Raw genomic sequence first — 260,903 nt, 5'->3', positions numbered from 1 at the left:
ATTGAAGTGACTTTAACAAAATCAAATTGAACTTTGAAAAAATGATTGCATGAACATGAAGTGATGTAGTATTTTCAAAATGATATCACAGGTGCATCTATTCAAAATCTCGGACGAGCTTCAAGACGAGTTTGAGGTTTTCTGAAAATCTGGTAAATTGGCAGCAGCTACCAAATAAGGTCCACTAATGAGCTAATGACCTGAAGGTCCACAGAAGACAACTGAAGTGGATGTCTAAGGAGCTTGGAAAGAAAAGCAATTGGACTTCTTTAAGTTTCTTGAAGACGTTTCACCTCTCATCCGAGAAGCTTCGTCAGTTCTAAGCTTCCTCTAACTGAAGAAGCTTCTCGGATGAGAGGTGGAACATCTTTCCAAGCTCCTTAGACTGCGATGACCTGGATGACTGAGAACCTTCGCAGACAACTGAAGTGGATGATGGCAGAATTCTTTCCAGTGTTAAGAAAAACCCTTCAATAAATCTAACAAAGTCAAGAAAACTCTCAAGGAGGTAGATGTACAATTTTCTACTATGAAAAAAAGTGTCTTCATGAATGTAAAAATACAGAGTGTTTCAACCAAGGTGCTGGATTTTGAACTGTACAGGGCTATACTCTCTGCTTAGATCCAGCTAAATGCTGAAAACTGATTAGATGACACTTCATAAAGCAAATTGGCAATGATCCACAGCAAAATGTGAAATGGGATATTCTTCAATAGCCAAGTCAGTCACCTGATCTCCCCCAATACAGCATGCTTTACAGTTACTGAAGACAAAGCTGAAGGCAAAGAGACTCACAAACAAACAGCAACTGAAGATGTTTCCAGTAAAGGTGATGTCCAAAAAATGTTCATCCAATTACGAAAAACAATATTTAAAATATTCAAATATTTAAAAAAAAATTGTGTTAGTTTGTCCAATAACTTTTGAGCTCCTGAAAACAGCATACTATAGATATAAAATGCTCTATTGTCTGTGTATAGGAATTTCTTTCACTCGTGTATTAATCACATTATTTTTGTATAATGCCTTGGTGCCACTGGATTTTAACATGTCTGACACTCATACTTAAGACAAATGGTAGGGGGTGTAGTAAGGATGTTGGGGGAAACAGGAACTCCAGAGGACCAGTCTTTTGTCTCTTCAAGGACTCTGGGAAGTAGCAAGGGAGTGTGAAGAGGTGTGAAACAGCTGTGTACTGCCTTTGTTCCTGGAGAAGGTATTTAACTGAGAGCCATGCTAGGCTCAGGGAGACTCTGCTGACCCTGCCCCGTGGTCATGTAGGCTCTCCACAAGCTTGTTTGTATGTTCTTTGTGTGTTTGGATTAAAGAATGTTAGCTACCGCTCGTCTGCAGGCTTTATTTAAGTGGAAAACTTCCACAACAAAATGGCGACGAGGATGGGATGGTCCGTGTGGTCGCTGAACAACGGTTCCGTGGACGGGCTGATCGCCCCTGAGGGAAAAGGTACCTTTGTCCTACCAGCTGTTGAAGCAAAGGAAATGGAGGAGTCACGGAGCCGTGTGTTCCAGTCACCACCGAGACCATTTTGAGGGGACCTCTGCAGATGGGTGAGTTGTAGCTAACTTGTATACAGTCATGGAGAGTTTTTTGTCTGGCCGAGGGGGGAACGCTGGCTGACTCCGGAGGAAAAATCCTGGCGGTTTGAGGCCCCAGGCTTGTGTTGGGTACGGTCCATCACAAGGACATTGGCTCGAGTGCGCTGTTGAGGAGAAGCCGGCCCAGACCTGTGTTCGGTCCAAGTACGCCACAGGAACGGCGGTTCGGGTACACTGTCGGGAATCATTTCTGCATACTACAGTGCGTGAAATGACGGTATTTTAGCACTTTTCTGCCGGTAAGGGAAGAAGGCCATTGCAGAGGACGCTCTGAATGTAAAGGGAAACTGGATCCAGTAAAGCGGCAGGCCTTCCGCCAGGCGGCCAGAGACAAAACTCAATACGTGACTGTATGGTAAGAACTGAGTAAATGTGTAGTGTGTAAGATTGCAGAGACTGGTTGTGTGGGAAACGTTGATGTGTGTGTAAAAACAGTGAGAAATGGGGTTTAAAAAATGTTGAAAATGGGGATTAAAACAAGAAGAAAAAAAAAAAAAGGAGAGGAGTGTAGAAATGTGTGTAACAGTTGTTTCCAACTAGAGGGAGAAGGTGGTACTGCAGGCCACCAGCTCCCCTAGGGTGGACACACAAAAAAATTTTTTTTAACAGAATTGTTGATGAAAATAAGCAAAAAAAAAAAAAAAAAAATAGGAAGAGGGTTTGGTGTTTTTCAACGTAGAGCAACTCCAGTCTCACTTTCTGGGTTTTAAGAAAGGAGAATTCAGAACCAGAGAGGGGAGATGTGTTGTTTTAAGCAATGAGAAGAATGATCAAAATGTCTCAGTGTGCACTTGCAGGTGAAGAGCAGACCCGGATCAATTTTCCACGTGCAGCAGTCGGAAGAAAATTATAGGTTTACACCATTAGAAACACTCAAGCCAAGTTTTGGCTGAATTGTTTTACAGCTCAACTTCCATGTGTTTGTCACCCTGAGAAAACAAGCTCCAAAAATCTCTCCCGGAAGACAAGAAATGCAGTTCCAGAACAACGAGATGGATCTCAAGAGCTCACAGCAGCATCCTGAGCAGTGAAGAAAAGGTCCAGCAGCTGTGCAAGACAGCAACAGCAAGGAGAAAAATGGCATCATCATGACTGGATGGATGGATGTGCATTTCTAACGAGCTGCAACTTCAGTGTGTGAATCGACCTTTGAAAAGACTGCTTGAGTTGGACATTTGCCACTTTCGGCGCAAAAATGGCAAAATGAGACAGTGGAAAACACAGGACAAAGCTGAAAGACAACTGACTCTCACTGGACTGCTGCAAGGAGGAGAGATGAGACCATAGTCGAAGGAGCAGGGGACAACATGGAGGAAACTGTTTTAGTGTGGGAATGAAATTTGGGTTTAGGAAACTGGGAAGAAAAAAAACGACTGCCTTGCGTGGAGAATTGAAAAGTGTCTGGAGCACCGCAAAGAGGAGAGTTACACAAAAATTACACAAACAGAAAAATGCATTAATCCTACTAACACATACACACACACACACACACACACACACACACACACACACACACACACACACACACACACACACACACACACACACACACACACACACACACACACACACACACGCAATGAAGCTCATGAAGATCAAATGGCATTTTAAGCATGCATTTCTGTTACCGTCATCTTGTCCGGTTCACTTAGTGGGTTAAGCAGTGATACATAGACTAGTGAACTAGTATTATTTTTGGGGAAGGATGATTGAATCATTGCAGGGGTGAACAGAATGCTGCAGGGGGGTCAAATGAGTGGAGACTAATAGATTGAGTTTCTTGTTTCTGATGTGTGGGGGAGGTCTTATCATGACACACATCTGGTTACATGGGGAAAACAAAACTCATTATCTGATAGAATATTGCTGTTGTGTTAGGTGTGACTGGTGGATGAATGTTTTGGAGATTTACTGATGCATTTTCTTTTGGTACCACTTTGAACCTGCCAATTAGTTTTGTTTTTTTCATCATTCTAAGAGAGTACGCTTAGACAACTTCTAAAAAGAGGCCTTCATATTTTTTGATTTTAACAGTGCACTGAGATTTTTTTTTTTTTTTTTTTTTTTTTTGTTTGGCAATTTTCTCTTTTTCAAGCAGGCCTGCAAGATCTGAATTGAAAGCGCTACACAACATGTTGAACAATCGCAAGTGAGCTTCTCCAAAATTAAAATGGGCTCGGGAGAAAGCCACTTATTTGGGACAATCAGAAAACAAGTCCCTGTCAAAAAGGATTCAGCGAGGTAATCCAGTCTAAATTCTTTTTTTTGAAATGACGTCATTGCTGGCAGTAGAAACTTAGTGCGTCACGAGAGGTTCTACTGTCAGCAAATAAAAAATGGGGACTGACTATGCAAGATTGCACCTCCACCCAGAGTGACAAAAGGGTGGATGTATGTATGTATGTTTCTTTTTACAGGAGCAGAAAGATGACTGCAACATCCTGGGTTGCATGGGCTTTTGGGCCGTGCTGACTTAACCTTTTAATTGCCACTTTCTGTGTCTTTGTGAATTTACCAGCGGTGTGTTATTCATGACCTTGTATTGTTTACAGTACAGAGGTCACTGTGAGAAAGTGTGCATACAGATGCGCTGCGCTAACATCTATATCACTTTTTCCACAGCAAAGGGTTAATCATATGATCTAATCACATGATTTACAGCAGGACACACCGCTGGCTAATGTTTTTTCTTACAACAGGGCCTGGAGTGAAGCTACTCCAGGGGAGAAGCCCAGGGAATTTTTAAGAGACATTTCCAATTGTGATAAGCTGACATAGGGCAAAAGAGGGTTTTCCGGGGAAGTTTTCATTTTTAAATTGCAGGAACCGTGACATGAGGGATATGGAAGGATTGACTGAGGCGCAGATGCAGACCGTGACTGGGAGAGAACGCTTCAAGAGGACCATTGAGGAGCAGGAACCATCTCCAGGACAACTGACAAACGACAGTGGTTTGCACCACTGGGCTTCCAAAGGATTGTCACGAGGAGATTTTGGACAGCAAAATCTTAAAATAAAATGAAAGAGTTTCTTCGTTGACGCTGAGGAAGACAACTAAGGTGTACGACGTGCTCTGCCTTAAATCTACAGCCGCGTTGGAACAGAAAGCGAGGGATGGAGAGAGCGTGCCAAGCTCCAAAAGTGACAGCGCAAGGAAGATCAGCGTTGGAATTATGACTCTGTAAATGGCACAGACACCAGGAGCCATGACTGTGACTGAGAATGACCACCTAACGCTGTTTCACTTTGCCATGCAAAGTACTTTGACACTCTGGAGAAGACCTTTCCTCTGTGTCATTGTTGTTTCCATTTGCATGTGAGACCTTAGATTGTGGGGAAGATTAAAGATGAACAAAGGGTGGTGGGAGAACAGAACAGTGAGGATACAGTGTGAAACTCCTTTAAGTGTACAATAATGTTGATGTGATATACAGAATGTCAGGAAAGAAATTCTGGTTTTAATGTGATTCTTGAATTAAGAATCAAAGGGTGGGATTGTATAGGAATTTCTTTCACTCATGTATTAATCACATTATTTTTGTATAATGCCTTGGTGCCACTGGATTTTAACATGTCTGACACTCATACTTAAGACAAATGGTAGGGGGTGTAGTAAGGATGTTGGGGGAAACAGGAACTCCAGAGGACCAGTCTTTTGTCTCTTCAAGGACTCTGGGAAGTAGCAAGGGAGTGTGAACCTTAAGGTGTGAAACAGCTGTGTACTGCCTTTGTTCCTGGAGAAGGTATTTAACTGAGAGCCATGCTAGGCTCAGGGAGACTCTGCTGACCCTGCCCCGTGGTCATGTAGGCTCTCCACAAGCTTGTTTGTATGTTCTTTGTGTGTTTGGATTAAAGAATGTTAGCTACCGCTCGTCTACAGGCTTTATTTAAGTGGGAAACTTCCACAACATCTGAAAAGTAAATGTAGTACTTTGTTAAATATCTTGAATTAAATCTAAAAGTCTGCACTCCAGTCACATTTTAATTATTTGATTTAAAATCCACTTTTGTGGTGTGCAGAGGCAAAACTACCCAAAAATGCGTAGTTCTCCAAAAACCTATGGACCCAAATGCACACCAGTCTTAATAAGTTAGAGAAAGAAACTTTTGTAGTAGTGTTGCCTCTGCTGTGTTCAAAAGAGTCCTATTGTGAACACAGAAATATCGGCACATTCTTGTGCTGATTGTATGTCATTAAGTGCTCGGGCGCGTCAGTTCTTCATGTTTTCTATATGAGGCTCTAATCAAAGCCAGCTTCAGCCCTTCTGCCGGAACCCAGCACACACACAGAGACTTTGGACTGGAGTATGATGTTATTTTCCAGGCTGAGCTAATTGTCTCTGGGGCTCAGTTCTCCCTCTCTCTCTCTGGTTGCTGTCGGACTTTGCACTGTTACACGATGCAGCCGTGGATCCCTGGGAATGCTCTAATGAAGACTTATGAGAAGCTGGATGTCTCTTGGCTGTGGAGGGAGGGATGTAGGGAGGACACTGAAAGATGGAGGATGGGAGTGAAGCAGAAAAGGGTGAGGAGTGAAGCGTGAGAAGAAGGAGGGAGAGAGCATGCAGTGAGACAGAAAGATGGATGGATGGAAGGAAAGCTAGCAGGAGTGGCTGTGCGAGAGAGACTCAATACTGGTTGAAGGCTGTGCAAACCAAAAGCCTGTTAAAACTTTCTGGCTTTCCTTCACGTGTACATTACACACACTTTATATGCAGTGTAATGTGCCTATAGGGGACTTGATGTCTTTGGAAAAGTGCTGAATCAACTTATTGAAATCTTTTACTTAAATGGGAAGATTGTTGGTGTTTTCTGATGAGAATGTATGTATTTTAAGCTTCCTATTTTTCTGTATTTTGGAGTATATATGTGGGATATCCTCATTCAGGCTCACGTGTCACCCTGGAGCTCCCAAAAAGCATATTTCTATCCATAGGCATGCTGCAGAAGTGCAATTAGAGGAAATCCACCTCCTTTAAAGCCACTCTGTTGAAGCTATTCTTCTCTACTTGTCTGAAAAATATGAGCTTGTATGGTGATTACATGTGTAATTTTTCAGAGTTCTAAGCTCTCTGCCTGTCTCTTTTCTTCTTGCTTACACTTTTGTGCCAAGCATCTTGTTTTCATGCAGACCCACTGCGGGCTTTTTCACAAACATCTGAAACATTTAAAAAGCAAATCTCAGGATTTATTCAGTCTGTTTTCACAATGTGCCCCTTTATTTTCTCGTGCGGTAATCAAAGTGTTGTCTTCAGGTTTTGTTTATCACATTTTGATAAAACCAAATGGTAACAAACTGGCAAAAGGGAGTACCTTGACTAAGAGTCTATTACTTTATCTTGCAATGCACTCAGATCTTTTTTTCTTTCTTTCTTTCTTTTTATGCTTGTTGGCAAGATGGGGCTAACACAGGTATTTGGTTTTCTGAGGCTGAAGCGGCTAAGATAAGCAAGCTCACGTGAAGATAAGGATGTGAGGCCTTAGTTAGCCATCTTAGTAGGCAGAATAGAAAAACATCTAACAAAAAAAATGAAGATGTGCCTTTATAGCTAGAAACACCAGGTTGTGGATGTTAACAGTAACTGTGTCAGCATCTGAGCCACCTAAAACCACACACACAGGCCTAAAGACCAACTAGCAACCCCCAGGAACCTCTGGTTACTTGGGGAAAATGTGTGTTCCCTGACTGGTTGGTGAGTAGTTGTTGGTTGCTACTAGGTGTGATTGGTCACAAAGATGTATGTGGTGCTGCCCCAAAAACCTGTGGGTGGCTATAGGAGTCTGCTAGTGACCAAAACCGATCACAAGGAGGTTTTCAGCACAGCCCGATATGCCTTTTTGCACAATACTTTACCTAGAAACTGTAAACAACCTCCTGCAGCCATCCACAAATCAGTCAGGGAATACATATTTTTCCCTAGCAACTGGTTACCATCACACATACATACACAGGCATGTGTGACTGTGGCTCAGCGTAGAGTTCAGCCGACTGCTAGCGGCCTTCAGCAACCACTTGAAACCGGTTGGGGAATGCACATTTTCCCTAGCAACCAGTGGTTGCCAGGCAATTCCCTCCTGATCTCTAGGCCTGCGTGACTGGGATCTAATTAAGATCCTCTTGATTTTACTTTACTTTTCTCTGTTTTGGTCCAAGAAAAGCAGTAGAATGATAGTTATGTGCTGTTTACTTTTTCCTGTGATTTATCGAAACAACAGGAAACGCTGAAAAGATGAGAGCTTCAGCCTGCCCGGACTGCCAAACGACACCACATATTAATTAGTGTGAAATACATCACACAACACTCTGTCGCTTATCTTGATAAGCCGCAGTCATGCAGAGTACTTTATATTTCAAGTGCGTATAATTTCCCATAAGCTGCCATTTATTTTGAATGTTTCTTGCATACATAACAAAGACCCACTGCTTCTCCTGTGATTTAAATTGCCCCTCCTGTGAGTGATAGAGGAGCTTTGGCCGTTTTGATTTAAGATGGGGTTGACCGGGTTGAGCCCTTCGAGGGTAGAGAAGGCTCCTTCTGTCCCTTTTCAGGGGAGAATCCTTTCTTTAACTTCCTCTCCCTCTTCTGCCTTCACTCCAGTCTAAATGTCAGCCAGCCTGAGAGCGAGAGAGACAGAGAAAGAAAGAGGGAGAGCTGCGGTCTTCTGGGAAAAAGCCATTGAAAGCATACATGATGACACACTTCCTCCATTCAGTCTGATGAGCTATTGAAAAGCAAGATGACATTTTGCAATAATACACCATATAGCTCCAGAGTTTAGGGAGATTAAATATTATTCATAAATATGTGATGCCTGGCATTTATTGATGTTTGCGGCCAGATTTTCTGTCAAATCATTTTCTGTGTCAGCTCGCAGTTTCAGCTTTATACGTGAGGAAATATACCGCATCTAGTCAAGATGATGAACCATGACAGCGAGCTGTTATAATCAGCTATCCAACCAGATTGTTTAGCCGAAGGAACGTAAAGAGTTGCAGAGGATAATATAGAAAGATTTATAATACACCTCAAGCGTAATTATGAAAAATGAGCTATCGTGCGTGTTGTGCAAGCAAACCATGTGATCGTTGAGGTAACAGAACACCAAGAATCGAGTTCAGGCTTCAGCTTTGTGTCCTACTTACAATAGAAAATTTTGCTACATCAGCTTGCACACCAGCCTGGAAAATCCGTTTTAGGTGATGAGAAAAATGATTTAGTTGACATGCTTTCCCACGAGAGAGTGTCTGAAAGCTTCTCGTTTTTTATGCTGAGAGGTGTGTGTGGGTTTGTGTAGCTGCATTTGCCAGTATGTGCAAGCACACGTCAGGTGGAAAACTAACAATATAGCAATTTTGGGAAATCAGTTTGCCTTTTTGGGAGCGGCAGGCGAGATCATGCTTTTATGTCTGTTCTCCCTCCTCCTCTGCCTCCCTCAATTTTTACCCTTTTCACCTTCCTCTGTGTTGCGTTCTTCTATCATTCCTCCTTCTGTGAGAAGAGGAATGCATGTTATTTCCTTTTATGTCCCCAAATCGGTGTGAAGTCCCCATGAAGGGTAGCAGATTAGTACCATTTTCATCCAGATAATTTCAACAGCTGCAGCGATGGCGGTGCTGCCGACATCTGTAGCCTCTTGTCTCCTGAGAGACACTCTGGCTGTTGGTTAAATTTCTGTCGCTTCAGATCAGCCCAGCTGGAGAAACACTAAACAGGCACATTTTATTCGCTCTGGGCCCCCACGGATGTTCTGGATTCACAATGCTGGAGCTGAAGTATCAATGAAGTATTGACTGTTGCATGCAGAGAAGGGAACAGTGAGGGTAGCAAGGGGACCTGAGTTAAATTTTACAGGGGAAAAAATGTTTGGTTGAAGACAGCAGAAGACTTTTAGAAGACTAGGGAAGTTTTTAAGTTTGGGTTAAATAAGTAAAACAGCGTAAATCTCATTAAAGGCTCATTAGACTTGCAGTCATGGGTATTCATATTTTGCAAATATGCGCTTTTTATGTCGTCTTGTTCTTTATTTGATCTAATAATCTTTCAGTTTTAGGGTTTTACCTTTGAGAACATCATAAAAATAATCCGACCCCTAAAATGAGGTTAATATGACCTCAGATCAACTACAAAACATGACACGTCACACTGTGAAATATTTATTTAACAAAACATAAGCCAAAATACAGAAAGTACATTATTACTGCTTCCATAGGAAATATGAGGGTAAGAAGCAGCTTGGTGCTGCTAATCAAACGCATGTGGTTCACCGATCGTCAGTAAGTGTGGGCACTTCTATAAAAGCAGAACCTTTGGCAGTTTGCTGGTCTCAGAGCATCCAAGTGTTTGTTAAAACAATACAACAGAGGAAAGACATCAGCACTGATTTTAGAGAAGCAATTGTTGCTACCCGCCAATCTGGGAAGGGTTATAAGACCGTTTCCAAACAATTTGAAGTCCATCATTCTGCAGTGAAGATGATTATTTAGAAGTGGAAAATATTCAGAACACTTGCCCAGCAAAGTAACCCCAAGGTCAGACCGTGCAAGGCTGAGAGAAACTGCAAAACACCCAAGAGCTATGTCTCAGCTCTTCAGGCCTCAGTTTGCATGTTAAATGTTAAACTGTCAATCCACAAAACCTCTGAAACAGTGTCTTTTGGACAGAGAAGACCAAAGTGGGCATGTTTGCTATAATGCACAGTACCATATTTGGCATTACGTCCTGATATGCAAAACCTTAGATATGACCGTGACAGTATGTCGGGGAAACGCCGTCTTTTATCTAGCTTTATTTCATTTTGTTTTAATTACTTGAATGCTATCACTGTTAGTACACTTTTAATAATATTATAATGAATGCTTTTTTTTTTTGCTTTCGTCTCTTATTGAGTGCATCTGTTCAGATGTCTTGCTCTGACAGACTTACTCTCGAAAAACAGAAGCAATCTGGAAATGTTCAAGCTGTCATAACAACTTAGGGTCACAGATTGCTCTGGACCCTCAACATCCTTTACATGTTGAAATCCCTGATATTCTGGGTGCTTCAGTCAGAAATGACTGAAGCACCCAGAATATCAGGGATGCAGGTGCAATGAATAGATAGTCCCATCTCTTAAAACAAACTTTAACCTATAATCTCACAGCAACTCTTATATTGTATTACAAAAATGTAAATCAAATTGCCCTGCAGAGACACTAAAGTTTTACTCTCTTCTAATATGTTAATATCAGTGATCTATTTATGCACTACACAGCCAGCTTCCCTTGGACTCTGAATGCACTGAATAACAAGAACCCCATAAAACAAATATCACCAGTCATGTAGCTTTGTATTAAAAGGAAAACACTGTGTTCAGAGTACAACGAGTGAAGCATTTCTGATGGCTCTGACAGAAACAAAGGGTGTTTTTTTTTTCAGCTCTCTAATCACTAAACTCAGTTGCACAGCATGAGTGAGTGTCATTGGCAGATCTGCAGAACTGCCTGTGTGCTGTGTTTGCATTGGGTGGGTATTGATTTTGTGTTTGTCCTGGTAAATACTGTATTTTGGAACCTGCTGCTTCACTGAAATCTGGACAGAGTTGCTGGCTGGTAACAGAGGAGATGGAATGACACGCATGGGAGAGAGGTAAAAGAGTGCATGGCGCAACAGTAATACAGCCTGTGGCAAAGAGGGAGGGAAAGTGTGCGCTCGACGACTAACAAAGAGAAGGAGTGTGGAGAGCGGGGAAACAATAGGAGGTACAAAAGAAGGGGATAAAAAAAAAAGAAATAAGACAATGGGGTAAAAACGCAAGATTTGAAGAAAAAGAATAATGAAGCGGAGGATGAAGGAGAATTTGTGGGCTGCTAATTCTCACTTGGAATACATATACTCCAATTCACTTCCAGTACAGACGGGATTTGTAGCCAAATCATCATTCGATCCTCCCACTCGTTCCCCTCGCTGTTCAAGAACTTAATTGCAGAGTTATTTTGGCCTTGTCTGTTGTTGTCGTTGTTGCATTCAGTCAGCTAATGAAAACAAAGACCACACATCAGAGATGAGATCAGGTCCTTTTCTAAAAAGTTAAAATGAAAGAAAAGAGAAAAGTTAAGAAAGAGTCGTCAGACTTTGTGTCAGGGTTCTGACAAGGATAATGAACGGCAAAGCTTTTCCTCTGCCCGCTGGTGCCAGGAGGCATGATTAAGAAAGAATCATCAGACAAAGAAAAGAATAAATAAAATAAAAAGGAGTTGATACTTAATCTTGGCTGTTGACTGTCCTGTGTCATTTTTGGAAAATGAGACAGTGAGAGATAAATGATCCTCTTAATGTTTGCTTTGTCTTTAATTAAGTGAAATTACAGACGTTTTGTCATTTAAACATCAACTAAAGACACTTCAAGTTCCAGACAGAAGTAATTACATAGAATAGCAGCATGCGCCAGAAATGCTGTTCCCCTTCAACTTCAGCAGTGCTTTAAATGGAGTGTTTTTTTGGGCATAAAGAGATGGAACACAGAAGAATGTAAACAAATAGAAGAAAAAGGCAGATGAGTAATCTGTGACAAAGAATTAAGCTTTCATTTGGGATTTGGCCTGGGATGTATTTGCTTAGGAATAAAAGTGAAATCTGAGAATTGTTTTAGTTTAATGGATTTTTAATGCTAACGTATAAATACATCCGGCTATGTTTAGCAAGAGTTGGCTGCTTGTACAATCATATTTTTTTACTAATTTCAATGGCGGATTTAAAAGCAGCAAGGGTGACCAAAGTTTTTTAAAAGTTAGTTCAGAAAAATCAAAATGAGATAAATAAAACATGACAACAATCAAACACAACAAAATTGATTAAGAGCAGGCTAAAGCAAAAAGACAGCACATAATAAAAAATGTTAAAAAAAAAACAAAAAACCTGACGGGGTATAAAATGGTAAATGGCCTGTATTTGTATAGCGCTTTTCTAGTCGCTAAGGACCCCAAAGCACTTTACACAACCAGTCATCCACACACTAGTGAGCAAGCTACATTGTAGCCACAGCCACCCCGGGGCGCACTGACAGAGGCGAGGCTGCCGGACACTGGCACCACTGGGCCCTCTGACCACCACCAGTAGGTAACGGGTGAAGTGTCTTGCCCAAGGACACAACGACCGAGACTGTCTGAGCCGGGGCTCGAACCGGCAACCTTCCGATTACAAGGCGAACTCCCAACTCTTGAGCCACGATCGCCCCAAAATATATCGAGCTCAGAGCGGCCAAGGGAAGGAAGAATCTGTGATGAAGGAGCCTAAACATCAACAAGAACCTCGATTAACAAGGAGCCTCAACACCATTCAAGTGGATCAAACTATCTGGTAAGGAACAGACGTCTGAACTACAAAGCAGGATTTCATCTTATCCAGGTCAGGGTTAACCCTCAGTTTTCTGTACTACAAAGGTGAACCACCATGGTAACTAAATGCAAACCTAACCTGCTCTGGAGTGGGTTATTTGCATTATATAAGCATGAAATCACTGCCTACTGACAGATCAGTTCTCCAGAAAATAGCGTCGCCAACCCTGGAAGATCCCACAGACCTCTGCAGGGAGAGTATGAGGGTCTAAAATTTTTCAGTAGTGTCTAATGCGTTTGTATAATTATTATTATTACATTTGATTCCCCCCATTGGTTACAACCTACTTTACAACAATATTGTTGTATATGCATTAATATATCATGAAAACAGAGGATCAGTTTGTACTAGTTGACCTTACATCAAACTTGCTATGTTTGAATTCTGTTTTTATGTTTATTCTTTATTCTCAGACCGTTAAACACCAGTGGACCTGCAGCTGACGTAATGAAAAATACAACTGTCTCACGCAGATTTAAACATCAATTTAATGAAATACTCAGTTAGAATTGATCAAATCCTCCTACTAACTCACTGTACAGTGATCTTTCACGCACACTGATTTGTCTCCAGCGGTTGAGTTGATTTGCCAACAACACACCTTTCATGTGAATACACGAGGGAAACCCTGGTTTAATTTGGTGAGTTGATAACCTTATTAGTGGCGTAAGTAAATCCAGATAACATAAAGATTCCTGAGGTCGGTTGAACTCACTCCACAGTACAGCCCTGGAAGAGCTGGCGCTTATAGGTGAGGGGAGACTGGCTGCAAGTGTGGGAGCCAGCAGAGTGCAGAGACCTGGAGAAAGACACACCTTCACTGAAAGGGAAAGGTGAAAGACAAAGAGAGATGGAGAAGGAAAGATAGAAAATGAGGTGCTGGAGGACAGGAGGGACCATGGTATGAAGTTGTATTTGCAGCTTATAAAACTTAAAAAATGAACTGCTGTATGTAGTTGTAGTCCTGAGATAGTAGTATTAAGAGTACAAGCCTGAGTAACAAACTGATCATCCAAAGTTGTTGCCATCAGCCTCAGTGACAGAAAAGAAGCTGGCATGGCTGGTACTTTAACCAGGCGAACTTGTAAACCTTAATTAACCGAGTCTCTAAAGAAAGAGCGAAAATGCACCTTGATGGGAGGACTGACATGAAAAGAATGTGGTGACATGTAAATGCAAGGGGAGCACTGTTTCACTTACTGATTACTGTCAAGTACAGAAAAGGTTAAGTAAAATGTCAAATACCATTTTCACTTTAAAACTGTTAAAACCTGCTTTTTCTTTTGGATTCTACTGACATGTAAATGTATTAAACTGGAGGAGTGTTTTTGTCCATTTCCACTGAATGTTTCCACTGAAGAGCAAGTTTTTGAAAATTGAAAAAGAAATGTCTTTTCCATCTTTTAATGTCAGATTTCAACAAATAAAACTGCATTTTAAGATGAAGCTTTTTTGAATAAAATTTTTAATATAGATTCTTACGGGTTTCTTTAATATATATAGTACAAATTAAATTACAATAATAAACAAATTGATTAGAGCAGCTAGTAATAACAAGATACACAAAGATTTTAGAAAGCTGTCGGAAACTTGTTTAAGACTAAAAATTGCAGTTTACTTGGCAAATAACAAAATTAATTCACATTTTTATGCCTAAATTTGAGCCAGCACATTCTCAGACTCAAATCAAGTAAAACACATTTTTCTGTTCAGGAATGTAAGTAAACAACTGTAATTTGACATCTTAATCACAAATATAATAATGTGCTTTACTATTTTTTCAGCTTTTTGGGGGGTAAAATAGCACATTTGAAAATTTTTGGATAACATTATTTATATTTTAGCATTAAATATATAATTTCAAGTAAATATTTTGCACATACTAGTAAATTAGCTATTACAGATTACATTAAATTACATATTTTTGTAATTACCATTACTGTTAATTCAGGGCAGCTGTGATGTAAACCTTACATTGGGTGCTGTTCTAGTAAATTTCTTGAAGACCATACTGGTAGTCTCTCTAGTACATTTATATAATGTCATTTAGTATTTTCAAATATTTTCATTGATTCCAAGGACCAGAGTTCTTGCAAGGCTTTAGTGGAGAATTGTGTGAATTAGCAAATTGCTTCCACTGAGTTAAGGTTTGGATTTCCAACCCATACCAGATGCTTATAGATCAGCACAAGAAATACAACTGTGGAAATGGCCATCAGTGGAAGTGTGGATTTTAAGTGAGACAAAAGAACTGCCACAGTTGGAGACTGCATTAGTTGAAGTCCTGACTAGATAAATTGCAGACAAAGCTCGTCCTGAAGCACCACTCAGTCTCTAGAACCCTGAGGAGGTATTCAAGTCTGCAGGGATGCCCCCCTCCATTTATTAAATGATTTTGCCGCAGTTACATAGCTATATAAATGTCACTTGACATGTGGGCGAAACTCCATTTAAAGCTTGTCAGAGAGATTTATCAGGGTATTAAAAACTTTTAAATGTGGTCTCTCTCTGTCTCTGTCTCTCTCTCTTTTTTAAAGCTGTTTTGATGTACCGTATACTTTCACAGCTGTGCATCATTGCAGGAGGGTGAAATAAATTCGCTAGTAAATAAACAGCGTGTGTTTAACTCTCGCATGGACCACCATTGATCCATTCAAAGTACAGTTATTGTTTTTTATCTATTGTGCAACATATAGCTCAACTGAACTGTAATGTATAAAATATTATTATAGGCTATTACATTTGCTTAAGTACTGTCGCACGGTCACTTTATTAAAACGAGGTTATCGTGGGCTTTTTTTAAAAATTAATACAGTAAAATGAAAGATAACTAGTATAGCAGAAAGGATGTAGTATATCACTGGCCTAACTAGGATGTGTGCACTCCACTAGCCTGGAAATACATGGGTCACATATCTGGCTTTGGCTCCCTGTGGTGTCAAATACATACCTTGACTAAGCACAAATGGGCCACAACGAGGCCACCACTGACCCCCACTTTCCAGATGAGACACACTCATATGTTCCACAGGCTGCATTGATAGTCGCCTGGTGCATAACATGAAATTATGACAGCAGTGTCATTTTTATAATCCTTCTTCTGGAATTAGAGCTGATGCAACCAGGCCAACTGTGGGGTTTCCGTCATGGCGGCTGCTGTGCACCACATAAAAGTTCCCCTGGTGCTTTTACACGCATGCACACACACATACACACACAGAGACTGTGTGCACTGTCCCTTCTCATTTACTGATGCACAAAGCCACAGACTGTGGACCAGTGGATTTATGGTCTGTGAACAACACTCCCCCCCCTCCTTTTAAAAAAAAAAGGGGGATTAGGTAAACAGTGTTTGGAGCCAACTGATCGTTTTGCTGTACATTATCCCATTTGCTGGAACACAATTGCCGCTTTGCCAGTAACACTGGCTAGAACTTGGCAAAATGGGCCAGTGGACCAATTGTTGTTGTTTCCTTAACAAAAGAGTTTAGACAATATATTTTTGAGCCAATTCTATTTTCTTTATATTGTCATCTACTTAACAGCTTTAATGGTATTTCTTACCACTACTATGATGATGTGTAACTGTACTTTTCTGTTAAGCAAGACAACCTCAACAGCCTTTCTTACCTCATCGACGACTTCACTGCTATTACTAATCGGATGGCTTTAAATTTCCTCCGTCTTAACCCTGGAAAAACAGGGGTTCCTGTTTTCAGCTCTGACAGCTTTTCCAAGAAGGTTCATCATTACATCAGCTTTCATGCCACCAATATCAAATGACCTGCTAAGAATCTGAGTTTTGACCAGCATTTTGGTTTCAAATTTTTCATCTGTCTAATGTCATTCAGTCTTGATGACCTTAGACAGACCTTATGTATCAAAATATCCTTAAATATCAAAGTGATGTCAGTGATGTCCTGTTTGATGTTCCATTATGAAACGTTATGTTGCAGCTAACATCATTAAAAAACAATAAAGGAAGCCTTTTGTTTTATAATCTGGTGCTTTATTGTAACACATATTACAGTTTAAAAAAAGAAGAAGCCTTTTTTTTTTATGTGCCTTTACATAACAAAGGCACATAAAAAAAGCTTAACAAACTCAAACAGCAGACACGGTCCTTCTTGCTGGCAGGTGCTCTATGCAGTGTGGCGCTGGATCAGACAGAATCCTGCAGAGGTGTTAAGAAGTCCCACAGCTATCTAAGGAGAGTAGAAAATGTCTGTAAGGAAGACTTCCAAATTTTTCACACAGCAATATTAGGTTTTTTAAAATAAAACAAAAAAATGGAAAGGAGCCATTTAAAGGGGAACAGCTTTGTTTTTGTTGTTGTCTCAAGATATACTGTATATAGGATCAACATGACTCCATAAAAGGAATATCAATCAATCTAACTTTTAGCAAGTGTTACATAGAGTATTTGATCATTTTTTCTGCAAAGTCAAAAAAGATACAATAATGCTTTTAGAAGTCATAAGGGGTGTTTGTTTTTAATAAATAATTAATTGGTATTTTATTGATATTAATTAATTCACCTGAATAAAAGCCTAGGAGGGTGCGATGCAGTAATTGTGTTTTTCATTGGTAGCTTAATAACTAAACTCATAAATCTTAATCGAACAAGCATGTAACAACAGGAACAAGCAAGTGAACGAATAGGCCAGGTGTGACCAAAATGCTTGCTAAATATAAAAGCAAAAAGCAAACCGGAAAAATCATCTTGGAAAAAAAATCATTCTTGCTAATTAAATTTGTTTTAAATTGTTTGTTGTCATCAGTAATTGTGAGGGTTTTATGTAGAAAATTGTGTTTGAATGTCACTTCCTCATGACATGCAGATCAAGGAACTATTTGGCATGAGATTCTAAAATTCTTTCAGCTTTCAGATGTTTTGTTTTCCTGCCACAATTCTGCACTTTCTTACTGATACAAGAGATTTGCTGATACTCAGAAGCAGCAGCCTCCCTCTACCCACTGTCTTTTCATGATGAGGAACAAGAATGCCTAAAGGACTTATGGATAATGCTCTGGGGAAGCTTGGGGAAAAGTTCGGTTTTAAAGTTCACACTGGTTCTTGCTACAAGGTACTGTTGATGTTCAAGTGATACTTGAGAAAAAGACATAATTTCTGTTACTGCTACATTAGTAGGTTTTGTCCATCTCTTTGGAAAAAATGCCATACTCAAAGTGGAGAAGACACCCTTACATCCAACTGGCTTGGCTAATTCAATTAAAGCAACATTTGATTAAGTCCAAGCCTGAGAGCTTAATTAAATACTAAGGGTTAGGGGGATGCAGTTGTACGTGCATGTTTAGTATGCAATTACACATCTGGGGGAGTGGATGCACATGAATGGTGTGTGTGTGTCTGTGTGTGTGAGAGGCTGCAGGTGCATGTCTAATTCAGTTTGTGTGCTTATGCTTGCATTGCTGTTTGGGTGTGTGTGTTTTATAACTGGTTGCTAGGCAAGGGATGAGATAAACTGAGACACAAGAGATTTCCAACTCGCTCTTAAGCTGCTGAATACACAATAGGATGGAGTTCAGCAAAGTTCACATCAACCACTTCTGAATACTAACTCAATGCTACATGAATATGAATTTGTGTTAGTTAGTCAGATTTTTTTCAAAGGGATAAAATTCAGAAAAACGCCTTGCAGCCAAAACAAACAGGCAAAGATGTTCATGCACAAGGTAAGGGCACGCACACCCCCAAGACTTTGAACTATCAACTTGACATCAACAAAGACAGGGCATTAGCACAGGCACAAGGTAAATTATGTGTTTTGCATAGAAATATTCACAATCAGCATAGAACAAAACACTAGCTGAGGTTTTGACAAAAATGGTCTTCTTTATGGCTATGCACGCACCGTTGTTTTGGGTCAGAGCGAGTCTGATTTATGGGTCAGCCAGTATTATCAGACAAGTCTGGCCCATCACAGATAAATGGCTATGAGGATATACTGGAAAGTCTTTATCCTGGCAATTATTGGACAATAAATATGTTATCAGCACTGACTCCCAAAATGTAATCTCAGTCTATCTCTATAAAGCGCATGATATGAAGTAATTCAAGAACATCTTTATTTATGTATAATTAAAAAGAATCCAGACAGCTTTATATTTATTATTTTAACATTTATTTGAAAGTTGAGTTAGGAAATCTGTAACAAAAAAGCTCATATTATCGAATAATCCAGTTTATGAATACAATGCACATCAAATGACGATCTTAAGTTAGTATTCATTTGAAGGTTGGCCTGTCACTTCTTCCTTTGTCCTCCTTCCTTTGTCCTCCACTTGTAGTCAAATGTTTTTAAACCCACATCACATACCATGCCATGATATGCCAGTTTTTGAGGCTAATGGCTCTATTGGGATCACCTTTTTGGTCCAAAAATACTATTTTATTCCTATCAAATTTGTTATCTTTGGCATTGATCAGAGACTTAACAAAAAAAAAAAGACACACTTCCCTTGAGTAAACAAAAAATTCAAGGACGTTTGGCTTCATTGAAGTATAAAGAAATGTAATGAAAGAAGCAGTACAGTGTGTCAGTGCTAGGCCTACAGGTTAACATCTAAAATTACTTTTCAGGACTAAAGTAGTGAACCAAGGTGGCTGTGTGATTCAAAGGTCAGTGTTAAGTGGCTTAACAAAGAAAGAGAACACTTCTCTGAAAATGATCAGCCTCAAGGACTCAACTAAAATCGAATGAAAAAACAGCTAATATCCAAAACTAGTTGGGAAAATGATTTTAAAAAAAGCCCAACTCCTTAGAAGCAAAATATACAGAAATGAGGGGTGGCTCAAGACCTTTACACAGTCCTGTACATAAACACGTTTGATTGCTGTATTGGGATTAAAAATCAATGTTTTCTTTTGTTTTTCTGGGAACAGATTTTGCATAGTTTTTCGCTGTAGGCAGGGATAAAGATTTTTGGTACTGGAAGTTTCCTGGTTTTCTGCTTGTAGGCCAAGCAAAGTTTGTATTTTCTATACATCCAAATGATCACTTTTTAATTTCTTGGAAGCTTTATTTAGCAGGGGTCTAAGCCTACCAGATTATTCATTAGATTAGTCCTAATTTACAATTTTCAGTTTTCATCCATTTAGATTCGATAAAGGTTTTAGGGGCGTGGCTTCTCTCACGGACAGGTTTGCCGCCACACCTGGGCTGATTGAAGTCACTGAAGCGGACCCGTGTCTTACCTTTGTGGTGCTGCTGCAGCTTTGGTGCATTCTTTTGGAATTATCTGAAAAATAATATGGCTTGTCATCTTCAACAACTTGTCCAAGAAGTTTGTGCTTCGGTTTTGGTGAGTGAAATTCTAGTATTTTAGTAGCTGTTATGTTGCGCTAATTAGCCAGTATATACGACCATGCGTAGCAGGTGCTGCTCGCTAACAACACTATAGCCTTAGCTAAACTTAGCACTTCACACTCTCATTCAAATATTATTACTTCATATTCATATTACTTCAAATATTATTAACAAATAAAACATGGTGACGGCTAAAATGGTAACATTGAGATTTCAAAACGCAGTATCACACTGTGGCATTTCCATGTCGTTTATAGTGAATAGCTCAGTGTGCAAACTGCACAACAACACACTATGATAGTGTGTTTTCAATAAGTGACAGCAGCAGTGTGTGCATGCAGTGTTGTTTGAAATGATGAAGACAGTGTATTTTCATTTGGCTACTAAATTCTCCTGCAGTATTTGTTTGGATAACTGTTTTTTTTAACTATAAATTGTTCTTATTTTGGACTGTTTAAATATTTCCCTAGTTACATAACCTGATTTGAATCCTTCTCATTTATGTAACTAGGGAAATAGTCACCAGAACATCCCTAGAAGAATGCTTGGTTGTCCTCCTTTGGTGAAACAGGGCTAAAAGCACAGTTTTGTGAAATCTTTGTGAAGTGAAGCAGCCAGTGTTAGGATAGTGGCTTTTTTGCCCTCTTTGACACAGGTGGGCAGTGATTGAGGTTGTAGACTCAAAGCCTCTGCACTGAAGAATCTCACTGTCTACCTCTAAAAAGTAATTTTTGGGAGCAACGCCACTTTGTCTGCAGCCATAGCTCTTGAAGAGACACACATGGTCATTTCAGCCATTAGCAGCAGGATACCCATTACTCTTGGGGCACACCTGGACATGTAGTTAACACTGAGCACATGCCTGTGTACTGTGGCCCCATTTCCATGCTTTACTTAGAATGGATTATCATCACCTTTATGGCCATTTAAATTCACACTTGGAAAACACTTAAAGTTCAGTTCACTTAGTTTATAAACAGTGAACTAAATTTTCAAAGACTGACTAGTTCAAATTATTATTCTTTATTGTTCCGTGTGAGCCCTTGCTTCACAGACAGGGGACTTTAAGTGTTTTTGTCTTATAGCATTTAAACAATGTTGCATAAACCAGAACAACTGAAAGCAGGCCAGCCTACAAATGTAATTCAGCTCTATAAGAATGTCTGCAGCTGTTAGTTGTTTGCATGATCTTATCCTTTGGTAGTGATTACTTCTTATCATCAATCACTAGCCAGATGCTCCAACTCGGTGTTGCGTTTAAAATTGGTTGCTGATGTTCTGACTTTTGAAAATGTGAGATTTTTTTTTTTGGTCACAATCTGAGGATCTGTACTGATGGCTTCCTTTAAATGTACATAAGGACTGACTTCAGCAGTTCCTTTGGGAGCTGCATTGTCTAAAATCTTTCACCTCTTTCTTCCTTTCCATTCAACAAGAACAGTCCACGTTAGTGGAGATAAAGTAAACAAATATGAACAATTTACCATACTAAAATAAGTTGAAAGTGATAACAGACTTGGTTTGACATGAGCCATTCTTTGAGATGTGCCTTTTAAAGTTTCATATGTTGAACTCTCCTCTAGGAAGTGGGCAAGTCTGTGGAAAATCTTTATCTATACATCTATACAGCAAAACAATCATACTAGAACTTGCCATGCTGACAGGCTGTATTTCTGTTTTGCAGCATCCTTTCATGGGTACCTGTTAACTCTTGAGAGAATGAGTGATGCTGACATCATGTTCTTTATTTGAAAACAATTGAAGCAATGCAAAGAAGTCTGTTTGTCACAGTCTTTTTTTTTTTATACAACGTCATAATGTGTATTTTTAAAGTTTTGGTCCCATTTACAGTAAACTTGATGATACAGCAGGATATGCTTTAGGACGTGGCTACCTTGTGGTTGACAAGTCACCGCTGTATGGGTGTGGAATCCTCTCATTCTTAGTCAGATCCACTCATTGCTTGTCACAACTTTAGAACTTAAAGCCATGTTGGCTAAAATGCAAAGCCCAAGACTTCGAAAGAGCACAAACCAAATGCTGACTTAGCATAGTGGTTACATCCATCTTTTGTGTACAGGCATGTGAAAAAGAGCATTTTCACAGCTTTACTACTTCCATAAGAATTAAGAGGGTGGCAATCAGGTGCTGTTAATCAAATACACTTGACAGAGCATCCACGAGTGTGATCACCTCTAATAAAGCAGATGTTTTGGGAATTTGCTGGTGTCGAGCATTCGGGTGTGAGTCAACACAATGCCAGTTTTCCCAAGAGTGGACATATCTCAGCAAATTTACACCAAGGTCAGACCATACAATAATTAGAAAATTAAATACAAAAACAAGAGCTACATCTCAAACTATAGACTTTGGTTAGCTTTTGAAATGTTTATGACATTAAAACTGGAAAAAGACTGAACAAATATGGCTTGTTTGAATGAGTTGTCATGAAAAAGCCTTTTCTATTTATTTTTTTTTTTGGCCTTTTTTCAGCCTTTATTGGATAGGGACAGTGAAGATGGACAAGAAAGTGGGGGTAGAGAGGGCCACGGGTTTGGACTCGAACCTGGCCTACTGCTCTCCAGCCATTTTTTTTTTTCCACTTGTACAAGTGCTGTGTTGTGGTATACATTAATGCTCTCAGAAGATTTTTGTTTTGACAGGGTGTGTTTGATAAGTCGAGCATATTAATTGATTAATTATTTTCTAGCTAATTGTACATGTTTTATCACCCTGATACAATCAGCTCCTAGCTGGGGCTGCAGCGCCCCCATTCTGTTTGTCTGGTTGTTGGTAACTGCCAAATTGTAAACTTTATTTTTTGTTGTACAAGAACAAAAATAAATCCTCCAGTCTTGTTTTTCTCTCCCTTTCTGACTTGCTGTATGGATATTAACCTAGGGTGTGTTCAGTCTTCTCAGAGAGCCTGCTGGGCTGTAAAAATAAAATTCAGTCCATCCATGTGACACAAACTGCATTCAGCAGGTCACATGACATAGGAGAATTGGCTCCAGGCACAGGGACATCAACAGAGTAACAAAGATGGTCACTGAGACAATTTTCAGCAGGATATAAAGTACTTGAATTGACCTCTATTTTCAGCTCTAAATGACTCACCCAGTGTCAAGGGGCCTTTTATGGTCACATGACAATTGGAGAATGTTTGTTTATGAGATACGCCTGAAGGAAAAAAAGGGAACCACTTCAAGTCATGCTAGTCTCCTTAGTCTTGCAGTGAAGCAGTGTAATACCTGTCTTTTGGATGAGACTGGAAAATGACGACAATAAGTTCAGACTTGCTGTTACAAAATCATTCAAGCTTGACTTTGCTGTTTGTGATGACAATTTATCAAGAGACCAAAAAAAAAAAAAAGATTTGGATGCTTTCGTGGATAGCACACATTCATCCAGCTCGTCAAAACAAAAGTAGGTATTGCAGTTTCTAGCCTAATTCATTTACATAGTAGCTTATGTACTGTAATAGCTGATGGCAGTATGTGGGGTGATCTGGGAGCCTTTGGTGAAGAAAGGAACTGGACTTGATGTCAGATGAGTAGTTTTCAGCCTCCCATGCTGACTGAGAGCAGCCTCCTTCCTATAATTTACCTTTTTTGGAAATGATCTGCTAAGTAATTAAAAATTTATTTCCCCCTCAAATCCCATAAGGGCAGAATATCTGCAAGGCATGCAAAGAATATCTCGTGCCATCTGAGACACAAATTGCTGCAATATGCCCGCTCAGTACTGACTTACAGCATTGTGTAAACGATTACCTGCATCGGCTTTTGTAGTAATGATGCAGCAAGTGTGCACAGTAGGCAGATTCTGTGGTTCCCTCAGCATGAAAGAGCACTTTGTTTATAAGTAAGTAGTTGAGGAATACCCCTGCCTCTGTCAGGGTTCAGAGTTATGCTCCCATTGGAGCCACTAGTATTAAACACAAGAACACAGTTTGGCTGAGGCAAACAGCAAAAAAGGTTTGTTGCATTTGCCCGAGGTGTCTTAATACCCATGTGCACAGCTGCTTTATTATTCAGTTAACTCTTCACCTGTCCCATTTTACTTTTGTAGTATTTTAAAATGCATCACTAAAAGTGAGTTTGCCTATGTGTGTCTATGGTCCAATTACAGTGTAGTTGTCAGTTATTTGATCATATTGATGCTACTTTTTGTCTGTTCTGTCAGGAGAGGGGTCCTCTGTCAGTTTTCCTACATCCCATCTGCCCTTCTGTCTCTCAGTACTTGTTTGTTCCACAAACATATATGTATAGCATTTTTCTATTTTATTACAGCTTCAAACCTTGTCCAATTCAGGAATACAAGCACAATATATATTGTTACGAAATCAGTTTCACCCCGGTTCTTTTATTCCTCGGGCATCCAGAGACGGCACTGGAACTCAGTAGTCATTTCACAAAACCTTTATTCATCTTCATTTAAGCATGCATCTTCTAGAAGGGAAGACGTGCAAGGCCGGTGTCCCTCTGCAGATCTTCCACTCCTTTGTTTGTTACAGCCAGCTTTATAGAAGTGACCCCATCATAAAACCGCCATGGTGTGCTGCAAACTCTGTGTCTGTGTGTGTATGCACGAGCACGTGAGTGCCTGTGTGTGCGCGTACCCGTGTGTCTATGTGAGTGCATGTGAGTGACTGCATGTAGGTGTGGGTGCGTCATAACAGTCAAAGCACTATTTGTGTGTGTCTGTATACGTGACTTCCTGGGGGTCATAAAAGTAATCTCACCCAAGCTACACCAAATTCCTTTAGACAACATACAAAACAGAGTTAACATATTACAAACACTGAGACCCCCACTCTGCATCCACTGGGCCAGTGGCCTCTTGTTGTCTTACATTTACAGATCATGTGGAGAGTCTCCTGCAAACCTACTTCTAAGTTATAACAATTATGAGTTTCTATTAAAGGTACAAGCATCAGCAACCCCCAACTGTAGCTTCCTGTCTCCTTTTATGACAGCAGAACCCAGTGTCCATAAATTCCTGTCTCTCTAAACAATTACACACACTCTCAGGCTACAGCTAAGCCAAACTAAAACACACAAACAAATCCTTCCCTATTCCTCTGACCTATTGCTGGACCCTCTCATCTAAGCAAATTTAACACATTACATTCTAATAATTATTTTCATGTATTCACAATATATGTGTGTGTGTGTGTGTGTGTGTGTGTGTCTTTATAATGAAACAAGGTCATTAAGACTTTGTGGTGCAATATGAGATTTAAAATGTTGTTTAGATCATGAGTTCCCACAGCTCGGGTCTCTCTTCTCCTCTCCTTCTAGGTCTTTCTTTCTCTCCTCAGGTGACAGAGTGATGGATTAATCACAAATAAACTCGTTCATCTTTCAATTAGAGCCAGTGTTGAGGAGGTGCCAGGCATTATGAAGCTGTCTGGAAGACTGGGACTAAGGTAGTGATGGAGAGAAGAAGGGAGGAGGAGAAAAGGGTGAGAGTGAGTTATGGCATTGGTGTGAGGGACAGAGATAGGTGTTTGTAAAAGACTGAGTGGGGAAAAAAGTGAGCACAAAATAAGAGTTCTGTGTACATGGGGGAAGAAATGCATTGGTTGAGGGAGCACATCCAACTATTAAAACATCAATCAGATTAGAACTCCCATGCCTGGCTGACCATCCAAAGCCTGCCTCCTTCCATCATCCCCACCGTGGTTTGCACTTTTACACAACTTTGGATTTCACTGATTTTGTTTTTTTGTCCCCTTTGTTTCGTGTGTGTGTGTGTGTGTGTGTGTGCGCGCGTTTTGTTTTTTCCCCCCCACTTTAGATGTTTGTTATCTATCACATTAAAACTTCGTAAGCTATATAAATGGTAAAACCTTTTTTTTTTTTTTTTTTTGAAAAAGTAGTAAAACAACTTGAGTCAAATAAGTACAAAGGTAGCTCTTGAGTTGAGTTCTCTATTCAATGGTTCATTCTTAATTTGGTGATAGACTGCCCAGCCAAATAACTTTAGCTTTGATGATGTTTTAATAAGCTTATGTAATGGCAGAACATTTATTTTCATCTAAAATTGCAATTTTTTTTTTTTCTTGCATTGATAGGGTCAAGTCTTCTCCTCCAGTGTATCCCACATGTTGTCAGTGGAGTTCAGACCCAGATTAATCATCAGATTAGTTATTTAAAGATATTAAATTGTCTTCGTATTGGTTTTATAGTACAGTGGTTAACATACATGTGTACTCAAAAGATCCTTGGATTGAGACCAGGAGGAGCCACAAATCTCTGAGAGGGTTGCATAAAGGAAATGCATCTGCTGTTAAAAATCTGCCAGATCAAATATGCACTTGAATCTGCTGTGACTGCTCCATTATTGATAAGAAATTACAGAAGCTTAAATTGTATGCACATGGTTCTACAAAGCACTTTGTCATTCAGGTTGGACTTAAATTTTTTTAAATTGTATTGGCTTTGTGCAACACAGTTTTAAATCAATCTTTCAGCATTGTTGATTTGGTCTAAACCATGGGTCGGCAACCCTAGGCACGCGTGCCACAGTTGGCATGCAAAGGGTTAACTGATGGCACGACCATAGCTGGACTAGCCATCAGGCATACCGGGCATTTGCTCGGTGGCCCGATGATTTTTTTTATTTTTTATTTATTTATTTATTTGTAACGGTATAAACAATGAAAGGTGGTGGATTGGCCAGATGCTGGCTGGTGTGTAAAAATAACTCAGTTGTTTGGTGGTGGCTATGGCGGAGCTTCCACAGATTCAGTAAAATTAACAAGTGGTGGAGGCCAGCAGGTGGATGAGGGAGAGGGGAGGCAGGAGGAGGAGAGACCCGAGGCAGCCGCCAGTCCGAGTGTCAGGTGAACTGAACTTCAGGTAAGAAGTTATGACCTGCAGTCTCTGGGTCAGATATAAACCAAGTTTAGGTGGAGTTTATTTTTGTTTGTGCTGACTTTTTACCGTCAGTTACAATAACTCGTACTGTGTACTAGCTAGCATGAATCAGAATCAGAAAGGGGTTTATTGCCAAATGTTGAGCAGGTTTACAACATTAGGAAATTGCTGCGGTGCTTCAGTGCAAACATAGTGTCATAAATAGCACTTAAATAGACATGAAAAAAATAAAAGTAGGAATAAGAATTAAAAGTGCTACGTAGAAAGATATGTGCATGAGATATACATGAGCTATATACATGAGAATAAGAATTAAGAGTGCTACGTAGAAAGATATATACATGAGTGCAGGTGGTGATCAGTGCCAAACATGGAATGATGCAGTGACACAGCGTAGGGTCATGTGTTAGTGGCGGGGACAGTCATATGGTTATTGTTCATGACGGAGTTTCTATACAGCTGGGTGGGTGCTATGATGTTACTGATAGTGAACTTTATTTTATTCACAAGGTTAGTTAGTAGAGTTGCCAACCGTCCCGTAAAAAGACGGAATCGTCCCGCATTCAGAGAAAATATTACGCGTTTCGTGTTGAGCTGAGAAGGGACGCAGTTTGTCTAGGATGGAAAAAGACACAAAGGTGGATTTATTCTGTCGTTACGCTGCACAGCTGCCTCTTCTCCTCATCTTATTCTCTCCCCCTCCCTCTCCAGTTGCTACTTGACTGATCAATGATCAGCTGATTGGCTTTTCTCTCTTGTTTATCGCCCACTTTGCGCCAGAAAGAGGAAACCGCCAGATGTCGCGCTAAACAGCAGCAGCACATTTAAGCTTGATCAACTGTTGTTAGAATTTATTTAATATTAATTTCTAGTATCAGCTGATGTTTGCTGGAGCCACAGCTGTAAAAGCTCGTGGTCATGATATCGGTTTGGTTATCTGGTGAGAGGGAAACATGAAGATGAAACCAGGAGATGTCTTTACTGAATCATCAGAGCTGTGATGGAGAAACAGGTTTACCTTTTAGGTGACATGAATGAGTTGAAGGGAAGTTATGAACTGTTTCTGAGAGACAAATAACACCAGGATCCTTTTTTTAATGTAGCTGACAGCTGGTAACTGTGCAGGGGCGGGTCTAGAAAAGTTTTGCCAGGGGGCCAGGTAGGGCATTAAAAGGGAAAGGGGGGCACAGAGAAATACTTTCTTATTCTCATTTAATATGTTTAGTTTTTATTAAATAATTGTGTGAATCTTACAACCAAAGTTTTTATCTGACATAAAATGTATCATACATATACCAACAAGATTGTACATCACTGTCACAACAGCGTTTGGTTTTATTCAAAGGCTTTATGGCTTTAATACCCGGTGGGCCGGTCTTTAGTCAAAATGCCCGGGCCGATTTTTTTTCGTCCCAGTACAGCCCTGGGCACGACATGCAGTGAATTAATCTGAGAAGGTGCATCAAAAAATAAATGGCCGCACCAGTGGTGCACATCGCAAATCAGCTCGCATAGACACATTAGTTGTTCCTCTTCTTAATGATGGTATCTTAACTAACAACCCCAACTACCAGATTCAACTTGTAATTGGCTAAAAATAATAATAAAGCTAACAAAAAGGGACGTTGTTAGCTTTCCACATTCCGACACTTCAAAAGCTTCAGCAGCTGTCCGCTCAGCACAGCATCAGCACCACGGAAATACACGGATACATCCGTAGACTCGAGAGACAATGCATTTTTGGGACTTTCAGGTGTATGGACCAATGTTTTATTTTCTGATCAAACCAGAAATCTTTAATGAGTAGCTAGATTTGTCTCGCATTAACTGGCTGAGTTAATGCAACATCGAAGCAGCTGGAATCCACAGCTGTGCGTGTTCATGGAGCTTGCATTTTCACCTGCTGGACATCACTACCTGACAAGTTTAACTGTCTTCAGAACATTGCAGAGGCCTTATTGACAGTATTTGGCTCTACATATCTGTGTGAGCAGAATTCTTCTCACATGAAGAGATCAGAGATCAGATTAACATGTGTATTAACAAACATGCCATATTGGCTCAGTTTATTTTTCTTATCATTGTTGTGAGGAGACCATAAATAGCATTTGCATTTTCTGTTGTACAGTTCATTTGCTGTTATGGATAAAAAGTTTTTGTTTTTTTTTTTGTTTTTTTTTTTGTTTCAAAATAGCTGATAACTATTTGCTGATAGCTGCCAACATAATTCTATAAAGTGGTTCTATATAGTGTGTAACTGTTCATATAGTGTTATTAAATTTATTGCTAATGCAATCATATGGCACACTGACTTCTGAGGAAATTTTAAATGGCACTCGCCATCAGAAAGGTTGTCTACCCCTGGTCTAAATGCTCTTAGGGTTTGAGTTTCAGAAACATTGCGCATGTTTTAACTAAATACAGCACTGTTAGTTTCATTGTGTTTATAAAAAAAAATTGAAATTCTAAGTTGTCATAGATGGTGTTTGAAGACACTGGCTGAATAGTCTTACACTGTCTGCTCTAGTATGTTTGTTCTCTAAAAGATGTTAAAGTGGAACAGCGAAAAGATTGCAAATCATTGTGGATACATCAGTTTTTGCACCGTGCAACAGATGGGCACGGCCCCCCATATACCTGTAGTCCTGATCTTAACATCACTGAGTCTGTGTGGGATTACTAGAGACAGATGACACTCCAATATGGTTCCAATATGTTTGCAGTAACCTACCTGCCAAGTAGCTAGAAATTGTACATTTTTCAAATCAACTTCACCCAAATTGTTTGCACAGTTAAATGTAGGCGTAAGCATTGATATTAGTCTGCAAATTTGTGTACTTAATCCCAGTGTGTGCGCTCATATCTTATTATTGTGTGTAAATACAGTATGTGTATTTATATACAGTAATAATGTGTGGGTACAAGAGGAAGAATAAGGCGGTGGTGTTTGAGGAGGCTGTTATGACTTTGTACCCTCACTTTCATTCTCACCTAGAAACCAATACCGAGCTGTTGGCATATTTTCATTTCTTCCATTTTACTTCTTCTGCTTCTTCAAGGAATATTATGTACTGTAGGCACACAGGGACGAGTTCTAATGAATTTGAATGAGCGTCTCAATTTATTTTCCATGTTTTATTTATTTTTTCAGGGTTTGGGGAGTAAATTGAATCGACGGCGGTGATGCGTGTGCTAGTCAGGAGCAATATAGGGACCTGCTGTTCTGATTAAGTTCCTGTTATGGAGCCGTTCATTATTGATTTCATTTCTCCTCACTTCTCCTCCCTCTCGCATTCACATTTACTCCATATCTCTTTCTTCTCAGCAGGGCTCTCCCTTGTTCTCTATGCCTCTTATTCTTCCCTGCTTCTTCGCAGTCAACTTTCGTCTAAAAGCAGCGACTTGTCATTTATAAAACTAAAAAAAAAAAAGTAAAATAAAACAATTTTTTAAAAAATTTAATACAGTATTTGATTTCTTTTTTTCTACTAATCCCACTAATGTTTGGCTTTTGAGGTTACCAGTGTAGCTTAGTTCTTACAGGGACAAAACATGCATTCAGCGACATCTGTAATTCATTTATTTACCACATACAGAGATCCAGATACAGAGATCAAAATTTAATTATCATAGTTTGTGTTGATACACTGATTTAATTTTCTCTCTGTGCTCTTAGAGCTATGTTAGAACTTATGACAGGACAATATACAGCTAAAAAAAAAGTAACAAGATTAATATTTAGTCATAAATTGTTCTTATGTGTTTTATATTATGTGTTGGTGTCGATTACAACACTTTTTTTTTGTCTTATACACATGGCTGCATCACTGTAAATCACTAGTTGTTTGTTTTCCTTCTCGCACAAGAGCTCTGTGGACCACACTCGCACTGAGTCCCTTACGGGCAGTCATACTCTTTGGGATTTCAAATCATTGTTTACCCTGCCTGTGGAGGTTCTGGTACGTTCTTAGGTTTTCCAAATAATCTAGCTAGACATGCAGCCGAGAGTTTTCCAATAATCTCTCCAACCTTAAAATCCAACATTTCCAAACTTGATAGTATCAGCGGTGGCCAAGAAAACCATCTCACACACAACAAACAAAGTCCTTGAATTTGGCAAATTTAAACTCAATGCAGATTTTTACATTTAATACAATTAGGACAGTCTCACTAGGATTAGCTGTATGTATAAATAAATGTCTGACTTTTCAAGGTAAATGTTGTCAGTATGGAATAACTGATGGACAAACTGCTGCAGTGTAATGCTTCTGATGGAATTTGGTGCTCTAGTTTTTATGTTAAAAGTGCAAGTTTGACATATGACAATGATCCTTTGGCTGTTATTCTATACCAAACTTGGCAAAATTTCCCACCCAGCTGAATGGTTTGAGACAAATACACCCACTGAACCCCCTATTTGACCCTTTCTTTTCCCTTTAGCACCTCAGGAAAACATGGGTCTGAAGTGCTCATGGAGCTTTTAAGACATGGGTTCTTGAATAAAACAGAATTCCTTTTAGCGAGCCTGTGGTAAATCTCTTTTGTTTGCGATTAAGTAGTGCTAAATAGTCTGCAGCTGTGTTGAGACTGAGCTATGGTTAGGAGGCCATCTGAAGTCCTCTGTGTTGTTATGACTAACTTCCTATAACCTGACCTCTCCATGAGTCAAGAGCCAAGTCATAGAAAAAGGAATGCGGTGACAGGTTCCACGGAAAAAAGAAGAGGACCTGTTGTTTTTAATGAGCCCCTGGCCTTTTCCACTGGCTGGCAGGTTCGTGTGCTGGCAGTGTGGATAGCAGTTTGGATCACAAATGGGCCAGTTACGGCTAAGGTTGTTTTTTTTTTTCTCCTCTGACTAATAATCTTAATTTGCCTGGCTTCCTGAGGCCTTCTTCATAGTTTCTGGTGTGCTGACTTCATGTGTGGCAGTTCTCATGCTAAGGTATTAAATTTTTACCATATACATCTGTCTGGTGTATTTATTTATACAGTTCATCACGTATAGGCATTTGTGAGCTAAGCTTTAAAGTAAGCTTTCACATGTAGTTTTGTCTGGCAGCCTTAGTCTGCCTTTTTAAAGAAACCACCCTGTCAAAAGTTTGGCCTTCATACCCCAAACTGTGAGAGCGGCGGGCTGAAACATCTGTGGTCTTGGCTGGGAATAAGAGGCTGCAGAGACTTGGATTTAGGATCTAATATGCAATCTCTGAGGTGGGGTAATGGGGAACTTGGCTTGGGGTTATGAACTAGGATTGTGAGGTGAGGTGAGGTGAGGGGTAAGGGTGTTGGGCTGGGAAATTTGGAGAGCTAAGAATTTAGGGGGACTGGATTTGAGAGTTCGGCATTAGGTGATGAGAGGATGGAGTGTATCGGGGTAGCCTGGATAGGGGGAAGGGCGTGGTGAATTTTGAGAAACTGGGGTTAAGGCTGGGACAAATGCTGTTGGAAAGACAAGGGGATCTTAATTTTGTAGCTGTACAGTGTTTTTAAAAATAGCAATAAATACCGGTATGCCAAATAGACGTTTACTTAAACACTTCAAATACTGAACAGAATAAATTACTATAATGCTAAGTCAATGTTTTCACTAAGGGATTTTGTGTAAGGGAGACAATAAGAATTAGGTCGCCTACATGGTTAAGGAAGAGGCTTGTTTCTGTGATGTGGAAACTGTGGTGAAGCATAACTCTGGAGCTGGTTTAAGGTCCATGAATTGAGGTTTGTGGGCAGGGGATTGGGTGTTTTTTCTGTTTTTTGCTTTTCTTTTTTTTTTCTTTCTTTTTTTTTTTCTTTTTAGGACTGCAAAGGGAGGCTAATGTTGAAAAGTGTCTGCTAAAGCTGTAGCAAATGAATGGATGGATTACACATTAGTTGGAATACAAAGAATTCGGATGGAGTTGGAGCATGTGTGAGTGCTGTTGGCTTTCCGGCTGGGAAATTGGTCTGGAGGGTTGGGTGAGGGTCATTTGATGCTATTTTGGCTGTTCCCGGATTCAGTAACGGCTGGATAAGAAGAGGGTCTCTTTCCCTGACGCCCTCCCTCCCCTCACTCACAAACGCATACATGCACATGCACAAACTCCTTTCATGTTCGGCCAGTTGCATCCAGCACTGGGGAGACTTTTGGGAAGATGATATTATGGATGATACGGAGTGGAAGATGACTCAGCCACAGGAATCCCAGAAAACCCACAGTGGTTGGCTGGAGTACATAGACAGAGAGAGACAGTGAAACAGAGGGAGGCAGAGGAAGTGTGTGTGTGTGTGTGTGTGAGTGTGTGAAGTATAAAAGCCAAGGAGAAGTAAAGGAGAAAGGGAGTCATGGGAATGTGTCATTTGAGTTGTCATTTTTATTTTTGGCTGTTATTAATGTGACTTTCCTTTAGTTCAGTTTAGCAGTCCATTTAAAATAAGTACTTTAATGTTTCATGTATTTGTGTGCATTAGATATTAATGTTCAATAATGTGTCAGATCTATATCACTGAGGAAGTACGGACGCCTTCATTTAAGCATGTGCTTTCTGCTGCTTTTTTCTGCAAAGTTACCGTAATGTAAAGGCTACCAAATGTAACATTAGCATCAGTGAATAATTTATGACCTTTCATGACGGACTATAACAGTGAACAACCCAGAATTATTCCAGCCTAAGCTTTACATGAGGTGTTTGTTAGGTTCTAGATGCATCATTTTGGGTGTTTTCATAACTATAGTTTGTTTACTCGGGTCTGAATCAGTTGATGAGTTTGACATCTTTTTGCTTTTTCCTGTGGTTTGGTTTCCATTGACACAGAGAAAACCCCAAGTGAACTCCAAGCAAACCAAAACTCTGTCAGGAGCAGGAGCAACAAAAATAAATGCATGAAGAGGGGGCCATGTTCTGGACTAGTGAATAACGCTCATGTTACAGCTAGTTGTCACAGTTTGTGTTCTGGGATGCTGGGAAATACACAAAGCATACCTGGCTAGGTAAAGGCATTTATCTCACACCTGCAGCTTATGCCTGGTGTTTGGGTAGGATTGATGTTGGGGGGTCACCCTACTGCAGTTACCATGTTTACACCTGCAATTGAACAACTTTGGCTAAATGGACTAAACAGCACAGGAGTGAAAACACCCTTACGTCTCTGACTTTATTCATTATTTGGTAACCTAAAGAACAATGTGTAAGTTTTGTCATGTTCAGCTGTGCTCTTTGGTTTGGTTTCTAGCACAAAGAAGGAAAAGGCTGCAGCTATTCCAGTGCATATCTGGCTTTCTTTCAGTTAGTGATGGTAAAATGAGCAATTCCTAGTTGTGGAAGGAGATACCAATACTTTCTTAATAAGCCAAAGACTTGTGGGGGATGTGGTTTTAATGTTTTGGAACACCAACAACATTTACAGCGTAATTTAGACATTATGGTCTTCTCTAGCAAAGACTTAAGGTCATTGTGCAACAAGACCGCAACTAATTTGAGAATGATGGCTTAAATGTTAAATGTCCAACATGTAAGTCTTGTCTTTTTTTTTGCCTTTGACTCTGTGCTGTGATTGGAGCTGACATTGTGGCTTTTATCTGTTATCCTGCCAGGCTGAACTAGAAGCAGGCCTGGGATCAGCTCAAGTCCAATATGCTGTAAACGCTCCGTTTGTTGAACAGACACAAATGGAAGTTGAAATGTCCAGGTGAATGAGGGTTTCAAGCTTCGTTTCTGGCTGCATGCCTACCCACAGACTAGTTTTGTGAATTTGTCAGTTGATTCTCATTAATGGTGATAAAGCGATCTGTAAAATCAGATCTGTTTTCTGCCAGCCCATTTTCTCAATATAAAAGCTTTCTAAAATGCAGAGAGGAAAGCTAGGAGAGACTCAAATTGTGAGTAAACACTTATTTTAAGTGCGGATAGTAAAACTATAATTTGTGACAGTACGGCACAGATTTATTTTTATTGAAAGCAGAAATCCTTCTTGAATTAGAGGCAGTTTGTGTAAAAACTGGATGTGAACAAAAGAGCATGAAGTAACATGGCCAAAACATCTGTAAAGCTGTGGTGCAACAGCAGATTTGACATTTTATTAACAAAGAATAGTTTTTACCCATAATGCCACCAGCGGTGTCATGCAATGGAGATACAATTTGATAATTAATAGCTTTTACACTTGCTCTTGTGCAATTTAAAATAAGCAGAGGAGTGGAAAAGTGCTGTCTCACCATTGAGCTCTTGGTATCGCGTGCCTTCCAAACTTTCACTGTGTTGCAGTGACCTTGAGCGCTGCAGAAAACAGCCTGTGAGTAACTCAGGAAAATGAGGAGTGGAAAAGAGAGAGGGAACCCTCCAGCTTGCTTGTCGACAGATAATCTGTCAACCCCCCACTGGTCCCCAGACTCACGGTACATGTGGCATACACACACACATGCTATGCAGAACACACACACACACACCTCTCACCAGCCACCTACTCATGCTGCACAGCTGAGTGTCTGACAGTGAGGTAGCTGGTGGAGAACGTACTTACCTCCCTCCTCTCCTCATCTGTTTCAGCTTCATCCATCACACCCTACACACACCTTTCTCTCCCTATCTTTAACTTTCTGCCCCCTCTCTTCTGTTGTCTCTCTTCTCTATCATAACCTTTCTCTTTCTTCCTGTGGGTCTATCATGGTCTGTCCCTCCCTCGGTTTCTGCTCCTTCTCTCCAATTTATCTTCTCTTATTTGTCTTTGCCTGAACTCCCTGAGATGGTTGCAAAAAGAGAAGGCGAAAAAGTCATCAGTGAAAAATGGACACTGTGGAGAACACACACTGGTCTGTAATCTAAGTACATGCTGGAACACTCTTGATTATATTAGCCCTGTGATGTGCTGGAGCTAAGATGTAAAACAAGGCTCGCCATGAATGGTGGCTGTTAATAAACTCAGAATTGCAAACTATTGATTGGCTCGCTCAGTGTTGATCGTGCATGTGTGTGTGTGTGAAATGCACATCCGTGCATACTTCAGCAGTGATAGCCCAGTAGTTTTGAAAATAATGGTATCAAGATCTGTACACAGTTCTGCTCAGTGATTGCCTCCAGGCCTTTAATACCCCACAACTGACCCCTGCCTTGAGTCAGAACAAAGCATAGTCTTTAGTAAATGCTTCACTACTACCTACTAAGAATGCCTAAGGATCAAACCTTTGAATGAATGCCAACCATTTGCATAGACATGAACACACAGGCATTGTAGAAACAGTGCTGCTGTAGCAATCATCATTTCATTTAGGTATAATCTGAAATAATACGCCACATCAACACAATGCACCATATTTTTTTGATGGATATCTCAGGGTGTTTTTGTGCTACAGAAAACGCTCCCAGAACGTGCTGTTTATCTACAAATAAGAGAGAATCTCAAAGCGTGTAACCAAATCTAGGTTTTGACAAAATGTCAACAGAGCTGAGGTTTTGTTCGTTGCTTCCTGCTGTCTAATGGTCTTCCTTCCAAGTTTATTAAGCACCAGCATCACACACATGAAAGTTGTGCTTGTGGTCCTTTCATTAATAATTTAAAATTATATAACATCTGTGACGTGATGACAGGATTAGGCAGGATCTAAAAGTGAAAGATTGTTTGGTATGATCACAACTGGTAGAAGAAAAGTTCTTGACATTTGCACATCTTGACTGTTGGGTAAAGTGTGCATATACACATCTAAGCATGTAGCTTTTAGACACATAATATGAAGGCACTGTGCATCAGTTGGCTTACATGTTTGACACCTCGTTCATGCATGCACATGTAGAATTGGTGCCGTCTTTGCATGTAAAAATAAAACGGCAACTTCTAAGTCAGTCAGCTACATTATCTTGTATGCAATGAACTTACTCAGTCAGTGGGCAAACATGTGAAAGTTACATGTGAGAGTTGTCATATAACATGGAACTGGATACAGCAGTTAAATTTTTTTTCTTTTCCCCGTGAGTGGGTAGAGTGCAGAATGAGTCAGTGGGTTGACATTAACTGGCAGTTGTGCAAAGTGCGCAGATGTATTCCAAAAAACCCAGATGAGTCACTCCTCACTTCAGAGATGGTAATTGCACTTAATGACTCAATGACCACATTTGGATTGGAATTATTTCTTTGGAAGTTGTAGAACAAACTAAAGTGAAAAGAGATATCATGGGCAGAAAGACGGGCAGGAAGGCAAATGGGAGAAATGAGTTGGATGGAAAGTGAGTGAAAGAAACTGATGAACTGATGAGAAAGATGGATTTAGAGTGGCAAAATATCCTCCACCACGTGGAGTCGTTTAGGTCATTACTGGCTATGTTGTTTGTTCTTAACATCTTCACTGTTCTTGTGCATCTTGCTGCCAACTTAGTGTCAGGGTAATGTGATGGTTAGATTTATAGATGTGTCCCCCTCTGGGCTGCCACAGGAGTTTGGGCAGCACAGATGTGATGAAGCACTGTCCAGAATCCAACAGCTACAGTTAAGTTCCCAGTCTGTGCCAAGAGCCACGTGAATTTGGGTGGGGATGGTGGAAGCGGATGAAACTTCTGGAGTTGCTGTGAACTAAATTCAATTTAACAGCTGTGGAGGGAAATGTCCACATGCTCATCATCTGGGTGGGTAAAGAGATGAGGTTGGGTTATGGATTGAATCCAAAACGTGTATTTTTTCTTTCTTTTTTGCATATACACAGGTCTGCAGTAGATGTAGTCATGTATTTGTCTATGACCCAACATTACTGAAACCTCCCAATCTCACCTAAAGGTCATATAAACCATTTCTACAACCATCAAACACAGCAAAAACAACAATTGAAAGCACAATTGCGACATTTTTGCATAATTTGCATAAACACAAACAACCAAAACCCTGTGTTAACTTCACTGTGTCTAACCAGGCAAACGACACATTTTCTAAATGCCGAGATAAAAGTTTTGTCACGTTCTGACCAAAGTTCACTGAACCAACCACAACAGAAGATCACAAATGTTTTCACGCTTGATCAATAATAACATGAAATCAGTTTTACCTTTCCAGTTGCTTCCAAACCAAACATCCTTTCGAGACTACGGCTTATTTCCTGAATAACTCAATCTCCCACAATCCCTCAGGAGATTGTCAACACAGCGTTTGTAATTGCAGAGAAATACGCTATTCATTTTTGGGCATGTCATTTTTTTGAGCAGGCACCTAACAAATGCCCTTGGGGCTAAAGAGGTTAAGACTGTCTGAGCAGCTGCATTTAAGAAGTGTTTAAAGGTTGTAGACGATGTTTAGTGCTATCTTTTGTCAGTACAGAACATGGCGTCACTGGGTTGGTTGGTTGTTGCTAAAAGGCTTCTAGTAACAGAACCAGTAACTCAGTGGAAAATAAGGACACTAAAACTAAAAATCGGTCTAACATCAATGAGTTTTATGTTAAGAACCCAAGGATACACTGTCCACATTCATTCTGTCTCTGAAGCAGTCAGTTATTTTTCATTGTTTCCCGTTTCAGTGCAGCTGGGCAAAGTCCACCTGTTACCTGTGATGTTTGGATTTGTAAAGCATTTTATAATTGAGAACTATCTCATCAGTGAGATGAGGGAAAAGGTCTCAAAAGTACAGAATCTCTTCCTTCGTCACTTTTCAGACGGAGCAATGGGGAGCTAAAATGTGTTATTTAACCTCCTAAGACCCGAACTCTTCCACGGCATGCATTTTTATTTTCTCTTTGATATTTGGGCATATTGGGGCCCGATGAATGTAAAAACAAAGAATTACCAGATATTTTTTTTTTTACCTTTGTTTTTAAGAAAAATAAGGGCCACATATGAGGATATTCATTTAACATTTTGATAGAACAGTAGCAGTATAATGTCCTCATAAGTGGATATCAGGCCCTTGTAGAGCAAAATTGAGTATTTTGGTCTAAATAACCCAAAATGTGATGTCCACATATGTGGACGCCAGGTCCTAGGAGGTTAATGTGGTTGAGATGTAGGCTCATAAGGTCGCCAACATAAACCGTGTAAAATCACAAAACACTGATCCATTTGTTTTCTGCTGATAATTTCGTTATTGTACTCATACCAATAAAATGATAAAGACCTCTGTACACAAAGAAGAGCTCTGAGGCAGTGCAAGTCTGTGTACGTAAAGGAACTTCCGAATTCATCAGTCTGTCGAAACAAAAGCCATAGCTGTTGCTTAATGAAGCATTTCATTTCCATCATTGTTTCTGCTCCCTCACAGGATTTCACTGTATCTTTTTACTTGATGTATGTGAAGTGCAGCAGAGCACTGTATCTGCATAATTTTAGAATAGAGGGCTCTGAAGCAGTGCCTCAGTATTCAGAATGGACTGGTAATGAGTCACAATGCTTTATTGAAAAAGTGTGTGTGTGTGTGTGTGCGCGCGCGCGTGAAAAATAATTGAATGTAAGTGGTGCCTATCAAGTTGTGGTTGTTTCTCTCTGGTAGTGAAACCTACGGAGATTTGAAAACTCATTTAGCTGTGCCACTTCAAAGAAAAGGAAATATTACGTAAAATCGTTGTTGGACGGGGTGGTATGCTGCTCTGGGAAGAACTGCGCAAAAGACCTGGCGTGGTGAAAATGAATCAAGACGATCGAGTCGCTGTTTTCACTGTACTGTGGTTTTGTGCGTGTATGCGTGCGTGTGTTCACATCTTTGTCTAGGCTAAGTAAATGTTTGTATTCATGCTAATTAGTGTGTCCATTGAATAACAGGAAGCTGTTCCCAGTCTGCAAAGATGACAGGCATTAGAACTGTGTCCAGTATTTCCTCCCTGGTGTGTTCACTCTAGCTCTGCAGGCTTTAACAATGAGACCTCTGAAAAGAAAGAGAGAACCAGAAAGGAGTTTGATAAGCTCTCTTTAACAGCAACATCAGAGTGAAAGCCTCAGATGAGTGCAGCCAGGTCGGGAAGGTTCCAGTGCAGAGCAAACTAAAAAAGCAAAACACATGCTTTCCGTCAAATCCACGAAATTAAAAAAAAAATAAAAATAAAAAGATAAAAATGTGTGTATAGGGTTATAAACATACATTTACAGTGTTGCATATCATATGTCATATTTGTCATATCTGCCAAAAACTTGTGTGTGCATGGGTTTCTTTGGCTGGCTTAGTTGTAAACATACAATCTAATGAGCTGCCTGGCTTGAAATGGATTTAATTAAGTTAAAACAAGATTTGACTGTTAAATTTAATTGAGGTAAATATTATTATAACACGGGTTTAATACACACAGTGGGAACATAAAATGGTAATGTAACATTGTAGTTTTGCTGATACTGCTTTAATAGAAATCTAATTGTGATCTAATTGTTTTCTGGTATCTCGGGAATTGCTTTTTACAGTTAAACGGCATAAAATAATTATAGCATGTGTCAAATGCAATTTGAGTGATTACTAAAGAAAAACAAAGTATCCTATCTAAATCAAGTAAACAAACAGCCTAGTCTCTGACAGACTTCATAGTTTCCATAAACATAAAAACTGATAGGTGAATTATAACGTCGCTTATTGGCCTGAAGAACTTTTATAATTAGAGTGGAAAACGTTTTTTTTTGTTTTTTGTTTTTTGTTTTTTTCCCCCCCCCCAGGCTTACATGACAGAAGTGGCTGAAGGGGACAACTCTCCAAGTCTAATTATACAAAGAAGCTATTCATAATATCCTATGAATTATTTATAAAATGTCACAGATACGCAGTCTTCAAATTTCATTTTGCGTTTGAGAAATCTTAGGAAAGCCTTTGTTTTAGTTGCCTGTCCTAGGATCACAGATCAGCTCGATAATGATAATATTGTTATTATTGTTATTAAATTTCTCTGCAAATTTAATAACAACAATGCATAAAGTCCCTTCCAATTTATCCACTTGTTTCAGGTAATCTGGCGTTTGAATTTGTCTGAATATGTACCCTGGTGTCTCTTAAACGCCACAACAGGAGTTTTAGTAACAGATCTGATTAAGCATCACTTTTAATACAACACAAGTCTGAATGCATGCAGTCACATTATGGCTAATGTTTGATGTTTCAAAATAATATAGATTTAGGTATCTGACAATCTATAGCTGTTGGTAAATATGACACGTGAGCCTAGTAGCACAGCTCATCCTTTAATTCTTTTTAAAGAAGAAGACTCGATTTTCCTAGAGTAAAACAGGACAGAACCTCATTGCAACTAGAAGAAAATGTCTGGTAGTTTTGATTTTTTTTTTTTTTTTTTTTTTTTTCTTTCAGGTTCATTATCCAATTGCAAGCAGTTGCAGGAACCACTTTTGAATGCAAGGTGATTGGACGTATTGGCTGATGGGATTCAGATTCACACTCAAACTGGCGAAGATTTGCAAATAATCAGTGTCTAATTTATGAATGCAAAAAGACTGCCAACATGTTGCAATAGCTGGAAGTTGGTCTGCATCTGCGATGCAATGGGGCGACTCAACTCAAATGATTCCCACCTTTTTGGCAAGTACCTATGTCATTTTGCAGTTAAAGTGCTTTTCTGCATTTGTGGAGGAATTTCTAAATTTGTCTTAATTTGGGGTTCTAGTTACTTACAATGTAAGCAGTTTTTGAGAAGTCAAATTCCCTGAAATGTCTCTGTCAACGCATTTTGGCAGTTTGTCCAAATTTTGTTCATTCTGTGCTCCAGATGGGTTGAGCGTTAAAAATTTTTTTTATCGTGATGACCGCGTTTAAGCGGCGTTAACGCTGACAGCATTTTTTTTGTTTTGTTTGTTTGTTTTTTGGAAACTAGTTTGTCCATGTTTGGACTTCTTCTGTGTTGTAAACGCGCAAATCAGTCCGTGCATGATTACATTCCCATATGGAAAAGAAATGGTAAAAACTTATATGTGATTACTCATGAAAGTGGCCACTTTCTCATTACTTTCATACATTGTTTTAGTACGTATCCAAAACATACAAGTTTCATTATATAATTTTTCAAGGGATCCTATATCTGTTTTCACTCTTATATGCTTTTCATACAAGTTTCACACAAGACAGATACAAACTTTATAAGATTTATATATATCTTTTCCATATGGGTTGCCCCGTCCATCAAAGAGTCTGCCTATGCGCAAATATATCGCCCATCGGCATTTGTTGGACTGATGATTGCCGATTGGAAAATGTTTACATACCGCCCAACCCTATTTCCATTTTGATATATACCTGAGGTATCAAATAGCAGCACAAACCTGTCATGATTGTATTTTTTTTTTTTTTTTTTTTAACTGAGTGTGTCATACCTATAAGCTAACACAATAGCATTAACAATACATAATAAATTCTCCCTGACATGAGGACAGGATTGATCAGGATGTTAAAGGAAATGATGAGCTGTCCTAGAGAGTCACAGTTTAGTAGATTAATCAGACAGTTATAAAGTGTGTTTATATATGCGTTTCTATAATCACTTGTCGGATTTGGCCTCTAATTATCAAAACAACTCTGAATATATAGCTGCTAAGTAGGTGTGGGCGATATGCTGACGAAATTATATCACAATATTTCAAGGAACTCTTGAAATATCTTTATCAATGTCAATTATATTTTTGTTTGTTAGCATAAACAAAGTGAACATTTTCAGTCTTCATTTTCCATTGAGCCACTATCAGCATAATGTCCAGTGACACAGTACAAGTCAAATGTAATTACAAAAGTATCCTAGAAGGTGTTTTTCTGGAAAGTTTAAGTATAGCATATAGCATAACTGCTTAATACCTTAACAGTGACTAAAATAATTTAACCTTGTACCTCCTCGGGAGCTGTGCAGTATTTTCACAAAGTAAAACAGAAAATATTTTCTCCGTGGGACGTTGTATCTTGGGGTGAGCTTTTTAAACCAGCTCCTTAAAGCCCTCCTTTATCATTGTGTAATCACATTTTCCTGTTAAATGGAGTGCAACTAACAAGTGCTGGTTGAGTCATGTGTTTACTTCTGGGTCACACATCACCAGTTGCTAATAGGGCTAGGGGTTTGATCAAAAATGAATTAAAACTGACATTCAGAACCTCTGATCAATGTAAGCTTGTCCATGTCATTATTTTTTTTTTTTTATTGTGTTTACTCTTCTCTATTATATACTTTGTTGTTATGAGTCTACTCATAACAACAATCTGCAACATGGAAACATGATGGAGGAAAACTCAAATGCTGAGCTGACTGCACAACTCGAGCAATTTGGACACCGCATTTTCATTTACATTCTTTCAACACGTTTTTGACTTGAGTAAAGACAACATCAAAAAAAAGAAAAAATCAGAGTGAAAATCCCAGGTTTTAGTTGAGCAAATGAAACGAGAGAGTGTGTTTGTGTCTGTATGTGTGCGTGTGTATATTTGTGTTGCTGAAAATAATTTTTCATCAATCCAAGTTGAGGTAAAATTTTGAACCAATTATTTTTGCAGTCACATGGCCCAGCTCTAGTTGGTATTATATCCTGCTTCATAGCGTGGTTGTAGTCAGTGGTGTTTTTGCCTTAAGTGGTGAAACAAGTTTGTTTTTACCTTTATCTTGGTCAGTTTTCTTGCTTATTTTTAAAGCCGTGTGTTGCTTTGCAGGTTGTTGAACATGGCTGTTGTGCGCACCAGGGAGCTTAAATTCATGGTGTCGCTATATGACTGATATTTTATGTAAAAATGTATGCCTGTATCATCGTGCATGAGAGTTGGCACAGTCGCATCACTAAGTTAAGAATATTCAGATCTAATGCATTAGGTTTAGTTCCACAGCTATTTAGACGATGACATAATCCTTGTAATCTTGCCTCAGTACAGAGGTTTTAAATCTGCTAGTTTAAAATCAAACAATCAAAATCTTATTAAGTAGAAACTTAGGAGTAGGAAATGTCACAAAACACATTAAAATACAACAAACTGTCATTATTGAAGCATATCACAATCATACCATTTAAATAAATGAATCCTTCAACTGTCTCTCTCGTGTTTGATTTATCGTAACAAATGGAGGGAGCAGAGTAGCAGTCAGAAATACACTGGCACAGATTCACACATTTAAACAGCAAAGGAAAGAATCAACAGAAACTCCGCACTTAAGCTGAAACGAAACCAGTGCGCACAGATGCATACAGGTGTACAAAGCTTTGCTAAAGTTAAATCGGCCTTATCACAAGTTAACCCCACACCTAAAGTGTGTGTGTAATGACCAGCTATTGTGTTTTGTGTTATGTTTATATCTATTCTAGCATGACCAGAGATCTGGTCAAGAGGATACACCATTATGTAAATTATATAAATATAAATCAAGAAAATCAAATGGGCAGCTTTAATGTGCTCTGAAGGTTAAGTTGCATCTTGGTCATGTAATGAGATCAGATGGCTACCCTAAAAATGAACAAAGTAATCCAACTGTCTGAAGGTGTTGGAAGTTCATACAGGCTTTGTATATAAAACTGTGCCAGTAAACCAAATTATAAATTAGACAGTGATGTGCACTAGACAATAAAGCTGATATAAAATCAAAAGAACTGTGATAGTCTAGACAAAGTGCAGAGGAGGAAGCATGCATGCAATTAATGTCATCATAATTAAGAATATTTAAGAAACCCAGTGCAACTTGTACAAGGATTTTCCCACTTAATAAATTCAGACCGGCCTTATTTCAGCAATAAAACAAACAAACATTGTAACCTTCATCTTTTTCACTAAGTGCTCATTTTGCACACTAAATACTTGTAGGATGATACAAGTCTGCTCCTAGGGTATGACTGCCAACATTGTCTAAGATTTGGATTCATTTCTGGAAAACATGAATGTTTTTTTTTTTTTTTTTTTTTTTTAAGCATTGAGAACCAACTGTAAACCTTGCAGTGATGCCTGTAGTTGCTGAAAGGCAGTTTGAAGTTTGTGAACAGCTTAAATTAGAGTAGAGCCTACTGAGTAAAGTGCATTATAATTTGCATAAAGGCACACTTTAGCTGTAGACATATTATTCTTAATATTAATAGAAATAAGGCCTAAAGTTTAACTCCTTCTAAAATCCTGAGACAATTTGACTTGTATTCAGATGTATAAATGCACTGCTTCCTATCTGTAGTGTTTGAACCACCCTATAGCCCCAATCTCACTGAGACTACTCATGGTTAACAGAATCAACAAATAGCAGAAGGCAGTTTTACTTAGTGTAAGGTATTATTGTCAAGTTTGTTTTTTTTCAAATGACTTTATTACAAAGTGTAGAATCTTAATATGAGAAGCTGCAGATATATGATGCTAATTTCGTAAATCTGAATGATGCCCAACCCTAAATAAGGGCAGAGCATGGGATGCTTTACAGTGGTTTTTTTTTTTTTTTTTTTTTTTTTTAAATGATTATATTAGTCTGACTAAAATATGAGTAAAAAAATCCGCTGTAAGCTTTAGAAGATGGGGATTCAGATGACTGTTTTTTTTGTTTTTGGCTCAGTAGATTTCAAAGGTTTATTGATTGTCACAAAAGAAATGGATCCAGAGAGAATTCAAATTAGAAAACTGAGACTTTGCTACATTTGGATGAAAAACAGAACTAGTTGATATAAATTGTTCATCAAAATGCTGAATATCAGTTTTACTTTTGATTTTAACTGAGTTTTCCTATATAAAACTTATGCAGTTTTGTGATGGTCAAACTTCCATCTGAGGTCTATTTCTTACCCCTCTGTAGGAAGTTCAGTCTGCAGGGGAATTTGTTGACCTAGCATTGGCATTCATTTCCCTGAGTACTTATACTGTGAACCATGTCTTTCACAGATAATCTAAATTTCTTTATAGGAGCATATTCATTGCCTATTGTAAAAAATGTTCCCATGCAAACTCAACATAATATATTACATTAACTCTGCTAATATCGCTATTGTACAGGTAATTTAAAAATGCTTATTCATCAGATTCTTTAAAATATCTTTTAAAAACACAAGGTTTGAACTAGTATGTCTTACAGAAGTGTTACCACAATGTTCGCGTAAGTCATTAAAAGTACTGCAGTGGATGAATAGTTGTTGGGTGGATTTGTAGGGTCTTGGATCTTTTGAGTTAACCCTTATAGGAACATTAAGAAATTGCATTAGGTTTAAAGATTCCTGCAGGCACTTGGATGCAGAACATGACCAAATCCCATTTTAAGTCACACAGGACAATTAATTTTGAATCTCTCAGACTTTGTAAGATGGCAGAGAGGAAATGGCATCTTTTATATCATCCTACTCATATTTTAACAGCAAGCAGTTCAAACTGTCTGGCTTTAGGTTTGTTAGAGTTTGTTAAGGAGGTACAAAACTGATTTAACAAACATTGCAACTCTACCACCGTTATGATCAGTGCTGCAAACACTCTAGGAAGAAAATCTTGTCAGATTATCAGGTACTGACTCTTTTGGCTGAGTTTATAATAACACCATAATATCCATGTTAATTGGGGCAGCCCAGATCTTGATCAAGTCCATTTTATGGAGAGTTCTTCTAACATTAACATACACAAAGCCAGGATCTACTATATTTTTAACATTTGCTGGTGTGGTAATATTTTTCATAGGGCCATGGTTTGATTGCACATTCCCAGTTAAAAATAGCAGCAAAATAAAACCATTCAATATCCTAGAATGTGTTTTAGTCTCTGGCAGTAGAGCGTTAAGAGTACTTTTTGCACAGTGAGGATGCAATTCAAAGCTTTGAGATTGTAAATACAGCAGCGCCATCAATTGTGATTGGAGAGAGAGAGAGAGAGAGCGCGATCCAATCACATGGGATATAAAGGTTTTATTTAAAGATTAAATGAGTCTTTTTTTTCCATAGAAGTTCTAAAACTTGGTGAGGGGGTAAAGATCCCAGTTGAGTCCAGATGGTCCAGAGAGAGACATGTTAATTAAAAAAAAACAACAGATGTGTGTTGGCAGCAGTGTCTGGAAGAGCCAGTCACACTGCTACCTGCGGTCATTGATAAACAGCAGCAACCACAATACAGAAGGTAAGCTAGGCAACCAAACTAGGCCCCAATAAGCCAACACAATTCGTCCATAACCCAAGAGCAGTAGCTCAGCTCAGGAGAGTCCCTTAGCATCTCTTGTGTAATCAAAATGAGCTTCATAGGAGGTGTAAAGGTTTCTATCAAACAGCCGTGCCCATGTAGTCTAGTTCTAGCTGTAATCCATGAATGCAGCAGCACTAAAATAAACTTAAATCTCCTGGCGGTATAAACTGCAATACATTTCTTTTGTTGATGTATAAAAATGTTACTATTCATGACTGTATTATCAATAGAAGACACGGGAGAGGGGAATCAAAATTCAAATATCCCATGCAGGCACACAAACTGGTGAGACTGGTGTCCTCCTTGGGAGCCAACATGCTTAACTCATCTCTAAACATGTGTTTCAAATTAATGCCAGAAAGTTATACGGCTACAAATCATCAGACAGGGCAGATATTAACTCTAAAGATTGTTCCTTTGAAGAATAAAGACTCTGGGAGCTATCATTAAAAGAGTTTTCTTTTTTCCTGTTTTCTCATAATCAGTAATCATTGACTCAAACTGGAATCCTGCTTGATGCTAGACTTAAAGTAGGGTGTAGTTTACTTTCTCTGTATTAAAACTGCTAGATTAAATGCAACAGCAGGGCAAGGGCAGTATAACTTAATGACTCCTTTTTTATTGTAGCTTTTTAGGTCGTTGCCGTAGCGCTCAGTGAACGAGATCTTCATATTCAGCAACAGGGAGACCAGAGAAAGTAAAAATATTGTTTTCACTGATTTTTCTTTCAAAGTTAACAAGGGCAATGCATGACATATTTTGTGTTAACAAGGGAAATGCTGTCCCCCCCACTCAAATTGCCCCTCTCCCGTTAAAAGCCACCAGGGTATGAAGCAGAAGCCGTTGCTGTGAGGAATGAAAGCCATTGAGTTAAGCTTGTTGAGTTTAATGGAGCAGGAAGGCTATAGTAGAAGTAATGGCTGAGGGTGAGCTTAGCTGCAGGCCTGTCAGGTACCGCAGGGAGAGCAGAGGAAGGCTATATCCTGCAAGATCCTGCTATTATTTACCCCTGACATCCCTTCATTTTTTAAATTAAATACTGTATTTTCTTAGTTGTGGCTTTAGGTCACCATATATAGTTTTGTGCTGTTGCAGCTAGAGAACTTGATTAGTTAAGGCAACAGGAAGTGGACGCCGTTTTGTGTAAAATTTCTGTTAAATCATAAATTGGCTATTAGTCCACTCTTCTGTGATGTGCAACTTTAAAAGCGATACCACTATATCTTTGCAAAGCTAACAGATTGTTTTAATGTGTTTTGGCTTTTGCAGTATCCACTATTGGTGAAGTGTTACCCTTATTGTACTTCCTTTGTATACTTTGCGACTTCTTGATCAGCCATGATGCTTTTGAAAAGCAAACATCCCTGCGGTAACTTTGGTGAGGCTTGATTTGGAAGATCATTAGTGATAATTTTGGTGAGCATGGGTTGAAGAAAGTGTCCTTACAAAACCTTAGATTTTTGTTTTTTATAGATGCTTTTAACTTGATCAAAATAATCTAGCATTTGATACAACCAAATGGGCTATAGGGTTCTTCTTTTGCTTTTTTCCTTCTCTCTACTTAATTCAAAAACAACTTTAAGAATTATTTTTACAATGACAAACAGGCAACTAAAAGACAAACGGCAATGAAAAAGAAGCCTTCTTGGTGGAGGTACTTGGTACCTCTCAGTTGCCTTTATGCTTTAAACCAGGGGTCTCAAGCTTAAATGAGCTGTGGGCCACTGTTGGCGCTGTCATCTCATTGGAGGGCCACTTTAGTGTTCAAGTAGTACAAAAAAACAAACAAGAAAACACCCACAAATATTTCCTCACTCTTAACTAACTGAAGCCTTTCATTGACCATTCATTGAACTACCAAAAAACAAATTGGTACTTTCTTTCTGGCTAGAACACGTGGCAGCACTTCTGTTATAATTTTGTTTGTATTTAACAAAATAAGAATACAGATGTAAGTGTACACATTAGTTTTTGACTGCTAGTGAAAATTGTTTTCTCTACAAATAACTCTCACTGAACTAACACAGCCAATCCCTCAACATGTTTGTACTCTCTGCTCATATTGCCTTCATATTAAATCTTTTTTTTTTTGCTTTTTAAAGAAATTATTTTAACATTGCACTCAACAACAAACATCTCCTCCCTAACAAAAAAGTAACTTCAAGGGCCACATTTTATTATATTTCTTCGTGGCCACAAGTAGGGGTGACGTGGGCTGCAAGTGGGCCCCAGGCCGTGACTTTGAGACCTCTGCGTTAAACTAACATGGCTTTAGATAAGGCCACCTGTTCTTACCCATCACTACTTGTTGATAGTAATGTCTTAAGTGATTGCTTGGTTGGCTAATTAACAGCAGCTTGGAAAAAGAAGTAGCAAATAATGACATTTGGCTCTCATAATATGCTAATGTCAACTAGATGTTGGCTACAGACACTGGTGGTTTATGTCTGCGTGATGGTGATATCAGGCAGGTGTTGCAGTTGTTAATGGTCAGTTTTATGTCTCGTATAGTTTGTTCTAGAGGCTGAACTGCAATTCTACTGATTGATTATAGTACAGACATGTCTGCGTGGGCATAATGACTACAATGGCAGGATTGATTTTATTTATTAAAGTAGAGGTTACAGTCTCTCCTCTCCTCCTCTCCTCCTCTTTTCTCCTCTCCTCTGCCAGATGGCTGCTCCTTAATCAAACTCTCGTACCTTAGAGAGGTAAACACATTATGCTGCCCTGATTACACTAGCTTGGTGAAGCGTACAATGGAATGTGCGTGTAGGCTTTGCATGTGCATGACAGCTAGTGCATATGTACTTGTGTGTATGGACAAACTAGACAGGGGTGGGGGGGCTCCTATTAAGAGGCAGTGCTGTGGGGTATACACTTGGGAACCTTCAGTCTTACAAAAAGCTCCCGTCCAGAAGGGATACACACACGGGAACAGAAATTGTTACTCAGCATAAAGATCTTCAGTTATTCTCTCATTCTCGGACAGTAAACAATCCCCCTGCCCACTGTAGCTATGGAAACACTAGCTGCCGCAGGCCCCTCATATGGCTCCACTAGTCTGTTCTACACTGTGGTATACTATAGTTATCCCTGCCAAGTATTGAGGCAGGCATACTGCTGTCATACATTCCAGCAAATGCCATAAAGGGTCCTGTCATACAATCCAGCAGATCAATAAGCCCCTGGGCTTGATGTCACACAGTAATATATGTCTAGCTGTGAAAACACTGACATCGAGGCGAGCCATGTAACTTGCTTTGGCAAGGGGAACAAAGCAGAGTGGGGCTGCAGTGCTAATAGTCTGGCAACCCGATAGTGTTAGAGGCAAACACTACGGTTTTCACAGGACTCAGCTGACAGAGTGCCGAATGACTGCGGTGTGGCTCTGCACGTCTTGGTCTCTGGAAATTCAGAGGGGGGAAGAAAGCAGTGTTACATGCTGCTAAGTTATAAAAACAGTCTTGCACTGAGAAAACCAAGCTGTTTTAGTGTTATTGACCTTTTAGGAGGGTGCAGAAAATTGTAAGCGGGTCATATTTGGAGTAGAAATGTAAAGGAGGTGAATATAGAATATGGACCCTGACAGCTTCCATCTCTGTCTATAAAAACCAGGAGCAATTTCCTACATGGCTGAAAAGAAAATCCGAATGAAAGAAATGAGAATGATTTTATTTGTCCTTTTGTGATTCATTGTCTTTCTAGTTACTGCAGCATGCAAAATGGCATCTTTCTGAAATCTGTATTTCCATGTAGTAGTTAAGCACTCCTGGGATATGCTTATAGGTCGAGTCAGTCAGAAAAAATGCTGTATATTTAATTAGCTACAGAGAGGATAATTCAGACAAAAATCCCAATACGTTATCTGTTTATCTAATTTCTTATGGTAATTAAAGTAGTTTGTATCTCCTTTAATAAAGGGCTAGAGTTCTTTGTAGATTCAGCTGTATTTTCCGAGTGGTGCAGCCTATATTTCAAGGATGTAAGGGTGAATAGTTGGGTGGAGGTTGCCCGAGCAGTTATTCTTCAAACTTAAGAGATGATGTCTGGATTTAAGTAATTACAGCAAACAGTAACCAGACATTGTTCAGTACTATCACAGCCAATTCAAACATTTTCTCTAACAAAAAGTTCAGATGTCATCATTTTGTTGAAAAGGAGGACATTATTGTGACATAGCTGCCTTTTCCCCCCTCCCTCTTCTCCAATGATTCCAAATATGGGCAGTGACATTAATAAGTAGAAAATTGGTCTGTTCAGGTGTCTGTGCCAGGATACAGATGAAGACAGTCATTTTGGTTATCAAATTAAGCTTAGATCTAGAGTAGTGTCATTTGACTAGAGTACCACAATGATGTTTATTCCACTGTGGAACACGTAATTAGCAGTGATGATACTGGCCTTTGATGAGGCCGGATGAGATGTAGTGAAATCCTTCATGCATTATAATTTGTGTGGTGTGCAACAGCGTAGGCGTCAAGAGAATTAACACTATGAATATGGATGTTGGGTGAGCATCATGAGAGTAAATGTGCTTACTCTATTGATTAAATCTCCCATCAGTCACCTAGCAGCGTGGTCCCCATCCCCTCTCTCTCCCCCCGTCTATCCTTTCCTCTCCTACATCTCTCTACTCATCTCTGTCAAGGCGGGCTCAGTGGAGTGGTTAAATTGTCCATAGCGCGTAAACGGTCGTTTATAAAAGTCGACAGACGTGGCGGTCGTTTGCTGAAATTAATTACCCCTCGAAGCCACAGCAAGCATGGGCTCTAGTCAGTCAGTCACGGTCCACCACCTCACATGCCCTGTACCTGCACAAAAAGACAGAGAAAGAGAGGGCTGGAGAGAGCCAGGTAGACTGGCGTCATTTTTTGCAAGAGTGCAGTGACTGAAGGACGGGGATGATTAAAACTGGGAATGAATTATGAGTGATATATTATTCCATAAAGTGGAAGAAGTGGAGGTACAAAATCGACCCCCTATATTATGTTGTGATACCACAACAAAACACAGAAGACATCTTGGTGTTAATCCAACTTGTGCACTCTTTAATTGTGAAGTACCACCCCGTGTGCATATATTACTGGAGCAAAAGATCCATGGGGAGTTTTGCGCTGACACAGCCCAGGAAGATAATGTGATACGGACCACAGTGACGTGAAACTAATCAGAATGTGTTCATCTTCAGCAGGAGTAACTTAATGAACTTCTGCAGTATCTGATGCAACACTTCTCTAACATTAATAAAAGCTTCATCTCCTGTCTGATTTGCATAATTGTTAAAATGAATCCACTGACGCGCTGCTCTTTTTTTCATTTTTAATAAAATGATGATCTGTGTTAAAGTGAGCCATCCCTTACTGTTGAGATGGGAGGGGAGAGGGAGGGAGAAGAAAAGAGCATGGGAGGAGTGGGATTTGCAAAGGGGCCTAAGGTGATTTGTCACAGTTTTGATTCAGTCATGTAATGAAGCATACACTGTTGTACAAGGGGTTATTGGTTTGAAGTGATATTTCATATGGCCTTATGGCAGTGGAGATGGTTTGGAATTTTTCCCATATACTGTAACACAATCTCTCCACTAGCTTGTCTGCCTGTCTCATTGCCTGAAACATTAACGTGTGTCCTCTGTTCTTAATCTGCTTCTTGCTGTTGTCCATTTAAAAATGCTGTGCCTCATATTTCAGAATATTTTTGCTAGTGTCACTTGCTATCATAGATGCTCAAGTAAAAATACTTAAAGATGGTAAATGGACTGGTTCTAGTATAGCGCTTTTCTACTCTCACTGAGCACTCAATGCGCTTTACACAACTTGTGCATTCACCCAATCATGTGCATTCACACAAGCACTTATCTAAGGTTTTTAGTGCTTCTATCTAACATTCACTCACATTCACGCTCTGATGGTTGCATCGGAGGGCAACATGGGGTTAGTATCTTGCCCAAGGATATTTGACATGCAGACTAGAGCAGACTGGGATTGAACCACCAATCTTGCGGTGAGGAGGTGTCCCGCTCTACCAACTGAGCTACAGCCATCCCATTATTTGTGTCGTAGAACTGAAGATGATTTCCTGATTTTATTTAGAGGTGCTGTATGTGATTAGTTTCAGGCTGAACATTGCATTAGGATTAGACTACCTACAGCACAGTACAGCTACTGCACTAACAGAGTCATGCATTCTGTCTGTCAGTGCTTCTCCAAAGCGTCAGGATACTTTAGATAAGATCTTACATTACTTAAAATTCCATGTATTTGGATGAACCAAATCTAACAACTAGTATCTGTTATAAGAAAGACTAGAATCTGAGCTAGTCTGAGCTGACACTGCCCCAGTAAGCCTACAGGCATTTTTGCTGGTTAAAGACAAGTGTTGGCTAGTATCATCCTGTAACATTTCTCAGTATAAACCCAGTCAAAGCCAAAATGACTGTCAATACATTCAATATTAGTGTAGGAAATAATTATTAAAAATTGCATTTATTTTCTTTTTGCTGCAAGCTTTCTCCACATTACCTGACATTACACCAGACACAAAAGAACTTTCCTTGGCAACAAAACAACAATATAATAGCTACATAATGGGGACCCTTGAAATTAGTTTTTAAAAAAAAATTTTTAAATTAATGGGGTAGCATACAAGTGTTCTAGCCTCTACACATGCTGAAGAAGAATGACAATAAACACAGTAAAAACTACAATGGTGACTACTGCAGCTGCCAAGATGGTGCCAACCTGACTTGTTGATGAAGGCAGTAAGAGTTGGGTATGGAAATACTTTGGTCATCCACCTCAAAATGCAAAGGGGAATAACGGATCCCTAAAAGGAAATATACAATAAACATTAGGTTTAGTAAAGCACCTAAAAACCCAACTACCTGATTTATTCACAGATTTCAAGGTGAATGAGTTTCAGTCAATATCCAGCAACATCCAAATGATCATCCTCCTTATGTTACTGCGAAGTATGCATTTCCATTTAGGTTGGGAAAGCTGGCATTGCAGTTGTAAAGTCAGCTACATCACATAGGCTATAATATTTGTAATGGCTCATGTCATATAAATGTTTAAGATAATTTGATGTAAATAACTTGTCCTGTGAGCAGAATCTTAGCATTTAAATGGTGTGCTATAACCATGCCATTCATTAAAAAAAAAAAAAAAAATTGATTTTTTTTTTTTAATCGAGGATTTTATGTTTAGGTACATGGAATAATAATTATGTATCAAATTGGGTATGAAAAATTGTGTAATTATACTGGTATTGGTATTGACTGCTAAACTATTTCATTCCAACTTACAGTAATACTTACAATACTTACAATATACTCTGGTAGCCCATTGACTGGGTTTAGCACTTAATCTTACTTCTTATCAATACTTTGAGGCAGCGTGTGGCTTTACTTACCTCTGCTATTAAAGAAGTCTTTGAGAATGTGGGAAGGTGTAAAGATTCACTAAATTTCAAGACTTAGATATTCAAGACATTTTATTTGTATATTCACATTATTTACAATTGTATTTAAAAAAAAAAATAAACAAATTAATTAGTACATAAAGGAGACCCAGTTGAAATAGATGAGTGGCAAATTAAATCAATGCAATAACTCAGCAGGGAAGTTTTGAATTGCAGGTGAGATGTGTAACTTTTGGTCTTTCCTGGCTGCTACATTAGAGGCTTGAATCAGTCTTTGTGTCCTACATCATCACACAGCAGGAGCAATCTGAGGTATCAGGGGGAGGAAGAGCAGGTTATTAAACCACCAGCCTTACCTGTGTTACAGTTGCCAATTCAGGAAAATATTCACTTTCTTTAAAATCTTCAGCAGTACTGACAATGTGCAAAAAACAGTTGAGAGAATGTGGCGTAGATGTAAACACACAATGCCAATGATATCATTTCTTTAGGTCTAATTTCTTCCCTTTTGAGTTCCTGGATTGAGGAAACAGTTTATTCTGCATTCTGTGTAGTCCCCATGTTTGTATCTCAGGAGACTCACAATGAGACAAATTTCCTCATGCTGTGTGTGGCAATTGGATGTAATAGTCCATTTACCACTGTAAATCTGCTGTGTGCGAATACCACTGTGTGTGTGCGCGTGTGTGGTGATATCCTGGCAAGTGTTTTTCCTGAATCCTACCAGTGCAGCTTCTGTAGAGGACTATCATCATCATATGACCTCTTGTATTTTTCCAGCTGTATCTGAACTAACATGTAAGGATTTGACTCTTGTTTTTGCTGCTTTTTTTTTTTTTCCTCACTCTCTTTTGTGGCTCAGTGTTTGTTATACATCTGGTGGTCAGTGATGAGAGAAACGCATCCCTGAGACACAGCATGGCCTTTCCTGCTCCATTTACAAACTGCTTTGATGTCTGTTATTTGTTAAACATTGGACTTGGAAAAATCCTTAGAACAATGTCCTTTTTGTTAAGAAATGCAGATGCAGCAGGGACACATTCAGTCTGTAGAAACTGGCTGAGAATTAGATTGTGCTTATAAGTCTGTTTGATATTAAAATTAAGACAATTAACTGGCGTGAACTTACTATAGTAATTAAGGCTGTCCTGTCACTGGATAAGGTAATTAGGAAGCTTTATTCTGGCAGCGTATGGAGTGAGATGTAAAGATTGTGCTGCTCATAATAGAACTATGCAGTTGTGGAGGAATCAATTCCCTCTCTTCCGTAAACTTCAGTGTCAGCAGAATCTTAAGAATTCATGAAACATTCGGTTGGTATGCTACTGATAGTACACACATACACATCCCTTGGCTCCTTGTATGCATTGTTTTTTGGCATTCTGCACATGGTGTTGAATGAATGTGCAACCTTACTCGATCAAACATTGTGTGTGAGAGTCTGACAGGGAATGGATGCTCTTTTAAAGGTATACTTATATAATTTCTGCTGCTGGCAGTTTCTCACAAATCGCTTGTTTTATTTCCCCAACATAATAAAAATAGTGATTTGATCATTTGAAATGGTTCAAGATTGGACATGATGGAATAGAATTCTGTGAAAACTACCCAAAAATTATCTGCTCAAATCAGCTTTCCTTTTAATAAAACTGTTGAGCCAGTTTAGTTTCCTAAACTTGTGAAATTGTTGAATATCTGTTGCAATTTTCTTTTTTTATGATTACACTAAAACAGATCAGGCACATTATGATGATACAATAATCATTAATGCAAATGCTTTTTTTTATTTTTTATTTTTTTATACTACAGACTCACCTGTCTGGTATAGAAAAGTGTTTAGGAGTTGCAGAAATGTATGAAAGTCTCTCGATTTGGGGATGTTTAAATGGATCATCTCTAGAGACTCCTACACACACAGCAATAAACTACCCTTCAAACCTCATTAACATTTTGTTAAACCTGGATTGCATGAATCATCTAGAGCTTCTTTATTATCCTTCGGAAAGTTTAAGTGTTTAAACTGTCTCAGATGCCTTGTTGTTTATGGACAAGTGGTGTTATTAAAATATGAAAGTTGCCATTCGCACATTAAAAAAAAGACTTTGAGGCCTCTTCCTTTGAGTGTGAGGAAAAAACGAGTGTGAGAGTTGGTGATGCTGCTTTAGCTTGGATAATTTGATGTCCTGGTTGCCAGAATAGTTGCCATGGTTAATGTTACAAATGTAATGTAGCAAAGTCCAGCACTGTTAAAGTTTAAAGCAACTATAGTAAAAATGACCTTTTGAGCCTAACATTAACAGGTGCTAGCATGCTATAACAGTAGAGGGATGTCAATGTTAGCCTTCAGCTCAGAGGAATATTGTTTCTAAGCCTCATAGAAATATATGGTTATAAAAATATGTGGCATCATATTTTAACTTAACTTTTTTTCTTTTTAATTGAAGAGTGTGTGTCAAAGCAGGAACCTGTTTTCTTCATGCAAAAGAGAAATCTTGATGGTTTGTACTTGTGCTTAATTGCTTGTCGGCTAATGACTTCAATCTGAGTCACTTGTCTCCCATTTCAAGTACATCATACACACTGTAAGATGAGCAGCCATTTATCTGATGACTTACTACCTTCCAGGATTACTTTGGGTTGAAAAGAATTTGATTTTATGGTTAGTAATAATTTACTGTAATGAATAATCACAGGTTCTTTAGAAGAAATCGTCTAAAACTAAGTGTTTGACAGTATATAAGCAAATTTGAAGACTAAACCATGCAAAAACAATTCTTAAACATCACCTACATTTGCACAAAAACACAATTGTAAAGATCAAGTTATTTTGATTACCTAACACTCTTATTGTATTGAAATAAATGTATGCACTCCTGATGACACATTTGTTTCAGAAGCAGAATAAACAAGCTCAATTTGTCAAATGGTTAACAAGGCAGATGAAAGGGATTTACAGTGCTGAATTCAGGCTTGCCTACGGGCACGATGAAAGGTTAGAACTGTGTTGCAGACTTTGACTCAGACCTGCATTCACACATCAGTGCTAAGGTAAGACCTGGTAAGATTTTCCGCAATTAACTCTTGAAAACCCAGTTAGATCCTAATAAGAGCTTTATTTGACCAAGTAGTTCTGAGGACTACCTGGTGGTAAATACCCACTGGGGAAATTCCCTGGAAACAACAAACCTTTTTAATGTTTGTCTTTGCCTTGCTGAGAGAATGTTGGATGTTATAGCTGGCCAGCAGTTGGTGATGCAGCATAACCTCTTCTTTTATTTCCTCGTTATCCAGTTTCACCCTCTGTTTTCTTTCTACGTTGCTTCCCTGTGTGGTGGATGACTATAGGGGAGTTACGTGGAATTGGTAGTGAAGATTTAGAATATTTCATACTGGGTCAAAGTTGCCCTTCATTTCATTTATTGTATACACACTCCACAAACCTTGGACATTAAATTTGTTGTGTTTTTCTTCCATTTTTAAGGACTGTGTTAAGAGCTTTTGTTAACATGGGTAATATGTTGGCAGTGGCTGCTTGAGTTGTATCAGTGTGTTCAACCAGTCACCCTACACTTAAATCTATACCAATTACAGTACGCCTATGTCAGTAAGAACTCATATTTTGTACCTTCTCTGTAGTAAGAGCTAAAAGAGGACAATAAACCGAGTTCTAACACTACAGTGGTCTCTAATTCCTGCATTTTGGACACGGGACACAAGAGAATAGTTCATCCAAAAGTCAGAACTATAAAAAGTTCTCCGGGTTCAGAAGTGCATAAACTCTGACCTGAGTGTGCTTGGTCCACAAAAGGCTGTAAAGATCATCGTTATCAGTGGTATAGAATTTTTTACCCATCTCTTATATATGGAGCAGTGTTTATGTTCATCCTCTGAAGATGTCTGTACATACATGTTGCAGGTCTGCTGCTAAGGGCGGTGGGTAGATTCTTGGCATCTTTACTCTGCATGTCGAAGTATCCTAGAGCAAGATGCTGAACTCAATTACTCCTGATGCATACGAACAATGAGTGTGTCTGAATGTTAGGCATAGAAAAAACAGTCCTTGTTTGTCCATTTCTTTTTGTAGCCATGTCCTTATTTAGGCAAGAAGCATGGTGCACCAGCCTTTAGCCACTCTATCACCAGTCTGTTGCAGGGGAAAACCGCATGAATGCACGTGTCTTCACAATTTTGACGTTAAACATGCCCAACACAACAGTTTGTTTCAGGGTGATTTTACAGCACCACATATCAACCAGTTACCTCAAGATACTTAAAAGTAGAGATGGTGTCTGTCTCCCAAATCCAAACTGGGAGCTGGTTCCATAGAAGAGAGGCCTGGAATCTGAAGGCTCTACCACCCATTCTACTTGTAAATATTGAGTATCTAAGGCTGCGGGTATCCTTAAGGTGAAGAAAAGCAGGAGCATAAACATCATTTTCTCCTCTTGGGTTTTCCACTTTTGTGAACTATGGGGGAAAACAACGAAACAGGGATTGGTTTGGTCAATAATATTTATTCAGTAATTTCAAGGACCATTTCACTTTCATAGTCTTTAGTCGAGAGCCATGTTTCTCAAACATTATGTTAGTAGTAGTAGTAGTAGTAGTAGTAGTAGAGACAAGGGTTGCTGTCTTTACCACTACTGCCAAAAAATACTCTGTGACAATGGGAATAGTTCAACAGTCAGTTTTAGTAAAGTATTTGACGTTTCCCTTTAAACCAGAGAGGGAGATGCTACAGTATATATTTAAGGTGAAAAATATAATTTTGGTTTTCCAGTTTTGCTTAAGTGGTTTGTCCTGACCAGTATTGCTGCTGTTATGAAAACCTTATATGGTCAGAAACTGTTATGTAGGAAAACGGTTTCATCTTCAAAAGATGTTCAAAGAATAAAGTTATATTAGAATTTCAGAGCAACACTCAGTATAGTTGTTACAGTTTGGTTTTTGCTGAAAATGTGACTTTTTTTTATGACTACAGTGAGTGTAAACTAAGGTAGACCGGCCGAATGTTATTTGAGTTAACTGACCAGAGCAATGACTTCTCTACTCACCAGATTAGCCCGACTTGCTTCTAACTTGCACGACTCACTCAAACCTGTGGAGAGTGGTATGAAAAAATTGATGTACATGTAGGCATAGTGACAAATGGCTCTTAGAGGAGCCCACAATATTAATGTGTTTTTGCATCACAGGCTGTAAAGTAGTTTAATTGCCCACAAGAAATGAAGCTCTTATCTAAGAGTTTTCATGTATGCTTTCTGTTCTTGTGCCCCCTCTTTCCACTGCAGTGCATTGTCTGCCAACCCTTGTATCTTTCTTTCTCACAGAGAGCTGTAGTCAGAGGGCAGAGCAGCCTTTTCATGCATGGCTCACTTTGCTTATGTAAGAGCACTACTTAAACCTGGTTACATCACATAACAGGCAGCACTGTGTCAGTGGGTCACTGTGCCATACAACCACTGAACTACATACACCCTCCATGTCGGGCCCTTTTGCTGACATGTGTGAAAGTAGCATTGCTGTGTGCAGCAAGGCATCCTGTGCAGTTTGGAAGGGACTGTTTTAAGCTTATAAGCTTTTATGTATTAATTTATCTCTGCTGGTTATATTAGATAATCTCAACAGTCTGTTTAAACCAGGATGGCATTAATTAATCACGTACATGTAGTGAAAAATGACCATTTTGCTGCTCAATTGTTGCTGCGCCTGTAGGGTGCCAGCAGGGGGTCCTCTCTGTTTTCCAAATAATATTCCTTATGTATCCTCTTTGCACTCTTCACCCCCAGCTCACACTGCCACCCACCTCCACCTTTCAAGCTGAGCAGCCCTTATCGGTCTTTCTTTTTCTCATATTCTATTTAGCACAAACACACTCACAAGGGCTTGGAAGAGGGCAGGACCAGCCACTCCCACTGTTCTATAGTTCCATCATAAACACAGAGAGCGAGAGAGCCAGACAGCGAGAGGAAGAGAGAGAGCGAGGGAGGAGCATAGCTGCGCTGAGCCGAGCCCCTCTATGCCTCAGCACGCACAGTGGAGCAGACGCCAACAGCCACACAAACACACTCCCCTCTCAGTTACATGCACAGTCACACACATACCGCACGCACGCACACACCACCACCTCCACCACCGCTGTTGCCGCCACCACTTCCACCACACACACAGTGACGGCTGCCAGGCGCAGTGGGAAGCAAGCCGTCAGGGAGTGAGCTTGAGAAGAAAGAGGGGAAGAGAAGAGAGTTGGAGGGGGCACCTTGTGGATCAGAAGGGATTTTCCTCTGTGTGAGTGCACGTCTGGATAACGCCATCTGCTTCTTCCTCAGCTAGAGGAGTTTTCACCACGGCTTTTTCTTTTTGCTCATCCTCCACGCCGGGCTTCAGCAGTATCTACCTATCTATCCCCGGAGCTTAACAAAAGAGGGAGGGAGTGAGGAGAAAAAAAAAAGGCAGTCACAGCTTCAGCTCTAGACCACCCTCTCTCCTCCTCCGCCTCCTCCTCCTCTTCCTCCTCCTCCTTTCTCCCCAGCTCCACATCCATGTGTGAGTTCATCGCTGATTTCACTGTCTTTTAAGGATAGAGAAGAGGACAGCGTGTGTTCTTCAGGATACAGCCGAGCTCCCAGAGGGATCAGGGTCTCGTCTGGTACACAAGAGGGGGAGGAAGAACGAGACAGGGAAACGGATACACAGGAAGAGAGAGAGAGAGCTGGAGAGAGACAAGAGAAAGACACTGGAAAGCAAATTGAGGGGCATGTTCAGGGCAGCACAGAAGAAGAGTGAGTCTAATTTTTAGAGCGGAGTGTGCAGGGAACCGGCAACCGAAACCCAGCCGTTCATCCCTCCTCCTCCTTATCATCCTCTTCTTCTTCCCTCGGCTTTCCCCCCCTCTCAGTCAGGCTTTTCAATTCCCTCTATTGTTTCCCGTAATTTCTGCTATCCTTTCATATCTTCCTTTCCTCACTCCACACCTCCTGCTCCCCAAACCTCTTTCTGCTGCCACTCCGGAATCTCTTTCCAGACCCACGCAAGGAATGGTTCTGTGAGATTCCCTTTGAGCTCTCAGACAAGTAGACGGACTAAAATCTCAAGCACTATCTGTTCTTCTATCCATTCCTCCTTCTGCGCGTGTATCACCTTCACCAGTGAGAGGAGAGCGTTCTCTCTTCATCCCCCACTCTTGGAAGCAGTCATTTAAAGAATTCAGGCCATCCCCTCGGAAGTGATCAGCCTCCAGGACCTTCAACTGGATTCCAGCTACATGGGAAAACGTTTGGAACAGCAGCCAATGTACCCCCACTACACCTACTACTACCCCCACTATCTCCAGACCAAGGTAAGATGGTCAGCAAGGTTTGACTTATTGTGTTTCTGTGTTGCAAATGTAGATCAGCGCTTCGTCTTAAAACTGTTGCAAAATTGCACTCTTCAACTCCCCTTTTAAAGTTTCGCCTTCCCTATCTTGTATCTCTTTAAATCTTTCCTAACCAGTGTGAATCAGTCCAGAGTGTCGAAGTTGTTGCTCTCCCCCCCACACACCTTTGTTGGGTCACGTTCCTAAGTCTGTGCATCAGGATGCAAAGAGTTATGTGGCATATCTCAGGCGATCATTCTTGCCTGTGTTTTACAAAACCAGCAAACACTGAATGACGGTAAAACGAGCATCAGTGTATATATGCTGGGATTGTCTTGGAACAGAGCTTGCTAAATAGCACTCTGTCCCTTGTCCCCCATCTGCCTTTAAGCTGGGAGATATTGATGTCACTCAACTGGATTTTTTTTCCTTTTCCAGCTGCGCTGAGTGCTTGACCCTTTCCTCCCTTCTCTGACCCCACCAGCTCCAAGTTCAAGTTCAGGGCAGGAGGCCCATCCTTCCCTCAATCCTTATATTCCCTCCTACTTTGTCCCCCAACCCCCACCACCCTGAGAACTCCACCCTGTACCCCTCCCTTCTCTGGCAGTCCCTAGTCCATGCAACTCACCCATTATGATATGTTGTAGAAATGATTGATGGAACCTGATTTACTTCTCGGATTACCTAGAATGCAGAAAAACAAGCTCAGTTTTATTTTTTCCCTCCGCTCTGTCAGTTTGATCCCAGTATTCTCGCGCTCGCAAAGAATGCATACACAGAGCATCTTGATAAATTCATTTCACACATGCACGCACTGACATGTACTGGTTCTTCTACCACCGAGAAGACAGAAAATGGGTTACGAAGGGCCTGATCGATAGCTCCTGCATCATATCACCCACCATTCCCTCTGTCTGCTCTGATTCGTGTGTGTGTGTGTGTGTGTGTGTGTGTGTGTGTGTGTGTGTGTGTGCGCGCGCGCGTGCGTCTGTCTTTTTTTTTTTTTTCCTTTTGTCATGATAGTAAATATGAGGAGTTGGCAGGTTTGCTGCAATATTTAGTAAATATGTACATGTCAGTGGGCAAGAGCGATGGTGAGAGAGGCAATGAAAAAGTGTGGGAGTAGAATGCTATGAGAATAGAGGGATCATGCTACTGGTGGACAGAGTGTGGGAAGAACAGGTAAGAAAATTATTGCTCGGCTGTTAAAAATATGTTGAACTGTGAGCCAAGCAAAAACTGCACGGTGCGTTTGCAGGCCAACAGCAACACGTTTATGTGGAGTTCCAGACACTGTTGGTCGAATTACCCTCCCAATTACCGCTTTCCTGTGCTCATTCTCAGTAAGCATCTAGAGAAGTCCTGATGCAGGTTATAGAGGATTTACCTTAAAATACCCAAATGACTCTTACTAACAAAATAAAAAGCAAAAGTGCAAGTGTCCATTTGAGCGCAAAATATTGACCACAAAGAATAGAGACTTTAAAATTTTATTTAGTGTTTCTCTTGCGTCTCAGAGATCACAAGTGCATGTTGGTCTGCTTTCATTTTGTAAATTGAAATGGTTCCACATGGAAGACTTTTTTCACTGCTCGTTAACTTTTATATTGCATGCCTCACTGCAACAAGTTGTGGACAATTACTATACAGATCAAAGCTGGTGGAGTCCACTAAACAATTAAACTTTTTGAGGCTCTGTATAACTGATACTGATCAACCAAAACATGTCTTAACTAGCCAAAGTATCAACTTTGAAGTATGTGGTTGATCAGTATACTAATGCAGGGATGGGTAGATTTTGTTTGGGTTCACATGTTGGGCACATGAACTCTAAGAAAAGGGTTATCTCACAATGACTAAAAGGTATTGTAGTCCAAGGCTTCAATACTTCCAGTTTAGCAGCTATTTGGCTTCACCATATGAAGTCTAAGATTTTTTTTTTTTCCTATTTAATTGAGAGGATGCGTTTACAGATGACACATGCAGATTATATTTGCAGCGTGTCGACATTACCCACTTATCTGCTGATCTCAGTGCTGCACACATTCACATCTGGGATCTGTCTGATGTTTTTAAGAGCGTGCTCAAGACGAACAAACAGAAGCTGAGAACTGTTTGTTAATGCACATCTGTGATTTGCTTGTAATAAACGTCTTCAATGATAAGCGCGCCTTTCTGTTTGCTAATTTGCACCAGAAAATTCACGTCTGCTAGTAGAGAATATGAAACATGTTGTTTTTAATTTTCCTTTTAATGAAATAAACTTAAAGGCTATAGATGGTGATTGTCTCTTGGCACTTGTTTTTTTTTTTTTTCTTAAACCGGATGAATTCAAATGGGGGGAACAAATTATTGAATTTATCATCTTAACAAACCTTTTTTTTTTTTTTTTTGTCAGAATGAGTTTTTGACAGTGTTCATTTTGTGTTTAACTGCTGTGCATTTACGCTTGTTGTTATGATTGAAGCAAATTCACGTTGAACTTAAAAGATTACTTTTTAAATTCTGTGCCGATATCTAGCATATTTGTAAATCTGGAGCCATCTAATAAAACTGACTGTGATTTGTTGCTTTATTCCACCGTACTATGCTGCATGAACACGTAGGTTAGATTAACTTCAACACTTGATGCATGCCCGTTTTACGTGTACAGATGTCACTGTGTCACACTGCTGTGGCTTGTTCTATTATTTATCTCGGTCAGTTCAAGGTCATCTCATTTCTCACAAGTATTTGCAACAGGCATCTGACTGAAACCATCACTTCATTCCTCACACTCCATCCCTCTCTTCCACCAGACCTCTCTCTGCTCTCAAGGTCATATCAAATTGGATCCTTCCTACCCCAGAGTACACTCACACTGCAAGCACAACTGAAAGGGTGTGTGTTCACGTATGCATTCATAGACAAATAAAACCAGTATCCGTGACTGTACATGAGCCTGCAACTTTGTCAATTCATGTATGAGCGTGAACTGAATTTATTTGCTCACTTTTGTGTGGATAAGTGTGGGCGTGTTATCCTGTGTGAGGTAAAGTGACTGTGTGTGCGCACGCGTGTGTGGCCTCTGAACAATGAGTCCCCCCCCCCCGTGCCTGACCCCTTTTCAGTGCAGCTTGCTGTCATTAAAGCCCCCCATGTCCCAGAAGAACAGTCCTCTTAGAGTGTGCGTGCACCCGCACGTCTAACTCTCCATAGAAGTTCAAGCTTAGTTATACGTCTATATGGACCTTGACAACAGCCTTGTGTTGGATCGGCTCTTCTACTCTGACTTATATCTGGCAGGGGTAGAGGATTGTTGGGTGGAAATGTAGCTGTGCAGGTATTTTTCTGCCTTCTTTCCTTTGTGTGCAGAGAGACTAAACTGGTAGTATGTATTGTGTGCTCTCTTCGTTACTTTCTCCTAATTTACAGATATCTTTTTCCATTTCTTCCCCTCTTTTTTTTTTTTTTTTTTTTTTTTTTTTTTCTCCTACTTTTGCTAACTGATCTGATGGGCCTCTTATTAATCTTGATTCCAGCAAGAGGAGCTTCTCCCTTTCTGAAAATCAATTGCATGTGTGTGTGTACACATGTAGTTTGCCTTCGCTGCCCTGCAGTACTAGTCTTTAAACCTACACACTTCCTCACTGTCATTAACACACATGCACCACCTTCACATAGAGGCAGTTATGAAATGGCTGGCTTAAACTAACAACGGGGCCGATGACGGAGTGCGTGTAAATGCGCGGCTGTTAAACGGAAATTTACTCTTGCTCTGCTTCCATAATGGGCTATAGGTACAGTTGGTGTACATTAGCAGGGTGTGGGGAGTGATAGCATGGCCTCTTATGTGAGCCCAGTGGCCCTTAATCATGGCTGTAAGAAGGTGTGAGGGGATCAGGGTGAGGGTTAATGCACAAGTGCAGCTGCACTGTTAGATTCTGTGTGATTTGTTAAAATTTAACCTGTGTGTGTGTGTGTTGTTGTTGTTGTTGTTGCTGGAGGGACTAAAGCTCAAATCTGCCATTCTTGAATATGAGCAATGTTTCGGATTTTTCTGATTGCGCTTGTGAGCTGGTTTCATTTGCTTTATTTTCTATGCTTGTTGTATTTCTTAATAGTTACAATTATTTAATGAAAGGATTTTTTTTTTAAAGAAATGAAGACTGCAAAAATCCCTAACAAAATGTGCAAAGTATTTTAGCTTGTTATTATTGCTGTTATTTCCTGAGTGTTTTCCTGAGGTTGTGGTGGTGTCAATGCAAATTTAGCAAAAACAACAAACTGGCATCTCTCCTGTTTGAGAAGAGGAAACATGGCATTCATGACACACGACTTTTAGTTTTGACAAGGCAGATTTTCTTAACTTCGTGTTACATACCTTTAATCTGTTACAGTGTAACAATATTAAATTAGCTCCATAACCTGATGGAGAAAGGCAAGGATTTCTTAAATCAATCAAGATGAAGTGCAGGCTTTCAGCTTTAATTCAAATAGTTTACATCAACCTTTGAGGAATTACACCCACTTTTACACACAGGCCCCAATTTTAGAGGCTCAAAAGAAACTCGACAAACTAATATAATTTTAAAAGTAAGATTCTTTCTAATACTTGGATGAAAATCCTTTCCAGACAATGACTGCCTGAAGTCTAGAACCCACAGACATCACCAAATTGTCTGTTTCCTCCCTTAAGATGCTGCAAGGCCTTTAATGCATCCACCTGCAGTTGCTGCTCGTCTTTTTCCCTTCAGTTTTGGATTTAATACTAGAAAAGCATGCCCTGTTGGGTTGAGATCAGGCGACTGACTTGGCCATTGAACAATATCCCATTTCCTTTACCTTGAGAAACTCTTGGGTTGCTTTTGCAGAATGCTTTGGGTCATTATTTATTTGTACTGCTCGATCTGGCTCAGGAGGTAGAGAAGGTAGTCTATTAATCGGGAGGTTGGTGGTTTAATGTCTGGTATCCTTAGGCAAGACTGAACAAGTTCATCCTGATGCCTTCATCAGTCTAATTATTGGATAGAAAACACTTAGGCATAGAAAAAAGTGCTTGCATGAATGGGTGACTGAGGCTTGTATGCAGTAGAGTAGGAAAGCGCCATATAACAACCAGTCCATTTATATTTACAGTGTTCTATTATTTTTGCAATATTTGGCTGAACACGAGAGTGCAGCCCTGTTTGCTATCATCAGTTACCAGTATACAGTTAGTGGCCTGGTTCAACTGGCAGCTATACATGTCAATGCCCCATAACACTGTCTCCACCGTCTTTGACAGTTCATCATCCAAAGCATATCATTGTTTCTGTCCTTGTCCATATCAGTCTTCCCATCATTCGCTTCTCGTGTTGCAAGTAAATTTAGATTTTAGTTTTTTTTTTTTCTCTTTTAGTCTCCAGTCCTTAAGATCGAATGCATTAGCCAGCTATCTATGATAATTGTTAAATGGCAGGCTTCTTCTGCCCACGAAACTGATTGTCATTCATTGTTCAGTTAATTGTGAGTCTTTGGTGGTGTGCAGAAGCAAAACCACAAAATAATTGTGCACTCCAACAATTTATGGACCTAACTTTTTACCTGCACACTTCCAAATATAAGCCAGCACTCTTGCTTGTCTTCAGTTAAAATGCAGAAACTTTCGAGTCTTTCTCAGCTCCCCAATGTTTTCATTTCGCTCATCTTTTTCGTGTATAGCTGTTTGACCACGCAAATGATTTTTGTCTCCGTATGCATGAATTTGCTAGTGAACTTTGATCTTTATCCATCATGCCTCTCTAACTATAGCAGCTATTCATTTTTTATTTTTTTTATTTTTTTTTTTTAATTTTAATCTTTGCAGCTTGTGGTGATGATTGACTGAGGATGTGAATCTTTGATGATAATCACTAAGAGGGAGATAAGAGAGGCTAACAGGAAAAAAAAAAGTCATATTATCAACCAGCTAATCATTAGTTTGCTGCAGATCAGTGTGCTAATATGCTCAGCGGCACACAAGGAGCTTTAATTAGGATAATGAGAAACAGCATTTAGTTGATATCAAAGTAATGACACATGCGGACATGCCTGGACATCTAAATAGAATATTTTGTCCCTTCAAAAATGAGCTTTTCACATTCAATTACTCCCCATTATGCATTAGATAAATGTGGTCAGTAGTTGGCTTTGTTGTGATGAGTAAACCTCATAAAGGAAGGAGGGAAACGGAGCACACAAAACATGCCTGACCTCTTTTCGGCTTAGCTCGCTGTCATTAAAACACCCTGCATTGTGTAAACACAAAGAGAACATTAAAAATTTGATTAACTCATTCACCCATCATCCATTTCACATAACCTTCCCCCTTCTTTCCTCATCTCCTCCTGAGCTTCTGTTCCTCCTCTTGTCAAATATAAAGTACTTCGTCTTAGCAGAAACAGCCGCCATAAATTATGCAGCACACATCTCACACACACAGAGACGCTGAAAAGTGTGTGTTTAGTGTGCAAAGTAAACAGAGGGTATAAGCTTTATAGCCTTGCATGCATTCTGCTCATGCCCTGTTTCTTCTCACACATCTGCCTGCCTGCATCAGTTGTAGTTTTACAACCGGCAGTATTATTATGTGCATGTTGTTTAAAGACCCAGCTATTCTGTTTAGATTTCAACTCTGATCTCCATAGCATCGCATGCCAATGAAGAGAAGAGAGAATGGCCTTATGTTGCCGCCTTCTACTCTCCCTCCTTTTTTTTTTTCTCTCTCTCGCTTTTCCAGCCCCTATCCCACTGTGTTCTGGGCTCTCTCTCTCCCCTTTCCTCTCTCCTACCATCTGTTCAGTTTGCTGGGCCTGGGTAGTTTTTACTGCTTAAAAGGGACTCTCCTAACCACCCATATATGTCCATTTATTATTCTCCGTGGGCTGTTCTATTCTTGTCCCGGTACAGTAGTGGTTGCTGACCATTGCCTTACTATGTTAAATAGGAATGAAAAAGCTTCAGTGGGTCAGCTCATGCACAGAGGGGTGAGAGAAGCTCACCCCTGCCAGTTTTGTAATAGAAAAATATGTGCAGGAGGGAAGGAGAAGGCAGGATAGAGGCAAAAAAGGGATGTGAAGGAGACATATCAAAAAGAGAACAGATGGCTGTAGCAAAAAGAATTCAAAAGAAGAAAAAGAAGAGATAACGATCCAAAGGGAAATAAAGAGCGACGCTGTGAAGGAGACAGGAGTTGTAGGCTCAGTCAGGGAATAATGGTGCTGCTGCATTTTTAATAGTTGGCCACTTTGTAGCGACCCTTGTCTAATGGATTCTCTGCCTCTTAAAAGCTCCTGTCAGAGCCCTCTACCTCTAACAGTTACACAACGGAAATTACTGAAGGCTCCAACAGTCCCCAACACTTCCTGATAGAATAATAATATTGTCTGGCATCAAACATAATTCCAGTCCACAGATTTTTTTTTTTTTTTTTTTTTTTTTTTTTTTTTTGGAAAATATGTTCAGAGTTAGATTTACTTGCAGGAAGCAGAAACTAAAACACTGAGGGCTTAAGAAATGTCCAAGACTCGCACTGATATCACAACTCTTTGAGACGAACAGCTCTGGCCGTCACTTTGCTTCCTTTTAGAACACCGCTAAGTGCCTGACAAAGACTTTATTGGTGTGGTGAAAAGGGAGAGACACAGAGCACAACCTCTAGCTGTTAGCTATTTTAAGTGTGTGTGTGTGTGTGTGTGTGATTCAGTGTACAGACTATGGCCCCTGGCCATGAGCCTGATCTAGTTTGTAGAGATGGAAGATACTGTTCAGGTCTTCACAAATTACAGTGGGACAGCTCCAGATTTGCATTTTATGGCTTGTGGCCTAGAAACCTACTGTAAATACAGAATGTTAATAATCCTTAACGGTTTGTGAACAGATGGAAGGCTAAGAAATATGATGTGTAAAAAGGAAAACTTTTAAATACTTTAGTTAACATAATTTTGTTTTTTTATAGAAGGAATTTCAGTTTTTGCAGTGGTCAGTCAAATGCCAAGTGTTTCAGTCAGAGCTAAAATAATACCATGTGTTGTGTTTTAAAGATTCTTGTAGAGCATTTAGTTGACTGGTCAAGAGGCATTACATCAGTGCCCCTAAAGTACATTTGGTGGAAATATGATCACCATCATTTCTGAGGTGAAAAGTTTAAGACCTTAAAAACTGTTAATGGAAAAAAAAGTGAGTTATGAAAGAATCCTGGACACTTTGGTGTAAACCTCCAGCTGTGCTCACGTGACATCAGCCAACCTGCACAAATCGGAAGAGAGCAATAACAGCACGACTTTGAACTGCAAACTAACTTGGCTTAGTCTCAGAAGTAGAAATATTAACTTGAGTTAAGTTAGTCCAAGTAAAGTACAGTGTTGTGGCTTCATTGCTTCATCTGGAAAAGAAGAGGGAGATCTGCAACCTCAACAAAATTTATATGGGGATCTAATGCTTCAGAGGTGCTGTCGGAGGGAGGACATGGTACCTAGTACTTTAGCCACAACTAAGATATTAGGGTGCTGCTAGTTTGCTAATTCAAGATCATCTGTTTGCATTGGCATAAAATGAATGGGAAAAGCTTAAAAACACTGCAACATATTCAGTATCCTTAAAAGTTGCATGCATGCAGGAACATCTGACAAATAACACATTAAAAGATTTTTCTAGCTATCTGAAATTGGTTAGTCTTGCTGTTTTCATGTCCAAGCAAGAAAATCATTCAAATTATTATTATTTTTTTGTATTTCACAAAATATTATGAAACTTACAGCCAGAGGCGAAAGGTGAAAGATTAATTGGCTCTGTTTTGAGTTTTGTTCAAAAAAGAATGGCTTCATATAGGAAAAATATATATCACATATGCAGGACACCTTAAACTAGTTTTTTAATTAAGCAGCAAGGCAGAACAAGGTCAGGGCTGCATCAAGACAGGCGGACTAAACCCCAATTCAACCAGACCCAGAACTGATCCAGAACTAAAACAGGACTACAACAGTTCAAAATCAGGACTACTGAGGACTTAACCAAGACAGAACCAGAATCAGAACTAGATGATAGCAGCACTGAAAATCATCATAGACCTGCACTACACTTATTTTTTTTAATTCTACCAAAGTACACTATTTAGATTGAGAAAAGTTTATATAATTATTTAGCCTTGTTGTGCAAACAAGCCTTCATAACTTAATAGAGTTTGAAAAGTAACAAACCTAAAAAGAAACACTAGATACGAGATACATGAGGACCTATGATACGGTGATACTTTTGGTAAACAACCATTTGACTAACATGTGTGTCTCACCTGCTCTTGTTCCATCTCTGTTCTGTCCTCATTCTCCCTCTCCCTCTCTGCTCCTCTCTCTCCCTCTCTGTTCCTCTCTGTCCCTCTCTCTCCCTCTCTGTCCCTCTCTCTCCCTCTCTGTTCCTCTCTCTCCCTCTCTGTTCCTCTCTCCTCTTGTGCTGACAATCATCAAATATACAGTTGAAACCAGATATTTACAAACTCTTCAGATAAAAACACTTTTTTAATTGTAACTTAAAATCAGACAAAATTTTTTTTTTTAGATTGATAAATATAAAAAACATAGTTTCTCTCTTTACTCTTAAAGTTAACAAATATCTGTATTTCTTAATTGTAAATGGCACCAAATTGTATTCAAACTGAGCCACACTTATGGAGCTCCACGATTCTTTTCCTGGTGTTTTGGTTGACATCTCTTGATTTTCCCATGTCACAGAAACAGGCTCTGTGTTTTGCCTTATATGCATCCACAGGTGTGCCAGCAATTTACTCACATGGACTCTACTAACCTATCAGAAGCTTCTTCAGCTCAGAATGGAATTGTCTGGAGTTTTCTTATTAATTAACAATAAACTTAGTGTATGTGCTCCTAAATTTGATGAAAGTGATAAAAAATAGAAGCTCTGTCTCTTTATTCTGACATTTAACTAATTCAAAATATATTTCAATATTTATCTAAAACAAAAGTTTACTCTAAATTGATGTTGTGCAGTAAAAATGTTTTATGTTTTCTCCCTAAAGTGTAAATATCTGGTTACAAATGTGAATATCCTACTGTGTACTCAAATCCCTCTTGTTTTGCATAGAAATATACTGAACATACAAAGCACAATATATAAAATAACATTTACCTGAGTTTTTTCTTTGAAAGAAGCCTCTAATGTCCATTCTTATGTTTCAGTACATAACTGAAACCGATTTAGTCGGGGAGGGTAAGAACTGAAAATATGAAATAAACACACGTAAGCTAAGACTCTCTAAAAAAAAATAGCATTTGTTCGGCTTTTCATTTCGCCATTTGTTGATTCACTTGAACAGCAAGTAACGTAATATTGGTCAAGTGATCACTTTGATATCAATCTTTCGTGATTCACCGTCATATTTACATTATTTGTACGGTACGAATGATTTGCTTTGGTACCTGGTCAAACTTCAGCTCTCCTTAGTATGGCTGGCTCCGTTTCTCCAACAGCACACTCACAGGCAGCAGCTGCCCCGCCCTCTCGCTCAGTCGCTTAGTGCCTGAGCTCGGATCATACCAATATCAGGGGGGATTCACGCACAGTCGTAAATTCCCACAGTGTGCACTATGTGCTTCGAATATTGTGTGTACTTTTTCTTTTATACAGTTGTCAGCCAGACATCTAACTATGAAAAAAAAATTACACTCCAAAAGACCCCGGGCTTCTGACAAAACAACCCGGGCTTAAGCCCAGTAAGCCACCCCCACGCTCCGCCCCTGCTTACAGCACAGTTGTGGTTCTCTTTGGCATTCAACCTACACCCTCCTGCCTATGATCAAATCACAGCTGTACATTCAGTACAAGAGCACTCCCTTGTGATATTGTTTAATCAGTCTGGCTTCTGATCTAGAAGCGTCCTGTGATTCTCAGTACAACTGATTAGATATCTAGGATTTTATGTAAGTTGGCAGAAGCCTTCAACTTAACAGCTGTGCGTGAGATAAAAGCATTTTTGGAAAACTGGCCAAAATTGTTGGAATCATAGATAAATATAATAAATGTAATGACCAACAATGTTTGTTTTGTTTTTTTATGATAAACTTTCAGATTTGTGCAGAACTCCAGTCTGCGTTGCTCATCTTGAGCTCTCTCTATCGCTGCACATGTAAAACTTTTCCTCTAATTATTTGTATTTTCGGCTAAGAAAATAGTTTTTTAGTTGCCACTTCTTGTTTGCCAGTAGAACCACAAAATATACTACGAAATACACATTGAATCTATGAAGCAAAACATTCAGTTGTGATCATTGTGCTGTTTTTGTTGATAAACACGTTCAGATTTCATTAAAATACTTTGTATGAAAAAGTGCATTTTTGGTCAGGACTGTAGTTAAGAATATAACTCTGTAACAAACAGACATTATTTGTATGTATGGTGTGCGTATAATCTTATAATCAACATCGGGGTTTGGTTTTCTTAATCATGTTTTCCATTTACCGTGTGTCCTCCCCGATGGAAATGCAGCGGGGTGGGTTTGTGCATTGGTGGATGTGTGATCTCTACACTAGGGACCAGATAGATAATTGAAAGATGGGCCTAAGGGATTTTCCCCATGTGGTGTTCTTTAGCACTTCCTTCTTTACATCTCCCTTTTTTGTCTTTTTTTTCCCCCCCCTCATTGCCCCTCATCTCTTTCTATCTCATGCGGTTTCAGGATAGTGCAGGCTGTTCAGGGGAAAATTTCCCCCTGTAAAATTCCATACATAGTTATGAGTCATTGCATTTTGTTAAAGATGTAGCAGTGGTATTTCCCTTTCCTTCTCTTGAATACATGAAATCAGCAATTGTGCTAGAGTAGTCATAGCTGTTGTACTTTTTTTTTTTTTTTTTTTTTTTTTTTTCTTTTCCCCCATGAGGAAAAATGCAAAAAATCTGCATACAATATCATGGAAGAACCTCTTGACTTCTTGGCATGAATAGCTAATAATTAAAACCGTAAGTTGTAGAACTATGACCTCGATGTCAATTTCTACTGAAAATCTTCTCCCCACCCACTTTACCTGCTTCTGTCTCATATTTTAAAACGATCAAAGCTTTCCAGTGTTGCGTAGAGGTTACTGGAGTGTGACTGACTGGCGATGCTGTCCAATCATGTACGATAAATCCCTCCAGAGTTGTGGTGAGTCAAAACCAACTAAATAGGTGCCAGGAGTGAGACCCCTGCAAAAACTGTGCATTAACTAGAAATCCAGCTTAAGATGTGCACAGGTTGGGGGTGGAAAATCCTAGAGCTCAGTATATCCCACAAATTTTCTTTGCTAACACCTATGGTAAACTTTAAAACACACATTAAGGTTATACCCCACAACATAAGACCTCAGTATTTAGAGATTTCTCACAAGTCTTTTCTGGGCCAAATAACTGCAGACTGATGGGATTTTGAGTGTGTATTTCTGTTTGAAAACTTGCGTTTGTGTATGCTGGAAAGTAATGTGCGTATGGAATGAAAGCTTCACTTTTCACTGCATTAAAGTGCGCTTTCAATGTGCAGTCAGTCTCTTCATAATGGCTGCTTCCCACTGATACAATTTCAGTCCTGGTCACTTTTAGAGTGCTTGCAAAGACACACAAAACATTGTTTTGTTTTGTATCCAGAAGAAAAACGAATCGTCTCCAAGTGGGAACAAAGTCTGGTGCTCAACCTCTGTACATTTTCTTTCTTTGTTTGAGAGGAATTTTTAAAGAAACAGAGTTTAACTCCATAAAACTGCCACAGTGTTTGCCCTTGCAGACAGTTTAGCTGGGTTACAGACACACTCTTGTCCCTGAGCCAGAGGTGGCTCGCCAGAACAAACATCTCCTATTCCCTGTTAATGAAATCCTGAATAAAATTCTCCCTCCTCAGCTTGCCCCAAATACCCCCCCACCCCCCACCCCCATGTACACACACAATTGCACAAGTACAAATAGAGACACCCTCTATCTACAGTTCTGGTACACTTTCACACATAAAACCATGTACTGAACCCCTATAGCCACACTCCCAGTCAGGGATTATCCTGTGAAAACACTCCTTTAGTTGGACCCCAGTCAAATTACTTTTTGGACCTCTTGTGCTTTTATCAGAGCTGTCTGTGTGGGTGGAGGAGTGGTATACATGTGAATGCAGTCCAAATATAGGCTGATGCTGATTGCAGAGTTAGTCCAATTGAATGCCTACTAATGACACTTGGAAGTTTGTATTTCACAGAATTTGTGTGTGTTAGAAATTCTGTGTTGCCTATATGCCAGTCATTTTCTAAAGATAAAAAGAGCAAATCGCCGAGTTGTGTTGCCTGCTGGAAAGCTGGGTTGAGGTTTATGAAAAATGAATTTGACATTTACAAATAGCAGGCATTGATATGAAGAACACGGCTAAAGCCCCCAATCCAGTAGGCTTTTGGAAACGATATAATAGCAGTCAGCATATAGTCATCCTTTTGTTTACAGGGGTACCAACTTACTGCCTGGGCAATGGCCAGCTCACTCGGCTGAGCACAGATTGTTAGGCTACATTCAGCTTTTATTCATTCACACTGCAGCATCTCCTCGGAGACTACCAGCCTTTTTCAAAGTTGTGCTAGAGTCTGCTGTAAGTATGTTTTTGTGTGTGACTTGAAGAGTGTGTGAGCATGCGCATGCACAGGAGTGTGCCTTTGTGTGATGTGTTTTCCTGCTTGTGCCTGAGACACAGAGATGAGGCGAGTGTGCCAAAGTGAAAGATAAACAGACTAACGATGAAGGAGGAGAAGTCAAGTGTGCGCCTGTGTGCACGTGCACATGCGTAGTGGATGTGTCGAGGATGCAAACTAGCTTTGTAGCTCTCAGTGAAGTGTTGATTTAAGTGGAAGTGGAGGGAGGAGATGGGATAAAAGGCCTGACTAGATTAGGCTGGCACACACTACTGAGGCGTGTTGTACTGCCTGGCCTTTCAGCGCACTCTGAGCGCGTGCATGCGCGCCTGAGAGACGCGTTCTTGTGTGACAATGTTGGAATCGGGTTTGTGCGTGCGACTGTTGGACGCACTTGCTCTGGTGCTGATATCGGTGCTGCTGTACAATAAAGCAGCAGATTAGCCGAGCCACCAGAGCCGCTAGAACAGCACTGAGAACACTAATCATTGTTCTGGCATCTCAGCAATATTCTTTGCTGTACATTGTTTGTTACCACAGAGAAGTGGCATTGTGAAGACGAGGTATGGAGGTTTTACAGTGTCAGCCACAGTGTGTACCAGATTCTTTATCTCGGTGAAGATGGGAGGTAGATTACAGCTAATGCAGCTGTTTATTTCTTTAAAAGTACTTACAACCTTTCAGTTCCTGCCAGTACTGAGGCCAAATTACTACATATTCAAGCACCCCTATCCAGGCAGCCCTTAAAGAGTATCCAACCATAATAGTTCTTTGGGTAAGGCTTGCAGAACTGTCTCTCTGAGAGTGGGAGAGGGATGTCTGAGGGTTTAAAAATAACTTTTAAAGTGGTTTCAAATGCTTGAGGTGAGGTTATTTTAACTTGAACAGACAACCTAGCTGCTTCAAAACGCTGCTTTTTTTTTTTTTTTTTTTTTTGAAGTCTTCTGCCTTTTATGATTCTTTCTTTTTAACATTTTTGTTACATTCTGCAGCTGTTCAGGCAAGATGTAAGGGTTGCTTATAGGTGTTATTTGTGCAGTGCAGTTTCAGCTATTGAGACATTAACAAATACATGCTAATAAAACACTTGAATGAGTACCTGTCTATGGTTTGTCACATTTGGCAGCAGCAACCTGAGCGTAAATTGAAGATGCTGCTAAATAAGGGTTTATACAAATGTAGTTATTGCTTCTGTTCACAGTAAGTAAACATTGAACTGTCAGAGGCAAGAAAAAGGGGGGGAAAATTTGAATTCCACAAGCATGCTGTCATTTGTGCTGAACCATTGGAGGAGACAGACATTTGTCTGCTACATGTGGTACAAGAGCAATCTGCATTTGTCATTGATTTAACTTCCTGCATAAATAATTAAGAGCCTGAGAGGCAGTATCTTCATGTACTGTACATTTTCATCTTTATATGTGCACAATCAATTTGTCTGGCTAAGTAGAAAGTGCATGGTTGATGGGTGCTTTTACAGGGTTAGTATGAACATGCGTCTAATTCTATGGAGCCCATTTTGACATTCATTAAAATGTACTTTGTGCATTTAGGATGTTTGGCATGCAGTACATACTGCTGAACATCATTAGGAGAATTCTCTTATCAGAACTTGACATTGTTGTTGGACTCATGCTGACTTTGAACTGACCTGTGACTTAGGACTGACTCAGTCTCCCGATGCTGAATTTCACAGAACTTTAGCATGGATTTGGAAATTTGGTAATATTGAACTTTATGGTGTGTATTCATTTTAATAAGTGCTGTAACATTATTGACTTATTGACATCAAGAGAAGATTCATTGTCCTGGTATAGTGCCCACCATAATGATTGGGACAAACAATTTCTGTAGTTTTGCCATTTTGTACTTTTGCTTTTGCACATTACCACAGCAACATGTAAATCAATATATGATCAGAGTGCAGACTTTTAGCGTTACTTCAATGGGTTTCAATTTTTTTTTTTTTTTTTTTTTTGTACAAACTGCTTAAGAATTACAGCCATTTTTCTTCAGTCCCACATTTCCAGAGGTTCAAAATTAATTGGACAATTGACTGACAAACAGTTCTACAGCAAGGTGAGGCCCGCTCCCTTGCTGTTTCATGTGAAATGAAGCAGACACAATATCTGAAGTTGAGTCAAAGTAGTGAGTTACTACTTTTACTATTTTTATAGCTCTCACTGTTATGTTAAATATGAGACCCAAAGAGATGACAGTGAAAGCGAGAGAATCTCTAAACCCAAACAAACCTATCACAGAGAAATGGGAGGAGGCAGGTGTATCACCGTCAAAGTCGAGACGGCTTTCTGAATGGAAACGGAAAGTATATACAAAAAGTTACAAAACACTGAATATACTCAAGAACACTAGATTTGGCCACAAAACATCTAAAATGCCCAAAAAGTACAGAAAAAGTCTGTGGAAAGATGAAACAAAGATTAACTTGAAACTGCTTACGATCCAAAGCAATGCCACATTATCTGCTAAACATCGTGGACGTAACATGGGTATGGGTATAATGCCTGCCAGTCACTAGTGTTTATTAAAGATGTGATTGCTAATAGAAATAGCAGGATAAATCTTTAAGGCTATACTCTCTCCTCAGATTTAGCCTAATGCCACAAAACTGACTGGACAGTGGGTCATTTACACTGTGAAGCAAGGCAAAGAAATGAGAGATTCTTCTATGGCCTAGTCATTCGCCTCAATTCAGTAAAGGATGTTTTAAATACAAAACTGAATGCAAAAAGACGACAAACAAACAGAAACTGAAAGTGGCTGCAGTAAAGTGAAGCTTGAGAGCAAAAGCAGCATTTATTGGTGTCCATGGATTGCAGGCTTCAGGCAGACATCGGCTGCAAAGGAGTTTCATCAAAGTATTAAAATCTTTACATTTTATTTTCATTTTCAGCCTTTGAAAAGAGAACTGCGTATAAAAATGACTTTAATTCCTAAACAGTCCAACAAAAATTTTGTGAAACCTCTTGAATTAAAGATTACAGTCTGCACTTGAGTCACACATTCATTGTTTGTACACAACCACAGTGGATTGTAAATCTGAGGAAAAACGACGTCTTTATCCTAAAGATTATACAGGACACTGCATATAGAAACAATTACTATTTTAGTTTAGGAACTGTTGTTATGGTTTTTATTCAAGTTTTTTTCCCCACAGCAACATTAATAGCACATAAATATTACTTATTTAGTCCTTGCAACAATTTTGTAAAATTATAGCCATCAGACCCCCAACTACCATTATGATTAAAATCAAAGGCCTATGCGTGCACACAGGATTAAATGAGACTGATAGCAAGTAGTTTAATGTAAAATCTCACACTCCTCAGTTACACACAGAGACACACAGAGAAAGTGTCAGCCCCTAGATTAGATGCAGTGGAGACTCTGCGTACATCAGGAGGAGCTTTCAGTGCACTGCAGATAATACTAACTGTAGCACTCTTACCAATACCAACCCTAGAATTATCCTCTCAGCGGAGGTCTCAGAGTCCTCTCTGTCTCTCTCAAGAAGAAATCAATGATGTGTGGGACACTCAGGCAGTACAGTGGGGGACCCACCTGCATGCAAGGCATACAATAACTCCAGATTAGTCTCTTCTTGGTACAGAATAAGAAGATAATACAGTTGTAAGCTGGTGATATTGTTTTCAGTCTGAAAGATTTAACAAGCAGAATGTTTTTCTTTTTAAAGACAGTTTAGAGTGCTTCCTATTATTAAAAAATAATAAAAAATCACACTGATGAATTCATGCACTTAGGCAAAGTGGATTAAATACGAAGCATACAGAGGTGAAACTGCTACCAATCCTCTTGCGCTGCAGTAAGTTCATCCAAAAGATTATTTTCAAAAAGTCACTGTATTCCAGTCATGGATATTTCTTTTTACACGGCACAGTGACTGACTGCACACTAAGGAACAGACCTGCTTATAAGGGTGGGTGGGTTAAGTTAAGACCTTAGGAGCATACTGCAGTGATACAGTTGGTGGGTGTCCTGCTATGAATTTTAGGGTCTTCCACAACACATAAGTTGGAATAAGGTCTTTGGGTTGTCCAATAGCACATTATTATTCCTGGACATTTCTTTTGGTAGAATAACCTGAGTGCTGAAGTTGTCCTTCTGCTTGGCACTCTGTCTTTTGGGATTTAGCTAGTGGACAGGTGTCCTGACATTTTGATTCAATTTAAAGATAGAATGATGTTATTATGCTTAGATTTTTTTTTTTCTTTCTTCAAACAGAATGCGCCTCATTTTAAATGAAACAAAATATTGTTCCAACAGCATTCTGGCTGAGCAGTTGCTTTCTGCGTGAAGGTCCCGCCGTCCCACCCTACCGTAATAAGTGTTCTCACCCCTCAGACTATTACACACTTTGTAGTCAGCGAGTCCTAGCGAGGACAACAAGAGCCTTGAATTTTCTTCATTTGTAATCAATCTGTCTGAGGAATTTTGGAGTTTAAACTCAAAGAAGTCTTTCTTGGAAATCTTACAGTGAATTACTTCCTCCAACACATGTTGTGAAAATCAGATCTTCGTCATCCTGTTTATTGAAAACAACTGAAATCTGTTTACCGGTTCCTTTTTTCCCTCCTTTTCTTTTAAAGACACTAAAAGACACTAAGACGCTAAAGTGAAAAAGGAGAGTTGTTAGTTAGCCTGGAAGCGTGTGGTAGTTTAAACGTCCACAGAGAATTCTGGGTCAAAAACAAAGTTAAAGCAAAACAGCTGAGGAAAAGTGAAGCAAATAATCGGATTAGAGTAAGGAGTGCAAAGGCAAAAATAACCCAGTCAGGGAAAGAAAGAGGGGGGGATGTAAAATATGTAGAGCCTATAAGATAATCTTATATGAAGAGAGTTGTTTGGTTTAAAGATCTACTGTCACTCTGGTATAGGAATCTCATTGTGCATCCCTCTGTATTGCCAGTGCACTAGAGTGGTATATGAGACATGTCAGGCGAAAAGCTGAAAGACAGTCCTAGAGAGTTCAAAACATACAATCTGGACTTTACAACAGTCAACCAGAGACATAAAGTCTAGCTGAATTCCAGATTGAGTGACACACTCAGACAGAAGGAAAATGGGGCTGACAAAAGAGGAGTGGCAAAACAGAGACAAAGCAGTGGAGACAGACTTTTGCTTTCTTCCAAAGTATTGCCACAAGCTGTTGGGCTCAGTCTGCCAACCTAGCACAACTTCCCAGCCATAGATAAGCTTCGTGTGCAAGCGCATGTGTCTGTGAGTGTGTGTACATAATTCATAAGCAAAGCCAAATCATGATCTAGAGATTATCATGTCCAGTGGCACAGAAGTAGAGCAAAGAGAGAAAACTGTAGATGGACTGGTGGATGGACGGAAAAGTGTTTATAAGGGGGAAAACTGCAAGGTTTATAGTACAGAATCATTTATAGGATGGATATATAGATATATATAGATATATAGAGAGAGATATTTTGTTTTTATTTATTAACCCCATACTTAATGCAACAGCGTGTGTTCACATACGCATTCCCAGGCACCTTCTGTCTCTCTATCTCCTTTCAATGGCTCCCTCCCTCTTTTACTTTCAAGGAAGGGTAATCCCTCTTGTAGTTAATGTGCTGTGACATTTCATGGTACAATAGGATTTGGGAGACACTATGTATTCTCATGGTGCCGGGGTCTGGCTGATAACCTTGCTGTCTGGGTGATTTTGGACTCCAGCAACTCTTGGGCTAGCTTTTATCTCACTTTGGAAATCTAATTCTCAAGGTAGAAATGCAATTCAATGTAACACAGACTGTGAGGTGACGCACCGGGGGTTATTGTAAAACCACAGTAACTGCATGCTGTCATGCATCATCTCAAATTCACAAATTCACTGCTAGTAACATCTGATTCATAGATTTAATGTGGCATCAGCTGCTGTGACAGATTAACGTTTTGCTGAGCGGCAGTGCAGGTGACAGCCAGTGAAATCTTTATACTTATGGAGTGGTGCATGCTGGATACGTACCATGTGCTATTGGAGCCACTTGCCTTTGAGAAAAGCATTTAATATTAGACAGTGTAAAAATATTGTATTCTAGGTTGTTTCCTGGAACATTAGGGATGAGATGAAATGGTTGAGAATTTCCATGTTTTGCTGAGGGACATGAAGGGAGCAGAACATGTAATCATAACCATGGAAGGAGGGCCTGTTCTCTGCTGCCACTTTTATTGTATTTGAAAACATGGTGCCAGCTATCACTGTCACCTGAAGAGGCATGTGAGATACAGCTCAACTTAGAGGAAAATCAAGTGAGTAGTCCATGGTGAGCTGGCATTGGTCTTTGACTTTTACTTGAAGCAAGTTGTGTTACGTGACATCATGTCATAGACCACATCTGTAAAGTCAACCACATTTAAATCTTTGCTCTGTGAGAGTTTTGGGCTTCTTTATATGGACAGTAAAGAAAAGTGCCAACTGCAAACAGTAAAAGAAGAACAATTAGAGAGCAGGACAGGACAAAAGTCTCCAGTTTCCTGTGCTTTTTTGCTGAATTGAGACAGAATGTCTAAATTTTAGGAAAATCTTGGCATATGCAATTTGACATGATGCAGGGTTTCGCCTTTGGATGAGCTCACGGCCAAAGTTCTTATCATGCCTGCAGAGCTGATGTGAGATGGTTGGATATAAGGACTTTTCCCATTTTTCCCATCGCCCTTCAGACAAAGGGAAAAACTGCCTTTGCCTAGGCAGTGTTGGAAGGGATGATGTTATAACATTTCATTTTCTTCTTTGTTTGGAGGAACATAAATAACAGCATTAGCAACTTAATTCCCCTCAGTTATACCTTCTCAGAATTCAAACAAAACGGCTTTAAACAACCTTTGATTTGGTTATGCCATAATAATAATAATAATAATAATAATAATAATAATAATAATAATGTTTATATTATCACGTAGTTATTTAAACTGTAGTGAAGCCTCCTGTCTGAAAAGGCTAATTCGATTCACAGGTTGTCATTTTGATCTACACTAAGACGAGCCTTAAATCATCAAATGAATGACTTTAATCCAAGTCGTGCAAAAAGGCTCCAACATAGTACAGAACATCTTCTGCCTAAGCTAAATGCAGATTACAGCTGAAGTGAACTGAGTGTTTATCTAGCTAACAGCCATACCAAGGGACTAACGTCTTGTCGCTTTGATTTGCCGTAAGATTTCTTTTGAGAGCGTGACACCGAGCGTGAGACAGTGAGAAGTGTCACGCCCAGATTTATGAGACGGGCTTGGCAGCCCTGATATTGCTGTTTTGGCTGACTGTGTTATACCTGGAGGGAAGTCGCTGCTGCCGCCGCTACACTGTAGCCAATTTAGCTGGAGCACAGCTGCTAAGAGGCTCCCCGAGGGGCGGGGGTGTGTGTGTGTGTGTGTGTGTGTGTGTGTGTGTGTGTGTGTTTCAGGATTAGCCACGGCACCAATTAAAGCCTCACACTGGTTTTTAAAGGATAAATTATTAACAGCAGAAGTGACCCCTCTGGTGGCCTTTCTTTCCTCCTTTGCTATTCTCATGTCTTTTTTCTTCCTCCTTTTCTCTCCAGTATTCACACACTTTTATCAGACTTGCTTCCCTTTCGTTTTCTTGTATTTGCCTTTCCTTGCTCTTGCTCTTGTTCTTATTCGCTACATTTCAGTCCTTAAAACTTAAAGTCTTTGTGCAACCTCTAAAAGATTGGGGCAGGCTTTTTTTTTTTTTTTTTTTTTTTTTTTTTTTTTTTTTTTTTGTCCTGAGATCAAGTGTCCTTAAAGCTGCAATTTTACATCATATGTGTATTCCCCTTACTGAGTCTTTAGGCAGATTGATGCCTTCGGGATACAGTTGGGTAAGATTGTTGCTCTATGCAGCTCTGTTGCATTCTCCTTTTTCTCCCTGTGCTCAATAGCAAAAGCATGTTAGCCGGTAATGGATACTTTTAACCTTTTCCAGGTAATTTGATCAGGCCTTTAAATCAATCCAAACACTGTGTCGGGGTTATGATTTAATGCGAATACACGACTGCTACTTCTGTTGAGCTTCTGTGTTTTTAAATAAATGGACGAACCATGTCTTTCTGTTGTGAATGCTTTAATCCTGGATTCTGAATTGCAGACGTGAGATGCTGTGCACCATCTCTCACAATAACAAAAGACATGAGACTTGAAATGCTTCACAAGCATAAATGTATTAAACACCACTTCATGTTGCCATTCAGTATTCCAGCTAATGGAATTTCCTGTGGAAAATTCTGCGACATCCCCTCGTCACAGTTGCTCATCATTATCCAGATGTTTTGATTTGGCAGTTGACTCTAAAATGTGATTTTCATTTCAACAGTAAAGTGCATTTTTGAATTAGTCCCTGGTGTAAAATTATTAAGCTTAACTCACTCCATGTACATCAGATTTTTACTCTGCCTCTCTGCCTGGCCGGCTGTGTTATGTATTTCCTTTGAAGTCATGGTTTGGGTTCCTGTCCAATCATCCACCTGCAAAATAAAAATATTGATACTCAGTTATAACTTTGTTCTGGTATCAGAATTTTCCCTCTAGATATCGTCAGGTCATCATCTGATCTCACAGAGGGCAGATTTTACTAAATATGTTCCCGTTTCTCACACTCTGATTTCTTCATCCTTTCTTCTATCCCACCAATTTTCCCATTCCTCCCACCTGTCTTCTCTCATTCCCTGAATATTTGCCCCTCTCAGATTTGATTAAGGAATTTAATTACAGCGAGGGACATAGTGGAGGAAGGAAGGAAGCGGGTAATAAATGTTCGGTGACCCAGAGAGAACAAAAGGTAAAGATAAGTGTATTTAAGTCAGACCTGGGGAATCTGAAGTGGAGGAGCTTATTGAACCTTATGTCAATAGCCAAGACTGCATAGATTTAGTTGTGCATTGATGCTGCATCACTGCTCCTACAGGTAAATCCTGCAGCACCCTTGAAGATTTACATTCACCAACCACTTTATTAGTCACACCAGGCTGGTGCTAGACACCTATTTACTTTCAGAACTGCCTTAATTCTTTATGGTGCAGAATCAACAAGGTGCTGAAGAAATTCCTGAGATTTTTCGTGCATATTGAGCAGCTGTATCTCTACTAATTGAAGATTTTACATGTTGTGCATTCAGAGATGTGTTTCTTGGTAAACTAGAGAAGGATGGGTGGGAGAATGACCCCAAAATAGGATACGCGGTAAAGAAGATGGATGCCACTTGCTCAGGTTGTGCTACCTTTAAAACTTTTATTTCTTAACAGAAGGTAGTAAAACATAACCTCATCTTCTAGGATGTTTACTAGATGATGGTGGAGGGTACCATATTGTGTTGAAATATGGCTGAGCAGCTAGCTGTACAATGCTTTCTCTAGAAGCACATACTTTGCTATTTTAAGGGCATAGATGCACTTAAACTACATGTAGTACACTACAAGTACCTTGATGTTGGCGCTATGTTGGCGCCTTAGCAGACAGGGAGGGACTTCAAAGCACTTTTCAGCCAGCTGGAGAATGTCGTGACCATGAAAGAAGTAACCATAAAACGGGCGCTTAAGCAGGACCCAGGAGACAACAGCTCAAAGTTCACAGATTTTACTGGCACAACAGGTGTCTTCACAAAAGGAATGTTAAACAGGATGTGCATGGGAAGGAGTCTCTGGCAACTTGGGACAGCAATCCTGAGATGGAGGAGATGAGCGTTGGACACAGTCCAAAGTATGAGTGAGTCCAAAGCTGTGAGCAAAAAGCACATTTAAATTGTGAGGTCTTACTTGGAAGTGATGTGAGGTGAGCTGTGGGAGGAGCCACTGATCAGGGTTTGAGTGGCAGAGGGGGCAGGTAAGTCCAGAGGCTTAGTATTTGACAAGGTTTTCCCAGAGAAGGCAGGCCAGCTCAATAGAAACAGGTGAGTGAAATTGGATTTGTAACTACTATTCAGCCACAGAGGAACCACTGGAGGAGAAACACAAGGGGGTTAGCATGGGAGATACTGAGGTTTTGCTTAGAGCCATAGAGAAGTCTGATTACTGCTCGGTAGGACAACAATCTGGCAGAGGCTCTGTGTTGGAGCAGGTGACAGAATAATAGGGGACAGGTGTGCAGGCCGAAGAGCAGGAACATGGAGACCTGCACCCTATCCTCCTCGAAACAGAAAATGTTAGTATTACAGAAAATGACAGATGACCAGTGCAGACTATGACAGAGTGAGATTTGTCAGCAACAATGGTGACTTTAATCGTAGCCAGCTAGAAAACAGTTGCTTATTATTATTATTTTTAATCAGGCACTGATAAAATATTGTTTGGTCTTCATGCATATTAAGTTGGCATCATCACTGTAGAAAAAAATATTGTGTGGCTTTTAAAAGTGTGTTCTACTTACAGTGGCGATTGTTACTGTAAGTGCACACCTCAACGCTCCTCATTTGAGAAAAGACAACCCTGTTAAAGAATTCAGGCTATGGAATTAATGTACACAGTGTATTACAGGTATTTAGGCTTGGTTTTTTTTTTTTGCATTATTGCAGTACCTGGAAAAATGTCATGTATCCATGTATTGTGGCATGCAGTAAATCGGAATGTTTGTTTCAACTTAATTTAAGCAATGTGGGCTAGTTAATCTAAACCTTTTTGTTATAAAATCCATCTTTACAATTTTGAATATGCGCACAAACCTTTTTAAAAAAAAAAAAAAAAAGAAATTTGTTTTAATAATTTAACAAGTCTGTTGCCTTGCATTTTTTCGATGTACTGTATGTCCCCACCTCTGATGTTGCTGCATTTGGCATTTTAATTGATTCACTAATGAGAGTAGACCACCCCCAACACCCAAGCCTAGACACGCTTGTATGTTGGGGAATTACTGAACGATAATTCTTATCGCACTATTTCTTATTGTTGTAAGATGATGAACCCAACACACACCAGTCTGTACACTCAGACGCATGCAGATACACATACAGGACTGCACCAAATCCTATCTTTTCAGCTTCTCATTGTTGCTGTGGAGAGACATTATTCTGTCTGCACACTTATTCTATAGTCTCCATTCTTTGACCTGACGCTATATAAGCATTCTGTCTTATTCTTATGCCCTCTTATTCTGATGGTAATTTGACTGCCTGAAAAGACTGGCAGAGGATTGTTCTGTCTCATTCAACAAAATACGGTAAAAAGTCATTCCTGGGATTATAAAAAAAAAAAAAAAAAAAAAAGCTCTGCGGTGGATTTCCAGGGCTCTGTCGTCGTGTCTGCAGTTGCCTGTCGGCCTCCCGTTCATATGCTAATGAGCCAGAGCTTGATTGTTTCCTCATATTTTAATCTCCTGCATGGTGCTGGAGGGGAGGGGGCAGCAGATAGGAAGAGTGTGGGTATGAGGAAGAAAGATGAGACTGAAGGGAACGAGATGATGGATGAGGAAAACAGGACAGGGCAGAGGCTGTTGGAAACTGAGGAATGGAGAGGAGAAAGTTGAAAGGGAAAGATTTTTTTTTTAATTTTTTTTAATTTTTTTTTTTTTGAGACGGCTGACTGAGATGATATATTGAAAGAAAATGTTTGACAAGAACAGTAAAGAGGTGAGGGACGGGGGTGGGGGGCAGGATGAGGTTATTAATATGCAAGAAGTAGGCGATAAGATAAAGACGGATAGAATCACTGCAGGATGATAAGCTGCAGATGGAATACACAGTTCACCTTATCAGGAGACATCCAGAGTTTATTAGCGGTGACACAAAAGAGGTACTACTACAGATGGAACTCTGCAATATTTTATATTACTTAATTTTAAACTTCAAGGGGGGTCATTGAAGATCAATGAAACTTCTGCACTTTTCCTTTTTGTAGAACTCTGTTTTAAACCATTCATGATTCACCAACCCTGTCTGCCACCGCTTTTCATACATACTGCCGGATTGAAACACATTGACCAGGGGGCAATGAGAGGAGGAGCGAGAGAGACTTTCTTGAATAAACTAATGTTGAATTTGCATAAATATACATAATAAAAGAGCTTTGTGCAATGCGCCTCTTCAATATGCATGTTTTTTTCCCCTCTTTTTGTAACTTGTATGCTAGAGGTCATGCAATTTAGAAGGAAGAATGTAGAATGAGATTTGTTTTTTTTGGAGGGGAAATATACTCGGTGAGGTGGAGATAAAATCATCTGGGTGGGTTTTGAAGTATAATGTAGTGGAATGTTTTTGTTGGGTGTCACTCAGGAAGGGTTTTCTTTAGAAAAAGCATACAAGGTCAACCTTTTTTGTAGTTGGATTTGAAAGTTGCTGTGATTCTTCCCCTCTGCTGTTGGACACATGAACAATAACCGTATGACTGTTCCCACCACTAACACATGACCCTACGCTGTGTTCACTGCATCATTCCATGTTTGGCACTGATCACCACCTGCACTCATGTATATATCTATCTACGTAGCACTTTTAATTCTTATTCTTATTTTTATTTTCATGTCTATTTAAGCGTAATTTATGACAGTATGTTTGCACTGAAGCACCGCAGCAATTTCCTAATGTTTTAAACCTGCTCAACATTTGGCAATAAAACCCTTTCTGATTGTGGCAGGCAGCAGAGATGGCACATATGCAAGGATATGGCTTGATCAAGGACTTGAATCTGAGCCAGTGTGTGCACCGCACCTACAGGATGTATTTGGTGGGAAATACAGTACCTGCACTAGTGGAGCCTTTCTTAAAATGAAAACTACTGAAGGAAAATGATAGTGTTGCCAAATCTGAGCATACTATATGCTAGCCATTAACCACCAACCAACAAATTTCATTTTTGGAAGCACCTGCTTGGCCAGATATATTTTTTTGGATGTTCTGATACACAGAATTCATAAACTACCTTCATTTTAAGCAGTCAGAGCAGTATGCACCCATTTTCTGTTACATACAGCAGAAGATCACACAGGTTGGGAAAATGTTCCAACCTCTTTTCTTTGAGGCATACGCTGTTACATAACTCCATTATTTAGACAACTGCCAATATTGCGGTAATTGTTGTAATATATGCTTTCCAGCATATTTACAGTGCAAGTGCATTCTTGTTGATATACAATTCAGGTGCCTGTGTACATGATAAGGTGTGGTTATAACAGCAGGTTTGTTGCTATGGCTACAGCTTGATTAAATATAGGGTTAAGATGGGCAGCTAAAAATGTTAAGACACTGATTACAGCAAAAGAAACAAAAAACAAAACCCAAAAACATCAGATGCAGGTAGAACTGGGCCATATCACACCGTTCACGGTAATACCGGTATAATGTTGGGCAACGATAAGAAAATGAAATATCGTGATAGAATCTGGGTTAAACGCGCGTGCGCAGTGCCTTTGTTTCCGCACATGGCAGAAAAAGCATGGCGGTGACGGAGAATGAGAAGGGTGAAAGCGGATCGTTGAATGAAACGGATGAACCAGAATTGGTTTGTAAAAATGCTGCAACTTCAGTTGTGTGGAATTGGTTTAGCTTTCGTCCGTCAGATACGCACCACAGCACAATTTTGATAGAGCATGCTAGCGATTATTACAGTGTTTTTCGGAAAATACGGCACACTAAAAATCAATCCTTTGATTTTTCTGAAAATCGACAGTGCCCCTTATAATCCCGTGTGCCTTATGTATGAATTCTTGTTGTGTTTACTGACCTCGAAACGATTTTATGTGGTACACGGCGCTCAGAAATCTGTCAAATGTTTTAGTACGACTTTGCTAAGCTACGAAGCCGCAGAGCTTGATGGATTGTCGGAGCATTACGGCTACCGTAGGCAGGAGCCTCGCGGAGTGATGCGTACTGTGCTTCAACATATTACCATATTGTGTGTGTCTAACCTCTTTTAAGTTTTGTGGATATTATACATGGTTATGCTGAGGATTTTTAAACTGTCAGCAAGGAATTTGCATCTGCACTGTTACTTTTATATAACTTATTTTTATATAACTTTAATGCACATAAAAAACAGCTGCTTGTTTAAGTGAAAATACATTGATGGGTTTTTGTTTTTTTGCACTAATAAAGTTGTGGAGTTGTAAAGTATTTTGTCTAGAGTCAATTATATCGTCAGTTATATCGGTATCGCAAATTTTCAAATGTATATCGTGATAAATATTTTTGGTCATATCGCCCTGCTCTAGATGCAGGTCAAAAAAGTCCATCGTCCACACTGATATTCACATGCTATGTTTTGCTTTACCACCAATTGGGCGTATTACTTAACAGCTGGTAACTGTGAGGTGCACAATTGACAAAGAATAGCAGGGATGCTGGCTGTTTAATAGAAAACACTTGGGAAGGCTCAAAGATGCTTTTCAACTCTGATTTCTTTGCTGTAATGTAATTGTGCATTACTCTGTGTTTAGGTTACCTTTTTCCAAGTGAATTGCTGTCTGACTTGAGATGCAAATGCATTTAGATGAAGTGCCACATGTTTGTGTTTTTCGACATTTCCCATAACCCTACACACCAGCGGTGACTCAGCCTTGGTCTCCAGAACAATAGGTGGGCAGCCTAATACAACTTTGAATCAATCACAGCTTGCCTGTATATGCACAGATAGCCTGAACCACCCCTCCTCGACCCACCCACCCACTACCCTCCCCATGACCTTCTCAAAAACACAGCCGCAGGAATTCGCTGAGAGTTCAGCAACCTACCACAGCCTCTCTCCATCATCTCTTTATCTCCCACCAGGCCTGTGAGCACAAAGTCCAAACTGCATGCCTCCTGGGATGTTTGTGCAACATGTTTATGACAGCCCAAGTGTTGTTGATGCTGCTGTTGCTGATGTTAACGAGAGAGCGAGAGGTAAAAGGCTGGAACATGTCGTTCCACTGGGAAGCAACCTTGACGACCTTGATCTTCTAAGGAGCCTGAGAGAAGTAGAGAAGGATTCATATGGGAAGGTGGTGGCTGAGGAGACTGGAGAAAGGGAAAAGCTAAAAAAAAAAAAAAAAAGATTCTAGAAAGACTTAAGTGGCAGCAGATTAAATATAATGATAGATGAACAAAGTATTGAGATTTTTATCATTTAGACAACGAAAACATTTTGATGAAAATATGAGCAATTTTCAAGTCGAATATCCTGCATCTATATATTAAGTAAAGAGTCTATATATTAAACACCTTGCTGCAGTTTCCTGTTGCACTTTTGCTTTGGCAGCAAGTTAAATAGGTCAGACTGTTTTGATTGGCTCACGTTCTGTTTTAATTAAAGTGAAACTCTTCAGTGTGACTGACCTCACACTTAGATGTAGTCTGATGAAACTTGCAGACACCCTGGTAAAACCTGATAACCAGTTATTTTGGCCTGAGCATGCCTTTGAACTTAGGAAGCCTTCAATTACAATAACCGTGCTATGGTAGCTCAAAGGCTATGGTTAGGTTTAGTATTACAATTATAAAATATAATGCTTGGTCTGATATGACAGACATTGGCACAATACTGTATGTGTATGGGTGCCACAGCCTGGACCTCTGAACCACGATCTGAAGGTCCACGTGATGACAATGCTATATAGAGCTGTTTAAAATGACAATAGGTACCTAGGCCATATGTTCTTTCTGTGCCCAAGACTCCATGGCTTCTGGAGTCAGTATTCAGTTATTCTTTCCAAGGCTCTTGGGACCCAAATCTGCATGGACCCTTTTCTAGCTGTTTTTGGGCTTCCAGTCAACACTGGTCTAACCGACCCTACACACTTCAAAATATTAGCCTTTACATCACTTTTGGCTAAACGTTGCATCTTACTCCTTTGGAAATCTTCAAAGCCACCTTCAGTTTCTTTTTGGTTTAGAGATGTGATGTCATTTCTTAAATTGCAAAAGATAGGCCTTGCGGCGAAGGGCAAATACAGAGAATCTTATCGTATCTGGGGCCCCTTCGTAGACTATTGCAAGTCATTAAACGCTCTACCAGCTGATTAATATCATATCTCCCCCCCACCCCCCCCCCCCCTTTTTTTTTGTGTGTGTGTGTTTTGGGGTTTGTTGTTTGTTTGTTTTGGGTTTCTTATTAGGTTTTGTTTTGTTTGTTTATTTAAGTGTGCGTGTGTGTGTGTGTGTGTGTGTGTGTTATCGTATCTGTTCATGTAAGAAAAACTAAAAAATATGTGAGGGGAAAAGATTGTATTGTCATTGTAAACTACTGTACACTTGTCTCTCAATAAAAATATGAAAGAAAAAAAAATGACAATAGGTTTACAGACTGACAAGATCATTTTGGTGTGGCATACTTTGAGTATTTTAGTATGGCTTTGTCATACAAAGTCAACAGTTTAATTACGTTACATTTACATTGTTCTTGAAGGGGTTTATTTTCAATATAATAGACTTGTGATCAAAATCTTTTTGCATTTGAGATTTATGATAAAACATTGGAAATAATTTCACTAAACAGTAAAATAAATGCTACACATGTCCTTTAGCCCCAATAATAAAAATCGTAAAATAATCTTCAAACATTTATGGAGTACAAGGCTCGCAAAATTTCAAAATCCCTGGTAGCCCTTCGGGCCGGCACTCTTCAGTTTTTGGTATCCCAAAATAAATTTAAGTAGCCCGAATAAAAAGAGCAATTTTTTATGTTTTGTTTCTCGTTTTGTTTCAGTTACAATATTATACTTTAATGTATAATATTGTAACAAACTAAAATTAATCAAAAACTTGTTAAAATACAAATCACAACAACTGTATAAAAATTACAATCATCAACTCAAATACTTGGTTCTCATTGAACAGAAATTTCTATGAACTTGTTAGAACTGTGTAGAACATGAATCAGTCTGTGCCAGATCCTGAATCTGACATTTCCACTGGAGTCACTGGTAAGAGGTAAGTGGAACCAAGATCTAGGCCATTTGCTTTTTTGAAGTTTGCAAAGACTGCTAAATTTTGCCAAAGGTAGTTCACTCTTTGCAACATAGTACGCTGTTCTAAGCAGATTTTTCAGGACTTCTTCTTGTGCTTGGTTCATTTTTAGAATGTTTTTTGCAATTGCTGTTTGTTCTGGGAAAGATATTGCAGACTGAGCAATAATGCATTTCTTGCATTTCTCATGGGTTCTGATGGGGTCTTTCTTAAAATTACTGGTCCCAGTAACAAAGGCGCTTGTCGACTCAGAACACACCTGGCAGAACATCATGTTATTTAGCTCGTCATATTCCAGCCACAGAAATTCTTTTGTCCATGAAACCAAAAAAGCTGTGGTTTTTTTTTTTTTTTTTTTTTGCTTGCGCCTCATAGTCTGATTTTTCATAACTTTTCCGTTTTGTGATCGGCTTTTCTTTGGCTGTCCCTTCTTCACCCTGACCTGTCTTATTTGGCTGAGCAGAACTAAAATACCGGCTTAAATCCTGCTGCTTTTACACATACACTTGCATAACAATCAGCGATTCTCTGCGCAATCAACCTCTCGTATGTTTAAGCTTGCTGCGGGAGATTTCACTTGTCATGTCTGAATAGTAAGCTAATGGGTGATAGGACGATGCCAGAGGAATTGGTGCGCAAATAATTGTTACTCACCAATCAGTGCTGCTGCTCTCTACACACCGTTCGCGCGATCGCAAAGTGAAAGCAAAAAACAAGCGCAAATTTAAACGCGATTTCAATGTGTCACATATTGACAGTGGCTCATCGATGCCAATGACATAATTACTTAGCTAAATTTTCGAAAGAATGCAAAAGCACTGACATATATTTTCCTATGATAGCCCGACGGGCAGGGCTGAGATAGATTTTGGTAGCCCGACTAGAAAAATTGCTAGCCCCGGGACGTCGGGCTAGCGATTTTGCGAGCCTTGGAGTAGATTAAAATGGGTTTCAAAAAGGGCAAATAACAAAAGCCTGCACTTGTTTGTTTTTTTTTAACTGTACTATGCACTTCCTAAAGTACATTTAGTAGAACAAAGATAACAGTATAATAGCATTCCCTTAAAAGTAAATAGTGCCCAGAGGGTGAGCTGCCTTGGTTTGGGTTTGTGCTCTTGGAGTGCTTCTTGTTTGTACTGTGTTGATCTTGACCCCAGTTATCACTTTGACTATTTATCTGCATATTTTCTTCTTAATAAAGCATGTAGACCATCTGTTGAATCAAGGTTGCACCTCACGTAGGGACAAAGGACTGCAGATCTTCTTTTTCTAGGAACTCAGCTGCTAATGGAGATAGTTTTATTAAATAACCCTACGGTGTGATTTACCCAGGCGTATCATTTACTCTCCAGACTAATCACAGGCTGGGCTACACCTCTTGCCTACACATTCCTGAGCTTGACACTTGGAAACAAGCAAGTATTCTGTATTGGATATCATTAGGCTTGTCTCCAAGAAGACTATTTATACCTGTGCACAGCATTAGCTGAACTCTCTGCAGTCTTCTCCGCTTCCTCTAACTTACAGTAAATGTGCTATTTTTCTTTTCCTTCATTAAAAACAATGTAAAGCACTCTGTGTAGAGCTTTAATATTCAGCTGCACCCTGAAGCCACATCTTTCAAGGAAACAAAGCCTGGATACAATAGTTTGACAATCAAGTTACATTTATGAATTCCTGAAAAGATGATTTGTTGTCTTTTCAGGCATTCTGACAGAAGCACTGGCCGAGGCTTAATTTAGCTGCTTGTGTAATATCAAAACAAGGACAGTATATTGGGTGCCATGTTTCCATTCGGATGTACTGTATTCATAAGCGCTTCCTTAAACCCTTCCGCTGCTGTGTTTAGAGGCACAGTGAGTAAGAGAGAATCTTAGAACTGGACCCAAAAATAGCTCGCATTCTTTCCTCTGTTTCAGGAAGCATCAGAAGAGGTCAGAACAACCCTCTCTCTCTCTCTCCCATGTCCGCCTCTTTCCTTTGTCCCATGTATCTTTAGCTTTACCCGTATCCTTTCTTACTTAACGCTCTTTATCAGCCTTTCCTCTTCTATAGTTTTTTTTTTCTGTCTTCCCTCATGTCATCCAAAGTTCACCAGTATGCGATGTTGTGCAATACCTTCACCCACATCTATACTTAGTTTGTTTTTTTTCCCCCCCTCCCCTAATGTTGTTGCAGATAAGTTTGGAGATAAGTTTGATCATTACAAAGACACATCTGCACATACAAGACTTTTCAGTAGCTATTCATTGTTTAGAAGTTAAAGAACTGAGTTTAATGTATTCTGTTTAAATTATTGCTAAAGCAAAACAATAGCGGGAAAGTGGAGATTGGCAGATTTGGGTGGGTGGATGGGAAAAGTCTACAGAGTACAATGAAATAAGTTATTTTGCAGGAATTACTGCCATGACGAGAGTTCAGTAGCTGGAGCAAGTAAATATTCCTGCATTTTTTTTTCTTTTTTTTCTTTTATTTTTTCTTTTTGAGTAAAATTCAACCTCGATGCGGTTGATTGAGGCATCCTTTCATTACACTTTAAAAAGAAATGCAACAGATTATTGTTATTGTTATAGTTCTCATTTGCTTTTTCTCTATTTATTTGCTACATGCAAGGACTAGTGTGAAATATCATTGTCATGATGAGCATAAATGAAGATCAATGCTAGCACATCTACTGTCAGACAGTTAGGCACACAAAGGGTAATCATACTCCTGCATCTTCACAAAGCAAGCAAATGTGTTCAATAAAACCATGCAAATATGGAGCAATGTGACTCTAAAGTGTATTAGAAATGTAAATGATACAGAACTTCATTCTTGAAGTCTGCAGTAGAAAGGAATAGAGTAACAGAGCTGAAAGTGGGGTCGATCTCAGCTGGTACGTGACAGAGCTTGGATCTCCTGCACATGGCATGTCAGACTCATTTTCCATTGTGGACCACATACAGCCCACTTTGATGTCCATTTTCCTACATGATAAAGAAATGGCGCTATAGTCAGGGGTGCACATAAGTGGTCCGCAGGTGCGCATTCGCTGTCAAAATAAAAGACGCGCACCGGATAAGAAGTTGCAACGCGTGTTTGCGTACGTTAGATTTTCTGGAGGAGGACAGACATTTGTTTAGAACTCTTAAAAATGTCGAAGAAGCAAACTCCTTTAAGCAATTACTTTGGTGTTTCTCCACCTCCAAAGAAATGTCAGGAGTCCGAACCGCAAAAGAAGCGCGTATTCTCGGAAAAATGGTTGCAGGAGTTGAGCTGGCTTCAAACAAATAATGAACGCACGGAGATATGGTGCAGAATATGCTGTGAAAATCCCACTGTAGCTGACAAAAACACTGCCTTTTATATGTACGCAAACACACGTTGCAACTTCTTATCTGGTGCGCGTCTTTTATTTTGACAGCGAATGCGCACCTGCGGACCACTTATGTGCACCCCGGCTATAGTAAATTAAAGAGATCTGTCACCGTGACTCTTTGGGACTTAAATTACAGAAATCTGTCATTTTATTACTTTCAGGTAAAACTTGTGAAAATACAATTAAGTCCAAAACTTATGGCCTCATAAGTTTTGGACTTCCGATGGACGGTCAGTGCCTTGAAAAAATTAACTACTTCAAAGTAATTCCTCTGCTTTTGCTCTGAAATGTACACCAGCATCAGTCAGCAGCATGCATGTGCGTCACACTAAAGTAATATTTCGCGGCACGTTTGTGTTTCAGGACTCAGTTGTGCATGAAATCTGCAATAATCCCAGTGACTGTGTTTGCCTTGTGTGACAGTTTGTGTCGCTGCCTCTGAGCCTTTTTCCCAGTGTGAGAACTGCTCCACTGTACTAAGTGTGTCAACAATACCAGCTGAGAGGCAGCCTTCAGTCCACACACAGCAACTGCAGACTAATCCTTAAAAGAGAGAAACTGGATGAAAGCACGGAGGGAGGGAAGCACAGAGGAAGAAATATAGAGCAAGCATATGGGAAAGTGGAAGGATGGAGATGATAAGAGCAAGAGACGGAGCAATGGTGGAGTTGAGTTTGACAGTGAAAGAGGGAGAGAGGAGAGGTGGAAGTGTGAATGCTAGAGAGAGGGAGACGGAACGATTTTAATGTTTCAAAGGATTTCCCTATCACAGTCTCTGACACATTACATACACAGCTCACTATCAGCCCAACCCTGACAGCTGCACAAATTGGCTGAAAGAGGTTCCCTGGGCAAGGCCTTTGATCAGGTTTGTGTGTGTGTGTGTGTGTTGTGTCAGCAACACGAGGGGAAGGGGAGAGGTTTTGTACATTTGTGCATACCTGGACATCTGCGTACTGGAGTGAAGAAAGACTCTTTCTGCTCCAGATCAGTGTAATGAAATGAATGTACAAAGATAAGGCTAACTGTGTGCATGTTTGTTAATAGTCTAACAGTCTGGTTTTGCTTCATGAGCTTATATTGTGTTCACCATGCAGTGGTGTGCAGTGTGTTATCTTAAGCGTGTATAGCTTTTACCCCTGTGATATTTCTCCATAAGATTTCAGCCCGGTGTCTTTTATGTGTCTGACACTCCCCATCAACCATGTGTCTGTGTTATCTTTCCGAGGAGGTTGGTAAACAAACCCATTGTTGAAAGGCTCATATCGAGTCGGTCCGCGGCACAGTTCAGGCTTTGAGGCGGTGAGGTTTCCAATATCATGATTGCAGACACCACACGGGGGGAAAAAAGATATGCGCTTCTTTTCTTTCCTCTAACAGTGACACATTATACAATAAACTTTTATAAAATGTCCTGAGAAAGCACACTTATGACAGACTTCACGTGAATTGTTGATTCTAATGATTGGTTGTTTAGCTTTGTTTGTCAAAAATGGTGTAAAATGACCATAATTTTAAAAAGTTTGAAATTGTGAAACCATTTGTCTATGACTCAAAAATATAAAGGCAATTATGTCCTGTCAACTAGATTGACTAATTAAGGAATTGATTATATTTAGCACATTTTAGTATATTATATAGTTCTGTTTTTTGTGTCTGAAGTGGCTGATACAAAGTTGTTGAGCCAGTATCAATATTTTTCTCAGTGAATACTGCTTTAGGAGTAGAGGCTGGAGATATCACGATATTTAAGGAAAATTTGCACTAACGATGCCTCTGATGATGCAGAAAAAATGATAAACGATGTTTTATGTTTGGAGCATGAGAGCAGCAGTAAGTAAATGAAGAGCATTTTCCATCCTCTTCCTGCGAGTTATTGTCATTGATGACACACTACCTAATTCAAAGTGTGACACTATTGAAATGAGGACTGGTAGCAGCAGCATTCTAATTCAACAGGGGCGACATAGCATGAGCCAAATATTAGAGCAAAAGTAGCCCAGCTGCTTTAGTTGAACAATAAACTCTTCAGGACCCTGGTCAATATGGTCACATAATAAAACTGAAAAATACTTTACACCTGGGAAGCTGTTTAACCAGCTCTGTAAAGTTCTGCTTTTCCAACATTTAACCGTGTCAGTAATTTGCATTCACTGTTTGCCCATCCTGTCATATGGAGTTCAGCTTGCAATGCTTGGTTGAGTCTTTTTTTCTTTCTTTTTTTTTTAACCTTTGCGTCGCATATCAGTATCTGCTCCATTGTAGCCTTGTTGTACTCGATGTGTTTTTCCCTCAAATGGTGAAACTCGTTGTTTCCACATTACCGGGAACAATTTTCTTGCATATTTTGCAAAGGAGCGTGCTGCTTTGGAGGTGATTTAAAATCGCTTCTGTTTTAGTAGCCAAAAATGATTCGTTCTCTCTGACATGCCTGGAATTGTTTCATTCATTGCACTGGTAAATGTAAATGTGTGGCATTGCTACAGCAACGATATGACATCTTTTTGACATTATCATGTAAAAATTTGTCGGTGGTATTGTGAAAAATGTATGGCGCAGCCCTAAATTGAAGTTATTCAGGAAATAACATCAAACTGCAAATCTCAGAGACACTGGTAATACAGAGTATTATTTGTCCCAGCTGTTAAATCGAAGTATTACCCAGCATAGCCTCTCTTTCACCTCTGCACTTTGTTTGTGTTTGAGCTGAAGTGTACAGGCTCGTTGTTGGCTGCTGGTGTGAGGTGCTGGCCTGTAAATGACATAAGCGCCTACTCCTGCGTGTCTTCCATACATGTGTTGAATCCTGTTAGCGCTGTCTGTCTGAGCTGCTAGCATGCGTCTGAGTGTGTGTTAGGATTTGTGCACCAGCTGAGAGAAAATACAGGTAATGGATTAATATCAGAGCTGGCTCCGGCTCAACATTGCTCTGTGGTGACAGCCTGTCATTATCACAAACACCGGCTCACACTCGTGCACGCACACACAAGCTCACACAAGCTTCCTTGCAATTGTGCATACATATCCACACACAACTCCAAATACAGGATTCACCTTAAGTATGTACACGCTTCCTTTCCTTACCTGTCTCTATCCTTTCTCTCCCTGTCTCTCATTTTCTCGTCATTACGGCACACAGTGCTGCTGCGCTGTGATCATCTCAAGCTGCAGCAGCTTCTTGAACTTGTTCTATCCACTTTCCAACAGTGGAACCAACACTGGGACTACACATCTTTGCGGTGTAGCTGTTTTCCTCCAAGGCAGCAGACGGAGTGTTTTGAATGCTGCTGTCATATGGGCCATCAAGCTCGTTTGCTTCCTCCAAACTTAACCTAATAGTTTGCCTAAGGCAGCGGGCAGGCAGGGGTGGGTGTGCCTTCAGTGCCAGGCACTCATTAATCCTTGCACTGCTCTTCTCCCTGCCAGAAATGGTCATCTTATTAAGCCATTTAGTCAGTATTGAGCTGTGTAATTGGACAGTGGAGGCCAATAGGAAATGTTTGAGTAAGTTAAAGGTGATAAAAGGGCCTTGCTTGATTTAAATGCTGTACAGCCTGCTCGGTTCACCCATGGCATAAATTTATTAATACAAATTATAGCGGTGTTTGCTTTAAGACTTTCTTGCCTGACAGTGGCTTGATACCTTTGCATTACAAGAGATGTTTTGAATATCTTTCATTTTTCTGGTCTACGTTTGCTTGCATTGTAACTAAGGTTAAACAACCAGAAAGCAATTTGTGCTGCTTTTAATGTTTGCTGATTTGTGCACACACACAAACATGTTTTTCATGAAAATTATCAATGGTTTGAAACATTTCCTTATCTAAATCACTGTAGAAGTCACTGCACCTTTACACTCCAGTCAGTGCTGAAAGGAAGTCCCTACTGCCTTGTCATTAAGTGCAGAACCTTATGCGAAGATTCAGCACAGCATGCTATTGTTATTCGGGCAAGCCCCATTGGTTGGGTACCATGAACATCAAGCACTAATTTCAGATCTCTTGCTTTCCTAATTTTATGTACTTCCTCTAGAATAAAGAGATAATTGGGACAGGAAAAGATGTGGATGTGAGATTGGTAGATGGAATTTAGGAGGGGGGGTAAAGCTGAGGAGCGGAATCTGCAGTGAAGTACTTTTTTTGTGGTGTTATCAAATACGTGATACATGTGACACCGAACATAACAGTAAAGACCTAATGTGACGTTTGCCTTTCTGCATGTTTTTCTGTCTTTGCAGCAGTCCTATGCCCCTCCCCCTCCACCCATGGCTCCACCCAGCCCTGGCAACACAGGAGGAGGAGGTGGTGGTGGAGGTCAGGGAGGAGGGCTAGTGGAGCAACTTAGTAAGACCAACCTGTACATCAGAGGCCTGCCGCCTGCCACCACCGACCAGGACCTCATCAAACTCTGCCAGCCGTGAGTTCTATTTTCTTCTACTGTCCCTGCCTTCGCTCTGCAGATGCATTAAACGTCCTCAGTACAGCCGAGTTCAGTTCATTCCTGCTCGGTTCAGTTTAGTTCAGCTTGTGGTAATTAGTGTTGCGTGAGTGTGACAGGAGCTTATAATGGGTATCAACAATTTGCTCTTGACCCCTGTGTTCCTCCTCTCTGCTTCCTCAGAGGAAAAGACACAACCCAGCTGGGCCTAGCCCATCCGCTCCTTTCTGCCCTGCGTCATCTACACACACAAGGATAGATAATCCTCCTGTCCATCGGTGGAGGCTTGAAACTCCTCAGTCACACGAAGATTTACTTCTCACATGGATGACAATATGATGGATCAGTCCACATTCCATGTTAATAGTAATATAAATGAGCTGTGTGAAATTAAATTGCATCAAATTACCAGTTCAATCTAAAATTTGATGACTTGATGCAGCAGCTATATTTGATAAACATCTGAATATTTTAGTAATGGCTATATCTAGAGTGATTTAGAAGATTGCCATTGGAACTGATGAAGGCATATTTTCATTTTTAGCAGCTTTGTTACGTCTGAGCAAACTCTGATCCAGTGTTTATTTTAACCCATTAGGCAGCTGTCTCCTGATCAGATTTTAGATCAGGGTTCTCATTATAGTGCCTAATAAGATTTAGACTAGGTTCAGAAATATACAGAGTTACTGTTTTGAAAAAATGATGAGACTTTTCAACATGATTTTGTTTTTCTAAGCTGCTTTTCCTCTTTTTAAGGGATCCTGTCACATTTGTTAAAAGCTAATTATTATAGACATTTAAAAAAATATCAATTTATCTGTAATTGGAATAATAATACTACACAACAGCGGCTGTGATAATACTGTAGTGTACTTTTCCTGATTAATCACTGAATGTAGTAACTTAAGCTGCAAGAGCAGAAACACTTGACAGGTAATAGGGCCGTACTCTGTTAATTTCAATATCTAGCTTTGTCCTTTTCTATTGTTTCTTTGTGCTAAAAGTTGGTCCTGCGCATTTAATCCCTACATATCCCAAATGTGGCTCAGGTGGTAGAGTGGGTTATCTACAAATAGGGACGTCAGTGGTTCGCTCCCTGGCTTGAGGTTATCCTTGGGTGAGGTACTGAACCCCAAGTTGCCTCTGATGGATCTGTCAGAGTGAGGATGTGTGCGTGAATGTTAGACAAGGTGCTTTGGTATAGGGGGGAAAAATGCGCTTATATGAATGTGTGTGAGATTTGGTGGTTGGTTACAGTAAAAAGCTCTGTATTAGTACTGCTGCCATTTTCCATTTAAATTTTGTAAACAATTTAAACCTGCTTTTCTTATTTGCCTTTTAGCTGTTGGTCGATAATATCAAATGTAATTAGTGAGTTGTATGTTAATAATTATAGTGATTGTTTGTCTTGAAGCTATGGGCTTTAAATATTTGATTTATTTGATTGTATAGATTGCAATTTGATTGTATAGATTTTGTGAAACAGAAAAGACGGATAAAAAATAAAATGCGAAGACACGTTCACATATGCACACACTGTATCTTTCCTTTCTGTGTGTCAGCTGCAGTTCAAGCCTGTTGTATTTCAGCTCAGCCCTGGAGGCAGTTCTGGAAAAACGGGGTGAAAAATGGGGGCCAATAAAAGTTTCATTAGAGGCCCAGTCAGTGTGCCAAGTGGCCAGTAACATTTAGGAAAGGTCATGGAGGAGGGGAGGGGTGCGTGTGCTGTTGGGCATCATCATAGTGTTGGGTTTCTAACTTGCTCCAGCTTTTGGAAATAGATTGAGTGGCAGCTTCCTGTCAGTCACTTCCATGATATGCACGCATGCACACACAAACAGGCCTTTCTTTCATGCACAGTTGCAGTGAGTAACAGGAGGACAGTACTTACACTGATGCACATATACAGACATGCACACTCTTTCAATTCAGTGTCATCCATAATTGGTCGCCAACCAGGCTTTTTTTTTTTGTTGTTGTTGTTGTTTGTACCAAACCTCCCATCAGCATCACACACACCCTTACCATTCTTTCATCCTCCTCATTTCCTCCTTCCATCCTTTCCTCTCTGTCCGCCCTTCCCTCTCTCCCTCACCCCTGTTTCCCCCCTCTCTCTCTCTCTGTCTCCGTGCCAGTTCTCAGAGTGTCAGTGAAAAGTGCTGTTGTCAGCTGACATTTCCAATCACTCCCCCGGTCGCCAAAACTATGGACACACTTTTAACGTCTGGGGACAGAGCAGAACGTGAGCGGAATCTAAAGTGGAGCACAAGGGCAATTTCTCTCACTCACTTGCTTTCACTTCCCCCTGTTGTCTTTCTGTCTCTCTCTCACACTTGATTCCCAGCTGTCTGTCTGCATATCGATCTATAACTTAATCTGTGGTTAAAACCTGCAGTGTAGCTCATGATTATCTTAAAAAAAAAAAAGTACTTCCTGTTGTGGTTGATGGATATGAAACTTAAACCTTACAAATATCTTTTTGTCCACACATTTCAGAGTTTCCATCTTAAATTTCAGTTTCCGTGATATTACTCATTACATTAGAGTGAAACTCATGGAGTAAAAATGTTCAGCTGCTAGAGAAATCTGTTATGGGAGCCATATTGTTCAAACTGTAACCATATTGTAAACACCTGTACCTAGTCATTTTTTAATGTGATTAAACTAGAGCCTGAGGAATATAGTATTTTTAAGACCTCTAAAAATTCCCTGGAAAGTGACAATTAATCTACCAGCATCTGGAAAGAGATCAGAGTTCCCCTATATTGGAAGTTGGAGTCAGCACTTATAACATTTTTTTTCAAAGGGTTTTTGTCCGGTTTGCATTTATCAGATTTTAAAACATGATGAGTTGTAAATGTTAAAAAAAAAATGAAAAGGCAGAGCTGACACCAAGACTTTCACTGGGAGTCACTGGGATGGACAAGGTATCAACACAGGAATGAGTATATCAGAGGGACAACTCGGGTTGAAAGCTTTGGAGATAAAGTTAGAGAGGCAAGCCTGAGATGAACATGGGACATGTGCAGGCTAGAGAAGTGATAGTGGGTTTATTTGACAAAGGCTGCTTGTGAAGCTGCAATGCTGGAGGAAAAGGAAAGACCACAGAAAGTTCATGGATTTAGTGAACAATGATATGCAGGGGGTTTTTATGACAGAGGATGCTTGGGACGGATGATCTGATATCCTCGTGTTGGTGTTGTTCCCACATCATCATAATAAATGTTGTTCCGGGTTCGATATTGCAAGTGACCAGGATACTGCTGAAATGCAACGAATTCAAATTGCTGGATTGGCAGACGGAGGCGGTTTTTCACAAGTTAAGTAGATTTTTTTTAAAGGTTTTTTTTTTTTTCCCCCAAAGTCGCAAAAGTATGATGTCAGAACAATGTAATTGGTCACTTGCAATGTTAAACCTGGAACAATATTTATTATGATATGGGAACAACACCGACACGAGGATATCAGATCGTGCGCTTGGGCCAGCAGGTGATGGAGGCAAACGATCCACTGTTCCATCCCTTAGAGCAGGGATGGGGAACTCCAGGCTTCAAGGGCCGGTGTCCTGCAGGTTTTAGATGTGTCCTTGATCCAACGCAGCTGATTTAAATGGCTAAATTACCTCCTCAACATGTCTCCAAGTTCTCCATAGGCCTGGTAATGAACTAATCATTTGATTCAGGTGTGTTGACCCAGGGTGAGATCTAAAACCTGCAGGACACCGGCCCTTGAGTTCCCCCACCCCTGCCTTAGAGTTAGCAGCTGGAAGAGGAAGTGCTTCTTGTGGTACATCGGCAAATGTCAGCTACCAGTCTACAGATAAATTAATCAGGCTCTACCTAAAATGTTTGCAAATGCTCGCTGAGCATTGAAAGGGCTCCTTATATTTTGAAGGTTTTAATTTTTTTATTTTAATTTTTTTATTTCAAGAATTAAACCAAAGCAACTGTAAAAAATAAATAAATAAAATGGGCATGACTAATAACCAGCTGTATTACATATATCATGCACCAGTATTGGTCCAGTAAGATCTTCTGCTCTTTTGCTGAGCCTCCATATTGACGTGTCAAAATAGCAAAATATTGTTATTAAAATGACTATATTCCTTTTCCAGGCTATTGTGCAGTCTGGCTTTTTTTTTTTTTTTAACCACTTAATGGCACCACAGAATAACTCGTAGTGCTTTATTCAAGACTAAAGAAGTCTGTTGGATGACTTTTTCTTCTTTTTGAGCAAATAATGTTGGATCTGATGCTCTCGAGGCCTTAATGTCTTAGAAATTATTTAAATGTTAAAAATAACCCTCTGCTTGTAAGATCCTAAATGAAATATTGAATTATCTGATCTGAAGCGCTGTGGTTAGGATGAAGTGGAGATGAAACTATATTTAACTCAGATTAGAGTTTGGTCTGACATAGATCACCACACAGCATTATCTAATAAAAGCAAACAAAAAAAGTTGATAAAAGACAGCTCTTTTTTGTTGTTTATACTAGTGGCTGTTTACTCTGTCATGGACACAAATTACTTTTCTGCTATAATGCCAACTCTTGAATGTGCCACCTAACTGGAGAGCCTGGGAGCTTATGATTTACACTTCATGGAAAGGTCTTTTGGCAGACAAACCTAATGTTTCAGTGACATTAAGCCATCGTCTAAACTCACAGCGCATTGGCTTTTCATCATGGAAACAGTCCAAGACTTTATTTCTTCATAGTGCCTAAAGATGTTAAACTACATATGGGGAATGGATTTGAAGACTTCTGAAGCATTGCTGTCTCGGTCCTCCCTCTGTGTTTGCCTGTGTGAGTCTAACTGGCAGAGAGGGAGGAAAATGAGGGAAATGCGAGAGACAAGACAGCTGTATCGGATCCCCAATTAGGAGCTACCACACACAGAGACCAACCTGCACGTACACTGATGCATGCACAATCGCACACATGCAGACAAACGCACAAGTTCTGACAGAACTCGCACAATTTGCAAACACACAGGACGCGTACATATACATAATGTATATAAACACTCTTGGATATCCTGGAGAGATGCAGAAATGATGCACGTTGGTGTGGGTGGGAACTGTGGTTCAGAAGACATCAAACGGTGAGCATCCATAGGCTGACTGTGTTCCACAAGGGAATGAAAACACAGATCTGATGCTGTGAGGGCCCTCTGAGGACTGTCATTAACACTTCACTCACACACAGACACACAGACAGGGTTGCACACAGATTTTGTCAAGCCTGCCAAAACGGGGTACGTTGAGTTTCGTATCGACATCCCTCCTTAAATCTCGGCAGTCTAGAAAATGCTGTCAATTTCAGTGGTCTTGGTAAGGATTCGGAGGAGTTTCCATGTGTTGAGGAAGACACATGGCTCATCCTTGAAAGACTGTCATTCTAAAAGTCAGCTCTACCCCCCACCAAACTAACCCAGACTGATGCTACAGAAAGACATTCTTCTCTGGCTTAGCACAGTGTTATTCAGCTTTGTAGCATTTCTATGAAGCCAAAGAAAACAGATTTTAGGTTAGCTCAGTGTCCTCCAGCAGAGATGTGTCTTCCCCTTTGGATTGCATGAACTCTTTGATTTCAACCAAAAGTGACAAAAAACGAAGCAAAATCCGTCCCCTGCTGAGTCATCGGATTTCCGTATGTAGTAGCAGGTCACCATATTCAGCTGACAGCTCCTTCAATAGCACCTTGAATGTTCTGTGCTGTTTAGCTCCGGAGCGGATGCTGTTTATGATCTTCACGACGGGAGTCATGACATGCTCGAAGCCGATCACCTTTGCGCATAACGGCTGCTGGTGAATGATGCAGTGGTATTGCATGAAGTTTGGGAACTCTGTGTCACCTTTACAGTGAGCGATGAATCCTGTATGTCGGCCGATCATAGCAGGAGCCCCGTCGGTAGTCACTGATACTAGCTTTTCCAACGGTACCTTTTTCTTCGCGAAAAACTCCTTCACCGCGTTATAGATGTCAACTCTCTTCGTAGTTGTCTTTAGCGGCAGTAGTGTCAGAAGTTCTTTTTTTTGTGGAGAAACCATCAAACACCATCCGGATAAAGACCATCAGCTGTGCTGTACTGCTGCTGTCCATGGACTCGTCACACTGGATGCTAAACCACCTGCACTTTGCCAGATCCTGATCCAACTGATCGGCCAAGTTCCCGGACATAGCCGACACTCTTCTAACGATTGTAGTCGCCCCCAGCTGGACATCGGAGAGAGTGGAGATTACATCGTTTCCATATTTCTCGTCTTTAAGCACAGTTTTTGCAATTATCATCATTGCTTCTTTGAAAACCTCTGTCTAAAAATGCCTTCTTTTTCTTAATCATGAAATGTGTAGCTCTAAATGAGGCTTCGGTTGCTTTTTGGGAGTTTTTCACCGGTCTCGTGAAAAAAGACTGTTTGCTCAAACCTGTCTTTAACTCGCGGGCCTTTTCCGCTCGCAGTGTGCTGCCCTTTGGGTAGTTAGCATGGTAGCTTGTGTGACACGTTCGGAAATGTCTCTCCACGTTGTGCTGCTTTGCCGGTGCCACAGTCGCCCCGCAAATGAGACACACGCATGAATCTTTCACAGTGGTAAAAAACTCTTCCTCCCATTCACTGTGAAAATGATATGTTTTCTTTCTTTTTTCCGCCATGTTTTCCTCATCTTCTCACCTTTGCTGGTCTTCACGGCAACTGTTTCCGTGGAGACCAGCTAGAGCTGATCTAATATTTAATAATACAATTTTTTTATATATATATTTATTATCTCTAACAAATTGACACCAATGCAATTGTGATTTTAAAAAAATAGCAAGAAAAAATAAAAATAGATGCAGCTAACTGGTAAGTAGTTATGGTGAGCTATTTTTAGAACAGGCCCGTGGGCGACTCATGTGGTCCTTGCGGGCGACCTGGTGCCCGCGGGCACCGTGTTGGTGACCCCTGGGTCAGAGAAATGGCAACTCCCTTGCCCCAAAAAGCCCAACTAAGAGCTACATCTGACTCCACAGGCCTCAGTTAGTGGGTTAAATGCTAAAATTTGTGACAATACAATTAGGAAAAAGCCTGAACTAGTGTGAAAGGGTTTCCAAGAAAAAGCCTCTTCTCCCTAAAAAGAAAATGACAGCTTAGATTTGCAAAGTCGCATCTGAAGAATCCACAAGATTTCTGGAACAAGACTTCTGTCCTTTGGACAAGCAAGACCAATATAGAGATCTGTGGCAAATCAGCACAAAAACCTCATACCAACTGTCAAACACTGTGGAGAAGGGGTGGTGATTTGGACTTGTTCTGCAGCCACAGGACCTGGGCAGCTTGCAGTCATTGAGTCAACCACTGAGTCCTCTGTATACCAAAGTATTCTAGGGTGAAATCTGAAGCAGTCTTTCTAACAGCAAAGGCTTGGCCCAAATTAGTTCATGCAGCAGGGCAATGATCCTGTGCACAGTAGGAAATCTACAACAGAACAGTTAACAAAGAAAAAAAAATAAGATGTTGCAATAGCCCAGTCAGTCCAGACCTCATCCTGACTGAAATTCTCTGGTGGGACCTTAAGAGAGCTGTGCATAAACAAATGTCCACAGACCTCAATGAACTGAAGAGACTGAAACAGTGATACAGAAAATGTATTTTGTTAAAGGACTGTGTAATAAGCCTTGTGGTGGTGTTCATCTGAGGGTTGTCTGAAACCTTAGAATTAATAAGGGTATGTTTTTTTTCTTTTGGCTCACCATGACTTTTCAGGGATTTAACTCAAACCTCTAGCCTGTAACCTGTCAATACAAATTTACTTTAAAATACAGTTAAAATACAGAAAGAACAGAATAATTGACAATGAAAATAATAGGTGTAACCCTCCATTTGGTGCTTAGGAAATAGAGAAAGTAATCTAATTTCTTCTAATGAAAGTTACACATGTAGCCGTAGGTTATACCACTTTTTTTGCTTCCTGGAGAATTACTTTAAATTAGAAGTAAAATTACATCCCCAGATATTTTTCAGAACAAATTTCACTATTTTTTTTTAGGCACAATGGAAAGTAATTGATAAGGAAGTGCTGACCTTTCCTTTCTGGCTCCTTGTAGTCTTTTATTGGTATGTTTTAAGTATTTCAGTAGTTTTTATGGGTCTCTTACGTGTCATTGCTATTGATTGAAGTGTAGGTCGATGTTATTTGAACTCACTCCAGGTTTCTGTTGGAATCAACCAAAATGTTCCAGTTGGGACTTGAAGAGGACATTCTGCACTTTCCTCTCCTCTTATTCCATGATCTAAAATTTCTTCACTTAACCATCTGATCTGTTATCAATACTTTTTTCCATTTCTTCTGCACAATAGTAGATTGTTGTAGCTGTCTGGATAAAATGAAATGTTGCCATTGAATCACAGATTTGGATGGTGCATTGTTGTTGTAATAGGACATTTCCCCAAGGCCATGGCGTCATCCTCTCTTCTCCTCCTCTCCTCTCGCTAACCTGCGTAACTACAGAGGGAACAGGTGGACACACAGTCTGACAATAATGTACCCAAACATGGAAACATGTTTTTTGTTTTCCTCCTTTTGAAATTAGACCAGTGCGACCATTTTTTTTTTTTTTTTTTTTTTCCTCTTCAAGATTCATAGTGTAACTACCCAGGCACCCCCATCCCCCCACACCCCCGCTGTCCAGAGTCTGGATATGTTTCACTCTTCTGCTGGGAAAAACAAGTTGGCAAAACACGTGGATGATGTATGAGATCTTTGACATGGATTCAAACTTCCACAAACATACTCTGTCACACACGTAATTACACCTACACAAGTATTTGCATGCTCAAGTGTTCGGTCACATGCACTTGAGTCATGCTGATGTAGAAGTCACTGAGAGTTGGTCTTGCTATTGCCAGATGGTGTGTGTAGTGTGTGTGTGTGATTACTGCTTTGGTGTAGGTTTTTTCTTCTTTTTTTTTTGATCTCTGCCGTTGCGTATACGTGTGGGCGATTAGCCTTGTTTTCTTCAGAGTGTTTTCCACGTCTGCAGCCGTTGGCTGGCTCCACCAGCCACAGGCCAAAGACCTTATTTACCACCAGCTATGACTTTTGGGAAAGAAATAGTATCAGCCAAACAGATTTGATTTCAGCCCATCACAATCAGCGGGTTTGTAAATACCATTCAGATATAGATTTAAATTGCAGGAATGAAAATGTGTGAAAACTGAGTGTTGTTCAAATGTTTGATTTTTGACAAAAACAGTGATTTTTCTCTCTGCCAATTGCGAGATCATACGCTGCTCATCTGTCATGTTAGGTGTGATAGCAGTCCTTTAAAGCCTTTTTTCCTGTCCCAATAGAGTTTGATATGAGGCTGTCAGGCGAGCTAGACTAGGTTCTCTTCTTCTTAATGACAGAGTTGGCTGACAGAGACTCTCCTGATGCTGACAACTAAATGATCGCTTCTTTATTAAACACCTCTTACTATCTCTCCATCTCCCCCAGACTATCTCACTTCCTGCTCGCCTTTAGTATCTTTTTATCTTTTGAATGACTGCTCTCCCTCTCCTTGTCTATTTCACATTCCTTAGTCTCTCCAACCCTTCCCCTGCTTTTCTCACCTCCTTTGCTAGGAAGCTTCTGCATTGTTTTCCCATTGAGTTGTTTTTGCTTCTACCTTCATTGTTTCCCTTTTTTTTTTTTTTTTTTTTTTTTTTTTTTCCATCTCTCAAACAGAAGAGGGAATATACTTCCATCCTTTACCTGGGGCTATCAGCCAGTCTGCTAGCCAGTCAGCGAGCTTGTCGGGCAGAGTGTCAATCTGTTTGATAGTCACTCAGCCAGCCAGTCAGTCATTGTGCACCAGTGTGAAAACATTAATTAAAAGTCTCATCCACAAAGCCAGGCAGTGATCCAGGCTGATCTCAACAATTCAAGCTTTCCGTCTTCGTCTTTTTCTGACTCTACCTTCCTTTCTGTCTCTGTTATCCTCTCTCTTCATACCTTCTCAGCCTCTTTCTGGGTTTTGTCTGTTTCTTTCTCCTCTTTCCTTGAGCACTAAAAGACTGGTCTGATAAGAAACATTATTAACTTCTTTCTGAGAACCCAAGAACAGAAAGCTCGAGAATAGAAGTGGGATGTGGGGGGAAAATAAGGAAGTAGACAAAGAGAGAGGCAGAGGTGTCAAACATAAGAGAGTAAGGTGGTGAATCGGACAGGAGACATTAAAAGTTGGTAGAGGGAGCAGACGGAGGGACGGACTTTTTGTTCCTCCATCTGCTGGATGGAGGTTGTGTGTCTATCTTGTTAATAATTCTGACGCAAGTCATCCTGTGGTGACCATTTCGTGTACATATTTTGTGGTAGTCCATCACTGCGTTGTTTCCTTTGACTGGACCAAACTTGTGACTCAACGATAGACCAGAATTATAACCCTGCAGCTCTGCCTGCAGCACAGCTAAATATTTACCCAAGACTCAAATAACTAATATTGCTCCAGATGTTAAAAATGGGCCAGCAGCAAATCAGAATATTACATTGTTGTTGTTTTTGTTTTGCAGATATGGGAAAATTGTCTCTACAAAGGCCATCTTGGACAAAAACACCAATCAGTGCAAAGGTGAGTGAGTTTCATTCTACTTGTTTCTGCAAGGATGCAGTATCTGCACTCTACTTCACAACCTCAGATCTAGATTTGATATTTAAGTCTTTTTATTTATAGAGACCATTTCCTTTACTTAAACACCGACAGTGTAAGTCCATGTGCTGGAGAACACACCACCGCTGACTATAAAGGCCATGTTATCCTTTAATCTATCGTAATGACGCACTTCTAGAGAATCTCTATTTTGCTTAACTTCACCGTGATGATGATTTCAGGATTGCTCTCTAATGATACTCAGAGTTGAGCGCATTTTGAAAGCAAGCTGTTGGTATTGTTGTCGTATGCAAAATCAGGATGGAGAACACCAGACAATAGACACAATATGTTTCAAATCGTCTCTGCGGTAAACGGGGCTCACTCAAGTGTCCTCTGATGAGGGTCTGCTTGATTGTTAGAGTGGTCTGAACAAAGCACTAATCAATATGATTGTAGTAGTCTGCTTTTGAAGAGGCACACAAGAGCGTGCGTTCAGAATGATTGCTGCTCATCTGTCAGAGCTGTACTCAAAGGTATCCTGACACGGTTTAGGACAACAGCACAAATGTCCTGTAATCACCGTTTCAGGTTGGACGGTGTGAGTGAAGGAAAACCCAGTCTGATTGGTTCTGATAGGAGAAATGTTAATGTGAATTTTAAGTCTTCATCTGTGCTGATTACTTAGGATAAAATATTTTGATTCCACTCCTGCTTGTCTTAACATAATAATGGGAAAACCAAATCTCAGTAAGGCTCCTCTGGAAAGTCTTTTACTTCGCTCATTATCTTGAATCTTTCTAATTGGCTAGTTATGTAAATCTTAAACTTCATCTTGCTGCTACCTGCTTCACCACCACATAATCAAATATGGCTTGGGAGTCTTGAGCGCATATTAAAATGCCTTTCCTGACTGCTTTACAGCACAGCCAAAGGAAGGGAAGAAAATTCTATAAGTCCAGTGATAGTTATCAGTTATTCTTTCTCGGCTCATTAATTTTTGTCATTGGTGTTTTGTGAAATGAGTTTTTCAAAACCTGTTTCAGTATGGCCTCCAGTTCATAATTGTGATGTCTGCCAATTATGTCTTCGTGTTCATGCTTCTTTATAGTATGGAAAAGTTATCATTTTTGATCGTACTGCACGAGTGCTTACAAATTAAATGGGAAAACGAAACGTAATTTCTGCTTTCAATTATATTTCCAGGATATGGGTGATGATATGGTTTCATTGCTCACCAATCCCAGGCAAACACAGTTTATTTGAAAGTCTAAAGCTTATTAGTGTTTACCAGTGCTGTACTTTTGTATAAAAATGCTGTTAGGAGCACGTCAGTGAGCCACGATATTGGGTGAGATCTCTCTAATGGATGCTGACACTCTGTTTCCAACCTGTGCACATCTGATGCTCAAATACATCGGCTATGTATCAATCCATGGTAGAAAGTAGTCCACAATATAGATTTACACCTATTATAAAAACATTGTGGAAAAGCTGTTTCAGCTAATACAATATGTTTGTGACTTGGGTTTTAAACAACCACATGGGAAGATAAAAAAATGAATAAATGAACAGTTATGTGTTGACTTTTCTTTGCAATAAATAAAATAAAAGACTAAGATTAATGCCACATGGTGTCGATTTTGACTCATTGGCACTTCATTAAATATACCTGTGCATCTGCTAATCAACTCGTATCCAATCGGTCAATCACATGGCAGCACCTCTATGCATTTATGCATGCAGACGTGGTCAAAACAATCTGCTGAAATTGGACCCAAAGATGCTTTACGAAGAAAAGGGAGAAACGTGATTTAAGTGTCGTGTTGTTGTTCAGACAAGTTTTCTAGGAATTTCCATTCAGTTGTCTTTAAGGTTTCTAGCAAGTGGTCTAAAAGAGAGAAAATAGCCAGATATTGAGCTAATAGACAGGCAGCCTAAACCTAAAACAACACATTGAATGTTAAAGCAGATGTGCAAGAAGACCACACCATGCACCACTCCTGTCAGGAAAGAACAGAAACTCGGGTTACATTTTAAACAAATAGAAGATTGGAAAGATGTTGCCTGGTCTGAATACTCTCGATTTCTGCTTTGACATTTAGGGGATGTGGTCAGAATTTGGCATAAACAACATGAAAGCAGGGATCCATTCTGCCTCGTATCAACCGTTCAGATTAGTTGTTGGTGGTGTGATGGAGTTGAAGATATTTTCTTGGCACACGTTGGGCACCTTAGTACCAAGTGACCATCATTTCAGTGCCACAGTCTACCGGAGTATTGTTGGTGACCATGCCCCATTCCTTTATGACCACAATATACCCATCTGCTGATGGATGCTTCCCGCTGGGTAATGTGATATGTCACAAAGCTCAAATCATCCCAAACTGGTTTCTTGAAGATGGCAATGACTTCATTGTGCTCAAATGGCCTCCACAGTCACCAGAACTCAATCCAATAGAGCAGCTTTGGGATGTGATGGAGTGGGAGATTTGTATCATGGATGTGCAGCCAACCAATCTGCAGTAACTGTGTGGGGCTATCACATCTCTGTAGAATATTTCCAGCACATTGTTGAATCTGTCCCAGTGAAGAATTGATGCATTTATAAAAGCAAACTGGCCTTCCCACTACTAATAAGGTGTACCTAATGAAGTGGCTGAGGTTGGACCCTATTACTATGTGGGTTTTATATTTAGTCCAGAATTTGTAACTGCACAGACTTTTATTTCTCTTCTGGGTTCAATTTCAAGTCAGATAAAAAGTTTAGTGAATAAAATTTTATTCTAATATGAATAAAAGTCAGACTGTGACTGAACAGTCTGCAAGCTGTCAGATTTTTTTTGCAACGTCAGTTAATGGCTTCAGACCAAAGAAGACAAATTGACAGCTTGTTTTAATCACATTCACTCACATTTTGTTTGGTACTGTTGACTAATCAATCCAGAGAAAAGTTCACGCAGCTCGTTGCCTGTAATAGTCAGCATGGGAGGTAAGAGCATACACGAAGCTGGTGTCTTTGTTCCTTGTAAAAAATAAATAAATAAAAATTACATTTGAAAACTTGCCACCCTGTCCTAGTTATATTGCAGACATGACTATGGAAACTAAACATGAGAGAAACTTTTTTCAGAATGCAATCGCTGTACAACAAGCTATGAACTGATGCACAATATTTAATGCACAGTCTACCATAATACACTAGCTGCAGCAGCATAGGCGATTACAGGCTGTGGCTCTCATCAGCAATTTCGCTGCTTGTGATGTAGACTTCATACATCTTTTAGCCAGTTGTTAACTCACAATGAAGGAGTTTCATTATCAGTCGGCCATTAGAGTGCCTTACAACCGGATAAGTGTTGGTTTGATTGCAAAGGCATTCAGTAGGGACAAGATAAGTGCTTAGCGTGACTAAGAGAGTACAAATTGGCACAGAGAGCTCTCTTGGAAAGGGAGGGATGGATGGGTGGAGGCACAGAGAGGTGGAGGGAGGGGTAAAAATAAACTGGGGCTGACAGAAAAGGAAGGAGACCCTTTGAAACTGATGATTTAGCAGACAGCCTTTTCTTTTCAGGAAGACTATGCAGAGAGCCAGAAAGCATGAAAAATGTAGTCAAAGAGACAGGTACATAAATAAAGCCATCTTCCCCTGCAGTCCGAGGAGACGCACAGTTTGATTAGTTTGCATACTTTTGCTGTCATGCGGGAACCATGTGATCTCAGTTTCTGTGATGTTTTTCTTGGTCTTTATCCCTGAAAAATTGATGTTTCCTCTTCAGGGCAATGTAAATATATTGTTTGATGCCATGAAATGAGATGCACTGTTTTTAGAATTACTGCTTAAGTAAACAAAGAAAATAAAAGTTTTACTTTATTCTCTGAAATAAAAGTATTATGTTTGTAGAGTCCTATGCTTTGTTGGGAGCTCGGTGTTAAATACACTGGCAGTTTTGTTGTTAGCGGGATCTCTGAGGGAGGGAGAGTGTATGCTGCACAGGATAGAGGAAGGGAGAGGAAACCACTAGATTGTAAAGGACTTCCATTTCCTAAAGCAAGCACCCTCCCTCTCACTGTCTCCGTGTCTCCAGTAGACCCCCCCCCCCCCCCCCCCCCCCCCCCCCCCCCCCCCCCCCCCCCCCCCCCCCCCCCCCCTTAAAATTCAGTCTGCCTGTGCCTCTCGCTTGCCCTCTCTTCCCATCTCACTGCAACCCCCAAATTCCTCCATTGCTTCGTCTCTTTCTTTGAGTTCCTTGTGTTTCCTTGTGTACTTGGGCCATTAGAATATGCTAACCAAGGCCAGGAGCTCAGGGAGCTCAGGAGATTAGATTGAATCTAGTGGTGTGTGTGTGTGTTTGTGTGTTCATGCTCATATTTATCTGCCCTTCCATCGGTGTCTATGAATCCATTTGTGCATGTTTGTGTGCGCTTTATCACTTTGTTTTTGTATTATCACAAGTGGAATATTTGTTGGAGTGACCACAGAGGAGAGGGTCAAGTGCACAAACATGAATGATTAAATGTTTTAGATTTTCATTTTTTGTTATGTAGACTTATAACATGTGTTCAATCACATTCACATTTTGTTTGAATAGAAAGCACACAGTCTTTCAGTTAAGATTTGGCATCTTAGGACATAGTGAAAATAACATGGTCCTTACACATGTAATTATTTAACAAAAACCTAAACCAAAATGCTGCTTTCATTAAGAGAAACTAAGACTAAACAATCATTTGGAATTGATCATGTGATCATCAGTAAGTGAGAGCACACCTATAAAAGTAGTTTGCTGGTCTGGAGCATTCAGATCTCTGCGTGTGTGTACGCAGTGCCAAGGAAACAACTGTTGATGCCTTAGCAATCTGGGAATTATCCAGACAATTTGACATCCATTAATCTTCAGTGAGAAAAATTTACAAGTGGAAAATATTCAACAGAGTCACCAATCTTCCTAGGAGTGGACCTGCCGAATTCACCCCTATTCACCTCAGACTGTGCAATTCTGATAGAAACTGCAAAAAACCCAAGAGCTGCATCTCAGTCTCTACAGGCCTCAGTTAGCATGTTAAATGTTAAAGTCAAAGTGGAGACCTTTGGCCATAATAATTTGTTTGGGCAAAAATCAAGAACATCATATGACCACTAACGCCTCATAATAGCTGTCAAGCACAGTGGTGGTGATTTGGGTTTGTTTTGCAGCCACTGTGTCAACCATAAACATTTGTATACCAAAATATTCAAGATATTAATGTGAGGTCAAATGTCCAACAGCTTAAGCTTGTTCCAAATTGGGTCATACAAAAGGACAATGATACCAAAGACTCCAACAAATCTACAACAGAATATCTGAAAAAGAAAAGGTTTTTCCGTGGAGAAGTGGAAGTCCAGACCTCAACCTGAAACTGTATTCCTCCAGAAATATGCAAGAGACTAGTACAGAAAAGGATTACTTCAAGTTAGTCAAGTAACTGTTATTCTACCAGAGTCATTTTTACTTAGGTTATTACTTGAGTAACGACACAGTTTAATATGTTAAACCTGCTATGTAAAAACCTTAGAATTGAGATGCTCTTTTGTTGGGGGGGGGTACTTTCTTTTTACCATGACTGTATTGTATGATTTACAAATTACAAAGTGGAAAGAAGTTTGGTGTTCACCAGCAGAACTGTCCATCAGCATGAAAGGCAGGCATGTGCTCGTCAATTCAACAAGCGTCCAGGCTTCTGAAGTGTCCTTGAGGAAGACAATGAATCCCTACCAGCTTCTAGGGTGCACTCTGTCACTGATACTTGACCTCAGACCTCGCTGGAGAGAAGGCCAAATAGATGTTCAGAAAACAGAGAACTCTCCTTGAGTGATGAATAGATTCAAAACAAATGGCACATTCTCTTCAAGGCTGATGTTTTGTCAAACCTAACCAGTCAGTGAGATGAGCACTTTGAGGAAAAAAAAAAAAAAACTGTCTCCATCATTCTTGCTTATAGGAGAGTGAATGGTGCCAGGGCTGAGCAACACACACCTGTGCTAGGAGAATAAAATGCACACTAATTCCCTGATGTCTTTAGATGTAAGGACCAACTTAAATGTGCAAGGCAGAGCAAGATTACACGCCAACAACTACAACTCAGTATTTTATTTACAGAGCGCGTACAAGGCTCCTGAGACAGACACTCTTGTGCTACTTTAGCACAAGAACGTGTTGGATATGAGCCTCTCGGCTGATCAGTAAGTCACTGTAAACAGAACGGCTTCAAGGAGTGACTGTTGGTTACATTACAGATCAGTCTGGTATTTGAATGCTGTAAATATGATTACACCCAAGTTGCTTTCTTTTATCTGTTTAATGTTACTACCATAACTAATTTACTGTTACTTAATATACTAGTTCATAAATTATAGATTATATATAAAACATAATATATAGGTTAAGAAATCGAATGTAAATCATCATATTAATGCAAGAAACAGGAATTAGATGTAATCATTAACACCAGCTTAATTGGCACTAAAAACACAATTTTTCTTATGTATGATAACTTATTCTTTTTTTCTCAGTTTTTCACAGGGTTTGTGCAATAATTCTGTAAATTATGTGACACAAATAAATATTAACATTTTTTTTTATATATTATCGCAGATGGATCCAAATAAGGCTTTTAAGACCACACTTTACTAATAGTGGGTTTTTATATAGATCTGGTATACTGTGGAGCTACCTGCTGCTGTGATAATAAACAAATCTAATGAATTTCATTTTTAATTATTACACAAATGAGATTTAAAAAAAAAAAAAAAAGATCTCGATAACTGCGCTACTCTAAATGAATTCAATTTGAAGGAGTCGTGTTTCCATGATTTTATCAGGCCTCGATATGCGTGAGTGTTCAGGCAGGTGTTTGTCTTTCTGGACACATTTTGTCAGCACAAAAGCATCACAGTCATGGACGTGTGGTTAACTTCACAGTGAAGGCTGAAAGTAAAGATGTTGTATAATAACTCACTGGTGTTTAGATCTAAGTTAATCAGAAAACTAGTGAGTGAAATCATTTTACACACAGCTCTGATTTACAAATGTTGGCATTTACTTTTAAGTAGTTGTCATTTCTGCACTTTGAAGCTCCAGTTATATCAACACAGCTGTGCTATGCTGATGACGCTGAAGATGTGCTGTCGAACAAAGGGTCTCAGATTTGGATTAGTGGTGACTGACTTAACCAGTTTCACATCTGCTTTGTGTTTCCTCCCCCCACTAATTAAATGGACACTCCAAAATTAAGCAGCACCCATTATAGTTAGTGTGAGAACTGATATGGAACTTTTCAACATTCCCTGGAATAAAATGAAAGCATCCCTAATGCACAGCTGACAAATACTGTGTGCGCAATCTCAATTAGTGGAACTGTTTCAGAGTGGCACAAATTAAATAAATATAGATTAAAAAAAAACAGTCAGTACTGCTGTAGGTAGCGTGGATATTTGCATGCCTGCATATATTGTGTTATCCATCTGTGTTTGCCACAGAGGCTAATGTGTGCACATCACGTGTGTGTTCCACAGGAAGAACTTGAATGTGTGTTTGTGTAACCCTATTTAGGCTAAATTATGAGTTTCTCATTAGCAACAGTATAAATATTTGTGTGTGCAGTGCAGATCTTGCTGTGAAAGCAGCTTGCTGCCTTTGAACAATAAAATATCATCTGCTTATCAGCAAAATGGAGCGCATTTCCAAACCCTGGAACAGACAGACAGACAACAACAGATGTTAGGGATGAGGCGTATGCGTGTTTCCAGCGTTCTTATCATGTTTACATTTAGGATTGTGGTAAGTGAGGCTTTTGAAATGTGGATCATTTAACTGTGTTAACATGCAGCCCACTCCATACCGCAGCTGGAATTTCAAGGCTTTTGTGCTTTTTTTTTTTTTTTTTTTTTTTTTTTTTTTTTCCCCCCCCCCCCCCCTTTTTTTCCCCCTCTCGGGCTTCATGCATGTTTCGTACAGATATACAGTCAAAATCACTCACACAAGCATTTTACAGTTTTGTTCACATATGCCTCACGCAATTGCATCCAAGCTGTCTGACACACTGAAGACAGAAGTCTTTCTTTCCTTTTCCATTTTTTTTTTTTTTTTTTGACATCTCACTTAACTCGGCCCCATACCCAGTAAAAGAAAATTAGATTATTTTGTGTGCTCCTTCATTAGTCAATCTAGATTCACAGAGCTTCAAATTAAATGGATATCATTGTACATTTTACTTTTAACTTATTAATTTGACTTGAGCAAAGGTAACTTTAGCTGTTGCAAATGCTGCAGTAATTGTATGTTGCATGAGTTTGTCTTTTATATATAATGCAGAGACATTCAATACTGATCATTACTTAAGAATATATGTATGTATCTCTAGTGTTTTGTTTGAGAAGTCGGATACAATACAATGGAAGTAATTAGAAATACCAGCTTTTTTAAAGATAATTCTGATTTCTGAATCATGGGGTTATTTAACCTTTTCTTATTTTATTCTTTCTTTCTTATTCTATATGTTAAATTTGACCTTTTAAATACAGTTTTTTTTTGTTTGTTTTGTTTTTTTTGCATATTTAAATTTCCTTTCTGAGAAATGTAACTGACAGCATACACATACAATACACTTTTCTTCAATGTAGAATTTTACTTTCATTATAAAAAATTATTAAACCTGACAATTTCTCCCAAACTGCAGTAAGTTACAGGATCCTCTCTCAACTGAAAATGTAGTAACTGTACACCCAGTGTTACTTGGCATATTTTAGCTCATCAAACAAAAACAGATGCAACAGATTTATATAACATAACAAATGTCAGTTATTTGCTGGACAGTAGCTTTTTGGTTGATTTTTCATTTATAACCTGTGATCTATAATCTACTTCATAGTCAGTAACAACCCTTGTTGCACATTGCTTTTGATTTATTTTCTGTGAGTTTCAATATTGACTTTTAGGGGCAGGGGAAAATCTATTAAGTATCAAGCTACAGTGTAAATACCAGGAGACCAAAATTAATTTCTGTTAAATATGAATTTCTGTCTACATAGACAACAACGGATATGCAATTCTCAGTTTATCACAGGTAATTGATATATTATCAGAAACAAACTGCATTTTTTTTGCCAACTTGACCACATTCAATTACAGACTCATATCAGACCCATAGCAGACTGTCTGTCTTATGGCAACGTTTAAGGCGTGCTTTTAAAACAGTGCTGGTTCAGTGCTTGACAATCTAAAATGAGACAAAACTGAAATGAGATCTTTATCTTCTTGGATAAAACAGATACTAACAAAGTTCAACTTTGGAGCACTGTGATAAACGTATGATACTATAATACTCAGCATATCAAGAACTGTTAAAAATCACAATAATATTGGATTGTGAGTGAAGTATTGCAGTAAGGTATTGTGAGATGCCCGGTGCTTCCCTCCTTTGAGGTGGATCAGCTAAACCTAAGTGACACTGGGTCATATAACAGGACAGCGGCAAATGTACAACAGAATGACTGAAAAAGAAAAGAGTCGAGGTGATGCAATGGCCTAGTCAAAGTCCAGACCTCAGCCTGGTTGAAATGCTGTGGCAGGACCTTAAAACAGTTGTGGACCACAGTGAAATGAAAGACACTGTAAAGAACACCGGACCAAAATTCCTCCACAGAGATGTGAGAGACTGATGGTGATATAGAAACTGTTTGCTTCAAATTGTTGCTGCGAAAGGTACTGAAGAACTTGGTTTTTCACAGACCTGCACAGAGCGCTGTCGAAGTTTTCTTTTTCACATAACTAATCTACAGAGACTCTACAGTGAGCAGCTTTTAGTAGTGTATTTCTGTGCTGCGTTGCACTGAAATACACTAAAAAATCATTACAAAAACATGGATCATAAACATGGTATAGTTATTGTTGTATCACCAGTTTTCTTCTGTGCAAAAATGCATTCAAAGGGAGAACTAGCAGCTTTCATTAAATACGTGACCTGGCTATATTTCGACATATTTATTGCATTAATGCACTGAAAACACAGCCTCAGGTCTGTGATAGAAATCAGTAGTGAGCTTCCTCAGCACTATTCAGAACTTTACCCATTCCTGATTATTTTTTTATCATTTTTTTCTTTCCTCCTTACCATCCTCCATCTTCCTGACACTTTCTGCATCTGTGTTACTTCTGTTGTGTGTACAGGGTATGGTTTTGTGGACTTCGACAGCCCTGCAGCAGCTCAGAAGGCTGTGGCCTCGCTCAAAGCCAGCGGAGTCCAGGCACAGATGGCAAAGGTAAGCTCCGTCACTCGCTCCAGTCTGTGGTCTGATTAACTTGGCGGTGTTGGTGTTGATGAGGTGGTGTTGTAACTCCTGAAGAAAACGGATTATAATAGATGGTGAGATTACTTTTTTAATAGCTTGCGATGACATAAATGAGATGATCAAAACTTTTGCCGTGACCGCTTGGTTTACACGTGAGTAATACTTTTGGGTTGACTCGAGACTGACAGGTGCAGGTTTGCTTGAGTCGGTTTGAGATAACTGATCGAATTAGTCCTGGAGTTAATTTTTTCATGGCAAGCAAACAAAATGACGCAGATTAAGGCTTGACTGCCTTCCTACATTTCCACAATCTTTCTTTGCTTTTTGGTCTTATGTGGCCCTTTAGTAATGCTCTGTTTTATTTTCAGAAACGCGTGTGAAAGACAGATGAGATTAGAGAAAGTGGGTGTTTGTTAAATTTATATGCTTACATTAGTATATCTTATAAGACTGTATAGTAGCAGGGAACACGCCCATCTTTCTTTTCTCTTAAGGAAAGCATGCAGGTTAATCTGCAGTGTGCGCATGTGTGCATGTTAGAGGACAACAATGCTGTGACGAAACTTGGACCTAACCAGCACAATCACATTATCCTGCCTGAGAGAAAGACAGAGAGACAGTGAATAGCCTGTCTTGTTTTCAGATTCATTAAAGCTGTATTGCTGCATACTTCCTTTTCTAAATGAGAGAGGAGTGCAATTAAAAATAGGCCAGTCTTCAGGCACCGAGAGCATCCCATTGAATTAAACAGCAGCAAGCCTTTGAGCCACCTTTGCCTTGCTCTTCTATTAAACCTCTTTTCATTAGACTTCCATCTCTTATTTTGTTCGTAGCGGCTTAGGGGTGGTGGGTGGGGGGGTATTGGGATAGGGAGGAGCAGGGTTGATGTGTTTAGCTGTTATAGAGGGGAGAACCCTCGACTCCTTGATTGAGATTGAGTTCTCTGGAGGGATGGAACGGAGGGCAAAGAGTCCATTTCAAATGAAATTACAGACTTCTTCCAGTTTCATGAACTAATTATGCAGAAGAGCTGCTGACGTCCCACATAACTTTCCCAGATCAGTGAGCAGTAAATAAATCTTACAGTCTTAAAACACCGATGGAGGATGTTCCATCTCAAGCCTAACCTTGAACATTTTGTAAGTTGAGAAACTTTTTTTTTTTTTTTTAAATTAGAGAGACTGACAATTGAAAACTTAGAGCAGTACAATGAGATTTTGTGTAGGCTAGCTGAGACGGTAAGCTTTGATGTTGCGTCTAATCTGCAAGATAGTTGAGTCTTTCAGCCAAAGTGAAGGGCGGAGAGAGAGAGAGAGAGAGAGAGATGATCAGCTTGTTTTAAAGAGGGATGAAACATCTAAGACAAATATTACCTATTTTGGGGTTTCGGGATGTTTGGATAGCGTCACTACTGAGCCAGTGCTGGCCTTAAATGTCATAGCATCCAATCTGCAAAGATAAATCTAGCCAAGCATGCCATATGCATATTACGTTTAAATATCTGAAAACATACTCTGTGTTGAAAGCATTTGTTCAGATAAATAAAGGCAGGCTTATAATCCCATATTGAGAACATAAATGGTGTGGGATATTTCATGATGCTCCCTGAAGCTCTTTACGTACATTTTTCCTACCTGTATCAAAGTCTACTAGTGATCTATGCAGCCTATACAGTATAAAAATTATATCTCACAACTTTATATTCTTATTTTATAGTTACTCCCAGCTACCAGGAAGCACAGAGGCTTACTATATTCTGATACAGTAAAAAGCATGAGATCTACTGCCTTTTAAAACTGATTGGAAGAGACTTGAACATAGTAACTGGCGATAGAATAGGTTTTGAGAGGAAGTACTATATCATTGACCTTGTTTGGAAGGATGAATAAAAAAAATGAATCTGTAGAGACAAGAAGAGCATGGAAATTGCTTATCTGTGGACCTGGTTCTTAAAATATCTTTTCTCTTTTCCTTTCTTTATATTAAAAAAAGGAAAAGGCAAACATGATTGTGAATCTACAGATCCCAGGATCTAGGTTTTGCTTAACTTCCTCTGCAACGGTATAAATAGTTAAAAGTTGTGTTGTATAAAAAAAACACTTTTAAGAGCCATTGTTGGACAAATAAATCTACACGGGAGACGAGATGATATGTCATAGATGTAAGCATTTGTGCCTACAGGAGCTCAGAAGAGAAATGGACTACACCACATAATGCTTATAGCCATCCCTAGTGTTATCTGCGTGTTTGTTTAAATGCCGAACCAGCAGTTTGGTCTGTCAAGACAACGAATCAGAAATGTCAGACAGGTTTATACACATGACAGACGACAGAAACGAATCAATGGGCAGCAGGAAAACCAAACACGGGAACCATCATGCTGCATGACAGATAATGTAAGAGATGTAGGGGGCTTGTGCTGAGAGGTTGCATTTAGGGCAAGACGCTGGAAATAGCTTAAAATAGAGCTGGAAGCAGCAGTATATGTCACAGTGTAAGCAGTCCGTGTTAGCCATGATTACAGTAACTTCCTGACATCACTCATGAATTAATTAGAGCACAGTTGAAGCAAGATTAGACTGCTAGTGTGTATATAACTGGATTTACTGCGAGAAACCTTTATCCATTAAACCCTGCAGCTTGCACTGACATCTTCTTTTGTAGCAGGTGCATGTTTTGGTTGTGAAATAAATGAGACGAGAAGAAAACACAGCAAGCCAAGATGAGAGAAGAGACAAGAAACTGTGTGTATGTGCGTGTCCTATACTCACTTCCTCAGTCTTCTTGGTAATTACTGTTGACCTGAAAGATGATTACTTCTACAGCTGTACTCCCTCACGCTCTCGCCAGCTCACTCACAGTTAGTTTTTCTGTCTCCCAGCCTCGTTCTTGCTTTCTTTTTGTAAGAGCATCTGTAGGTTGAATCCCCCTAAGATTATTACACAGAGTACAGCGAATGATTTAGATTCTAGCTCTGATTTTTAACCAATATGTGAATCGGTGCTTCTCTGCATTTTATGCACTACAAAATGTTTTGTGAAAAGCATGTGTAGCCCTGTAAGAACATTCAGCAATGTGAAAGTATTGAATATTAACATTCATATCAGGGCATTATTTTATTTTGCAAACACGAAATCACCTAAGCCCCTGTGTGTGTGTGTGTGTGGGTGGGTGGGTGGGTATATAATAACAGTTACACAGGGCCAAGGTCACTATGCTAATTAGAGAGATGGTACTACTGGCAGTGACACTTCACACCTCCCTCCCTTATTCTCTCCCTTCTTTCTTCTCCCCTCCACTTTGTCCTTGGCACCTCCTGTCTTTGTATTCACTTCTCTCTCTCTCTTTTTTAACCCCCAATCCCACCTTTTAATCCTATTTTAGGGGTTGGTTTAGTTGCTCCCCCCACGCATCCACGCGCACGCACACACACACACACACACACTCCCCATTTCCTCTGTTGTACGTTCCCCCCCAAACCGTGTGTGTATGTGTGCAGCAGGTGCTGTAATGCCTCCTCCAGAGTCGTTAGTTACAGGGTTGAGAAAGGACAGTGTGTGAAGGGTAGAAAGAAAACGGGCACTCGTAAAGTTAACGACACTGGTTGACTGTCATTTATCTGCCTCTTTTTTTCTTTTTTCTTTCATTCTTTCTTACCTTTCTTCCTTCGCTTCCCCGGACTTTATTTACTGATATAAACGGTGTGTGCAAGCTTTCTTGCATGTGTACTGCTTTTATGTGGCTGTCTGTGTGTGTCTGACAGCTGAGGTTAGTGATGGGAAGAGGTGGCCAGCAGGACCAACTGAGACATAAAATAAAGATGAACCAGACAAAAACACATACACAGGAAGACAAGAGCATTTCTTTTTTCCCCCCACTCTGCTTCCTGCTTGTCTATCACTTTGTTATCCGTTTGTTTCTGGAAACCATGTCACCTTATTTTTAACCTGTTTGTTTTTTTCCTCTTCTTTTTTTTCTTTCAGCCATTTGTTTGAGTGTATTTTTTATTTTGTCAGCCAGATATACAGTAATACACCTGAATACTTTCACCAGCCAGCACATATAATGTAAATGTTGGTGTTATTCTGCTTTGTAAAGAGCAGCCTGTGACTGAAAAGCAGAGTTTTAAATTGAAAACTCTGGGCTAGGTGATAATGGTAATGTTCCTTTCTTCTGTTGTAAAATCTGAAGTGACCCATCTCTTTAGAGGACTCTTCTTTTTATAAACTATGTAGATTATTTTTGAATACACAGCTATGACAAAGAAGGTTGTCTCTGTGCAGTTAAACAAAATGTATTTGGATTCTCTATTTGTGTTCAGAGATATCAACTATATTTCTACATTCTTTAAAAAAAAAAAAAACATGCCATCAACTTGCATTGCAAGTTGCTCAGATCTGAGTGGTTAAGGATGTTATAAAGCTGAATTTATGGTCTTTTTGTTAGACCTGACAGCCCCAGCCAAACAATAGCAGGAAGAGGACATTCAGGAGGAGGACAGAAAGGAAAATAGGAATGGGAGGGATCCTAGTGAGTGAAACCCAATCGAATTAAATGTAATCTGGCCTGAATGTGCACAACCATCAGCTGCTTTCCAATCATATTAACCCTGCATTACCATCCCTTGGCTTTGTGTGTGCGCGTGTATGTGCATGTGTCTTTTTATGTTAGTGTGCGTAGAGGGTGATGGGAGAGAGATGTAGGAGTTAAGTGGATAAGTGAGAAAACAAAAGAAAGAGATGGACTGGATGGGGGAGAGAGCGTGAGAGGCAGGGAGACTGAGAGGAAAATGAAGATGAATATAGGTGTTTGGGTGATTAATGCGCCGCTGTTGCATTGCTAATGAAAAAATATTTCTCATCATTACAGTAATCATGATAATTCCTAGTGACACATAACAGTTTCTTCATTTTACTGCTTTACTAAGTTGTGTATTATGCCATCAAAAAGATTACTTGCACAACAGTAAATGTTAGAGTACTGAAAACAGAACTGAAGTCTTTTAGTATATGAGCATAAAGAGTACACGAGAACATGTATACTGTTTTTGACCTTTATAAATCTGTATAATGTCAACGTTCTAGTTAAATAACAAAAATGGTAAACACTGAAGATGTTAATAAAACATAAGTGACTCATTATCCGTTCGTGACATTTTTTTTTTCTCCCTCCTCAGTGTACAGTACCGCTAAAGGATAGATTGCAAGGACCTGAGGTTATTGAGCTTGTGCAATATGCAGCCAAAAAGCATTCTTCCGAAAGGCCCTGGCTCATAAATGCTTCATTAACAAAAGTAATATCAGTAAAATGCTTGCCTTTTTTGAGATGGCAGAGCAGGCAATAAAAACAGAGGATACTTTTTTCTTTTTTGGCAAACTTGTTGCTGCTTACACCAAATGCTGCGGCTTAGATAATGCAAATGCTGTCATGGGTTGTTCTGTACTGAGTCCTCCATAGGTCTTTTGATGAGGCAATTGAAGAGGCATTATAAATGTGTGTGTGTGTGTGTGTGTACATATATATGTATGTATAGATCAAAGTCCCTGGTTGTTAAGTTATTAGCTTCATAACTCTTAATTTGCTATATGTTTTGTAGTCTCTGTGGGCAGCAGTAGCTATCACATGAATTCCACAGATCCCTGCATCCCTGACATCATGAGTGAAGTGTAGATGGTTGCTGGTGGCTCAATCACAGTTTTTGTTTGGTTTTTCCCAGACATCTTACCTTCCTCACAGCAGATGGAGCCACATTTTTGATGTGGCTCCATACAACACATGCTCTTCCTGACACAACCTTCTTAGGGATTTGTTTCCTCCTATTCTCAAACTTGGGATCTATCGCCTGTTGTGTAAATGTACAAACCGCTGCACTATGAAGCTGGTGTAATGGCCAAGAAAAAGAATAGCAAGGTGCTTTTGACTGGGATAAATTGTTGGTTGGCCACTGATTGCACTGATTTATTTTCACATTTGGTGACCAATTGCAAGTATTTGTGGACCAAAGCGATTCCACAGGTGGGAGGCCACTTGTCTCTAAACAAGCACTATCTGACTCTGATGATTTGCAAATAATTGCCATCTGATTTATAAACGCAGCCAGTACATTGTAGTAAATCTGAGTCACTTTGAAAGAGAACTAAAATAGAGCGAGAGCGTCATGGAAATGGAATCAGGCCCATATGAATCATGTTTGCTAACATCAGTACAGGTTGGGGATGAATTTGAAGTTTGTCATGTTTAAGAAGACAGTCAGTAAAGGATGGATTCCCAAGCAAATGCACGATTTGTTTGGTGGTGAATGAAAGCATTACATCTTCATAGCCTCATATTTCAGCAATGCAACGCAATCAGCTACAGCAATAACATGTGAGATTATATTATTTTAGAGGAATTACATAATACATTTCAAGCAATTTTCAGTCATTTTGTTAGAGTAAGATGCTTTTCAACTACTGAATGGCTCATTAAGAAAAACCCTTCAGATTTGGTTTCACCCCAGCATTACCCGCGAGAGAACGGAAAACAAAGACGAATGAGGGAAGTACTGCCATGAACACAGGAGGGATGGAGTAGGCAGCTAGAGAGTGGGGGTGGTGCTTGGTTTGATGGAGCTGGGTTGAGAACAGCTCTATAAGGACGGAGATAACTGGAAAACACTATAAAATGCCTATCCTCACATTTTCTCCCTCTGTGGAATTAGCCTTTGAGTGGGCTGCTGGAGCGAGGGAGGGTGCGTGCGGTGATTGATGGAGGGAGGGAGTGGGAAGCCCAAACTGTAGCAAGGGAGGGTGGAGAGAGATGGAGTATATGTGGAGTGGGCAGCCTGAACTCTGAGAGGGAGGAAGTATAAGAAGGAAATAAAAGGCTAGCAGAAAAGGAGGGTGTGAGGAAGAAAAGGGTGGCGCTGCATTTACAATCTTTTTTTTCCCCACACACTCAGTGGAATACATATGAGTGAAGTATATTAATGGCAGTGAGAGAGGCTGTGTGAAAGGTCCCTTTTTATGGGGACACTATTGCTTCTATTTTTTGATTGGCTGTTCGGTCCTCACATCTCTCATTGTTATTGGTGGCCAGGCACGTTCGTTGTTTGTCATTGGGCAGACAGCATAGTCGGCTAGGTTCGCAATCCGATGGCATAATTCAGCCATCGATCAAACTTTGTGGACAGCAGTAGCCAAACTGCTCCTCCAGACAGAGACAGAGCCTTTAGAGTGGAATATCACAAATCAAATGCTGTAACCTTTTAGTACGTCTGAGTCTGTACATGCCCACTGAAAACCAATGAAGCCTTTTCCTCTCGCTCTGCCATGCAGTCTGACTATTCTTCACTTATCTATTTTTTAAGTATTTATTCATTTCAATTACATATCTCCATCCTGCCTCTTCATTTGGAAAAATCGCTTCACTGAAATCCTTGAAGTCATTTGTGCTTGTTGATTTAGAGGGTGGTGCACAGAGAGTTGTGGTGATTGTTGAGTTGGACACCTGCAATGCTTACCAGTTGCTGTTACCTGGTGGCGATATCTTTGAGACTGATTACAGCTGATAATGACCACTCAGTGGGACGATAACATTTGAGTTGGGTGTCCTTGTAACATTTACTCAGATGAAGGATTTGTGGTTTCAGAGAAAATAATGGAACTTGTATGCTAGAGATGTATTGCGTTAATTACCTCAGCTCTTGGTCCTGTTGTATTTTTCTAATGATTATTTACTATGTGCAATTTCACACATGGAGGGTTTAGATATGTTATAGCTACTCCACCACATTTGTAATACAAGGTTCCAATTAAACTATACATAATAAATTGCAGTGAATTGTATGGCGCTAGGTGTAGTGTGAGTGGGGTTGTTAGCAACAATTATATAACAAGTACCTAAAGAAATCTTAATCTTTCTGTTGACAGTGTTATAAATACGTATGATTTATGACCTACACTTAATTTGAAAGGGTTTTCCAAATATATGCTAGTATCTCTTTTCAAGCCATTGGTTAGGACAGTTGAGAAAAACATCATGTTTGAAAGCGAGATGAAAGTTGTGTATTAAACAACACTACAGTGAAAACTGGCTAAATTTAATAATAATGAATGCACTTGTAATTCTGTGTGTATTTATAGAAATAAAAAATGATCTATATGTATGTATATATGGAAACGTTCGTGTGTGTGTGGGGTGGGGTGGGGGGTAGTCCATCGTAGTCAACATTTATTATTGTGCAGTCTGTTTCGCTCCTGTTGCATAAACTGTTCTTCGTCTGCATCATCTGTCTCTCGTTGCATATCCCTCAGGCAAACTTAAGCTGTTTAACATCTTCTCCAATTTTGACTGGAGCAAAAACATTGATAAAGAGTATTGCCCACTTAGCAGAATGATTGCTTGGAGTTTTGTAGAATTATCCTTGTGTCCCTGACACAAGTTTTCTTAAATCCCTTCCATTGCAATAGGTCATTCCATGATTATCTATTTCTTCTTTTCGCCATGTGTTTGAGGATGCACTAATGTTCTTATTATTATTCAAGTAAAAACTCAAGTTCCACTTAAGCTTAATAGTTAAGCTGTTTTGTGTAATGGAATCAGACTGCAGATTGTGTACTGATGCAATGAAGCAACCCCAAACGGCATAACATTTCCGCCGCCATACTTCACAGCCGGTTTGACATTCTTGTACTGAAAAGTTCTTTGATCTGCACTCTGGGAGTTACTTGCAGTTTAGTGTGACCAAATTTTTCTGTTCTTGTAGACTTCTTTAGGCATCAAACAGTCTGTTCCAGAGAAGAGTGGGGCGGTGGAGGGTCACTTGCCAGACTCAAAGTTAGACAGAGCTTATTTTTGAAGGCCTTAGAGAGCTCTTTAGATCTTGGTGTAGTGATACCGCATACCTCTATAGCAACGAAAACAACAGAATCAAGATGTCACAAGTTTTAATTATCCAGGGTCTATTTGTGTGGGGAGACCCAAACAGACATGGAGAAGATCTGTCGAGAGCGAAGTGAGGGCCGCCGGAATGACGTGGACCCAGCTGAAGAGAACGGCCCAGAACAGAGTCCGTTGGCGTGGTGTTGTTGCGGCCCTATGCTCCACCAGGAGTCTACAGGAAAATTGATTGATTGAGGGTCTATTTGTAACTCCTTAAGGAGGTTTGTATTTTTATGGCAAAATCCTCATGATTTGAGATCTGATTTATAGATTTTGTATTACAAAAATGTGTTTCGATAGCATGCATCTCTTTTTAAAACCACATTTTTATACTTACTTTAGGCTTTTTTTTTTTCTAATATTTTTGTATGAAGGACTTTGATATTTATCTTGATGAGGTCCTATAGAAACAAAATTGTACTTATTTTACTTACTGAAAGTATATGAGCCTTGTCATCTGTTTGATTGTATCTCTAGTTTATTGAAAAAGTTAGCAATTTAACATGGGATGTCCCCCAGGTTTCATTTCAAGATCTTTTTCTAGATACACACCAAATGCTTCAGGTTTATATTGGATGCAAATATAAACAAAATGCAAATAGATTGTAGAGGTGGAACTTCAGTACAGACAAACTGATATATTAAATGTCAATGAATTTGTTTATATTAAAGCTGATATAATCAGTTCTGTAAATGTGCCAAGTTGAGTTAATGCTTGCTAAGGACATAAATAATGTTGCTCAGTATAAAAGAGCCGTATGACCAGACTCCATCATTATGACCTTTGGCTGGCTTAATTTGAGGGTGCAACTAAAAATGAAAATGATTGATAATGTCAAGAACTTTGAGAATCCTAATGACAGCCACTGGCTGTCCTTTTTCAGGAACGTTCACATTCTGACTAGAGAAAGGAAATTGGACATTAGCAACCAAAGTTCAGCATGAGGGTAAAAATTCCTGGCTCATCCTATGAATGTTAAATATAAGGGTGGTTGGCTCTCTGCTGCTATGCATACTATTATAATAAATCATATGTAATTGCTTCTGGTTTTTCCTTTGTGTGTGTGTGTGTGGAGTGTGAGTGTTGGTAGTGGGGTTATTATTAATTATTTCACTGCTTATTCCTGGTTATCAGATCCTATACATGCACAATTTGGGGTAATGCCCCTGAAATAGAAGACAGGCCAGGTTGTTGCGGCTGCTCCTAATGACGCAGCTTTAACAAGGTTCTGTCTCAGAGGACACTAAACCTGCTCAGTTTGGACTGGGAGGGTTTAAGAACCCTTGTTAAGGCATAATGGCTTTGTAAGAGGGGAGGATGTGGTCTGTACATGTAAAATGAATAGATGAGTATGAGCTTGCCATCATGAGGTGTCCTTGGTAGAGGATATGATGGTAATTAGACTGCTGTTTTCTCAATGGTGTTCCTGTGATGAGACTATTTAAACTCTTGGTGCTGCGTGTGTAGGTTTGTAGTTCGGCAAGGGTGGGATGCGCGTACATAGGCATGCTCATGTTCATCTGTATGTGCATGTGTCTTCGCATGAGTGTGTGTGAATGTGCGTATGTGTGACTGCCCTTTAGTGTTTGCTGACTCAGGCTGGTTTTCCCTTTCTAAAAGTAAATAACCTTGGCCCAACAAGCTGTCAGCTGGCCCCACTGTGCCCTCGTCCCGACATCAAAAGATGGCGAGAAAATCTCTACTCTCTCATCCTAGCTCCTCAGCAACACACACTGAAAACGCATCTTCACAGCGACCACATACTGCAAATGAAGTTGCATCTTCAAAAGCCCATCTCCTGATGCAAAACGGCTGCAGCTGAAATTCTTTTTTGTGCTTCCATGTTACATTAATTCCATTAAATGTCTCTACATGTGCTTTCTGTGTCTGTAACACAGACACTCTGCAGCCAGAGCCCTTGGTTCAAACTCTCACTCTTGAAGTTGAGAAAGAGGATCATTTGCTGTACTATGTTTTTCTGAGCGTGTAACATCTATGGCTTTTGTTGCTTTTCACAACAAAGCATAACAACTGAAAATGAAAAGGCAACATCTCAGTGAGAGAATCCCAATATTTAGTTTTGAAATGTGCTGTGTGACAGTGGTTTCTGTGTAGCCCAAATCAACAGAGCTGGGCCAAAAAAAAATTTAAGGGGATCAAGTTGGCAGTATTACAGATGTAAATAAAGTCAGTCACAGATTTATTTTTATGTTTTGTCACTTGTAACATTATAGTGCTGATTATGTTTCTGGTATTGCAGGTACACCAGTCCTTTCTATTAAAAAAAAAAAAACCAGTTTGAATCATGTGCTTTAAAAAACAATATGGGGAAAAAACAATTCATGGTACCCAGTGTTTGTTCAGTTATTTTTACTTAATCAAAACAACCCAACAGCAGTGTGATTGTTGATTTATACTCCCTGTGGTGCAGAAAACTTTGGGGGGGAAAAAACAACACGTCATATTTTGGGGGGTTAATGGACACTGCTGTGTCTCTGGCCCTCTGTTTATTATTGTCACTTTGGCTTGTTTCGTTACTCATTGGATTTCTCACTCCTTGTTTTTCCTACACCTTTTCCCTCTCGTTTTGCTCCTCTGTCTCATTTTTTTCTATCTTCCTGTCTCTCTCCCAAGCCAAACAGAGGTTAATCCCTCTGGTTTCAAATAGAGATAACCATGGCAACAGGCCACAGCTTTTGAGCTTTGGGTCTGTAGGACAAAGGCATTGATCAGGATGAAATGGTGTCATGTGAAAGCACAAAACACACAACTGGCAGATGTGTACACATGTTTGTGTGTTTGTATTGGGGCAAAAAAATCCTCTAGTGGCTGCTCAGTCACTCGTGTAGACTGTGTGAAAATGAAGTATGCATTTGGTGTCTAAGTGTATTTCTGTTTTTAAAAAGTTGATAGACATGCTGAGAATTAAAGATAAGGTCAGAAGTATGCATTTTAGCTTAACATGTGTTTGGCACTGAAGAGCTAAGCTAACTTAAACTGCACAGAGTCCTTGAGAAAATGAAACCCCAGAACTCCATTAGAGCTGCTCAGTGGCCTCTTACAGAAAAATGATCTGTGCAGGAAAGTAGGTGTGAATGTTTAAGAGTGAAATGATGGAAGTGCAACTATTAGATTAGATGCTAGTGCTTTGACCCAAATAACACTTTTCATTCAGGCCACTCTGATTGAATCACAGTTAGGAAAAATAAATATTCAAAGTTGTGGAGGAAAGTTGCACTAATGCTGTTTTCCTTTATTTTGATTGCCCTGAGATTAAACTTGCCTTCTTGCAGCACACAAAGTCATTCTCACATACTCACGCACATACACATACTTGACCTTGATGGTTGGATTACAGCGAGACTGATGTAGTCAGAAGAGCAGAGTTGATGAAAAAGGTCTTTTATTGAAGTGTAAACCAGTATTTCTCTCCTCTTGAACTTTATAGCCGAGGCCAGCGGAAGGTGTGGGCGGACACAGACAGCTTAACCGTTATACAGCAAATCTACCAGCTCGTCAAAATTTCTGCTCCTTTCATAAAGTACTACAAGTGTTACATACCCTGGTATGACAGCCACATTTTTTTGACTTTTATGGCAATTCAATGAAGTTGAGAGTACGGTTGTGGCTCTTGCCTTAAAATCCTGCATTTATACTTTTTTCATGCATTTTCTCAAAAAATGTTTTCATGAAGATGAAACGAATTAGATGGTATTTTTCCTGCACCAGTTTTCAAACGGCAGCTTCCTTTACACTTATGTATCTTGGCATTTTTACATGTAACATGAAATAAGGGGGGGGGAGAACAAATACATCGTTGGATACCTCTCATCTTCTTTCAGAGTTTGATTCAGAACTCAGAAGCGCTTAGCCAGTGCTTCTGAGTGTTTTAATCACTGCCAAGAGCACAAATCTTCTCTTCACTTGAATTTTTCAGGACTTTTTTTTAAAAAAGAAATTGTAGTTTCCTTTTAATTTGTTTTCTCTCTGGCTGTGGCTCTTCACTTCTTTTTCTAGTGCTTTGTCTGACAAGCTACATACCATTTAAGAAAAGAGGGGGGAGACAAAGGAAAAAAAAAGCATTTTAATAAGTTTGTCTGAAAACTTTCTTTATTAATTTTCGCTTTCCTTATCCGAGAAAGTGCTTCCTCAATGATAATCCAGCTATCCAGCAGGCCTTCTGGTTTATTGCATTTGTCTAATGAAATGCTCCAATACAGACAGACAATCAAGGAACAATTCAGTGAAAGAAAGAGATAGAGAGTGGGGGTGGAAGAGGTAATGTGTGAGTGAATTTAGGAGCTGAACTCCACTTTGTTTTAATCTGTTAAAGTAGTATTAAGAGTAGCAGAGTTACTGTGAAGGATGCAGACCATGTATCCAGGACTGCAGGCTTTGAATCTTTGATTGTCTTTGTAACTTTTCCCTGCATTTTACTGGCACACTGCAGGGTGTTATAAAGCTTAAACACTCCTGTGCAAAGTGCTGACTTTGCACAGTAGCTATAACTGGTTATTGTTGCTTGTTAACACAAAACACTTGTTTTGCTCATTAGAGAACATAGGGGCACAGTTAACAAATCAGCATTGTGTTGTAGTTTAGATATTTGACAATTTCAAGAATGATAATTACTATACTTAATATAAGCACTCAGGATCTGATCCTTCCTAAAAGATTGCCTGAAATAACATCAAAATGAGGAAAAAAGAGGATTTAAGTGACTTTGAATTGGCAAAGGTTTCCAGAGAATCTTCTGAAAATGAGAAGATATCCAGTGGACATCAGTTCTCTGGGTGAAAATGCCTTGTTGATGCCAGAATGGGATGACCGCTATGAACTGATAAGAATGCAACAGACAATACCGGCAGAAGAGCATCTGCTACAGCAGGAGGAGACCACAGCGTTCTGTTAGCTAATAGGAAAATGAGGCTGCATTTTGAACAACAAAATATTGGAAAACATCGCCCGATCTGATGAGTCTCGATTGCTGCAAGATTTGGATGGTAAGGTCTAGAGATGGACCGATCCGATATTACGTATCAGTATCGGTCCGATACTGACCTAAATTACTGGATCGGATATCGGAGAAAAATAAAAAATGTAATCCGATCCATTAAATATCACGAAAGCACCTCACAAAACTTGCAACACGCCGTAACTCACCTCAGAACGTTAGCACGTCGGAGCAGTATGCATCACGTGATAGAGCGGCTGTGGCATGCGGGACCTGTCGGTGGTCTGGATAGCATTTGGAGCTTCGCTAGCAACCCGGCATTTCATCTCCGACAAAGTTATCCCGAGAGAAGTAAAGCAAGTGTGTAAGTCCATCTCTGAATGTTTGTAAAGCATTCCTGCCTTAAGCTGAACAAGCGACTGCCTCTTCTTGCTGCTACTTCAATCATGAAACTGCTTAATGATCAGCTGATCGGCTTTTCTGTCGCGAGTCAGTGTCTCTTGTTTGCTTTTGGCCCACTTTGCACCAGAAAGAGGAAACCAGCGGCTGAACAACAGCAGCACGTTTAAGCTTGATAAACTGTTGTTAGAATTTATTTAATATTACTTTCTACTCGAGGATCTTTTTCTACGTAGCTGACGCTGGTAACTGTGCAGGGGCGGATCTAGCAAAGTTTAGCCAGGGGGGCCGATAGGGCATTAACAGGGAAAAGGGGCACAAAGACATACTTTTCTTTCTTATTCTCATTTAAAATGTCTAGCTTTTAATAAATAATTATCCAAATCTTACACCCAAAGTTTTAATTTGATGTAAAATGAATAGAAGTCAATTACTGTATAGAGTAACTATTAAGTCTAATATAACCTAGTAAGCTATAGTACTTTTTCCTTTGGGAAGGTACCATCTGTGCTGTCTGCAATTTTGTTGAAGAAAGATGTTGAATCTATTTAATATTTCTTGAAAAATAATTGATTTCTGTGCATTTTTTTCACACTGCATCAAATTAAGGTTGATTACGTCGATTAAGCATCATGAGGTGGAGCGTGAGGGGTGGTTCCCTATTTTTTATTTATTTATTTTTGTTGTTGCTGGGAGTTGGAACCCTATTAGTTAGGTTGCTTAATATTTACGCTAAGTACTCTTTAAAATACCAGAATAGGGAGGATGGTGTAGGTTTAAGTTTATTAGATTGATCAGTATTGCTGAACTATGAAATATATTTTTTTGCATACAGGTATAACAGAATAGCTTTAGTGTAGTTGTTGTTTTAAACTTGAGTATGAACTTATACAAAATGCAGCAAGATATTTAAAAAACAGTTTTGTTGATTAAAAAACACTATATCGGATTCATATCTGTATCGGCAGATATCCAAATTTATGATATCGGTATCGGACATAAAAAAGTGGTATCGTGCCATCTCTAGTAAGGTCTGAATTTGGCATAAAAAAGTTGAAAGTGTGGCTCTGTCCTTAATCCACCACCTGGCAGGTGGTATAATAGTTTGGGGGATTGGTTTTGGGGTGGGGGTTGTTTGTTTTTTGGAACAGTTGTTGCTGACCATGTCCATGCCTTTAGTGTACCCATTTTCTGATGGCTGCTTCCAGAAGGATAAGGCTCACAAAGTTCAAACCATCTCAAACTAGTTTCTTGAACATGACAGTGAGTTCACTGTACTTTAATGGGCTCCACAGTCACCAGTAGAGGACCTTTGGCATGCAGTGAAATGGGATATTTGCATCATGGATGTGCAGCTGCCAAATCAGCAGCAGGTGTGATGTTATGTTAATATGGACCAAAATCTCTGAGGTGTCCAGCTCCTTGTTGCCCCTGTGGCTCAAAACAGTTCTAAAGGTTAAAGGGGTCCAGCCCAGAACTGGTAACATGTATATTTCACATGCGTTCTGCAGTCACGTGATAGATAATCATTGTCATCTATTTAAAATTTCCTTTTGCTCATCTCTTTTGTTTACCCATCACTTCCTCTCCAGAAGTTCTGCCTTGATCATTTGCAGTCAGTGTGACACCTCTGGGTATGTAGTTGTAATCATTAACAAATCCCTCTGAAGTAGCTTTAAACAGCCCTTCAAATGCTGACCCCAACCCACCACACACACATCGCTCCCCACCCCACATACTCAAAGGTGTTACATGCTCTGTGTACCTGCAGAGTGACAGACAAGTCCTCGCCTTGGTTCCAGGTTGTATTAATCATTTAGATTGAGGATTTCCCCCGAGCCCATTCTTTCCTCAGGCAGACAGTATGACATCAGGCTGATGAGGCCTCGGATGACACAGACACATTCATCAGACATACAAAAGATTTGTTTCAAAATCTGTTTTTATGAACATTTACGTCTTAACAATATCTTTGTTGTTCTATCTCGTGAGACTGGAAGCTCTGTTGTTGTTGTTGTGAAATGTTTTGTCCTTAACAGCATTTCAGTGTGCCCCATTTCTACTGTAAAAGGTACAAATTCTTGATCCTTTTATTGTATATTGCATTATGTGAGGCTTTCAGAGTACTAGGTGTTGCTCTGTCACAACCGTGGCAGAAAAAAAAAAGGTTTAACTCAAGGTTATTTTACTTTAGTTTTGTTTCTCCTTGTTTCTCAGCTCCTTCAAGAAGTTTTTCTTTGTCCAGTCGTTGGTTAGAGGTAAATGGCACAAGTGAAATTAATGGGAAAATATAGCTAGGGAAAATCACTGGAATCGTTCGGTTAATATAAAACTGAGGCATAAAGAGTGAAGAGGTTTTGTGTAAATTTAACAACATGATTTTTCTCTGCCAGGCTTTTTACTTGGACTTCCTGAGTAGGAGAAGAAGCATAAACAGTTAGAAGCTAAATGTATTTGCTTCTTACTGACTTTTTGCAAATGCATCCACACGCGATCTCTAAAAGCACATGTCGCCAAAACACCACATAAAACCAAGACTGCAGAGAGACACACACACAAAGTGGCAGGTGCATGAAAGTAAAATACTGCAGTGTGTGTCTGTGTGCAGTGGTATTAATTATACTGTGGGGACAAATTACACAATCACATTGTGAAGACATGTTTGGGGATAAACTCAAAGCCCCATTAGGCAAATCATTACATTTTAGGGTGAAGACTTAAGGTTTAATTTTAGGTTTGAGTTAGGATAAGGACTCGAAGGAAGATATTGGTTGTGATTTAGGTTAGAGTCGGACTTTAGGAAATGAAGTTAATGTAATGTCCTCTGAAGTGATGGAAACCTGACTGTGTGTGTGTGTGTGTGTGTGTGTAGGCCTGCTTCAGTGATCATCTGTCTGCATTCCAGGTAATTAGACTGGCCAACAGCTGAGTCCCATTAGTGTTGATTACAGCATTCAGTACTACAGAAGAGAAAGAAAGGGAGAACTAAATAGAGAGAGAAGTGTGTGTACAATGTGCACACAGGGTGGGCTGTGGAGGTGTTTGTGTGTATCATCCTTGTGCTTGGATTTTTGTGTTATAGTACTATCTTCCCATGGCTTATTACCTTGCGTTCTAGCAATCATCTATAAGGAATTAATGTAACATTTGTTATATATTTTCTTTAAAAACTTCTCAAGGAGGATCCTCAAACTTTTTACCAGTCAGCTAAAAGCATAGTCTTAATCCCAACAGGGATCACTCACCTGTTTCTGCTGGCATCGCATAAGATGAGAAACTTGGGATGAAAAAGATTCAGTGCAGTGCCAGAAAGCAACAACAGCCACATAACCACAGGAAATGACACCACTTCTACTCAGCTGCTAGGAATCAGGCCCACACTCATAAGTTACATTTGTGTGGTCACTTTGAAGAATAAACAGCAACAACAAAAAAAAGCAATATGACTGATGGAACGTTACATCTGGACCAGCGTTTTGTTTAGTCTATTGATGTCGCCTATCTCATGATTTCTGTTCTTATTTCAAATCACACCCAAGGGAAATTAAATTGCTCAACTTATGAAACCTTTTTGTCTGTATCCAGTCAAGGAAATGTTTACTTAATCCACACAAGGCTTTTCTGTCTGCATGTCCACCTACACTCTTTCTGTCTTCCTCTCCATGTACTTGTCTCTTTCTCCTCTGGCTGACCCTCCCTGATGGTTTCAGTGTCTCAGGATTGGGTGATTGATTCCAGCTCTGGGCGGCTGGAAGACGAGCAGCCTGCACACTGATGTGCAGCAGGAACTGCACTTTGTGACGAATTACTGGCCTTTTAATACACAGTAGAGACAGAGTGAGTAAAACATGAGAAGAGTGGAAGAAGCCATATTGAAATTGCAATGCCAGGACAGGGGAGAAGTCCAAGAAAAGAGGGAAAAGTAAACAAGTAAATTAATGGATAGATGGGTAAACGGATTAATCGCTTTATGTGTAACTGTGAGATCTTTGTGTGTGTGTAGCGCCAATTATCTAGAAAGGCATCTCCTAATGCTTGAAATGAGTCATACAGAGTGTGAAGATGCAGTGTTAGAAGCCTGTGGAAGAAAAAAACTGTCCTGTAATTGAATTAAACATTGAAACATAGTCAGTCTCTCACTTAGTCAAGAGTGATGCCATTTCTTTGAGTCATCAGGGTTTCTTTGCCACTTCACAGCCACTAGAGTGTCACAGAGTGGAAAACAGCTTTTCTACTTCTGAATATATTCTCATATGTCATCACTCGAAAAACCTTGAACTACAGTTTTAATGATGCTGGAACGTTACTGCAATCCTTTAAAGGTTAGCTAAGCTAATTGACCTTTTGTAGCCAATTAACCAGAGCAGAAAACTGGAATTTACAGAGTGCATGGATTTGTCTCGTTTTTATCTTGTTTATTTTTGATTGAAAAATGTGTGTGCTTGGAAGGTGAAAGCATGAGCTCCACTCCCAGAAAGTTGATTCTGGTCATCTGGGCGTAGCATTTTCAGTGGGAGAAGTCACTTGGATGAGTGATGAAACGTTTCTCCCTCTGAAAACGCCACGCCCAGATGACCAGAATCAACTTCATGGGATTTTCTTACCTGGATGATTAAACATGCATCAAGGCATGTGCCCTATTGCATATCAAACCCAATTCCCTCAAAATACTCACACATCCATTAGGAATAAATTGACATGTAGTTGGAAGTGCAAAGCAGTTTAATATGTGTGGGTGGCGTATCAAAAGCGTTAGAATTACTACAAAAGATACATCCCATGTATCGCTACAGCTGGGTAAAATGGCATCTTGCATAGACAATTTTTTTAATGATCTGTCTGTTACAGAAACATAAACACACGTATCTTAGAAGCAGCTGAAGCTGCCATTGCTACGTTAATATGTACTGACCAGAAACTAAATGATGATGTAATCAGTATCCAGTGTTGATTTCCGTGAGCTTCCAGTCATGTCGAAGATGTAGAAAAGTGTATATCTCCATGGCTAATGAAACCCTGGGGATTTCAGGGTTTAGGGTTCATAAAGTATTTATGGTATGTTCATTAAGTATTGATTAAGCCGTTAGAGAGCATTTAGACACTCAGACAATCATTATGAAAGATTAGAACTTAAGGAAGAGCAAGATGAAAGAAGTTAGAAATGCAGACGGCGAGAGCTGGCCATGAGAGATGAAGGAAAATGACACAGAAGCAGAGAAAAGTGGAAGGAGGACGGGAAAAGAATGAGAAGGGAGAGGAGGGAAATTTCTGCCCTTTAAATATTAATTAAGCATTCAGATAGTGTTTTAGACAGCAAGGCTACCATTATAGGAGATTAGGTTTTAATCTGAGCAGAGAGGAGGAGCAAATAGCAAGTAGGGGGGAAAAGGAGAGAAAAGGGGGAGGATGAACAGATTGGAGGAAGTTAGAGCATTGGAAGGAGGTGGGTGAAGGAGAAGTAAGAATGGATGGATTAGGTAAAAAGGAAGACTCGACACATAATGCTTTCTCAAATCAGCCTGCTTCTGGTTGAAAGTGGTCAGCTGTATGTTTTCAAAGCGTTTCTGTCTACACTATGTTTTTCTTCATCTTTCCTTCCATACATGTTCAATTCCTGCTCATTTATTTAAGGGTCGTGGGAGGTAATAAAGTGTTAGTTCTGATGTGAAGTGTTGGCATTTCAGATATGAGCTGAATTGCGGAGAAAAGTGATGCTCGAGTACCGTCTCAGCTCATGCAGACTGACACGCAGACTGATCTGGCATTTCTCACAGATATTTAACCGTTGCTTTGCCCTCGCTTTACCCTCCAGCTCCTCAGCAGGTGCCTTTGCCTTGCAGTGTAACCAGGAAGGAGCATTAGAGGCATAGACCTGTTATAATAATGCAGCAATGAGGTTTAATGGGGCTGAAAACACTGGCTGACTAGCTGGCAGGCAGGCTACCCAGTCAGAGAGAGGCACAGTTGGTGTGAAGCAGCTTCCAGCTTGCGACAGATGTTACGAGAGAGGGTGAGTGAGACAGAGAGAATGACGTGGGGACAGAGGAAGAGAGAAGTGAGTCATTTGCAACATGCAGAGTGAGAGATCACTGTGAAGTAACTTTGTGCAAACAGCAACTTTAAGCAAAGTCAAGTAGAGTTCATTCACGTGTGGGTGCTCCAGAGCACCTTAGCTCATATCCCACTTGCAGTGCAAATGCACAGGTTGTGCAGAAATCTGTTTTGAAAGGAGGTATTGTAGTAAAATTTAAATTGTGACAGTAAAACATTACATTGCCCCCATTGATTTTCATGCTCATCTTCCACGAGATTTCCCCCGATGGAGCCAATAAGAATGATGGAAAGAGAGCCTAAAATTTTTAGGCACGAAAGACATAAATTTAGAAGAATAGTAGTGAGGTTATGACTTCCCTCTTGTTTTTTCTGCATTCATTCCCCTCGTTAGAGAAATTACAAACTATATGGAAAATGTGTGCCTAAACAACAGCCGACCCAGTTTTTTCTTCTGAAATTGGCGAACTGCTGAAAGATATTGTATAAGACACATGATGACTAAACTGACCACAGGGTTAGGAAATTTTCTGGTTTACCATTTAATCTTTTAGTGGTTTGCAAACAGCAGGAGAGGGATTCTGTCAATGGTACCACAGTAAGAGTAATGCACAGCATAGTCTGCAGCTTATTTGTTTGAATGACAGAAATTCAGACTTTCAACAGTCTAATTGCTGTGTTTTAGTTTCCTCTGCGATTTCTCTAGTTTCCTGTAACTTGGATGTGCAGCGATACAGTTTTGCAGCTTTCTCCCTTATTAACTTTAGAGTGTTTCACTGCTGAATCTTCTCTTGGGTTTTTACAGTTTAGAGAGCCTTAAAACTGGTTGTGTGTTGTAACAATTTTTCACATAGCTATATAAATCCACTGGACATGTTATATTAAGGCTTTGGTTGACAAATAATAATAGAAGCCTGGCTGATGTAGGATTTTTAAGATCGATGTGATACCGATATTAGGTGATTTAAAAATCTGGAAATCTGATATATTAGCCAATTTTTTTTTTTCCCTTTCAGACAAAGGAAACATGACCAGATTTCTCAGTTATGTGTAGTTATTTATTTAATGATTTATGCTCTGCCGAACTCTGATTGGATCAGCTTTGGTTGCATAAATGGCATTCCAAAAGGGAAGTTGCAGAGTGCCTTCTGGTGGACAAACTATGCAACATCAACATAAAATGTTTGAGGATATTTTTTTTTCATGTCTATTTGATCTTTATTAAATTTTCATCTATCGCCTGTTATAAATGCACACACCAATATTTTGGCTAATAGCTAATATCACCCAACAATATTGGCCTGCCAGTATTATTGGTAGATTATTTCTTCAAAATCAAAGCTCTGTGTTGAAGCAAAAAATGTATTTTTCTGTGTTATTTTCATTACTTGTAAGCTCACGGTATCGTCAGACACACATGGTTGTTTGTTTGAATCATAATAAAAGGTTCTTGAGATCATCTTTGTGTGGCGATAACATTTTTAACCTGCTTTAAAACTCAGGTGCCCGCATTAACATACTCATTCTTTTTCTTTATAATGGGCATGAAGACATCAACCCCTGTCCTTACTGTGCTTCCAGTGTCTGTGACAAATTACAGGAAAGAAAAATGGAAACTGTGCCACTTCACAGTAAGTGGACCCAGTGGCTCTGTTATGCTATAGAAGGAATTTCTTTGGAATGGTTTGGGAACCGTCCCACCACCATCATCAAGATAAGGGTGGGGGGGAAGGTAGATGCAAACTTGCTTTAGTGACCACCGTTATCAAATGTTTTAGATTTCTTTCATGACTGAAATTGTCTCATCTAGGATGGGGCTCAAAGGGTCATTGAATGGTTTAATCGGCATGAAAATTATGTGAAAAATATGTGAATTGTGTATGCCTTCATGGTGACCTTGGTAAAGAAGATTTCTCAGAACAATTCTGTCTCAGAATAGTTTCGTATTTCTCTGCAGTAGACCCAAACCATGCTCACAGCACATCATAGCCACTGGCTCCCCAAGGTTTAGAGATCAGCAGTTTGGGTGTGTGTACATGTGTTTGTGTGTGAATACCTTTTTGTTTATGCAATAAAAGAGCTACCTGATGAGCCTGTCTTTGAATCTAAATGTTTTCTTCATCCACTGAAGTCTTTTCTTTGCATGCACCAGAGATGCTTGGAAAGTGGGAGACCCAAGCTTGGCAGACTGTGACCGAAGCAATCTATGCAATCAGTGACTCAGAATCAGCAGAGCGACTTCAGTGAAGAAGTCTGAAATATTTTACCTTTCTTTCTAACATCTGAATATATCTCTCCATCAGCAAGGGTTTTCCTTTGGCTGAGTGTCCAATGTAAGATGACACAATTGTCTTCCCACACAGAGCCTCTGACTTTGGACATACTCCTTTACATTTGCGTGCATGTTTCTGTGCGCTCCCATTTATAATAGCAGTGACAGACGAAAGAAGCAACATCAAAGCTGCAGAATTTTACAGCTGTAGTATCTGTCATTGCTTTCAGAGTCATCTCCCTGAAAGAGTTACATCACTGAAATCATCAAAGTCTTGTGCTCGCTTCAGACCTGTGTAAATTGTAGTTTCTCTGCTTTTCAAGACAGACCTTATTAAAATGTTTTCATGATGAGATCAGTGTTTCAAGTCTGTCTTAAAACTACGGTCAGGTGGCCGTATGGACATAGAAACAGACTTTTTTTGGGCTATATTCATTGGTCTCTTTCAAACAAGGAGGACCCCTTGGTGATAGGGCTGTTCGATATAATGATGTATATCGGATGACGATATAAAAACGTCGTTTATCTCCAAAAAGTTGATTCTGTTCATCTGGACGTAGCGTTTTGTGGGAGAAACGTTTCGTCACTCATCCAAGTGACTTCTTCAGTCTCAGCTGACAGCAGGTTTCCCCAATCTTATAAACAGTACATTTGCATAATGACTGAAACCAGCCCACTGAGGGAACGATGGGCTGGGAGGTCAGTTCCTTAATCTTAATTATGCAAATTCTCATGACCATTGATCAACAACCACTGACCAAAACCCACTGATCAAAGACCACTGATCAATGGCCATGAGTACCATTCACAGAGAGTTGGGGAATGGCTGCAATCACAGTATTGTAAGATGGCAGAAGATGTACCCTTAGGCCCCCTCCTCGATTCAGAGATGGTCTTTCCCTTTTCATGTAAATGGCCTCCTTGACTCCACGCTCAAACCAGCTTTCCTCCCTATCCAAGATGTGTACTTCCTCATCCTTGAAAGAGTGTTCACTGGCCTAGGGCTGTGCGATATGACCAAAATCTCATATCCCAATATAAGAATTCTATCATCCCGATAACGGTATAAATCACAAAAATGTAACATTTTCTGTAAATTCTGTGAATCTCGGGCAGCTCGACTTGCGTGAAGTGTTTCCAGCTGGCCGTCGCGTACCTGGAGTCGAGTGTTTTAACTGATGCATGAAACAATACATTTTTAGACATAAGATGTAACGGCCGCCGTTTTCTTTGAGTATTTTTTACACGGCATGCTGCGGGGAAAAGCCTGTTCTAACGTTTGAGTCTAAGGTTTATTTTTTAGCACCTGACGGCTCTTTTTTTGCTTCTCATCCGTAAACACTGCATACTCTTTCACGTGATTCAGTTTATTTTGAAAAGTCTCTACAGGATCTTGAACTTTATTGTGAAAGGTTTATGTGGAACATAAACAAGCGGACACGCGATGGTTTTACCGTCGTTGTTGCTAACGACAACGCATAAAAACAGGCGCTTGTCCGTCCGTAGTGTGGTTATATTAAATATAAGAGAAAGAGAGAACTTTAAGAAATGAATATAGCCACTACAGTGATCATCAAAACCATGAAAAAATATTGCCCTAAACAGTTTATTTTACGACACCACAAAACAAACGATGGCGTAAAATGAAACGATAGACGTTTTTATATCGTTATCCGATATATATCTTTATATCGAGCAGCCCTACACTGGCCTGTAGGTGTGAATAGACTGCAGAGTCCTGGCCTGACGAGGTAGCTCTTCTGTTGTGCCATCCACTTCGCCAGAGGTTGTTTGGTTTCCCCGATTTATCGTTTAATTTCTTGAATTTCTCTTTCTCTTATATTTAATATAACCACACTACGGACCGACAAGCGCCTGTATTTATGCGTTGTCGTTAGCAACAACAATGGTAAAACCATCGCGTCACATGTCCGCTTGTTTATTTTCCACATAAACCTTTCACAATAAAGCTCAAGATCCTTTTCAAAATAAACTGAATCACGTGAAAGAGTATTTTCGGATGAGAAGCAAAAAAGAGCCGCCAGGTGCTAAAAAATAAACCTTAGTCTCAAACGTTGGAACAGGCTTTTCCCCGCAGAACGCTGTGTAATGAATACTCACAAAGAAAACGGCGGCCGTTACAACTTATGTCTAAAAATGTATCGTTTTATGCATCGGTTAAAACACTCGACTCCAGCTACATGACACCCAGCTGGAAACACTTCACGCAAGTCGAGCTGCCTGAGATTCACAGAAATTTACGAAAACAATGTTAAATTTTTGTGATTTATATCGTTATCGGACGATAGATATCTTATATCGGGATATAAGATTTTGGTCATATCGCACAGCCCTGCTTGGTGATGTACTCTGAGTCAAAGTGACAAAACCTACAAGTATTTTAAAATTTTTTACCTGAAGTTAATATGATGCTTCAGTTATCTCAGGTAGTCAAATCAAATGGTTATTTTTGAGTTTTACTGACTATGCAATATTTTCTTTTGCTGTTATCCCTTGACAGCAGCTCAGATATGGATAAATGTCCATATAACCCCACATAGGGACACACGTCACTACCAGTATCTTGCGCACACACACATGCACACCTTCAGACAGTAAGTTACGTTTTGGACAATACTCAGTTTTTATCATGTTTCCATTGAACTGTCTTCTGTCTGTATCATCCTGTTATGTCTAGTGTTGCACTGTCTTGTCTTGGTTATTTGGGCAATTTTTGCACATTGCACTTTACATAGTCCTGTGTTTGTTATATGTCATATGTAGCACCAGGGTCTTGGAGGAACTTTGTCTCGTTTCACACTCTACTGTACCACCGTACATGGTTGAAATGACAATAAAAGCGACTTGACTTATATACATAGGGATTTTCAGACTGACAGAACTTGAATGTTAAATGGCTGCTTGATTCAGTAGATGGAAATTATTTAGTCAAATAAGAAAAATAAGTAGTAATTATTTTTGCAAAGAGCAATGTTTGTTTTCTTTGCTGTATAATAAAGCTTTATTTGTAATTGGTCTTTATGGGTTATAATCATAGCCATTATTAACTTGCTCTCCAGATTTTTCAGTAATTTGCAGAGGAATGGTCACTTTGAAGACTCTTAGTCAGGTTTGTTGTACACTGTAACACAGAAACAGCACTAATGACGGTTACTAATGATCTTGTCGCGGTCTCCGACAGTGTTTCTGCTGTCTTTGTCCTGCTTGAGCTGAGTGAAACATTTAGTATAGTTAGTTGCAGTATTTCACTACAGATACTAGAACACAACACTTAAACAAATGCAAAGCTTTGATTTGTACTTTTGTTAAAGCTGGGACAGATGCTTTTCACCTTATGCTTCCCTTATGTACAATGATTAGAAAACACTGCAGTTCAGGTGATATAATTATCGCTCTACAGTGTAAAGCCAGATTACAAAAATCAATTAAACTCCAGGCATGTACATGTTTACTTTTCTGCTTCTACTTTCTACCTAATTATTTTTGTCAAGCTTGTCCTTCAACACAAACATTAACCATATCCATGACTGCCTATCGTGGATGTGGAGCCTATCCCAGCTGTCATAGGTCGAGAAGCAGGGCACACCACTGGACAGGTCGCAGGGCTAGGGGCTGGTTCCCTGTTTAAATCCAGAATTGAATTTAAAATATTTACTTTCACCTACAAGGCCTGAATGGTCCTGTCTCAAAGACCTCCTAGTACCATGTTCACTGTTGGACCACAGGCCTAATTGTGGTTCTTAGAACTTACCCTAACATTCAGCTATTAGGGTTTGGGAGACAAACTCCATCTTTACGTGATGAACTTGCTGGACTTTTGTTTTTACTCACCATGTGTTTACAGTATATGCCAATGTTTATATTGTAGGATCTTTACCTTTACATTATAAAGCACCTTAAGACGAATATTATTGCTGTGAACTGTTGCTTCAGAGATAAAATTGAGTTTAATTACAGCATGTTACACGCTACACACTGTATTATTTTTGCATTATAACAGCAGAATTATGTTACATATAAATGAGTAGTGACATTATTTATGTTATGAAATGTCTTGTAGACTCTGGAGACACTTATCCTCGCTGATTGTGTCAAAATGCATTTTAGTTTAGAAAAAGCCAAGAACGGAAATTGTAGGTTTTATAGTGGTCATGAGTCAAATCTGCCCTCATGATTTGTAAGATATTACCAAGCTTAAAGAGAATATGTACATAAGCATTGCATAAGCATTGCATTACAGCAGTTGTGAGTTATGAAACATCACAGAACCATTTACAGCATCAACAGAAACTCTTGGGGAATGTCTAATAATGTTCATGAAATACTGAAGTAATAGATTGAAATCATGTTGTTATGGACCATGCATGTATTGTACTTAATCCTTTGTTTAAAAAAAAATACCACTCTGTCAGACCATTTTCTAGATTCAATGCTATTTTAATTTGTAAGCACCACACACACACAGGCTTTGGTCTCCTGCGGAGGATCATTTCAGTGGAGCGCTGCCAAGCAGAGCAAAAAATAATTGAAGTATACTAGTATAACTGAGAAGCACATAAGGAGGAGGTTCCTTCATTCCCCTGGAAAAATTTAATACATCTCTGTTAACATTTATGAATCTGGAGGGGGTTTCCTTATTGCTTCAGGGGTCTGAGCATGAAGTGAATGTTCTGCCTTTTCAATGAAATTTTTATTCCCATTCGCAAAGATATGCTTCTAGAGTTAAATTCACAGATATGTTGCAGTGGAGTGTTCAGTCATAAACATGGAAATAAACAGCTTAACATTTAATGCATTTATTGCTGGAAAACCAGATTTGGGGGAAGCAAAATAGTCAGCTTCTGAACCTTTTACACAAAACGCAGTGTTAAGTCAACGTCTATTTTCCATTGCCATCACTTTATATTTGTAACACATATTTTAAGAAGCTAAATTATTATGAATGAATAGATGAAATGGTTATTTTCCTGTAACATAATATTTTACCTATTTTCTCTATTGATGAGCAGCCATTTTACTGGCTTAAGTTTGAGAGAATTAAGAGTTAAGTCCTGAGTCACCTCTCATTTCATATTTTCTGAGGAAAATAGGAAACAGGTGTAGGGATTTACTGAAATCTGTAAACAGAAGACAAAATTGTGACAAGCTTGAAAGTCAATATTTGGTATGGCTCTGCAGATGCCAATCCATGATTGATAGTGTGTGTGTGTTTAAATCTGAACTTGCTGCACTGGCAGTGAGTTTGAGATCCTTGTTATGCTAAAACTGAAGCCACTGCCAATTTCCGGATGGTACTGTATCAAAATCTGGCCGTACCTTTCTGTGTTCATAATTCCATTACTTTCGACAAGCCCTCGACACCACTAGCTGGAATGGAGACACTCACCGTTGTACCCCTCTCACCTCTGAACATACTGACGACATGCGGCCTGTCACTGACTTTCTGTCCAGTGGAGTGATGATTTGGCACACCTCAGATTTTTCTTAGTTTCCCTTCTTTAAAAATGGCTCCTTGCACTGACACCATTTCTGATGAGTCCTCTGTGAACAGTAGATGGATTACCTGAAGGTCCTGAATTTTGTTTCTATTTCTTAAGGACATGACTTCCTCCAATTGACCATTTTCCTCATACTTTTTTTTTTTTTTATTGGAGCACACATTGCACACCATGCTAATAGATGATAAATTTGCATGTAATAGCTCTTTGGGAATCACCTTGTTGGTACAAAATACAGTTTTATGCCCTTCAAACTGTTACAATTTTTCATATACTCCACTAAACAGAGGGTACCACCATGTTTATTGCAGCAGGCTGCTACCAGATAAGTGCCTAAACATACAAATTTAAAAGTGGTTGTTTGCCAAGTTGCCTGTTAGATGTAGACAGAAGACACAACACTGGCTCACTTGTTTAATTTGATTCCTTTATGCTTGAACATTCATATGTCATTTTTAAGTGGCTTAAAAAACATTCCTAAGAAAAGGTGAAGTACAAGGACTGGACTGAAAATTTGTGAAAAAACAGCCACTGTCCACTTTTGAAACTTTGAAAGACCCTCAAGAAAGCCCTGTTACTCAAAACCACTTTAAAAAACGACAAGTACATCTGCCTCCTTGGAAGCAAAATATGACGAAACGAGAGATGGCTCTAGTCCTTTACACATTGCATAAACAGATGCATCTGCTCTTTTCTGGTTTGAATTGACACTGATTGTTCACCCTCTACCCGTCTCTCTTCACAGCAACAGGAGCAGGACCCCACCAATCTTTACATATCTAACCTGCCTGTGTCGATGGATGAGCAGGAGTTGGAGAACATGCTGAAGCCTTTTGGTCACGTCATTTCCACGCGGATACTGAGGGATGCCAATGGCCTTAGCAGAGGAGTTGGCTTTGCCAGGTACCGCAGGATACTTGGGATTCTTGAGTTACTGAGATTATGCTTTCCACTACTAGCTTTGATTTTATTTTATTTTTTTAAATATTAGATATTACTGCACTGCCTTAAAGGTCACTGAGGGGAAAAAAAATCACTTGTGAATTATCGACCATATGTTTATTCTGATTGCTATAATTACATATTGGGCACATAATAAAAAAAAAGTTAATATAATTACTATAATCCACATTCTTTAAGATAATTACAATGTGATCCTGAGCTGATTCGTTTCCATTTGCAGCTGAAGGTATTTTAGTTGTACAGATCCACTTTGAATGTATGTGTATACGGAGGGGGGGCCTTCTCAGTTGCATCCTAGAGTGTGTCAGTGATTAGAATGAAGTCGGCTACATTCAGGGTCACTGGCTACATGAACAAAACCCACGACCCACAACGTCATGCGTGTTCACATCCCGAACACACACAGCCTCTAACTCTTCAGTCACCGTCACCGTTTTGCTGTTCTCCACACACACACAGACTGACACACTGGCTTTTGCTTGCCAAGCAGGCAATTAGTCATTGAGCTGTGATTGGGTGAGCAGAGCTGAATAGGGGCAGACAAAGAGGACATGACACACAACAGATCAGACTGAATGGAGCTTTTTAAACTGGGACAAAGGAGAGGAAACCCCATAGAAAACAGACACACAAACACACAGACATGCACAGTCCTACCTAAGGCCTTTTTCTCAGGCATTCATAGATAACCAAGATGCATAAACCAGAAGGCACTTACAAGACTGCACTTATATCTGGATGGATTACTTTTAAAGAACCTCAGTACCTTTTGTGCATGTTGAACTAAGCAGAATTGTAGCTTCTGTATTTTGTAGCAATTGTCCTAAAGTTCCTCCTTTTATTTTTCTTTATCCCAGGATGGAGTCAACAGAGAAGTGTGATGTGGTGATTCAAAATTTCAATGGGAAATTTTTGAAAACCCCTCCAGGCATGACTGGTAGGTGTCACTCTGAGACTGAGATTACAAATCCTGCCCGTAGACTCTGAACGTTATCCATCTTTGATAAAATTTCAATGTGTATTGTCGAGAAAAGAACTGTGTCAGAAAGCTGACAAAGTTGTGTGGTCACATTTATTTAATCAAGGTCAGGGTTATGGAATTGGAAGTTTTCAGCAGTTTTTCATGAATTTATGGCAGGTTTTATCAGTTGCAGTCATGCTATAGCTGTATGCACCTTTTGGTATTACAATGTCAGTCTACATCCAACTCACGGTCAATGCAACTGATAAATCTTCTCTAATTATCTTCTCTCTCTCCTGTTTTTTCTCCCCCACTCGTTGAACTTCCTTGAGCTTATTTAGCAGGAAGATGTGAGTGATTAATTCTTTCTCTGAACAAGATGCAGACTGAGGCACACACGCAATGAGGCACATGTACAAACATCAGACAAGCAGCTCCCAAAGCAAACAATCTGTCTCCACATTTTCCCTCAATAAACAGCAAAAACTTGATGCCTTTTTAACTCTGAGCTGAAGACATTTGAAAAGGGTGGGGTGGAGGGATATCACTAGATAGGTGACATGAAAAAAGGGGAGAAAGAAAATGATCAGGATTTGACTGAGGATGTCATGGTATTTGAAGGGGAAAAAAAGCTCAGAGACAAGATTAAGATACAGAAAGATAAGGTATGGTGTACTAAAGGGAATTCAAAGACAGAGGGATTTGTACTCTGGCAGTACGGCACACACATGCACTGTGTATTGTGTGGTATAGTTGTGTAATTTTATAGCAAATTAAAGATGTATCCATTCCTCCTTCTGTCTGCAGCCTCTGTCAGTCTTTGACAGAAAAATAACATCATAGCTCTTCGTATAAGAATAATTAATACAGTGAAAATCACAGGACTTTGCAAGTTGGTTTCCATGGCAAAGCTGAGAACACTTTTTTCAGATTATATGCTGTCAAAGTAATCACAGTTATAGATTGTTGCCTCGGTCCATTTAATCAAAGCTGCAAAGAGGAATCCCACAACGGATTATTATGTTAATAATTTATACATTTATTAACTTTTGCCCACAGTTAATGTGACAAATTACAATATACTTAATGATACTTCAGTGTGTATTGATGCATATTTGAGTAACATGAAGCATTTTCATGCTAACTATGGATAAAATTATCATGCACAAAGTGAAAGGAGCTGCTCATATTGCTAATCCAGTATAACACCCAAGTCTGTAGTCCTTCTCGAACCTGTAATATTTTCAGGTGCGTGTGCAGCCCACAACTTAGTTTTACTTTTTTTTTTTTTTAAAGCAGCTTTAAGTCGATTGGTTGGGACTGAACTTAAGTGCATTGCTAACTTCATCAGGAACTATGCTTATGTTTCTCTCTCTTATGCAGTGTTACTATAAAGTTCACCAAGTTTTTAGCCTCAATTTAGACGATTTTTGGATGAATTGAATTGACTTCTTTTAAGTTCTTTCCTTGATGAGCTGTGAATGTATGTTAGAATTTTTCTGTCAGTACGTCTGTTCTGTTTTTTTTTTTTTTTTTTTTTTTTGGTTTTTTTTGCTCCTTTTTTAATTTTAAGACTTCATTTTTTGTCTGTATTCTGTGTTGCTCATTTATTTTAATATTAGTTGAGCCATAGACTGAAGTTGATCCTTTATATTTTGTTACAAAAAGATAATATCTAACCGTGCACAAAAATTCTGTCTCCCCTTAGTAAGCAAAAATGTTAAATATCAGCTCTGGGGTCTCATAGCCTCCCTGGGGTAGATAGCCATTCAAACAAAATATGTACAAATAAACAATGTGTATGAGCGGATCATTAAAATCCAGCTTCTTCAGCCTGCAGAGGCACTGCTGTGCATACTCTTTTAACATTCACACACCTGCCGGTCTCCTCCTGGCCAAAATTAAAACGTCACCAGAGGGTTTCAGCGTGATTTTTAGTGTGATTTATGGCATGTTCAAGAAGGAAAGGAGAAGATGTCCTCTGTTTGCTCAGCAGTCCCCTGTTGGTGAATGTGTAATAACGTCTTGGTCCACTGCTGGATAGCTCTGTAAGTCAACATATCTGTAAGAGTTAAAAAAAAAAAAAAAAAGGTTCTTTAGGGAGAAGAAAGCGGGTGTATACCTTGTCACTCTAATCACATCAAATACAAACTAGCCAATATCTCTTAGGTGATATTATAATCTTTGATTCACTGTATGTCAACATGATGAATCAATTTCTTTTGAAATATGTGTGATCAACAATCATAGGTCAGTTTAACAAATCTTTTTAAAAAGTATTATTCATACAGTTTTATCCAATATTAAATAGAATATTTTTAAAGTATTTAAAATTGTGAGAAAGTCCTGTTTACTCATAAAAATGAGTGTAATTCCTAAGCAGTAAAGCACCAAGACAAGAAGGAAAGTGAATACTGCAGTGGAACGTATCAGCTTTTACAAGGTGATTGTACACTTTGAGTTCATAGTCAGCTCTTAGTTTACAGTGCAAGTCTTGCATTCAAATACAGTTGCTAAGTCCACCAAGTCACTGACCTCTACGCTGAAAGAGTGTATTGCTTGTTGTTGCCGGGGTTATCTACTCCGTTTACTCATTTTATACATCTGTTGTCTGTGTGCATGCACATGTGTTTGGATGTGTACAGAATGCTTAAATTTTACTGCACTCCCACACCGCTGAAATTGGGAGAACCCGTCCGCCTGTGTACTCATCCACAAAAGACTTTGACACACATACTGTGCTTATTCGTTTAATACTTAGGAACAAAGTGTCTCTCCAGAGCCAGGTTTTGTAGATTTATGTTCTGTGTCACTGACAGTCTGTAACATTTCCAAAGATGCTGCTGTGACATTATGACAGGCTTTTGTACTTTGTTTTGTTGTTTGTCTGCTTATTACTTATACTTGTTGCCTTAAAAAATGTTATCAAAGGTTAAAGCATCTATGCTGGTGCAGTGTATGTCAACAATATGCATGCATGTCACTGAACGAGGATGTTTGTGGATTTTTGCCTGTATTTCTCTGATTCATACCACAGTCTCTGCTTCTTATACTGAGGTACAGACAGCCAACAGTAATATTTAACTCTTAAGCTTCAGAATGAATGCTTACATTGATCACATGACCAGGACTTCTGTTAGCCCGTTTTACCATAAAGTTTATAGATTTTTGACTCCTATTTTTTTTGTTTATACTTTGGTCTCGCTCTATTTACATTTCATTTAGAATTTCAAAGAATCTGGGTTTGCAGATCAAAAAGATGTTCATTGCTATTTTACCAGAGAACACACAGGGATGTAGTGTTTAGCACTATCACCTCACAGGAAGAGGATCCTTGGTTTGAAACTTGTGGTTGATCTCAAGGATCTCTCCCAGTTATTGTGCAGTAGGGAACCACACCATTAAGACACAGCACAGAATATCAGAAGCACAGCAGGCATCTGATATGACACTGATATGACGGCCATGGCACGAAAGGTGGATGTGGTTTGCAAAGTGGCTTGCAGGTGAAATTTTTTAAAATTATTTAAATGATATCTCTGCTTCACAGATTAGATTCCTTAGGTACTTATTAAGCTGTAAACATCTTTACCCCTAATCATCAGCCACAAATTTGACATTCTCATCTAAGGTGTAAATTAAGTGCAGACAGTAGGAGTGTTTGCTCTATGTTAACATTTGATAATGTTATGTCCCCATACTGTGAGGTGAAAACATAATTCTGTTTCTACTTCTTCTTCTTCCTTATCCCTTTATATTAAAGCTTGACATGATTAAACTTTAATAAATGTTGACAAATTTAAAATCAGCGCTTATTTAAAAAAATAAATGTAAAGAAATCTGAAGACCATTTCAATGTTGACTTCAAACACTGTTTCCTTTGGTTTCAGCGGTGGAAGTCTTTTCTCTCTCAACACACTATTCACATCCTAATCGCTCACTATTTGTACTGGTCCAGTGACATTTCTTGTTCACTCAGTGGTCACCCCCCCCCCCCCCTCTTTTTTTTTCTCCTTATCTCATCTTTCACTGTGTGTCTTCCTCTTGCACTGTTTGATATGGCGTATACTGTTGTAGTTTTAATAGCTCTATTTGTCCTGCCTTCCTGTAATGATAAGACAAACGGGACAAGAATGAACCAAATCCAAATCTCAGAGTTAGCATGTTATCATTCAGTAGTTTTTATAATAGTCAGAGAGCTTTAAAAATGCATGGAGCCTTAAATGTCTCGTAAGATCATGAGGCATTAAGTCCCTATTCACTGGTGAAGCGGCTCAATGCTTTCATAAATGGAAACTGAGTTTTATTTGATGTTCCTGATAATAGAGGAAAAACTGAATGATGCTTTACTGAGAAAAAGATTGTGTGGAAGTATTGCACTGTGAGACTTGTGATCTTATGTTTTTTTTCAAGGCACTATTTAACACTCAGACACAAGTATGGGTATAAAAATGTGCTGCTTTTGAAACTGAGACCAAATAATGATGCCATCAGGTTCTGATATCCATCTTTGCATAATGCCTCATTAAATACATCTCAGCCTCAATACATTTTATTCTTATGTGACTAAAAGGCTGTTTCATATTAGTAAGTTTAATACGTTCACATTTAGTTCCCTGTGTCTGTTAATGTTTATGACAGTGGAATTAACATCCCTTTTTATTTTTTTTATTTTTTATTTTTTTCCTCCTTTCATTTTGACTCCATTTGGTTGTTTGTGTTAGTGAACATTTATTTAACCCTCCTTTACTTTTTTTGCCTACCTTGTTTGACCTACCTGGCTGTTTTTGCAATTTGGTAACAGTGTTACAAATACATACTTCTTATTTCAGCCTCTCGTGGATTCTTCATTTAGCCACATTTGGGGACTGGATCCCATTTTCCAACTGAGTGACTTCCTATATTTGCTAATGGATTGGATTTTATTTTAAATACATTTTTTCCCCATTTGAAGGATTTGTTCCCACTCATATAATAGACCCCTTATTGTCTTCATAAGCTAAGTCTTTCTACTTCTAAGACTGATGCGTGGCTTAGAAGCATCAAAGCTAAGATCAATATAATTTTTTCTGCACCTAACCAGGTATATCGAGAATAACCTTTCATCCTCCCTCGTACTTTTCTTTCCCTCCTTTTTCTTCCCATCTTCTAGCCAGAGCTGAAATAAATGTATGTTTGCCCTGCTGGAGTTTGAACAGTTTCTTTAGTGCCCTACCGCAGTTTGCAATATCCCACAGCTTCAGCAACTGGTAACAGTATGTGATTCACTGTTCACAGTACAAGCCACCCACCTTTTTACCTATGAACAAGTCCAGTTGGCTGAACATAAAATGCCACAGATTGCAAACTTTATTTCAGATCAATAAAAGACTTTTTTTTTTTTTTCTTTTTTGCCAACCCCACTGCATTCACCTAAATACAGACACAATCAGACATGCACATTCAGGCTGGACTTAAATCCTACTGAGATGCTGTGGCACGAACTTAAACAGGCAGGTTCATACTCAAACTTTTCACTGTGGCTGAATTCAAACAATTCTGCACAGAAGAGTTGGCCTATACAGTGATGTGAAAGACTTATGTTATTAGGTTTAGGAGGCAATTATTTTTATTCATGCACTACAGGGAGTGCAGAATTATTAGGCAAGTTGTATTTTTGAGGAATAATTTTATTATTGAACAACAACCATGTTCTCAATGAACCCAAAAAACTCATTAATATCAAAGCTGAATGTTTTTGGAAGTAGTTTTTAGTTTGTTTTTAGTTTGAGCTATTTTAGGGGGATATCTGTGTGTGCAGGTGACTATTACTGTGCATAATTATTAGGCAACTTAACAAAAAACAAATATATACCCATTTCAATTATTTATTTTTACCAGTGACACCAATATAACATCTCCACATTCACAAATATACATTTCTGACATTCAAAAACAAAAACAAATCAGCGACCAATATAGCCACCTTTCTTTGCAAGGACACTCAAAAGCCTGCCATCCATGGATTCTGTCAGTGTTTTGATCTGTTCACCATCAACATTGCGTGCAGCAGCAACCACAGCCTCCCAGACACTGTTCAGAGAGGTGTACTGTTTTCCCTCCTTGTAAATCTCACATTTGATGATGGACCACAGGTTCTCAATGGGGTTCAGATCAGGTGAACAAGGTGGCCATGTCATTAGTTTTTCTTCTTTTATACCCTTTCTTGCCAGCCACGCTGTGGAGTACTTGGACGTGTGTGATGGAGCATTGTCCTGCATGAAAATCATGTTTTTCTTGAAGGATGCAGACTTCTTCCTGTACCACTGCTTGAAGAAGGTGTCTTGCAGAAACTGGCAGTAGGACTGGGAGTTGAGCTTGACTCCATCCTCGACCCGAAAAGGCCCCACAAGCTCATCTTTGATGATACCAGCCCAAACCAGTACTCCACCTCCACCTTGCTGGCGTCTGAGTCGGACTGGAGCTCTCTGCCCTTTACCAATCCAGCCACGGGCCCATCCATATGCTTAATTGGTAGTAGGCTTTCGAGCCTATACAGCTTGGAGTAAGACAACATGCATGAAGAGGATGATGTGGACAAAATACTCATTTGCCTAATAATTCTGCACTCCCTGTATGTGTTTCTGATATTGTTGCCATTTTTTTCCTTTAGTCATGTGTTTTTGCATTGGATGGATAACATTGCAATGGTTGTATTTAACAGAAGAAAACTGTAGTCAAACAATTGCATGGTGATTGCTGCTGCAAGTCTTAACTAATGAGTACAAATAAATCCCCGGTCGTGTGTGTGTGTGTGTGTGTGTGTGTGTGTGTGTGTGTGAGAGAGAGAGAACAGGCACTTGTATCTTATGACCACTGTAATGTTTCTCTTTCTCCTGTAATTACTTTCCCTTATCATGTAGCTCTTGGCAGGTACTTGCTTAGTAACACTGAGTTCTAGTAAAACAAACACACACTGACACAACAACACACAAATCATAGTAGCTCAGTGTGTGGGTGGCTGGGTCCTTTTAGTTTTGGTTGTTGAGTAATTTAGTTTGCACATTGTTCAGAGGGATGAAGGTGAGAATCACCTCAGAATGACAATAAAGCAAAAACAAAGGATAAATGTAAAAACCCTAAAAGTTGACAAATCAAATAATTTGTTAGTTTTGTTCAAAATAACACACAACTCTTGTCTTGCAGTTTAAAAGATTTTTTTTGCACATACAAAATAGCCAGTTGCAGTTAAAAACCAACTCAAAGTCAAGTCCAGATAGTAACACTAAGAATTCAAGCTTTTTAGTGAAAGGATTGAGGTCCTGTGGTCTTCTCTGCAATAAAAGGATCAGGCCTAGTATAATTATGTAGTTTAAATGATAACCCTGTTTGCAGAGAGTAATTTGAAATACTTGAATTAAAAAAAAAATTTAAACAAAGGTGTAATTTGTAAAACAGTTTTAACATTCTGTGCAGCTTCACTCTGTGAATGCCTTATATAGTTTCACAAAATAATCCTTAAGAACATGTGATTTCATCCAAAAGCAACTTCAGGGGGGCAGTTTAGAGAAAGAATATATATACACAAGTTTTCACAGACTGACTTTGCTCAGATATGCTGCTCATAGTAAAACCTCTTTGAAAGAAAAAGATCTATGACTTTTTTACTGATAGTACACTGTATGGATAAAAGTAATGGGCTTTAGCTCTTAATTCAGTTGCTTTCACGTGGTTACAGACTCAAACCCCTGCCAGTGCAGTCTGCTTTTACAAGCATTTTTGAAAGAATGGGTCACTGAATATAAGTGTGGTACTGAAAGAGGATGGCACTGTTGCAATAAAATTGTGACATTTCTTCTCTTATTGCATAATCAATTTTAAGTGGTGTGAGTGCTATGTTAAAGTGTTTAGGACCTACAGTAGCTTAGCCATAAAGTGGTACACCACGTAGAGTTACACGATCACCAAGTACTGAGGTGCTTAGTGTGTGAAAGTCACCAGTGCTTCAAACCACCACAGCTGCCATCAAGATTAGCAACAAAAAAACTGTGTGCAGGGAGCTTCATAGTTTCAATGGACGAGTATGAACATGTAGTGTAGTTTAACCCGTAAGATGGACAGTAAAAATATATGCCTCCAACCAAGAAAGTACTGGGATCGAATCCACTAGCCAGCTGTGACCTTTCTTTATGGAGTTTACATGGTTGGGTTTCTTCCAGGTTATCTGGCTCCCTCCTACAGTCCAAAGATATGTGTTAGGTGAATTGTGTGTGTGTGTGTGTGTCCCCCATTGTCTCTCAGAAGTGTAATACTTCCAAAGTCTGGTGACCTGTCCGGTGTGTATGCCTTCTCTCGGCTCACAGCTCAGCTTCAGCTACACTGCAATCCTGAATTTATAAACATAAGAAAATGAATTGATTACTATTGTTAGTAGTAGTAACAGTATAAGGGAGGGATTTGACCATGTAGTTATTTAAATGATAGCTCTACTAACTAGCTACAAGGGATTTTTCTCAGTGGTTTCTTAAATTGCTGGGGCAAGCTCCTACACAGATTCTAATTAGTCATTCATGCCTCCCCCTGAAACCTAAGAAATTGAGCTGAGATTTCTCATACAAAACTATATTTCTCCTATCTGCCTGCTCTATGCTTACAAGGAAAAAAGCCTTAAGAAAAAAGAATGTTGTTTTGGTTAAGGGGCTTCAAGTTACTCCTGAATTCAGCAATTACATTTTTTTCTTGTCAATGGATTAGAATTGCATTTTATTGCATCACCCCCATGTCCTGTTAAAAATAAATAAATAAATAAATAAGATAACAATCTAAACCAAATATCCAAGCATTTGTTTATGACATCGTTGGGTAATTTGATATGCCCAAAAGGATCTGACACAGCTGTACCCAAATTCATCATAAATTCATCACATTGTGTCTTATAGAGCGAGGAGTGCGAACATTAGGGGTCAAACTAGCAATTAAAAGTGTCCTCCTTTCTTTTAAAGCACCCTTGTGAAATACAACAGATTGTGGAAACGAAGCTGTGAAAGCAAGCTGAATAATTAATGCGGTGCACCACTTTTATTTGCTTTTCCTACAGGTAATCTTGTCTCTTGATGTATTGCACTTGTTGACCCCTGACTGAGTGGCGGCTAGATTCACCTCCCTGGAATAAATAACATTCATTATTGTCATTATCATTTTCACTATTTATGACTTGTCACATTGTGCTCATGAATGAATATAAAATGATTTGCAAAGTGTATTGTGCATATTTTTTCCTCCCCAGGAGAAATGCATGATATCATAATTCTGCTCATTCAGGCGTCTCCTGAAACTAGTACATTACAATATTACAATTTCATATTTTTCTTGAATTTTTTTTTTTTATATAGTGTGTTGATAATGCAGTGATTTACATTTCTTTGGCTTTTTTTTATATTGTATATTCTAGTGCTACACACAAGTACTGGTAGGGGCAGTAAGTCATTAATTTCGCTATATTTGCTGTGTGTGTCTTACCACAATCACTTACAGATTAGAAATGATAAGAGACCCATGCAATATTTTGGAGGTAAGACATTGTCACTGGCTATCTATTTGGAGGTAAATCAATCTTTTAAACTTGGTGCTCCATTGAAATTCTGGTTTGCAAGACCAGTTATACAAATTTGTGCTTACCGTATTTAAAAAAAAAAACAATACATCAGTACATCCATGGACAGCCTTTTTTAATAACTTACACTAAATGAATATTCTCTTGTGGAACAGTAAGTATCCCCTGGCCCTCATAAGCCATTATTGCCCCCTTTATGAGATTAATAATATTTTCTTGTAGCCATTTGCTCAGGCAGAAGCTTTCTGAAATTCCTTCAGTTGTGAAATATTTGAGATTTTTCTTGTACGTACTGCTTATTTTGAACCTCCATGTAACATTTCCATTTAAAGTCCATGCTTGGAGAATGCCTTTTCACAACCTTACATTTCATCTGTTTGAGCTGTTCATAGGATTGTTATGCTATTGAAAGGGCCACTTTTGGTTTGATTGCAATTGTCAGACAGTCTAACATTATCTTCAAGTACTCTTTGATATGCATGTCAGTGACAGCAATTTATGCGGTTCCGCGGGCAGCAAAGCAACCCAAACTATAACATTTCTAAAGACATGCTTCACAGTATGCTTGCTGTTTTTCTCCTAATAAGCAGTGACCTACGTCACACATGTTAACAACTCACCCTTTATTGTTCTGATCAGAGTTGGTGTGGACCTAATAGTTTTGGTGAACTTTGGGTTTATTTTATTTATTTATTTATTATTTGTTTGTTTTTATTGGGAAGCAAAATGCTTTTTGCCTTATATACCTCTTGTGCAACCCACCAGTTGCAAGTTACCCATGTCGCAGTTTTGCGATTGCTTTGTTTTGCAGGTTCTAATTATTGCCGTAATTATACAAATTTTAAAATCAGAAAATAATTTTATCCCAAGTTGTGGTTTAATGCTGACCACTTTTAACTTAACATTTTGAACAGTTTACATCTGTACTTATTGTCACGTAATGTTTTTGTTATATGCATAGTGAGTTTAGCAGTTTTCCCAACTTCCAGCATCATTACATGCTGATGGACATTCATATGTTCTGTTCCCTATTAAAATAACAAGTCGGAAAGTAAAAGTTTGCATTTCTGTTTCATGTCACCTTATTTTGTAGACACTGTTGCAAAGAGGATCGTGCATTTGCTTAAGTAAATGAGATGTAAAAATTGTCAACAGTTGTCTACAGGATGATATGAACGCCATTGGCTCTGTGCTCCTTCACTCAAGCAGGCACACACTGACACAGCCATAAAATCATAAAAGTTCCTCGAGCAAATTACAAGCCAAGCAGCTTGGCATAAATCGACTCTCCACTGGAAGCAATGGGGATATTTTTTTTTCTAATTAAAAAAACATGTTGGAAAAAAAAAACTAGGATCTTTTTATTGTTATGTTGTTAGTTGTTCAGCAGATGTCAATCTATAGATACTCATGTGTGAAGCAGTTTGTCCAAGTTTGGGTGCTGCTTGTGGTGTTTCTCTCTCTCTCTCTGTCCGGTAATCAGGAAATGGCAATGGATTGCGCTACATTAACCAGGCACAGTGTTACCTACCTCCTGGCAAAACTCGACTCTTACCAGAAACACCCTGTATATACTGCACATACAGTTTCAATCAATGCAAAATATAAATATAAAAGTATAAATCCAGGCTTTTGACTTAATGGGATTTGCTTAGTTTCCACAGTTCCAGTAAATCTCACTTGTGTTTTATGGTAGTTGTGTTCTTTATTATTTTTGTTTGTTTGTTTGGCAGAATTATGAAATCATTGATACCTGAGGTTTTATAGGGTTAAACTCCAGGTATCCAATGAGATGGCAAAAGTGAACAAAAATCTATTAAAAACAGAAACTGCTTCTGAAACTCTCCAATTTGTTTCCCCAGATTAATATATTCAACCCCTGCAGCAGCTCCATAGCACTGATGCAGCCAAATCGGTCTAACTTTACTGATGCATATGCATTTGCAAACGGTGGCCCACAGCAGCTGGCCGGTGTTTAATGTTTGAGTCATTTCATAAGATCAGGTATATAAACAGCTGACAGCAAAAAATGTTTTACATTTTCAAGTCTGTGTGGATAAAATGTGTGCTGCTTTCAGGGCCTTAAAATAGACACAATTAAATAAGGTCACTGCAACTCCTGTAGTTACCTCACAGGAATATCTTGTTGTCATGTTGCTGCTTTGCTTACTGGATGTTGCTGTTAGGAATATCAAGAACGTTAATGAAGAAAAACCAATCCAGAAAAACTCTGAGATTAAAAGATTGTTTTTCATCCTTTAGCAGCCAGCTGTCACATCTATGGGTGACGACATCTATGCTTTACAATTCTCCATTCTCATGTTTAGGTACTTATTTTTTTAATTACTAATTCTAACAATAAAAGAAACTCGTTTTCATCTGTTGTGCCAGAAAACAAACTGTGCTAAAGCTGGAAAATAAAAATAAAGTTTCAAAACACACATAATTAATGTATAATTATTTTCAATCAACTGATGTTTTTGTCTTTATAGAACACAGACAAAGTATCGCAACTATAAACTTGACAAATTATCTGCCATCAATAGCATGGCCTTCTGTCTGTCACAGCTGTGAGCGGAAAAAAATAACAAATAAAATAACAAATGCAGCCTTTATTTTTAAATTGAGTGCCACTGTTAATGGTAGATAGCTTTTCACATTAAAAAATAGAAATCACAGGACACATGTCTAATAAGAAATAACTTATCATTTATGATTGTATTTTTGTTAGTTATTATGTCTAATCAAAAATATAAATGTGATATTTTTTAACTATTTTTGATCATAATTGATTATAATAACTTTAAACTTAATGTGGTAGGTGAACTGACGTCTTCCACTTTTCTTTTTCCCCCAAATATCTTCAGTCCATCCATTGTTGCATCCGTGTGTCTATCTGTGATTTTAGTAAAAGTAAAGGTCATTTAATGCATGAAGCAGAGCGGGTAAAAGACAAAGAGAAGCAGATTGATTCAGAAAGATGAAAAGCAAAGGATGACAACAGAAGGCTACGCCATGTGACCTGTTGGACAAAATCAAGTTAACATAGTTGAATGAAAAAGTTCTTCTAAATGTGTTATAATCAAATGGAAATGTGTCTTTATATCATTACCCTTAGAGTGCCCGTCATGGCTCCAGGCATTCTAAAGAGCTCTCATCTCAGTCTTTAAGCTCTAAATGGTTTTCTCCACTGAGAATACCTCTTCTCATTTTTCACTTTACTTAGATGAAGAAATATTTTTCTTGAAGTAGGCAAGATAATTGCATAGTTTATTCTGGCATTCATAATGTGTTAGTCAGTACCAGCTTCAAGATATTGCAATTTGCAGTTGGTTTTTTGTTGTTGTTTTGCTTTTCTTTAAAAAAAATCGATACTACACACATTGATGATGATTTGACTTTCTTTGCCATTTTATCCTATTTGACAGTAATTTCAGAGTGCCAGCTTATAGCCTCTTCAAAGATGGATCAGTGAGTTAAAACCTCACTTTGTGGATATATTAAAATAAAATAAAAAAAACAGAGGCATTGCATAAAAGTATGCGGCTTGTTAGGGGTTAAGAGTGCATAAAAGTATGTGACTTATTCAGTTTCAGGGTTTAGAGTAGTCTTTACAAGCTGAATAGAAGACTTGTCCCAACAGTTTGCCTCTGCTGAAGCAGTATAGCACTTCAGAGTTTTTGCATCCTAGAAAGAAATTACATTTGCCGTGGTGGCTGTGACAGATTTACAGTTGCATGTGGAAATGTTTGGACAGTGACAAAATTGCTCTGTATGCCAACACAACATATATAAAGTTGAGATGCAACCTCGAAGAATAGTTCCTAGTGCTTTCAAGGGCAATATGCCCTCAGTAGAGTCTCTTAACCTCCTAAGACCCGAACTCTTCCATGGCATGCATTTTTAATTTCTCTTTGATATTTGAGCTGATTGGGACCCGATGAATGTAAAAACAAAGAATTACCAGATTTTTTTTTTTTTTTTTTTTTTTACCTGATATTTGTTCCTAAGAAAAATGAGGGCCACATATGAGGATATTTGTTTAAAATTTTGATAGAACAGCAGCAGTATAATGTCCTCGTAAGTGGATATCAGGCCCTAGTAGAGCAAAATTAAATATTTTGGTTTAAATAACTTAAAATGTGATGTCCACATATGTGGACGCCAGGTCCTAGGAGGTTAAGGCACATTGGGCCTAGGTGATGAGCCTGACCCCTACAAAGAAGAAAACCTCTGGGTACTGGGAGTCCCGTTCTGGAGCCAGGTCTTGGGAGTACCTCAAGACTCTGGCCGGGTGGCTGGCCTTAGCCTTTAGATACTTGCCCACGTCAAAGGTGCTTCTGGATTAATTTTTTTTAACAGATTGTCTAAGGACAGCGAATAGTGGAGACTGTGTTGGGTTAGGTGGTCTTAGGATCTCATTTCTGCTTTTTTTTTATTGTGGTTCTGTTGGCTTTATGAAGCAAATACCTCACTGCACTGTAGCACCTCACGCCAAATAAGAAGTGCTTAGCATGAGAATAAGCATAAGTGTGATGCTGTGGTACTCGATCAGAAAGGTTGGAGTGCCCACTCCTGGTCCAGCTGGGAGGAAGCCCTGGGGTTGAGCCAGGATACGCTGGAGAGATTGTATCTCTTTGGCTTGGGAATGCTCCAGTTTCCCCCAAGGAGAGTTTGGGGAGGTTTCTGGGAAGAGGAAAGCCTGTGCATCTCTGCTTAAATTTCTGCCTCTGCAGCACCTGTTTAAACAGCAGAAAATTGATGTATGTATGGATTTAACCGAAGAACATATTTAAAGCTATATTTCAAGAGTTTGGAAAAATTACATTCAGTTACCTAGATTTAGTTGGATGAATTAACATAATCATTAATAATATGCAAATTTTTAAGACTTTAAGAATCTATTGCCACGAGTGAATGCTTGGGCACTGTTGCCTCAGAGCCAGAGCTCTGGGTTCAACCCTCTCTGCTTGTATACATTTTCTGTGGGTGAGCTCATTTCAGTCACCACTGGGGAGAGAATAAAACAAAATAACATGCCAGGTTAAATCTGCCTATGTCAGTCCTGGACAGTCTCACAAAAAGATGGCGTTAATGTCAATTTTACTTCCTAGTTAAACAAAGGTTAAAAAAAATACTTGGTTGTATTTGTTGGCGGGTCTTTCTTGTTTGATCTTTGTCTCCTTTAGGGTAAATACAAGCTTAATGGCTTTTAAATCATGGAATATTTTAAATATATACACTACCAGTCAAAAGTTTGGACACACCTTCTCATTTAATGTTGTTTCTTTCTTTCTTTTTTCTACTTTCTACATTGTAGATACTTACTAAAGACATTAAATACATGAAGCAAGATTTATGGAATTACGTAGCAAAGAAAATTTTTAATAAATAACTCTAAATTTGTTTTATGTTGTAGATTCCTCAAAGACACTGTCGGACTTCTCTCAATGACTTTTTTTGACGTAGTCACCTGAAACGGTTTTCACTTCAGATGTGCCTTATCGGGGTTCACTTGTGGAATTTCTTGCCTTCTTAATGGGGTTGGCACCATCAGTTGTGTTGTGCAGAAGTCAGCTTGGTACACAGCTGTCAGTCCTATTTGAATGTTAGAATTCATATTATAGCAAGAACCAATCAGCCAAGTAAAGAGAAACAACAGTCCAAGAGTGTGCAAAGCAGTGATCAAAGCAAAGGATTGATATTTTGAAGAATCTAAAATCAATTTTGTTTTTGTTTTTTACTACGCAACTCCATATGTGTTCATTTATAGTTTTGATGCCTTCTATGAGAATCTACAATGTAAATAGCCATGCAAATTTCTTTACTTAATCAGTCAAATATGTGAAGCAAAATGCTTGTTGTTAAGGGTACATGTTTTTGGCTGCAGTTGGTTAAACTGCAGCTGGAAAGTCTAAGAAATATGCCCTAGCATCACAGTTGCCATAAAACAGATTAGCGTCTGTTTATCCTCTAAATAGACAAGGCATCAGATATCTTATTTGAGTGTCCTGGTTCATGTTATGGTAATATGTTTTAATGTTAAGACATGTGGCCTCTGAAGCATTTCCCAGAAAATGAAGTAACTGTCCACTCCTGCTTGCTTTCTAACCATTTTTAAAGACACGCCTTTAAAGTAAATCATAGTAAACACAGACTTTTAGTTTTTCTTTGGATAATCCTCTCACAATCTGACAACTTCCTTCTGTTCACAAACCCTGAGGGTATATTCAGTTTAAGCTTGGTGAACTTAGACATGGAAGGTCACTGTAAGTTAATCTTATTTGTAACCAAACATTTCTTCTTTCTCTCGTCCAGCGAGGGACAGTATTTTCTTTGGAGGACTTACAATTGCAGTCTGTTACCCATGGGTCAAACTACATGGAGTTATTTAGCGTATTAACTATGCCTGTTTGATTTGCTGTTTGAACCTCGCACACCATGCACTATTGATTAGCCTGTGGCTTTGTTCCTACGTCAGCGTTGCTGTTTTGAAAGCATGGTTGGAGGGGCTAAAAAGAGATGGGGTGATAACTAGTGTTGTGTAAATGTTTGGATTACGGGTGGCTGAGATAAATCTAAGAGCTGAAGTGCTGCTTTCAGGACCAACTAACTTTTAGTTTATTTAAGCTGTAGCATAAAACACTTTAAGTGTAATGTTTTAAATTTAACCTAAAAACATATAGTTTGACTTTCTCCTACTTATAAGGTGATTAATCTATAAATGTGTTTGTCCTTGTCTCACTCTATAGCTCCCTCAGAGCCTTTGCTGTGCAAGTTTGCTGATGGAGGCCAGAAGAAGAGACAGACCCAGGTCAAATATCCCCAGAATGGACGATCGTGGACACGGGAAGGAGAGGTGAGGCTTAAAAATATATTTAATCATCAAAAAGAGCTCCCTGGGAGACTTCATAAAATATTCTCTTGGCCTGCTGTCAAATATAGTCTCTTGCTTTTTTCAATTAAAATGAAAAAACAAAACTGAACACAAGTCTACTGAGAGGACTTTAAAAAGAGAAATTACAGTTAACAAAAACAAGTGGGGGTTTTCAGTTATCAAAAAATCATTTAAACTTCTTTCAATTAAGTTTTATAGCTGAAGGATAACATTTCTTTTATTATAATAGTCAAAGAAATGAGTGATTATGCACAGCGGTGTCCATATTATGTTTTAGGAAACGTTACAGTTGTAAATCATCTATTCTAATAATCTCCAATATGCGGCTGATGCTCCCTTTGACTCCATTTTTTTTTTTTTTCCAACATACCACAGAATTTAAAATCATAATAGCTTGACAGATCCCCCTCCTCTCCGTGGGGTCATTATCCACTTTCATTTCTAGTAAGGCACTGTAGGTTCAGTTAGAGATGCTGCTGACAGTATGAAAGCTGGCACACAAAAAGGTTGTTAAATTTAAAGTATAAGGTTTCTGTAAGGTCCCAATTGCAAAGTTGTTTTTGCTTTTGTTGAAACTCCCACCTCCTGTCCGTCATCTTCAGAAGAAATGAAACCTTGTGCAAAGGATTGAAAGCAGATTGACTGTTTCACAATGCAGAGAGTTCAAAAGTTTTTAGTGTCAATACCAAAGCTTTAATTTACAGAACAAGGGGAAGTGAATAATAATGCTGCCACCCACACACCCCGGTGCAGTTTTTAACAGTTTCCCAGTGTTCTCGTTACACGAAGGTTGGGAAAGAGCAGGGTGGTGGAGTGAAATGAAATGGAACCAGGCTGAAACTATGCACTGTAACAAGAGGCGCCGCAATGAAAACAAGATGTTGCAGTGTTTGACCTTTGCTCACGGCTGTGTGGAGCAGGCAGCAGCTTTAGTCTTTTTGTATAAGAGCAAACGTGTGTGTCATAGCCTGGCTTATCATTGGCCAAAAGGCTGGGCACACCCTAAACAGGTCACCAGTCTGTCACAGGACTAACACAAAGAGATAAACAACCATGCACACTTCATTTTACCAACTGTGGAAGTGAGCCACAGTATTTGGAGAGAACCCACACAGACACAGGAACAACATGCAGGGAGAACAGGCTGCCAGACCCAAACCCAGGACCGTCTTAATGTGATGCCACAGTGCTAACCACTGCACCACCATACCATCAATTTTGGTGGTATTTTTTGTAATGTGTCATCAACTAGGAATGGGAGTTAAAAAAAAATTTTTTTTTAAAAAACTCCAACCGAATAGTATAAAACATAACTCATAAAACAGTCAAAAATGAGCAAAGTCTGCTGGCCAAGGTTAAACATCCCTGCAAAAAATGCATCTGCCTTTAACCGCCACAGTAAATACCTTAATCACATTATTAAAAAGCTCAACTTAAATGTATTCACAATTAAATGTGGGGTATTTTGCACAGTGGATTTCACATACGCAGTGCCATTGCTTGGAGAGTGTACCCATATGGAAAAGAAATAGTAAAAACTTATATGTGATTACTCATGAAAGTGGCCACTTTCATGAGTAAATCATATAAGGCTTACATGATTTACTCATGAAAGTGGCCACTTTCTCATTACTTTCATACATTGTTTTAGTAAGTATCCAAAACATACAAGTTTCATTATATAATTTTTCAAGGGATCTTATATCTGTTTTCACTCTTATATGCTTTTCATACAAGTTTCACACAAGACAGATACAAACTTTATAAGATTTATATCTTTTCCATATGGGTAGCTAAATGAGCAGTTAAAGCACATACAGCCTTTTTTCAATGCAGGTTAATGTCCACACAGCTTTGCAGAAATGGGTAAAGTGAATATGTCATTTTATTCAGATTTCGCTTAAATACAGGCATTCATTTGCTAGGTAAAAATACTATGGAGCTGTGCCGGTTTTGTATGTCTTAATTTCCAGAGCACTCTCATTCCCAACGCGTAAAATACAATTTGTCACGTCCCAATGCGTCTCATCTCACCTGAAAGGTAGCCTTCCACTTACTCCAGATTCTCAATTGAATCCAATAGAATGGCACTCGCGGTGGTAACACGTCTACCTGTCTACCTCTAACCTTAACCTAAAGCCTATCAGGTAGTGTTTTCCAAAGTGATTCATGAACACAACGTAAAACACATTTGCATCTATAGATTCATTCAAAACCACTGTCATGCCTCTGAACGCCTAACATACTGATGATTTGTCACATGTCAGTGTTACGTGTTGGGATGAGAACGTGTTGCAATTTCACCTTGCTGTTCACGAAACAAAGAAAGGATGGGTGATGTCATCTGGCGGTGTAACATGTACAAACTAACAGTTAATTGTATAATGTTAAATGTATAATTATAAAATATAATAATAAAAATAAAATCATCAATAAAATCATAAATTTTCCTAATTATTTAGGACTATTTCTGTTGCGAACAAATCAGAATACTTTATTGATCCCTAGGGGAAATTATGAGGGGGGGATTTTCCGCTAACGTACTTCCCTCTTGTCAATGTCTGTGTGAACTTGAAATAAGTGATGACTGCTTTCAGTGAGACACCTCACACATTTGTCTGTGGCACATGTCTTGACAAGCCCCGCTAGGCCCTGAAGCATCTCTTCAGAGGTTTATGCATTTGTCAGAGCCAGGCCTCAGAGTCCAGGCTGACTTATATAATCTAATACTTCTGCTAATAGAGACATCTGGCCAGGGAGATGCTTTGAGGTGCTTCACTGCCTACTTATCTCAGTCAACTCATTCTGATACGAGTCTGGCCTTGGTACAGTGACGTGAATACGTGCGTTACACATGCAATCACACGCTTACAGAATTTGTTTTAGAAAATGGATAAGGGATACACATGCAGCTGTGTAGCAGCACAGAAAGACATTTGCTGTTAGATGAATGCAAATCCCTGGAGTTGATCAGTTTTTCTATTTGGTGTCTAGCAGTGCTTTTTGTTGCTTCTGGAGTCTATACCTACCTACCCAGCCTAGGCTTGGCTAAAACAGTGTTTGTGGAAAAACCAAACACTGAGCTGGGTTCAGCATCAGGGCACCCTTTCAACTCATGTGCCAATTTGGAGAGAAGAGCCTTGTGTAGAATGTAGAATAAGTACAAATGACTTGTGTAGGGCCGATAGATGGTGATGGGGTGGTGACAGAGTAAAAAAAAGATTAGGAGCAAACAGTTGTTTTAAGTCTGGTCCAGAATTGCCAAGAGGTAGTCAAGTGGAAGCAGATCTTATTCAAACCTCAAAGAGAAGCCCAGCCTCAATCATTTGAACATGGTAGAAGGAATGAGACAGACAGAAACCACAAAGGGGCTAGTGTCACTGATAAATGCTTGGCTAAACATATTTAGTCACTATTTAATAACAGCTTTATGAAGGGAAGAAGGGACAGAGGGAATATAGAAATATACTAATATAATGCTGTTGGGGGAAAAAATCCTTTAACTCAAAAAATAGATCAAAAAGAAAAGTTTGGGCTGTTTCAGTGAGTAGTTTGAGTGCTTTTGGCACTTTTTGACAATGGTCTGTGTGTGTGTTATTACTATTATATAACATTATCTTATTTACCACTGAAAGAGCCGCATTCATCCATATAGTACACACAAATTGGTACTCTACTTTGTGACAGTTTGTGTAGAAAAAATCTCTTACACTCTCAGGCACACACACAGATAAAATGTGTGTTAGGAACATGGGGGGCACCTCCCAAAAACACTTAAACTTGGACTAGAGAAGGCTGGGATCAAACAACTGGCCTTCTGAGCAGATGTCACTTACCTCCTGAGCCACACCCTTCTTATGGACTTTTGAGTAATCTCTAACTTTCCTATGTTGGGCTGTTACCTCCATTAATGCCAACCAGCGTGGATTTGTTTGACTTAGGTGGTAGTGCTGCAACTTAACGTCTTGTTTATTTATTTGAATGCTCCTCAGGATAATCAAACATGGTATAGTGTGAACTGATTTTTGTAAAAGAAAATAAAGTACCATAAAACTTCTATCCATCCATTCTCTTCCACTTATCCTTATCAGGGTCGCACTCATAGAAGCAATTTAGAATTACCAATTAACCTAACCCCAATAATTGCATGTCTGTGGACTGTGGAAGGTAGCTAGAGTACCTGGAGAGAACCCACGTAAACCCAGAAAAGCCCAGCCAAATAGTGGAGTTAAACTCATACCATAAAAGTTGACTTTTAAAAACCTTTAAGGAGAAACAGTAAAGAAAATCTAAAACGTTCCACTGTCTTTAGTCTGCTAAAATTCAGAGTCAGTTTGAACTGGGAACTTATTTTGTTCCCACCTATTTTATATAGTCATATAGCACATGCAACAATCGTCCCTCACTGACCTTCATGTGTTAGATTTTGTTGAGCATGTTAAATAAAATGAGTGCACTTATAAATGGCTCTTTTGCTCAAAGGCACTTATTCCAAATAAGTTTATTGTACATAAGAGCTTTTAGCTGGCTTATTTTGGAGTCTTTAGACTGTGGCGATTGTGGCTCAAGAGTTGGGAGTTCGCCTTGTAATTGGAAGGTATGTGTTTCTCTTTCTCCAGAGTGGTATGGCGTTGACGTATGACCCCACAGCGATGCAGAATGGGTATGTAGAAAGTTTTTTTTTTTCTCTTTTACCTCTCGCACGAACAACCTCAATCTAAAGAGTGTCTCCAAACTTGACTTTTTACTTACATTGTTACACGCAGCCTGTTCAAGAGTGACAGTATAAAATCCTCTTAAGATCAGTGCACTGAAACATGGCAACAACCTGCAGAAATATGCACAAGAGCACCTGCATGCAAACGAGAGGGTCACACATAACACACATATACCTGAACTGATGCAGAACACACATACTATCTGGCGTTCGCTCTTATTCTTACACCTAACTGATGCAGATGGAGCATTTATTTATGCACCTATGCATACAAGCTGTCAGAGTTGTAGGTTTTGATTGCAGACAGGAAGATGGGCGTTGTTGCAGTGCTGCTGTAATACTTTCGTCAGCCGAGGCTATCTGCAGTGCTCCCAAGTTGGTTGAGGAGAGCAGAGTGCCTGCCTGTTTCAGGGGGAAATTGGAGATTGGTGTTGTCTGGTAGGAATGCTGCTGGTGATGTGATCCCTGGAGATGCTTCCCTGCAGCTCTGCACTCTTGTTCTTCTCCTCCTTTTGTCAGATTGGTCCGCCACTTTATACCTGAAAGCCACTCTTTCTTTTTTCTTTTTTTCCCTAGTTCATCTGAAATTATACAGTCCTTTTTCTTTTCACTGTTTTTGACTTGTTTCTTGCCCTGTCCACATTGTTTTGTATTGCTCAATTCTTCTCATTCATTCTGTTTTCAAACAGCTGCTTTGCTTTCAGTCGTCTTTGGTGTCTTTCGGTGTGAGTGTGCTCATTCGTGCATGCATAAATGGGCACTCTCACGCAAGCATCTGTGTGCTTGCTGTGTGTAAGCCCTCTCCAACCTCTCTTCCGAGGTCATCGTAGCTCCTTCCGGCGAAGCACTAAATGACTGTGAAATGCTAATGCAGCTAATTAGAGAGGCAAAAAGCAGGGAGGGAAGTGGGTTGAATAAAAATGGAGGGCCGAGTGGGGTCAAGAGGAGGGCAAAGGCAGAAATAAAGTCAGTCCAAGGAGAGGGGAAAGGTATGAATCAATTACAGGTTTCACTGTGAGCTCGAGGACAACTGTTTTTTTTGTTTTTTTTGTTTTTTTTGTTTTGTTTTGTTTTTGGGTTATTTTAAAGCATCCATTGCCAGACACACATTGTTGGAAAGCTTATAGTTTGTCTTATCTTAACCTACTTTTGCTTATTCTGAATATACTAGCTCCCATTAAATGTATCTCCTGTCTTTTTTCTTGCCCTTTTTACTTCCCTTTTCCATCTATTGGAAAAGTCACTGGGGTCAACACTAAATCACTCAGTAATTTTTCAGTGTAAACGCCTGACAGGGCATTAAATCACACTAGGGATCCACAGAGGTTTTAAAATTCAGTCCTGTAATAATGTTCTGTTTGCAATTACATGTTTAGTGCATTGTTTAAATAGCGGTGCCGGGGTCCCCATTGACAGTTGGCTGCTCAGGGCTAATAGCCTACATCAATAACCTTGGGTCTGTCCTCTGCCTTCTGCTTCTCTCTCTCAATACACATCAGTCTAATGAAAATACAATAAACACAATCAGAAAACCACATTGAATAACCTGGCCCTGTCACCTCATTTGTATTCATCAGTGACAGTAATACAGTATCTGTAATGTAAGTCATTTATTAACTGTACAGTGAAAAAGATGGATCCATAGCACCGCATTATTGTTTTTCTCTTGATTCTCATTCATGACAAACAAGTTCCAGTTTGTACTCCAGCTTATCTACATTTATTTAAACCCTGCAATATAATGTCATGTCTAAAGTTGGAATATGCAGTTAATCTCAGGCAAAAAAGAATTGGAGACATTTTTGAAAGTGAGTTGTAGCTTAGAATAGCCCTCATTAATAAATAGTAAACTGTAAAACTACTTGGTTAGATCTCTAAATACATTGTATTGCCAATCAAAAGGGCAATAAAACATTAATAAATTGGAGTTAGTTTAAAATCAGTCTGACTATTTGCAAACCTTATTATCACACCAAGAAATTTGATTTCATCCACCATTTCTTTGTTCCATCGGTAATGACACCAAACTTCACATTTTTACTGCTATTTCTTAAATATTTTGTTTTGTATATGTTCAAAGTTATTCCATTGACATTAAACCATTGTTTAAATTTGACTGAGTCATTGACAATAACAACAATGTATGTAACTTATTAGCAGGACAGTGATATCATAAGCAAAATGTACATATAGATTTTTTTCTGAATTCCGATTACCATTCATGATTAAAATGAAAAGTTCAGGACCTAGCATCGATCCCCGTCCAACTCCAACTGTACATATTGTTTTCTCATAAATAACTCTGGAACCAATTATAGGCTATACCTCTGATGCCATAGAGCTACAATTCAGAAAACAAAATACTGGGGTTCACAGAACAGTCTTTTTCCTTTTGCACATATATTTTCTATGAAATCTATACTAGCCATTTCTGTAGATCTTTGCTCTTTCTGAAGCTGTACTGATTTTCACTTTGCAACAATACGACTAATGTTTGCTTGTTGCACATGGTTAAAAGTAGACAAAACACGCAATCGAGCCGCAGATGAATTAGAACCAAACCTGCCACGAATTTCTTTTTCTGGTTCAACAGAAGTGAGTCATGTTGTGTTAAAAGAAATAAATGAACAAATAACTGGCGTGTGTCTATTATATATGTACAGCTACTACTTAGGCCTCGGCACACCAAGTAGGGCATAAAAATCCAACAGGGAGACTGAATGTCTGTGAGAAGCACAATCACGCTCTGCAGCTTATCGCAGGCAGTTGGGAACCGGCTGCATGCACAAGCCTTGAGCCGCAATAGTTTAAAAATATCTGACGGTTTACATCTCGCAGTTGAGGTTCAAAACTGCTCATGCCGTCACTGACTGAACAAATGTAATGTGAAACAGAATGTGCAATAACAGAACAGGTGGGTACCTCAGGAACCCATTTCACCCTTGAAATGAGATGTGTGCATGTGTCGCAGGCGACTACCACCACAGTCCCTCTAGGTTTTTCTGTCTTTGGCTGAGCCCCATTGTCATCTCCATGCATGGGCTATTACTATATGTTGTGCTCACTGTGGATTTTAAGAAATAATATGGAGCGACCTAACAGTAGTTTGAAGTTCCCTTTTAAAAGTAAATTAAAAATGAGTTTATCTTTTTATTCAGGTAATTTTCTTCCCTGATTGAGAAACACTTGATATGTGGCAAGTACCTTTTTTCTACAATCATGGCTGTGTTAGAGATGGATAGGGTAGGGCTTCGCTTTCTGTCTCTGGCCCTTGGTTTCCCCTCCCCTCACTGGCTCCATTATTCAGTCAACAGACACTTTGGGATCGATCGGGCACAGCAACACGGCTTGGCGGATGAAACATGTCCTCTCTAGGTACACAATGATAAATAAAGCAGTGCGAGCCACAGCATTCTGCAGCTGAGGGGGTGAAATGGGGGGAAAAAGAGATCAAAATGAGAAGGGCAAATAGAGGCATAGAAGTGAATAGATTATAAAATGCAGATGTTACAGATGCAACCGATGGGAAGTAGGGCATGCGTAGGTGGAAACATAAAGAGCAATACTGAAGTATTTCACCCACTCACACATTAAGGTAATAATTCATTATTATGCGTAGCAGTGGTGCAGACTCCTTTGTAACATGATGTGTAGTCTGGTGCGGTGTCAAGTCTCATTCTAAGATGTCTTTGATTGTGCTACATAGAGTGAAGCTGCAATATTTATTGTTTCCATGACAGCCTTGATGATGTCTGATCCATTTTGTCAGTGTTGTCTTGAAGTGTACTGGGTAGTTCAAAACAAACTGAGACAAAAGCCTCATTTTCAGCATTACATGTGGTTATGTAGGGTGAGCTGAAACTGCAGAGAAACCTCTGGATTGTTAATACACGAGTTTTGTTCCCTCACAGGTGATTATTAGAAGTTAGATGATGTGGACAGTCAAAATTAAAATGTATATGTCTTGTGCTTTCATAGGTTCTACTCTTCTCCATACAGCATCTCCACGAATCGGATGATTGCTCAGACATCGATCACACCCTTCATTGCTGCCTCTCCTGTCCCCACATATCAGGTGAGTTTAACCTCTCAGAAGTTTGATGAGTGCCGTGGCCTACTTAAAACCAGAAAATCCCATTCCTGACTCTATGTAGAGTAATTCCTGGATGTACAGGTGGAGTTTGTCATACTTAACCAAAGATATGAACCCAAAATGAAGTTATCAGCTCTGTGGAATCAAGGCAATTCTTTGTCTAGCAATGATAAAATGCAGGCTTACGTTGCAGAACTCCTCCTATCCATCTCCCATTCTTGAGCACAAATGCTGCTTTTAACTCTCAGCTCTCATGTGTCGCACCCGTTCTCTTCCACACACAAACCATATCAAGTTATGTCAGAGCTGGCTGGCAGCTGCTGTACCCAAAAACAAGATGGAGCTTTAGAGCTCTATAAGAAACCCAAATTCAAAGACTCATGACTTAAAGCATCATGCTTTATAGGGAAAAAACATTACCTTTCATTGTTTTAACTCATCATTGACAGACGTAGGTAAGAGATCATACAGATGCAGGTACAGAATGCATGCATACAACAATAATGCATGAGACAAAGGGACCCTCAGAGACTCATTTCTGCCTTCAGTTTGTTAGAGTTGAGCGGTCGGAAGGAGAACAAGATGAAAGTATGATTTGTGGCCAACTTAAGCTTTGATGATGAAACCCTCACTGTGAAGCAGTAATTGTTAAGACTGTTTTGCTCTCTGTGGTCTTCATATCCTTTTATAATTACGACAAACTTTCTGTATAGTGGACCCTTAGTTACTGCTGTAATATTCTTTAAGACATGCTGCCGCTGGGACTGAGGCTCTGAAATTGGCTTGTAAAGGCTTGAGATAATGATTAATTTTCTTACTTCTCTTCTTTGGTTTTCTCATTTTCACTCGTTTCCTGTCATTCTGTCTTCCAATTGTCATTCTTCATGTTCTCTCTTCCTCAATTCTTTACCCACTTACAACAATCTTGCTTTTGATCTTTCCTTTCCTCTCATCTCGTCATGACCTCCCCTCTGCATCATCCTACTCGTGTCCGTCCTCTCCTTCTCCCTTCCCTTCTCTTCTCTTTCTTCAGGTTCAGAGTACATCTTGGATGCCACATCAACAATATGTTATGCAACCTACAGTAAGTTTTTAAACCAACATTTCCTTTGTTTTTAAGCCTCGTTCTGTAAAGTCTTGTTCTCTATTTTCCAACCCTTTTCACTCACTCCTTTATATATATATATATATATATATATATTTAAATATATATGTATGTGTATATATGTATATATATATGTGTGTATATATGTATATATGTACACCTGTCATCTCTGAGTGTACAGCATGTGTCAATTTTTCTCCCTGGCATACTCTTTTTGTCTTAAAACTTTCAGTGTGTGTGTTTAATAGCTTCATTACTCATGTGAATGTCAGTGGCAGGATTTATGGGAGAAAAACTACAAAAGCTTTTAAAGCATAGGCTGTATTGGTCTCGAGGACTGCCTGCAAATGCTTTTATAACAGTATTTAATGTGCCCTGCCTTTTTCTTCATCAAATGAGTATTTAATAATTCAGGAATGAAAATGTTAGTAATAACAACAGGTCACCGACAAGTTGGTATGAATCACGAAAACTGTGAAAAGCCAAGTAATAAAAGGAAATTCTTCCAATAAGTGCTTGAGAGCCAAACCCAGGTCAGAGAAGGAAAATAACTGTAACCCTTAATCCCAGCCCCACTCTGCTGAATCAGCCTGTGAATAGCCTTCTCAAAGGACCTCAGAGAGCTTGGCGAAACTCACTTTAGAATCTGTAATAAAAGGTTGCTCCCTGCTGGTTTTGAATGAAACTGCATGTACAAAAACAGGTTTCCAGAAGGCTAGTTTAAAGCACATTATTTATCTATAAGTCAATGTACATGTGTAACTGCTGCTCAGTTTCATATAGTGATGCATAAAATTTGCATATCAAAAGCAGCAGTGCATCTTTGTGTATATTATGCATAATGCAGTGATGTAAAATCCAACCCTTGGTGTTTATAGCTCTTTTCCATCCATCCTTGGCTAGAGCTTTCTCTCACATTTTGTCTCTCATACACATAGCTTTGATTGACGTGCAAAAACGTTTTAAAACACACCCACACATTCTGTATATTTACATGAGGAGTCATGAATCGACTCTGAGTGTAGGTGTACAGTCAACATACTCTATAAACCCACACTTACCTACAAATTCTCTCTTCTTTTGGCAAACACAAACATAACCTTAACACAAACTGTGGGCTTTTCCTTCCTTTGATACAGGGACTATATACAGCCGCTGTATGTTATTAAGCCTCCACAGGCTTCGCTCTAAGCACAGTCCAAAGCCTCAGTCTCTCTGACATTCACTGACTATTGTAGCATAAAATATAAAATCTCCGTGCCTTCATCTTGTCATCTGGCAAAGTACTGCATTGAATTAGTGGAATTAGAAAGCTATATCATATAAATTGTGGAATAGTCCAAGCTTAGTCCTGCTTACAAGATGATTACTTCTCAGTGTAGCAGGACCGATGCATTATGAAATCACAGGCAGAAGAGATTCATATTACAGTAACCTTGAAAGTCTTTCAGATAAAATTTAACTTCTATCTCCTCTTAAACATTTGTTCAACAATAGTTTAAAGGTCTATATCATACACTATATGGACAAAAATATTCATGTTTCAATTCTGGTGTCTTTAGTCCCGTGGATGCTGGCTCGTTCTTAAGAGCTCACTGAATTTGAGCATGGTGCTGATGCCTGTGGCATTAACATCAGAACTAAAACTGTTACGCAGCTCCTGCAGCTCTAATGGTGCCCCAGTACCTTCGTCAATATAGTGTATCTGTTAAAGTAGCCTGTAAGAGATGAATGTGCTTACATTCAGGGGGTTTATCTGTACACCTGTGCTAAAAAAGGTTGTATGATTTTGTTCTGTCATTCATGGGGTGAAGGAGTTTATCGGGGCAGGTACGTAAGGCGGTGCAAATTTCTGCAATCGTATCCGCCGTGGTTGCCAAAAATCTTTAGTGTTCAGATTTGTTGCTCCTCCTCTGTTGTTCTCTCTCCCTGTCTTCTGTCTTGCTCTTTATGTCTGTCTGGCAAATCTTAAACACATTCTGTTGTCTTGTCTGATTAAAATTATGTCTCTGAGCGGGGATAATACCCGTCTGTAAATGTGTTTTCAAACAAATGTCCCATCTAATTATTTGGCAGGCCGCTTGATATGACTTCCTAAGACTTGGGAAAAGACAGGGTGAGCTTGAGCAGAGATTGATGGTTTGGAGAAAGAGAAAATAAATAAATAAACACGGCGGATTTGACAAGGAGGACAGGGGCGAGAAGGAGGCGCAGGGAAAGAGGAAAGAAGGGATTACAATGAATATATTGAGAACAAAGAAACGAAAACAGCCGCTGCAAAAGCATGTTTGGGCTGTGCACATCTGTTCTCCACCCTTGTCTATGTATAGACAAATTCCCTGTTAGACAACAAAGATGAGGGGTAGTTATTGTATTTCCTGGATACTGAAGAGCTTGACAAATTAAAGCTGCATCAGGGAGGGAGACTGAGAGACACAGCAGCTTAAGTCTGTTCCTATGGTAGCAGAGGCTTCCTTACTGCTGTACTGCAGTTAATGACTGGTAACTTTGATAAATGGTATGCACTCATTGACACTTTTAGCTAGATGAACATGCGCACACCTCCTCTGGTTAACAGTCCATCATCTACTTTGAGATTTTTAAACGCTTGTGGCACCAAAATTGGAATGTGAGACACTCGGTCGCTAAAGAAATTAATGAGTCTAATTAAAAGGTTAGAACAAGAGAACAAACATCAATGCTGTGTGCTGTTTTCATGGATTAAAAATGCACATACGCTATTGCTCATAGGTTTGGGGTCAACTAGGATATTTAAATTCATGAAAACTTAATTTAACAGATTTGCAGTGAAAAGAAATAGACGTTAATGACATTAGATAAAAATATTTTTGATTGATGGAACAATTTTGTACTGTGTACTTTCTCAGTTTTGCAGCCTTGCAGCCCTTTGGCACTCTGGCCATTTTTCTGTTCCCATAACAGATCAGTAGTTAAGAGCCAGTGACTGCGCTGGCCACTCCATTATAGGCAAAACACCAGCTGACTGCTTTTTCTGAGTAGTTCCTATAAATGTCGGAGCTGCTTTGGAAATCAACTCCAGTCCTGCTGTATCCACAGGCACTGTATGGCACTACAAAATAGAGTGAAAGCCTTCCTTTCTCTTGTTCAAGATCTTTTGCTGTACAAATCTCCCACTTTAGCACGACCAAAGCCTCAAACCATCAAATTTCCTCCACCACACTTAGCAGATGCTGTCAAACACTATTCCAGCATCATTTCATGTCTGAAAACTGCTTACGTCTGCCCAATATTTGTGTGTTGTGTTTTGGGGATTTTTTTCCCCTGTCTTTATTTTCTACTTTTATTGACTGATCACAGTTATGGCTTTTTGGACAACTCTTCCTAGAAGGCCAGCATCTAAAAATCACCTGCAGGCTGGTGTTTTACAGGAACCATTTAATGCAGTGACCAGTTGAGGACCTATGAACGATCTTTTTCTCAAACTAACCACTTTGTACTGTCACCGGAGAATACTACACAATGCTGACATAAACACCGAAATTTCAGATTGTTCAGTTTGCCTGGTGCAATAGCATTTACTTCTTAAAACAAGAAAACAGAGTTATTTTTTTTAGTCATGTTGAGTGTAATCAAAACCAGGAACCCTTATGTTTCAGACACAGAAGTAAATTTATTGCTTATGTAATCAGTACAATCATTTTCAGCTGTGCTAACATAATTTTAAAAACTGGATTTTAGGAGGGGAATTTGAATTTTACATGATAAATTTGCATTAGGTTACATGTTTTGTAGTGTTTTTTTAAATATTACTTTAAAATAATACATTATTTATGGTTAAGAATTGCATTTTTAAATGGTCATTTGTAAAATTACTGATGAGGTTGACGTTATTTCAAATAAAAACCAAATGTGCTTTACTTTATTAAAAGGAGCAGTAGAGGCTCACACAACTGTGATTACCGGCAGACACCAGTGTAGCTACACACTGCCTGATTAATGTACACACACATTAAACACACCTGTACACACACTGCCTTAAGGATTGTGCATTTCTGCGCCTTGGTGGGATGCCCAGATTACTTGAACTGCCTGTCTTTACATCTTAATTAGTGAGAGGATGTCTTTGTGCATAATTACTCACAAATCCCCCTACAGGAAATGAATGCATTAGCCAAACCACCCAAAAAAAAAAAAAAAAAAAAAATCACACACACACACAATCAATGCTGCTTATTGAGGAGGGCTGTAATGAGACATCTAAAGAACTGGGATTTCAGCTCTGCAGGAGACAAAGGCAGTGTACAATATCAGGGCTTGCAAATAGAGCTCTATACCTCACGTTTGTTTTGTTTTGTTTCCTAACCGCGAGATCCCGTGTGTGCAGAACTGTCACAGGTGCATGCCTGCGGGTGCATGTATAAAGCCGGGAACTAAGGAGTACTTGTCTGGTTTTACGCCGAAAATCCAGTGTACTTTGTGTGTTGATAAAGCAGTGATAAAGAGGGTGTGGTCTCAGGAAATCAGCTTATAGAATAATAGAAACATCTGCTACGGTGGTGTGCTACGACTAAGGTGGTCATAGCACACCACCTTAGTAAGAACAAATAATGCCAATTCAAAACTCTTTGCATTCTCACGCACATGGAGCGCCCATCATAAAAACAGCATTTAGGGGTTTTCTCAATAAACGAGTATCATTATCACTAATACTGTGTATTTGACGCTTTCAGACTGCCTGCAGCAGTCAGTCTGCTTCTCTTCTTTAATGGGAAAATGACAGGGGAGAGGGAGAGAGGGCAAGTTCAAAGTTGAAGTAGATTCTGTGTGGGGTTTTTGTTGTTTTTTTTTAAGTCATGTCCTCAGGGAAACGATAACTGTCATGTGGGCTCATTTATCGCATACCCCAGGAAAATCGTCTGATGCATTAAAAACACGCACACCATAACATACAACTGCACTCATTACATACTAATACATAGTGCCCGGGTGCAGACCCATACAGAGTTGGAGAGTTGATCACTTGTAGAGCTATAAATCAGAGCAGACAGCTACTCATTGTGGGTTTCATTTTTTTGTTTCTGCCAGGAAACCTGCTGTGAGATTGGATGAAGTGAAAGAAAGAGAAAAGGAGGATGAGAATTCATTAGAAGAGAGAACGTATTATTTAGATGGTTGAAAAGCTCGGGTGTTAATACGATTCTGGCTGGTAAATTTACCTGCATGAGCCAAAGCTTTTGTGCAGGTTTGAGGGTAGATCTGTTGATGCATCTGTTCGTGTGTGTGTGTGTGTGTGTGTGTGTGTGTGTGTGTGTAAGGCTTTCGTCTCATTCACTTGTAATACTGAGGAAAGTGTTTACAGAGCATTTCTGATGCTGCTGTGTTCTGCAAACAGATCTCTCTATGAAGACAGCAGTCAGGAAGAAGAGCATTGCACCTTTGTTAACAGCTCTGACAATCTTTGTTTGCACAGTGTGTGCACGCGTGCATGTTTTTTTCCTGTAAAGCCTGCAGTCATAAGGGTCTTACCTTACAGAATCTTAACTGTGAACAACTCTGTCAGACTGTATATGCATTCAAAGGGAGCACTTCAGATATCTAGAACTTTCCTTGTTTTGAAAATGTGTGTACTGTATGTGCTTATGTGTGGGTTTGTTGTTGCGAGCCTCCCAGAGAAACCCTACAGATTCAAAGCTGTTAAGTCGTCTGCTGTACAGCCAGGCGTGTGCCTAAAATACCTAAATTTAATACTTGTGTTCTTCTAACGTTATGTCTCAACTTGAAGCTGTAGAGGTGCTGACTGCTCTCAAGAGCAGCACCAATACATAACCACTGATGCTGTCTGTGCTCATGGGAAGTGTAGTTAAACATCCATCACAAATAACCAGAGCACACAGTCTCCTATTAAATCTTTACAGAGCTGTTGAAGTTGTAGCAGAGCTGTACTGGAAAAGTAGATCTCAGCGCATCAAGGTGTTAGACTGCTTCAAAGGCCTTCACACTCAAGAGATTTAGAGTAAAAGCGTCTCTGCTCCATTCACAAGCAGGTTCTGTCAAGCCTTGCTGCCAAGCCTGCTGACTGGTTGTGTTGCTCATGTACAAACTCGCACAATTTGCAGTCATCAAATGTAACTACTTCTTCTAGCTGCAATTTTTTTACTTCAGCTTAAAAAACTACAATGTGTCATTGCTTTAAAACACGTTGTACACTACGCTTTCTTACGTTGATAGGTTAATGAGTGATCAGAACCCTTTAGTAGATTATACTTTATACAGTAGTTATAGATGTTTTCTTAATTATGTGTTTAAGATGTAAACAGTGTTGGGGACTAACGGAATACATGTACCGGCGTTACGTATTTAAAATACAAAATATGAGTAACTGTATTCCATTACAGTTACTGTTTAAAAGGGTGGTATTTAGAATACGGTTACTTTGTTGAAATAAATGGATTACACGGGGGTCTTTTCCTGTTTCATATGTTAGGCTATGCCCTCTCTATTTTTGGTAATTCCACGCCGGTGGAAACCCAAATGAAACGCGCATTAAGAGGCTCTAATGCCTGTGTCTCAATCTCGCGGCCCATGTCACCCCTACTTGCGGTCGCATAATGATGTGAAGAAATATTTTTAAAAATTATCATTCAGCAAATGACCTTCCAGAAACGGGAGCTGGAAGCATGTAAATATAATAATAACCACTGCAGCCAAAAAGAGTGCCTGACAAGCCCAGTTGTAAGTACGCTATTAAGACTCGACTGGACACTGTGTTCGTGTTTTCCTCCAAAACAATAAGTTCCGTTGGAGCAGCCTTTCAACGCCTCTCTGTCTCTCGCTGGCAAACAAAGTAAAGCTAGTTTTCGGCTACGAGCCCGACACAGAACCGACATATTAGCCAGAGGTCCCTTTAGCAATTTTGCCATTAAGGTCTCAGCATTGTTTTTTTTGGTTTTTTTTAAACCAACATGTCAAAGTTGTTCTGAATCTTTTTTCCCCCCTTTTCTTTGAGTTATGTTTGCCTGCAAATTGCTTAAAGCTGTTGTCTCTTTACTCAGCTTATTTTCTTCGTTTTTAATCTCCACATTTCTTCAGATTTAATTTCCTTTCTCCACCATCTGATCATATATTGATTCCTGCATCTGAATTAAATATCACTGAGTGACTCCAAATCACTTTTGACTCCAAATAACAGTTATTAGCTATAAGCTGACTGGATTTGTATCCTTCCATTTCTACTCCAGGGTGCTGTGATCACTCCAGCTGCTGCCATTGAGCCCAGTTTGTCTATTCACCCCTCCAGTGTAATGGCTCCTCTAACCCAGCAGATGAACCACCTGTCTCTGGGCCCAACAGGCACTGTAAGTCTCCCCTTTGGCCAGTCAGCTCATCGTGCTGTGTGTGCATGTGTTTGTTTTATCCTTTGAGTTATATGTGGAATATAATTGTACACTTGCAGTTTCAGTGTTTTTCTCAGAGTAGAAGCGCTAGAGCAGAGGAAAACTGCCCCGGTGCTTCTGTTTTCAGTCTAAAATGTGAAATGATCATAAGACAAATGACACAGTCTGTGTTCTTCCCCTTTTATCTGTAGTACATGCCTGCTGCAGCGGCTGCTCCTATGCAAGGAACCTACATTCCCCAGTACACTGCAGTGCCTGCCTCGGCCATCACAGTGGACGTAAGGACAGAAACAACCTGCAAACTTTCATTTGAAATGAAAACTGCTGATTAAACATATATATTTTGTGATATATTAGTCTTCCTTAGCTTTTGGCAATCCGTATACTTCAATGAGAGAAATAATTTACACCAAACCCTCCCTAAAGATCAGAGGAGCTGTTTTACAAGTTCACAAGTAGATAAAGTTAAAATCACAGACAGAAAACTGACCGCACCAGATCAACCTGTCACCTTTAAAAAAAAAAAAAAATGCTAATTGAATTTTTCTCTTTGGATTCCTTTGCTATGTGCCATAAAGGAGTCCCTACTTTAATATGATTGGCCAAAGTTTCAAGGCTTTGTTTCGTTCCTTAATATCTGGCTTTTCCCCCCCTGTTCAGGGTGTGGTGACAGACCCCTCTCCACAGACAGCTGCCCCCTCCTCACAGGACGCCAGTGGGCAGCAGCCTTTACCTGTGGAGAACACAGGAGATCACGCCACAGCCTACTCTTACCAGCAGACTAAGTAAGTGTGATGATTGCAAGTCTGTAATTTTTTTTCACATGGTCTTGTACAGCTGGTGCATCCTAACTGGTACATTAACTGTATCTGGAAAAATGAACAGCATCAGCTATAAAGGACTGCAGTACAATTCCCAGATTATGCCGCGCTTTTTCTGTTTTGGTCACAGATGCATGCATGGCAACCTTTGTTTGCAAAATTCTCCTTCTGGCTTTTTATCTTTTTCCTGGTGTTTATCTTGTTTTTCTGCCTCCTAGATAACAGACGGGTGGTTTCCTTTACAGATAGTGATTGTACAAAGACTGTTGTGCCTGCTTACAAAAAAAACCCGGTAACATTGTTCACGGTTCCCTCAGTCACGTCCTCGCTCACTGACTTTTCTGTCTCTTTTAGATAACAGGATGGGTAGGAATCATTGCTGCATTGCCTTTAGGAGGACTGCACGAAGGCGCTGGAGACGCAGAGTATCAAAAGGAAACGGGACAAAACAAAAAACAAAAACAGAGGTGACATGGACATCACTGACGGGAGAATGCTTCCACTGTGCACGGGCACCAAATAAAAGACAAAACGAAGAAAAAAAATATCTTTCTTACCTGGTTGAACTAAGAAAAAGACAAGAAAAAGCAAATGATGGTTTGCTAAACTCAAAGACAATGAAATCAATGGCGGTCTCCAACTTTGAGTTTTCATTTTTCACCATGAGACTGGACTTTGCTTCCAAAGGAAAAAAACAGATAAGGGGACATAAAGAGAAATCTAAAGTCAACCAACTGTACAGAAAAAAATGAACATTTGAATGTGCAGGTAGATTTTCAGACTTTTTTATTGAAAATAGAAGGAAGCCAAGTCTTGAACAAAAACGGGCTGTCTTCCTTTGATATTAAGCTACATTATTTTCATTCTTTTTATTATTTGAGTAGTTTTCTAGAATATTAGTGTTTTCGTAAATCTTTATTGCCTTAATTTTCTCAAACTTTGGGGAAAAAAAGTTTCCAAGTGTTGAATTATTTAAAAAAGGACTGAGTTGTTGAATGATTTTTTTTAAAGGGTTCTTTGAGTTTGAGAGCCTCAGAAATGAAATCTACAAAGCTATCTGTATAAGACAAAAAAAGGTTGTATTTGTATGAAGGTGATTTTAAATTATGTGGTACAGTGCAGGTGATGTTGGTTGACTAGGGAAAAAAATCCTTTTACAACTTGTGGGAGCGGTCAGCCCACCGCTTCCTGGAAATGCAGTTTAGTTCAATCATGGGAAAGAAATTCAGTTTCTCCACCACTTATTTTTTTTTGGTATTTTTATTTTTTTCATTGCGGTGCTTTTAAAAGTTTTTCCTTTGCCTGCTTGCTTGTCTCATTGCAAAAAGAAAAAGGAACATTTCTGACTTTGAGAAAAAGCAGAGAAAAAAAAGCTAGGATTTTTAAATGTGCAAAAAGCAATAGTTTTAGTAAAACTGTTGACAGTTTCTTGAGTCTTTCTTAACTGTTGAACAAAAATACAGCCCGCGGGTGGCATATTTTATACCAAAGATGAAGAAACTAAGTTGTAAAGAGATCTTCCTGTTGCTTTTTCTTAATTTTTTCCACTTTGAATCTGCTTTTTGGTTTTTGTCAAGCTGTTGCTGTGTGAAAGGATCAGTGAATGAGAGCATGCAGTCGGTCCTTTAGCACATTTGCCTCAATCGGACGAGATGTTTTGTGCGTCATGTGATCAAACTACCACCGCATCTAAAACCCTGTGGAATCCTGGTGAAAAAGCTACTTTTTATTAGACACCAAACGACATCCTGCCGAGGCCTCATCGACTGACCGTACATAACGCCGAGACGGCATAGCTCGCGATGAATGCTTCCCAAAATATGACAGATTTAATTGTTTTGCATAATCTAAGTCCAACTCACTGTTTTGTCTCGTTCTTGCCAAACACAAGCCACTGAAAATATGAGCAGGTCGATGATCTCTGTGAGAGGAAAGGGCATTCCTGTTGAACGAAATGATTTCAGCTTATATATATTCTCCTAAAAAAATAAGGAGGATTACTTTTATGTTGCCTTTACTTTTGGGTTTTTTTTTTTCTCTTTTTGATGATTATGTGTGAGCTGCTAAACACTTTTCAGTATTGGGGATTGAGGTTGTCTTATGTTGGGTCTCCGTGGAATATTTGCACCTCCAGAGTGACTGTAATTGATCATTTTAAGCAGAATAAAGATGAAAGAAACACAAACGTGCATTATTGTGCCTAGAGAATATCGGTTGAGAACAGAAGAAAACTTAAGATGAACTTTAACTGGCTCGCACTGGTTCTGAGGTCACGCCTTCGAAGACTCACACGCCTTGACTTTCCACCAATGAAAGGAAGCTAAGGAGAGACACAGGAAACGAATGGACATAGGAGAAAACAAAATTGGTTTAACCAAAATCAAATGGATAGAAAGCTCTAAAATAAACAGGGGTAGGGAGTGAAAGAGAGAGAACTCAAAATCAAAAGTAATATTTATAAGATCTTTTTTTTTGTACAGGCGTGTACAAGAACATGCAACAGAAGTAACTTAGCTATTTTTATTTGCTTGGTCACATGCCTCCCATGTCTTTAAAATTGTGATTTTTGAGAGTGTCTGTAGAACCAGTGGATATTCCTGTAGCTTCAGATGTGTCTTTTTGTTTGTTTCTTTGTTTTGTTTGTTTGTTTTCTTTTTAGTCGAAACTTTCAATAAAAAAATAACAAAAACGAAGTCAAATCCGTACTCGTCCTGGATATTCTGCAGGAACAACACACTGCCACTGGAGTGCGCTATTGTTTTCTGTAGAAGGAAAGGACTGAAAGTCCATTGGTGTGCAATTTTAGTAAGTGACCAAGGTAAGTTCACACACGCAAAATGGTTTTAACTGCTGTAAATGATTAAAAACGTTTAAGCGTTTAGTTTCACCAAGCGAGATTATGAAACTACAGCTCCAAAAGATGCAGTTAGTTGAGAAGTTTATTACATACAGTACTGACAAGAGAGCTCATTATTGCCAAAGCAGAAACAGTGCAAGCAGTCTGCATCAAATGACAATCATGCATCATTTTCTCCAGTGCAATGACAACAAAATGTCAAGAGACAGTTGTATTCATGCAGTTTAGTCATACATCATACTTGCTGTTCCTGTGAACAAATTACTGTCATGAAATCTTTATTTTTATTCATCTTTTCTTTATAAAGAAATAATAAATAACCAGGAAAGTACCAAAATATTACTTTGTAACAGTTGCCAGTTTCATCTACCAGCTGAATCAGCAGGATGTAAAAACAGTGTCTCTGCTTCAAGTCCATCCATCCATGTGCTTCACCACTAATGGATTGTCATTGCTAACAGGGCTTAATTTTTCTTTTTCCAACTGCTCCATTTATACAACTGAATGAACCACTTGTGTACAACTATCCAACAATACTTTGCTCAGAATGCAAGCCTTTTATAACTCACTGCAGCAATATACGACTATGATGCATTTAGTTAAATCAAGAGAAGCACGTAGAACTGCTGTAGCACTGAATGACTTTCTGTGATGACCAAAATTAGTTAAGTAGGTTGTATGTAAATAATTTTAAACTGATATGAAAATGAGACAATGGCATCATTTATTAGGGAAATGTTAATTCAAAAAAGCTATTGTTGTGCGCTTAAAGTTTGGCAAGACCATACACAATATAAAACAATACATTAAAGCTACAGTACAACAATTTGCTACCATTTTCAGTGCTATAACATGTAAAATGCAGGGAAAGAAACAGTAACTCATGCTCTGGTCTAAAGCGGGCGTTCGACTCATTTTGGGAATTGCACAACAAGAACAAGCACATGGAGACTGATGGATGCTCTTATATTTTTGTGCCATTTAGACAAACACTATCACTATTTTGTTGAGCACAGTCAACTAAATTTAAAAAAAAAAAAAAGTACATTAATTTTTGTAAGATTCCCTGAGGTAGAGAATGAAGAGTGGTCTAATGCTTTTTAAAGCTGCTTTTACATATTTTATCTGAAGCTAAAACCCTCAAAGATGCCAGCACAACGTACTGCATTGATTTTGAGGCTCTTCAGTTTTTTTTGTTTTTTTTTTTAACTAAAAGCTAATTCATGTCTCAACCTGAATAATAACACATTTGATTGTTAACGTCCAGTCCAGGCGTCTTGGCACATGCAACTGTAGGATTCTCCGAACCTCTTGCAGAATTACAGCAGTTCCCAGGCCTTTCAATAGCCAGTGATTCCCTCTGTAACCTACGCTCTCAGTAGCAGGTGCGAATGAAGATGATGAAAACTAAGACAGCAGTCATAATTGTTAGCGCCGAAAATAGAAAGATGAGGCCGGCAAAGACGGGGTTTGACATAGGAGGGATTTTCTTCACTTCGGAAGGAATCATGTTGGACATACTCAGCATGTAGCCCAAACTCCAGCCTATATTAGTTTTCTTTACCTACAGGAAAAGAAAGAAAACAAGTAATTTGAATGTTTTATATTTAAAACCACTTGCTTCCAACACCAGTACACCACCTTGCATGTCAGCGGAATGAAAATCATGAAATTGTATAATTACAGCTGTAGGGCAAAAGATGAGTCATAGCACCCAAAGAAGAAGAAAAAGAACAGGCTGTCTCGTAACTCAAAGTCTTGAAAGAACCTATCAAGCAGCAGACATCCCAAACTGCACACTAACGCTATTGTTGGAAATTGGGAAAATTGCCAGCTTTTAAAGTCTTGTCTTGAGTGCAAAAGGCCGAACGCTCTTTGCAGTGTGGAAACATTGGCTGTAATCGTTCGTCCTTTATGAATCATGAGTAATATACCGAGTGTCAAAGACCAGGAATCCCCTTCTGCTGAGGGAGTTTCTTTGTGACAAATTGATGGCATGCCTTCTGCTCTTTAGCTTTTTCATTGCAGACTATTCCTACGACATCAACAACAGTTTCAAGTGGGTGGCCTCATTCACATACGACTGCCAAAGGCAGTTAAATGGCTTCCTGTATTTGAACGTTTATCAGCTGTCAACAGCTTTCCAAAACAACTCTCACCAAATTAGTACATCTTACAGTTATATTTCAAGAAGAATTAGCGCACAAGCCATCCATAAACTTTGAACAATGGGAGGATTGTAATGTACTAGCCTCATAGAAGGCAGTAGTGAAACTTGCAAATAAAAAGAATACTATTTGTCTTATTTACTGCTGTTTAACCAACCTGTTGTTGAAAGTTAATGTTTTTCCAGGTGTCAGTGTCGAATTTGTATCCATCTGCCAGCAAAGTAAAGACGTAATGACCTGCGTAACAGTGGGTCTCGATGAATTTGACGTTGTTTTGTGTGTTCAGCTGAAAGAAGGTTGAACAAAGATCAGAGTTTAGCCTGTGATTGTAATGACACAAGCTAATTGTATTAATTTCAGTTTAATCCCGTTTCAGTGAGAAATGATAACGATTATTTAATCAAGATCATGAAAATATTGTGTAACAAAGACGGAGTGCAGTTTATTTCATTACCTTTATCCTGAAGTAACTTTGTTTCTTTTGCACAGCTGCACTCTACAGCTGTGGTTAGCACAAGCATGTCTCTCTAAATCACTTTCTTGGCCTGACATTGAGTTTATTACCTAACTGATCATGTTTTTAAAAACTGATGTGGCAGACACTCGCAACAAAATCGAGGGTCGAGGAGATGCTTTCAAAGATGCCGTTGGTGTTGGTGCCGAGAGAGGGTGCTCTGAGTTTTTTATAAACTGCAGACCTACTGGGAGTTGAGTGAGTGGTATTTCTCTGGGGGAAAATGCCTTGTTGATTTCAGAGGTCATCTGAGAATGGCCAGACTGCTTAGAGGAAAGGGAACAATAACTCAAATAACCACTTGTGACATGGTTGCTGGGTGCCAGACAACCAGGGCATACAAAAGCACAGGCTCACTAAAGGGCAAGAGAAGAGCGGAAAAATGTTGCCTGGTCTAATGACCGTGGATTTCTGCTGTGACATTCAGATGATAGGGCCAGACTTTGGTGCAAAAAGCCTGAAAGCGTGCTGCTTTGTATTAATGGTTTAACGTGGTGTTGAGGATATTTTCTTGGCATATTTCGGGCCCCTTAGTACCAATTGATCCTCCTTTAAATGCCACAGTTTTGAAGGTTGAAGGGGGTGCAACTCATTAAAGGTGTACCTAATAGAGCGTCCAGTCAGTGTATATTACTAGTAAAAAATGTGGACACACGAGCAAAAAGAAGAAAATGTGGGTGCACAGCATTGTCAGAGCTGGTGAGTAGTTTACTTTCTGTTGTGCCTTCTGGTCTAATCTTGATGAATGAAAATGACAACGTATTTTATGTAATTACCTTCATATTAATTCTGTCATTCTCTCCTTCCTAAACATGATTTCTGTTCTTCCTCACCTTAATTTCTTGATTTTCTACCTGTATGAAAACTTACCGTTGCCCAGTTTTTGTGGCAGAAGTTCCTAACTGAGGTGTTGAAGTGATTAATGTTTGATGTGCCATTCAACTGCAGAGCCATGGCAGTCCAGAAGAATCCAGCGTATGCCTGGTCGGACCAGCAGAAACACACACACTAGGTTGTTTTGCATCGTGATCTATTTGCTTTCATGTGTTATATTTGCACTGCGTGTTACCAGGAAATCTCCGATGACTGGTGGCTGCTCCACCCCGTTGAAGGAACACTGAGAGGAGGAGCAGGTCTTGAAATCAAATATGGATTTCACTACTTTCCCACAGCCGTCTGAGTCGCCACCACCAAAGAAGATCAGGTCTTGATTGGGGTCGTAGTTTTGCGGTTTCTTTGTACACTGTGACTCAAAAATTGATGATGCCTTTTTGGTAGTATTGAAACCTTTAGGATAGCAGGGGTTTGTTATGTTTTTGGGGTTAGATGATTGCTGGAAAATAAAAAAAAATTAAAAAAAAATGTCAAAAGATGACGATTTTTTTAAGAAGAAGGCAAAATCTATAAATAAATAGGACAGAAAAAGACCCCAACCCTGGACTGGATAAGAGGAAAAAATGAATGGATGGATATTCGTTATGCCTTTACAGGCACATTATCTCCACACTGTAGGGCTTATTTCTTTAAATTATACAACACCGCATACAAAGTCTGAAGTAAACAGAAACTATAAGGTTAAGCTGTCATACCATCACTCTGATGCACTTTCAGCATATTTCTTGCAGAATCACTATTAGTTTCAAGAATGAAGCTATGAATTACCAGAAACGATGCATTTCTCCCAGACTAGCTTGACGACAATCACAGTTCGATCAATATTCTTAATGACATAATGCATCCCTGGATCCTTTGGCTGTTAGCAGCTCAGGGACAGCAGCGTTCACTAATCATTCCACAAATTGGCCATTAATGGATTTCGCAGTGCACATGTGTGCAAAGAGCCAGACGTTCCCACTGCACTTAAACGATAGCACAGTGACGCATAACAACCTAAGGAAAGAACCACCACTCTTGTAGTACCTTGGGAATATGAGAGTTCAGTGAAAGACACTATTTTTTTCTGTGCATACTCGTAAAAGAAACGGAGGACAAAGTCATTCACCTGCACTACTTTCTCCAGAACCAACTTCCCAGCTTCATTTTTGCCATAGCAGAGGAAACTGTGTGTGTAGACATTGTAAGGGTAACCATACAGTTTGACACGCAGGTAGTCGGCTCCCTTGAGATCATCCTGGACCGCAAAGGCAATCTGTGTTGATGCTCCTCCAAGATCCATGGAGCCGACAGTCTTTGCTCCCTGCGGCCGTACGTATGCGTTCCACATGTTTTTCTGCAAAAACAACGAAGATTAATAAACGATGAAACGTACAATAGCAGATTTTTGAAGCTGCAATTATCTTGTTTTTTGGGCAATCGATCAGACAGGTGAAGGCTGTGTCATACCTCTACCAAGTTTCCCTTTAGGTAGTTGACAGTGATCCAGCCATAAAGCCCTTCTTCCTGCCCAGTGATGACTGAAGCATTTTGAAACATGAAGGGGAGGGAACTCAGGTATTGTCTGAGTTTTACCAGGACGTTATTGGCCCTCTGTGCATCTTTCATTCTTAACAGCACAGCAGAAAACAGAACTATTAGACATCACACTAGAAACAGACGTTGACAAATGGATTCACTATCATTAATGAAGCAGGTAAAGATTTTGCCAAATACACGTATTTGCTATTTTAGATGCTATTATTTGCTATTATTTTTATTTTAAACTCATCTAAGCCAGAAGTCATGACGGTAGGCTAGAAGGCTTGGCTCTGTTTTTTTAAAATGAGATCAGTATGTCATTTTAAAAACACTAAGATGTGAAGATTTTTTTAATGTTTCTGTCATTAACTGTTTTATGTGTGGGTTTATTTATTTTTGGTTGTTTTGTTTTTGTCTTTCTGCTGTTTCTCTGAGCGTTGCACGGTCTGAGTTTGGGGTGCATTTGCTGGAAAGTCCACCGCTCAGAAGATTTGCGACTGTCTTAATAAGTGAATAATCATTCTCACTGTACAATTGTAGATTTTATAATAAGATGTTTCCTGTTTGGCGTCGTGCTGACACAAAACTAAATGCTCTAAACCAATAAACTGCCAAAACATCATCTTTTATCCATGTGCTCACACTTGCTGATGAGCAGTTAATCAGATGCATTTGATTCGCAGTGCCTGGAAGCAATGAGGAGTGTTCATCTATTTAAATAATGATAGAGTCTGGAACAGATATTATGTTTTTTAAATTATGCTAAAGAGGATGTCCTTTTTCACATGACTGTAAATCATTTCATGCAAACTAATCAACCTTTTTTTGTATGTTTGTTATACTTTAACAACAATATACTCTGTCCCCTACTTCTGCGTAGAAGGTCTGCTTTTGTCATCATCTTTCCTTGGGCTGGAAAGTATGAAAAGCCATATTTAATGCGAGGCCCAAAGTTTGACCCATGTGATTGAGATTCCTAAGTTTTGTCCTGCCCTTTAGTCTGAATGTGTTTTTATTGCTGGGGCTTCCCCAGGCATCCAGAGGGAGGGGGGTTATCCATCAGGCAAAAGGGGGGCAATATAAGACACAAAGCTTTACTGTGACGCAGACCTCCCTTTTTGTCTCTTGAATGCTTGCACAGCAAAATTGGCATCCATAATTCAGCACCAATGAAGTTGAATGGACGTTCTTAAACTCAATCCACAGCACATATTTGAAAGTATTAAATACATCACTTTAAGAACATTTCTGCATCTGTCTTGATATTCTCATCTTTAAAAATCATACATTGTACCCATTAAAAATTCCCACCACACACACACAAAGTCACAGATCTAAATATTATACTTTTTAAGAATGTATTTGTATTCATTATGTCTTGCAGTTCTTCAGTCATCAGCTTACTCCTCTGTGCATGAAAGGTCAAGAAAAGCCTAAAATTAATTAATATAAAAAAAATCACTTTTGACTCTTCAATAATAATATAAGTAATCAAAAGCTTCTTACTGCAGGAGTCTCATTCCAGCTGTAGCTCCGAGAAACAGGCGCGTACTGTTGTGTTTTGTTGGAGGAATGGTTTTAGTGACGATGTCCATGCATTTCCTAAATCCTGCCATTGTCTTTTCTTCGATCTCGGGGATAACCTTCATGTCGGAGATGGCATTACCTGAGGACACAAATCCAAGCTAAAAGTCTCGTGTGTCTAGTAACCAGAATGTCTCCAATTTAAAACACACTCTTTATGGTGTTTCTTTTGTTTGCAAAAGCCTAAAAAGAGTTTGCCAGCACCCCCCCTCCTCTCTTTGTTATATGTGACTCACCATCAACTTTACAGTTTAATGTCTCAGTCACTATTCCTGTTTCGTTCTCCTTCGCTCCTGGCCATTCATACAGGTATACATTGGAACGAGATGAGCCAGCGTCTATCACTATGCCGTACTAACAGGAAGAAGGAAGACAAAAATGTTATTGCACAAGCATTTTCCAATCAGCCTAGCAGGTTGCTGTCTATTAAGCACAGAGTAGCCACCGTGCCTTTCATCAGGCCTCTGTGTGAAAGATGTTGCATAACAGCAGTAAAAGCCTATTTTCTTTATGGAGATATAGTGGGGTAATGGTATCCTTAGCAGAAAAGAAAGTCTCAAATTAGAGAATTGTGAGAACTGCAAAAGTAAAAAACCACTGGCACACTCCTGATGAAAAAGCATACACACATACACAAAAAGAGAACTGACAAACACGCAAAACGGCAACTGAAAGTCATCACAATGAGTTTTTTTCCTCTTTTTTTTTTTTTTTAGCCCTTGTTTCAAAAAGCTTTCAGTTCTAATTAAAAGGATAAGGGGAAACAGCAGACGGCCAACATGCCTGTTTGTTTGAAAGCCATTAACAGTACACGCAAAGTTAAACGTGTTTCATCAGAACCGCCACTCATCAGCAAGCAGACCGATGAGGAATCTCTGATCCTTCGGTGCAGTTTTTATGCGTTGTCTTTATAACAGCATGCGTATTTATATTTGCATCTTGGAGTATTGCGCTGATGCGCGTATGTGCTCACCTCTTTGCTGTATTCTAAAAACCTCCAAGTGTCCTGGATAACAGCAACAGCAATGAGGGCAGCGATGCTGGTCAAGAGGAGAAGCATCACTCCTGCTATCCGACACTTGTAGCCCATCTTGTGTTTGGAAGCCATTTCCTGTTGGCAAGAAATAGGGTTAAAGAAGATGTGTGGTTCTCACTAAAAGCACCTTTCAAGGTTAAGATGTGCAGATGTTTAAAAAAGTCACGATGAGCCGTAACAGTGACCAGGACTTCTACAGATGAGTAAGTGCTCGCAAGCCAAACGGATGCTTAACCAAATCCAAATCAGAGGGAGGTTGTTCAATCAGAAGAACTCTTTTAGGGAGAAAGTGCTAAAATGCAAAAAAACCCAAAAACAAAACATTTCTGTTTGTTGTAGTTTTTTGTCTGTTTTTTGGCTACGATTACACATCGCACACAGGCATGCAACATGAAATGCAGCTTTTTTTCATGTGTGCATAGATGGGCTACACACAATTTAAACCTTTAAAGCTACTCTCATAAACATTGTGCAAAATATATCACAATCTATATTCATCACTTTGCAAGGACTCATTAAATTCAAAAACATCCATGAAGTTTACTGACAGATGAATATGCCATTTGATATGAATACTCTTTGTTATTCAATCAATAATCAATTATAATCATGTTATATATAATCAATTTGCTGAAACTGCCACACTATTCTGCTCATGTTATGTTCCCGTGTGATTGCATCACTGTTATTGCAGCTATTTGTCAGTATACAGCCGTTAGGTAATTCTCCCTCAGCCGTGCCAAAACTGTCCTCACCAGACTGACAACCACTTTGCGGATTAGGTGGAACCCTAGTTCTGTGTCTCTCTTGTTTATTGTCCATTTAAGCTTCATAAATCCAGGAATAAAATTGGCTATCTGACTCCTCTTTTATAGGCAATAACAACAACGACAAAACCAGTGTTTGTTAATCTATGAATAACTCTTAAGTTACCACAGCAACTTCTGTAGAAACAAGCAGGCTGAAGGTGCTCGACAAGGTGCGATCACAACTGGCTGACATGGCAGCAAGCGAGTTTAATGTTTCTGATACATGTTGCCCGCAAGGTGCTTGACATTTCGAAGCCATGTGTGCAATACACGTCCTAGACTTTCACTTTTGAATGTCTCTTCTTTATAACCGTGTGCTTAACATTTCCCGGAGCTGTTTCCAACACAAAGAAAGTAAAGTGTCAGCCAGCACATGAAGAGAAATAGCAACCAATCTGTTTTTGCTGTGTCTATGTTGCATTCACTACAAGGTATGTTTCTGTAACTACATGAGATTATATCCAATCAACCTGCCAAGACAAACACAGTACAAGTTCTTACACTCCAAGCAGCTCACAATGAAAACAAACATAAGGAGGCATGAGTGACGGTGTGTCTGAGGATGGAATAGAAAACAAATAATTCTATAAAGTAATGATGCGTGTAAGTGCTAATACTGCTAATTTGCAGTTAAGGAACAATGTGTCTTTTGAGCCACTGGTAATGTGAGCTCACTCATCTCTGGCTTTACGGGCTATCATCGCAATGAGCCGGGCTTAAAAACTAAACTGTATTTAAGGTTGTGGGTGATTTTAGTAGCACTGAGACAAACACTTCCTCCCTGTAAAGTAAATTTTGGTTTTAGTTCTTTCCCACTGCTTTCTCACCTTTTTTTTTTTTTTTTTTTTTTTTTTTTTACATGCACAGTTGTTACTTGTGGTTTTTAGTAGCATTAATAAGCTTGACATATTACATATTTACACTGCAGTGCATCTCAGATTTGCTGGATGTAAAGTTTCACACAGTGGAGAAACAACAAGATTAGGCAAACAGCACAGTTACTTATAGTTTGTTATTGTAAATGAACCGCCTTTTGGGTTTGTAATACAAAGACTTACTGAATACATTAATTGCACTTGACTTGCACCTATTTTACTTTATATGTCAATAGTTTTCCCTTTTCTAAAACTTAATTGTGCAGTAACTTGAATTTTTTTTTACTATCACCTGAATAGAAATGCATGGTCCTTATAGGATTTTGAGTTGGCAGTTGCAAAACTACACAATATCTATAAACTACTCAATGTGATATTACTGGTTCTGCAGTTTACTTAAAATTCAGCCAGGTGAATCAACAAGTCATATCGACTCTGTTAACACCCACTCAGTAAAAAATCAGCCATGTGTCGCTGGGAGTCAAATAACTTGAGCTATCTCCCCTGCTTGTAAGGACAGGTTCTTATGGTGGTGGAGTGGATAGAAGCAAATGTGTCTCGTCACACTCGGTACAGTAAAACTAACTTGCCAGTGTTGATTAACCCTTTGATCATGTCTAAATACCTGTTGTGTTCAAAGGTTTAAAAAATAAATGCATGTGAGGAAATGTTTTGTTTCTTACCTTCTAGAGCTGATTTTTAGAGCCTCGTTGAGAATAAGAGAGAGATGGTTCTGACGAAGGGATGTTGATCTAAAGCAGGAAAAGTGGTTGCAGCAAATCAAGAGAGAGAGAGGAACAGAGAGAGAGAGAGAAGGTGCTCTGAGTGCTCTCAAGAGTGACTGGCCCACAAGAACAGGAGTGGCGTACCCCAACATAAGTCACAGTGCGGGGAGGAGCATTGTGTGCAGGACTCCAGTTTTTGCCACTCCCAACGCACCAGTGCAACAAAGCAGCCAGCCTACGAAACACAGCTGCTCCTTGCTCATTGCCTGAGATTAAAACAGATACAAGTATTTGTGAGTATGAACAATGTGAGAAGATGGGGCTGGAGCTGGGATGCTAATTGATGTGATCAATAAGAGAGACTGCAGTGTGGCTGAGGGTCTGCTGTGGAACTTACTATACATTCAGGTGTTATTTAATAGGAGTAAATTATGAGGCAATGGAGGCTATGAAAAGCAAAGGCTTAAGTGCTGTATCAACAATCAAGGATTTGTTGATAGCTGCATGTGATGCCAGCGTTCTCACAGACAAAACTTGGAGTCATTTGTGTGACAAACATGAGTCATTAATTTCTCTGACACAGTGCTGATGGACGAATGGGAACCTGAGCTTTTATTGCAGCATATTTGTTTGTTTTTTATGGGAAGACAGCAGAGAGTTAAAAGCATTCTTTTAATGGTGTGTGCATTGTTCCTACTGCTGAACATTTTTGTAAGGGCTCATATGTTAGGAGTTTTGCAGCACTATCTGGAAACATGAGGAATGCTTTTCCAGACTGATACAGACTGATGTATGTGCATCAGTCTGTATAATATCAGTTAAGGAGTGGAGATACTGTCAGAATGCATCTGTCTCCATGCCCAGCCTACTGTAATGACCAAAACACCAGTTAATGCAATATTCCCAAATAATGCTGAGAAGTCAGACACCACTGCATTCTGCTGCTATTTTAAGTATTTTCTATGGTACCCACCCACCAACCCATTTGTTACCTGTAATACAATTTCATCAGGTTACCTTATGTTTTATGTTGGCAGACAACAAATGGTTCCATTGCATTGGAAGTGGTTACTTTGTTATAATACCGTGACATACTAAGACATGGCCTCCTCACATGGGTGCCAGCGTCTGGATCTGCTAGCTTTGTTTATTGTCCTGGCATCTTAATAGAAGTTATTACAGTGGTCTGAGTTGTTGAGTTATTCAAAGGTTCAAAGGTATTTCAGATCATTGTCCCTGCTGCACAACAGCAGGACTCCTTCAGGACTTTAAGGTAAAGAGCAGAATTTATGGTTCCACTATACCAGGTCCTGAAGCAGCAAAGCAACCCCAGACCATCACGCTACCACCAACATGTTTGACTGTTGGGTGTTTTTTTTGTGTGAAACATTGTGTTAGTTTTCTCCATTTGTGGATAATGTCACTCACCACCATTCACTGGAATCCCAGACCCTTTTAAAATGCTTTGTAACCTTATCCAGCCTGATATATATCAAGTTCTTTTAGATCGTGGCATGACGTGTTGCTTTTTGAAATCTTTTAGCCTACTTCACTTTGTCAGACAGGTTCTATTTAAGTGGTTTAATCCAGCATGTGTGGCATTAATTAGTCCTGGGTTTATCTTGTCAATTTCATCAACATGATAAAGTCACAAGTGTTCAAGATGCAGTCATGAAACTTCTCAGATGTGTAGTAAACACTGAAATGAAGACCCAGCTCAAAGAACATTGATACTGTGGTCTCTCTTCGTGACTGTAAATTTGCAGCAGCCTTTGTTTTTTTAACCACTGAATCTGTTGCCTTTTTAACACCAGCACTGGTTTCTGGGTTGTCTACAAAGGAGACACTAGTGGTGTCAGTGAAAGTGAATTACATGTCTGATTCAATGGGCAGTGAATGTATATAAAGTATTTTTGTTGCCTAACGTGAGACCTGAAACCTACTGGCCTGAATTAACCGGAAGAACAGGAAGCTTAAAATTAGATTAGCACCAAGAGATGAAAGAGAAGAAGCAAGTATCTTACAGAAAGATTGCATACTTTCTCATAGAGGTAGTACTGCAATACTTCTGTTAAAATGCATGCTCTTTCCAGCTTTGCTGCTTTGCACATGGGTTGTATGGGTTTAGTTTGTCTCTTCAAGACAGACTAAACGAGTTTGCACCCACATGTCTTCTCTTGTGTAAGGAAACATGTGAACACAGTGATTTCCTCTTTAATGCAGAAGAAAGCAAATAAATCAACTCATAGTGAAGAATATATGTATATAAGTACATATCTTGTGGTGATTTGGGAAGAATTTAGTAATCATCTCCAATATGTTGCATGTTTTATTTCATCCTAACAAAATACTGAGTTTCTGCTGTCTGCACAACTAAAAACAAAGTTGAAGTTCCGTCATCCTCAGATAATTACCAATTCAGCATCAGTGCTGTTTATAGTCTACTCGGATTTGTAGAGCCACCAAGACATATTCTCACTAATTGTTTATGTCTCTTTCAGTGCTTTTAAAATACATTAAACACCCTGATGAATCTCTACTGCAGGTCACAGGGCAGCACAGAGAGGTTTAGAAGCTCTTAATGCATCGTTGATAAATTAGCTTGACAGACCCATACTTGCATGCATATGCTGCACATAATGACAGCATTATGCGGTGTCAACTTATCAGATAATTACACCTCATGCCTCTAATGTATGGGTGTAAGAGGCTGGTCCACTTTAAACCCTGCTGCCTCCATTTCCCTTCACGCACCCTTCAGCCACTCCCACCACATCGCCCCATCTACCTAACTATTTCAACAGGGCTGACTCTCACAGGGAGCCGCTGTGTGAAACACTGTACACAACCCTCTTCCCCACCACTGCTTGACAGAAAGTAGTCCCCAGACTAGCTCAGGACAAACCCATATCTCTTACATGTCAAAGCTGTGTACCACTCAGCACGCTGCAATTGAATTATCAAAAAGGAAACTCTTATCCTTGTAGAATTACAGATATCAGAGTTAACAGCAATCAGTGCACATTTCAACATGGGGCAAATATGCTGGCCATGTAATGGGATCTCTGTGGTCTCAAACGCATTGTGATTTGAGATTCAGTTACGTGCTGATGGCTAGTAGATTATAATGTTTTCCCATCTGATCCCTCCCAAGTGAAACAGCATCTTGGGCATGCTTTCAGGAAAAACCTCACATACCAGATATTTGAAGGCTGCTGAGCCTAGTGGGCTGACAGCATGTGTTGGGCTGGACGAGTCCAACACATCAGGGCTCAAATATGCATTTTCAATATGAGATTATATATTTGTAGTTTTCTGTTCTGATCTATTTCTATCTGTTCAAATAATTATGCACTGCAATACAAATGTGCTTTGCTCTCTGAATGTTTTGGCAGTACTGTAAAGACTCATGTTTGTACCTAGTTTGGAACAAAGCATAGGTTTCACATCACAAGTTCAACTTTGCAGCTAAGAATAGATGCTAGAAAAACATTTTTCACAGGTCCCGCCCTTCCTGTCTTTATGTATCTCCCACCTTTGCAATTACCTGCTCTGCCCCGGTGTGTTGCACCTGTGAGTAATTCCCCTTCCCTTGTATTCAAAATGTGTTTTTTGCCTGTCCTTTGTCAGCTCGCTTTTGCTTATGTATGCACTTCAGTAATACTGCTCTTGCATTGGATTTCCCACGCGCCTAACCCTGTTTTGCCTTTTGGCTTTTGCCTCTGCTTGTTCCAGGTTTTGTCTGCTTTGATCACGGGTTGATCACCTGTGGAACAAACTGTGCTTTACCTCAGTGAAGTGGTGAACTCTCATGTGGTCTCTCATACATTTCAGTTCTGTGTTGTTACAACAGGAATGCTGGTTAGATAAAAAAAAGAAGGCTGATCTTTTACTATCTCTTTGAGACTTATTGAATTCACTGCTGTTTCTACGCTCATTCTTTTATTTCTTTTTTATCAACCAATCACACCCTGTGAAAGAATGCATCATACCAAGGTTACCAAGCAACTAGCTAAGATAAAAGTTTCCACCCCGTCTAAGATTCCTTCCATGAAAATGTTTGCACTCTCTGACAGGATTCTCTACTGTCCAGAAAACAACGGAAATGAGCGCAGACACCAGAGGGACAAATAAACAAAAGACCGATACATATGTGATTGCAATGCTGTATAGTTGCACAGAGCCTAGAAAACTGTGATACACAGTGAAGTTAGTTCTTTTTCTGGACTGAAGCAGTACTGGGGATCTTATGCTAAGTTAGAGGAAAAACACCAATACTTTAGATCATTTATTTTAAATAAAACTGCTGTTCCTCAAATGTTACTGAATTCAACTGAAAGACTTTCTTTGAAACTTTTAATAGAGATTTCCTAGTGTATGTCCCTGAGATAAACTTTCATATTTTAGTGGTTTTCTGCCTTTGGCCACTTAATATCTGTGCAATCAAAAGTCACTCTGTGCATGTTCACATTCATGTTCAACTGAAGACAAAGAAACGTTTTTAGAAGACTTTTCCCTGTTAAAAGACTTTTTCAGCTGATCAAATACTTTTGTGAGAAGCTTTAAATTAAAGCTGAAAGTCTGCACTTGAATCACATGATGTTTGTTAGATTTAAAATCCTCTGTACAGCAACAACATTACAAAACAAAGTGCCACTGTCCAAAACTGGACCAGAGACAAGTTATTTCTCTTTGATGAAATAACTTGTCTCTGCTTTATTTGGATTAAAGGTTAATGTCAGATAGCTTTTGAGCTGTCTATAATACAACCTAATAATATTACACTAATGTTACCCCCCTTGTCTCGCCCTGCTTTCTTCTCTTTCAGGCTCTCATTTGCATCCTACTGGAGCAGATGGCAGACTCTCCTTGATCCCGGTCCTGCCTGAGATTCCTTCCTGTTAAAAGGGAGTTTTTCCTTCCCACTATGACCGAGTGTTTGCTCATTGTCAGTTGTCTGCTTGTTGAGTCTTGCAATATAAAGTACCCTGAGGCAACAATTACTGTGACTTACCGCAATATAAAAAAAACTGAATTGAATTTAACTACAGAGTACACACATAAGATTGAAGTCAGTTTACTATGCATTGAATATTTCTGATTATAAGCGTGATTATTTTAATATGGAATCAACATTTCTCAGTGCTGGATTGTTCTCATTTTAAGGTAAGCATTATTTAAAGATGTTACCATACTAGTATTCAATTAAATTCAATTAAATGTTATTTATATAGGGCTAAATTACAACAGCAGTCACCTTAAGGTGCTTCATATTGTAAGAAAAGGGCCTAACAATAATGGAGAGAAACCCTCCAACAATCAGACAACTCCCTTTGGTCAAGCACTTGCTCATAGTGTGGAGGAAAATCTCCCTTTGAACAGGAAGAAACCTCCAGCAGAACCAGGCTCAGGGACAGGCAGCCATCTATTAGGACTGAATGGTGCTGAGCAAAGAAGAAAACCAAGTGTCCAGTCTTTCTCCCAGATCCAACCTGGGAGCTATTTCCACAGAAGAAGAACCTAAAAGCTGAAGGCTCTACAACATTTTTAAACCATTACTCCTGTGTAGCTGTCAGAAATACTGATCATGTGTCTGTTGGCATCTCCTTGTGGCCAAACTGCAAAATGCATGTCCAGAAACATTTGTAATGCTTGAAGCAAAACTCTCTCTCTCTCTCTTTTTTTTTTTTTTTTTTACACATGTACACTCAGGAGGAGCAGCAATAAAGCTGCCAGCAAAATTATTGTAAAATCCCCAACTAAGAGTCAGTAAAATATGTGCTTCCATCCCCTTCACCCCAACTGCTCAAATAAATGTTTAATTATAATTGCAAGGCCTTATAAAAGCATCTGAGGACCGAGACAATCACTCAGACAAGTCAGCAACTGTGATAACATAAAAGCAGCCTACAAAGGATTTCAAAGAAGAACGCAATCTTTGCTTTTATCTCAGTATGAAGTTGATTCAAGCCTGATTTTCCCCCTTCAATATTTAAGATGGTCACTTCATTACCAGGGGAACGACATTTTCTGTTAAACTGACACAATGATAACAAATAAAAATGCTGATTAAAGTAAAGAAGTAAAAGTAAAGAATTAATAAATAATTCACTGAAGACAAAAGAATATTCATAAAAAAAACCTTTGCATTATCCTCTCTGTAGATAAAGAGTTAACATTTCACTCAAGTCAAGTGAGTGCCTGGTGGAAGCACATTTTTTATTCATAAAGTCTATACAGGTGAAGTTCTCTATTGTAAGCACTAGAAGTAAGACCTCTCAAATAGCATTGTTATGTCTCGTGTCTCCTATCATCATGATTTACAATTTTAACTGAACAGACACACCATGTGACCTTTTTCTCTTTGGCATTTTCCAAAGCAGCCGTATCATTTTTAAAGAGAAGTCTTCCTCTACAACTGTTGCTGTGTCATAGTTGCCTGTAGAATTTATATTTATATTTTTGAAGCAAGCAAATGAACTGGCCAATAATACTGACGAGTAATCAGGGACTAAGAAGTAACATCTAATACTGAATCCTCATTTGTATTTATAGAAGGCCGGCCTTTGTCCTCAGGGATTAAGATGCTCAGAGGAGGCTGATTTGCAAGACATGCTGTTTGTGTGTGTGTGTGTGTGTGTGTGTGTGTGTGTGTGTGTGTGTGTTGAGCAACAACAACAGTGCCATTTCTGGACTGCTGGCAGGTCAGTTTATCCACTCACTCTTTTCATGGCATTTGGAATAGCTGCAGAACATTGCTCAGCATTGTCCTGTTGAAATAGCTTACCTTCCCTAAAGAAGACGTCACCTGGAGGGCAGCATGTATTGCTCCTAAAGCTGTATATATAATTAAGTATAGTCACACATGTGCATGTTATCCAGGTCATGTGCCAAAATGCACTCCATACCATCAAAAAATCAGATTGTATTTTAAACCTTGAAAGAGGATTGAAAAGTGACACCATGCAGACTACAGCAGACTTTATTCAAAGAAACCACATCACTCCATGCAGCACAGTCTAGCCAATGAGGAAACACTTGGGTCAGACACCGCCACTGATGTTAGCACAATCATCTGAAATTACAGCAATGCGTGGTGATGCTAGAACACAGATTTCTAAATCCCCTAAAGGGCAGGTGTAAAGGATCAGGTTAGTGCAAAACTATAATGGTTTGGCAGGGGATGTAGTTACATTTGATCATTCTGAAAATTTGTCTGAGATCTCCAGGTTTTAAAAATATATAACAGGACAGTAAAGTGTGGAATCTAAAGCATCCTATATTTCTGGTACATTCAAATCAAAGACAAATGCCAAATCAGTGATACAGAGAAAAAAGTGAGCAAATATTTAATAAATTTGCATAATTTAGGTTTTAAATGTTCATCTTAATATTATTTTTCTGTCTGAGCACAGAAATGTAATGAAATTTAGTTTATTTGAATGTACAAAAAAGCCCCAAAGGAGCATAATTTCACTTTAAGCCCACTGACAGTAACTGAGTGATTGTCTTGTACTGCTGTTGGGGAATACTGGCCAGCTGTCATAAGACACAATATGAATCAATAACATATAATCAGCCCTAATCTGCCATTATATATTAAAAAATACTACTTTTGCAAATTAGTTAATAAATAACTTAATCACTAGGATATTATATTAGAAATCTTTAGCCTGACACTTCATGAAGCCCTCCATGTATCACGCATATATTCATTTGGAAGCAGTTTCTGACTGAGCACCTAAAAAAAAAAAGTTGCAGACAAACACTGAGTCAGAAATTCACAAAGTGCGCAATACATTCTTTGCAAAACTCAAAAATAATTTAGCCTCAATTCAACCACACAAAACACTGAATTTACCCCCAAACAAGTTTTACACACAGAAGACACAGAAGCGGCATAGACAAGTGCACTGTGACGTGGACAATAACGTGATTAGTGATCCGTGAGAGACAACATGGAGTCAACAGAGGGAGAAAATGCAGATATAAAATGTTATTTTTGGAAGTCTACATATGTTTTTGTTGTTTTTGTCATAATTAGTAGATACATAAATATACAATAATTTGCGACAATGTAATATTTACCACTGTTAACTCGACTGGATTCTTTGCTGCAGACAGAAGGAGAACTGCCTGTTAGACAAATTACTCCACATTCCCTTTATGACATTTTACATCTGCAAAACTCCATCAAACTTCAGTCACAACTTTGGTTATCATTCAGGGATCGGAGTGGACGACCCCTTTTCCAGCGTTTTTTTAATGACTGGCCTCCTGCAGAAGCTCAAATGTCAGCTGCGTGATGTGCTGCCATGCTTGCTGGATGTGATGTGACTCAGTAGTGCGTGCACAGATGGCAAAGCGCAGGACAAAGCGGCCTGAGAGCTGACAAGGCACCAGATGGATCTCTCTGCTCTTGGTGATCCTTTTCAGCAACTCTTGGTTCAGTTCATTGGAGCCCTGAGAGGACAAAGCAAGGAAGAATTACACCAGCTAGGCTTTGTGTCATGACTACTTAATAATTAGGTGACTGGATTAAAGTAATCACAGTCTTGACAGTCAAATTCCCATAGACAGGGAGCTCTGATATGCATTTTCTAGCTTTTCTAAATAATGCCCTCGGTGTTATTGAACCTTTGAGGTTTCTAGGGGACTTTTTTACTTTTTGTGACCACTGCAGAGATCAGATCATAGAGCTGTACCGTTGGGTGCTGTTACCTTGAGCCTGAAGCAGACCAGTCCCAGGACAACTTCAGCACAGATCTCAAACCTCTTGTCTGCTCGCACCAGACTCTCAAACTCCTTGGCCAGGGCCACTTGCTGTAACAGAGGATGTGAATTATTCATAAATATTTCATGAAATGTAAAAGATTTATTGTACATGCAAATAAAAGTGCAGTTTTTTTAAACCAATAATTTTTTAAGCATTTGCTTTAAAAAAAAATCCTTCACCTGCAAACAATATTAGCTGTAATTGGCATTATTTTCCACTAGATGCCAGTGTGGTTTGTTACGTAGCCTCGTGCTTTAGGATTGGAAGACTTTTTTTCTTGTCATTCTTAATTAAAACCTTTCTATTTTCTTAGAGCATCACTGCTTACTGTGAAGTAAATGCATTCATCTGATTAAACAAGCATGCAGTGTGATATTTCACATTTTAGAAGAGACAATTCCTGGTGAGCTCAAATCAGACAAGTTCAAAATTTGTACTCAGCACCCATGAAATGGCCTTTATCAAAGTCTGCTCTGAAAATGTCATCTTCCTCATACTGATTTTTCTAAACATGGTACTTATCAAAGATGTTCCTAAAGTACAATTTATCCACTTAAGATCAAAGACTCTGCTGATGCATGCTGAAACGTGCGCCAATACAGTTATCCCGGTTATATCATTGATCTTCCACTCAACTTTTCCAACTGGTAAATAAAGCCAAACCTCTGGCATAACAATTGGTTGACCGTCATCTTGTTTCTTAAATCCCAGCAGATAATCCAGTATCACTGTATTTGATTACAAGCTAAACTCCAGTGACCTCACTTCCTGTCCTACTGCTGACTGTATGCCAGGCAGAACTTTTCATACATATTATTCATATTTTGCGGTTTCAGATGGCTGCAGGGATCGATTCTGCTCCTGTCACTTTATTTGAAATGGAGCGTAAACACAAAACAGGCTGATTTGATTGACAGAGCAGACTGGAAGAAGAGAGAGCGAGTCAGACAGGGATCATGCATCAAAAAGAAAAGATGAAAAGAAAAGGCATGTGCAGGGTTGGGAAAGGAAATGTAGTTTTAAATAGAAGATACATGCCAGACATATATGACTGCAGGGCTAATTATGCTGATGAAGAGATAGAAGAGGAGGGAGGGCAATGGCAGGACATTAGTGGTAAGGAGGATTAGGAGCAAAGAGTTCTAGGAAGCAGGAAGGCTGAGGCATTTCCCATAAAGGCATATATGATTTCCTGAAGTGGTTTTTTTTTCTTTTGGAAGTGACTGAGATGTAGAGAAGTGGTGTGTGACAGATAAATGGAGGTGAAACAGCAAAGTGAGACTGATACCACTGGCACCACTGTTGGTACAAGGTTAATCTTTTTACTACATGGAGGATAAGAAACGCAGGTTAGCAGGGTTACAAAGCCTGAATTAGCACTAACACACTGCTACTTCTTAAAGTAATTGATCTGTTATTTACATCAGCTCTCACACATTATGGGGAATAATTGTCAGTAATCCCTGCACAGCTAAATGAATGGAATATGTGAAATCCATCCATGCTCTTCTGCTTTAGGGTCACGGGGGTGCTGCAGCCTATCCCACCTGTCATAGGGTGAGAAGGTTCAGACCCAGAACCTTCCTGCTGTAAGGTGACAGTGCTGACCACAGCACCACTGCACCATCCACATATGAAAGCATATATTTGAATAACCTCAAATTTAATGTGTAACAGGCAAATAAATGATCCTATTACTTCAAATTTTGACCACAAATGCCACAAATTTGAAGAAACGCTTCACATCCCCAGGAACAGGTACATTTGCCGATACTGAGTGAGAGATCATTTTCCTGCGTGTTTACCTTGCGTATATGAGCTTGCAGACCTTTGAGCCCATACATGCGAAAGACAAACCACATCTTCAGTGAGCGAAATCTCCTTCCCAGTGGGATCTGCCAGTGCTGCAGGCCAGAATTGGATAAGGAGAGAAGTTATTACCACAATGTTCAAATCATGATTATTAATCATGATAATAATTCATCTTACCCGATAATCTGTGACCAGTCCTGTTGATAGAAAAACAGATAATGTTGTCCATTACATGTGCACAGTCTCAATTTTAAATAAAACCCCTTTAAACTACTCGTGTCAGCCAGCCTGCTTCCTGGGTAATAAGAATCATAAGTGCAGTCAGTGCATTTCGAATCACAGACTAAATGCGTTTTGCACAAACAGAATAGGCGAAAATGGCATTTTATAAGATTATGAGATTTTATAAGATACAAGATCTGTATTTTCTGAATGTAAAGCAACACACCACAGATTACAACTTGCATCGACTTAACAAAGCTCCAACATTAAAACAACCCTTTTAAATTCAAAATGTATCTTCTATAACAGCTGCTTTTTGCTATTATCTTAGCGTACTGTTGATTGTCCAGGTGTTGCTGTCACTGCGCTCAGCGCCTCTATCTCACTAATCACAGGTAGCTCATCTCTGCAGAATAGATGTCTGTGTTAGCCTGGACTAATAACCACTAATTAGATTGAAGAGTCCAGAGTGCATGAGCATACGCTTTTGTAAGGTGCTTCACAGCGGTGGGAGGCACTGCAGCTCTCAGTCTTTCTCTCTGTCTGCTTGACAAGTAAATTACAGTGAAAATCTGAGACCATCTGCAGGCTATAGGAGAATTTGCACAGACACACAAAGTAGAAGCAGACAAAATTGTTGTATAGGAAATTCCCTGATTATATCTTTATAGTTTTTGTTTTTATTCAAGTCTCCAAGACAGGACAATAGTTTACCAATGGAATTTGGACATAAATACTGTCGACTTCTAAAAGGATATCAGTGAAAACTATAACTACCTGATTCCTGGTTTTCATGTTTCAGGTAAAGTGGTTCCATTTTAAAGGCTCCAATGATGTCTGCTCTCTCCTTCACCCTGTGGACAAAAACGTCTTAATATGGCATTAAGCTCTAAGAAAAATGTCCAAAAATTTAAAACTTGTACATCAAAATTGAGTGTTTTACTTTATTCGTGGGGGTTAGCCACGAAAGATTTTTAGGGAAATTCCACCTCTTTTCAACCAATGAGTTGCAAAGTGAATATATGGTATAGAAATAATATTTAAACACTTTATTAAAACTTAATAAATGACCTTTTGGCTTTAGACCTGTATTTTTAAGGAAATCAGCATATGCTTTATGAAACAGGCTAGTCTGCTCTAGTTTTTGCATAGTTTGGAAATGAGTTATGGTTCATTATCCTGTAGGAGGAAACTGTCTCCAGTTGAGCAGTTTCAGAGTACAGGATGGTACCGTGATGTGATCAATTTCCTTCTGCTATCATATTTTCTCTTTTAATCTTATTAAGTGAATTTCTCAAGCATTTATCCATTTATTTTATTTTGTGTTGTAAAAAAAAAAAACCCCATAACATCTAATATTAATATTTTCATTTGTAACTTCAACATCCTGATAATGCCTGTCGGCCTTTGTTTTGCTGTTATGATTTAGTGAGACTGAGAATTTAAGACCTGTTAAGTGTCTGTTTTTGAAACATGAGACTCTGATGCACTTGTCCAGTTGCTCCGCTGTGCACCTGAATGTCCCACTTCTCCTTCTATTCTGGTTAGAGGCAGGTCCTCAGTTTTATTTAGACATCACTGTCTGGCATCTTAATGTGTTGATATAATTGACAAAATTCATTAGACTATTCATCTGGTGAATAAGTGTTACTAGAATGCTGAAGTGATAGTTACTGAAAAAAACCTCTGTATTTCTACACACTTACACTTAATTAGATCCATTTTTATATAATAATAATAATAATAATAATAATAATATTTACCTATATATTCTATACCCAAATGTGAGCCAGCACACTGGACTTCTCTGAAAATGAAGAAATTGATCAAGCATAACATTTGATCACTATTTTTTTTTCTTCAGGAATTCTAGTGAATAACTAAAAAAATATATGTATAATGTGATTTCCTATTTTTCATCTATTATTAAAATAGTTCATTTGAAAATTCATGGATAACAACATTATCTATATTGAATAGAAAAAATATAATTGTGATTAAAGTGCTTGTGCATACTGGTAGATTAACCATTACAGAAACAGTGGTAATTACCACTGCTGTGTATTTAGGGGAGCTTTGTGATCGGGTGGTTTGCACATTTGTGTAGCACCAGAAATCCCAAATTTTCTCACCACCATGTAAAATGCTCCTATTAGCCCATACTTGACTTGTTCGTCCTCCAGATAAGCAGTTTACTGTACAGGGTGGGCCATTTATATGGATACACCGTAATAACATTGGAATGGTTGGTGATATTAAAGTCCTGTTTGTGGCACATTAGTATATGTGAGGGGGCAAACTCCTCAAGATGGGTGGTGACCATGGTGCCCATTTAGAAGTCGGCCATCTTGGATACAACTTTTGTTTTTTCAATAGGAAGAGGGCCATGTGACACATCAAACTTATTGGTAATGTCACAAGAAAAACAATGGTGTGCTTGGTTTCAACATAACGTTATTCTTTTATGAGTTATTTACAAGTTTCTCTTTGTTCACAGCCATTGACATGTCGAAGAGTTTAACACGTGAGGAGCGGATCGAAATTGTGTTGATATCTGGTGAACGCAGTAACCGGGTCATTGCAGCAGATTGCAATGCAAGACACCCGAGACCCCCCATCTCCCATGCTACAGTCAGCAAACTGCTTGCTAAGTTTCGTGAAACTGGTTCAGTGTTGGATTTGCCAAAATGTGGACGCAAGAAAACTGTCACTAATGAAGAAACATCAGTGGCTGTCCTAGCTTCATTCAGCAAGAGCCCACAGCGTAGCACTTGCCGCATGTCACTGGAGAGTGGCATTAGTCGAACATCCCTTCGGCAGACCCTTACAAACTCCAGCTACTGCAGCATCTCAACGAGGATGACCCAGATCGGCGCACAGAATTTGCAGAATGAACAAAACAAAAATTGGAACAGAACCCTCAGTTCACGCAGAAGATTTTGTTCAGTGATGAGGCAAACTTTTATGTGAATGGTGAAGTCAACAAACAAAACCACCGCTATTGGTCTGACACTAACCCACACTGGATGGATCCCTCCAAGACTGTTGGAACAACAAAAGTGATGGTTTGGTGTGGTATATGGGGTACAATGATAGTGGGTACATTCTTCATCAATGGAAACCTCAAGGCCACTGGATATTTGAACTTGCTACATGATGATGTGTTTCCCTCTTTATGCACTGAAGCTGGCACGTTCCCTGAGTTTTTCCAGCAAGATGGTGCACCACCACATTATGGGTGCCAGGTCCGAGCATTCCTAGATGAACAGTTTCCTGGAAAGTGGATTGGTCATCGTGGGCCAGTTGAATGGCCCCAAGGTCTTCCAATCTGACCCCCTTAGACTTTTATCTTTGGGGTCATCTGAAGGCAATTGTCTATGGTGTGAAGATACGAGATGTGCAGCACCTGAAACTACGGATACTGGATGCCTGTGCTGGCATTTCTCCTGCGGTGTTGCTATCAGTGTGTGAAGAGTGGGAGAAGAGGGTTGCATTGACAATCCAACACAATGGGCAGCACATTGAACACATTTTATAAGTGGTCAGAAACTTGTAAGAAAGAATAAAGTTATGTTGAAACCAAGCACACCATTGTTTTTCTTGTGACATTACCAATAAGTTTGATGTGTCACATGGCCCTCTTCCTATTGAAAAAACAAAAGTTGTATCCAAGATGGCCGACTTCTAAATGGGCACCATGGTCACCACCCATCTTGAGGAGTTTGCCCCCTCACATATACTAATGTGCCACAAACAGGACTTTAATATCACCAACCATTCCATTTTATTACGGTGTATCCATTAGACCCCATTTCTACAAAACTGCTCAAAGATGTCCTGCCATTAATTAATGCTTCAATCTTAGATATGATCAACCTATCTCTAATAATCGGCTATGTACCACAGGCCTTCAAGGTGGCTGTAGTTAAACCTTTACTCAAAAAGCCATCTCTAGACCCAGCTATCATAGCTAATTATAGGCCAATCTCCAACCTTCCTTTCATATCAAAAATCCTTGAAAGAGTAGTTGTCAAAACAGCTAACAGATCATCTGTGGAGGAATGGCTTATTAGAAGAGTTTCAGTCAGGTTTCAGAGCTCATCAAGATTAGGCTTAAAACTTTCCTTTTTGCTAAAGCATATAGTTAGGGCTGGACCAGGTGACCCTGAATCCTCCCTTAGTTATGCTGCAATAGACGTAGGCTGCCGGGGGATTCCCATGACGCATTGAGTTTTTCCTTTCCAGTCACCTTTCTCACTCACTATGTGTTAACAGACCTCTCTGCATTGAATCATATCTGTTATTAACCTCTGTCTCTCTTCTACAGCATGTCTTTATCCTGTTTTCCTTCTCCCACCCCAACCGGTCGCAGCAGATGGCCCCGCCCCTCCCTGAGCCTGGTTCTGCCGGAGGTTTCTTCCTGTTAAAAGGGAGTTTTTCCTTCCCACTGTCGCCAAAGCGCTTGCTCATAGGGGGTCATATGATTGTTGGGCTTTTCTCTGTATCTACTGTACAATATAAAGCGCCTTGAGGTGACCTTTGTTGTGATTTGGCGCTATATAAATAAAATTGAATTGAATTGAATTAAATGGCCCACCCTGTACATTTACCCCTGAGACCACTTTTATACCTTCTTTTTACATTTTCTGAGGGGTACCTCACATTTCTTAATGTAACTGTGCGCAACAGGGTTGCTCTTCCGTTTTTTTCTCTGGTGTTTTTAAACAGGAACTGCTCCTGTTTTCTTACAGCAACCTCGTATGCACTCTTTTTTAGTGTTGCCATGTTAATCTGAGGACAGCCTTATTATGCTAAGAATATAAGTTGAATTCCTGTGTTTTTAAAATAGTTCTAAACCTTCTACTCTTTTTAATAATTTCCATGATTATATAAATATGAGATTTTTGATGTGCCCTCAGGCATTTAAACCCTACACAGGACGCCTTTTTTGAATAAGGTCATTTCAATGATTTTAAACAACAGTATCAGACAACTAAAACATTAGGCTGTCTTATTGGTTATATTGTTATATTGTCAACAGTAAGAGAGTACGAGACAGGCGATGGAAAATGTTTTTTAAGATCCTCTTCCTCTAACCACATGTTGAGTTTCTAACTTTTTCCATCTTGTGAAACACATGTCTTGTTTTGTGGATGCTGACAGAAGAGGCAGGTGGAAGGCGTGAGTCTATTTTTACTGTGCAAATGACTGAGGTGTAGATGGATATCAGTAGTCATTGTTACTTCATGGGAGCATGTGTGAGGTGAACTTGAAAAGAAATTCTGGAACAAAACAAAACAGTACTGGATACTATAAATGGTGTGTGTAATGCTCCCTTTTTTAAATAATACTTATTTAACTATTGCTGCTGTCGTATCTGGTGTGTGTTAGACATCTTACCACATCGCGGAGCAGTCAAAGTTGACTAAAAGCCACTTGTGTGGGTTGAAGTTGAAAGAGTCTGCAAACTAAAATAAAAACCAAAAAGTTAGCCACAGTGTTGAATCTTTCACTCACATTTATAAAGATAAAAAAGAAATCAGCAGAATGTCAGTTTAATATTTGAGGCTCCGCTGAAGTTTGAACAAAGTGATCGGAGACCAAATAATCCTGTAAAAAATTTTTTTTTTTTGTACACGCTTTGTACATGCTTATTTAGTCTTACTAGTGCCAAGAAAATCCTATCACCAACATTATTATCTAGACAGAAGGTGTCACAGTGTATCTGAAATGCAAAAGAGGAAGATCCAGCCATCAAGCTCACAGAATACACTGGAAATAACCCTTTCCTGACAGGGTTCATTCAAAGAGAGACAAACCAGTCTTAATCTGCTCTCATCTTTTTGTTGGCTATCTTCTGTAATATCCTTTTCCCTACCTCCACAAATGCAATAAGACAGCGCAGAGAGACAATGTGATATAAACCCCTGTCTGACAGTTGCCATGCTGACTGATTCAAAGTGGGGGGTGGTTGCTTCCTCGTCCCCGTCATTCATATCCTAGCAACCATCACTTCAGCAGGGCTGCTCTCTCATCCAAAAAGGACCGGGCTTCCTCTTCATGCCCTCATCCAGTCATTTTCACTGACCTCATAATGCTTCAAAGTTATGCAGTAGAACTACGGTGCTATAAATGAAATCCAACTATTGTTACATGTGGCTTAAATACATTTTTTTTGTCAGTGACGTTTAAATAATATTAGAAATTCTAAAATGATGTGTTACAGGTGCAAACCCAAAATCAGCACTGGCAACAGCCACACTAAAAGAGAGGATGGAACAACAGCTGTTCCTTTTACAGTTAAGTCTGTTTTCTCTGTGTCTCCACCAACATTGTTTGAACTTGTGTGTCTAATAAACAGTGATATATAAAGGTCTAACGCTGCCTCAGGAAATTACTCTGTCCTTATCTCTGCGTCTCTGCACAGCTTGGGGAGCAACAGCTGCCTCGGCAGCCTCAAAAGGCAGATTGATGCTCAGCGGTTTATGCTGATTGTTCGGTCTAACACTCAGCCCTTCACGCTTCCTCCTTGACATTAACGTTATGCCCTTTTCAGACAGTATGCGGTTAGTGTTTGCTTTCCTAGATGCAACGGCCGATACTACATGTGCAATCTGGCAGAATAGGTTTAGCACCGCCTAAATTTCTGACCACAATTAAACCACATTAATCACACAGAACCACATTAGTCACTGTACCGGCAATGATTAGAGTTAAAATTGTGCCGTGCCACTTTTGTGTTGGAGGTTCTTGTAGCAATCGAGACTGTAGAACCTTCATGAAGGACTAAAACATTGCGGCTAAGATTAGTCAGGGTCTTAGTGCACTACATGAACATGACAACTTGTACGTTTTACTCACCTCAACACCGTTCAACAAAGGTCTAAATTCTGGACAGATGAATGCACTCCCAGCATACGCCGCATCAATGTGCATCCACATATTTTCCTCATTACCTGAACAAGAAAAGGAGACATTATAAATGTTTGTAAGACAGTTTGTCAGTATAGATAACTACTATCAAATATTCTGGACCATCATAAAAATGAACTGAGTTTATTCAGAAAACTGACTTTTTTGTTCTTTCTCAGCAAATTCATGAAGTGCATTTGGCATTTCTCTTCCTGGTATTATTAAATCAAAGCCACTCTCAATGTGCTTGTTAGGATTTATTTGTGTGCTACAAAACAGAAAAAAACGAGTGTGTGCGGCAGCGACTTGTTGACTCACATAAGGGTCCCAGCTCAGTGAGGTGATCAAAAGCACAAGAGGGAGTGGTGCCCAGCGTCGCACAGAACTGAAACATACAAATATTGGACACACCAAAGTGCCGTGTTTCCTGTGTTTCCAATTTGACTGTCACAACTGTAACACATTACATTTCAATAATTTTATCCAAGAAAACAAAATACAAGTCGGTGTTGCAGCTGCTGTAAGACATTGCTTTTATATCAATTTCTAAAACATAGATTAAAGATAGGTTATCACTTCTGACACAGCGATGATTCAGAGCTGCTGCCTTTTCTTTAATATTCACTGATAGTGATCTGTAGGTCCAGATGAGCCAGGGATTATTGTCCTTAACCGGATAGACATACATTATATTCAACAGAAACAATGTTATCCTTCAGCAGAAGCCTCAGGGTGCATACAGCTGCATCACAGGCTAATTGTATCATTGTGGCTAACAGCTGACAGACGTGTTGCTCAACTGCTTGTAAGCTTTAGTAGCAAAAGCAAAGCAATGACAAATGAGAATTTAATTCCAAACTGTTAAAATCTATATTTTTTGGTTGCCGTATGTGTCTTTCTGTGTGATAGTTAAGTAAATGCATGGGGAGTTTTGTCTTTTCCTACATAGAAAGGGATGAGTCCAGCTGCTTTGTCCTCCTCCACCATCTTCTTAAGCATTTCCTTTCTGACAGCATAACGGTTATCTGTGGGCACCTTCCTCATCATGACTGCTCCAATCAGAGCAGCACGCTCCACTGAAGAATGAGCCTTAGGACAAAAGAGATCCAGCTCAAGTGAGAACAACAATTCAATCAAGTTCTTGGAACACCTGCTCCTTTAAGTAGCTGCATAAAGCTGCCATGCAAACAGCTAAGTTCAACTTTATGGATACTAAATGATTTTATCTGATTATTATGCAGGCAAAAGGTCAGAGTAGGATTGTGCACATGTCAAGTCTCACAGCAATCAATTGCAGACAATCAACTTATTGAAACAAAGCGTTAATTTGTTCAATACGGAGCTGGTACAATGTTAAGTGGGGCTGAGTTCAAACAACAAAGTACTATAAACTGTACAGTATGAAGTCAAGTATCACTGTGTGACTCAAAGTATTTTAGTCAAAAGTAGTTGTGATGTAGTTTTATGCCATTTGATTCATGCTGTAAAATTTAAGTAACACAAACTAAAGATGAAGATTTCTTTTCTGTGCTTAATTTGTTTTTGGCTAACAGTGCACAATACTAAACGGCACAAATCAATCAATTTTGAATTACCTGCAGGAGATTATCACTAAACAGATAACTATTCACTGTGAAAAAGGCATATGTTGGATGGATTTGTTGCTCCTGAACAGGCAGTAGACAAAAATCGCCGATCTCGCTGTAAAGGTCGGTGTGGCCCTCGGGCGACTCCCTAACACAATCACAAAGTCAGCCTGGTATTAAACCTGATCCGAGCGCGCTACTGCCTGGCTGACCCTCTGTCTTCCTAAATTGCTGTTACTGACGTAACCGCTGCCGTCACATGGACTGCCGTTTAACTGAGTCTACTTAAAGAAAATCTGTGTTTGTAATGCATTTCATTTATCTTTATGTCACAGTTGCGTAACTTAATATATCTGCAGGTATATAGTTTTAAGCTGTTTTGAAATATAGCAAAGCTAATAACTTGCATGTGAACTTTAGATAAATGTAAACACTGTGACTATGGTTCTTCACAGTTGTAATAATAAACAAGTAAATGTTAAAGTGATGGAAAAAAAACTAAAATTTAAGTAAAGTTAGTCATTTTGAGATGAATTGTAGAATTAATGTAGAATTATGGACATGCATCAAGGCAAGTAATTGCATCGTTTATATGTAAGTAAAGTTGATAATTTTGATCACATCAGGAGTTTGCATCAAATAACAGAAGAAGAAGAATAGTAGAAAGTATATGTTGCTCTTACTTGGTCAGATGTGTATGCCACCAGCTTGGAAAGGATTTCAGACTCAGACTTTTTGGCATTGATCGTCTGGACCAGTCTGACTGCTTTACAGCGTGCAGCGAGCAAAGATATCAGGGTGGCCTCACTGGCAGTTCCCTGTTGAAGAATTAAGGAGGCTGTGAAGCAAAGCCTTGCTGCTGTGGATGTTATTTGACTGTAAAAAAAAAAAAAATCAGATGCTACATGGTTGCCAGTCAACGCCAGTCATCCTTTTGTTTACGATGGACTCTTGGAGCTTAATTATTGGTTTTTAAAGGCAGGGTTTCTGCAGGTGTTCTACAAATTGTCTAGAATGTTGCTGCTGTGTCACATTACTTCTATCCTCTTTGCACTGGTTCCCTTTAAAATTTAAGGTTCAGTTTAAGATTTTGTTGATCCGTTCCTTTGCTCTTAATAGTCCGAAGCCTCCCTTTATTATTGAACTACTTCGTCTGTAACTGTTAGATCTTAGATCAGCAGACCTGAGTTCAGGTTAAAGACAAAAGGAGAAGACAGCGCTTTTGTTTTGTTACTTCTTTTTTTTTTTTTGTGGCTCCCAAGTTGTGGAACTCACTTCCATTGGAGGCAAGATCAGTGAACACTGTTGATAAAAAGAAGCTGATGTCCTGTGCAGGATTGCCTTTCATTAGTTTTATTAATTTATATTATTTTAATTTTTGTATTGTTTTGTTTTTTAAGGACTTTGTGACTTTTGTTTTTTGAAAAGTGTGATATAAGTAAACTTTAATTCTTTACTTGTAAAAATTAGGCATTCAATTATTATTTATATTTCATTTTAGAATAATGAAAGCTATTAATAGAGATATGTTATGCATGTCTATATGCATTTCAATCTGAGATGTCTGTGGTCCCCTATGAAAATTATTTAATGATAAGGATTCTATTATATCTCTTTTGTTAATTAACTATGTCTGTATGAAACTTTGAGAAACTTTGTTTGATTAAACATGTAAGGTTTTTGTGCTGGTGGATAGTTCCTTTGACTGCATGACTCATGTCTTGACCAGAAAAAAAGAAATTTGGAAATTGTTGTTTGAAAATACTCATCAACCAGCCAGCTGATACAGTGGCAACTGTTGGAGCTGGATAATAATAAAGTGAAGCATGGCTTCTAAGGTTTGTGGAGTCATTTTCACAAGGAGATCAATGAAATGTTAAAATCACCCAATCAATAGGCACAAATCAGCAGAAAGAAATTACATCAGTGGTTTTTAATCAAACTTTTGTCACTGACTAACTCCAAGGGATGAGTGTGAGGCTTGAAAACTCGTGCTAGAGAGCTGGGTGGAAGGCTTGGTTGAATGTGATTTTAGGATTTTGGACATGCATATAGATCTGTAACCAGCTATAAGGACATCTGAAATGTGAAGATTTTGTAAATATAATAATAACAATGCAACCTTTCACCAGAAGCATATTGTAAGTATTTTCAGATGTGAAGGCGGGAAGCGCTAACCAATCACGACTCTGAGAGCTTGTGCAATGTAGTCATCATGAAGGAGTTTAAAGCTTTCTTCCTAGTCAGGTGGTAAAACTGGGTTTATGACTCTGTGTGTAGAAAGTTGCCTTTTTACTTTAAAAGGCTTTCAGAAAAAGGGCCCCTACTCCTCTGTAAACGAACAAACCATGTAACAAACTGTTTTATGAGGCGATGTGAAAATCCCATTAGACTTTGGGACCATATCTGGATGCACTGAGTATCCTGGTTTGTAAATATATCAAGAACTTTGAAATTCTTTGAAAAGCATGAGGACACAATGGGTTTTTCCAGCTTTCACACACCCGGCTGTACTAATAGGAAAATGTAGCCTTTTATTTTTCATGTAATTTTGATTCTACCTTTTATCAGCTGAAAAGAAGAACAGAAGCCAAGATGTAGTACTGCTAAAGATGAACTGTGTAGTTTCAAGAATTTAACATGTTTTTGAAATAAATGTATAATGGTCACACACACAAACATACACACACCTTTTTAAATTGAAGCCATTAGTCAATTAGCACATGTAATCTTTTTAAGTAGTATTTTTCTCTGTCATCATGATTCATACGGGGTAAAAAGGGAACTCTAAGGTCACCAGAGGTTTTTTTTTAACCATCCCACTTCCCCTTTGTGTTGGTATAAGGTTTATAATAATAGGTCTGCAACGTGCGGTCACAACACTCAATTAGCCTTGCTGCAGCGAGAAGAGCCCCATTCGTTGCCATAGTGAGCCGTGCTAAAACAGGAGAGAGGCAAGACAGAAACAAAAACACGATGAGCCAGATGAGCACGCACACAAAAAACACGCCCTCACACTCAGGTGGTCACAATAGAGGAGGCATGAAATGATCTGTCATCAGAGTGTGCTCTCATGCTCCACCATTCAACATCCCATTAACACACACATATATATATAGAGTGTATCCTCAGCTATTGCTTTCTGTATTTCTGTCAATGGAACACCAAACTAATGCTTAGCCTTTTTCCACACGAAACAATCCCAGCACCATCATTGTCATCTCTGCCTGCCTGTGGATGACACATTAAAAGGCAATTTCCTGCCAATTTTCTGCTGGATTGAACCAGACGGAGGCAGAGACAACAAATCAATAGCAAAAAAGCTGGTGATGAATATGAGCACAGGGGCAACCAGGTTATTTGTATACACATAAAGACTCTCAAAGTCAATCTGCCCCGAAACTTTTAAACAATAACATGTATAAAAGTGTCAGTTAGAGCCACTGATCTTCAAACTAGTGTTAAAATATGCAGAAGCTGGTTGGACTCCTTGATAGTGGTAGCCAACCAAGTGTTTGACCAAAGCACACATGCAATGAACACATACAAATGACCGTTACCTGAATGACACCACCTCCACGGCCATGTGTCCCAGCTATAAAACACTCGGGCAGCTGAAGCATCTTCCCAAGCCAATCTAACATCACTGTCTCTAGCTCGGTGCAGGCTGGGCTGGCAGCCTGAAACCACACGGCCAAAATGCAAATGAAAATGTCAAACACTTCAGATATGGACTAATTTCGAAATGCTGAGTCAGATACAGGAATACAGAAAGGTTTCAGTTACCCAGGAAAATCCAATGCAGCCAATAGCTCCACAGAGCATGTCGGCCACCATGGCAGGGTAAGAGGATGCTGCTGGAAAGTAAGCAAAGAAGTACGGGCTGTGCCAGTGGGTGACCTGGAAAAACACAAAACATAGTACAAGTGGTTATCTAAATGTATCTTATTCCTTATTTTGAACAGCTAATTGACCATCCTATTTGGCACAACAGAGTCCTAATATCCTGCAAACAACCCTTTTAAAAGCTGAAGCTTTAACCAGCAACCAGTTTCTACCAGATCATCTACTAAATTTAAACTGCTACACCAGAGTTGCCTGTACCTCAGAGATATCTAAATTACAAATTAATACATTTATACCCCCAAAATATATATAATATATACCCCTGGCATTATGACCCTCTCGACGTCTTTTATAATGTCCTCATAGCTTTCTGGCTCCAGTGGTGCCTCATTGGGGATTAAAGAGCGAAGATATCCTGGTTCCAGATCTGGGTAGACGGGTCGCTTCTCTATGTTTTCTAGGTAGTCGGCCACATAGTCTACCATCTCTTTGCCTCTGCGTCGAAATTCTGCTGCATCCATGGTACAACTGTAAGACAGCACAGACACTCATTACCTTTCAGTTTTTGTTGTTGCTTTGACTGCTTATAAATGATTTTGGTGTGTTTTAAGATTAAGATACTACAGAGTGGTACCAAATATTTAAAAGAGCAGCTATATTAGCACACAGAAGTTTGACCTTTGATCTTGCTGTAAGTAAGGTTTATGATGCTAAGTTATGTCTGGAGTTTTTGATCATGAGGCGTTTAAAATACATAAAAGCAGTTAAAAGTTACATTTAGTCACTCATTAATAAATACATATACACTCACACTCACTCAATCATATACACTTCATCACCTGTACTGGCTTAGACCCTCTTTTGATTTCATAACTGCATTAATTCTTTGAAGCACAGATTCAACAAGTTGCTGGAAACATTCCTCAAAAATTTTGTTGCGCGTGATTTTATTAAACACACGCGTGGGAAGATGTATACTGTAACAACATCAGCATAGATCTCTGCTAAAAAGCACACTTCAAAATGGTTTTAATATGTCAGGGTTCAGCCCTTTCTTGCGTCAGCGAAGAATATAACATGCATCAGTTACAGTTAATGATTGATTAACAGTTAATGATAGTTAGACAAGTTCCCATTATCAGCAACATTTTTACCATACATGGCTGTTTGTTTCAACCGTCTCCCCCTCCAGATGGTTCCTGATGACTTGTTCATTTCACGTTTATTTTAACACCTCTTGCATCAACTGTTACTATGCAGGCACAAATGCAGTTACCAGTAAAATGTATCTCTCACCTCTGACCTAGAACTTCATCTACAGTTAGTTGTGTCTGTAAGCGTGCTTGCCTTGGCCTTCTTGCGCTCTGGTCACCTTACACAATAGATCACCTGGACATTCACGCCAGACAAAGCTTATGACCCTCAAAAGGACTGAGCACCAACTCTTTATGAGCACATTTGCGAAAGTGTGTATAAAAATAGCTACAACTACAAGTTTTAATAAGGTGGCACTAATGCAAGCCATGTTAGCACTGATATATTTTCCTTTTAATTCCGCACACAAAACTTGATTAATCCTGGAGTCACGTAGCCACACTCATTCGGGTTTTTCTAATTGCTTTCTTCTTTTATTTTAGTCAGTTTATTGAGTTTTTCATAGCGAATAGTTCTTCCATTGAATAATTGTTACAGAGGTTTAGAGGCAAACAACATCCTGGCATCTGGATTTTTAACATGGGTCAGACATGGATCCCAGGTCCTTTCAAATAGCCTAATACAGCATTACTGGCCAGGATCACCTTAATGTGAGAGAATAAAGGACCTCCCCAATTCAGCATGTATACAGTAAACAGGTGAGGCTGGAGATTTCCTGTTTAATAGCATTAGTTATCTGGCCAGCAGAACTGTGAAAGCTTTTAAATTTAACAGGAGTGAAAGTAGCCTCAGTGAATAGGGCAGTCATGGCATTAGGAGTAACGTCGCTTCCAGTTAACGTGGAAGACATTTAAAAGATTTCAGACAAGAAATCATGGCCTTTTCGCATAGAGGAAACACAGTATCAAATATTTTGCGTGCTGAGCTTTAGCATAGGGAGCTTGATGTAGGATCTGACATGGGACAAGATTGTGTCTGTTCATTCTGACAGTAAAATGAGAAATTCCTTTTGTATTTATCCTGGCAGCCATGGAAAGATTTAGGAGTAAGTATTTCTATTTCTATTTATTTATTTATATAGCACTTTTAATAACAACAGTGGTGTTGACCAAAGTGCTGTACAAACATACAAATTACACAATAAAATAGCAATATCAATTAACATCAATGCCAAATAGCTAATAACAAGTGAATAAGTAAATAACGCTCATGCAGTATTAAAAGCCAGTGAGCAGAAATGTGTTTTAAGATAGGATTTAAAAAGGTTAAGGGTAGGAGCCTGTCTAATGTGGAGAGGCAAATCATTCCACAATTTAGACTGCACGACCGCAAATGCACGATCACCTCTAAGAACCAGGCTCGACCTTGGTGTGGCCAAGAGCAAAAGATCACCCGATCTAAGAGCTCTAGGGGGAATATAAGTCTGACTGATACCCTGGGGCCTGTCCATTCAGTGCTTTATAAGTCACCAATAAGATTTTATAATTGATTCAAAAATGTACAGGGAGCCAGTGAAGCGAAGATGAGCAGCAGCATTCTGGACCAGCTGGAGCCTTGCAAGACAAGTCTGACTAACGCCTAAATATAAAGAATTACAATAGTCCAGTTGGGATAGGATGACAGCATGAATTGCCCATTCTAGGTTTTTAAAACACAAAAAATATCTCAAAGTGGATAAAAGCCTCAGTTTAAAAAAAGACCGCTGTACAACTAAACTAATCTGTTTCTCAGAGGTGAACTTATTGTCAAATATAATCCCCAAATTTTTAGCATGCAATTTGATAAAAGGTTCTAAACTGCGAAAATTAAAATGTGAGGTTCTAGAATTGCAACTTGGTCCAAAAACAATCACTTCGGTTTTATTTTTGTTGAAATTGAGGAAATTAGAGGCCATCCAGACCTTAACTTCGCCAAGACACTGAAATAACGTTTCTAGGGAGGCAGAACTGTTTCTCTTTAGCTGAAGATAGATCTGAGTGTCGTCAGCATATGAATGAAAACTGATATTATATTTCCTGAAAATAAGACCCAGATGCAACATATAGATAGAGAAAAGAATTGGCCCCAGTACAGAACCTTGGGGAACACCACAAGTAAAAGGGGGCTGTGGAAGAGGTAAAATCTCCAATCTTCACTGAGAAAGTCCTATCAGAGAGGTATGACCTGAACCACTCTAATGGAGTGCCTTTGATGCCGCAGTGCTTCAACCGAGAGATCAAAATGCTATGGTCAACAGTATCAAATGCAGCGGTCAAATCCAAAAGCAGAAGCACAGCTGAATCGCCTGAGTCAGTGGCTCGTAAAAGATCGTTAAGAACTTTTAAAAGTGCAGTTTCAGTGCTATGAAAAGCTTTAAAACCAGACTGAAACTCTCGAGAACATTGTGACCATATAGAAAAGATTGCAGCTGAACAAATACAATCTTTTCTAAAAAAAAAAAAAATTGACTGAAAGGGGAGCTTTGAAATAGGCCTGAAGTTTGCAAGTACAGAGGATGAGAGATTAGGTTTTTTAAGCACTGGCTGCACAACAGCATGTTTAAAACAGGCTGGCACAACACCTGATTTAAGACCGCTATTAAAAATCGCTAAAATGTAAAGGGCTGTGAGGACAGATTGGACAAAAGTAACAAAAAGGTCATCTCCATACAGGGCCATGCAGATGACTCATGGTATTTCTGACTGTGCCAGGATCATAACAGGATCAGACAGTAACGCAAAGGGCTGCCTTGTAGAATGATATAAATGAAAATATTCAGAATTTGAGTCATTTCACTCAAAAGCTGCCTGAGAGGAAATGTATGGTAATATCACACATGAAACTAATTTTTCCCCAATCCCAATCTACTCTGTCAAACGCCTTCTCGGCATCCAGAAGAAGCATCCAGCTTTAATATGAATTGAAACTTCTAGTAGAGCAGTTGGAGAGGAGTTATAAACTATACTAATGACTTGTTTTTTTAATCAGTGAGATACAATCCTGGTTCAGAGTTTGAGGGAGTATGCCTGTATTAAAAGACCTGATAAACATCTCTAGCAGGAATGTGACCGCCTGCTTCCAAAAGGTTCAGCCTGGGCTTTCACAGCTTTGTGAAACCTCGACTGGTGTGACAGGACGCTCCAGTTCAGATTCTGATCCAGAGCAGGGGTGTTGAAACTGTTTCAAATGGCCTATAATCTATCGAACATATCTCTCTTGAATTAATTTTCTCTGTTTTCTTTGTGTTATTGTTGGGTCTCCATCTTACATTATAAAGCATGTAGTGATTTGGTGTATATAAATAAAATGGAATTGAATGACATCAAGTCAATTTGCACCTGAAAAAACATTCCTGTCACAATGTAAAAGCAAAAATCATTTTTTGGAAATTAGACCTTTATATATGCTTTATTTATCTACATAAAAGGTATCACTGACACTAAAAATGCCAAGGGCAGCAGAAATGGCACCAATAACATCCCAGTTTTATAAAGATTTTAATGCAGTCATAAAGACACTTTTATGCATAACCCTTTCTTAAATCCTGTTGACTACAGTCTATTTCCTAATATACGCAAAGACAGACATTAAAAAAAAAAACACTCAGAAACATCAGAAATTGGCACAAACCTGGCAGCACTGATAAAACCTGTCTAAAAAGGGATTTTTCATCACATTTGGGAGCAAGACCCACCTTTATGTCAGAAATGTGCTCCAAGAAGATTATAAACCTGCCAGCAGAATCAGAAATGCTTTTACCATGAACAAAAGGAGAAGCTCTACAGTATGTATAAGAAAAGCAACATCTGTTAATTTACTGGAAATCGATGAAAGATAAGCTTTCTCAATGCAGGTTCTTTTCAGTCTGTCTAGTATTATCTCTAAGATGAGTTTCCTGCAAGTATATGACAATCAAGGTGCTGTAAATACTAGAAATGCTAGATGGTGATTTCTTAAGCTGAGCCATAAAGAGACAAAGATTTCAACATGTGACCAGAACAATAAAAGGAAAAGACAAGAGAGAGGAAAAAAGGACAAAGACAAACAATTCTAAATATACAAGAGCACACTAAGCACAACAGAAGCATCCATACAATTATGTGTGTTACTTCTGCCTACAATAAACCAAAACAACCTGTAAACAACAGAAGAGACAGTGATGTCATTTTAAATTAAAAAAAGAAAAGTAACTTTTTTTTCAAGTAAACAGAATTTAAAAAAAAAAAAAATACTAGTAATTCAGCATCAGTATGCTTCAAGTAGAGCACTCCATATTATATCCAAGTCTGTGAACAGAGACAGCAGCAGCACAGCACATAACTGATGCTACATGCTGGAAATGTAGTTTTAAGTCACAATATTTAGGGGAGTTTTCGTATCTGCCAGAATAACAGCTACAAGTATTCCTTTTTCAATCCTGCTTAGTTTAAGATAAGATAAGATAAGATAAGATAAGATAACCTTTATTAGTCCCACACGTGGGAAATTTGTTTTGTCACAGCAGGAAGTGGACAGTGCAAAAGTTTTGAAGCAAAAATTAGAATACAATAAGAATAAATACAGTATACAACTGTACAGAATAGAATAAAATAAAATACTATATACAGTAGAATAAAATAGAATAAAATATACAATAAGATAAAAATAGAATACAAATGCTATATACAACTGAGTAAAAATACAACGATGCCAGAAATACGATGCTCAGTGTTTATACAAACACTGAGCCACAGTCGTTGAAAATGTGCATTGCTTGCACAACTTAAACAGCCCAAAAGCTCCATTTGCATTCACTGTATAGAGTACAGGCATGGTTTCATAACAGAGTGTCAGTTTCATAAATCTGCTCAAATCAAGCCACCATCAAGACTTCCTTGTTCGTGTTAACATTGAATTATTTCAACGCATTTAATTTCCATTTCACGTGTCTCACAGTAACAAGCAAACCTTTTGCAATAAATGAATAGAAGCACAAGAACACAAGCTTTAAAGACACCGTATTTGAACAGAAATGACTGTCAAACTGCTGATTCAGTGCCACAACAGCATATGAACATTGCCCCCTGAGCTTCACTACTGCTATCATTCAACAAGTGTTTCACCCTGCAAGTCTCTGTCCCTTGTTGAGATGACAAGTGAGTCCCTTATCCTTATCCCAAATAGGATTACACATGTTGCATGAATATGTGTGTGTGTCTGTATACTCACATCTACAGGTGAGCTTCAGCTTCAGCAGCGGTGTTTGGATAATGGATCTCTTCCTTTAGCGTCCACAAAGAGACCGACAGCTAGGCACGTGGTGAGTGTGTTTGTGTGTGTGTGTAAGCAGGACGAGAGACATTTGCTCCTTTTATCTTGCCACTTACCACCCTCATCCCACCAACCCCCACCAGACCAGCCAATGGGAATGGGGCTCATGGCCAACGTAAGAAAGACTGATTCACAAGGAGTTCCTGGAGCTGCTATTACCATGTCTCTACACACACATGTACATTGTATGCACTGTGTGCACGAGTGCAAACACACAAAAACGGGCACTCAGTCTTTTTACATATATTTTTACCACATCCTCTAAATGTACACAGATATAGACATAAAGACATAATTAGCACTAAAATAATGTGCACATAAAGATAAAATAAACAACTAATAACAAAAATAGTGTTAGTAATTTGTAATTTTATGATAACGCATTGTACTTTTGCACAGTTAGGAGGTACTTTTTTTTTTGTGACAAAGGAAAAGCCTAATGCATCCAATTTGAAACCACCACTAAATAAAGTGGTTGTTTACACAATTTCTTTGAAATCACACTGAAAAATATTATGTTTTTGTAAACCAGCCTGGTGTTGTTATTGTTTTCATTTTTGCTCATTATGAGCTGTCCATGTGTGTTACATATATGATGTGGAAATCAACCTGAAATAATTAGAATTCACTGTACGTTTATATGAAGTTGAATGAACTAGAGCACTCAAAGTGCTTTATGGTAAAAATGCTATTCTACTATTTCTATCTACTACATACAGTCAAATCTGTCAAAATGCTTTAATGCTATTACCACTAGTACTCTTTCTTTATAAAATGCATCCTGACGTAACAAAATGAGGTTCGAAATACTCAGAACCAGCATCCACATCTTGAAATAGAAGCCAAAATGTAAGCTAATGTGCAATAGCACTGAGGTAAGACAGGAGCTCCTACTTACTCTGGCAACATGTAATTCTCTATCAAAGCAGCAAATTATTATATTCGTCCTGATCACTGTGCTGGTGGGTATGATCACTCATTTCAGCAGATGTTAGTCATCAAAGTTAGATATTTTTGCATGCGTGACATTTTTGATTGATACACCTGGATTGAGGGAATTTACAATCCTCAGGCCAGAAATGTCAGAGTGTGTGTGTGTGAGTGAGTGAGTGTCAACATTTCTAGGTTGAATAAGCATTTAATTGTCCACAGTGAGTTTTTCAGTTCACCTTTTATTCATTTCAATCAAAAAGGGATTCTGGTATATCCGTTTTTCTTCTCCTTTTTTTCTCCTTTTCTTAATAGTTTCCTTTGAGAAAATGAGAACATTGCATTTTGCTTGTTAACTCAGTTCAGGAATTGCTATAATATTTCCCAGAGCAGGTGCTAACTACTGGACTACACCAAAGAACTTTCAATGCAATTTAGTATGCCAAACCCCCCACTGTAAATCAAGAGGGCGGCTCCACCTGGGTTCTTTCAGCTTCCCGAATGTGCACTATATTAACATTAAATGTGACTTTGGAATTCAAGGTACTAACCTATTTGATTTCCCCTTTTGTCACTTTTTTTTCTGAGCATTGAGGTTTGAGGTTCACTGCATGTTTGACTTTCCCCACTATGGCTCATGCACTTTCACTGGGCTGAACTTATAAGAACTTAACACAGAGTGTCTGTGTGTGAGTGAAAAAGATAACATTTCCTGTGACAGTGAAAGAGACCGTTTGACAGGTGGTGTCATCCAACCGTGTAAGGTAACAGAAAAGATGCTTATTTTACATTATTTATTCATCATTTGTCAATACACTGATTTTTTTTCCCCCCTCTTCAATATTTGTTAACGCACAGTCTAAATGAATGTTATTTACTTTTATATTAGGTAAGCAATCAATCTAAATGGTAAATGGCCTGCATTTGTATAGCGCTTTACACTACATTCAGTCATTCACCCATTCACACACACTGGCAATGGCAAGCTACATTGTAGCCACAGCTGCCCTGGGGCGCACTGACAGAGGTGAGGCTGCCGGACACTGGCGCCACCGGGCCCTCTGACCACCACCAGTAAGCAAACACGGGGTTAGTATCTTGCCCAAGGATATTTGGCATGCAGTCAGGAGGCAGCCCTGGATCAAACCACCGACCTTCTGATTAGTGGCTGACCTGCTCTGCCACCTGAGCTACAGCCTAAAGGCAATCTCAGCAAACTACATACACAGCAGTGTTGGGGAGTAACGGAATACATGTACCGCCGTTAAGTATTTAAAATACAAAATATGAGTAACTGTATTCCGTTACAGTTACCGTTTAAAAAGGTGGTATTTAGAATACAGTTACTTTGTTGAAATAAATGGATTACACGGCGGTATTTTCCTGTTTCATTTCCTGTCTCATTGAGTAACGTAACGGAATACGTTACAAAATACATTTTGGGGCATGTATTCTGTAATCTGTAGTGGAATACATTTTAAAAGTAACCTTCCCAACACTGATACACAGAAACACTCAATGCACAGACATAGCACCTCCTATATTAAAGTCTATTTAGAGCTGTAAGATTAAGAAGGTAGATGGAAAAACAAATACTGGTTCATAAAGTAATCCATTTCTTTCAGAGTTTCACAAATATTAAACTCTCTCCAGCAAAGTGTGCACAAAAAAGTTTTAAGCAAAAGTATAGGCAACTCACCTTGTGTCCGGATGTTATAAAAGTTTCTTTGGTTGCAGGCTGCGAAGCTGCAGACATGTTAATCTTTAAACTTTTTCTTTGCCCACAACAAAACTGAGCCTCAACACATGACTCACAATCCAAAGGGCGTGACAGATGGTGTCAAAGGGCAATTTCACGATGCCTTTAATGACAGCCCCGCAACTACCAACTTTTCTTAGCACCACTAACCACATATCACAAAGATTTATTCGGAGATTTTAATGTACTAAATCCTAAATCTATCAAATACTTCCAGGGACACTTTATTTGCTAGCTCTTGAGCTGGCTGTAGCACTGCACCATCTTCTGGAATAACCAAGTATTACACTTCATGGGTGAAAACACGAGGTTTTATGACATCACATTTTTAAAGTTTCCAGGAAGGCTTTCTACAAGATTTTGGCATGTGTCTGTGTGAATTTTTGCCCTGGAAGAAATTTTTGTTATAACAGAAGCCTCCTACTACAGGACCACACCCGAAATGAGGGAATACTTAAAGCCCCCAAGAATGGGTCGTTTTGTTTTATGCAAAAGGACTGAATGAAACACCCAAAATTAGTTATTAGTAGATGTGTCCATTTAGTGTATACAGCACTTGACTCAATTATCTGTTTTACCCAAAGTAGCAGATAGAATAGCTTTATAATTTGTTTTTCCACATTCAATTTAATGTACTGTGTTAGTCCCTCACAGAAACCTTCACTTGCTACTTTTAATAAGACGTATGAAAGGGAAGCTTCTCTGCATAAAGACAAACACTGTCTTTTTTTATATCAATGTATTAATGTTTTATTCTAATTACAATAAACAGAATATATCAGTCCCTTATTTGTACAAAAATACCTGAAAAGGTTACAATTAAGATTTATCAGCCATTAAACTATTTACAGATTGAAGCAAAGCACATTATGAATACAGAAGCTCTCTCTTACAAAAAGAGATAAGTTACCGTTTTCTTTTTTGCATTCCCTGAAATACATAAGTTTATATTTTTATAGATATATTTTTACTTTTACTCATTTGTACAGCCACATTATCTTGCATTATAACAATGTTATGAAAATGCACAAGAGTCAGAACAGATCACGCCACCTTTGCAGAATAAGGGCCAAATGTCTGAGCTCCAGAAGCACACCAAAACTGCAGCTGAAGAGAAAAGCATTCATTCCTAACAGCTTACACTTATACACACACACTCTGAATCTGGTATAAGTGTGTTTTATATGTAGTCATCAAGTGTATATGGACAGTAGCTTTGCCATTGGTCCACATCTTAGACCTAGTTGGTGCACAGGAATGGTGGTGGGGTGTATCAGAGGCACGATCTGTGGGTACAAGTTACCTGACTGCCAAAGCTAACAACATGCTCCAACATGAGTGATATACGCTTGTCTAATTTGAGTGTGCATTTGGCGGTGCGGGAGGGGGGTTGAATCAGCTCAGGAAACCAGTATTTCAGGCCTTTAACAACAAACAGAAAAAAATATAAACAAATTATGGGAAAACCAAAAACACTGTGTTCTTTAAAAATTGCTTGTTCTGTTTGATTTTCTCCATATATACTTTAAGTAATCACAACTAGCAAATGGGTGGTGCATGCAATGGAGAAAAGTCTCAGCTTAATTAAACTACAATATCCAAGTTTTTCATCATTGTGTACTCGTCTTTTGACAGATCAGTAATTTTAACATGCTTCAAGTGCGCCCTGAGCCACCCAGGTATATTCAGTTCAGTTAGGCAAAAATATCGATAACCAAATATCCTTACTCCACCTTCCACGTGTTCACCAATCTAAACTGAGTTTTGCATTTAGTGTTAGTACAACCCTGACCGTTTTTATGTAAAATATAAACCCACACTTACAAAGCTCCCTGTACTGTCCCTCACATTGTAACATCTGCTACATCAAAACAAAGCCTCATTGGGGGGTACTTAACATTTTCATATTACAATAAACTAACGGTAAGGACTCAGCAGCTTAGGATGACTTCCAGCAACTGTGAAACACTTTGTTGTGTGATAATCCATATTCGTCCAAATCTCTGCAAGTAAAACATCAGTGACAGACTCCTCCCACATTCATACAATGATTAAAAACAGCATCGTCCTTTTTTCATTCTTAAAAAGATACCATTGTTACATTGTTTATTATATCCAATCTAAAATTTTTACTTTAATTTCTAAAACTCCTTTTTAACAAGGTGAAGACAATGTTGTCCTCTACCTGACCGAGTTTCCCAAAACATTTGTGGATTTATTACTTTAGTTCATGTCTATGGTTCTTTATTTAAGGACACCACGAGAAAGCCAACTTTAGAGGTTTTGTGTTCTGGAAAATTTTGATATCTGGAATAAATATCAGAACTGTCAAAGAAAAAAAAAAAAAATTCAAAGTGATCAATGCTTTGGGAAACCCAGATACCTTTCATTCTTTCATTTTTCCAGCGTGCCATCATTTGGAATGACAATGTTAACACTACGGAGGCCAGTGTGCTTTAAACATGACTTCATAACAAGACTGATGATAACAAATCATTGCTGAATAATCAAAACTAAAAAGTCAATATAGGTCATGTCATTACAATTCTATTAATCACCCTGAACAATGAATTTAAAGTAATGACAAAAAACAAAAACAAAGTACTGAACAGCGCCGAGAAAAAGATATCTAAAAATTTCAAGTAATCAGTCACATCCAGGTAAATAAATAAACATTTTGCTGCAACAATTTAAAAAAAAAAAAAAAAGCCATTGCATCTTACATAAATAATGGTGAACACACGGAGTGTCAACATAGCGCTGCTATTCTGCATCTCACTTCTAAAATACCTTAAGACAACCTGCTGGCAAATAATAGATGGCTGTTTATGTAAAAATGGTAGAAAAAAAAATAAACACTCCGAAGAGATTGTCGATTCTGAACCTACTTAAGTGGAGGAAAGCGAGAGCCTCCAACATTTACGTCCAGTGTAACTTTGAGATGCCCGTTGTGCGTCATCTATAGTGGGAGTGTACGAGTCTAGCCAAAGAGAAAGCTGATCTATATGGAGACACCAAACTGAAACAGGTGATTCTAGGAGCTCCATCGTGGACAAGTTTTCAGCCAAAAAAAAAAATTATTTTCATTATTCAAATTGTTTTGTGTGGGACAAAAGATAGTCACAACTGCTTCCAGACCAACTGTATGAGCTGTACACCTGCTGTTCTCAGTCTGATGCTCCTATTGTTGTCACTCAAACACACATATTTAGTAATATTTCCAGTTTTCCCTCTCTGCTTACTGAGTATGTTCACTTTATCAAACAGCAGGCTGAAGAAAGAGTAACAAGGCCGGGATAGGAAAAACGAGAAGGCGGCGATACGGGTATCACTGTTGGATGTTCTGATGGTGTACTTTTGTGAAAGGTCTTTCCTGGTGGTAAAAAGGTGGGCTGTAAATGTATGTGTGACTGTGTGTTTTGGTACAAGTAGTTCCAGGTAGAAGGAAAAAAAAAAAAAAGGCAACATTATGTGAGAAGTAATGCACAGAGTCTGCCATTAATGTCAGAGCACGCCAAACTGTTTTCATTGCCACATGTTTGTTTTACAGCAGTTATGAGGTCATTTATGGAGCAAAGGAGCGTCACTGTGGGACGGAGGCTCCCCACAGGATCGTCTGCATCTCTGGGGGGAATTTTGTGTTTTATTTTTTTTTTTTTTTTTAAAAACGAACCACATTTCCTTTGATGTGTTGGTAGTTACCTCTAGAGGAAATGCTAGTGGTTATCCTTCCCTGTGCTGTGGCAAAGAGAAATGAAGCACTGATTTAATTTGACCAAAATTCACTCTTCTAGTTATACTTGTTTTGTTTTTGTGGAAGTTGCTTTAAGAATATCTTGGAAAACTGAATTGCAGGTAGGATAGATAAAAAGCTTATGTGAAAATCAAGAGCTGTTAAAATCCAGGATGCAAAAAGGTGGATTTTGTCTTTAATGATAATAACTGAAGCTGTGTGTGGGAAAAGATTTTGTACTTATACCAAAAGCTTTGTTTCAATAACTTTTAATTTTTGCAAAATTCAATGGGATTAAAAAATAGAAACCCTGGTGCCTCGAAATGTCCATGCATTCTTATGACACTAGAGGGCGATGGCACCACCTCACAGTTAAGTAATGCGCCACTTGAGAGATCATGCGGCATCCAATGCCATGCCCACTTCAACGAGTACAAAACTAAGAGACAAACTCTTAATTCATTCTGAGGACATTTGATAAAAATGAGCGAGACTCGTTTGTCCTTAAAGAGCAGAGTAGTCCGCATGAAAGCTTCAATTCTCCTGCTGATTGTCCAGTTGAAGGGGAACGGTGCCCACATTTGAGCTGCATGGTAAAACCTCGAGGGCCCACGCTTTTCTGGTGACTATTGGTAAGAATAATGTGGAAGATTCTGCAACAGCATCGACACAAATGGCAGTGTTCATTTCTTTCATCTTCTCTTAAAACTGCGAGCCTCTGGAGTGAAGTTGTGCATCAGACTCCTCGAACCTCCATGCAGATGAAACAAAATCCCCCCAAAAAATAAAAATTTAACAAAAAAAAAAAAAAAAAAAAAAAAATATATCAGCAGTCTCCAGCGAACTCACAACAATATAAAAACAAGTGTAACAACAACAACGTCAGTCAATTCACCAGCTTCTTACAAAGATAAAAACAAAAAGAAACGATCAACGGGGAGATTCTTTTCATTTTAGGCAGAGTCAGGTCAAGTGTTGGGGGGCGGGGTCATGTGATCCGAAGGTGTCATAAGGCCACGACGGTGCACGGGTGTTTGAGTTTGCAAGGCAGCACTCCTCTGTTGAGCTGGTAGAACTCCACCAGCTGAATCAGGTCGGTGAACTTGGTGGCGCCGTCATCAAGGCTGAAGAAGCCTTGGCCATCCTCTTCACACTGGCGGCACAGGCGAGAGCGAACGGCAGAGGGAGGGAAGAGGTGGAAAAGACAACATCAGACTTTCCTCTTATGGATCAACAAAATAATTTGAAATGCCTGATCGGTGCATTTTTTAACATAGCTTATGAAATAATGCTTTAACCCTGAAAAGCCTGGATCATCAAGTGGAGTGATTACTGAACCTTATGACAAAATTAAAAATTAAATATCAATTTGCATATATGTGTTTTGATTTTGCCACATTTGGAATTTTTGTGCAATTTAGTTTTTTATATTAGTGCTGTCAGCATTAATATCGTTAAAATGACGCTGACGCCGTGCAGCAGCTACATACCATACATACAAATAAAAAAATATATAAAATAAAAATATAAAATATAAAAACACTGGTGGTTTAAAGATCACAAACACTCATAAATATGGTACACTTGGCATTACAGGGTTAACAGATTAAGCTACCATGGAAGATGCAGTATTTAACAAATGTATTAGACCAACACCCAATGTGAGTTTTATGCCACAGCTGCCCTAAACAACAACAACTGCTTGTAATTATCAAAATAATATTTTTGTTTCTGTAATGGTTAATGTAATGGTCCAAATTTAATATTGTATTTTTAAAAAAGTTGAAAACAATAACAAACATTTAATTTGGCATCATAAGGGAAAAAAAATGAGTTAATTACTTACATTCCTGAACAGGAATTATACTTGATTAATTTTTGACAGAGTTCTAAAACACTTGTGTTTACTTACTTTAATTGTGGTCTAATAGATTTGGCAAGCACTTAAATGCAGTAAAGTAAAGCCATCAGGTGCAACAATATACAAACACGCGCGAGACATGTAACAAGTAAGCGAGAGTCTTACCGGTAGGATCTGGAAATGCTTGATTTTCTGGTGATGGCACAATGTGAGCACAAACGCCTTGGGATTACTCTGACTGACTCTCAGCAGAAACAACCTGTGCAACAAAAAAGGAGACGAAATGTTGTAAAAGCCTTCACTTAGCGTTACAGATTCTATATGTATATAGACATACAGGTATATAAATAAGTGTAAAAATATATAAAGAAAAAAGCTTTGCCAGCTTACTTACCCATCTACTTGTCCCTGCTGGTGGATAATGCGGTGGGACTCTTCTCTGGTTATCCTGCCATGGAACCAGAGCTGAGCTATGTGGATGACTGCAGAGAATAACATTTTTTTTTAAAAGTACATTTTTATAAAATAACATTATAAACACAGAAAGAATATGCAAAGTTAGGGAGCAGTTGCAAGTTTTTTTTTCCTGTTTTGCATTTACCTGAGCTTAGTGAGGAGTGGTGTAATGGACTGTGGGACCCCAGTATGTTCATTCGTTGAGTCCTCTTCTGAGAAAGATGCCACACAGAGACAAAACAATGTGGTTTAGTTCATGGTCTGTTTGAGCGACAGTAAACAGCAGCAATTTGTAGCTTCTTAACATAATTCTGATAACTTTAAGTGAAAAACAATCGCTAAAACATTAAACAGGCTAAGGAAAGATCAGATCAAATGTGGTGAACGCATGGTCTAATTTTAAGACTGTGGAACCTGATCATTGTCTCCTTTACAATTGGACAGAAAATGGAATTTCAGACAGCCTAAATCAAGTACTTAAAAGTCACCTTGTACATTTATAAATTAAATGAATTCATCTTTTCCAACTAGCTCTCTATAATTATCGGAGCAAACATAAACAGAGCTGCAAGGATCCTAAAAAACAAAACAAAAACCTAACAGGTAACAAAAAGCCGAGCATCTCTCACCCGCCACGCGTGCCCCTCCTCCATGGCAGCACTCTGAGCTTCGACCGGGTTGTCAATCACTCTGCCTATCCTCCCTGAGAAATCCATTGCCACGAGGGAGTTCTCTGATACGCTCCTCTAGAGGGAGACAAAGACACATGACAGTCAAAATACAAGAGTGCAGACAGACTACATACGAAGGCAGATCATTTACCTAAACTAAGTCAGACTATATCCTTACATGCACAATCACTCCAGTAAACTTACCACAGGAGCTGAAAAGTGTGAAAGTAAAGTTTTCCTTTGTTGAGGAATCTTGTAATTCTGGTACAATACGATCCCATACTGCAAAGGAAAAGGAACAGTAGTGAATAAAGGCCATCAAATTACTTGCATTACAAAGAATTAAAAGTATGCTAGAAGTCATGTTGGCTGTACTGTGATGTAGGCAGTGCAGAATTACCTTAAAGATTCGAAAAGCAGTCATCCAACAGCTTCTGCTCTGTTCGTCCTCTGCACACAGCATTCTCAGCTCCTTCATATCCCCTCTGCTTTTATTAGGCTGCCAATGAACAATTTACACAATCAGAACAGAGACTACGCTCACTGCATCAAACTCTTATTCTTGACACCACTTCTATCACCATTATTATTAATTGGAGAGAGAAAGATGATATGAACAACAAAACCAAAGACAGTTCGTCTGAGTTTATAACTCATAAATCACAGGGAGGGAAAAAAAAAAAAAAGTTGCTGTGCTGATAAACCAGTTCTACTGAGACAAGAAACGGCACAGGATATGAATCATACTCAGCTCATAATATTTCATCATTCCACTATTTCATAATTAGATAAAATCTGTTTCATCTCACTTGCGTCTCACCTTGATGCAGAAGCCGTAGTCTGTGGGTGCGCCGTGCTGCTTCTTGCCTGTGATGACAGTGAAGATGTTGCTGTCCTCGAGGTCTGCTAGTAACTGTAGATGTCTGGGCTCCTGGAGACAGAAATTAATAAATCAAAATATCAGAGAGGAGACAGCCCGGAGGCACACGAACAGACAGAGGCGTGTGCAACTCGGCCGTCAATAATACGGAGTTTCTTTCAAGGAGATTACATTTAAGGTGGACTGTATTTCGCGTCTGAGATGAATGGAGCGAGCCGCCGTTACCTTTGAGGTTCCTTTTGTAGAACAGTAGAGCCCTGAGCGCCGCAGAAACATGTAAACCTTCTTCCATGATTTCCTTCCCACCTCCTTCATGTACAGATGCCCCTGGATTTCTGGACAGCTGTTGGTGGCTAGGAAGTTCTAAAACAGGGAGCGGGAAAATGCAAATAATTAACAATTTATTCACTCTGTCATTTCTTTTGTAAAAAGGAGCCAGATTACATCTGAAGCCTTTGAACCCCCTGTCACTACCACAGGCAGAAAGCTGGCACCATCTGTAGGGGCATCAAAGACAGGAGGCTCATTGTGACAATGTGTGAAAACTCAAAGGCTGTCACAATCCTGATAGTGACATTTGTACATTTAATTACAAAAAATAAGAGAACAGTATATGCATAATTTACTAATACTGCTTGGAAAAGATATGTTTGTTAAACTCAAAAGAAAAACTCCATTAAAACTGTGTCCTGTTGTGTTTTGTGGCTTTAAAATGAAAATCGTGCATTTCTACAGGGAAGCCTAACTTGTCTTATAGGTGTTTGAAGAATTGGGTGTTTGTGGTTTCCATGTTTTAGGAAAGCATTTCACCGTGAACTGCAAGTCAAGTTACTGAAGCTGATCTGGAATCTGTGGCTTGCGGGTAAAGGCAAACTGTTCCACAGTACTTTTGAATATTTAAAGCATGTGTTTCCCAGTGTTTTGGAAACAATTTGACATTAGGCTTCGTGCATGAACATTATCCAAAATCTGCACAGTCACACGGAACGTTAATACAAAGAGCTGTCCCTTGGAGGCCGTTCGCTTCAGTAACTTACTCACATGCATCTTGCATAATGCCAAATATTGCAAACACCTGGAGGAGCTCAGGATTAGAGAGCGCCTTGGTTTACACAGGACTCTAATTGAGTGCAAAGATCTTGTGTTTGGAAGAATTCCGGCTCTGGAAATTCCTGACAACTCCAGCTCACCTCATTCCGATCCAGTTATTAACTCCTCTATGCAGAGGATAAGTGTGCATAACTTCTATATGATCAGCCGGAGGACTTAAAAGCTTTCTGTGAGTGGCTACCTTGAAGTGATGGATTCCACTTGTGATTTTAACTCTGACAGCTCCATTACATGATGCAGGAGAACGCCAGCCAATCCCATTAAGATATTTCAAAAAAATAAATAAAAAAAATCTCCTACCAGACATTTTCTCTTTTTTGATATTTGTAAAGAGTATACTGGGAGTATTAGTGAGAAGCCAAAAAGTACACATGTGACACACATGTGGAAACAGTACTGAGAAAACATACAACAGGTAGGTGCAGATCCCAACTTGGCTAATAAAAACAAACTGAGTGTAATTACCTAGAACCCCAAAACAGAACACATGGCTCGAGGCCCGAGTCATTCTAACCAAAAGGTCACCATTTGAAAATTTTCCACTATGGAACTACGCGAATTGTTTAAATCCTATTGCAGAGACACTCAGAAGATGGATGTATGAACATAAAGATATTTGGAGATTTATACACAGGAAATCCCACGAATATAAACCTGCCTCGGCCCAACCTGTCTAAGTCCTTACAGATTTCCTAAAGGATGAGAAGTCTGGAGAAAGGATCATTCAACATCTAACATGTATCGACAGCCAGCTTTTCTGACAGCCATTTACAACGTCTGTGATAAAAACATGAATAATTTCCTAACATGTACAGCTGCGAGTTGGATCTGAAGCTCTGAATATGATGATACTGACAGGCACAATTTTGTCCACCAAGCAGAAGCCACTGGACACACCCACTGCAAATTAAAATGACAGCACATATTTGTAACTACATTAGAGAAAGTCCACTAAAAAAAACTTCAGTAAACCTATCAAGTTTTTTCATTTTGGTTGCTACTACAGCTTTGACAAAAAAAGCATCTTAATATATCCGACCAGCCTCCTTCACAAAAGCGGCTCACCGAATTACCATCATAATCCTCCAGTCCACAACCTGCCCCCACCCCTAACCTCCCACAACATTAAAAAGGTAAATGTTTTAGAAGATGTTTTATTTTTTGCCCCATCATTCATTCCGCTGTCTGTACATTTTAAAAGACACTGTTAAAAATTTAAATTCAGCTGTGTTTTGCTCGTATTTCCATCAATTTAAAAAAAAAAAAAAAAAAAATTCCCAACAGCACAAGGGTAGATCCGAAAATCTGCGTTCTATTTCTGATGGCTTAATTCCATCCATCACAAGAGCCGGACCTGTGGTGTGTGCGCCGAGACAGTCGTGTCAACAGGGGATCAACACTAGTTATTACTGCAGGCTCTGACGAGACACAGTGTCTAAGGGTCAGAGGTGAGGTATGCCAGCTTGATTGTACAGTATGCATGTAGCAGGTGCTGACTCTGAAAACGAAACTGTTTGCGTGTTAAGAAGAGCAGCGAGACTGCAGCGTGTGTGAGCTGTACGTACCTGAAGGAGCTGAGATGGTAGAATTGCATGATTAGTTTCCTGGCACCACGCGACCATGTGCTCTGGGAAAAACGTCTGTTCAAAGAAGGAGGTGTGGAGAGAGAGAGAGAGGCAGAATTACAGATACTGTGACGATAATTATAGTGTCAGATTTTGTGACAGAAGCACAGGTGACTACTTTCATTATTGCAGTCTGCTGTAATTATGAAATAATCTGCAAGGTTAAGTTGGCCCAAATTTGCTGTTTTTACAGGCTCTGTATTTCAACAAGATGCCGTCACGAGTGACGTGGCAAGTAAAGAAGTGTCTCAGGAAAAATAATTACCAGGGGGTTTCTGAAGAATTCATATTTGGCATAGTTCTTCCTGAAGAGGAATCTACCGTCGCTGTTCATAGGAGGCCTGGACCTGAACCACCAGCTCATGGTCTTCTAGACAGCGCTCTGAGAGGAGACGGGAAGAGAAAGTCAAGCTAATTTCACAAGCTTGGCCGAAAACATCTTCAACATCTCACAAACACCCTCGCACCAAACTTAAATAATTAAACAAGAGAAATATTAGTCATCAACATTTCTTGTAAACCAGAAATGAAACTTAAAGGGGGGAGAAAAAAACAACACCAAAAACTCAGTGGGGTACTTTCGGCTGCTCCCTTATTTCCCAGGAGATTGCCACGGTGGATGTTTAATTTGGCACAGATTTTACGCCGGATGCCCTTCCTAATGAAACCCTCCCATTTGTACAGGCTTGGCACCGGCATGAGGAGTACACTAGCTAGCTTGTGAGTTTGCGTCTCCTTCCGCGCTCAAACCAGGAATCTTTTACAAGTAACCGTGTTTACTACTACTACTACACAGCAGAGCCAGAAAGGAATCAATCGCAGTCATTTGGTCTAAATTAAAAAAAAACAAAAACAAAATATAGAAGCAGTATGATGTCATCTCATCTTTTCCCAAGATAAAAAAGGACAGGATGTCATTATAATAATTGTAATGTACATATGTCCGTATGTTCCCCATCTCTGTCGCTGACGAGTGGACCAATCTTGATTAAACTTTGCATAAACATTGCTTAGGGCACTGAGTGCCAACATCTATATGGGATATACAAATACTTTATGCAAATCCCACAAATGTAAGCATTTGTACATCTGACAGTTCAATTAAGCACCGAATAGAATCTCAGATTAGAATGGAATCACAATAGGATTTCTCACAGCATCAAACTGTAGTGATCCCTGGCATATGTATGTTTATATATTCCCCATGTAGTATATATCCATATAGATCACTAAACTACAGATGTGCTTTATTGGTTTGTGCTCATTAATCCAGATGAAACCAGTGCCTCTCAGTGCTACTAAATAAATGGTTAAATCTGCGAATCAACTAAAAGTGTCCTTGAAGGAATGTGGAGTCAGAGGTCCTGCTGATTTAGATTTTCTGATTGTGACACATTGGACCGGAACATGAGTCACACGGTTGCAGCCTCCGAGTCCTGTCATGTCTTAAATTAAAGACATCCTGCCTTTTCAAGTGCATCTAATTAAATAGTGGAACTTACCAAACTTTTTGAGGACCATTAGACACCAGATCAGACACAACTCTTTCATGTAAAAAAAGGAATACTCGAGAGCAATTTTTCAGTAAACTCATCTCACATTATTATCTCATTCCATGAGCCCCCTCCTCTTTACCCCCGCGGCCACAATCTCCACTCTGTCACGACTCATCTTTCTCTTTCCGTTTAATCCTGTTGCCTGTCTGATGAGTCACTCATGTTCGTGACCGTGACTCACCCTGGCAGCCCCACCTCCCCGCCTGATAGTTGTTAACCTTTGCAAACCCACTAGCAGAGGTCAGTGTTACTTATCTCAAAGGGCCATTCAGCAGCATAGCAAGAGTGGGCAGCAGGAATAGGCACCGTATTGTTCTAGAGTCCCGGAAACATCTATTCTCGTCTACCGTCCAACTGCATGTGCACACATTCGGGATCACATGCCGTGTGTGCTGACCCGACATAAAGCGGGGGTGCGCACACAAATGGAGGCAGGAGTCTCACATACTGCTACAATTCAATTTCACTATATGAAGGAAATATTTAATGCACATATTACAGTGGCCGGCACCTCTCACGCAATTAAATATCAGCAAACAGCTACCGAACCGAGTTTTGGATATTAAAACGTTCCATCAAATACTTACAGTAACTGCATTTATCACAAATGCAATTTTGTCTTTTATGGCCACAAGGCTATTAAAAAAAAAACAAAAAAACAAAATCAATACTTGAGGGAGAATAAAGTAAACAAATGTAATTATGGCCTGTGACAAGCAATTAAGCACATCTGTTAGCTACTCAAAAATACTGATGAGAGCCACATATATGGAAATGTGTCAGCAAATGTGTTGTGATGCATACACTGAGCTTACTTTGATTTTTTTTTAAGAACACACATACAAATGGAGTGAAGCAAGTATAACATTAACAAACGGCACGCTGACGTCTCACTTACTGAAACGTCTAAACACTGGAGATGATAAGTAGCAATTCCAGACCTGAAAAGAACAGCGTTGCAGTACAGGTGTGCCAAAACAGAATAAAGGGCTCCCAGCCAAAAATGATGTCACTCACAATAAGCCAGCTTAACTGTATTTGGCAGCAAGGTGCTGGCAGGAGTGATGAGAAATGTAAGCAGATCATGATAGATGGTGAAATGTAAGGTTAGAGCTTTGGGACCTTTACTTGCAGAGAACAGATCGTATTATTCCAAGTTTCCTCACCTGACAACATTAACAGCTAGCACAAAAAAAATAAAATAAATAAAACTACACAAATATACTGACACAAGTTACTGGTTCATAAATTAAATGTCTTTTTTTGTGTGTTAAACCGTGTTTCTGTCTACTGTGCACTTCACTTCCAGACATGCAGCTCTATATAAAATTACACCCCCTTCTCTCCCACATCTGTTCAACTGTGCAGACATGAGCAGAGAGCACAGGCTCAACTTGTCTCTCATAAGTGCTTTATAATTGCCCCCTCCTCGGGGGTTTCTTTCCTTTTTTCTTCAACAGTCAGCTGGCCACAACCTTCCAAAGCCCCTCTTATACTGCTGAGTCTAGCACAAAAATCACCCGGACATAAATGTAAACCTCTGCAGCCTTCTTAATGCAGCACCAAGTTAAAATAGAGCTGTGTCTTTATAATGCTACATTAGTAGTTTGGTAGTGTTCGAAACTAAATGTAACATTCTTATACTTTTTAGCAAATCGGGGTAAATGTTAAGCCAAGTTGGCCACACTGCGTTACCTTCTTCCCACCTTTTTAAACAACTTCAGCAGTGTTTACCTCTAAATCCAAGAAGAACATATAGTATAACACACCACACACGTCCCTACTAATGAGCAGCAAAATCATCCCCATCAGGTCAGCATCTGGTGCACTCATTGACTTCACCTCTCCATCAGTTACAATAGCAGGTCTAGTAACAAAAGCTTTAAACAACTCCATCTGCTAACACATAACCACCAACCACTACCTTCTCTCAAACCGTATCAACTGACATCACATTTTAGGTCAAAATATTTCCCAACAAATAGATCAGGGCTCATGATGACAGGGTGGAAGTGTCCTGGATTCTTTGCCCATTCCCATTATGATTGTTTTGTTTTTATTTGATCTTAAATCAGTCTGCCAGAGTTAAAAATATCAGGACGTGCAATATAATTACTCTGCACTGGAACTACTTTCTCAAAAATGAAACAACAATCAAAAGTTTTCTTTTAGATATTTCTTCCCTGAATAATCTTTTGTCTCTTCTCTATCGAATGTGAAAATAATTAACCTGTCAGTACTAAAATAACCCTCCTATCGGCTACTACAACTTTCCACACAGCCACTGCGTGATACTGGATAAGATCAATGGAATTTTTGGCTTCGTGCATGCATATGCTTTCTAGCATGCACTCATGCTTGAATACACGCCTGGGTAAGAATCAGCACCTCAACTGTCCAGCCAAGTATACGGGCATGCATGCATAAATATCAATGCACCTGTAACTCAGTGATTGAATTGCAAGTCTGAGCCCACCCATGAGCCCATGGGTTTCTGTGTGGGAAAATGTGCCTGTTCATGTGTGCTCACGGGTATGTGTGTCTGTGTATGAGACTGAGAATGTTTTCAGGCTTCTACAGCTCTGTTCCTTACCTAGCCCTAGCAGTGGGTGGTGTTCAACAAGTGCCCAACTGTTGTCATCCACACAATGGCTTTTATAAACCAGGAGCTGGCACAGGTCCCTGGCTGTCATGTTGGCTGGGATCTCCACAACTTTACCCATGCCGTCTTCACTGAAGATCTTCACAATCTGTGACAAGAAATCCAAGGTTTCAGTTTGAGTGAACAGAAATCACATGAAGGTAGTCTGACAAACGAAATACTAAAAAAAAAAAAAAAGTGAGAAGAAACTTTTATAGTAAACCCATTGTGACTTTTACACAAATCCTTTTTTTGAACACTAGAGTCTAATAGGTGGGTGAAGCCAGCAATTTTCCTCAAACACTGCAATACGGTTTCTCATATAGCACCTTATGCACTATAGCATACGCAGCCTTGTAATTACGGCACACAATAGAAAAGAACAGACTTTCAAAACTATACGGTAATTGTGGCGTTAGAAATAACAGATGAGCTTTTCTTATAGCAACTTGTCGATGTAATACAGAAGCAAATACGCTGCAGTGCATAACAAGTGTCCGCTCTTGTGAACACAAAGCCGGTCCAAATGGGTACGTACTGAACACAGCTCAAAGAGAAGCAAGTTTTAAGTTACAGTATATAAAAGATGAGGAATACGAACACTGTGCTTTCCAGCTCAACCTCATAAACAAAACTGTCTTAACTCGAACTGGCTGCTGTTAAATTGTTTACTTTCTTTAATAACGTATTTCACACAGTAGCATCATGAACATTGGTAATAGTACTTTAGCTAGCTCAAAAATAAATAATATCAATAAAACCCATGTTGCTATTAAAAGCATGCTCGTTTGGGGAAGGCTGTAATATTTGGAGATGGTTGAGGTGGAATTTGTTTTTATTTTGTACGAAACAAAAAAGGACGAATACAAATTTGGAGCGCTGTTACACCTCTGCATAAAATTTAAACACATCTACTCCACTGATCTTTCTATATATTGCTGTACAGCAATAATGCATGAGGTGCTGAACAGCTAAAACCTTCCTCTAATATCCCATCTGTGTGAGAGCCTACCATCACTATCCAGGCGTCTAATATTAGCATTAGAAGCACTACATCTATACTGTGGATAAGCCTTTTATTCCACCACATAATCCAGGGGATTTTGACAGTCCAAGTTCCCAGAGCCATTTTTTTTAATAAACAGGACAACATGTGTTAACATTTACTTGATACATTTCTAATGGCCCCCAGAGAAACTAGAGCAACCTACTTAACCTACAGACAAATGCAGCCCTTAGCCTACACAGGAATCCAGCCTACTAAGCTTTCACATGTATGCATGCCTCCCACATAATATCATGACAAAGAAATTCTGTTCTCTTCCTGAGCAAATACCCAGCTTATAGCATCACAGTTTGCACAAGCCAGGCCTAAGGCACTCTGCCCATCAAAGATGTTTAAGATGAAACGCAATGGAGCATATACCCCTTTTCAAGGGTGCTGACGTATTTGGATCCTTTTGCTCTGCTCACATCTTGGAAAAGGAAAAAAAAGAAAAATGTCTTCGGCCTTAACAGTATTTACACATTACATTTCCTGCCTCAGGTTTAACGAGAAAGTACTTCAAAGAGAAAATGTCTTAAATTGTAAAAAGAGGAGAGGGAGGCGAAAAGAGAAATGAGACACGGGAAGAGGGGTCTTACCTCCACGGCCCGCAATAGGCAGCAGTCCGGGGAACACGAAGGCATTTTCGGAATGAATCGGCTCCCCCAAACACTCACATAAGCGCACTCACTCCAATATAGTCAATAAGACAGAAAACCTCGCTGTTCTGTCGCCCTGTGTCCTCCAGAAAGAAAGGTACCAATTTGAATGCCAACAGCTGACAGTTGTGCTACCTGTCATGAGGCTAGTCCTCAAGTCTATCTGTAGACTGCAGTCTCCAAAAAAGAAAAAAAAAAAAAAAAAAAAAAAAAGAAAAGGAAAAGAACAAACTGTCTGTGTGACCTAATGCCGGTATGTATACAGCGCACAGGACGAAGACACTGAAGCAGTCGGCGATCGGATGGCAGCAGGTACAGTAGAGTGCTTCCAGTGCCGGTTGAGTCTGACAACTATGCTCTGTCTCTCTCTCTCTCTCCCTCACAAAGGGTTACAGCCTCAGCCATGGGCTCTGAGGCACACTGAATCAAACCACACGCTCACTAACCAATCATAAAGCTGCAGCAGGCTGATGTAATCATTCCCACACAGACCTAGGCGCGCACACAACACACACACGCTCCCTCCGAGGCACTCAAGTAGACACACATACGCACAGTCATGCACAAACACAGCCAACTTTTTCAGACCTCTTGACGATCTGTGCTTAAGTTTCTTTTCAGAGCTCGATGCAAGAGGGGGCACGTTTGGAAGAGTGCGGCGCAGTGAAGAGGACAAAGACAACAACCCCCCCCCCAAAAAAAAGTTTCTCTTTATTGCTCCTCTCGTTCCAAAATGTTTGCAAGTTTTTAGGTGAACGTTCGGAGGCTTGTCCGTTTTTCCTTTTGTGTTCACCTTCCCTCCCTTCTTACCTGCATTCCTCCCTTTATGTGGCTTAACTTTTAACTCCCTGCTTACAGCAGTAACAAGACTCATTACAGTGCAAATGAAATGAAACAGACCTGGGCTGGCACTTCAGCACTCCAACCTCCTACTTCTCCCGTAGTGGCTCGCTTTGTGCCAACATTCTTTCTCTCTAAAGAACAAAAAAGCTAGAGACTTCTGCACACATGCACATACACACACACACACACATCACTCCTTTCAACTCTGATATTTAATATAGCATCAGACAGACAAAAGCTTTGACACACCCCATCTGGGAAAGGCAAGAGGAGCTTTACCTTGTCCTTGAAGTAACTTCCCCTTCCTCCCCCCCTTACTTCTTCTGGGAAAAGCAGGATGCGTGTGCTTATACATGTGTGGGTGAGGTGTGATGACAAAATGAGCACAGTTCCTCGGAAGAAAGGAGGAAATAGTGGTTAAAGTGGTAGCGGGAAACTTTGGGGAGGGAGCGGGAAAGAGTAAGGCTGGGAGAGAGGAGAGACAGGGGGAGAGTGAGCGAGCGAGGGAGAAGTGTATGATTGAACATGGGCAGTGGCAAATATGTGGGAGTGTGTGTGGGATAGGGAGAAAGAGACAGACGGATGTGAGATGTGAAGGAAAATGAGTGGGAAGCAGAGGGAAGTGAGAAAGAAAGACTGTCTGGTGACACGCTGCAGCAGAATGCGTAGTATGAAAGCTCTCTATTGTTAACCGTCTCTAGCCTGCACAGCTGTTCCCACACACCCCCTCACTGTCACTGCATTCACCCTCACTGAGACCAGGACACACTCCCATGCATACGTCACAGTTTGTTGGCAAGCAAGGAAAGTCCCAGGAAGGCTGCACGCATCATACATGTCATTTAATCAAACTGTCTAGTAGTGAGTTTGTGGTTTGTTTGTTTTTTTGTTTTGTTTTGTTTTTTTAACCTTGCACATTAGGGCTGTGAGGGTCAACAAAAGTGCTCTTTTGGTAAATTAGAACTCCTTTGCACTAACCATTTAAAAGCATTGTATCACCATCTTTGCCAATTTACATTCTATGACTGTGCACCTGTTTTATTAAGATCACTCTAAAACTGGACAAAACTGCCAAGTAAACAAATATTTTTTGAAACCATGCATGGCTGGTGGTACTCTGACACACACACACACACACACACACACACACACACACACACACACACACACACACACACCAACCAGAAATCACCAGTTGCTGGACTGATGGCATTTTCTCTAATCCACACAGGGTCAAAGTTGTACATACCATAGACCTCCACTAATATTTTGCTAAAATCGCTTAGTAAGTTTAGTAACCATCAACAAACTCATAGCATAATTCTGGCTTGATATTTGGACACTCTTCTTGGCAGAATTGACTTAATTTAAATTGGTTGGTTTCCTGGCTTTTAAGTACAGTCCACAAATTTTGCAACAGGGTTGAAGTCAGCTTTTGAGAAAACTACTCAAGAAGCCTAATGTTGAGTGTTGAGATTGTTGTCTTGTTGGAAAAACCAGTGGTGTCAAGGTTTCGACCATCTACCTGCTGATGTAAAGTAAAGTTGAATAATTATGATTCCATCTACTTTTTGCAATTCCATTAGTGTCAAAACAGGCCCAGAACATGATGCTTCCACCACGCTTAACAGTCAGTACAGTGTTTTTAGGTTTGAAAGCCTCACATTTACTCCTCCAAACATACCTTTTGTCATTGTCGCCATATGGCTCAGTAAACTTCACCAAAAAGCATTTGTCTTTATGATGTGGGCAGCTCTAAGTTTCACTCAAACTTTAAGGTTTTTGGGCGTTCCCATTGTTCCGAGTATTGTTCAGTCCATTGAGTGCTGTCCAACAAACCCTTACCTGGCATAGAGAAACTTCCAGTTGTAATCAATCAATCATGATCACTAACGGCATTAATAGACTTTGACCTTGTCAAGTTAAGACATCGTAAAACCGTCAGCACCACCTAAAAAATTCAAGTGAATGCATGTCTATATTTGAGCCTGTGTTGCTTTCTAGACACATGATGAAGCTAAAACTGGGATTAACTACTGAAAATAATAACCAGCATCTGCAAGAACAGCATGACTTATTGTTGGAAAAGCATCTGTTTTTATGTTACTAAAGAACCAACACATGGACATGTTTCACTGTTAAAACAGTCAGGAATACACCAATGAGCTACAAGAGTGTGTGGCTTGGTTTGAAAGTAAATTTTCCTTTTCTGTCATACCTTAGTGTTCATAAAAACAACATACAACTGTATGACCAAAAGAAATTTGTGCATATAGTAGAAAAGAGGAAGGAAAGCTTTCAGAGGGCCTCTCAACCTCTGATGACTCAGGTCTGATAGCTGCCCTGTGATGCAATCCCCCAAGGAGAGACTGAAAGCTTCTAGCAACACACATATACACAATCCAGACAGACCGGAACCAGATGTGTTCATATATGCATCTTCATATACACTGACCCATTTTTTTTTTGTATATTACAGTATCTGCACAAACATACATGCATAATTCTCCAAAGATTCAGCTAGACACAAATTGGAGAAGTACAGTTGGGTCAAAGCAAAGCTGAAATATGTACACAAGCATGTGTGTGCACGCCCTGCAGCCAACACGCACACTCACATCAATCTCTGAGAATTGGCTGCAGCTCTATAAATAGTTCCACTGGTATTACGTACACATTACAAGCTATTACATCAGACAGGAGTTACTAAAGACTATTAGCCATTTGGCACACAAGCCTGCACACATTAAGATCCAACACATACAGGAAGTTTTGTTAGAAGGTAAAAAAGATGGCAGGCTGGATGACAGCTGTGCCATAGGAGAGGAGTCAGTGTTCATAAAACAGTAGGAGGGAAAGTGGGGACGACGCTAACAACATCCATATTTAATTCACTGTAATCAAAGATAAGTGATAAATTAGAAATAAAATGTCTCAATTATTCTTTGTCATTACTGATATGATCTCAACCTTCTGGATTACATGAGCTACCTAACTATGGCATTTTTAACTATGCATATTTTAAATAGTTTTATCTTTGTCATTTTGGAAGGGGTCCATGTATTATCATTTGTGGATGTTGTGGCAAGTGAACACTGACTATTAAAAACTCCTGCACTTAAATTCAACATCCAATGGATTTGAAACCATGCAAAACCACTTTGTCAGTGGGAATTTGTACACCTGGTGCAAGTTAGTGTGGATATCCCCCCACACCCTGGTGAAGACGCAACAATGCTGATGCAAACATTTGAATGTATTGCCTTAGTAAGGCTTTAGGTCACCAGAATAGCTTCAATATGCCTTGCTGTGTCATGTTGATGATGGTGCCGACCAGTGTTGGTCAAGTTACTTGAAAAAAGTAATCAGTAACTAATTACTGATTACTTCCCCAAAAAAGTAATCCCGTTACTTTACTGATTACTTATTTTCAAAAGTAATTAATTACTTAGTTACTTTTAAAAAAAAACAAAAAAAAACAAAAAAAACAAAACAAAAAAAAACAAAACACGATTTACAACCTGAAGAGGTGATAAAGCAATAGATCTTTCAGCCCAATTCTACTTTTTCTACATAATCCATCATACAAAATGTAATCAAATGGAAAAGTCTCTTTTTTTTTTTTTTAACTTGTTTTTATCAGTTTTAATCTTTTAACTTTATGCATCAAGCAAAAATTTAATTATATGCAACATTCTCTGACTTGAATAAATTAGTTTAACATTTAAACCTATTTTCTGCACATTCCAGCACATAAAATAAAATATTTTTTGTGTTTACACTCAGTCTTTCAAATAGATGCAAGTAAAACACAGCAGAAATAAATAAAGTCAAAGACTCAGCGGTCCTGTTGCTCTATTTTCACCTGTAAAGCAGGACTGCGGTAGGCGGAGGTTTACCCTGGTGCAGGTGTGCCGCGGTCAGTTGAAGAATCCACGAGTTTCTCTGTGAGTTTCCCCATTACGTCGTTGCGCACTCGGTGCTTGCTTGGAAGTTTAGGGGTTTTTTTCGCTGTAAAAAGAAGTTTTCTTCCCACGCACGATGGACGCTAATGTTTTTGTCACTTTTTATGGAATCAAACTCAAAGTAAGGTCAGTACTTCCACGCTTTAAACGCTGCACGCTCATACTCTCTCCCACAATCGATATGTGATCCATTGTTGATCTGCACACAGCTGTTGTCACTAACGGCGCACTCGCTTACGTCACTGTCGTGAGACATTCTCGCAAAAAAAAAAAAAAAAAAAAAAAAAATCATGGTTTTAGTAACGCAGTAAAAAGTAATCAGATTACAGTAACGCGTTACAAGTAATGCGTTACTGCCCATCTCTGGTGCCGACTGCCATTTTCTTTGATGTAGGTCTAATATCCCACATGTGTTTCTACAGGTTGAGCTCTGAAGACTGATAAAAGGCTTTCTTAAAGGTCAAGTCAACTTCAAAGTGATTTTCAGTGGCCTTTCCCTCCAAGCACACACATGGACAAAAACTACCAGCAAAGGGTCAAGGGTTCAGGTTTTTCTTTTAATTGCCACCCGTCTGTATAACTGCCATCTCTGTTTTACAAAACCCCTTCATGTTGCCAGAGAAGAACTGTAGCCATTGATAGGCTGATTTGGCTCACACGACCCACCCTAGTTCCATATTCCCATTAACAAGTACGCCTTATAAAGCCCCTCTGACTGTAATGCAGGGCTGTGTGTGGTCCAGGGCGCTCCTGGAAACTGACGTCTGGATGATGAGATGGAGGCACAAAAACCTGAATGAGCCTGGGACAATTGGCCATCCCTGGTCAATGCCTGTAGTCAGCATAAGTGGGAGGCATTAGCCAAGAATACTCTGCTGACTCACGAAGAAAGGATAGTGAGTGGTCCCTCACCATCCAATTACAGCGTCAAATTAAGACCCAAGATATAAAAGGGCCTATCTGGGCTTAGCAGAGCCAGGATAGGGCAAAGTCCAGAAGGCAAGAATAAAAAAAAGTTTACTGGACAAGAGACAGACAGAGGAAAAAAAGATGATGAAGAGGACTGATGTATAGAGAGAAGCAAAGAAGGAAACAGTGCACAGTAACTGTACACATTTAAGTATGGTGGCAAGCTGCCATCTCTGCCACTGTGCAGCCAGGAAGAAGACTATACACTCTATATTGGGCAGTTAGTTAGCCCACAGAGCCTGCTCTGTCTGTAAACAATGGAGTCTTAACACCCATTTAGACCCAAAGTTAAAGCTTGGAGGATTCCAGAACCGAACGGAGTCAAATTTAATTAGCAAAGCAGGCCATGTAGCAAAAATTTAGGTCAGACATTTGGATAACAAACAGTATTTAACAGCCACAGGAAATTAATATTAGGAATATGAAGGTAGAGGGAAGGTACGTTATACTTTGACTTCAACTAAAGTGTTAGTTGCCATTTTAAAAGCACCTCAGACCCCATCTGGACTTTATTAGTTAGGTCAAAGTTATATTCAAGTTTAGTGGGTTATAAAAGCAGCCACGTTAAATGAACTTGATAAATGTGTCAAGTAAAATTACAATTACTGTAATTTGACTATTTGTCACAAACCCCATTGTTATAGTCTTGCTTTTCTAAAAGCAAATTGTTTCTTTTAAATGGAAAACTCACAGCCCCGGTTTTTAAATGCATTATTTTTAAACCACAGTCATTACAGTAACACAATAATACGAGTTTACAGGAGTGGCAATAAAATGTGGTCACGGTAATAGAAGTAATTAACGTGACTGAATTTAACATGTATTAAAAGAGAGTGTGTTTATTTGGTATGTGTAATCCTTTTTTTTTTTTTTTTTTTTTAAAGCGTGGGTCTTGTTCGAAGCTAGCTGTTACATTAGTTCTGTCTCTCGTAAACTTAAGACAGAACTGTTCATTCAGTAAGTGCTACAAAAGAAAGCCACTGCCGAAATACAGCTACAGCGTAGTCAGTTATTTTGTGTATTTTTAATGCCAAAAGAGTTGATAAGAAAACTAGAGGAAACTATGCTTACCTAAAAATGTAAAAATCCATGCAATTTACTAATGTTCATTTGAATTTTAGTGGCATACTATTAAAAATTGGTTGAACATGCACAGTTTATGGCAACACACTTTTGTGAAGGCCATCCAGACTGGGTTACCACGATGCAAGAACGGAGTCCCCCTATTTACTGTGACTACCTGCTGAGAAACACCCCGCATGGAGCCAAATATTTTACCAACAGGATTAGAAGTGGCAGTAAATGCTTAATTGTGCACCAGGGCTGATTGCCATCAAACCCTGGGGAGCAAATGTGCTTTCAGACCACTGCTGATTTGGACACACTGTCCAATTACAGCAGGAGGGCAAGATGAGGGGGTGGTGGAATTGGATGAACAAAGGATGACATCATTAGTATGATTTTGGCACTAAACCAAGAATGGTCCACTTGTTGTATGGCAAGCAGTGACAGTGTTGAACTGTGACCCTGAACAAAGTTGAAACGACCAGCTGACGTGAGTGTATTCCTCTCATTTGCATTTCATACAATTTTATAAAATCTAACTACATTTTTACGCTACAGAAGGGAGAGGAAGCTACAGGTCTCTGTAGCATGATTGGTTGAAGAAAAAACAAAGACTAATAGCATGACAGGCAAGTACAAACAACGATTTCCCATTCAGAGGAATCACAGCATGTGCCTCCGTTCTGTACAAACTGTCCTCAATAATGGGAGTTTTCTCTGGAGACATCAAGATCACAGTGTCTGTCTGTCACATTCTCTCTCTCATTGCTGACACAAATCCCATTGCCAGCTTTTTGAGTCGAGCACTCGTCTCTTAAGTTTCTTGGATCAGAGTCTTTAAGCAATGGGAAAAAAAGTTGGTCTGAAGGCTGGTTGATTTCAGCGTTTCCCTTCTTTTTGTCATTTTCCCCTATCGTCTACATTTTTCCAAGTTAAAGCTTCCAAGTGATGCTTATAGGTTAAAAAAAAAAAAAAAAAAAAAAAATACATAACTGTCTTTTCCATGCCATTTATTTTTTACTTAAGAGCCGTCTCCTCGATTTGGAAAGCAGTTCTAGTGGCATTCAATCATCCATTCGCTTCCGCTTATCTTTTTCAGGGTCACAGGGAGCGCTGGAGCCTATCCCAGCTGTCATAGGGCGAGAGGTAGGGCACACCCTGGACAGGTTGCCAGTCTGTCACGGGGCTAACACACAAAGACAACCATTCACTCACATTCACTCCCACATTCACACCTATGGGCAATTTAGTGTTTCCAGTTAACCTAACCCCACTAAGTGCATGTCTTTGGACAGAGGGAGGAAGCCGGAGTACCTGGGGAGAACCCACACAAACACGGGAGAACATGCAAACTCCACACAGAAAGACCCCAGCCTGATGGTGGAATTGAACTCAAGACCTTCTTGCTGTGAGGTAACAGTGCTAACCACCGTCTGTAAACATCCAAACAGTCTGTTGCAATCTAGGGAGATAAATGGTTTCATTTTTTACACTAAAAGCATAACTTAGCAACAAATTCATGTAATAAATAACTGAAAAAACCCTTTAACAATACTTAAATTATCCCTCTTAGCAGCTTTTAATTTCTTCCTCCCTCATACTCCTGTCGCTTCTCTCCTTTTTTTGCCTTTCCACAGCAGCAGTTTCTGAAATCTGATCCGTCCTACTTTCCCCAGTCAGAGACAGAGAGGGAGAGAGTGAGCGAACGGGGGAAGGCTAGGAGAGAGGGAAATGCAGTCTTCATGACCTACATGAGTCCAACAGCTCTGTTCAGCTTCAGCCAGATAAAATGCCTACAGGCAGAAACACACAGCTGTCTATGTGCGACGCACGGATATAAACAAACGGACATGTGTATACATACACCTTGAAATATGTGTGCAAGAAGAAGAAAGAAAAAGAAAAACATACCCTGAAAACCTTGTGCTCGAAAAGGCCTGATGATGTAAAAAAAATACTTAGTTAAGCTTCATGCACTACATGTTAAGCTGTTATCATAATCTGATGAATGAAAGTATTCTCACACATATTTGACACAGACCATCACGTATAGACTGAGACACAGAGCAGAAAGCAAACAGTATCAGGGATTCCCATTAGTTGTGGGAGTAATATGATCCCGCCCTTTTAGCTGGGAGAAATGTGGCTTCTAATCTTACACTGCTTCTGGGACAAGGAGTGAAAGATGGACCCTTAAAGGTGTATCATCCTCCAGTGCCTGGGTGGTCTCACCATGCTCCCATTAAAAGACAAATTATTCAGTTAAAATTAATACTGAGAGGTAGTAAAAACAACTCAATTATATGCAACGCTTGGAGCTTTCTTCCAAAACCCCAAGGAAGGACCAAATCTCACCAAAAAGTAAATGCCTCCTAAATCCGTCACTAAAACATAAGTCTTTGATGAAACAGTAGGGATGCTGGGATGAAAAGGGATCAGTATTTACTTGGAGGTCTCTTCCGGTTTAGCGATAGTCTAGCTTCATTCTTGGGCTTACTCAAGAACGAACATGTTCTCGCTCGCTTTCTCTTGAACTTCAAAATAAAAGTACTTAAAACACTTTATCTCAAACCTCCAGTTTAATCTTTATTGCTCTACTTTATGTGCTTTTAATCATACTGCAGCACCATGGCTGATATGGGATTATTTTAAATATTTATAACAACAATGCTTCAACAAATATCAGGTCTTTGTTGGATTTTTTCGTAGTTCTGAAAGAAATTACTTTAAGAAGCTGTCCACCTGCTGTAGATGGTTTGGGTTTTTTTGTTTTTGTTTTTTTTAAGGCCTGCCACTTCTGTCGTTTGACTTGTCCAGTTTCCTCAAATTGTATTATACAATTCAAACAATACAAAGATTTGTCAGGTTTCCAGTTTGGAAATCACCTTGTTTGTGCAAAAGAGCAACAACTTGATCCCTGTCAAACTGGATGTTTGCGATAGTTTTTTCTCCCATAGATTCAACTAAGGAAATGAAACAAATGTGTGACAGGCTGCTAGTAATAATGTGCCTAAAGATACAATTTAAATGTGGTTCTTTCCCCAAGTTGTGTGTGTGCAGACAACACTGGTTCATCTCTAGAATTAGGGATTAATTTTTTTATGCTTTAATGATTCATAGGTCAGCAGTGTTAAGTGAAAATGGGCAGCCATAATGATTGGACAGAAAACACCAGTGTCCAAAGAAAAACTTTGAATGACTTTGAGAAGTAATGATCACATGAGTCTAGCTGGAAGCATAATATTAATAAACGAGGGCTGGATCAAGACTTGTGTACCACAGTAGGGTTATAAAGCCACATAAACAGTTTGCTGAAAGAAAGAAAGAAGTGTGTTATCTGGAGCTGACGTTTTATGTTTAAAAAGGGATAATCAGTTTAAAATAAATAAATAACAATTCAACATTTGCATGTTTCCACAAACCAAGTTCATCTCAGGAGGTCTTTATTATGGGGAGTCATTTTATTTTCTAAGCATTTCCCTTGATATTATTACACGAGCTGTGAAATAAGATGAGCTGCTCTGTTCCGAGTCCCAATTTTAAACTATTGTTTGCACTCCAACTAATCATGCCAGTGTATTAAACAGGCTGTGTGTGTACATTTGTGCCCGTTCATCCATGTGTGGGACTAGCAGGCCGAGACATGTTTCCATTTAGTGGCTCGGGATAAATGCGGTGCTGACACACGAGATGTTCCAGACTCGACCGCAACCTGGCTGGCTCCCCTCCAGGTTGTATTTGTTCAGCGGGTGCCAAACAATTTGTATTTTGCAGCACTGAATACTGCAAATCCACTCACTTAATTCATTGTGTATACACACAGAATTTGCAGGACAAATGTCTCATTGGGTTGCTCTACATTTTCAGAAGTGTACCCAAGTGTCTGTTTGGTACTTCTGCCTTTTCAGGTTCCTTCTTTAAAAGATAATCCTACCATTGAACATTACATTTACTTTGCCACGCCCATACAGGAGGTTAATATGAGAGATATTGGGATATGTTTTAATGCAGTCGATTACATCAGCAAAGCAGAAAATTAAAAAAAAGAAACTGCAAAACTCTTTGATTACTTGGGTTAATCATTACATTTCACAGATATAATAATAAGCAAGTCAGCATACGAGTTCTCACAAAGGGTTACTGCGCTCCTTGCATTTTATTTTTACTCCTGCCACAAAAAGCATCAGCTAACATGTGCACGCACATGCACTTTGAGCTCAGGGCTAGATGTAATGTTAGGAATAATGAGGCCAACAGGCAGACATGCATCAAACACACATGTCTATACACACGCACAATAAAACATCCAGTCTGAGTTACAAATAATCACAAAGACATAAACAATTCAATTGGTATAAACAGTACAAATCACACACACGTACACCACAAATGTATAAATGTAACTCGCCAGTGATTGCAGAATACAACAAGTGCCTGTATGTGTGTGTTCCATGTTTTACTTTAAGATCCACTTAAAAGCAAGGCTGGCAGCTGGAAGAATGAGCCAGCAGATTTCTGGCGCTGCGTCACCTTTGATCTCTGCACAGTGCGGCTTGCAGAACACGGGAATGCGCGCACATAAACGTACTGTCGAGCACTCACAAACCTACAGATCCCCTATCGTAAAGACAGCCGTACGCGCGTTAGAAACATGCAAATACACAAAAACGACCCTCCTCGCCAACAGAGCTCTACTTTTGCATACATGCTCGCACACACGCACAGCTGCGCGCAGCCACAGATGTTCCCACACATTAAGGCCAACAGTTTGGGCATCAGCAGCATTCCATTCTGAGTTTACAATGGAAAAATCTGCCCTTTGACCTGGAGCATTTTCAACATTCATGAAAGCAACAGCCAGGGAATGCCTTGTTTGAGTGCTGAGAGGTGGGATGGATTGATGTCCTTTATTTATACATCAGCTGTTTCTGGTTAAATACTGTTATGTTTTTTTTTTTTCCTCCTCCAACCAACAGAACGGACGTCTAAGAATTCTGAGTTTTATTAAAATGACAATCCATTTATACATGGAATAAACAGTACACCTTGTAACACTATTACATATTATTATAGTCTCCATTATTTTGAAGCTTCTTTAATCACTATTTTGAAAACAAACAATCAAAAAAATGAAATAAAATGTGTGAATTTTGAACTTTTAAGATGACTTGCTGATGCACAAACTGAGCATCAGAATTGATGTGATTTTAGTAACTTGTTTTTAGTGCCAGATGGGCTGTCTGAGTATTTTAGAAACTGCTGATCTGCTGGGATTTCCCACACAACCGTTTCTAGCGTTTACAAAAAATGGTCAGAGGGAAAATATCCAATGGCAGTTCTCTGGAACAAGCAGGTGGTCAGAGGAAAGAAGGAGGCCAGGATGCCTCAACCAGTGGCAACAGCAACTAAAATAACTACTAATTATAACCAAGGTCCACTTCAGGTCATCAGCTAAGAACAGAAAACTGAGGCTAAAATTCAATGATCACCAAATTTAGACAACAGAAGAGTGAAGAAGCTTTGCCTGTCCTGATCAGCCTTGAGATACAGGAAGTTGGGTCCAAATTTGGCATAAATAACAGGAAAGGATAACAGTGTGGGGGATGTTTTCATGGACTTAACTGAGCATTGTTTACCCAAGTACTGTTGCTGACAACACCCGTTCCAGTTGCTGAATCCTGCTTCCAGCAGGATAATGCAATTTGTCAAATCATCTCAAAATGATTTCTTGCATATGGCAATGACTTTATCCCTCCACAGTCACCAGATCCCAGCACCTCTGGGATGTGGTGGAATGGGAGAGTCGCATCGCAGATGTTTAGATAACACATCTGCAAGAACTTTGTGATGTCATCATGCCAATGTGGAGTAATATATTTGAGGAATGTTTGCAAAACTTTTCTGAAACTATGCCATGAAGGCATCTCTAAAGGAAAAAGGCAAAAAGGCAAATAAAAGCATGTAGCAAGGTCCCAAAAAAAGTTGTCTCTATTCATCTGGACGTAGCGTTTTCAGTGGGAGAAACATTTCCTCACTCGTTCCAAGTGACTTGTGCCGTCTCAACTGACTGTAAACCTTTTAAAAAGCACATTTGCATAATGACTGAAACTAGCAATGGGCTGTGAGGCCAGTGTTAGTCAGTGGCCTGTATTTCCAGATGCAATATTTGCATAGAGATTGTGATTTTACGTCCAAGGCTCTGTCATCTTTCAGAAAACACATAATCAGATGCAATACTTTTATAACACTGAACATATTATATCTGAAGAATAGCCAGTGTTCGTTCATGCTAGAACACTGATGAAATTTTAGACTGTCAGTTTTCTTAAATCTGCCTAAAAAACACAGCAATTACAATTTTATTTAATCCAACTTGCTCAACTGGACATGATGCTGACACTGAAAACCAACAGCCCATTTGCACATTATTAGTGCCAACCAATCTTCCCCAGCTTGTCTGGCACTATGAGCTATTTTGGGTTTGTCATATCATCATGTGCAAATGAGTATTCATCTACAGAACTTAACTGTCACAGGACACACTTGGAAGTACTAGGGCCAAGCTAAGACCAAGTGGATCATTGGATGACTAAAAGCTTGGAGTAAAGACCTAACAA

At 39.3% G+C, this 260,903-nt stretch overlaps 3 protein-coding genes and 1 pseudogene across 5 annotated transcripts; 1 reads left to right on the top strand and 3 right to left on the bottom strand.

The window, feature by feature from the left end:
* Window positions 1–20,173: 20,173 nt before the first annotated feature.
* Window positions 20,174–188,096, top strand: LOC120722043 (RNA-binding motif, single-stranded-interacting protein 3-like). Of its 2 annotated transcripts, none has more exons than XM_040012778.1 (14): window positions 20,174–20,318; window positions 100,156–100,334; window positions 110,887–110,945; window positions 121,172–121,263; window positions 150,157–150,314; window positions 151,232–151,311; window positions 167,680–167,786; window positions 172,445–172,488; window positions 176,521–176,617; window positions 177,669–177,719; window positions 184,961–185,077; window positions 185,308–185,394; window positions 185,777–185,901; window positions 186,292–188,096. In XM_040012778.1, the coding sequence occupies exons 1-14, from the start codon at window positions 20,268–20,270 to the stop codon at window positions 186,293–186,295; spliced, it is 1,251 nt and encodes a 416-aa protein (XP_039868712.1). In that variant the 5' UTR covers window positions 20,174–20,267; the 3' UTR covers window positions 186,296–188,096. The 2 variants fall into 2 exon arrangements, with proteins under 2 accessions (XP_039868712.1, XP_039868710.1); XM_040012776.1 differs by lacking the exon at window positions 20,174–20,318 and adding an exon at window positions 60,721–61,984.
* Window positions 188,097–189,501: 1,405 nt separating this feature from the next.
* entpd3 (ectonucleoside triphosphate diphosphohydrolase 3) lies at window positions 189,502–199,056 on the bottom strand. The gene is made up of 10 exons (XM_040012773.1): window positions 198,879–199,056; window positions 196,449–196,586; window positions 195,712–195,829; window positions 195,398–195,557; window positions 193,820–193,979; window positions 193,479–193,706; window positions 192,546–192,809; window positions 192,347–192,457; window positions 191,120–191,248; window positions 189,502–190,358 (listed from the first exon to the last, which is right to left on the bottom strand). Exons 2-10 carry the CDS (start codon window positions 196,581–196,583, stop codon window positions 190,170–190,172), a joined length of 1,494 nt encoding a protein of 497 aa, XP_039868707.1. The 5' UTR covers window positions 196,584–196,586; window positions 198,879–199,056; the 3' UTR covers window positions 189,502–190,169.
* A 6,830-nt stretch (window positions 199,057–205,886) lies between these two features.
* On the bottom strand, window positions 205,887–232,001 carry ddc (dopa decarboxylase). 2 transcript variants are annotated; one of them, XM_040012774.1, is made up of 14 exons: window positions 231,148–232,001; window positions 222,395–222,602; window positions 222,015–222,128; window positions 221,789–221,908; window positions 218,912–219,046; window positions 217,588–217,731; window positions 216,961–217,027; window positions 216,592–216,686; window positions 215,131–215,198; window positions 210,508–210,584; window positions 209,686–209,705; window positions 209,502–209,600; window positions 207,642–207,743; window positions 205,887–207,383 (listed from the first exon to the last, which is right to left on the bottom strand). In XM_040012774.1, exons 2-14 carry the CDS (start codon window positions 222,593–222,595, stop codon window positions 207,183–207,185), a joined length of 1,443 nt encoding a protein of 480 aa, XP_039868708.1. In that variant the 5' UTR covers window positions 222,596–222,602; window positions 231,148–232,001; the 3' UTR covers window positions 205,887–207,182. The 2 variants fall into 2 exon arrangements, with proteins under 2 accessions (XP_039868708.1, XP_039868709.1); XM_040012775.1 differs by lacking the exon at window positions 231,148–232,001 and adding an exon at window positions 228,417–228,782.
* A 3,192-nt stretch (window positions 232,002–235,193) lies between these two features.
* LOC120722040 overlaps window positions 235,194–260,903 on the bottom strand; it is a 62,494-nt pseudogene continuing 36,784 nt past the window's right edge.

Source organism: Simochromis diagramma, unplaced genomic scaffold, assembly GCF_900408965.1.
Source record: "Simochromis diagramma unplaced genomic scaffold, fSimDia1.1 OVJJ01000618.1, whole genome shotgun sequence".
In the NCBI taxonomy this organism is placed as follows: domain Eukaryota; kingdom Metazoa; phylum Chordata; class Actinopteri; order Cichliformes; family Cichlidae; genus Simochromis; species Simochromis diagramma.
Note: the sequence above shows the minus strand (reverse complement) of the source record. Positions and strands in the feature narration are given on the sequence as shown.

Bases quoted from the DNA above. Each gene is read 5' to 3' on its own strand.
- LOC120722043 (XM_040012776.1), top strand. From the start codon at position 61,910: ATGGGAAAACGTTTGGAACAGCAGCCAATGTACCCCCACTACACCTAC. The intron at 110,946-121,171 runs GTGAGTGAGTTT...TTGTGTGTACAG, and splicing joins AAACACCAATCAGTGCAAAG to GGTATGGTTTTGTGGACTTC. The intron at 167,787-172,444 runs GTGAGGCTTAAA...CTCTTTCTCCAG, and splicing joins CGTGGACACGGGAAGGAGAG to AGTGGTATGGCGTTGACGTA.
- entpd3 (XM_040012773.1), bottom strand. From the start codon at position 196,583: ATGGCTTCCAAACACAAGATGGGCTACAAGTGTCGGATAGCAGGAGTG. The intron at 193,707-193,819 runs GTATGACACAGC...TTGTTTTTGCAG, and splicing joins TAAAGGGAAACTTGGTAGAG to AAAAACATGTGGAACGCATA. The intron at 190,359-191,119 runs GTTGGTTAAACA...CTTTTCCTGTAG, and splicing joins ACATTAACTTTCAACAACAG to GTAAAGAAAACTAATATAGG.
- ddc (XM_040012774.1), bottom strand. From the start codon at position 222,595: ATGGATGCAGCAGAATTTCGACGCAGAGGCAAAGAGATGGTAGACTAT. The intron at 221,909-222,014 runs GTAACTGAAACC...GTGTGGTTTCAG, and splicing joins GCTGCATTGGATTTTCCTGG to GCTGCCAGCCCAGCCTGCAC. The intron at 217,732-218,911 runs GTAAGAGCAACA...TTTTGTCCTAAG, and splicing joins TGGCATACACATCTGACCAA to GCTCATTCTTCAGTGGAGCG.